Source organism: Vitis vinifera, chromosome 2 (genome assembly GCF_030704535.1).
Source record: "Vitis vinifera cultivar Pinot Noir 40024 chromosome 2, ASM3070453v1".
NCBI lineage: Eukaryota > Viridiplantae > Streptophyta > Magnoliopsida > Vitales > Vitaceae > Vitis > Vitis vinifera.
In genome coordinates, this window is record NC_081806.1 from 5,156,700 (window position 1) to 5,423,190 (window position 266,491).

Sequence of the window (266,491 nt, forward strand, 5' to 3'; positions counted from 1 at the left end):
CTGAGCGAGGAGAGGAAGAAAGAATATATGCAGACCATGTTTCTATTCTAATTTTATAGGAAATTCTCGTGCATGTTTTATGGTATTGTCTTATTTTATTGAACTTTAATTTCTTGGAATATTTGTACCGAAAGCACAAAATAATTCCCATTTTAAAAATATCAATCTTAATTTTTGTTAAATTATAGATGCATTGTAATTTTGACATAAATATTCTTGATTTTTCCTTTTTAATGTCAAAAAGTGTTTTACCGTTGCAAAGATATAAACACATTGACCCCCCCCCAAAAAAAAAAAAAAAACAAAAAAAAAAAAAAAAACCCTAAGAAGCACCTCAAATTTATTTTAGAAAAGCATCATATTTTAAGAACAAATTCTCTAAATAGTATTTTCAATTCAAAATTTATCAATCCTGATTTTAAGATTGAAAAACTATTTTATATTATAAAGAAAACAGCCAAACAAGTCCTATTTTTTTGAATTGAAATTATTTTATCCCTTTTTATTAGATATTCCTTATTTCTTTCCCCAAACTATGCTGGTATCAACGCAACCACCGCATAACTTTGCCTTTTTTTTCCCTCTCTTTTAGAACAAGTAGCAGAAAAATCGAAACAAAAAATTGCTAGGGAAAGCATTTGATTGAATTTACATGTTGCTTGGTCGACCCAAGTTCAGTTGGAACATGCATGGTGTTGGTGTCAAGCCAACTGGATTCAGGTCCATCCAACTTCACTGGAGTCAGACGGACTTCTTTCTTGCACAGAAGGATGTCCGGACGGGTGTTCCGAACATGCCCCTCTAAAGCTTAAATTAGAAATCATTGAAAATAATTCTAACTATTTTTGTGGGAGAGAGTGAGTGTGTGCCTTGTTCGTAATTTTTGAAGGGTTTATATAGAGTTGATGACACCGTCATTGTCTTTCTTGTAATGATGATTGCTCGGTGGAAATCGAGCCTTGATAGGACAATCAATGTCGTCACTACTGCGTGGACTGACCAATCACATCAAGTAAGGGCTGCTGACTGTGCCTTTTGTTGATTATTGTGCCAAAATTTTGAACCATGTAGTTGGCTATCCATTTAGCTTGCCAATGTCTAAAATTGTGTGTGACAATTAATTGACATTGATTTTTAGATATAAATGACGTCTAATCCGTCGCTCAGACATCAGACATCTAGGTCGACGCTCAGACATCAGACATCTAGGCCTTTGCTCTGACATCAGGTGTGGTTAACTATATATGTCAGAAATCATGAGGACTTGACTGGAATAATTTGTTCATCTAAAAGGTCCAGTCGGCTTGATATGTCCATTTCGTTTGACATTGTGAGTTCGTCTGAAAGGTCTAACTGGTTTGGTTTGTCCATTTTGTTTGACATTGTAGAAAAATGAAAACTTCTCACTTCTGGTGCCAGACGGAGCTTATCATAGTCTAGACGGAGTGATCCCAAACGGGTTACTTTTGGTGTCAAACGAAGCTTATTTTGGTCCAGACGAAGTGATCCCAAACGGGTTATATGTCTGCATTGGTCGGTCAAAGGGTTTTGAGTCTGAGAAGGACACGTGAAGGGAAGCTCCCCACATGGTACCACAATGCATGGTAGACTTTAGGAGAGCTGTTGGTGTGGCTCCCAAGCCTTGGTGAGTTTCGATTAATGTGTTGAAACTGAACATGTGTGATGAGATTAATTCAGTCCATTAATGCTGTTCTGGCCATGGGATTTTTTAAAAAAGTAGTGTTCAATAGAAGGTCTGTCCAATATCCTGATCACAAAATTATTGGCCTCTATTCATGCATTCTTTATTTCATCAGGGACTAGGTATGAAGGCGTTCCCTTCCGGTAAGAAAACCAAACAGAAGAGACAAAGTAATTACGGCTTGTCTTTGTGACATGTATAGATTTTTCTGAAATGTCACGTCCTTTTATGAAACAAATTAAGACTGGCCTCCCCATTCTTTTGCCTCATTTGTCCATAGACCAGAATTGGATCTATCTGAGAAGATATACTATGAATACCTATGTCGACGCGTCAAGACAATGGTGGTGAACCATTAATTGGTGCTACGTACGTACTTATACTCTGATATCAGTTACTTTGAATTCACGGGCAAACGCCCATGCTCATGACAATATAGAGCAAACATGAGGCCATATTTTCAGTTGATCCTTCATGCGACTCTGGGTTAATCTAAGGTGGCGTTTGTTTTTTTACTTAATTCTAAATAGAACCTTAATACTTAATAGTATTAAATATTAGATTGTTTGTTTTTGTAGTATTTTATTTCTATTAAGTATTAAAAAGTAAAAAAAAATCATTGTGTTATTTTTTCTATTTAGAAAAAGCCAGAATATATATGGCTTTTTCTATTTAGTAAAAAGTTTATAAAAAGTCATTAAAAAGTAAAAAAACAAACAACCTAAATTCTAAAACTAAATGATTTTCAGCAAAAAGTCAAAAAAACAAACACCACCTAAGTCTTTATATCACCATCAGCCATATATTGTAGAATCAGACATGGCTCCACACGGTACAAAGATTCATAAACTGATCTATAATAAATGTTAAAATCGGACATGGCGAAAAAAATTGATGCGCATATGGCTCCACACGGTTCAAGGATGATCCATAAAAATCCATCTTCACAGTAGAATCAAACCATATAGTCCCATTAAGGTCCAGAGATGTGTAAACAAGTGTGAATGGAGAAAAGAATATTATACATGATTTGACGTGGGATTATCATCCGGACACAAATTTTTCATTTAAAGGTTCAGTGGAGCCCGTGGTAGGTTCTGGTGATGCTCGTGACACTTCCATCCAGCAAGCAACTTGCACCAAGAACATGCCAAAATGAAAGACCATGATCACCGCAGAAGCTATTGAGAACAACATTTATTAATTATACACTCAAATATTCATTTATAATAATTTTGTATTCTACCCCAAAGGCTTATCTCTTTGAATCATACCAAGTCAAGAATGGGAAAGAATCAATGAAAAATCTTGTCATGTCCAGGATCTAATTCCAGCTAGCAAGTACATAAAGATTTTCCATGGTTCTCAAGCAAGCTGGAAATGAAGTGGTGCATATTAGCTTTAAAGTCAAAGTAAGTAGACAAAAATTGTTTCGTTGCGGCGAGGGCATTTGTACAGGGGTGGAAAGTATAGCCTTCTAGAACAAGATTTTCATGTTTGGAAAATAAGAAGATTTTGCTTGTTAAATCAAAATAAGTATTAAAAATGTACAGCACTCCAATGGAATGGATACTTGACTTTGTGCTCTAGAAATTCAGAACTGTTTATATGTTACTGGGTACATACTGCTATAAAATGTAGTACACTTAAAAAGGATTAGGAGACGTCCATCCTCTTCGAAGCCCATCTTCCATGGGTGTACTAGCTAGAATATGAGGATTGGTACAGTGCAAGCCATAAGCTAGGTCGAATTACTGAATAAAATATTAGATTGACGCAAGAGCAAGCAACATAGCAATTTGTCAATCCCCACCACAGAAGCAGCCAAAAGTTAGCCTACAATCTGTCTTCGGTGCCAGCTAACGTCCCAAGGCCACACATGGCCACTGCGTAGATTTACTTATATATATATATATAAATTTTTTTTTTATATATATATATTTTATTTTGCGTGTACCTCAATCGAAAAAATTTCCCTTCCTTGAACTCTATAAAATGTGATCACTCACTCCAATCTCTTCATCCCAAGCACTTCTATAGTTGCCACCACTCTTTTACTATTGCAGAAAAGAGAAAAAAATTAGGGCTTGGGATATGGCTTCCAAGAGCTCTGCATCATTGGCTTTCTTCCTTTTAGTTAACCTTCTCTTCTTTGCCATTGTCTCTGCATGTGGCACTTGCCCTAGTCCTCCTAAGTCAAAGACTAACCCCAGGCCAACTCCTAGCCCCAGTCCTGCTAGGGCCACTTGCCCTAAAGATACCCTTAAGTTGGGAGTATGTGTCGATTTGCTTGGCGGGCTGCTCGGAGTTGTTGTGGGTAACCCTCCAAAAACCCCATGCTGCTCTCTCATCCAAGGCCTTGCTGATCTTGAGGCTGCTGTTTGCCTTTGCACTGCCATTAAAGCCAATGTTTTGGGCATTAACCTCAATATCCCTCTTTCTCTTAGCTTGCTTCTCAATGTCTGCTCAAAGAAGGTCCCATCTGGCTTCCAGTGTGCCTAAACAAATCACTGTTCCTTCTCCTCTTTCGTCCTTTTGCTCATTCTGCGTGCGTCACATGAAGTTCTGGTTTAAGATGGGTATAAGTGGTAACTGCTCGTCTCCTTTGTAACAATATAATTGTGTTTTTGTGCTGGAATAATAGCGAATAAACTTCCCATTCTGTAAACTCAAGTGATCAGTTCCTAATGTCTACTTACATATGCAACTGCATATATGGGAAATAAAAGATTATTTATGTTTACTAATGTCCGAAGTTCTTTTCATACTTTCCGCACAAAGTTTATTCTACTGTCCTTAAAGTTGATTGTGTCAATCATATTGTGACGTTGCTTTTACTGCAGTGCAGTGCAGTGCAGGTAGATCAGCCCTAAAACTACAGTGAAGAAAGTGAAAATTTGAGTTTATGATTGATGCATGCATGCATGCCACATTCATGCATGACTTTTGATCGATAAGGCATTTCATTACATGTGTGCATGCAGAAGGCAAGTGTCGGCGATTACTACTGCATGCAGAAAATTAATTAATGCATCATTTGCTTCACAGTTCACACTGATTAGTTAATTGGAATTTTCTTACTTTTCAAATTTTTGCAATTAATAGAAGACAGAGTGCTAACCAAAATTTATGTATCTATGTTTATTATTACTCTTGGATGGAGAATATATAGATATAAGCCTAAACTAGACCAAGATTGTAAGTATTTTTCTAAGGCAATAAAATAACTAGGAAATTATAATCCAATATATTTCATCGAGATCAAATCTAATCATTTTTATATAGCTTAGATTGTTGATGGATGTACAAATTAGCAAATGCTTATAGTTACTCCGGCCCTCAGATTTTATTTTATTTTTTTGTCGATTGTACCATGCATTAAAAAGATTCTTGAATTGCAACAGCCCACATATTTCCAGGGAATATGACAATGATATAGTTGGGCTTCATCATTCTAGTGTTGAATTAATTTCAAAAATGGCCAACCAAGAGGATGGTTGTACATGTAATGTTCTAACTTCTGAAGACACGAAATCCTTTTTGGTCCGTCAACGGGCCCATATAGTGGAAGTTCATAGCAGTTGCAAGCTATATATTGCGAACACAGTTGCTCCCGTGACTCAGAATTTGGTAAGAATGATGAATCATCACATGGCAAAGAGAGGAAAAAGAAAGAAGAAAGTGTTCACTTCATCATTGTATCAAAAGGGAAAGATTCGTTGCCCCGTTGTAATTTGGACTTCTCAAATTAAAAGTCAGAAAACCAATCATATTGGACATCCAAAACTTTTGATGAATTCTTTCTTTAATTTGGGTTTTAATCCGAGTAATGATTTTTTTTTTTAATTCCTTGGGTAATAGTTCAACTGATATGATATTCCACACTTTGTCTAGACTTGAATCATGTTACTCCTCAATCAGCTTGAAATTTCATGGAACCAGCTAAGCTAAGATTTTCTTGTTATTTCATGACTTTGTACATTCTTTATTATCTTACATGTCTTTCACGGCTTGTATGATGGTAAGTTTCCAGTGCAGGCTAAATGGTGGTATGGATCAAGTCCCACTTTATAGTGAATAATCTGAGTGATAGATTACTATTCTGTTATATTTGGCTTGACTCTTCAATCAGCCAGATAAAATATGAAGTCCCTCCTAACCACCACTTCTCTCTCGTGAACCACCTTTGGCACATTCAAGCTAATATTGGGAACAGACAGATTTAATGGTTAAATGACCTTTTGTTAAAGTTCTTTCCCACCGATGATTAATTATATATGGTCGAATACAATGCCAGTTGCCACATCAATTCCTTAATGATATTCTTTACAATAAGACAGGCTCAGAAGGGCACACAATGGCAACTTTATTATAAACTATATATGTGGAGCTTAAGAGATGCCAGCCATGATTCAATGCTCCATAACAATTATGTCATGTGATACGAGAAACTCGTATTTAGCCGGATGCGATGGCCTAACAAGTCTTTCCCTTCTTAGTGTGAAAAAAGTGAAAGAAATATATAACAAGGAATAAGGAAAATGCATGTTTTAATTCCTTCGTTTTATTGGAGAAGACATTTTCCAAAAGTGCGACAAATCCTTTCCAGGTTTCATTTGTATAATTATGTATATCTTGAGCATAATCTTCTATTCCATCTCTAGAGATTAAAAGCAATACTTCAACCACTTGTATAGAGGAAATATTTACTATATTATATTTCATGTTAAAACAAAGAGACTTGCTTTATTGAAGAGATTTTTACCAGATTATATTTCATGTCCAAAGAATAATACTTGCTTTTGCTCTTTAACACTTTCTCGTTTTTGGAAACGGAGACTTAATTGAAAACCGATGCATTAATACGAATTTCTTCCAAGAAGAAAAAGAAATGTGAAGCTGGAACCCTCCTTTGATTCCAGGAGAGGGAAGGTTATAATATAAGACCCTTAAGACTTTTTAGGACCAGAGCCCCCTAATTAGTTCTGCTTCTTGAGTTTAAGCTATTGATGGGTCTCTGGACTTGAGTAGACTGCAATGATCCATTTGATAGAAGAAGGCAGATGAAAGGCTCCTTTTAGGATTAGAGCTCTGGTTTCATATGTCCTTATAACTTGAAACCACGTTCATATCATCAGAGCTTAGGGATATGCTTACATAGAGTGTATATATATAAATAATTTGTGATGGTTCAGATCAAAACGTCAAGTTCTTGATGTCTCTCAGGCTGCCTTTGCTCTAGTTGAGTTTGATGATAGAGGTTGTGCATATTATATTAATTAGGCTAAGATTGTCTTTTTTGTTTCTTTGATGGCTCTGAATGAATTTTACCATTTAATAAAAAAGGAATGAAGGGAAAAGAAATAAGTGAGTGATTCCAAAATGGTGCTCATGGGGTTAACCAACTCAGAAGATCAGAGCACCAGGGGAATCATGCTTAGCATTTTTACAGTGATCTCAATGTAATATAGTGTGATTTGAAAAGAGAAGGCTTTGGAAGTTAACAAACATAACTTAGAATAAACTCGGACATCGCCATCAGAGTATACCACCACCACAAGTCAAATTCTAAACACAACAGAAACACCAAACGCTAACCAAAACCACCAATAATCAAAACCCTAACAGAAAGCAAAGACCAAGCGTGAAAAGTAGAAACTCAGAACTTATTTCAACAATGGAATACACTTTTGACTTGACTTACTAGAGAGGAGGACATACGAAACCAGGTGGAGGAGTCTTCCCACAAGTTATAAGGGCTTCTAGAGCAATAGGAATGAATATGTTGAGGTTAAGAAGCTTAAGCCTTATGGCAGTGCAGAGACACACAGCTGCTTCAAGCTCTAGCAAGCCTCCAAGCACCGGGCAGCATACATTCTCCACTGGATTCCCCAAACCAATATGCACCAAACCTCCAAGCACATCCACGCAAGCCCCTAATTTAATCGCATTTACTGGACAAGTTGGTGAAGTAGAGGGGGGAGGGTTAAGACCTGGAAGACCACCACCTCCTCCTCCTCCGCCACCGCCGCCGCCTCCGCCGCCGCCTCCACCACCACCACCTCCACCGCCGCCACCCCCGGAAGGGGGGTTACCAGTATAAGGTGGGTACGTGCTTGAGGGTGGCGGAATGGTCACCGGAGGGTTTACTACCGGAGGTGTTATTCCTGGTGGATTATTTGAAGGCGGCGATACTATCGGTCGCTCTTTGTGGTGGCCGGGTGGGTGCTTCTTGGATGGAGGATGAGGATGAGGATGAGGAATTGTCGGTGTGTTTGGGCGGCGGTAAGGTGGGCTTGGGTAGCGGTAAGGTGGCTGTGGCTGTGAGCAATAGCCACAAGCCTGCATTGGCGGCAATGCCATTAACATGAAAATCATGAAGATGAAGAACATGGCTGTACCCTTAGAACCCATAACTTTGGGTTCACAGAGGATTACTAAATCTTCTTCGCGGCAAATGATGAACTTGATCCTAGGACTTTATAGCGGAATTCAATGAGTCACCCGTGACTAGTGACCTTGAACTGAAAGTGTGAAGGAGGACAATACGTGGATAGAACCCCAAGCTCGGAAATATAGGCTTTAATTTGGAAATTAAATTGAAAAGTTTGTAGTTTTGCGCTGGATCGGGAAAACCAATAACCAATCCGTGACCGGCCCAATTCAATCCGTGAAAGCCTTCGATTTCAGAACAAGTTCAGTCTCACGGATTCCCATTGCTGCGTCTCTTTGTTTTCTTTCGATAATTTCACTTCACTTTTATATTTCTTTTTAGCCCATTGCTTTTTCTGGGTTTCTCTCATTTCTTTGCATTTCTGTGATTGAGAATGATTTTTTCATCATTTCGAGGCAGGGCACTGTAATTACAGCGAAGCACTTTGTCCTCCCTTTCAAAAACTGTTGGCGGGTTAGAGAGGGATGGGAGTCTGAACCAAGATGGTGTACGAGTAAGACTAGGGTTTCCAGGGACACACTTTTTTTTTGCTCAATTATTTGAGTTGAGTATACGACTGAACGTAACATGTGAATTTTTATTTTTATTTTTTTTCTATTTGTACTTCTTTTCTTCATTATTTATGATCAAATAATTGGGAGAATAGGAACTAGAAAATGAAAATAGACCATTTTGCCTGTTGGGAAAGGGTGGAGTTCAAGCTTTGAAAGTTGTATATACATTAACATTTTTAAAAGTTGTATTAGGTGGGTTTTTAGTGTTTAAAAAGCATCATGCCGAAGCAAGTCAATGATGAACAAAAATAAACAAAAATGTAATCACATGAAAATAAAAAAATTAACATGGTTCGACAGTGTCTTTATACCCGGAAAGTGTAATTACAATCCTAAAAATTCTATAATTTAAAATCTCTTTTTATATTCTTTAAAAATATTCTATGTAAGAATAAACCTATCTCTATAACAAAATCTCACATGAAATATTTTATTTTTAATAATAAGAAAGTTGCTTATAAAAATATTATTCAAAAAAAAAAAAAAGGTCTGAAAAGAAATTTTGAGAGGCTTTTTAACAATCTGCAAATTGACTCCAATTTAAAAATGAGTAAACATCTTAAATATATATTCTCCGAAGTGTTAAAATGTAATCCATTATATATAGGAAAATAAAATGAAAAATGAATAATGTCGATCGAGTACTATTTGAGATGATTCAGAGGAATAACTTCTATCAATATATACATCAGTTGTATACTCCAATATGTGGGTCTTCAATAGCAATATCTATCATGATGGAATCCATAATATTATGATATTTTACATCAATAGGCCTTGTCTAGCATGAAAATCTTGAATATTTTTTACCAAATGAATGACCCTTTGATTATTACAATGTAACAATTAATGCTTCCTTGCTGAAGTTAATTGCGCTATATAATGCCTTCTAACTAAATAATTTCCATTATAACTTTAGTAATTGTCATTTATCTTACAATAGAGACCTCCAATTAATAAGTTCACAAATAAAAGTAAATTAATAACTAATCATAGATCTCTAGAATCAATGTTTCCAACATAATTTGAATCAATATATATCCAATGACTTTTATTGATCTTCATGCAACGACAGATTTAACGTGGTTCGACGAATTGCCTACATGCACGAGAATAGGGAAGAAAACTTTCACTATATGTCAAATTAGGGTTACATAAAAAGGGTATTTATACTAATCCTCAGATAATGAAATTCCAAAAATACCCTTAAACCGTACCGGGTCCCCCCCTACACTGCACCACAACCTATTGTTTGCTCTTGACAATAAAAATACAAGCTTGAATGGCAAATGTCGTCGTTCCACTTCGACATTTGCTTATTTTTCTCCATATATGTTTTTCCTTCAATATGAGTCACATATTACAATAATTTTAGTACATGCATCTTTTCTATCTATCTACAAGGTATCTAAGAATCTAATTTACACCATTTCAAAGTTCCTTTTCAAAGAATATTCATCATGTATATGCTAACTATACTTATTGCTCATGTAATATAAGACCTAGTACAAACCATTACATACACGAGGCAACTAATAACATTCGAGTAAAGAACTTTTGACATAAACTCTTACTCATTCCTATACTAGGACAAATTTGAGATCCTAATCTACAATATACAGCAAGAGATGCTACTCATATATTTAGCTTCATTTATGTTAAATCTTCATAATAATTTGTCAACACACATCTTGTGAAGCATCCACGTTTTTTGAGCCGTTTTGTTTCTTTATATTTTAATGCCAATAATTTTCTTTGTAGCCATAAGGTCTTTTATATCAAACTCCTTACTCAACATACACCTTAATTTTTTAAATGTCAACTTACTTTTATAGCAATCAATATATCAACATACAAAACAACTAGAATAAAAGATTCACCATTAAGTGGGCCTAAAATAAAGCAACAGCCACACTTAAATTGCATATATCTATGAGATATCATGAATATCTCGAAACACTTGAACAATCAACGAAGAGCTTACTTCAAACTACATAAGGACTTTCTCAATCTATATACACAACTCTTTTTTCTAGCTTCATAAATCCTTTGGGTATATATATATAAATTTCTTTTTTTAAATCACTATATGGGAAAGCTTTTTTCATATCTACTCTACTCTAACTCTATGTACAATATAGAAACCATAGAAATAACAACTTGAATTAAAGTGTGCTTCATAATTAGAGAAAATTTTCATTGTAATCAATTCCTTTTTCATGCAAAAATGCTTTCACTATCTGTCATGCTTTGTACTTTTCTCTTTCCTTATATGAAATGACTTTCTTTTCCTATAGACCCCTTACATCCAATTGGTTTTTTCTTTAAACAATTTTATTAGTCCTTTCTTATTATTCTTTTGCAATAATTTCATAACATAGCAGTATAACACCAAGCATTGGTCACTATCATCACTTTCAATTGCATCCTAAAAAAGGTAGGGATCTTTACCTCCGGTAAATAATGCAAAAGAAACCATATCTTCAAAACTATACCGTAGTAGGGCTTTAAGTGAGCATATTTTCTTTGCCAATGCTCTAAGCTAGAATCATTGGATCGGGCTGTTCTTTATGTGAGCATTGTTTTTTTTGTTTTAAATTGTACTCTTTTTTCTTTCTCAAATTCCATCTTAATAATTTGTTTTTGCAGATTGAATACTTTCATTAACAATTTCATTTGTTCTTGATTTTTCTTCAACAAATGTTTTTCATCAAATACCACAATTTTATTCACCACTTTTTTTTATTAATTTCTAGATCCGTAAGTTTATAACCTTCAATTCCTTTTTTAAACCCAAAGAATATGAACCTTTTCGATTTTGGATCAAGTTTTATTTTTTAATTTTGCACTTATATATAAGCCAGATAACCAAATATTTGAAGAACAAAGAATTTATTGGTTTACCCAACCATGCTTCTTCTGTAATCTTGAAATTAATTGTAACAGTTGAGATTAATTAATTATATAACAACTTGTGTACAACATTCAATCTTATATGTCAATTTGTTTGTCCTTTCAGTCATTCCATTTTGCTATGGAGTTCCTCGTATATGAAATGTTTGAGTGATACTAGAATTTTTGTAGTACTCTTTAAACTCCTCAACTCTTGTACTCATGTCCATTATCTTATTTGAAATATTTTATCCTCCTTGTTTCATTTTCACCTTCTTTTTTCCATTCTTTAAACATCCCAAAAACCTCTAATTTATGTTTCATAAAATAAACCCATTATTTTCTTGAATAATCATCAACAAGACAAACAAAACAATATGCAACACAAATAAAAGGAGCTTAGATAGGACCTCAAACATTAGAATGAACACAATCAAGAATACCTAAACTTATGCGAGAATACAAACTTGAAACTAACCATATTGTTTCTTGAGCACATAGAATTGACAAGAGTTTGATTTTCATGACTTTACATCTTTTAAAAGATTCCTATTATGTAATTTCACCCTTCTCTATTCACCCAAATGTTCAAGACACATGTGTCATAACTTCATATCATCTTATTGTACGAAGTACAACTTTAAAAGATTCCTCCTGAATAATTAATTTCATCATTCTCTATTCACCCAAATGTTCAAATGTTCAAGAGACGTGCATCATAACTTTATGTCATTTGAATCTGACTCTAATGTCGTGGAAAGTACAGCTCCCCCTATAATATGTTAGCCCAAGGTTTTTCCAAAGGCAACAAATCAAATTTTAACGATAATAAAGCAAAGGGTAGAATTTAATCATTTTCATTATGTGTATGCAGGCAAGATGAACCATAGTGCAAGACCAATCATTATTAACAAAGGAATTACTAACAAAAATGCAAAGGAAGGACTAAATAAAATTGTTTAATATTCTTTCTGAGCATGCAAAAACAAATGTTGGGATAAATTATTGAAATATCTATGAAATTTTGGGTGGTTGGATGAACCGAATAGAAAAACATGGAGGAAATCTCAATTGAAGGAAATTTTGGGAAAAAATCGAGAAAGAAATCAATAATTTATGAAAAGAAAAAAAAAATCAACCATACAATTTTATCGAAGAAGCTTATTGGTCATCACTTTGGAGTGTAAAATATCATGGATTTATTGGTGATATTTTGCTAATTGTTTGAGAAAATCGCCCATGTTCATATTTTGCTTTAGTTTTAGTATTTTTATTTTAAATTTATATACATCATTCTTTTATTTTTAATTATTTTTCATGTTTATAACATAATCATATTTTTAAAAATACTATCACTTCACTAAGAAGCAAAAATTTCCTTTTATTTAATCCTAATACTTCTCCATCTTTCAAGCTTTCAAATCTTAAAAATTTTCTTTAATAAAAATAAGGGTAATTGATCAGCTAACCTCAATATGGGGTTGAGATATACACAAAGGAGTACAAGGTGACATGAAAAAATATGTGAGTTTTGATCATTATAAGACTCTCTAGATCAAGTAATTTTGTTTGACCCAGAATCTTTTACATCTATAAAATTTCATATAAACTCTATAGATGGTTTTTCATGTTATATCTTATGTTCTTGTATGAGATTGATTATCTTTTATTGATTCTTGAATTTATTGAGGTTAATTGGTATTATTAAAAATCTAAATAAAATTAAAAATTAAAATAACTTGCTTAATTGGATCACTTATTCACTCCCATAAGGCGATTCCCTTAATCAAGATTTGAATGAACAGCGAGTTCAAGCAAAACATTCTTTTTTGTTACACTAAGGTGGTGTTTGTTTTTTTGGCTTTTTGCTGAAAACCATTTAGTTTTAGAATTTAGATTATTTGTTTTTTTACTTTTTCATGACTTATTATAAACTTTTTACTAAATAGAAAAAGTCAAAATATGTGGCTTTTTCTAAATAGAAAAAATAACACAATAATTTTTTTTACTTTTTAATACTTAATAGAAATAAAATACTACAAAAACAAACAACTTAATATTTAATACTATTAAGTATTAAGGTTCTATTTAGAATTAAGTAAAAAAACAAACACCACCTAAGTATTAAGACAAACTAAATCTCTCCAACCCCACCTCTATCGTGTCAAGTTGATGTATCCGTGACCAACTTGCAATTGCGGACTCTCAAGGTTGGTACGGTACCTGTCACTCGAGGCCAACTCTGAAAACACAAGAAAGAGATTTGGTAGGAACTTCCATCTCGATGGGCTATCGACCCGGCTCTCAAAGAATGATAACAAATGGAACACCACGCGTAAGCGCATGCATGTGGATCACCGGAGGGTCGTACACATGCATAACGAAAACCATGTTAGCTGATGTGTTTTGGAAGACACGTCGGGGCCATTAATTTATCTAGATTACGGGAAAAACTTTGATTTAAGAATTATTTCTTGATTCTTCATATGATGCTGCAGTTGGACAGTAAAGAATATCAATTAATTGCACAGGAATGATCAATTATCGGTACTGCCAAAGGACATGAATTAATAATAATTAAGATAGTAGTGGGGTTGATTGTGTGATTAATTAGCTCTAGTCAGTGAATTATTGTCATAGGTATTTAGTGATAGATCTGCATGTCCATGAGTTAATTGTTAATAATAGCTTAAAGAAAAACACCCCAACATCCTTCAATATTGTACAACATTAAAAGCAAGTAGGCTAATGTAAATTCACTAGCTCTTTCTATTCTGAAAGAGTATTTCATGGTTTCAGCCTTGTAGAAAGGGAAATTAATTGACATAGGTGCGGAGGAAGGGAATAGCCTTCGACCCTTGAAACAAATAGAAAAAGACATTTAATTACGAGGGAAACATTATTGAAATATGCACTGGACGTGCATTACCGATACCTTAGACAAACCCATAAGCACTCCAAATTCTAAACACAGAAAAAAAAGAAGGGAAATAGTTTAGGTAACTTGAGATGTAGTGAGAACTAGAGCGGAGAACTATGCGCATTGATAGCCGGTTGGGACCTTCTTGCCGCAGTAGTTCAAGAGCAAGCTAAGTGAAACTGGAACATTTAGTTTAATGCCCAAGACATTAGCTTTAATGGCGGTGCAAAGGCAGACAGCGGCTTCAAGATCAGCCAGACCCCCAATGAGGCTGCAGCAAGGGCTCTTTGGTGGGGTTCCAACAACAGCGTGAAGCAAATCATTCAACAAGTCAGCACACACACCCAACTTGAGGGTGTCCTTGGGGCAAACAGCCTTGGCCGGTGGCTTTTTGTGGTGGTTTTTAGGTTTTGGTGCGGGTGGGCAAGGGACAGAGGTGGAGCTGACCAAAGTGAAGAAGAGGAGGTTTAGGGCAAGGAGAAGGGCGGTGGTTGCTAGAGCCTTCGAAGCCATCTCGAATACACCGAAAGGAAAGAAAAGATCTTAGATGGGTTGGGACTTGGGAGAATGTGCGGTGATGGAAATGATGAAGTAGGGCTAGGGTTTTATAGGGGACCGGAGATGTGATGATCTGTATGGGTACTAAGAAAATACAAGGGAATCCCATGTGGGCACATTGGATTTCAACAGCCAAAACAAGTTGGCGTTCATCACGGATGATAAGCCTTCGAGATTAAGAAGTTTGGAGTTTTCTGAATTGGCTAGTTGTCATTTATCTTTCTCGCGAAAACAAATAATTTCTTCCCCGCACTCACTTTCTAGTGTTGTTTTCTTCATGCATGTCCATAATTGTATACTATAATATCTAAACTCGCATTTGAGAGCACAGGAACTCCATATCTCTTTGTTTTTTACCTTTGTTTCCTTGTTCTCTTATGGTAAAAAAATAAACTAATTGGAGGCATAGGGACAGACCAGGGATGAGAATTAGGGTTTATACAGAACCAGAAGTGTCTTCTCCATTGGAAATAGGAATTCTTAAATTATATTCCCTAGGCTCTTTCGATTTTCCATTTGTCCAAACATTAGCATTAATGCTGTCCGACTCTACCGTTGCAGCTCTCCACGCGCAAGAAAACAATGGACCAATGACACGTAAATAAAATCTACCATGCCAGATCAAGCAGAGAAAAGGACGAGACATTTGCAGATATATCAACACCCTAACATATATAGAAAAAGGGTGAAAAAGTCACAAGAAAATTTTGTTTCTCATTATGTTAAATGACTAAAAACAGTAGAAAAAACCAAAGAAAATTATAGATTCAAAGAAACTCTGGAGAAGTTTCCCAACCGACATGTGATGTTTTGAAAATGAAAGCACGAATAATTGAAAAAAAAATGGTAAACAAGTGTGGCCAAGAATGGCATAGGGATCAAAATCACGAGTCAAGTCACTCACTGCTACTGCTAGTTGCTACTACTCCAAAGTGAAATGGAATTTTCATGGTGAGATTTCACGAAATTGGAAATGAAGATTGTAGAATGAACGTACTGAAGCACATGGGTACTGTGAGTTGTCAATAGCTTTGAAGATCAGATTCCAAATCTCATTGTATTATAGAGTTGTTTAGTGTGTTTAAGCATATGGTTTCACTGTTTATGTTTATGGATTCAGTTCTGCAGGCAGGGTTGGATTTGAAACTATGCTTATCTTAGATTCATTTAACATTTGTTGGGAGAGGCGGAAATGACTAGATGTAACTATGTACAGAAATGATTTGAATACAAATAGAAGGGACAAGGTACCCAATTAGGTACCAATACCTTCAATGAAGAAATAGCATGTAGATGTTTTGAGTTTTATTTTCTTATATTTTGTAGGTGATTTCATTGTTTTATAATTTTATTTTATTTTTTATATCTTGATTTCATTTATTTTATATTATCATCATCATTCAACAATTTAAATTTCTTCGTATATTTGAGTAGTTTGAATCACGAGTTTCAATATAATATCATATTAATAACATAATTCTTTACCTAAAAATTAAAAAATAAGATATAAATTTATAAGTCATTTTTGAGATTGAAATAATTTGATTGAAAATATGAAAACTAATATTTAAGATTTTAATATTATTTGTCTTGGCATTCCAAAAATAATTATTGTTGTTATTGTGTTTTATGTTGTGATTTATTATACTAAAAAAAGATGCAAAATTTATATATTTTGTAATAACATTATAATTATAATTCCAATTGAAATAAGTTTTTAAGGCAAAATTTGAGAATCCTAAAATACAAATAATAATAAAAGTGCATCACAAACTTATTTAGTCCTATTTGATAACAAAAAAAAATAGAAAACAAATTTATATTCTTAAAAACAAAAAATACATTATTTCCAAATAATATTTTTTTAGTTATTTTCTCTTATTTTTATTTATTTTTTTATAGATTATTTTAAAAAATAATTATATAAATATAAAGGATAATTAAAAAAATAAAAGAAATGTATATAAAAGTTATCTTTTAACACATTTAAAAATATAGAAGATGGATTAAGAAGATTTTTTTAAGTTCTCAAAGGGATTTTAATTTTACAAAAAAAAAAACAAAATATCCAAATTGTTGTCAAAAATTATTTTTTAAAATAGTTTCCAAATAAAACCTTAGTCGACTTTCACATTTACATACAAGTTGTTGTCGCATTAAATCCCTTTTATTTTCATGGGAGTGATATTTGAAGCGACATTTTCAGAGAAGAAACCACACCCTTTCATTGCCGCAGACAAACCCTTTGCTCCGAGTCCTTGATTATCATCAATATGTGTTTTTAATTTTGTTAAAGAGAAACTTGGGGGTTGTAGCTTGCTATTGTTCACAAAGAATCGCAAAGAAAAAATATAAAGAGAACCTGAAAAAGGTAAAGACAATGACGAGATTGAATTCCTGTAACGCACCTGAGACACGCTTCAATTCCAAGATTTGATCCTCACAAAGATAGTACAGGAGAGAAAGGGAATGAAGACAAATTCAAAGAAAATTGAGAATACGTCATTTAATAAGAAGAAATGGATAAATTTTTACTAATTAATGAAAGTTGGTCCGATCTTGGGTTTGCTCCCTAATGATCACCAGTTCGAATCCCCTCAGAGCCACTAGAGGTTTTATCCAGTCGTTAACTTCAGGTCCGTGGATTAGTCGAGGTGTGGTTATCAAAAAAAAAAAAATGGAGCTTGTGGATGAGAATCGGAGCATAATACTCCATGCAAGACAAGAAGTCCCGAGTCAACCAGTCACAACCATCACATTGCTGTTGTCCCCCCATCTTTTGAATCCGCGTTGCAGAGAGTTTCAACTTGAACTGCTTAATTTAAGGGAGAAAAATAAAAAAGAAAACAATATCGGCTTTTAATTGTGATGATGATCAATGATGATGAGATGATGAGTCGCAAGAGGACAATAGAGAGCGATTCAATGTCCCCCGTGAACTTCCAAATAGGATTTGCATTCGGGAGAGAGCTGATTCTTTGTATAAAGTTGAATGAGGGGCGACCATCTATGTGAATTGATCAATCACGTCTGAAGTCAAATGTCCATCAGGGCTGAACCTGTGGTGCAAATTGCATGGTTGAATCTAACGCTAGAGGTAGCCCAATGGCCATGGCAGATACTTTTGACTTTCAAGGCTTTTTTCTAAAAAACTGAATAGAGAGTCAGAGACCGAACATGGGTGTTGAGGGTCGATCATATCCAAAGCCACCGTTTCATTTGGGCTTACGGGCTATTGCTTTCCTGGATTTTTTTATAAGAGTACGTTAGTTTAAAAAAATAATTCCTAAACTACCGTTATGAAAAAAATAATTCTAAATCTATGTAGTTTTTGTCTTGCCTCTTTAAAATATGAGTTTAGTGTGGAAATTTAAAAAAAAAAAAAATTAAAATTCGTATTTTTAAAAAATGATTTCTTTAATATGTAAATTGTCTTTTAAAGAGATGATTTTAAAAGAAAATAACATTCTCATTCTTATTTAATAAAAATTAAATTATTTTTTTCAATGATAATTTAAGAATTATTTTTTTAAACCACTGTACTCTTTAAAAAAAATCTCTACTATCCTACCTAGTTCTGAGCATTGGTTCCTTGTGAATTTGAATAATGAATAAATTAGCATGTTTCTTTCATGTACTGATGACTATTTTGAAATGGAATTTAGGACAGGCCCTTGGGAATCTTATTTTTTTATTTTTTCAATTTGATGTCGGCAAGTTTAAAACAAAGAAATAGTAAATCAAAACAAAAAACAATAATTAAAATCAATAATTGTCCTTCCATAAAAGCTTTTCGGCTGACCCACCACCACTGTTTTAAAGCAGCCATGGATATACATACATGTTAAACATGATTCACTTTAACTCAAGAGTCTTAAATCTAAATCAACAAAATTACAAGTCGGATTTGAAGCAAAATTCTAGCTATCGCGATGTGAAACTTTCCATCTTAAATCTAAGAATGAGTCATCCAAATAATAGTCATAAAAAAATGTAATATCATGGACACTAATTAATTTTTCGATGAAGTGATCAAAACTTAATCTCAAAGTGGATATCAAAACAAAATATCATAGATTCAAGTTATAGGAGCATAACGTGTAAAGAGTAATTGTTAAAATATAATAATATCACTCTTAAATCCGATGATAGATCATCCAAATAATAACTCTTAGATCATATTTATTGTGTGTAATATCAAATATCATAAAATATTTGATTTATCCTCGACAGGATGATCAAAGTCCAATCAAAACTAACTTCATATTGAATTTTCTATTTAGCTAGAGAGTTCGAGTGAAACAAGGATTTTAACAAATCTTTTTTTTTTTTTAACTTATCCCGACCTCCACATATTAATATAAAAATTATATGATATACCTTTAATCCATGCTTAGTTATTTATTCATTCAATTCAATCTTGAGTTGTTCAATTGCATCCTTGCTGTCCTTAAAACTTTGTAATTCCACTTCTTTTCTTTCATTTTCTGCCGTGACCGGTGAAAAACACTCTAGTGACAAATTTATAGCCTGGGGATATCTGCCAACCTCGTGGTTGAAGGGTTGAGGAACTCAGAGATAGTATCACACACAAGGCCACGCAATGCCAGCGTCACTACAAGCAAACACTCGGTTAATGGGACCCCTTTGGAAGTCATTTTCTGCTCAACTCGGTATCATGACTAGGGAAGATGGGAGCCTCGCCACTGGACACTACCATGGCATTATGTGCCTACCGACCTCTCAGACATCAGCGTCTCTCCCTCATAGCCAGTCACAAGTGTACAAGTATCAACAACAATTAAATTCCCCATGATGAGGTCCTGTGTACAGGTCAGTTTCTAATCCAAAAAGTCAAGTATCGCAAAATTAATACTCTACTTGGTTGCCAAGTCGTATGAAAAGAATGGGAAACCAAAGAAAAAAATTCTAGAACGGACACTTCAATGATCAATTTAGGAGTTTCCAGGGGTTCATATCTTTTCCAACGTCTGTCTCAGCCGACATGCAACAACAGCCAACCGCATCAGCTCTCTATGAAGCATACACAAACCATAAAACATTTGATCTTCCAATGCAAATTAAAATGAGGTTTCAGTAATAAATTTCTGAACTTGGTATGAGTATTCTAAGGCACTTAATAAAAATAGAATCCTCCACTCCCCAAACGAAGTAGAATAAAATAATTAATGCATCTCCCTTGACGTATCCCAACATAATTTTTCATGTGTTCCCACCATTTCCAGTGTTAGGTGACCCGACCAATAACAATGACATGTCATGACAGCTTCATCACTCGAAACATAATCCCACTAATCAAGCTGGACCACGTGGCCCACTAATCAAGCTGGACCGCGTGGCCTTAGAGAATGCACAATGGTCCACCATTTCACAAACAGCATGGACAAACTTCCCCATAATCTCTATGACCAAGTGGCACAGACTGTTCATGGCTCCACTTGAAAACAATTACCAGTTTCAGTTTAGTTGTTTATAGTTGATAGGGTTTTCTTGACATATTGTGCTTTTCTAGTTTCATATTTGATTCTAGCTTTAAAAGGCCATGTCTACATTCCAATTGACTCCAGTCTACAAGCAAAAAATAAAAATAAAAACAAATTTCATGAGTATTAATCAACTGCCTATTCCCAAAGTGCAAAGCCACATAGATGACACTCCATATGTGATATTCAGCCATAACCAGATGGGTAACGATATCCATTGTGCTCTTCCCGAATTGACACTCCCCTTCCAATGGTGTGTTGGGCATCTTGTTAGAGAGCCAATTTGATTGGAAGATATTAAGGCATACAAGATCATTCTAACTGGATAAAGAAAACATGAGATTATAAAACTTATAATGAGAATCACATTAAAAATTATGTTTGGACAGGTTAATTTCAGCTAGAGCCTGCAGTTATCCTTTATTTCCAATGACACTACCAACACCAGAGAAACAAATGGACAAGAGAACACACGAGTAACAACAATGTTCATGCACTTTTTTGCACCAGATATACCTAAGGTTCTCCACCAAGCTCCACTCGCAGGTTGTCATATGGATAGACCCTAGGTGTCTGTTCAAAAGAAACGCAAAGTACCATGAATCAGCAGCAGAATAGGATAGTAATATCAACTAAATTAATTTAGGGATCAACTTTAACAGATCCATGCATCTATCCAAGTAACTTACAGAAAACTGACATTTAATGAAACAAGAATGTGAAAGCAATTTAAGCAATTCTGTCACTAGCATTTCTGGCCCAAATTCATTGCAGAAAAACATGAATAATTTCATGCACAAAATGAATTTTTGATTCAGCTGCTTCTAGTAGAAAAGACTGCTTTCCAAAAGAATTGCCAAATGCAAAATTATTATTCCAAAGTTCATTACAACTCACTGAGCTTCACCAATAGAAGAGACAAAGCAATATACTATCAAAGAAAAAGGAAGACATGAACCACTTCAATGCATACAGATGACTTAGTATACCACACACACTTTTAAACAGAAAACACTAACTTGGATTGCTTAGTGTAACAGTACCTACAGAGAATGGATGTTACCACTAATTGAGAGAGTATTCCAAGTGGTGCATCTGGACCACAGTTCTCATACTAGGAGAACAGGTTAGTCTGCAGGTGCTTTCACCATTCAGGATGTTTCCATCAGAGAGATCTTCCTCTCATCAGGAGCTCAATTTTTCGGATGGTACTCTCCCTATGTAAGGTATTTCAAATTGCAAACTCATGTGCCTCAAATATATCTTACTTGAGAGACTCATCTGCTTTAGTTTTTGAACCCAGAATCAACTGAAAATTTCTGAATCTGCAGCAACCATGTTCGGCTGCAGAATGCTATATCAACGTAAAGTCATAAACTACTGCAGGAGCCACAGCAAGGGGGTGGCTTGGTGTCTACCGGGAAGCACAGGTGTTCAAACCTGTCAAAGGGAGCTTACCAAAAAACAAGTAAGAAGGTGAATGAAAGCATGTAGCAAGGGAGAAAGATCTGGAAAGCTTTAGAACAAATCAAATAGGAAACTCTTGTCGGAAAATGGCAAATCCATCCAATCACTGAGAACAGGAACAACTGAGCCACATGACCAAGTGGATCGGAAGCATTTGAATCATAATGAGGGAATCATGGTCAGACAGAATTCTTAAATTGGAAAAAAAAAAATGATAGCAAGACATATGGATCGAAGTGACATGTTCCTTGAGGATTCTAGTTCTGATAATGGACAGTTAAGAATTAATAAGTCAGGAGAAGGAGGTTGGAAGCTATAATAAGATGTATGGTGCCAACATACAGATAAGTCAACACAGTATCCAAAGATACAGAGGTATAGCAGTATAGTGGCAAATTCAGTATGAGTTGGTGAAAAGCAAATTCAGTCTCTGGAAGAAGCTTTCCCCATGTTGTTTAATCTCTCCATCAACAAAGAAGGATAGGTTGTTGAGGCTTGGGAGGATGACGAAGGTGGGGGTAGCTGGGGGCTTCGTTTTAATAGACACCTTAATGATTGGGAGGTGGAGAAATTGAAAACTTATTAAGCACGCTTCATCCCTTGACCATTAGAAGAGGTGTGGATGACTTGTTCCGGTGGAAAGAGAACAAGAATGGGACCTTTTCTATCAAGTCTTTTTATAGCTCATTCTCAAGAGGCACCAAGCCCCCCTTCTCGGCTAAAACTATTTAGACGTCTTGGGTTCCAATTAGGGCTAGCTTCTTTGGTTGGGAGGCGGCTTGGAGCAGGCTGCTCACCACTGACCACCTGAAGAGATTTGGTTGGAGCATCCCCAACAGGTGCTTTTTGTGTAAATATGAGGAAACCACAAATCACCTTCTTCTGTTTTGCAAGAAGGCCAGAATGTTATGACTTCTGATCTTCTCCCTTTTTGGAGTGCAATGGGTGATGCACTCCTTTGTGAAAAGAAACCTCCTGGGTTGGCATGAATCTTTTGTGGGCAAGAAAAGAGAGAAAGCTTGGAGAGCTGCCCCCCTCTGCCTGATGTGGACCATCTGGAAAGAGAGGAATAGGAGGGTCTTCGATGATATGGAGAGGAACGATCAAGATATTAAATCCATTTTTTTATACACTTTCGTGAATTGGGCTAAGGTGTATATAGAGAAACACACTTTGTCTTTGATAGATTTTGTATACTGGCTAGCCACCAAGTAAGGGTCAGGCTTGTTTTGTCCCTTTGTTTTTTGTTTCTTTGTTTTTGGTATACTCCGTGTATACCTTTTCTCTAGCCTTCTAGCTCTTAATGAATTTTCTTTACCTATCAAAAAAAAAATACAAAGATACATGAGATGGGGATGGATTCCTTTGTATAATTGTGTCAGAAAACTATAAAAATGTGATGGTGAATCAAATCATGGAAATATTTATTTATGCTGTTGTGAAGGATTCAACGTTTAAGAATCTTAAAGATGTGGTTCATATGTAAAAAGGCAGGCTTTGGATTTGGAACACACTTTGAAAATCATCCTTCAAGTTCTTCACTTCCAAAATCACTTGGATCAGTCTAGTTCCTATGAAGAAGCTACTCTCTGTTTGAAGGCATTAATTTAATAAAATAGTGATAGTTGATCATCCTATTTTGAGATGATGGATCATACCTAACTAGTTTTTTTTTATAAGTAAACACACAAAGAAAATATATATTAGAAATGGATCATACCTAACTAGTGAATAGAATAAAAAGAAGTCGGTGAGGGAATCAGCCATTTATTACTGCAACTACTGTTGGACCGTGATTTGGAGCTTTATTTTTGTTGATGGGAGTTGATAATTAGATTCATATTGATGTACAATGAATTTTCAACAGACTAAATAAAGAATATCATCAAAAATCATCTAATGAAAAAGGGATTGCAATCTAGTAAACAAGGAGAATACAAGGCACACCATCAAAGAGAAAAGGAAAGTTTGTATTAAACCATGCTCCAACTATCTACAAAATTGAATATAGATGTTACATTATAGCTACCACAACCCACCAGTACCAGCTGCCTCCCCCCCATCATATATATATATATAACTTTTCTTCTTTGTGTTCCAAGGCATATGCTGAATTTAAAGATCACAAAGGGATGGTATTAAGTACCCCCTAGAAACTCATAGATTTTATCTTTCTTTTCTTGCTTTTATAAACCTTGAATGGTTCATCCCATTGAATGGATTAGGCGAAAGGCCCTTTGTGTTGCCTTTTGCTTTGTTGGTCTTCTTCTATTTTCCTCTCCTTCTTCACCTCTTCTTTGGGAAAGTGTTGTTAGAAATTAGGTTTTTGCATGTGTGAAAATTTTTAGTATTTTAAAACACACACACACATATATAGCTATTGAAGGAACAAATTTTTTTTTTTTTTGATAAGTACTGAAGGAACACAATTTTTGCCACTAAGTTTATTGACTCTATCCTCTCAAATTCTTCTATTTTTCTCTTTCCATATTGTCTACAAAAACGAAGGAAAGTCATTTTTCAAATTTCAATGGCACACTTGCCCATAAAACCACCATACCATCAAAGCATCACATTCTTAATCCTGTAAGAAAGAACCCAAGGAACTCCAAATAAAGAAACAATTAAGCCCAACTACCTACGAGTCCACAATGACTCAAAATGCAATTGCATGGAAGGCTTCTGATTGGCCTATTCCCTATTTGGGTCTTCCCTTGGGGAGGAACCCAAAGGTTTGTGTTTCTTGGGATCCGATGATTGAGAGAATCTTGCGAAGATTAGATGGGTGGAAAAAGGCATATTTATCATTAGATGGAAGGATAACTCTCATCTACTCATGCCTATCCCATATTTCTAATTACTTTCTATCCTTGTTCAAGACTCCCGCTACAGTGGCTGGAAATGCAAAGGGATTTTCTTTGGTTAGGAGCAGAGGAGTGCAAGAGAGACCATTTTATTAGTTGGGATTTAGTGCGTAAGCCAAAGGTGGAAGGGGGATTGGGGTTTGGGAAGATTTCTCTAAGGAATCATGCTCTTTTAAGGAAATGGTTATGGAGATTTCCTAGGGAGAGTTTTGTTTTGTGGCATCAAGTCATTCTAAGCATATATAGGACACATGCTAATTGATGAGATGTCAATACTATAATCAGGTAGTCACATCGAAAGGTTATTGCACAAGATTTTCAAGATTTTACTAGGTACACTTGGTTTGCAGTGGGAGATGGGGAGAGAATCCATTTTTGGGAAGACTTGTGGTGGGGGGACCGACCTTTGGGTTCCTAGTTTCCAGGACTATTTAAAATAGTCACAATTAAAAATCTTCACATCTCTTCAATTCTTAGGTCTACTTATCCTTTCTCTTGGAACTTTAATTTCCATTATAACCATTCTGATTATGAGATAGAAGAATTAGAAAGTCTCATGTCTTCTCTTACTTAGTTGCATTTAACCCCATTTATTCTAGATACGAGAGCCTAGTCTTTATCTACTTTGAGGTTATTTATAATCAAGTCTTTCTTTCTATTCTTGTCCGACCTTTTTTACTCATCTTTCGCTTTCCCTACTAATTTTGTTTGGAAATCTCAAGTCCTTTTTAAGGTCAAGTCTTTTGTTTGGTTAGTGGCACACAAAAAAGCAAATACTAATGACATGTTATAATTGAGAAGGCCCTACAAAGCTCTTAGTCTTGATATCTTGTAAGTTGTATATGGAGCATGGAGAATCAATAGATTAACTCTTCTTACATTGTCCTTCGACGATGGACGATGGCACAAATTATTTCAAATAGCCAACATAGATTTGATTCCTCTGAGGAGCATTTGTGACTTGATGACCATTAATTATAAGGAATTGGAAAGATCCAAGAGAGGCCTAGTATTCCGGCAAACCGCTTGTATTGCTTTAATTAGGGTTGTGTGGTGGGAAAGAAATACTAGGATTTTTTTAGGATAAGGCAAGGAATTCAGAGGTTCTATGGAATACCATTCACTTCCTTACTTCTTTTTGGGCATCCTACACCACAACTTTTAAGAGCATTTCCTTTAATGCAGTTCAACTAGATTGGTTAGCAGTGTATAGTTCTAAGGGAGTGGATTAATAAGGAGAGGTTGTTTTTTGTAATTACCATATGGCTTTTTGCTTTTGGTATTCAATATGTTTAGCTTTCATTTATGGGAAGATTCCTCATCCTTTTATTATACTTCTTAATTCCTATTTCAATATAATGCATTGTTGTTTCTTATAAAAAAAAAACAAAATAAATAAAATGCAATTGCATGGATTCCTTCCAATATCTGTATATCTAACCAGCTTATAAAAAAATTGGCATATCCAACCACATTCCATTAGCCAATAAGATTTTTTCCTAAGCCGTGTTCCCAACAAAGAAACTCATCTTCATAGGAATTTTGGATCTCTAAGGCTATGTTTGGTCCCCGAAAAGGTTGAAGGAAAATGCTCAAGAAAGAAAATAAAAAGGAATAGTAAAAGGAAAGAAAAAGTAAATAAAAATAAAAAATAGATTTAAAGTCAATAAATTATTTTTATATGTTTTTCAAACTCATTTCACTTGTTTTCCTCTATTATATAAAGATTAAATAATTTTAAAATGTATAAATTTCAAACTAATTTCAATTATATTTGATTTGCATTCATATTTTCTATGGTGAAACCAAACATGAGAGAATCATTTTCCTATACATTTTTTTTTTCTTCTCTTGGTACCTTTTTTTTTTTTGATAAATAAAGAGATTGTATTAAAAAGCCACCAAAGCAGTGGCTAGAATTACAAGAAAGAAAAAACGCCCCTCACACCCTAGCTGAACGCCAAAGCCCTAGGAGCAAGCCAAAAACCACCCTTAATGGGAGACCGCCCAATCAACAAAAAGGGAGACCACCCAATCAACAAAATCAACTAAGGTTGAGAGACCATCTTTTATAGACATCTTTGTCTCCAACCAAAGAAGATAAACAAAGGAAGACTTAAGCCTTTGAATTGACAGCTCTATTTCCTCAAAAGCCACTTTATTCCTTGTCTTCCAAACTGTCCAAAATAGGCACAAAAGACTTGCTTTCCAAACACCCTTCCTCTTCTTACCCACAAAGGTCCCATTCCACCCCAAAAACATCTCCTTCACCGTGGTTGGCAGCACCCACTGCACCCCGAACAAAGAGAAAAGCAACACCCAAAGAGTCCTTGCCTTTTCACAATGGAGTAGAATGTGATCAATTGATTCTTCGTTCCTTTGGCAAAGGTAACATCTGTTCGCTAGAGCCCAACCTCTCCTTTGAAGCTAATCCAAGGTGAGGGTCTTCCCCCACGTTGCTTCCCACCCAAAAAAACTCACTCTAGGCTGCACCGAGACTTTCCAAATAGCCGACGAAGGGAAGGAGGCTGGATGGCCTGATACTAATGATTTGTAAGAGACTTCACTGAAAACTTCCCACATTTAGTCTCTCTCTAAATCACCTTATCATCCACACCTTGCTGAATTCATTTCCCATTTAAGGCCACAAAAAAACTGCACACCTCGTCCAACTCCCAATCATTCAACGGTCTACAAAACAACGGGCTCCAACTTCCCCCACCCTCATTGCACCTCCAAACATCCTTAACCCAAGCATCCTTAAAAACCGCCAATGCAAATAAGGAAGGAAAAGAAACACAAAGAGGTTCATCCCCACACCAAATATCTTTCCAAAACTTTACCCTTTGCCCATTCCCCACAACAAAAAATAGCCTACTTTTTACAACTTCCCAATCCTTCCTAAGAGTTTTCCACAACCCCACACCATACCCCCCCCCCCCCCCTTTGCTTCCTTTGAACTCCATCCCCCTTGCTCCTCCCCATACTTTCCCCTAATCACTTGGTTCCAAAAAGCCTCTCTCTCAATAGCAAATCTCCAACTCCATTTACACAAAAGAGTCTTATTGAGGATAGAAAGACTCTTAACCCCCAACCCCCCATTACACTTCTCAAGGCATACCAAATCCCACCTAACCAGATGAAGCTTCCTCTCAAGAGCCCCACCTCCCCATAGGAAATCCCTCTGAATTCGCTCTAACCTCAGTCTAACTTTTCTAGGCATAGAGAGCATGGACATAAAGTAAATGGGCATACTAGCTAGAGTACTCCAAATCAAAGTAATCCTACCTCCTTTGGATATATATTGGCTCTTCCATCTAGCTGATTTTTTCCTCATTCTCTCCTCCACACCATCCCAAACAGTCAGCGATCTATACGGCGCACCTAAAGTTTTCTTCTCTTGGTACTTTTCAAAAACCAAACATAGCTTAAATCTTTTGTATAGGAAAAGATGATACTCCATCAACCTCTAAAGCCTTACAATCGAATTTCACTGAAACCCCTATTCTTCAAATCATCAACATTAGTGTGTCATTTAAATAATTTCTAATAGTCTCAATATGCAATAACTGTAAGAAGGTACCACCCACTCTAACTCCAAACCAAAAAACCTCTCCTAAAAGGAGGCACCCTGGCACCCAACACCATCCAATCTCATCCCCAAACTCCTAACAATCACCCACCCAAGTGTCTTGGAAGTAGCCACATAAACAAAAGAGGGGAAATGTCTTCCAAAGAAGTCTCTCTCCACTAAATATTGGTCAATAATCTAGATAACTAACCATCAACATAGTCACCCATTTTCTAGTTAAAAAATCCCTAGCCCCCCTTCTCCCGGTCTTCCTTGCCAATCACTTTCCACATGCCCAACCTATGAGGCTTCTTTACCTCACTAGAATACCGAATACCATCCCTCTTTATTCTTCATGTACTTTTTCCCAAACACCTCCAACATAAAACCATTTTCTAAAATAAAGCCTTTTTGTGCCTACAACTTCCTTACACCCAAACCACCCATTGACTTCTCCAAAGACAGCCTCCCAAATTCACCAAACTAATTTCTAAAGACCTTCACCTAAAAGAAAATCTCTTTGGATCCTTTCAAGCTTATTACTCACCTTTTTTATCAAAATTACAAAGGACATGACATAGATTAGGGTACTAGAAAGAATTATTTTCAGCAGGGTCCCTTTGACAAATATTGATGCTTCCATGATGCAAGGTCCCAAACTAAAAGGGATTAAGAAGTTAAGTGCAAGGTAAATACTCTGCCTATGAAAAAAAGAAAAAAAAAAAAAAGTACCAAGGTAAATGCTCCAATCTATAACCGAATGGGAAGTACAATTTATTTTTCTTCTGTTTTCTAGTTGGGTTTCCATGTTTTCCAATTGATAGGCAAAATTGCCTCTTCACTCTCTCAGAAAGACCAGAACCCCAACTCTCCATTCTCTGAAAAAGATCAGAATCCCAACCATAGATGTCAAAAAATCAACTGAGCTAATTTTCATGTAACACCAATTTTCACACAGAGACCAAGTTTCACACTAGCAAGGCAAAAGAAATGCTGTAAAGCAGCAACAAATCCAACAAACATATAATTATTCAAGGATGTAATTCCTCTCCAAGACCATGTTATAACCCTTGACTTCTCTCTTTTCAATTTAAGAAAGCATAAGCTATCCGAACAAGATCAATGAATTTCACAAAATCCAAGGTTTTATAAATAGGGGTAGATTTTTCACTTACAAACGGTATCTTAGAGGCTTTATCATTCCACACGGCCAACAGTCCAAGGGACGCAAAAAAGCTCAAACCTCCACACATCCAAGCTAATGCTTCATACTGGAATCAATAGCAAGTTCTTAAAACTCTACAGGCAGAAAAGCCCTAAACTTTGATTATCAAGATAAATAAATAAATAAAAACTCTTCAAATCCAACAGCCGGGGAGTTTTACCTTTCCCACAGTTTCAGCAATGCGATCTATACAGGGTTCGGGGAATGGAGTCCCGTTGTCCCAAATCAGCTCGTCATTTACAGGAAGCTAAAGCAGAAACATAGCAAAACGTATTTAGGGTTTCTACTGTTTCATTTCCGGTACTATCAAGAATAAATCAATACGATTTTTGCGTTCAGAAATGATTTGAAACTCTCAATCAAGCGATGGATTGAAGGATTTCTGGAATGTTATGTAAATCTAAGATTTTGGGGAGAGAAACTCACTGGTTTGTTGGGGACGATGTGTTTGCCAACGGGGAGGCCCATGCCGGAGCGAAGAGGAAGAGAAGAAGCCACGGAACGAGAAACAACTCCGCTTCCGCCCATGATCCTTGATGCTACATTGCTCAATCTCCCTGCCATTTTCTTGTATTAGATTTTCCTCTATGAACAAGTGAAACTCTTTTCTGCCTGTATGTATAGGACTTGAACTTCAAGGGATCCAGAAGAAACGACGTCGTCTATGTACCAGCTAAAATTAATGTTTATTCAATAGGTACGAAAAAAATTAGGGAAGATTGTGTTTATACCTTGGGTCAAAAGTAATACATGTTTCATTTAAATGTACATTATCGAAGATAATATCTTTATCAAAAAATACATAAAAATTTAATTATCTATATATAAATGTATTAAATTTGAATTTTACAAATTAAATTTCATATGTTGTGTTTTATTTTTTCAAATATATATATATATATATATATATATATATATATATATATATATATATATATATATATATATATAAGAAAACACATTTTTCTCAAAAGTTTAAAGGGGCCAAAGAGCTTCTCAATACTTCATCTCAATTGTTAAATCTAAGTTGTTAAATAAGGAACCGAGACAATTGACCCAAGATAAAAATGAAAGAGATTAGGTATAAATAATAGAAGTAAAAATAAAAAGAAAAGAATTAAGGTACCAAATAACCTAACTAAACATGATATAAAATAATCATACATAAATATATGTCACATGATTTGATTCATTATGTTTTTTGACATATTCATACCTAACGATTTCCCACAAAGTAGTGACGAAACATATAACTCGTGCAAGTCTTTCTATTTTTCAATTTGATTCAATTTATTCGTTTGTAGAGTTATTTACTCAAGCGCAAACATTTTTGAAACACCTCTAACATAAGGATAAATAGTCAATTTTGAAATTACTTATTGTCAATCACTTTCAGATATGAATCTATCTGATTCAAAAGGGAAGAACTTGCATCAATATCTGAATTTCAATTCAAACATAGTTTTATACGAATTCACTATTATAACCAAACCCTAACATTTAATACATTATATATCCAATAAAATATCAAAGAGATATTTTGTTATAAATCTTTATTTAATGGGTGTTTAGTAAATCAATTTAATAACTTAAAGTGACTTAATAACTTAATTTAAGACATTAATTAAATTAAGTATATTTGGTAAAAAAAAAACTTATTAATATGACTTAAAAACAAAAACAACTTTAAGTAATAAGCAAAAACAATTAACTTATTTTTAAGTCAACATCTTCATTTTACTTTTTTATCCTCATTTATCATAATTACTTCTACGATCTCTTTTGTTACTCCACGATACCTCTATTATTACTCGACCTTCTTTATCCTAGTTATAATTTATGAAAATAAATATATTAATTTGATTATTTAAAATAAATTTTAAGTTAATTTTAACAAACAACCTTAATATTTAAAATAACAATTAAGTAATAAATTTTAAATAAATAATTTAAATTTAATTTAACTTATGATCAACTTAAATCATTAAATAATAATTATTAAATTTTACCAAACACTTCTTTAAGCATATCGATTACCTTTTTTTTATATATAAATACTTGTATGATATAATTTATTTTTATTTTTATTTTTATTCAATATTGAGTCCATTATTCAACAATTATATTCATTCATTATTTTTATATAAACATATTATATATATCAAATAAAACAACAAAGAGTTGTTATAAATCTTTACTATGTTTGTAACTTTTTTTGTAAATACTTGTATCGTAAACTTTATTTTCATTTATATTCTATCTTGAGTATCCTTACTCAACAATTATATTCATTCATTATTTTTAGATTTTATATAAAAAAAATTAATCTTTTTTTTCTTTGCATTTCCCTTTTTATACAAGTTTTATTTTTATTTTTTTAAAATTTTCCAACTTGTTTAAAGTCTTATTTTGACTTGGATATATTAAGTGCACTAGTCCTTCCTCTCTCAATGCTCATTCTATTGAATGGATAAAAACGAGAGGGCATATGTGAAAGATAAAAATGAGTTGGAGAAGGTGGAGAGAAACAATTGATATAAGGCAATAGAAAAAATAATTTGTACCGAATCAAATATATACTTCGACTTTCTTATGCTCAAACTTTGGCTTGTAAATACAAAAGTATTGTACATGCTTTTTTGAAAAGATTATGTTCAAAAATTTTGGAATATATACTTGACTTTTTATGCTCAAGCTTTGGTTTGTAAACACAAAAGTATTGTATGTGTTTTTTTTAAAAAAATATTAGGTTCAAAAGTTTTAGAAGAATTCCTTATAGAGGAAGAACAAGTTTGGTGGTATGTCAATGAATTAGTTCACTACATAAATGAGACTTTATAAATTCAGGGACTTGAGAACATAATAAAAGACAAGAAAACTCAATCATCTTCTATATATATTATATATATCATAAATGTTAGGAAGTGTCGTAAATTCCTAATTAGTATAGATTCATTTTTTTGTAAAGAATATTTATAGATTGATATATTATTGCAATATTAAACTTCCTTAAAGAATAAGGAAGGTTATTGGAAATATCTCTATAAATATTTTAGGTCATGAGGGGAAAAAGTTATGAGATGTAGATGGACCTGTAGAGACTATACGAGGTGGATAGAGATATGAGGAAAAACGGAAGGTACTCGGTGGAGTGAGAGAACTCGTAGTAGGGTATGGATACAAGGAGTGGGGAAACATGTGATGTTTTGAGAACCTAATAGTTGTATTTGATTCTATCATCTGTAATATTATCTATTGTATAGCAGAACCATTATCTCTCATCCGTGGATGTAGGCATGGTTGGTCGAACCACGTTAAAACCTCACGTACCGTATGTGTGATTATTTTATCTTTATGTTCTTGAACTAACATTGTTGGCATCAAAACTTTCGTTGGTATAACAACTGGTATCAAAGTTTGAGTTGAAGATTTCTGAAAAAGTAAAAGATCACAGAGCACACAAGATGAAAACAGAAGAAATTTTCATTGAATGTGGAATCAATTATTCTCTCGTGGTGATATGATACAAAAAAGTTTGTGTCATGGAGAGCTTGAAGATTAACTTCATGGAATTTGATCCAAGGTGGAGATTGTTAGGAAGTGTCCCAAATTCCTAATTAGAATAGATTCATTTTTTTGTAAAGAATATTGTATATAATATTTCTAGATTGATATATTATTGCAATATTAGACTTCCTTATAGAATAAGGAAGGTTGTTGGAAATATCTCTATAAATATTATAGGTCATGAGGGGAAAAAGTTATGAGATGTAGATGGACCTGTAAAGACTGTACAAGGTGGATAGAGATGTGAGGAAGAACGGGAGGTACTCAGTGGAGCGAGAGGGCTCGTAGTAGGGTATGGATATAAGGAGTGGGGAAACATGAGATGTTTCGAGAACCCAATAATTGTATTTGATTTTGTCATCTGTAATACTCTCTATCGTATAGTGGAATCATTCTCTCTCATCCGTGGACGTAGGCATGGTTGGCCAAACAACGTTAAAAACTCGTGTACCATATGTGTGATTATTTTATCTTTGTGTTCTTGAACTAACATTGTTGGCATCCAAGCTTTCGCTTACATAACAATAAAACTAATTTTAATAATCCTAACTTCAAAAAGCCTTATCATCATTTTCCTTCAATCGAAAAGAACATGACTTCGATGAGTCATATTATAGATATTGCTTTAAAAGATTAGAATCAAATCATCAAAACTTCTCATCAGTAATTTAAGTGTTATTCTTAGCAAGACGTTATTTTCGACAAATACAGAAGTATTGACCACCACTAACTAGTCCACCAATATATCCACAGTCACATTGATTCGCGTTGATTAAGAAGGAGCGCAAGGCATTGGATTAGAGGATTGCGTTAGAAAATAGGGTAAAATTAGAGACTTGAATATCTCTCAATAAAGAAATAATTTTGTCACATCTAAAATTGGACTTATAGTTGTGCAAAAGCAAATCAAGCAAATTTACTTTGGATCCAAGCCTTAAGAGTATAAGGAATGAACCAAGCGAGGGCATGAAGTTTCTTTATGAAATTTCTAAGGTAATGCTCAAGATAATGCAAATTATAATATAATCATCTTCATTGAACTCTTTATTTTCTATGATGTTCATTAATAGCAAGCTTACAATCTACATTATTCAAAGCAATATTCATCATATTTCAACTCGCAAGTCATTAATATGGTTAGTAAATGCATGGGCAAAATTAAAGGGACATTAATCAATTGGTAAAGAAATGAGGTCAAGGAATTGATAGTGAAAAACTATGAACAATTTCAAAATGACTTTTTCTTGTGGACTAATTAACCAAGTTATTATAAGCAAACTTGATAACCGGTAAAACAAGATCCTAGTCACTGGGTTTCTCACCAACTAGGCACCAAAGCAAGTTGCCCAAACTACAAGTAACAAATTTATCTAACCATTTGTTTAATGATGGAAAATAGAGAAATACTTCGAAGTGGTTCCTAACAAATAAAGTCTTTGAACTCTCTATTTCCCCAATGTGCATCACTAGCAAGCTTATAATTGTGAAATCCAAAAGATTCAAAAAGAAAGAAAATCTAGGGTTTATTATTATGAACACTCTTAAAAAAAAATACAACATCATTAGGCTTTAAATAAACCTAATACAAAGGAATAAAGACTAACTTACCCTACTTCTAAAAGAAAAAGAGAATAATTCTAATATAATAAAAAAATAAGAAACAAAAATAGTAACTAAATAAAACTAATAATAAATAACTCTAACATCCCCCTACAAACTCATGATGTGGCTACAAGAAGTATCGGTTGTTTGTTAACCAAAAACCAAAAACAAGGAAGTGGGTATGACTTAGTAAAAAAATCCACAATTTGCAAGGAAAAATGAATAAAAGACAAAGTGAGAGTGTGTATGCTAAAGGTGATGACGAGTAAGGTGTCAATCAATCTCGATATGCTTGACCTTTTCATAAAAGGTGGAGTTGTGAGTAATCTGAATAACACTTTTTTGTCACAATACATTGAAGTAGGACAAGGAAGAGAAACACACATATCAACAAGTAACCAAACCATCTCACTGGTGGTAGACGTCATAGCACAATACTTAGCTTCTGTGGAAGATCAAGAAACAATAGTATATTTCTTGCACTTCCAATAAATAAGACAATCTCCAAAAAATATACAAACTCCAATGGTAAACTTGCAATCTTCAAGATCACTAACCTAGTCAGCATCAAAATAGGCACGTAACTCTAAAGAAGAAGTCGATGAGAATAAAAGATTCTGAAACATAATGCCTTGGAGATATCATAAAATACGAATAACAATAGCCCAATGAACTACAATAGAGAAGCAACAAATTAACTAACAATATGAACAACATAAGCAAGATAAATCAAGTTGTCAACAATAATATGATATAAAGTAGGGTTTGGCAAAGGGTTACCATAAGAAGAAAAATACTGAACATTAACCTTAAGAGGAGTATCAACAATCTTAGTATTAGTAAGGTGAGCTTGATTGAGAATATTAAATGTGTACTTAAACAGTAAAAGAAAATAACTTTTCAGAGAAGAGACTACTTCAATGCCCAAAAAGTATCATAGAACACCTAAATCCTTTATTTCAAAACAGGAAGCCAAATTGGATTTCAACATTGCAATCATATCAATATCATCACCTGTAATAATCATGTCATCAACATATAAAGAAAGAAAAATGCGACCTGCAAAGATGCACTTAAGAAAAAGTGCAAAATCATGATGACTAAGGTGAAAGTTAAAAGAAGTAAGCGCATCAAAGAACTTTGCAAACCAAGCACAAGGTGCTTGTTTGAGACTGTGTAAAACTTTCTTGAGCCTGTAAACTTTTCTAGGGTTATGAAAAACTTTAGGAGAGAGGACCACGTAGACTTTTTTTTTTTTTTTTTTTTTAAGATCACCATTCAAGAAGGCATTTTTAACATTTAATTGAGATATATGCCACTAATGAACAAAAGTAGCTGCAATAAGAGTATGAACAATAGTCACCTTTGTAACAAGAGCAAAAGTCTCCTCATAATTCAGGAGTAATAAGAGTACAAATATGTATGGATAATAATGAGTTGTAGTATCATGTTCATTTCAAGTTGAGGTAAAAAATCGTAATTTTCACGACAAAATCCATTAAACACTATTAGTAAATGTAGTAAAGTTGTATGTGAATTGATGTGAGTAACTGATTAACATGATTCTAACTTGTTAAACTCGTTAACATGATTCTATTCCATTGCACATATTAATATGATTTTAACCATTTAACAAATTTAAAATTTAAAAATATATTATTGTAAAATATTTTTTAGTTAATTTTATTTTTTAAATATTAATTTGTTTAATTATTTACTTTTAATCATAATATGTTTAGAGTAAGGAAAGTAAATTAAAATTTTAATTTTACAATTATTTATTATTCTATTTAATGTTTTAATTATAAAATATGATAAATCTTTATAATGAAATATATAAAATTGTACTTAATTATTCAAAAAATTTAACTACATGATATTTAAAATTTTAAAAAAATATAATCTTAATAAATTTGAATATATAAAATTAATAAATTTTATATTGATTAAAGGGTCATAAACAAGCTTCATCATTTTTATACTATTAAATAAATGGTTAAATAGATCACAAATGGGTTAGCCAAGTAAAACAAACAAATATGATCCACTAAAATTCGTATTGGTTTCGAGATATGTTATCATATCATATCAAAATTACCATCAATACTTATTAATATAGAAAACATTTTATCCAATAATTTTTACTTGAAGGAATATTTAATACAATTTAAAAACACCCTCTTCCTCTCCTTCTCAATAAGGTAGAATTCAAAGTGACCAACATTATAACATTTTTAGTTGCAGGAATAATCAACCTGTTTTCTTACTTGCTTTCTAGTTCTATATGGCACATTCCTCATGCTGGAATCACATCTTCTGAAGGTAATGAAAATGTTGGCTTCTTTTTACATACTATCATCGACCCAGCAATAGAGTTCAAATCAAAAGCAGGGAAACAAAATAAACAAGCAATTGCAGTGCAAAGAAACAAAACAGCACAATGTTCAACTTTTGTTAGTGGATCTATATAAGGAAATTGATCCAAAAGGGTTTCTGAAAAGGGCAAAATTCTTCAACAAGAATTTGCTTTTGATCCTCAAAGTCCCAACTGATTCTGAACCTCCAGGATGGTCTTAGCCGAGTCTCTAAGCCTTTGTGCCTCCTCGTCAGTTAGATGCACATTGGTCACACCCAAAATCCCACCCCTGCCCAGCTGTGCTGGCAAGCTCAAGAACACATCACCACCTTCAATGCCGTAGAACCCCTTTGCAAGGACTGAGACAGGATGGATCCTTCTCTGATTTCTAAGTATGCTGCGAGCCAAGCTAGCCGCCGAGTACCCAATTGCCCACGATGTGTAGCCCTTGAGACTGATCACCTCATATGCACTGTCTATAACCGCTTTGTGAATGTTCTCTAGTGTTTCTTTCTCATAGGCAATTTGCTGCTTCTCTAAGAAACTCAGCACGGGCACTCCCCCGACACTAATACTCGACCATAGCGCCACTGAGCTGTCACCATGCTCCCCAACAATATAGGCCTGCACCAATTTTACAAGGATTGCATATGGTAAGGTGTAAGAGTAGTGTATACGTAATCATGAACCATGTTAGTTTTTTATGAACATTAGCATGGTCTTAAAAGCAACAACTAAAGATTATAATGCTAATGATAGCTGACATATAAGACGGTGAGGCCATTGTTTATCATTGAACATCCAGTGAGATTCCCTACACCCACCCTGAATTCTAGGGACAATATACTAACCTCAGTGGCCTTAGTGGAAAGCTGCAACTAAGAAACAGGAACCTGCCCACTAAGGAATAGAATATGGAGATTTTCATTACAAAATTTCTACCTTTAATGCTGTTTGGTGGATTTGGTTGTGGAGAGTGTATGGGAACCAAAATGAATTTTTCTTTTCTTTCTTTTTTCAATTTTTTTCTTCTCAACACTCATATTTGAAAGGGCTATTTTCTATTTTAAAAATACTTTTTCTCAGAAAATATTGGCAGAAAAGCAAACACTTTAAATGAAGGTCTAATTTGCTCTCCTCCTTGACCAAGCATCGATGCTCAAATCCAATCTAAGTTTGCTATGTTTCTAAAAACAATCGGCCAAAGCATCAGGTACAAAAGCGAGAAATTCACCTGCACATCCTGAGCGTTGACGTCGAGATGATCGGCGATGAGAAACCGAAACCTCGATGAATCAAGATTCGTGCCCGACCCAAGAACCCGATTTGACGGGAACCCGGAAAGCTTCCAAGCAACATAAGTTAAAATATCCACCGGATTCGAAACGATCAGGAGGATCGAATCGGGCGAGTACTTGGCAAGCGGGGGCACAATGCGAGAAAACAGACTCACGTTTCGCTGCAGCAAGTTCAGCCTGGACTCGCCGGCTATCTGCCGAGCTCCGGCCGTGACAATGCAGAGATCGGATCCGGCGGTGATGGCGTAGTCCACGGAGGCGTGGATCTTGGTGCGGGGCAAGAATGCGGCGGCATGCTGGAGATCGAGCATCTCACCGCGGAGCTTATCGGCGTTAACGTCGACGAGGGCGAGCTCGTCGACGAGGTCTTGGGTGAGTATAGTTTGGGCGATAGCCATGCCGACGTTGCCCACTCCGATGACGGAGACCTTGGTGTGGCGCTTGGTAGGTGAGGGCGGGGCTGTTTGCTGGATGGGTTTGAAGAAGGCTTGGGTGAGGTCCAGGCCTCCTGGGCCTAAGGACGATGCTGAACCACTCTTGTGCATGTTGCTCTCTCTTTCTCTCCCAACTAGTCTTGTCTTGGTGTATGTTGCAGTTGCAGAGAGGTTTTAGGGCTTTATAACCTGAGAGGAATAGGAAAGTGGTACCGTGGGATCATGGCTCCATGGGGTGGTGCCCATTTGGCTTTTCCACGGTCAGCACGATCGATGACCCTACGTTGTTTGTTTCCTGTCAATTTAATTGATTCGCGTCAACAATTTCTTCAACAACTAACATTATTTATTAACTTTGAAAAAAAGGAAAAAGAAAATAAAAACCATGGCCATATCTAGAAGAGGAAGACTGTACGATGACTGGTCTCCACTTCGCCTTTCTTGGGGCACACACAAGCACAATCCAATCTGTGGGCTGCAACCGGGTTTCCAGACTTGCAGCACAATTCCTGAGACTCTTGTACCTTTTTCCTCCTTTTCCTTTGAAAAGTAATCATCTTTAAACCCACAACCTGTTCCTCCTTTCTAGAACACGAATTCGTGTTTTCAAAGCATAATCACATTCTCCTTCCCGAAATTCTAGTTCCTTGGGAGGCCACCTGATTTTTAAATTAAATTTCCCAAACACAATTTTAAAATTTTCATTTAAGATTGCGTCCTATTATTTTGAATTAATGTTTATACTGTTGGAAAAAGATGTTTTTTAAAAAATAAAAATAAAAATAAATCATGATATCTTGATGTATAATTTTGAAATAAAATTTAAAATATGTATAAATAATTAAAGACTTAAATAGGTTTATTATTTTATTCTTAATATTAATTGATTAGGTCACATGAAATTACAGTTATATTTATGTATATTTGTTACAAATATTTTATTTACAATATAGTTTAACCTTTTATAATTAAATAGATTAATTTTTAAAATATGATTTGTAAGTACTTTAAATATATGACGTATTATTAAATAATTGAAAATGTAATTATGGTACTAAACAATAATAATTGTATAAATTTCAAAAAAAGACAGAAAAAAAAAAAGGTCCGATCTAAGCAGTCGACGTTGATCATGACCCTTGGCTGGCTTGGATTGACTTCCAACCGGTCTGTGAGATTCAAAGACTATCAGCCGTCTGATCATCCAACTTCAAAGTCATCATAGGAAGTTCTCAGAGCCCGCACATACAGAGCCCTCCAGCATCCGCCAATGGAAGCGCTAGAGGAACTGGAGAGGGTTCAAAACCGAGTCCTCCAACGAATAGCAAGCCTAGAGCTCTCTCTTCTCCCTCAACGATTCGCTGACACCCTATCCGTCTCTTCTCCAGCTCAAATTTCCGACGCCAATGGCGACACAGAAGCGCGCCTCTCTGCGATTCTTCGAGCCAACAACGTCCGCGATTTCGCATTCAAGAGAGTGCCCTTCGATTACTATGACTGGCCGATCGAAGCCCGGCGAGACATCCTCGGCGCCCCCTCCGTCCACCATCTCTGCAAAAGCATCGTTCTTGTACGTTTAATCTCCCACTTTTTCTTTATTTTCCAACTATCGAATTGCATCAATTTCAATCCTTTTTGTCCAATTTCTAGCTTATATTATCGTGCTTGGGGAATTTTGGCTCTGAGATTATAACCTTAGGATACGAGATTCGAAATTTCCATTTATTTATTCATATACTGCAAACTTGTCGTTTAACATTTAATTTTGGGAGAATGGGTTTTCGATAGGTAGATTGAGGCGGAATATATGGAAGCTAGGTTTAATGGAGATTGGTGGTCAAGAGATGAGCATTTTCGTTATCATGGATTGAAGGGGACTTTACTAGTGGATATAGAGCACGGTGGGTAAAGTGGGAAATCTCCAGAATGATGTGTTATTGATGAATAGCTATCAAATTAGGAAACTGCTGCAGCATGTCTGGAAAATAAAATGTAGCTGAGAGTTTCAGGGCTATGAAGGGGGATGTAATGGCGAATGGTTTTGGCTGAAGAAACTACTCCAAAATAGAAAAAGAAATTGGAGAAAGGATTCATGCATCAAACTCCAAGTAGTTGGGATAAGGTTTTATTGACTTTGGTTTTTGTATGGAGATTAATAATGAATATAAATGCTCTAGAGTATATGATAGTGAACTTAAAGGGTGTTGCAAAAAGGGAGTTTGGATGCAGAAATAACTCTGTTTTCTTGTTTTTTTGAAATGATGCAAGTATGTATGTGCCAAGTATTCTTTCTGATACAATGAAATCAAGGAAAAATTGGTGGGGAAAGTTAGATCTTGGTTTTTCTGATCGTTAATAAATGTATTGCTGTGACAATATGAGATTTATTTTTGAGACTAGTGCATGACTGAAATATATGTGTTTCATCTTTTCCAACATTTCTAAATGATTTGGTTAAATTAGTTATAAAAATGAAAATTTGATCAAACAGGATTGGATATCATGAAAATTAGTGTTGACCATGCCTTTAAATGCTTTGTATTGTTCATCCAAAGTATATATTACAAACCTTTACTTAGGATTCATGCATATCTTTTACATGACTAGTTCGTGGATAATTAATTTTTCTCTTTTTGCTAGTGCTGGAGCTAAGATTCTTTATTTTTCCTGTTTGCTTTTTTTTTTTTCCCTCTCAGGTCAATACTCAAGCTCCATCCAATGTTACTGACTGTAGTGACCGCAACAATTCAAAGTATTATATCGTTGTTGTTCAGGTACCCCAATTTCAATCCATCCCTTTATTTTATGCGTCTAACCTCCCGGCTGAACTATCTGACCTTACATTTTCTTTATTGTAGTATACTGCTAGATTCAATGCTGAAACTGTGAAGAATTTTCTGTATTCACTCAACAATGGCAAGATACCAAAGAAGAAATTCAACTGTAAGTTGGTGTCTGCTAAAGGTCAAGAAGTTTCCCAAAAGTTTCAACCTAAGATTTTCTTTTATTCAAATATGGATTCGTACAACTATTCAGAAAGGTTACCAATGCTTAAAATCTGGACTAAACTGCCCATTCTGATATGATCTTGAACCATGATGCTTAGTCCAAGCTCAGCTTGTTGTACAGGATGAACTTCAGACAGAGTTTTGGTCAGTCTGATCAAAATGGTGTTTACAAATAGATAGTGGCACTGCTATCAATCTAGCTTTAATCCAAGAAATGATTTAAGTTAAAATTAAATTCCAACCAACTCATACTGATTATTTTATTCTAAAATAGCATCTTTACGAGTAACGTAAACATAGCAAATATGTATGTGATGTTCTATTCTCAGCTAGGCTGAATGAACTTCAAGCCAACCTGAGTATCTGAACACAAATTTGGCCTCATCTTGGCCCAACTCAAATTACAGCTTAGTGCAAAAAAATTTGATGAATAATTACGTATTGTATGAGTTCTGTTCAATTTCTCAAATAGTTGACCTCCCCTGCTCATAATTTTCATAGCTTGCCATGTATATCCTCATATTTTCATGATATCATGAATTGTGAATGGTCAAAACTGAAGGTTCCAGGGATGAAATGTCAACAAGTGATTATTGTTTCACACCATGATGAAATTTTCATCCTTGCAATTATATTTTGATAACAAGAAGTTAAATCATGAAACATGATCTAAATCCTCTCAATTATTTGATACACAAACATATATTTTCCTTATAATTATGCTGCCTGTGTCAGTAATTGTTAGCTAAGAATGGAAATCATGCACATGATTTGAACGAGGAGATATTAATAACTGGGCACAAGGAGTTGTTGTCCATTTTAGACAGGAACATAAGGTGTTGAGAAATGAAGATGTACATTGATTGAGGGAAACAGACAAGCGATACAATAAATAATGACAAGCCATAAACTGCTCTTGCAAGGACTTCAACTTGTATCGCTAGTTATGGTGATGTTTTCATTACTTGTAAAGCTTTTCAAATCAGGGGTATGTTTGTGCACATTTCTTTGTCCACTCTATGGTCTAATTGTGTTTTTGTATCCATTATTTTTATTGCAAGAAATACAACTTATGTCCCTTATTATGGTGATATGTTCATTATTTAATAAAATTTTCAAAATTGGTTTACTTTTTGCATATTCCTTCATCCTCTTTATGATCTACCATTGTTTTTTGAGTGAACAAGAACACCAATGTGGCTGAATCTTTATAAATTTTGGTATGTAGTACTCTGTTACTATGCTTTTCTTGTTTGTTCATGCACCAAAGGAGTGGATCTAACTTTGTAATTTTGGCAGACTTAAATGAACAGTTGATGCCTTATAATGGTTAGATTAATCTTTGAATTGTTCTAACCATGAAGGTGATGACAATTGTTATCTTATACAGTGAGGCTTGCTCCTGAGGAGTCATCACAGAAATTGACTGGATATGAGCACAATGGGGTGACATGTATTGGCATGAAAACCGACATTCCGGTAATTAATATTTCTTCTTTGGGACATGTTTAGTGTCTGGTAATGAAATTCTTATATCTTTCCCTGGCATTTGAAATGAGTCACCTTATTGTAATTGAATCTGCTCCTTCCTAACATGTATCATTTTCTGGAATTCATCAACTGTGCATTTTTTCCTGAAGTTTTTCGTTGGTCATGCATACATCCCAAAATTAACTCATAAGTCATAAGTCGGAATTTGAAATATAATAGGACTAGCAGAAACAGCAAAAAGGAAATCGAACTCCTGACAAGAATTAGTGGTTCATTTCTTCTTCTGGACTTATTAATATGCTTCTGAATATTATAGATTATGAAAATGCATTCTTATGATGCATATTTTCTGGACAGTCCCACTTCAGTGTTGTATCCTGCTTGCTAGCTTGAACATGGGGGCCCCTGAGGTTTGATTGCCTGGGTTGGGTACTGATCCCTCTCTTGCCTACAGCCAGTGACTTGTTTATATAAAATAAATATTCATAGAGATCAATGTTTGGGTTATGATCCTTTACCTGAGTCTGGTATCTAATATAGTGGTCCACTATTTTGTTATCTGCGTAAATGATTATGTGCACGTATACCATTACAGGGTAGTACTTCATAGTTAGTGCCATCCTTTATCTTTCCATTTGCTGATGGTAACCTTGAGGTCTCGTATAGTTGCAGCAATTAGTGTGCATGGTTTTGGTATTTTGTGTTAAACATTAGATGCCTTCTGAATTTGGCTAACTGTATAAAGTTTGTCAGTTTTATTGCATCAGAATTATTTATATTTAACATCTGATGCAGAGTAGAAAAACCATTGCTTAAGGGTTGAATATAACTTGTTAACAAATCTTGGACTAACAATAGTGAAATTCATCCACATGGAGTTGCAAGTGAATTGAAAATTCTTGACATCCAAAAGTGAAAAAACAAGCTTAGAATGGCCACAAGAAATCCATGCAGGTGCAAGTTTCTTTCTTTATTTTTTATTCATAAGTGAAAACCCGTGCTTTGACCATGTCTCGTATGAGGGTGTTAACATAATGTAGCAAGTAGTTGAAGTTCTGAGTTAGAAGAATGGACGATGATAGTTTTATTTTCATTAGACGGTGGGCAAAATAAGAAATGTTCTATCATGTAAATGGTTAAATTTAAAATTAAGTCACTTTTCTTTTGTAATTGCTGGAGGCCAGAGCACAATTGAACAACATGTAGTACTATCTAATTGATTCATGATAATCACAATGTAAAGTGTGGCTGGATTTCAGGTGATTTTGGATGAAGCAATTGTAAAGCTTGATTCCAATTTCTTCTGGTTAGGAGGTGGGGAGATTGATCTGAAGCTGGGGATCAAGACTTCTGAATTCATTAACTTTGTTAAACCTTTCATTGTCAGCTGTAGTGGTATTTAATTTCCCCAAAGATCCACAACTCTTTGGAATGGAACCGCTCGACTGAGACGATGGAATGGAATCTCTTAAACGTGATGATGTCAAGGAAGATGATCTCATGATGGACCTTTCTCCTTTTGGGGTCCAATTCTAGGATTTTGGTAATGATTAAAGCAGGAAATTTTGCTTTACATATATTTATTTTTAGTTAGTTTTTGGATGTTGAAAATTCATTCGAGAGTTTTGTAGTTTAATTGTTATATTCATCGACTTGCACGACAAAACGTAACGTGATAATTTCTTTATTTTGATGGAAAATTACAATATTGAGTCACGGGCTGAAATTAAGTAACTAGCCCTAAGATAATATTAAGAGTCTATTTGATAATAATTTTAGGAATATCTTCAAACCTTTTTAGCATTCGAAAATTTTTATCAAGAGTTATTTTCAAGTGTGAGGAAGGCTATAAGTGCCTTTTATCATTGCCAAACCAACTTTAAATTAAATTATGATTTAATAATGTTTATTGAAATGTTAAGGTTGTTTGATAATTATTATTATTTTTAAATTTTTTTAAATATTAAGTAGAAATATTTTCTTTTCTTCACATTAAGTAACGGGTGAATAAGAGAAGAATGAGACATGGATGATTAAAATAAATGATATTGAGATTTTAAAAAATTTATTTATTCTAAGTTATTATTTTTAAATTTTTAGTTATAATATTAATTTATTTTATTAAACATAATGTAGTTAATGATTTAAATTAAGTTATGAAAAGTCTTTTTATAATGCTTTTAGAAAATACTTTTAACATAAAAGTTGTTTTTAATAAAAAAATAATTGAACTTCGATAAAATTTTAAAAAGTTGAGAAGTCACTTATAGTATTTTTTGGAGAAATATTTTAATAAATAATTATTAAAAAAATGCTTTTAGAGAAACTACTTAAGATGATAATACGTTCAAACCTACTAAAAGTTTATTTGTTAGTAATATTAAAAAAATATTTCTAACATTTCCTTTTCAATATTTAAAAATAAATTTTTGATAAAAATTTTTAAGTGCTGTAAAGATTAGAAATACTTCCTATGATGAGTATCATATGAATGTGAATCTCATAGATACCTTCTTAACCTTGGATGAAAGGACCGATGTAGGGCAGTAAAATTGTTCATTTTGTTGCTCCTAAGTGGTCGAATATCAATAATAAAGTAATTATGTACTGAACAAAATGTGGTCAAGACCAACAAATAGGCATTGTCTTGCTGGCGTTAGGGCCCAGCTCATGGAACTTAATGGGCTCTGTTCCCACATTTAAGATGTACACCTGTTTTAGGCAAGAGCATCATAGAGGGCTCTAGGACAATTTCTCTGCGCCTATCTTATAGGTAGTAAGCTTCATCAACTCTTGAGAACAGTTGGGATTTATCATTCTCCCGGGTGAAAGAAAATAAATAACAAACTAACAATTTTCATGGCAGTCAAGGTCGTATTCCAATGTAAAATTCAAGAGAAAGTTCTTTGCTAAATCTGTAAGTTGAAGCTTCTATCCTTCTAACTAGTCTGTCAATAGAAGAATTAGGATGAAAGTGATGAATTTTAAAAATTTTAGGACTGCATATCAGAATGTATTTATCTATAAACTAGCTTATTGTCTATGGCCTCTGCAAATCAAGTTTACTGGTAGCTAATGCTGCTTCCTGAGTTAATTTTCTGCTTCTGAAAGGTGTTGTCTTTAAGAATTTCAGGGAGATCTATTTCCAGAGCTGATATTTTTCTTGGATGGGCTTTATTTTCTGGCAGGCCATGAAAAATAACAGTTGTATAATCGAGACAAAGTGCAGAAACTAACAGAAAACTGCCAGAACGGACCAACTAACTCATTTACAGCCATGGACACACATGTTTCTTCTTTGATTCAAAGATATCATTTAAAAAAATACATGCATACAAATTTAAGGGACCCCATCCATCTTCCTCACTTCAATCTCACCAGCTAGCTAATTAAAAAAGGACGATGATATTTTGTCTAGGGTTTTTGAGGATCAAGAGAAGACTCCTTTGTCAAGGCCATTAATTTCTGTCATACTAATTCTTCTCATAATCATGACTAAATGCCTTCGACGAGTGAGTCTTATCTTGCATTATCAAAAGCCTCTTCTTGAAAAACAGTCTCAAAAAAGGGAGAAATTAAAATACATGAGCTTGTCCATTTAGCTGCGTATAAAAAGATTGATCATCTAGGGATCCTTGTTGTGAATGGGGGGTTTCCTGTGGGGTTGTGCGTAATCCATGACTACTATATCTTCGACAATGTCACCTTCCTTCGAATCTACAGTTTCCTCAACATCATGTGGTGCAGATCCCAGCATCAACCGAGAATGCCTCTTCCATCCCTACACAGGCGTCAGACAAGAACATGTTACACTACAGTACATTCCATTATTTTTGTATGGGTCACTAATCATTAATTATAGTCCATTCCTTATCACTTCTACTTGCATTTCCACTCCATTTTCTTGGATTTCCCTTTAATTTACTCTTGTGCATACCAACACAAACATGTACCACGCATGCATGCAGGTGCAGGCCATCTGCCCTTGCCATCCTCACTGAGGACATGGTGAAGGAGATGGGCCATGGATTTTCGAATCTGAAAATAGAATGTATGGAGTATTTAATTGTATACCTCTATTTTTGTTGCTTTTGTTGCCTGTTGCAAATCCTCATGAGAAGATAAAACTATAATCTTACTTCCTGCATGTTCCAGAACTATATAATATCAATGATTGCAGTAATCTTAAGTTTAATAACACAAGAAATTAGGATAGAAAGGTGAATATTTCTCTATGGTATACATTATACATTGAATATAAACAGAAGAACCCAATGAATGGTGTCACATGCAACAGTATGCTGTAAAATAATTGTGTCAAAGTTGTGGAAGCAAGGATACAAGAGTTGACTCAAGATTCTGGCGCTACCTCTTCTGGATATGAAGTCTGTGCATGCGAACATAAGATAAAGATCACTTCAACAGACAAAAAGGAGAGGGGTGGGAGGCTGTTTTTGCTGACTAGGTTGGAAGATGTGGGAGTGTAATAGGGGTTTGTTCAGTTATGAGGAAGGTCCTCCTAGGATAAATATGGGTATTTCTCATGCCACAAATGCCAAAAAATAGATGAACCAAGAGATGCGTTTTTTGACAGAACCTGTAGTTGTTCTTTTGCTGTCTTCCTCTTCTTTAGAAAGAGCCTCTGAACCTATTTCAATCATATTCTTTACACCACCCCAATTCTCTTGGGGATTTCTTTTGTCACTTCCCACCGGCAGTATTTGTTGTGGTTGGAGTTTCTCAGCTGTCTCCATGGAGGGTATCAGCCTTGGAGGAAGAGAAATCTTATGAACTTGATCAGCCTCCTCTACAACCTGCACCCAACCCTGAAAATTAGACTACTTCTCATCAAATGCTTTGCTAGCCATGTTATTGAAACCTTTTAGAAGATAAAAAATCTTGCACCAACCTTGCTGAGGAGGTGGACTTCTCTGTTCTCCTTACCAATAACACCAAGATGGCGAGCGTTACATGCATGCATAGACAGACTTAGAAGAAGAAGCAGCAGCAGAGAAGACATGATGAAAGATGATGACAAGGGTCAAGGAAAGGTAATCAGGTTGAAGTTTCAGATTTACTATTGAGGTTTGTGTGTGAATTCAATGTTGGGTTTTCAAGTATTTGTACTGATAAAAAGATGAAGAGCATTAAATGCAGGTTTTGTAGGTGATGCTAGAAGTTCTTTAAGAGAACATGCAGGTGTTTGGGTGATGACCCTTGAAAACGAAATCGAAGATATTGGGGGCCTCCTTTGTCCCCTCCCCTCACGTTTTAATCAATGTGGTCCGAGCAAAGAGAAGCCCATTATAGAGGTACGTAATGAGCACTTGCATGTAGGAATAGAGAAATTTCTTCTGAAAGATAATTCAAGGTAATATATTTGCAAGATTTGATTCAAGGAGAAAATCTTTGACCTGCCCATGTGATCTATATAGGAACTCCATTCCTTTGTGTTAGATTTTACTGCTGCATTCCTTGTGACTCCTTGTTCCTTGCCTGAATCTTGCCCATCTTATTTATTTTCTTAGAAAAATATATATACTTACATTACCCAATTGATTTCTTTCTTATATTTGATTCCATTGATGTGGTGGGATCATCTTTATAATTAGCATTACAACCGACTCGTCTTCAAATAAGAGGTGTTGGAAGAACCATGATTAAGACTATCAAGTGGCATCACACTGTTTTTCTAAGAGAACCCATAAAAGGGTGGGTGGTAGAAATTGAATATATTTATTGGATGAATATAAAAATCAATTTATCTGCAAAAATATGTTGTGATGACTAATAGATCACATGTCCCTTGAAGTGAATTACGATAAAATTTCGAGCTGACCAGTAGTCTGCTAAAAAGAGCTGCATAAATTATTATGGGTTAGTGGTTTACTTCTACAAAATTGTAGTTTGGGTAGGACTATATTTTGAAATACATATAAGTGAAATTCTTATCACCAGCAGAGGTACCTTGCTTCTCCTCATTTGTTCATAGCATTTATAGGTATTTTAAGTCTGTACTTTCATTCGGTCAACAAAAGCATATTTCGAGATTTCTTTCTTAATTAGGTTGATACAATACTTGGTTTTACAAATCCAGAGTGTTAGTACAAAATTATCATATGGCCGAATTTTCTGATATTTCCCTTGATTTGGCAAGAAATCTGCTGTTACATTGCTTGATGTTAAAATTTTCAAACCCCAATTTCAAGTTGATTAAGGCATCTTCTTTAATCCAAATTTGGCCAACTTCATAACCAGAAAAAAACAAAAACTTGATTCAGAGAGATATAGATATCAACATTCCAAGACCCACCAAATATGTTGCTATCTCGTCCATATTCAATCCATCGACAGGCCTGGTGTTGAGTTGTTTTACTGATGGAACTCTTAATCTTGATGATTGTTCATATTGGACCACTTGATTGGCCTCAGATGCGTGTCAAAAGATGAAAAAGAAAGCACTACTACCCGACTCTAGAACAATTAAACAAAAAATGACAAAGCTAACTTAAAATTTCTAGTATGTTATTACACATGCACTCACTGTGCCTACATGTTGCTTAGAATATTAGGCTTACCACTTTTTTAGATGACAGAATGCACAAGGAGCCTTGATTATGTAATAGTTAGACATGCTGTTGTTCCATAGAGACTGAAAACTTTTCAATTTTTTTACTTGATATCTCTAGGCTACTGGACTCAGTATGATTAAGAGAAAAAGGGTGCAATGCAAGGTTGGAACAGCTGGGGCCAAAAGGAGAGTGGGAGGTAGGGGAGGGAAGATTGGGAAGAGGAGACAAAGGCGCATGGCCAAACCGTCGCCTGCGCCTCTTCTATGGGACATGGAGGGTCGGGTCTCCCCTACCGTCGGTAAGCAGCATGCATTTCACATGGCATGGAGTCCATGTGCCTTCAACATATGACATCGTGCCATGTAGACTAGGGACGACCACATCAGCTGTCCTACAAAATTACATATGCAGAGTAATACTCTTGGATTGTTAATAAGGTCTCATAAGTTTATGGCACAGAGCCATGAACAATATATTGGCCCCAAACAAAGGGAGAAGCTGGACTCGGAGTTGACAAGCATCTTGCCTCCGGCAATAAGTTAAATATTTGTGTTGGCCACATCTCATGTGGAAGTGGAACTAGGTTCTTATCTTAATCCTGTCTCAAACTTTTTCCAACAAGAAAATTTCAGTCTTCAAATTAAAGTTACTCTAAGATAAATTGGGTCAAAGGTCGGTTTTTAATGGGTCTTTATTTAAAATAATTGTTTACATGAACTACTTTGTTAGGAAAGACCTATATGGATGAACTCTTAGCATGCTATTGAATTGAGTTGCAAAATTTCACCTTGGTGAAAAATTTTAGAAGACTTGAATTAAATGACAAGTCCCCAAGTGCAAGACTTCAATTATTTGATTGTGACTCAGTCATTCATGGCACTGGAGTGGGATGAGGTTAGTGTGAAGAGTGCGTGTCAGTGGTTTAAGTGTGAGGTAATTAAGCAAGAATAGAATCAACTAACCATTTTAAAATAATTGGGTAAGGTAAAGGGTCATTGATCACCCATCATCTGTTGCTGATCCACTGAGGTTTCTGCCTCAGCCAGAAGAGCCAGCCGTTCAACCACTGGCATTGAAGGCCCTGATCCGTTTTGACCAAGGATACGCACGGAATCGCTTGAAATAGAGGGCAAGCCGGAGGGAGCTGGAGATCTTATTACTATTCCCTTTGTGGGAGCTGGAGATTTTATTGCTATTCCCTTTGTGGAAACCTTCTTCTTCTTTCCCGCTGGGACACCAGCGGGAGGAAAGGGCGCGGAGCGTTTATCACCAGGGGCCCTCCGCAAAGTTCCCTCTTGCCTTCTTTCCTCCCATTCGTTGAGAAGTGCTCGGCGTGCTTGGGCGTCTGCCTTGCGCACCTCCGTGTAGAATGGGAGATCTTTGAGAACGAAATGCTTCCCAGACACTACCTTTTTTGGCAACTTCCCAGGGAGAATATTGGTGACGTACGCTTGAGGCTCCCGGACAACGGCTAGCAAGTTTCGCGCAGTAAGCAGCGTCTGATGATGCCTCTCGGCTGCAGTAATCTCAAATAGCTTGTTCAAGTGGTCGAAGGACGTTTTTTCCACCCACTCGACTACGCGACCCTTCTTGTCCGTACCTGCATTATCAGCAACCAAAGATGTTAGCCATCTGATAATCCCAAAATAAGAAGAACAACAGACGAACGCCGGACAAACCCCACAAGCTGCCTTACCGGGAAACACCAGCGAACGGTTTGGGGAAAACGGTCTCTCCGGATGCTCCAGTAGCCTAGCCCAAACACCTCGGACTAATACATGCCCCTTGGCTCCTTCCTTCGTCGAATCCGGAAGATCAGTCACCAATTGGAGAGAAGGCAGGCGGGCAGCCAAGCTGAAGAAGTCATTTTTCCCTTTCTTAATGGAGTAGATGAAAAGAACCTCCAGCAGTGAAAGGTCCAGATTGAACAGCATGCTCAGAATGCTGCGCCTCATCAACACCCGGACCATGTTGGGATGGATGTAGGCCGGGGGGATATGGGTGAAGTGAAGAAATTCTTTGAACAACGATGGGAGGGGGAACCGGAGCCCAGCATTGAATTGCTCTTTGGTGAAGTAGATAGCGTTGTCCGCAGATTTGTCAGTGGACACGGCCTCTTCGTCCACAAGCTGAACGGACACGTCATTCGGGATGCAGAAGCGTTCACAGAACTCCCTCACGTTCAGCTTGTCCAAGGATTTTTTCGCATGGACCTCTCCGGACTCATCTTTGCCGCTCTGCCTGACCGCGCTAGACGAAACAACGTCCTTTTTAGCAGACATTTTTTAGAGTGGGGCTGAAACAGAACCTGCATGATAGAATGCCAACAGTAAAAAACAAGGACCCGACCCCACAACCCTAATGGAAAAAACGTCCAGAAAACCTAACATAACCAGCATCCCCATCCTAACCCTTGGCTCTACCGCAAAGAAGAATCGGTAACCCACAAAAGGCGCAGGGGGGCAACAGAAACCCTAACGCACCCAAAACACAACCAGAATCCCCCGAAAAAGCCCCAAAAACCAGTACTGACCCCCAGTTGCAAGTAACTTGCCCAACAAGCCAGAAGCAACCGCAAAACAAACACAACGAGGAGAAGGCAGGAGTAGAAAACGTACCGAGCGTAAACTGGGAAAATGGAGATGAAGTTCGCGATGCAGTCACCGTCACGACACGAGTATTGCTAGCAGAAACCCTAGAACCTCACTCACAGACGAAGATACGCAGAAGGCTGAAGAGAAAGCACTACCAGCGGAAAATGCAGAAGAAAAAATGCAAGAGTATGGCGTTCGATCTACTATTTAAAGAGAGACATCCCCTCGGTATTCTAACCGCCCAGCCGCGCCATTATTGAAAAGACATGCTGCCTGGGAAATCCCAAGGACGGCGGCTCGTCATAAGTGCCTTGTTTCCTCTTCGCTTCCGCACACCACGTGGCCCAATGAATGCAAAAAATACCCTCAGTTTCAAAAACAATCATTTTTAACCCACCCATTTCGCCCGGGCAAAATCGGCAAGTTAAAAGGGGGGCATTGTAGGGACCCCTCCCCCGATGACACGTGGCGCGCATCGCTATCCGGAGTAACTCCATCCGGACTCCCCAAGAGGACACGTGGCACGCTCCCCTATCCGAACTCTCTCAGGGAGAAACACACGACACTCGAGAACATCACACCCGAACGATAGTATATCCTATTCGGATATGTTGTCCGGGTCATTGACTAAAGTAAGCAAGTCTTACTACGTCATTCCGACAGCCTAACACAGCCCACGTTCCGCCACCTGCAGAGCGAAAGGACAGGAATGATGGTAAGTCACCTCCCATGATCTCTGACAGCCGTCCGAAAGGTGATGATAGCCCTGCCACCACCTAGAGGCATCATGACGAGCCAAAAAGTCTTCCCACCATTAAAGAGGGAGGCAGAGCTTCTAACACTATATAAAAGGACCTTCACATAAGGAGGAAGGTAAGTTTCCTATCCCTGAAAAAGTCAGACAGCTTAATCTCTCGAGCCATGGCAAACAAAACCATCGGAGGGTGTGTCCGGACATCTTTTATAGGGAAGACTGAACCAGAACTCAATCTTGGTTGAAAACGTGCGTCCACTTGGTAGCTACGTGGATCATCGGGACGCAAGACCTCAACAATATAGACCATTTGTATACCAACCCCAAAGAATCAGACCTCGATATAGTCACTTTTAAAGTTCAGTCTAGTTTCAATTTTTTTTTTTTTTTTTTTTTGCTAAAAGCTATTTTTTTAAAAAAAATTTAAAAAAAAAAGTAAAAAATGATTATTTTTAAAGAACAAGATAGATTGTGTAAAAAAATTATTAAAAATAGTAAAATACAATAACTTTTAGTATGAGACAAAATAAGGTTAATTTCTATGAAAAATAATGTTTTTTTATTGGTCTTTTTAAGTTATAGACTGTATTAATAAAATTATCTAAAAAAGGTATTAAATTTGATTAAATTAAAGAAAAAAAAAGGGAAAAAAAAAACATAGAATCAAAAACCAAAAAACATTTTGGCTTCTCCCATGTTCCCATGTTGTACTGCTTATGACCCTAGTAGCAAAGGAAGTGATAAAAATTAGGTTTGGGAAATAAAAATAGGGGCAAACAAAGAAGATAAAAAGCATGGAAAAAGAGGTGATAACCACTTGGACCCATGTGCTATTTTCATAATTTTTCATCTCTCATTATAATAATAATAATAATAATAATAATAATAATAATAATAATAATAAAAAGAATTTTGGAAATTAATATATTTTTAATATACTCTTATCAAACACAAAATATTAAAATACGATTTTAATAAATGATTTAGTTTTAATTATTTAATATCCAAATTAGATTTGATTTAATTGACTATTAAACATATAAAAACCATTCTCATAATTTTTCAATGAGTCTTTATTAATATCTTTTTTATATTAATATATATAATTTCTTTTGTATTCTTAGATATACCTAAAATAGGTAGATGTGTATAAAATGTGCATTCAAATTTTATATATTATTAATTTATTACAAAATGTTACAAATTATATCATACAAATATTATTTAAAAAAATTGAATATGTGTATTATTTCTTATTTTATTATTATTTTAAAAAAAATTTCTTGAAACTTCTTTCATTGATATTTTTTATTAAAATTTTTATAGATATTTTTTAATATATCCATGAAATCTAACTACCAAATATTTTCATCATTAGGTATAAATTATTCTTACTCCCTTATAGGGGAGTTGTTTTATTTGTTTAATATTTAAATTATATTTGAATTCATATTTTTAACTTGATTATTATTTATGTTGTGTTTAGATTGAGTTAAATACCTTAATTTTAATAAACATAAACATGACCCAAAAATGGTCGGTGTAACACTTCCTCTATTGATTTTTACCTAAACCTTGGGTTTTTTCAAAAAGCCCTCAACACCTAAAAATATTAAAACAATATCACAACAATTAGGATATATTTGAAAACTATTCTTCAAAATAGTTTTGTTGGAAAAAGGGGATGAATGAAATTAAGTAAATCCATTGAATTAAGTAAATTCATTCATTTTTCCAGAATTCTAAGAGTCTCAAGAAGCCAAATTCATTTTGGCTTTCTGAACCTGTCTGTGTTCTTCCCTCCTTGAAGTCTATAAATAGTGGTAGACTTTCTTTCAAAAAAATAGAACAGAAAAACTTTGGAGTATTGTCAGAGTGTTGAAGAGTTCCTTCCTTCCGTGTCCGTGATAGAGTTGAACAATTTCCAGTTCGTCGGAGTGGCTGCAGAGTGTTGTTGCTGCCATTCGAAGATCGTTTTATCCTGGGAGACAGACGCCTTGCGATTCTCAAAGCACCTGTGGAGAAGGCGAATCTGTTTTAAGAAGATTGTGTTTTCCACAAGACTCGGTCTAATCTTCTTCCTTAATTCTCTGTTTTTTTTTTTCCAATTTTTCTTTTATTTTCTTATGAACTAACCAGTGTGTGCAGTGTGGTTGACTAACAAGTTTTGTATTCTTTAAAATTAAAACAATTTTTAACTCATAAAACACATAAACGTTTGATAAAAAAAAAAAAAAGCTTTTTGAGAACTTGCATTATTTTTAAAATAATCGTGCCGTCACGTATTTGATAAAATATTTTAAGTAATAATTAAAAATATATAAAACATTTTTGACAGTATACTTAAATAAACCTCAAGTTAAAAAAAAAAATTGTTTTTCACATTTAAATCTTCAAACATAATTTTACTCTTAAAAAAAATTATAAAAAAAATTATTTTTTGAGAAGTACTTTCAAATTGGTTGCCAAACATGTCCTTCTATTTGGGCTATCATACGGGGAAATGTCCTCTGGGCTGTACAGTACCAGTTCCGGCAGCCGTATTATCACGGCAAATTTATGTTAAGAAACATATTCACTGTATCAAGTTCTTCCATTAATTCAACAAACATTCACTCTTCATTGTAGACTAGAATATTTGCCAGCACCTCATGATTCTAGTCCTTGATGTAATCTTGGAGACAATCTGAATAAATACTCTGGGATTGGCCAGAGCCCCCCCTTCTGCCCAATCTGCTCCTACTCAAGACGGTTTTAAGTGATGGAGGATGTGTGTGACAAAACACCAATGTGCTTGTCTCCCAAAACACAAAAATGAATCTTCTTAATTTTTTAGTCTTTCTGTTACTCGGCATTATAAGAACCATATTTTATTGAGTATTATTAGAATTCTTTTAGTTAATAGTTAATACACACCAAGCCCGTACACATATTAATATGAATCCAAATTGAAAAAATATGCATGATTTTAGTGGGGCTTTGGATACAATGAACCTACCAAGCTTATAAAACAGAGATGAACATGGATCATGGATGTCCAATGCAATTGCTACAAGGGAACATGGGGTGCTGCACTCTCAAAACCTGTCTCTGTCAGTCCACAACTTTTGGGCAGAAGACACAATTTGGTTCTATCTCGACTCTACAAGGACATCCATCCAGGAAAGAAATAATGGGAAGTGCTTGTTTTTATGCACACGTTTGAAAATGAAAATCCGTTGCAAATAATTCTAAGTATCATGCACTCTCAAGTTACCGAGTAGTAAAAAATACCTAAATCATTCAAATGCTACTTCAATGACCAAAAGATGATACCTTTAATGAGAAAGAATATATATATATAATTTTAATTATTTTTATATTTTTTTAATGCACAAGTTTGAAAAAGAAAATCCCTTGCAAATCATTCAAATTTCATTCATGTTAAGTTGCCATAGTAGTAAAAAATACTCATATTATTAAAATACCACTTCAATAACTAAAGATAATACCTTTAATGAGAAAAATAAAAAATAATTGCAACTGGCGTAAGAGGTGGTCATAAAAGGTTGTCGAGACAATGACTTCAAAAAAAATGAAAATTTGTTGCAATTGAAATAAGTGATGCTTATAAAAGGTTGTTGAAAGAGTAATTTCAAAAACACCGTACAAGTGTTTTTTGTTTTTTTAAAATTTTTTTTAGTATAAATGTTTTTTTTTAAAAGTGTTTTGACTTTGAAAAAAACAACCTATCAAATTTAAAAAACAAAAAATATTACAAGTGATTTTTTTAATTTTTTAGAAATATTTTTAAAATTTTACCAAACCTCTAATTTTTCTTTAAAACATTTTTTTTAAAAATACATTTTAATTTTTTTTATTGTAAATACCTTTTAAAAGCATAAATAAACAAATTTTTAATGCGTGTTTAATAAATCAACTTAATAACCAAAAGTAACTTAATAATTTAATTTAAATAATTAAATAAATTAAATATATTAATAAAATAATTTAATAATATAACTTAAAAATAAAAAATAATTTTAAATAATAAATAAAAATAATTTATTTATTTTTAAATCTATATTTTTATTTTACCTTTTTAATATTATTTACCCTAATTATTTTTTGGATTTCTTTAACCACTCTACAACCTCCATTATTATTACTCAACCTTCTTTGCTCTATGAAGATAAATATATCAATTTTATGATTTCAAATAGGTTTTAAGTTAATTTTATTAAATAATCTTATTGTTTAAAAAAAAAATTAAGTAATAAGTTTTAAATTAATCGAAACTTAAAATTTAAAATAAATAATAAATAATAAATTTTAAGTCAACATGATCCCCGAGTCAGACTGAGGAAACTCTCTCTCCCAGTAACAGTGTAGCCTTTCTGGAATCTCGATGACTTAACAAGTAAATGCATGATTCCAAATAAAAAATAAAAAGCATAAGTATGTGATTATGATTGCTCAGCGGCTTACTTAAAATCAAAAGACACTAGAAGCAAGAGATAGTATGAATTTAATTATTTAAAGCATGAAGCAAGAGTTTCTAACATCGTGCAGGGTTTTATATACAAAATATACTGTACATATTGCCAACGACATTGTCTTCATAAAATAAGCACAATAATGAAGGGGAATGGAGATTATCACGATGCAGGCAAAGATGGTGAACTGTCAATGAAACAACCGCAATGCCCAAAGAATCAATCACTAATGTGGTATCTCATATCCAAACGTGTTCTCTCCACTGTAAGTGACGTAGAGAAACCCATCTGCATCCTTCTTCTCATCATATATTCCGGACATGATTGCCCCTAAAAAGAACACAGACACAACCACCACGCCCATTTTCAATCTATAAATGTAACAGCTTACTTAAAGTAAAGTGATAAAGAACCTAACCAGAGCATCAATCAGTAGAGAACAAATTAGAATTGCAAGGATTACCTGTAGGTGGGAGGACATTGTCCACAAATATAAAAATAGCTTTCTCTGCACTCAGTTTGATCCTTTTACGTATTACATAGACAAACTGTCCTACTGTCAAGTCGGCTGGGACAAGGTACCTGTAATTTTAACGGGGATGTAAGCAAAATCACACTACTACCACAAAAATGACCACCAACTTGAAGTAACTGCTACTAACCAATAGCAATGCATTCCCCAAAGGACCATGGATTTAAGAACTAACATGAGCAAACATCTATACCAAAATAAGTCCATGTTGACCTCTAAAAATATTAATATATATCATCCAAGGTCAGCTTTTGTTTGGGAGACAGTGTGCAAGAAAACTCATACCATTGATTAGCTTATAGGAAAAGTTGGTGTACGGCTAATTGGCATGACCTCCATAACCAAGATTAGGAGTTTGCACTGCATCTCTTTATCCACCATAACTATGTCTCCAGTTTGTTGTCCTTGTTTTTCTCCCTTTTTGGATGGCTTGGGTTCTTTCCAATTTTGTCAAAGGTGTTTTACTTAGCTGCCATGGTATTTTTTTCTTCCTAAATTATCGCAACTTCGTTTGGAACTTAACCTCTTTATGTTGTTCGTTTAGTCTATTTGCAAAGAACATAGCAAAACAAATTTTCAAGGATTGAGCGGAAAAGTCAGTTTATATTGTAAATACTAAGGACATGTTCTGGAAACCATTTTTGAAAACAATTTTTTGTTCTCCATAACAAAAAAACAAAAAAACACATTTGACAAATAAAAAACAGAAAACAGTGTTTTATTCTTAAAAAATAATAAACAAAGTGTTTTTAAATAACATCTTTTAGTTATTTTTAATTGTTTTCACTTGTTTTCTAAGGGTTATTTTACAAAATAATTAGACAAATACAGATAATGATTAAAAATAAAACACTGCATATAAAAGTCATCTTTAAAATATATTTAAAAACATAAAAAATAGGCTAAAAACATTTCGAATGCAGGCAGGGTATTCGTAGCAAACATGTGTAGTTATCAAAGAATGGTGTGATGTAATACAAAGAAAAGGCAGTTTAAATGAGGACAACAAGGTAATTGGTTAGGTCTGTGGAAAGTTCATTTAAGAATAAGATCATGTGTTAATTACCCAAAATATAGACACAAGTACAAATATATGTAAAAACAGAAATAGGTAGAGCATCCACATAAGATTATAAGTTTTCCTGAAAAATAATTGGAAACCTTTCATCTTGAGAAAGAAAAGGTGCTTGTGAAATCATCACTAACGAAAATATTCTCCTCGACAATTGAGCAGAACATTGAAGAAACAATGTACCTTGTTTGCATGCAAATGGATGGTTCTGTCATATGGGCTCAACCTATTAATAATAATCATATCTCTGGATATGCATCATGAGATAGGAAAGTATCTGGTTTTAGGAAGCAGTCTATCATTGTGTTTTGGAATGAAGGACAACTTGAAGGTACAGGAAAGTCAAAGAATAAAAATCATTAGGTTCAATGATAGGACAGAACCCATTTTGAAGAGGGTTTACTACTTAGATTCTTTGAGCGGTTATATAGTTCACACTTGTCATTCCAATATGTTCTGTGGACACTGGAAACAACAACCCTTCCTTTTTTTTATGGAAACTGGAAGCAGTAACCCTTCCTAAACATCTTTTTCTTTATTTAGTACACATGCTTAAGAAAGCTTTAGGCTTGGATGAGATTTTTTTCACTAGAATTGAGATAAATTCAACTTGACATGCAATAGTGGAAAAAGAAAAGAAAAAAAGAAAAAAAAGATGAAAGATAAGTGAACAAGGAAAGAAAACAGAATTCCAGAGAAATTAACAAAGTGAAGTGGTGCTTACTTTTTCTTATCTATGTTCGGAATATCACTTCTCTCAGCCTTCTCGACAATCACCTTCAATTCATAAAAACAAGTCATATACACATTAGTCAAAATGTGAAGTCAAAATGCATAATAGAGAGACTATGAGATGCACTAATATTATTATAATTTTCTTTTAATGAGTAGGTGTTGGAACCCAAAAAAGCATTGAGGGTAGATCATCATGTATGTCTAGATGTCTTTGTTCAGTGTCTGAATCTAGCCTCTAAAGAACATCATTTGTACAGTATTGCCTCTAAGAACATTATTTGTTCAGTGTCTGAGTTTTAGCCTCTAAGAAGGGGACAAGCATCCAACTCTATTCTCCTAACATTAGGGGTAAGATTATGGCCCTGCTAGGCAACTATATTTCAAAACAATTTTATGTTCTCCAAAATAAAAATAAATAAACGGGAAAACATTTTTGGTAACTAAAAAACAAAAAATAGTTTTTTGTTCTAAAAAACAAAAACATAGTATTTTCTAAAAACATATTTTAGTTGTTTTCACTAGTTTCCAAAGGTTATTTAAAAAAATATTTAAAATATAAAAAACAGGTTAAGAACATTTCAAGTTCTCAAAGAACAATTTTCAACCACTTCAAAAATTTGGAAATATTCCACGGAACAGAAGAGTATATAACAATGTCTACAATACCAAATAGCACAAGCATAATACTGGACCATTTGGCTTAATAAAACCATAACTGAGGCATCTTATAAAACCATGTTGGTTCTACACCTTATAAAAACATTACCATTGTTCATCTTGACATTGTAATCAAATGATAAAAACGCATTGGTTTTCAACCTTTAAAAACGTTACTATTATAAAAGGCCTGACATGCACATAATGAATAATTGAATTAGAGGAAAAGCGCTCAATTCTCTCACCGGAATCCTGTCTGGGTATTTTTCCCTAATTCTAGCAGCCTCTGCACGTCTCTTCTCTGAAGAAAAAAGAGCTCATACTTTCAGAAACTAAAACAAGCCATTGACTAACGATAAAAATTGAAAAAAACAATGAAAAAAAAAAAAATCATCCATCACAAAATTAGAAAAAAATAAACAAGTACATACCAAAATCATGCTCTTGCTTGAAGTAACTCTTTGCCATTCCTCCTGAAGTAAAAAAGAACAAAACTCTATCAATTTATTATGCATCCTTCTCTTTTATCACTTTGAAAACACTTTTCTTGCGGCTGGAAGCAATGATCAAGTTTATAATAAATATTAAGACAAGAAAAGCACTCTCAAAATGTTAACAAAATAAAAAAAATACCTTACCCAACAACGAAAAACAAAGATTTCTTCAGAATACAACGAACCAGAATGATCAGCAAGATCATTTGAACCAAAAATTTAAATGCCAAAATCCAACAACCAAAAAATACACAACCCTAACCCTAACCCTAAATTTACAGGTCCATACACACAAAAACCTTCATCAGCAAAAATCATCATCACCACCAACAACCAGAGCGACAACCAACATAAAATCGTGTTCACATAATACCATATAAAAAAAATTAAAATTAAAAATGAAAAAAAAGGAAGGAAAAAAGGGATAAATTCAAGAATTAAAACCTTAGAATTTCCGGGAAAATTCGATTCAGAAGTCAACGAAATTGAAATCAAAGAAAAGAAATAAAACAAAAGCAAGAAAAAAAAAATCAAACCTTTTAGAAGACGAAATCAAAGAACACAAAGAAAAGAAGATAACCAGCTCTTTTTCTCTCACTCGAAGCGCGTCGTTTCGTCGAAGATAAAATACGGCAACCTCGCTGGTTTCTTCAACTATTTATAGAATTTTATAAGATTTAAAATATTTATCTTTAAAGCAAGTAATAAAAGATAATGAATTCTCTCGTGTGTATCCACTCATACGACTTCTTATACTTGAGCAACAAGAAGTGAGCTGGCCATGGGAGGAACGTGTGGAAATGGATGAGTTACAGATTTCGATGGTTTTGGGCCGTTAGATCAGTTGACCTTGGTGGGCCCACTACTCGTGCTGATGTGGCGTGAAAAGGCTTCGTTAGGATGCAAGTTTCGGGTATGAAACGCCAGATGTAAGGTAGTTCGAAGTAGGATAATGAGAATATACTCCGGTGATGCTTGTTGTAGAAGTTTTATCTACTAATGAGCCTACTCAACTCTTTGAGCATGATCGACGGCTGAAAATCGGTGAGCTGGTCCCACATATCTAAATCAGGTTGGTCCAAATCGGGAAAAGTCAGAAATGGACTTAGTTGACGGGTCCGGCCTTTTGATTGAAGCCCAACTTTAAAGACAGACTGGGCCATGAAAAACTGCAGAGGGCCATTTGGGCTAAAGTAATTCCGGATTCGGGAAACTCAACCTAGCCCGGGCTGGCCCATGACAGCTCAATTGAATTTGGGCTGGAAATACCACCTAAGAGAGTCTAAACAGTGAGAGCTTCTGGAGATCATGCATAACAAAAATCAGTCTCCATCTAATGTGTCTACACCACAAAGGAGGGCTCAAACTAAGAAGAGATCTCCAAACCTGGGGTTTCTAGGAGAGAAGAGCCCCAATGTGCCCTAGAAATGGTGGGCAATTTGAATTGATCCTGAGATCTTCTCTTCTTGAGGTGGTGACACGGCCCATCTTTCTCCATGAAGAAGACAGGGAAAGGTTAAAAAATGTGCTATTGCCAACTATGACAACTAGGATCGTCATAAGCTTCCATCTATACTAGTGCATGCATGTCGTAGAGAAACATCAAACGTAATCCCTCGAGCTCTCTCTATCTGCTATTTCAAACCTCCGTCTTGAAAAGACTAGACTGTTCTATTGCAAACCGATTTTTCTTCCTTTGCAAATGGAAACAAATTTAAGGTTTCATCATTGCAAAATACTTTTCATCATCCGCATGACATAAAACTAGTTGGTGAAAAGTATACTCAACAACTCCGGTTTTAAATTTAAGGTTAAAAATGAAATTAGTTACTATAATTTTATGTTTTAAAATAAATATTAAACATTATAGTTACTAATTATGATTTTAAAGTGTAAAACAAAAAACAAAAAAGGCCACATGAATGCCCATATGATTGAGAAGCTAGCGTTGATTTAAAAAATATTTTGATAGAAATTTATTGAGGTAATTTTTTTTTAAAATGAATTACCTTTACTCAAAACTCTAAAAAAATAGTAACTAGGGCAAAACATTAGGTTTTTTAAAGTCCCATTGTTGGTGATTGACATATAAACATGGCATAGTTGATGATTAAAACCTCATTTTTATTTTTTAAAAAGATACATATAATTAGAAATTAAGCCTAACTGATGGAATGTTAGGCAATCCAAAACTTTTTTTTGAATGATATTAAAGAAAAGAGTAATCTGAAAAATTCATAAAATTAAAGGAATTCTTCTCATTGAAAGAAACATTAATGATTGGTGAATCAGCAGATCCATTTAAAGAGTCCTTTTGAATTATTTGATTTAGTAGATCTTGAATAAAGGAATGCCCATAAAATGCCCATAAAACAATCTAATTGATCAAGATGTCCAATCGAGATCTTATACATTGGATTTTGTTTTTGAGTGCCTATGGTAAGATATTTTTTTTCCCATATAACTAAATGTTGGTGTATGATTTGAAAAAGCCTTAAAATAAAATGATGGAAGTATTGAAAGATAAAATGAGATTGAGAATGTTGAGTAAGGAGAAGACAAGGTGCTTGCACTTCTTTTTATGGGTTGCAATCAGCATTTAGCAAGGAAGGAGTGACTAATGGCAAGAGTAGGCAAAGGCAAACGCAAGTGCAAATACACTCAGCCAACAACCAAACCAATCCAAAAGCAAAGCCTGTCTCCTAATTTTAGGTTTCCACTCTTATCAATTTACCAGCATCTCTATCTGAATGGGAAAGAAGTAAAAGATTTCATCATTGTGTTTTTTCCTCTATACTCGTAAGAGGACTGAAAATTATTGTGGACATGGACGAGGGAAGCTGCTCGGCCCATTATTGTGGATATTTAACTAAATTTCTTTAATAAAAATATTTTTAAATATGGTTCCTAGACATAAAGCTTAATCACACCCCACAGTAATAATTTCTTTGGGCCTGGGCTCAGTTTGCAACAACAAAGTAAAACCATGTCTAATGGTTGGCCCAGCCCCAAGCCAGCTTTAGTTACTTTTCTGTTGATTGTTTTGAGCAGGAAGGAACTCTATAACCATTCAAAGAGAGAAATTTTTATAAGCTAATAGTGGTTATGATGTCTAAAAAAGTGCAACCTCTAAGCGTGTTATGAAGGTTTTCTTTGCTTTCTCTTTTTGTTCCTTCCATTTCCATTCTGTTTGGCGACCGGGAAAATTGTACCAACTCACATTGTTTTTGGGATTAAGGTGTCTTGAAGAGAGAGGAAGACCCCAAATCACCTTTCTTTTAAGCCAACAAAGACAAGTAAAAATATAAAGGCGAGAAAGGGATGGGGCAAGCCGAAAAGAGTGAGCTGGTCAAATTATGGCCCATTCAAATTTTCATCTAGCAATCATTTTTTGCTTTTATGGGTAAAGCTGAAAGTGCCAAGGGATGTTGGATACACACACATGCATCACTTACTCTCATAATTCTCATTGGGATGAAGGATACATCTTTTGAATTGCTTCTTATTATGTGAAAATACAACTTATTTAGACTTTAAAATACGCGTAGATACAATGGCAGAGCTACAAAGGAAGTTTAGAGGAGCATGATATGAAATTTATTTTTTAGGGCAAAATAAAATGCCAATGTCTTGGGCACAAGGTGGCTCCGGCCCTACGTGCATATATACCATCAGAAAACCCTTTTGTAAGTGTTGGGAAGTTCTTGCTAGCAATATGGGATATAACATATTTGTACAAGTTTTCAATTATGATCTTAAGATTCAATCTCAAACAAGGAGAAATGGAGCAAAGAGGAGTAGAGTTATTTCACTTCTCCATTTGATAAAATTGAAGGGTGTCTATGTAGCTAGTTAGCCATGGTCACATGGGGGTGGAGATAAATTAAGCCATGTTCATGAGATGTCAAAGTCATGATTTTCCTAAACAATTCAAACTAGACCTAAGCTTGTCCCCCCCTCTTTCCTTTCCACACAAATATCAAGAACTCTCTTTTCCTTTATGTATAGACAAGGGAACATCCTTTTTTGGGCCATGTTTCCCATAGCACCCAGCTCTTTCCATTATTGTAAAGAGAATGCAATTGAGACAAGTCAGTCAAACCATATCTAGCTAGTTGCATTTGTTATATAAGTTCACCTTTATAGTTTCAATCAGTGAAAACTCCATTGCTAGGGTTTTAAGCAGATATCTTACACTGGAGTCAAGCTTCATTATCCCTATGAAATCGCCCAAAAGCTTACATATACGTACATACATTCATAGCTTGAAGGGAGAAGTAGATGAAGACAATGCAAGGTGGAATAAATAAAAGCAATATTTTCATGCATGCAACACTTCTGCAATGGAAACTCTTGCCTAACACATTGATTCATGGCAAAAAGAAAACATAGTATAATGAAAGCAACATTGTGGATAAGTTAAAGGGCATGCAGTTAGATAATTGATAGCCATGGAGACCCCTTCAATGGATTTGAGAAACTACCCTACAGGCCACACCATGTCCCAACTTTGTAAGGTCATGCCCACCTTCATCATGTGATTTCATCCATGCAAAACACCCAAAACCCTGTGGCTTTGCTATTTATGATATTGCTGAAAGTTTGGAACTACGTTGAACCACGACCGAATTATAAACTCTGAACAAGGAGGTGTGACAAGCAGTACCAGACATATACATGCATACATGACTTAGTCGACCTGTTTTTTTTTTCTTTTCTTTTCTTTTTAAGTTTTCTCAAATTTTCTGCACTTCTCTTTTTGGGTTTACATAATGTTAATAAAAATAAAATAAAATAAATTGGATTACATGTCCAAGAATTTCAATTTGATTTTTTCTTCGACATGTTTTTTGTCCCAAGCCATAAATAGAAATATGAAATATGAATACGAGAATCATAAAGAACAAAAAAAAAAAAAAAAAAACTGAAAAACTTCAAAAAAAAATGACATTTTTAAGAGAAAAATCTCTTTAATAGTTTTTTTTTCTTTTTTATTTAAATGAATGAAAGGAGACCATGAAATAAAATGCCTATAAATTGGATTAAAAGATGGGCTGGATAATTTTAAAAACTAAACTTTGGATTGGTTGGTTTAGCGGTTGGGCACCCATTTCCGAAAGACAGCCTGCCTGTAATGCATTTTAGTTTTTACCCAAATGAAAGTTGATCAATCAACGAAAACATGTCATGAAAAAGAGTCATTTTTTGGTCAAAAGGTGTAGATGATGTGTCTGACTGACTGTCTCTCTTTTTTTTTTTTTGGTATAAAAAAGAAGCATGATTATGGCAATCTATTTACAGTCCACACAATTTTAGGTGAATTGACAAGTCCATGAGCCAACGTTTTTCTCAGTTTTGACTCTGTGGATTGGAGTTAGCAGAGGGGTCCATGGGTTTATTTCAGTCTTCACATTTTCTACATGCAAGTATGGTGTCATTTCAACAACTTTCTTGATTTTTTCTCTTCAAGTAAAAAAGCATCGCAAAAAAGAGCTTATATCAAAACATGGAGGTGGTGTTTATATTTTTATTTAATTTTAAATAGAAATTAAAATTAATTAGTGTTTAATAGTATTAAGTTATTTATTTTTATAATATTAAATATTTTAATTTTTTTATTCAATAAAAAATTTAAAGTAAAAAAAATAAACAAATAATAAGTTACTTTTAGCAAAAAAAAAAAAAAACCTCTCGTAATCATCTTCTATTTTCTAAAATATGACAAATAATAGAGTTTTTAAAGTAATAATTTAAAAGAACATACTTCCAAAAATAACATTTAAGTAAATTTTTCCCCTTTAGAAAATTAGATCTTATTTACATATAAACAATAATTTTCTACTTTTATTTTTATAGAAAACAGAACCTGTTTGAATGCATCAAATCAACCTTCATTTTATAAACAATTAATCCAAAAAAAAAAAAAGGTAAAACTATGAAAATTATAAAATTTTGATGTTTTCAAAAATTCCTTAAAAGGGTTAAAAAAAAAAAGTTTTCTAAAATGTTCAAAATCCAAAGGTAAAGAAGATTGTATAATCCAAAATATATATATATTCAACTAAATGTATTTTTTTTTTAAAAAGAAAAAGTAAGAAATTTAAAAAATAAATAAATAATTGAAAATACCAATCAATCAATGAATATCTCATCGATTACATTTTCCATTCCTCGTAAAATTAAGCAATTAGGGTTCACAACCACAATCCTTATTAACTAAGACTAGGTATTGTAGTATAGAAAAAAAAAAAATTTAATTTTAAAATTTTTTTATAAGAATAAGATATTTTTCCTAGTCTTTCAAAAAACTAATATATTAAAAAATATTTAAAAGATAAATTCTTACGGAATGCAAAGTTAAAGATTGAACTAAGTAGAAGAGTTGATTAAAATTAAATAATATAAAATCTTATTCATAGAATCTTAACATTTGTACCAAAGGGGATTACAAACTTGGAAAAATGAGCTTCCTCTAAAAGTTCCTTCCTAATATTTCCAACATGAACACATGCAAACCAGTTCTAAATTTCAATGCTCCATCATAGTAAAGTTAAGCTTAATACTTGTCTTAACCCCATCTAGAAATTGAACAACCTGTGAATCATCACTTTATAAGAACTTATTCCTCTCCAACAAATTTGGTTGAACCTTAAGATGAGCAAATAAAACTTTAGACTTTGAAGCATCGAATAGAACTTGCATGCTCTCCAAGTCGAATAGAAAATATGGTTGTTTCACCTTTAACATTGCTAAAAAACTAGAGGGGTCTTGCTTAAGGCACCAATTGCTACATTTGTCTTACCATGATAATACTTGAGGAGTTCAAATTATTCTTTTTATCTCATATTTAATTCCTTATGAGAAACCAACAATTTCAAGATTTTATGGTCAATGTAGATCTCACACATCTCATCATGCAAATGGTATCTCCATATCTTAAGAGAATAAACCACTTCTACCAATTCCAAATCATGAGTGGGTTAGTTTTGCTCACACGATCTAAAAGTATAAGCTATGACTTTCCCATTCTTCATAAGCACGTAATCAAACCCTTGATACAAAGCATCAATATAAATAACAAAGACTCTAGAACCATAAGGGATAGTGAACATTGAAGCAATAAAAAATCTATTCTTCAACTTTTGAAAACTTTTCTCACAACCATCTAACAATACAAACTTGGTCTTATTATCAATAGCTTAGTTAAAGGTAGAGTAATCTTAGAGAACCCCCTTTATAAAACATATGTTGTAACTATTGAAACTCAAAAAATTCCTAACCTCAAATACTAAGTTAAGTCTGGTTTAACTGACAATAGCCTCAACTTTACTAAGGTCTACCAATATTCATTTTTTGCAAATTACATGGTATTAGCCTAAGAGTTCTCCTAATTAGGTTTTGATGATCACAAAACAAAGTCAAGTGCACTAACAAGTTTAAATTGAGTAAAGTTTTTAGGTTTCAATGACAAATTCTAAAGAAAGCTAAAGTATCCTTGAAAGAAATTCAAATGATATAAAGAAGTGGACCTCTTGTAGACTTAAAGTGTCTAGGAAATGTTGTAAGATGGTTTCTATTGGTGCACTTTGGTCTAAATATTTTTTTATGCACTTCAAAGTTATTTTTTTCATCATTATTTAAATTTTAAAATGATATTTTATCATTAAATTGGATAAATATGAACTTTAACTCAAAACCTTATGTCTAATTCTTTCAAAACTGGCTTGAAATGATTTTTAAGGGCGTTATACAAGTTATTGGAAACTTGGAACTAAAAACTAGAAGTATTTTTTGCACTTTTAAGTGTAATCAATTAAGAGTATCCTGAACCAATTATATCGATCAATTGGGGAACCAATTTAACCCGGTTGGGTTCTTCAACTCAAGGATCAATTGAGGGTACACAATTTTCTTCTCTTCCATTAGCTCATGTATGTGGCCGATTGAGGTTTTGGCTCACTCGATTAAAATCCAATCAAGAGTCGGTCGAATCGAAAAAATGTCAACAATCACCTATTATGCATTAAATGCACTATTGACTAATAAATTAGTTGAACTAAAACTTCACCTATCAAGGCCACTTTTGTGGTTTTAGGTGCCCAAGCCTCTTTTCTATAAATTGAAGAGCTTCATTGTATTTAAGAATAAAAAAAAACACTTGCATTGAATTGAATACACTAATTTTCTCTCTTTCAAAACTCTTTATTTAAATGCATTGAATCCAAACTTGCAAACTCCTTTAGTGCATACTAGGATTGGACTAAAATCTTTTCTATCTATTTACTCTTTAGTGAAAAGGCTTCAAGTTAGTGGAATACTTAGGATTGTAGTGTCCATTAGAGTTGGTAAATCTAGTTTTAAAACTTAAAAGCTTATGTTGGAAGCCTTTGAGTTTTTTAAAATACTTGATAAAAGTTTAATATAATAACTACGAAATATTAATAAAAATCAAGTGAATAATTTAAACATAACTCTTAATTCAAATCATAACTAAATGTCTAATTAAAGAATTCAAGCCTAAACAAACAATAAACTAATTAGAATTTCTATTTCATTGTCAGTTCTTATCATCTACATCAAAAGTATTCAATAGAGGTTTTGAAGAGTAGAAATGGTGAGCTAAAGTCTAAAAAGGAACAAACTAACGAGGATTGTTATATAAAATAATCTCTTTTTAGAAAATCAAATATAACATAATTTACAACAAAGCTTTAAAACATACAAAGTATAAATAAGTTTGTCTTACCAACGAGATTTTTAGAATCAGTGACCCTTCAAAATCAAAAGACATTAAGCTAATTAAATTATATCATATGATCAATGATTACCCAATTAGCTAAATTTTTTAATCTAATAGAACTAGATAATTAGATTTGTTCAATCAATGAGATTGTTAGATTCAATGACCCTTCAAATCAAAAGACATCAAGTCAATAAAATAGTATCATCCGATTGATTGATGACTATCCAATTAGCTAAATTTTTTAATCCAATAGAACTAGGTAATTAGAGTCAACAACACAACTCTTAAAATGAGATGGTATAGAAAAGAAATAATATATTTTTTGGAATATAAAGTTTCTTGATAATAATAAATATTTCCTCACCCTTTAAAAAAATAATATTTTAGAAAATATTTAAAAACATAATTTCATTACCACAAACCTATGATTTAATAAAAATAATACACACACACATATATATATATATATATATATATATATATACCACAATCACTTGTGTTACCATTAATTTTCCTATTAATTTATTTTTTCTAAACTTCATGACCGCATTATGAGTACAACAATAATAAAATTTCTTTTACAAGTCTAATATCGAAAGGACAAATTATTATTATTATTTTGAAAGTCTAAGACGAGGAAGAGTAGACTTTCTAAAAACAAAATTATAGACAATTTAACTCTCCTTAAATCTTGCTCTATTGGGAATAAAAATAAAAAATGAGAATAAAAACAAGAAAACAAGTTAAGGAGCTCACCAATTATGAAATCTTAAATTTTATCTCTTTGTTTTTCTCCCTCTAATTCATATAGTTGGTTTTTTGTTTTGCGACTTCCTGTATTATTTTAATAATTTATTATTATTATTATTATTTTATTTATAATATTAAAAGCATGATAAATAAACTAAAATTTTCTCATTATCTTATACTATGATTTATCACCTTTTTATCAATCTTAAATTAATAAGTTTATAATTTTTATATATTATTAAAATATTTTAGAAGGTTAAAATTTGAACTTATAAGTTATCATTTATGTTAAGTTAATAACCAATGAACATATTTTAAGGTTTTATAACAAACTTTAAATTAATTATTTTATTTAATAACTCATGAAAACCTATAGTAACTTAAATTATATACGAGTTTGGTCTGAATTTATAATTCCCAATTTGATCTTGGTCGGGTTTGACATGAGTATAACATTGATTCTATTTAAGAAGTGATTTTATCATGAATTAAATCATTTAACCATATATATTTTAGACTTTAATAACATTTTATTAATCTAAAATTCTGAGGAGGCATTTAATAATATGTTGATAAATGTAGAAACAGGGGGCAGACAAGATGATAATCTTTCTTTAGCTTTAATTTGAACTCCTGTGATATTAAAAGGCTTATAGTGCACTAACCATAAAAGCTTGCCTGGCTGCCTCGGTAAATAATATTGGAATGAGGGCCATTTTCGTCAAGCGGCTAGCATCAAATAAATATCTGGGCATGGAGAGATTTGATATGGTACGTCAACAGTGGTGCTTGGCAACTTAATGATCACTAATTATAATGTCAAGTGGACCGATAATCACCACCATCATGATAATTTGACGGCGTGTGTTAAGACGACGGCCGGATTGATGACAACGATGATTTCCTGTTGGATAACATGATTTAGCTCTTGACCATCCACAAAAACATGCGTATACCGACCATACGTATATTTAAGAAATTATTATCCATAGAAAAATACAATAATATTTAATAATTTTATTTTATACCCATATTTTTGGTGCCCAAGTGGCATTGATCCGATCCAACCCGATCCAACAAAAGAAGAGATACGAGGAGGGGAACTGTTTCTCTCATTCCCTATGAAATAACGTGATTTTCAAATTTTTATAGTTTTATTTACAACTTAAAGATAAAAAATTCATTGATAAAATAATTAATTTGGATTTTGAGTATTACATAAGGTAATTCGAAGTAGAAATATACTTCTTTTATTATTTATGTTTTACAGAAAATTAAAATGAATTTGTAAAAAGTATTTTTATTTTTTTAAAATGAAAATTTTTTTATTTTGGAAACAAAAATAAACTTCACCTTAACTTTAGAAAGACTCGGCAGATGAATTGGAAACCTCCTATCCAACAATCAACGTCCATGTGCGACCGTACTTTTGATTAATCTTTTATTTGGACAGAAAAGCCCCTGAGGAACAATAAAATAGATAAAGGACCCTTTCTCTTTCTACAAATTCCAAAGAAGTCCCAGTGAATCATCAGAGTCTCCCTCAGACAACAGTACTTTACTGCTTTATTACCCCTTTCCAGCCCCATGGCGTTAAAAAATAAAATATAAAATATAAAAAAAAGCGAAAATTACAAAAGCTAAAAAGAAAAAGAAAATAAAAAAATCAATCAACTTAACCTCAGGCTCGCCGCCATTCAAAGCCTAGACTTGAAATGGCGACTGCCGTAGACCCACGCGCGCTCTCAACTTAACATCGACAGCTTGCAGTGCACGATACGGCTTAACGGGCCCCGCACCTTCTAGATTTCCCTTTCATTCGAGCGTGTCGTTTAACCGTGACCGGGTGCGGTGAAAGACATGGGATTTCCCCTTTTAACCGTTGAACTTTTAACTTTTTAATCTCAAGCACCTCGCTTTTATTAAAGCTTATGTTTAAGTTTTTTTAATCTTATGAACATCCAAATAAAAAATTAGCCCCCACGAAAATTACTTTTGCCTTTCTAGTACTGTATACAGTCAATTACATCTTTACCCTTACTTAATCGACCATATTACGTAAACAATAATTGTGCATCATCATGGCAATGAAATTAGGATAAGAATTGAAAGTCATAAAAATAATACGACTAATAATAGAATTAAGTGATGACAAGATGGAAGTGGAGGTGTGGAACCCCTTGAAAATGATATGCCATATGCCTAATTGAAAGGCCATTATTAGTAATTTATTCATATATTAGTGGTCATTATTAAATCAAATCAAAACCCCTTGAATCAAAGGACTATAGTATATATAAAATATAAGTACTCAATTATTTGATAGACTTTCTATTAATGTTTAGTTTGGTTGTGATTGGGTTTGCAATTCTCTTAAGATTATTTGATTGAAAGGAACGTTGAAAAATTTCCTTTCAATTCAACCAATTTTTTAATCTCGATTTCACAGCAAACTCTCATTAGGTAATAATTGTAAGGGTAAAAATGTTACAATAAAAATATTTGTATAATTTTAATGTATTAAAATTTTTAATTTTTAAAAATAGTTTTGTTGAATGGTAGGAGGTTGAATTTTGAAAATTCGTAATAAATTTAATTATAATATAAATTTTATATTTAGTATTATTATTTTCATTTTAATTTATGAAATTTAATTCCCTAAAAAATTGAATGTGGTTATATGTGATAGAAAATTTTTAAAATATTTTTTATATTTTCAAATATTGCTTAGAATAGTATACAAAAATTTGAAAAATACTTTATATTTATTTAAAAAACAAATATGTTTTTAGAATAAATTCTCAAAAGCGTATTTTTTAATAAAAAAAATATTAATTTTTTAAGTTAAATAATTGAATGAAAGTAAATAAAAAATAAATTTAAATTTTATATTTTTTTCAAATTTATTTTATTTGTTTTTACATAAAAATATATAAATTTTAAATTTTGAAATATTTTTTATTCATATCAATCATGGCTTCACTATTTTGGGTCTAGAGGACATGTCCGCCGGGAAAACATAAAATTTGAGAAGAAATAAGGCCTTTATAAGCAAAAAAAAGAAAATAGTGGAGGGGCATAACAGTAATAGTGGCACCCTCCCCTTTTTCAGTTGCGCTGCGGCCTTTCGCTTTTATGCCCGGTCCATTGGGTTCACTCTGTGCAAGAACAATAAAATAATAATATAATGATTTGATTTGGGCGCCCATTTTACGAGCCACCACTCATTCAATGTGGAGGAAAGTACAATAATAGGAGCGTGGTATGGGATATGGAGAGGGGTAAAAATGATATTTTCACAGTTGTAATGAAAAAGGGTAGCGCCCGGTTTATCCATGTGAAAGAGAACACCTAGAAAACCACTGTAGTGGAGGTTGACAGCAACACTGGAGGGAGAGGGAGAGGGAAAGAGAGAGAGAAATGTATCCAGAAATATTGAATGAGAAGGAAAATGTATAATTAGAATTTAGAGAGAGAGAGAGAGGAGCAAGAGGAGAGAGAGAGAGCAATATATATATATATATATATATATGAATATAAATATAAATATGTAACAGAGAGATATATGGAGAGAAGAGGGAGGAGGGCACATTATTACTTTCTTTTTTTTTTTTTTTTTTGGTCTATGATGCACGCATCCATGACAGAATAGAGGAGGGGGTACAGAGAGAAAGAGTAGAAGAGGAGAGAGAGAAAGCAGAGGATATGGAGGTGAAATGGTGATGGAGAAAGGAATAGATATGGAACTCAAAAGGAAGAGAAAAAGCTGGAGGGGTTTGAAATAGTGGCAGCATATGTTTTTTTGGTGAAATGGGTGTGGCTTTGTTTCTCTTGTCTTGGAGGAGATTCATGGCGTTTTGTAATAAGGAATATGATTGGTGGGACTGAAGCCACCGAGCCCACCTTTTTGGTCTACAATCTTGGGGGGTTTTTTCTCTGATATTTCAAGAACATTTAATTTTTTCTGTGATTTTGTTTTGTCTTTTTTTAGATGAGAGGTATACCCTTTAATTTTCAGGGGCAGGGAGTGTTGGAGAAGTGGAAAGAAGAAGAGGTTCTTAGCTTTCTGAGCAACGAACCCACCTCTGTTTTGGATACGCGAAGAAGCCCAAGCCCTCCGACATCGACATCCACATCGACGCTGGCTTCGTCTTTCGCCGGAGGAGGAGGAAGTACTGGTAGTGTTGGTGTTGGTGGTGGTGGTTCGGCCGACAACACACCCGGCGTGGCAGCAGGGCCGCTGGTTTCTGACAACTGTCTTCAAAAATGGCCTGTTTCTTTGCCGCTGGAGACCAACCCACCTGATCCCGGCGGCGTTTGTGGTGGTGGTAGCCGGAAGGACGAGTGGGCGGCGGAGCTCCAGCCCATAACGAGTGGACTGGTGGAGCTTGTTGCCGGCGGAGCCGGAGAAGAGAGATGTGGTGGTCTTGGTCTTGGGCTGGAGGATTGGGAGAGCATGTTATCGGAATCGGCAGCCGCTTCGCCGGGCCATGAGCAGTCGCTTCTCGGATGGATCTCCGGCGACGTCGATGACCCGTCATTCGGTCTGAAACATCTCTTGCAGAGTGGAGGAAATCCTCTGGAGTTTGACGGCAATGCCGGGATGGGAATGCTCTATCACAGCGGTGCCGTGTTTGAAGCTTCAGGCGCTCCGGCCACTGGTAATCTGATCACAACCTTGAATCCGTCTTTTTTAGGTATCGGTGGTTCTGGGTTTTCTGCAAATAATAACAACAATGGAAAGATTGCTTCAATCGCACAGAACCTCTCCACAGGGGTTGTTAATTACAAAGCTTCTACTGTTGGGTTGAACAATAACTATAATCCCCAAAATCCCGTTTTCTCAGGATCACTCAACAACCTTCCTTTACCGGTTTCGTTATCTCCTGGTATGATTTATCAGCAGCAACAGCAACAGCAACAGCTGGAAACCCCTGAAGAAAAGCCTCAGATTTTCAATGCACAACCGGCAATTAATCACCATCAACGGTCCCAAAATCCTAACTATTTTCCGGTACCGCCCTACACCCAACAAGACCAGCACCACCTCCTTCAGCCGCCTCAAGCCAAGCGGCACAACCCTGGCGGTCTGGACCCGAACTCTCAGATGCCAAAAGTCCCTTTTGCTGATCTGGGTCATGAGTTTTTACTCAGAAGACAGCAGCAGCAGCCACTGTGTTTCACTAACCAGCTGCAATTGCTTCCACAACATCAGCTTCAGCAGAAGCCGTTGATGTTGAGCAAGCAGAAGATGGTGGGAGGCGGGGAAGAAATGGCGCCCCAATCCCATCACCAGCAGCAGCAGCAGCAGCAGCAGCAACAACAACAGGCTTTGCTGGACCAGCTCTGCAAGGCAGCAGAGCTGGTAGGCACTGGGAATTTCTCAATCGCGCAAGGGATATTGGCGCGGCTCAATCATCAGCTCTCCCCGGAAGGAAAGCCGTTTCAGAGGGCTGCTTTCTACTTCAAGGAGGCTTTGCAACTGATCCTTATGAATAACAACCCAGCCGCCTCCCCTCCACTAAGGAGTCCCACACCATTTGACGTCATCTTCAAGATGGGTGCTTACAAGGTGTTCTCTGATGTCTCTCCTCTTATTCAATTTGCAAATTTCACTTGCAACCAAGCCCTCCTGGAAGCTCTTGATGATGCTGACAGAATCCACATTATAGACTTTGATATCGGGTTTGGTGCGCAATGGGCTTCCTTTATGCAGGAGCTTCCTGTGAGGAATAGGGGTGCCCCATCATTGAAAATTACAGCCCTTGCCTCTCCTTCCACCACCCACCATCCCCTGGAGCTCAAGCTTTTGCGTGAAAATCTAACACTATTTGCTGATGAAATTGGAATTGCCTTTGAGCTTCAAGTGGTGAACTTTGATTCCTTCGACCCCGTTTCCTACTCAATGCCTTATTTTCGAACCTCTGAAAATGAGGCAATTGTGGTGAATTTCCCTATCTGGTCCTCTTCCAATCACCCGGCTGCCCTGCCCTTGCTCCTGCGTTTTATAAAGCAGCTCTCACCTAAGCTTATGGTCTCTTTGGATAGAGGTTGTGATCGAGGTGACCTCCCATTGCAGCAACATCTCCTGCATGGCATCCAATCCTACACCAACCTCTTGGAATCTCTTGATGCTACTAATGCGATGACAGACACTGTAAGCAAAATTGAGAGGTTCCTCTTCCAGCCGAGGATAGAAAGCACTACTCTGGGTCGACTCCGTTCCCCCGACAAAATGCCTCCTTGGAAAACACTCTTTGCCTCAGCTGGATTCACACCTGTATCCTTCAGTAACTTCACCGAAAGTCAAGCAGATTGTGTGGTGAAGAGGACACTTGTGAGGGGATTTCATGTTGAGAAGCGTCAGGCATTGCTCATTCTCTGCTGGCAGAATCGGGAGCTCATCTCGGCTTCTGCTTGGAGGTGCTGAGGATCAGCAATTTGGCAGGCAGGAGAGTCTCGGAGCGGTTCACTTTTCTCTATAGAGGTGCCGACTTATTTTCTTTGATATTAAATCAATAAATCTCTAACTATGGAGCTGGCACCTGTTTTGTGACCTAATTCTTGTGAATGCTCTTGCTTGTGAATCTCCTTTGCTTGTCATCTATCTCAACTAGATAGACTGGTTTCCTAGTAAAACAAAACATTTAACTAGAATTTGAGTAGTCTTCTTTCATTAATCTTTTTCTTGAACATGGGTATCGATATATGTGTTTTATTGTTTTAATGATGATGAGAGGCCAAACTTTCATCTGGTTAAGGTGGTGATATTTTGTTGTATATTTGTTCACAAAGGAGAATCAGCAATGGAAAATGAACTTAACCTGCCAGAATTTTGGTTTGTCTTTGTGATCATGAATATGATTAAATTTACTATTTGATGCTTAATTTGATGCATAAACTCTAATATCTTAATTTATGTTGAATCCATCAAAGAAGGTTTCATTTTCTTCTTTTTAGTCAAGTATTGTATTTGTTGCACATTGTTGTTCAGCTCTGTATGGCATGTGGGGAATTATACCGAGGTTACTATTCCATGTAGTTGCATTTCATGCAGTGAGATTGAAATAACTACTGCCCCTCGGAAGATTTTTCCTCTTCTTGCCCTATTCAAATGGAACTCTCTAGGTAGCCATTGTGCAAACAAATTTTTTAGGCATTGAGGGTTTTAGGGTCAACGTATTTAGGGTCATTTTAAAGAACACTTTAAATGCTTTGCTTTCTTTACCTTTGCTACCTTGATGGTTGATAAAGAAGTTTTTAGATGTAGAAGCTGATCATTTGGAATATTTAGACCAGATGCCGATTTTGTTCCCCTGGCATCTTTTGGCCACTACTCACCCCATTTTTTAATTTGGTTGTTTTTGTGGCACTCGTTCTCCTCCAAAGGTAGAAGTTTCAAGTATTTTTTAGATTGATCTAGTCTGACCTGATGGCTATGGCTTTCCCATAAGGTTCCATGAACTTTGTAAGCAGCTGCAGTTAATCACTAAAACAAGAAGATTAGAAATGTGAGCCCTCATTCTACTCTTCTAAAATGACCTTTTTGTTTTCCTGTATGTGATCTAAGCCTTTTATAGTGGAGTTGTGAATGTACCACTATCAGTCACAGATTATATCTTCATTGAGCTGATATCTCTGAGCCTGTCAAAACATGCTGTCGGTTAGTGCCCACCAGTGCCACTATGTTCAATGAGCTAAATTATTCACTTTAGATCGGTAGTTTTTAGCCTTTTATTCAGATTAAATTAGTCGTCTCTGATAAAGAAGAATGAAAACTAGCCTAGTTTGAGCTTTGTTGATTATTCATATTCTGTTTGCAGTTAGCCCTAGAAAGTACTTCAGAGCAGAACTTTAATCAATCATGTTCTAGCCTTCACTCTACTTTGAAGTGAATCCCTTCTCTATTAAACAACAATAGATGATCACTTCATAATCGAAAAGCTTCCCTATACTCTCTTGTTTCACTAAGTGACATGAGTATCAAGTTAGCGGTCTTAACTCATACGCCCGCAACATCACTCACTTCATGCTATCAAACTCCTAGGTGCAGGAAGGCAAACTGAATCAGCTTCTCTAGATCAATGCTGTAAGCAGGCAAATTAATATCACCTTAGGGTCCACTTTCAGGTTGGTGGTTGTGATGGTAATGCCTTCATCTTCCACAGTCTTCCGAACCCAAACCTTCATCCAGGCAATATTAGCTCACTCCTTGAGCCCTAGAAGTACTCCACTTCAGTTAGTTCTGCCATGTTTGTGTGAAATGGGTGGTAAATCTTTAGAGTTCAACCCACTCCGGTAGCAAGGGAATTTACCAAAAGAAGGGAGTTTGGCTTCTCATCAGACTCCCACCACTTGAAAACAGTTTCTTATAGTGGGTTGGTGGGGAGGATGTTTTCTGGGGTAGGGTCCTGGAGTCCTGTGATTTTGAGTAGCAAAACAAAAGAGACCTGCATGTAATTGCCGCGCCCCCCCCCCCCCCCCCCCCCCCCCCAAAAAAAGGGAACTTTTAGTGTGTACTTGTGTAAAAACAAAGACCACAACTACATAGCATAGCCTTGGAAGATAGTGAATACAATGACACCTCAATTTGATCAAAATATCTCGAAACTCTCCCAACAATCATATGCCTACACTTAAACATAACATGCTTATGTTGAATTTAGGCGCCGCTCCTCCTTGTATAAAAATAATCCTCCATGCATGTAACCAAACTAGTAACGCGCCATTCTCTTTACTTGTTTCAAATAAAATTTTGTTTAAGAACAATTATTAAGGCGACCACCTTTGATTTTTATATGCAGACAATTGCCTGTCCTATAGTACATTGAATTTACTATTCCTCGCCTTAGTTTTTTAGACTTCTCCTAATCAAGCCACATGCCTCATGTTTGATTGATCTTTTGCTCCAATACTTTACTCCCTTTTGAACCTTTCTTTAACAAAAGCTAAGATAGATCACATTGCAGGTGGCAATGATATTCATATAATATTAATCTCTAAAATTGAAATCTTACAGTATAAAATTCATGAGAACATGCAGAGTATGGTCTGCCACGAATTAAAATATGAAAATTTAACTAGCAAAAAGAAAAGGAAAACGTCGGTTTCGTTGAAAACCAACTTCCATAAAAATTAATCCTCCCTAACAACCTCGATAATGGTTCATAATTTATTCTTTAATTCAGTTGCTTAAGTCTTAAATTTGATTTACTTGTTAACCAAAGGAGGGTTCAGACACCCGAGCCACGCGCTGTTACACGCTCCCATCGCTTTGGGTAGGTTGGTGGGGCATGGTGGAGCTTTCAACAGGGTGAGGGTGAAATAGAGGAATGAACCATACGAAAATGGTGTGGGTGCGCCAGTGGTCCAGCCCTCCATTTGGGCAATAGGTCTTGATTTTGAGCATTATGCACGAGATGGTGACTCCCTCCATTCGTCATTTGTCAGTGGTGGTCCATTTTTTCTTTTATGAAGGAAAAATGCTTTCTTCTTCCATGTTCCAAATGTTTTCTTATTATTATTATTTAAATTCCGACCAAATTGGTCAACTAAAATATTTGTGTGAATGTGAGAAGTCAATTGACGAAGTTGTTTTAAAGAAATGTGAAATTCATTTGCTATTGGAAATAAATATATATTTTTTTATTTTATAAATAAAAGCTTTGAAAAGACTTCTTGTCTTGTTCATGGAATGGTAGTGGAATTTGAAATTTTTGAGATAATATATTGAAATATTCAAGAAAACTATAACAATAATGTTTGAAAATAAATAACAAAAAATAAGAAACTTTTCCTCCATGGATCCGCAAAGTTTTTACAAGTTTCATCATTTAAAAATAAGAAAAAGTTCTAAAAACAAAAAAAAAATTAGCCAATTTTTAACTAACAAACAAAATACGAGAAAGCTAAATTAAAAAAAAATTACATATTATTTGATTTTAATCAGTGTTTATATGAAGAAATATAGTATATATATTGAGTTCAAATTTTATAGAATTAAATTTTTAAGAAAATTAATAAATTAAATGATATTAGAGTTTGGTTCGGTAACAAGTCATGAGTTTAATTAAATAATTTTTTTTTGTAATTTACGTGTTTGTTTTCCTTCTTTCCCTAATTTTCATCTTTTTTTTCTATTTATTGAATATGAATCTGATCTAGTTTTTCAGATGGCTATATGGATTATAGTGAGTGAGGGTGTTAAGTACTTGTTTAATTCAATCTTACTAAAATATGATTTAATAAAAAAAATATTTAGTCTCATCATAAATATATAAAATAAAATAAAATTTAATATATTATTATACCTTATTTTCAATCACCTCTTCTTTATTCAATTACTGTCAAAGGATACATTCAATTATTTTATTATATTTTTTAAAATTTTATATTATTTTTCCGTTGCATCTAAGCATATATTCGTAAGCCGTCCAAAAAGTTTTATTGTTACGACTCATTTTTAGGCGTATATATATATATATATATATATATATATATATAATTGATAAAACAGCCCGCCTAACCCTAGGCTAGAAAAGGGAATAGGCCACACCAACCGTTGATCTGATCTTCATAGATTCAATGGCCCACCAGGCCGTTGCATGGCATTGACGTGATCCACTGCATCATGGTGGGCCCAAATAGCTACACGTTTATTACGTAATAGGTAATCCCCTAATAAATCGTGATTAATTATAATTAATCCCACGTGATTAAGAGCTTGCGTTTGTTTGGCTGTTAGGGAGAAGGTAGACAGGCGGAAGGTTGAGAACTTTGCCCCGAATAATTAAAAAGAACGTACGCGTGGCAATATCTGAATGGATGAAATCGTACGATCCGAAGCGCTAAACCCCCTTAGCAAGTGATCGCGACGGCTCGTCTAGTCTGTGGCACAGTGAGATGAAAAGGACTGGTGATCTCTGAAGCTCTTAATATGGGACCCACTTCATAGCTTATCGTGTCATGATCATGCCACGTGTACGAAGATTGGGGTGTATGATTTCCCTACCATGCTGTCCTGGTCAAAGGTACTTTCAGAACCCTACGAAAGGAGCCTCTGGGGCTTACGTCTCGCTGAGGTCGGTTTTAAGAGGAAAAGTAACGTTGTTATTTTATTTATTTATTTTTGTGAAGATGTTTTACGGTTTTACCCTAGTACAATTTTTTTAAAATTTCTATTTTCTAAATAATTTATATATATATATATATATATATATATATATATATATATATATATATTACTTTTATACTAAATTTTGAAGCATGAATAATACCTTTAATATAAAATATTGTATTAAACAAAATATTAATACATTTGGACATGGGATTTTAGTCGCGAATATCCGGATACGTGCCTATAAACGAATTGCTGGCCGGCCAAACTCTCGGGAATTTTCTTAAAATTGGAAAGCAAAATGAAGTTTGTCGAGGGTTGAGTTAACCATGAAGTAGAGCATTCACGTACATGAATCCACCTGGTGGGCACTTGGCACTCATGGATCGCCTCTTACCAGCCTAGCCAGGACCTTTTAGAGAGAAAAAGCAAGAGATAATACCTGATCATCCTCTGCAGGACTGATCAAGTGATGAGCAGCATCTAAAGGTCGCTGGACACTTTTTACTCAACCTCTAAGCCACCTTTGCCCATAGAAAAAGTATAATGATGGATCACTTTTTATTGTAAATGGGGTATGTGCTTTTGTCATCAACAAGCCTCCTCAGAGTGAGGGATTTGGTTGGGCCAACATATAGATGCTCTCATGAGACACCACCCAGCTCTTGCATGCCAACCTCTCAATCATATACCCCACCGCATTGTTGAGTGGGTCATACCAATCAACTCCTACTTGACCCCACCATCTCCTCTCTCTCTTTCTCACTTCCCTACTTCAACAAATAATTGAAGTAAAAATTTATGTTATCCCAAAGGCCAAATTGGGTTACCTGTGACCATTTTTTGTGTATAAGACAAAGCTAGCCAAAGATCACTACGTCAATCCATGTAGCCGTGAACCCGTTCTTGAAACAGTAATATAAACAGTTCTTAGAGTTTTAAAGTGCCAAAGTTTTTGGACATGGAGGGGGGATGAGTTCCTGATTGAGAAGAGACTCATGTGCTTAGACTAGAAAGGTATGTGTGATCAAATAAGAGGTAATGCATGTAGATAGAATAAAGATGATGAAGCTGTATGTTTAATATTGGGGAGAGTAACAATATGTGGAAACATCCAAAGGCAGACGGGCAAAGCTTAAAAAGGGGAAAAGTATGGTTTGATTAGAGTGGGTATGGAAGAAAAGTTAAGTGTTGCCATCACACAAACCTTTTGCTTCTCTGTCTTTTATAGATGCTTTGCCTCTATATCTTTTCCAATCCAATCCTTTTGAGTTTCCATGGTTGTTTTGATCTCGATCTCTCTCTCTTTTTTATGTCTTAGTGTGCGTAGGAAAAACGCGTTCCTTGATTTCCTTTTATACTTTTCTTTTATACGAAAAACCCAAAAAAGTAAGCACTCATGCATCTCAAAAGCCATTGAAAACTAGGCACTACCAACGCCCTTATCATTCTCTTTCTCTTTCACACACACATGCATAAAAGCTTGTCTCATTTTTTCATTTGGGATCCATCCTGGACCAATATTCTTTTTCTTTGGACCATACAACTCAGTGGAGCTTTTCCCCCACGAAACTCTCATTTGGACAACTTGGGTGGCTTTCAAACCATGGGTCTCCTCCTTTTTCTTCCTTCATGCACCTTTTCTTTTGTTTTCTTATCCCATAATCAACCATGCATTATTGCCCATATCTCTTTCATGCTTTCTGATGTTTTCTTTCTACTAAAAAATGTCAATATTGGGCCATTTTGCTCTACGTGTTAGACCCCTGGTCAACTCCTCTAATGCTTTATGATTCACAAACTGTTTCCAATAAGCTCATAACTCAAAAAAATCTAAGAAATTCATTACAATCCATGGCCTAAAGTGAATGCCCACCAAATCAACTCTACCCAACAGAATTTTGAAATATAGATGCCCTGTTAAATACTGAACTATTGTATCTTATATGATGTAAAGTCTGTCTCGTGCAGTTGTTGCAGAGAAAATTAATTGGAAACCTTTTCCGCACCACTGTTCTTTCGGCCTTGGAGGATAAAAATTACTTCTCTAATCCGGGCCCAAAGGGTAAAGAGACAAATGATCTACTGTGACATTATGATTGGAAACACTTTCGGGTGATCAAAGCTCTTTTGGGACACCCATCTCTAAAAGATCAGTGGGTACTTTGACGTGTCTCAAGCGGACTTTTGTATCTCCTTTTTAGACCAAGATAAGCACTTACTATAAACACCATGCCAAAAAGCTGATGCAATCATGATAGTTATTTTGCATGCAAGATAGGGTTGAAGAGATTATCATCTACTGCATTTATAGTCTCGAAGACAATAAAGCTCAAGCAAAAGGTGCTTTTGTTTTGCACAGAACTGGATATGGTCTGTGATTTTCAGAAAAAGGAAAAAGGAGACATTGCAGGAACATTATTGTCATGAAAATATTTATGTTCTTCTTTCTTGAAGTTTCATGTTGATAACCCAAATGTTGATGATTTCAATAACACTTTCCGGGACCTCAAGTTTTCATGACTTATCAATGAACATCATCGACCTTCATATTAGTTTCATCTTGCTCAACTAAGCATCTTAAGAGAGGACAAAGATGCTTACATGTTTAAATAAATGGCACAACAATTTCTGGTACGGAAACAGCTAGCATTGCAAAGAAAGTAAGATAAGAGATGAGAGAATGGTTTGGTTAACTGCAATATGTTGACTGCAAAGGAGACATTGGGAGTACAGAGAGATACTGAAGAGCACCAATGACAGTATGGTGTAGAGTGGCAGCTGCAGTGGCGCCTGAACCATCATGCAGAGCAAGAGGAGTTGTGGTGGATAGCAAGGTCCAGTTATTTTTGGCACCGATCATTTTTGTTCATTCATGGAGATCCTGGACGTACTTGTGTTGTGAGAGAAAAATTCCTTTGTCAATTAGGATGACTTCCACTTCCAGAAAGTAACTTAAATCACCAACATCTTTGATGGCAAATCTGGCTGCCAATGTCATTAACATAAATGAATTAGTATCAGATTTTGAGTTGACAAAGCCGAATTGAAAGAGAAAATGGCTTAGGGTACTTGTTGTAGTTGGTATATGGATTTTTTTTTTTTTTTTCTAATTTACACACCGAGTCAGAAAAGGAGCATCAACAAGCCCCAATTGTTGATCCATATAAACAGCATATATCAAACAAAGTACCTAGCAAGTAAGCATTGATTACATCTAGTTGGTGTAAAGGCTAGCCATTAGTCACAACTCATCAGAATGAGCCGAACTATGGTGGGCTTAATAACTAGGTTAAATGGTGCGTGGAAATCAAAACCCGATCTTCCATGGAATCTTGTAGCTACTAAGAGTCCATTCCCCTGTGATTTTAGGCAAAGTTTCTAATATTAATTTAAAGTATTAATAAAATTATAAATATTCTTTAAAATCACTATTAAACAAGTTTTAAGCATGCTTTGTAGCAAGAATTAATACTGCCACCCGGGTTCTCTTGGTTCTGAAAATCCATTTGCACCCGACAATATTAGTATAAGTGCGGTGGAATGAGTTTCCATGTGCCATTTTAAAGAAGAGCGTTAACTTCTTTCAACAATAGCATTCCACTAGGGCTTGAGACACACATATTGGCTCAAGAATCTCAATTGTGGTGTGAGTGGTGGTAATGTTGAGTTGTTTGGGTTTAAAACTGTTGTTGTGAGAGTGAGTAATCATGGGACGGGTACAAAGCAGGGTTTTGGAGCAGGAGGGTCAATATTTGGAGATGCAATACCAGGATAAGCAAGTTGCTTTCCGGTTGGTCTCTGAGCATGATGGTTTCTGGCATGGAGGATGGAGTATTAGGAACTTGAGGCATGAGTAGGTCTCTATTTGCATGAGATGCACGGTTCAAAGTCCCCATGTCCGTCATCGACTCGGGAGGTCTCAAAGGACACATGGATCTTGGTATCAACCTCTACATAAAATATACTAATTAAAAACTAAAAAATATTTTAAAAATTATATCAATGATAAAGAAGAAAAAACACACACACGCGATTAGATGAACTCAAGCATTAATAAAATAAAGAATTAATTGAATAAAGGGGACTAAATGATCCAATTTTGTAAATCTAACTCTTCTCCTATTTGAATTTGAAAAGTAACATATTTTTTATATAAATATTTTTTAATTTAATTTTTTGTGTGGTAAAAATAACCTTATTTGTTACTCTCAAGTCAGAGATTATTGCATCCCATTTGATCAAATAAATCTAAAATGAAATTCTTTCATTTAATATTTAATTACATTAGTACGTAATTTTAAATCATTAAGTTTTATGATATTAAATTATATATATATTATAATAAATCAATCTATTAATTTATTATTAATGATTGATATCGGTGTCAATTTTAATATTATTGTATATCCATATTTAATACTTGTAACAATTACCAGATTTCAATTTGTTATATTATCAATTCCTTATGAATATCCAATATAATTAATTTTATAAATAAATTATCATAGTGATAAGGCAGAATCCTCTTTTGATTGATTCTTTCTTTGATCTTAGATTATTTGTTATTATGTATATTTATCTTTTCCTAGTTTGTATGATCTTTCAACTATATATACACTCTATATAATGAGAAACAATTACCTCAATAATTTTTGAGGATTTCAGCCATATTTTACACGGGTTCTCAAACCTTTATATGGTATCATAGCAGGTTCTAAAATTGTTTTTTCGATCCTCTTCATGGCTACATCATCGTCCTCATCATCTCCACTTCTGCTCAACACGATGGTGCATATGCTCACCATCAAACTGACCTCCTCTAATTATTTGTTATGGAGAAATCAGTTTATCCATCTGTTGACCAGTCAAGATCTTCTTGGATTTCTGGATGGTAGTGTCCCGACTCCTTCTCCAAAGGTTACTAGTTCTAACGGCACCACCCAGGTGAATCCGGCCTACACCTCTTAGTTGACTACTAATCAGACTCTCCTCAGTCTTCTCTATTCTTCTCCTACAAAGGAGTTTATGAGTGAGGTACTTGGTCTGAGTCATGCACATGAGGCCTGAACCACTCTTAAAGACTCTTTTCTCACAGATCCAAGACTCGAGAACTCCAACTCAAGGATGAGCTTCAACTGATGCAGCGAGGCTCGAAATCCGTAGCAGAATTTTCTCGACTCTTCAAAGGGCTCTACGATCAACTGGCGGCAATTGGTGGTCTCATTGATGACTTGGATAAAGTCCACTGGTTCTTGAGAGCCTTAGGTCCCAATTATAAAATTTTCTCAACTACAATGCTTTCCCAACTTTCATTACCTTTTTTGGCAGATATCATTCCAAAAGCTTTGAGTCATGAGATCTTTGAACTATAGGTGTACCAACAATCTATCAACTTAATTAGCGTTCTACGCTCAACGAAATAATTCCACCAAATCAAAAAGCACCAAGAGCGGGAAGCCCAAACCTTCCACTATCTCTGCCTCAAAATCATCCCCTTCTTCTCCTGTTTATTGTCAAATCTACGACAAAGAGGGCCACCTGGCTAAACGGTGTTGGATGTTCCTTAATCGCAAGAAAAAGCAATATGCCAACCTTGCTGAGGCTTTCGCAGCTTGCTCAATTCCGAACTCCAACGACTCCAAATGGTATCCGGATTCTGGTGCAACCTCTCACTTGACAAATGATCCCGAGGATGTAGATGTTTCTATTGTCTACTCTGGTAATGAATAGGTGATGGTTGGTAATGGTCAGTCTTTTTCCATTTCTCACACTGGTTCTCTTTCCACTCTTGTTCCCCAAAGCTCTTTATTTTTATCCAATGTTTTAGTTGTTCCTGGCATTAAGAAAAAGCTTATTTCTATTAGTCAACTTACAAAGGATAATAATTGTTGTGTCATTTTTTCTCCCTTTGGTTTTACCATACAGGATCGGGTCACAAGAGTAGTGTTGGGGGTCGACAGATGTGAGAATGGCTTGTATGTGCTTGATCAAAATCATCATGCCCTTGTTTCCATCGTTTCTTCAAATAAGCCATGTGTCTCTGTTCCCTTGTGGCATGCTCGACTAAGCCACCCTAGTTTTCGTACCATTCTCTCTCTTTCTAAGTCTGGTTTTATTTCTTGTAGTAATAAATTGATGGGTTTAGATTCAAGTTTATGTGTTGGATGTAACATTGGCAAGAGCCATCGTTTACATTTTTCACTTAATAATAATCGTTGTCATTTGCCTTTTGATTGCTTACACTGTGATTTATGGGGCCCTTCACTTGTTTGTTCTCTTACTGGTTTTTGTTATTATGCAATGTTCATTGATGATTGTACTAGATTCAGTTGTTTTTTCCCATTAAAACACAAATCTAATTTTGTTGATACCTTTATCAATTTTCAACATTATATTGAGACTCAATTTTCTTCTAAAATTAAGTCATTCCAATGTGATGGTGGAACTGAACTTACAAATAATAAATTTCGTTCTCACCTTACGTCTTATGGTATTGTGCTATGCATTGCTTGCCCCTATACACCGACATGTCACTGAAACGGGTCTTACCATTATGTTTCATGCTTGTGTTCCGTTATTTCTTTGGGTTGAGGCCTTCTCAACAGTTGTTTATCTCATCAACCGACTCCCATCACAAACTCTTGATGGCAAAACTCCCTATGAGCTCCTGTTCGGTAAACAACCAAACTACTCTATGCTTCGTACTTTTGGATGTTTATGCTTTCCTTATTTGCGAGATTATGCTCCTAAAAAATTGTCTCTCAAATTCTCATCTTGTATCTTTTTAGGTTATAGCCCTCTTCACAAGGGTTTTCGTTGTTTTGATCGCAAGACACAACGTTTTTATGTCTCTCGACATGTCCAATTTTATGAAACTATCTTTCCTTATGCGGGTGATGATATGCAACAAATTCATAATTCAACACCTTATATTACTTTCTCTGATTCTTTCGAGTCTAACGATAATATGTCTCATGATTTGTTGCTATCTTCTCCTATTTCGAATCCTAATTGTTTGCCATGCAGTGATGACCTTCATGCTTCCTCTCATGCATCTTCGGTCATATCTACCATTCTTTCTTCTAGTCCTCTATCAGCATCTATTTCCATACCAACAACTTCTACCAACATTCACCCAATGGTTACTAGATGAAAAACTGGTATATTTAAACCTAAGGCCTATCATACGTTGACACTTTCACTTTCGTCTCAGTTTTTTCAGGTTTTTCTTGCCATACAAGAGCCTCGGGGTTTCAAGTCTGAGACCAAACACCCTGAATGGCTCTCGGCTATGGATGATGAAATACAAGCTTTGAAGAAGAATGATACTTGGGATCTTGTACCTCGCCCTATCAATCACAATGTGGTTGGTTGTCGTTGGATCTTTAAGACCAAGCTCCATGCTAATGGTTCCATTGAGCGTCATAAGGCTCGTTTTGTGGCCAAGGGCTTCTCTCAAATTCATGGCCTTGATTTTGAAGATACATTCAGTCCTGTGGTGCGTCATGCTACTATTCGGATTATTCTATCCATTGCAGTCACTTCTGGATGACCCTTACATCAATTAGATGTTAAGAATGCCTTTCTTCATGGTTATCTTTCTGAAGAAGTATGCATGGAACAACCACCTGGCTACACTGATTCACAATTTCCACAACATGTGTGCAGTTTGAAACGTGCTCTCTATGGACTCAAACAAGCCCTTCGTGCTTGGTTCCAACGATTCAACTCTTTTTTTTTTTTATGAAACTTGGTTTTATTCTCAGTCAGGCTGATTCATCTCTCTTTGTCCATCATACCACAGCAGGCACAGTTTATCTTTTGCTCTATGTTGACGATATGGTGCTTACTGGCACCAATCCTACTTTGATCAAGACTCTTATCACTAGGCTATCCAAAGAATTTGCAATGAAAGATTTGGGTTCTCTACACTATTTTCTTAGAGTTGAAGTCCAACATAACTCTCAAGGCTTATTTCTTAGCCAAACCAAGTATGCTCTTGATTTACTCCAACGTGCTGACATGATTGAGGCCAAACCCATTTCTACTCCTTTTGTTGTTGGTTAACATCTCTCCACTACAAGGAAGCTATTTTCGGATCCCACTCTTTTTCGGTCTCTTGCAGAAGCCTTGCAATATTTGACCATCACTCGGTCTGATCTCTCTTTCAGTGTCAATTCTATTTTCCAGTACATGCATGCTTCAATTGAAGATCATTTTCGAGCACTCAAACGCATATTGCATTATGTTAAAGGCACGGTCCATCATGGTCTTCAACTTCACCGCACCTCCTTTCATGAGTTGCTTGCTTATTCTGACTCTGATTGGGCTGGCTGTCCTGATACACGACGATCTACCAGTGGCTATCTTATATTCTTTGGCGCTAATCTTGTCTCTTGGTGCTCTAAGAAACAATCTACTGTTTCTCGCTCCAGTGTTGAAGCTGAGTATAGATCCTTAGCCATTATTACTGCTGAAGTTGCTTGGATTGTTCAGCTCCTTCGTGATCTACGTCTTCCTTTGCCTTCCTCTCCGAATATATTATGCAACAACAAAAGTGCTCTTTTTATGGCGGTCAATCCAGTCTCTCAGTCTCAATCTAAGCACATTGCGATTGATTATCATTTTGTTCGTGAATTGATTGCAAATGGTTCTTTAAAAGTCGCATTTACTCATTCCCATCTTCAGCTTGCCTATTCTTTTAGCAAGGGCGTCTCCAAGCCTCAGTTCCTGCTTTTTCGTAACAAGGTTCATGTTATTCCTTCTACCACACTCAGCTTGCAGGGGGTGATAAGGCAGAATCCTCTTCTGATTGATTCTTTTCTTGATCTTAGATTATTTGTTATTATGTATATTTATCTTTTCCTAGTTTGTAGGATCTTTCAACTGTATATACACTCTATATAATGAGAAACAATTACCTCAATAATTATTGAGGATTTCAGCCATATTTTACACGGGTTCTCAAACCTTTATACATAGATTACAAATGCAACTATAAAAAATATTAGGAATACACCATCATCTAAAACATTTAATTAATTTCATAAAATGAACATTCCAATTGTTACTTTCCCAATCCTTAAATTACAAACCAAAAAAAGAGCACATGTAGAGCCATTGTCACAACACCACATCATCTAACGTTTCACTCATGTGATAGGATTCATTGTTGATAGTCAACGAAGAAAGATGATATTGTTGTTTAACCAACATATTGACACAATACGCAAGTAAGCAACGAAGATTGAAGAAAAGGGTTAGCATCAGAATCTTTTGTGACAATGCTTCAGCTAGTCTTAGTGCTACTACTTGCCACTATTCAATTCAACAATAACGAAGAATAATGTATTATTTCATGGCTTCAAAGCCATCAATCTAAGTTAACTCAAAGTAGTTTGGTGAATTAGACTTTGCAATCTAAGCCTCTCAAGAACATGTATCACATATTGTACTCATCAATTAAGGAGTTTTTTGAGGTAGATATGAGTCAACTAATATTTTGAACTTTGATGAGATGTAGAAGGTGTCACAACCATGGGTAACATGAAGCCTAATTTTGGGAAAATGGAAGGGGTCATGATTGTTATAGTAAGATATCGAGTGAAAGACACACACGAGTGAAAATATAAGGAAAAAAAAGGTAAGAGATTTTAATATGGTTCAACCATCAAAGTCATCTTCAATCCTTATGTCCACAGAACACACTAATACTCAAGAATTCCCAATCCTTGTAATAGCAAAGACTTGACCATCATGAACTTAGCGGGAAGTTCAACCCATGACATCCTTTGTGTAGCACAATAAAACTAATTCATACGTCTTAATCCTTGTGTGCATGATGGGACTAAGATTGAATGGTGTCATTGAAGAGTACATGTGGACATGAGAAAACAAGATTATGAAATAGAAATTAATCCTCTACAATGATGACATGTCTAGTGGAATATAATTTATTGGTAGATGGGTGAAGACATAAAATAAATGGACTTTGATTCAATGAATACCCTATAAAGACACAAGGTTTGGATTTGTGGTCAAGTTAGTGGTGGGTGTAAGGTTTTAGCCATGGATAACATAAGCAAATGAAAACCTTGAGTTTATTATAATTAGGTAGAGTGGAGAATAATTTTACAAATGGAGATTGAAGATTACCGATTAGGGTAGGCAAAAAATTTATTAGGTAGGTTGTGGTGTGGAATGTGCAACCCTAACAAAGGAAAACTTGAACCCAATGAGGAAGATTCTTATAAGGTGACAAAGGTTGGGGGTTAAGATCTATTTAGGGATAATAATTGTGTGGATACGGGATGGGTGTCTTCCATCCCAATCTCATTCTATTTATTCAAAATAATTCTTATCCCCACTCTAATAAAAAACTTAAATGAGGTGGGATGCCCTAGGTATATAGAGATTTCCTTTACCCCACCTCCATTTGACTGTTTCTTTTATTTTTTATTTTTTATTTTTAAAAACTTTTTATTTGAAAAAATAAATTTAATTTTTTAATTATATTAAATATATTTTATAAATAATTACAATATTTTAAATTTGTATAAATCAATTTATTGAAAAATAAATTTTTATTATTTTATATGTATTATAAATGGGAAATTTTAAAATCTAAATTAAATTATTTTTTAAAATTGATTTTATATGTAATATGGGTAAGGTGGAACAAAGCAATATTTAAACCTATCTTGAGTTAAAAATAAAAATAAATAAAAAATAAAATAAAATAAAAAATCTCAAACTTATTTATAACCTATTTATTTTAATTTCAAACTCATTGATTTAGGAGTGAGCACCCGAAAAAACCAACCTTGTTATCATCTCTAATCCTATTATCTAGAAGCCCCAGCTAAAACATGTTTGCCTTGGCTTTGGAATTATGAAAGTATTACTTTAACCCTCAAAATACTTGTGATTTTTTGTTTGATTGCATGAAAAAGTTTCATTTGTCAAAGCAAGTTATTCATAAGCATATGTAATGAATGACAGCAAGTACATTATAAAATGATATGAAGGGAAGCCTGCCAAAGTCCTCGATTCATCTAGGAATTATCACATACAATTTGTTTTTTTCTTTTCCAGTTTGCCATCCATGCCAATATGCCATTAAATTGCATAAAAACAAATGTTTTAAAAACCGGATCAATTATTTAATTGAAAAAATTATCGATTTATGGTTTAATGATCGGATTAGTGGTTGAACCGTAGTCAAATCAGTAACATCATAAATACATAATCTATATTTTATTAAAATTAAAAATAATTTTAAGAAATAAAAAATATATATAATTCAAATTTTAAATAATATTTTATTTTATATATTTGGTATGTTAAATTAAATGATAAGATAAATATAATTGTATTAGTTTATTAAATTTTATTAAATAATATATATATATATATATATATACATATAAATATGAAGATATGTTTAAGATTAAAAAAATTATAATATTATCTACATATCCATGTATTTTATTATTTTAAAATTTTAAAAATTATTATATTAATTAATTTATAATATTTTTATACTTATCATTAATTACTATTATAAAAATAAACATAAATATAAATATAAATATTGTTTAAATGTTTTATATAATAAAAATTTAAAAAGAAGATTAATATATATAAATTTACTATATAATTTAACAATGTTGTTGAACAGCTTAGTGGTCGTTTGGTCGTTTTGTTAATCACAAAAGATCATGTCCACCATGTGTAGTATAAATACATTACCACTACAAGCTAGTTGGGGTTGGGACGGTGGGCTTCCTGTCAAGATGAATTGGGCCAAAATGAGCGCAAAAGGCCACTGATGTTTTGGTCAAACAACTGGTGTATTGGAATTGGGCTGATTCGTCTTATTGGACGATTGGACTATTGGTTTTGCCCAATTCTATCCCTTTATTTATTTATTTGACCCAAAATTATTTTTAGTAGAGAGAAAATAATGACCTTATTTATCTGCTGTAGCCTGTAGGGGAGTGCATACTGCATACTGTTACTTGAGTGATGGCTTCATTTTTGTATTGCCTCCAAATTCCTTAAAAAGGCAAACTAGGCGAATTCTATTTTCTAGAGATATCCAGACATATTGCAATAGTTGGGCATGGGGCAAATTTGCTCAGAGTTTACATGAGACAGACATAAGCATGGTAGATGTATTTTACAAAAATATCCTACATGTATCAGAACTGAAACATCTCAACAATTTCTATTCTACACCAATATGTTACATACGGCATGCCTCTGATTTCCAACTCGAGGCTTCTGATTTCTAGTCAATTGACAGACACAAATCACCTGAATTCAAAGCCTCTGTTTCACAGTCTGATGATGGAGCAAAATGCAACTGATGCTGCTTGCTTGACAAATGCCAGTCATCAACACAAGTCATTTTATTAGTAACCAAACAGGGAAGTGCCTTCTGGTCGAGAAGTTTCAAAATCTTTTCAGTTAATCCCAGGGTAAAAATGGCGTGGCCCACCCTCACCGCCCTTTCTTCAATTATGCTGGAAATGCACTCCATGTGTATAACACGCGGTATGTTGGTAAGACAAGCGGCCAGTATATCAGAGATCCCAACCGATAACTCTTCAAATAATTTCACACTCATCTGCTCATTTATCCACTTGTCATTCAGCAGAATGGTTTGAGCTATTCTGTACATGGAATTGGCAGCCAGTACCTTCATGGGCAACTTGGAAGGGGTCTCGTTTAAACATCCAGCCGTAGTCTTTTGGCTATATTCCATAATCCTGTTCTTTGCAATATCAGCAAGTTCTTCAACTACTTCTTTGGGGCCTTTTGCTTGAAGAGCCATTTTACGGATATCCACACCTAGCCACTTGTGATAGAGATCAACTTCTAGCCATACTGTGTCGGCTGCCTTCCTGATGTTGATCAGTTTTTCTTTGTCATCAAGGTTCTGGTCTATGAGCCTGACATAACGGAGGCCTTCATTTACACCCCGCATCAAACGTTTGATTGAACTTTTATCAATGTTAGGGAGAGAGACTGCAATGGTGGTTAGTATCACCACAGGAAGAGCCCAACAATTGGGAACTTTTTTATAATCTAGGGAGGGAACTTTGTCACTATCAAATGTTTCTAGTCCCTTGAATCCTTGTGAGGACATATGTTTCTCCAGCAGTTGCATGAGATATTTTGGTTGAGTCTTTCTTCCCATACTAATCCAACAATCAGTAGCATTACAATTGCTTTTTGCCATCAGGTCAACCAGATTTTCCTCTCCTTCAAGATACAAAACAAAACGGCTGAGATCCGGCTTCAGATTGGGTTGCAACGACTCTGACCCAGATTCATTGTTGGAAATGCTGTTATTCAGTTTAAGCTTCCTTCTCAATTCCATGAACCAGCAGGAGAAAATCAACAAGAAGCGTATAAAGAAGATGGAAACGAGCCTCACTGCTTTACTCACCAGCACTATGCCAGTCTGTATCCTGATACAGAGGTCTGCAAGTAGGTTTCTTGTGTCATGGGCAAGTTTCCTACAATGCCGACCATGGATTGGTAAACCTATTGGGCACCCTCTCCACTCTACCAGCCTCTGGACCCAGTATTTCTCCACTTTGAACTCATCTTTGAAGCTTTTTCCCCCTTTCTTTGGACATCTGAGAAGTATGGCAACGAACCATCTAAATGCTGGGCCAATAGTACCCACTCCCACAGCAACAGTCTGACTAATGAGAATTAAAGTGACTGACCACTTGTAATCAGACTCGCCACTGCAAAATTTAAAGGACCAGGGCATCAGGTAAGATCGAATCCATGCTTCCACTAAAATTGCAGCACTCAGGAGACAGAGTGCCCCAGAAGCAGTGCATGTCACGGAGCGCCCTATCACAAACTGGGGGCAGCTGCTATGGGCCATGATCCAATATTTCATTAGGTCTTCTCTGAGTTTCTTGAACACTGGTATGTCTGTTTCGTTGGAACTTTCTTTCACAGCTATTTCATATTTTTTGCGGTACTTCAATTCAAAATAATGCTTTGTAGTTGGAACAGTTAAAGCAGAAAAACTCAAGATCAGTAGCAAAACAAGCATGATAAACATCACGACAGCATGTTCTTTCCAGTAAACATAAATCACTCCAGTTCCCATTTGGATGCAGACGTTTACCATCAGGGTTATCACCAGAATGCCCAGAGCAATGACATTTGAAAATACTTCTTTGTTCTCCATGGTCCCTATTGAAGGCATAAAATTACCCATTACCGTGCACATCATCACGGTGCTGCTCAGTTTGGAGAGCTGATCCTGGCAGCGAGGCATGGAAGTATTCAGATCCACAGACAGTTTGGTCGCCACAGCTATTATGGTCAAGGAAGTGGCATTAAGAGAAAAAAATTTGCAGGGAAACCAGAATTTTTTGTGACGGAGGGCCAAGAAAGCATCTGCACCCATCGCGAGGGAGCACACCAGAGACGCTGCTGCAACATAGATGCCGATCCATGGCATCGGCTCATTGAAGTTCGAATCGTTCACGCTCCCGTCAATATTGCATCCTTGCCAAACCATCTTCTTCTCGCTTTCACTTCCGTATCTGGGGATTGTTCTCTGCTCTGCGGATTATGCCTGATGATTCCCCCACTGCAACCAAAGTAATCTCCTCTGATCAAGATCCTTCTGGTTTGCTTTGGTCATACATGATGTCTCGAGTAGGCGGCCTTTTGTTTCTAGACGCAAGAGATAAATTATTAAATTCAACCACTTTGGTGTCGGTCATATATTTAATATCTGAATTCAGGGTTAAATGATTTTTCTCTGATGCAACATAACAGGGGCTGCATAGAGTTATTCGGAAGTCAAGTCAGTCAAATTGTTGGTGCCATTGATTTCCTGGTCTAGATGATGGCTTGGCGCACCATATGGTGATTATGTCGTGGTCCTACAGTCGAACAGTATGTAGCTGGTTGTTCATCTATCGTGAAGCCATCATGGTGGCCCAGTACAAGTGGACGATAAAGATGATAGGGACGGAGTCATCACCACAGCCCACTAATGCGGGTGCTTGTTATCATATTGCTGGCAATTAAGGAATTATTGGTAAGACTGAAGATGTTGATGCATTTGATGCCGTAGGAATTGGGATGTTATTTTCGTATGTATATTTTTACTGAGATCTATCCACTGAGCTATCATGATTGTGTGGATATTATAAAAACTAAATATACAACGTATTTATGTAATTGGATCAGTTTTGAAACTTTAGTTAGAATCTTCCAAATAAAAGACAGTATTTAACAAGTAGGACTAATTGATTGTCTCTATGACACATACCATGTTCAACAACTCTCAAAATATGGTATCAATGGGTATATTTATAGGTTTGATTCCGCTATAATGCATTGAAGAATAAAAAAGTCTCATATTTTTTCTCATGTAGTGATGACATGTTACAGATTTCTTAAGTTCGAAAAAATATCACATTGAATTTTTATTTTTTTTTTTTATAAGGGAAAAAGTATGTTTTGGTATCCTCATTTGGAAAATAAAAATAAAAATAAAAACTCATTTAAAATCAAATTTATCTCCATAACTTCAAAGTGAGCAATGTCACGCTAAAAGGAAGATAAAAATATTTTAACTAGTAAGTAATAAGTTTTGAAATTTTAATTTTTTAATGTTTAAGGAACCATAAGTTTAAGAAAAAGAAAACTATTTTTAGAATATCATTTGAAAAATAGGAGATTGTTATATATTGTATTAAAATTGATCTCGAGTTTATTATGAATGTATGTCTCTTTAATCTCATAATTTTGTACGATACAATAAGGACATTGCATTTACATAGAAGAGTGATTGTGATATCTCATTCAAATAGGATTAAAAGTTCATAATGTTATACAATGAGATTCTCTTAATCATATAGATGTATTTTAAACTTGTTAGTCCTTTAGATTCAAAGTACATAATATCTATTATGTTGGAAACGAAAGATGAGAGATTTCCATTGATCCATTAAATTAATTCATTTTTTGTATATCATATTGGGAACAAGTATGATTTTCTCCCTTTTATCTCTTGATATATGTCTATGTTCATGTCGAAGACTAGTTTTAGGACTTACCTAAGACTAGGGATGCTCTCCATTGATTGCTTTTCTGAGTCAAGAGGAGTTTTTGTTTAAAATGGTTTTTCAGTTAAACAATATCATTTCTTTTAAATGTGTTTTTGAAATTTTTGTTTAAAATAGTCCTTTATTCATTTATTTGTCTCTCATTCTTTATTTTCAATAGAATTTTAGAAACATCGTTTTGAAGATACGATTTCTAAATAATTCAAAAAATAATAATTTGGAAAAAGTTCATTTGAATAATAATTTGAAAACATGACTAATAAACATGTCTTGTTAAGTCAAAGGCCAATTTGATCCAGAACTCCCTTATTTAAGTCAAAGGCCAATTTGATCTAGAACTCCCTTATTTGTCTGCTGTAGGGGAATAGACTTTTACCTCCAAATTTCTTAACAGGAAAACTAAGTGAATTCTATTTTCTAGGATATCCAGACATGCTGCAACAGTAGAGAGTAGAGAGGAATACAAGAAAGGTGGTTGAGCTTGAACCCAACAGCTGGCTCTGGAGCAACTCAACAATTTTCTTGTTTCCTTTTTCCTCCTGGATTTCTCTCTTTAGAACTTTCCCCTACAAATTAAAGGAATTTCAATAAATGCTCTGTACTTGGCGTGAGGCTGACTAAGGATTCTTAGCTCTCTTCATTATCTAAATCCTAGGTGAATTGTCACCTAGTTGTTGCCAACTGGGCAAGAAGCTTCTCTGGCAAATTATAAAATCCAGTTTTACTTTCCACAAGTTTGTCCAAGTAATTGAATTCCAACAGATTTCGAATTAGCATGAGTTGGTCTCAGTCTGCTTGAGTTGATCTCAGTTTACATGAGACAGCATATAATTTCTAGAATCTCTCAACATTGCCTATCTTCTTGACATCTCTTTTGGATTTACTTCCATTTCACATAAACATCCTACATGTATTTTACATATGTCCTACAGGTATCAGAGCTGAAACATCACAATAATTTCTATTCTACACCAATATGTTAAGTACTGCTTACCCCTGATTGCCAACTTGAGGCTTCTAATTTCTAGTCAATGGACAGACACAAATCATCTGAATTCAAAGCCTCCGTTTTACAATCTGATGATGGAGCAAAATGCAACTGATTCTGCTTGCTTAACAAATGCCAGTCATCAACACAAATCATTTTATTGGTATCCAAACTGGGAAGTGCCTTCTGGTCCAGAAGTTCCAGAATCTTTTCAGTTAATCCCAGCATAAAAATGGCACGGAGCACCCTATCTTTCCTCTCTTCGATTATGCTGGAAATGCACTCCATGCTTATAGCGTGCGGTATGTTGGTAAGACAGCCGACCAGTATATCAGAGACCACAACTGATAACTCTTCAAATAATTTCACAATCATCTGCTCATTTATCCACTTTGTCATCCAGCAGAATGGTTTGAGCTATTCTGTACATGGAATTTGCAGCCAGTACCTTTATGGGCAACTTGGAAGGGGTCTCCTTCAAACCTCCCGCCATAGTTTTTTGGTTATATTCCATTAGCCTGTTCTTTGCAATATCAGCAAGTTCTTCAACTACTTCTTTGGGGCCTTTTGCCTGAAGAGCCATTTTACGGATATCCACACCTAGTCACTTGTGATAGAGATCAACTCCTAGCCATACTGTGTATGCTGCCTTCCTGATGTTGATCAGTTCTTTGTCATCAAGGTTCTGGACTATGAGCCTGACATAACTGAGCCCTTCATTTACACTCCGCATCAAACGTTTGATCGAACACTTCTCAATGTGAGGGAGCGCAACTGCAATGGTGGTTAGTGTCACCACAGGAAGAGCCCAACAATTGGGAACTTCTTTATAATCAAGGGAGGGAACTTTGTCACTATCAAATGTTTCTACTCCCTTGAATCCTTGTGAGGACATATGTTTCTCCAGCAGTTGCATGAGATATTTTGGTTGAGTATTTCTTACCATATGAAGCCAACAATCAATAGGATTACAATTGCTCTTTGTCATCAGGTCAACCAAATCTTCCTCTCCCTCAAGATACAAATAGCCATGCTTCCACTAAAATTGCAGCACTGAAGAGACAGAGTGCCCCAGCAGCAGTGCATGTCACGGAGCGCCCTTTCACAAACTGGGGGCAGCAGGTATAAGCCATGGTCCAATATTTCATTAGGTCTTCTCTGAGTTTCTTAAACACAGGTATGCCCGCTTCGTTGGAGCTTTCTCTCACAGTTATTTCATACGTTTTGCAGTACTTGAATTCAAAATAATGCTTTGTAGTTGGAACAGTTAAAGCAGAGAAACTCAAGATCAGTAACAAAACAAGCATGATGAACATCAGGACAGCATGTTCTTTCCAGAAAACATAAATCACTCCGGTTCCCATTTTGATGCAGACGTTCACCATCAGGGTTATCATCAGAATGTCCAGAGCAATGACATTTGAAAATACTTCTTTGTTCTCCGTGGTCCCTATTGAAGGCATAAAATTACCCATTACCGTGCACATCAACACGGTGCTGCTCAGTTTGGAGAGCTGATCCTGGCAGCGAGGCATGGAAGTATTCAGATCCACAGACAGATTGGTCGCCACGGCTATTATGGTCAAGGAAGTGACATTAAGAGAAAAAACTTTGCAGGGAAACCAGAATTTTGTGTGGCGGAAGGCCAAGAAAGCATCTGCACCCATTGCGAGGGAGCACACCAGAGACGCTGCTGCAACATAGATGCCGATCCATGGCATCGGCTCATTGAAGTTCGAATCGTTCACGCTCCCATGAATACTGCATCCTTGCCAAACCATCTTCTTCTTTCCTTCACTTCTGTATCTGGCGATTGCTCTCTGCTCTGCTACCGAATTCAGGGTTATCTTATTCTTCCCTGGTGCAACATACCAGAGACGGCATAGAGTTATTTGAAAGTTAAATTGTAGGGGGCCATTAATGTTCTGGTCTAGATGATGGTTTGGGCGCATCATATAGTGATTATCTCGTGGTCATACAGTCGAACAGTATGTAGCGATGTAGCTGGTTGTTAATCTGTTGTGAACCTATCAATTAAGATGATGGGGACGGAGGCATTCAGCCGTGGAATATCAGCACCCCCAGCCCTCTGATGTAGAAAAGTGGTTGAAAATGGCGTAAACTTGTAGTTACTCGTTATCATTTTCCTAGCGATTGAGAAATTTTTGGTAAGACTGCAGATGTTGGATGCATTTGATGGCGTAGGAATTGGGATGTTATTTTAGCATATGTATATTTTTATTGAAATTCTACCCACGGAGGTATCATGATTGCCTGTCATTAAGTCCGGTTTGGAACTCTCTTGAGTTTGCAGTTAAATTGGCTTCCTCGCCAAAAAAATATATATATATATCAATTATTTCACTTTCAAATCATCATTTAAAAACTTGGTTTCAATTCGATTCAAAAATTTAAACGTTGTGGCTCAATTTAAATATTTAACCACGAACCAAGTCTTAAGCAAAGGAATGTTTGGATGGGATTCTGGACACGCCCCTCCAAAGATTAAGTCAGAGAGTTGACTTGAGCAAGAAAATGTGATTTTTGGAAATAAAGCAACATACATTTCTGATGGACATGGGTGGCCATTTATTCTTGCTTATGCGTAATGTCTAGGCGTTCTTAAGGGCTTTAATTACACTTGATTATGCATTACTGTGGTAATGATTGTTGGCCTATAATGGTTGTTCTGCCTAAACAAGCCTTAAAATACTGACATTTTATCTTTGTAGCAACTGCATTAATCAAGGCCATTGTTTAGCACACAATTAATGTTTTGAGGTAACTCAAGCATCATTCTTAATGCCAATCGTTTAGAATAGTCTATCTACTATCCTGGCCCCAAACTATTCACTCGACCTTAAGCTCCCAACTCGGCCTTATGCTCATCACCTAGACGACTAAGTCATGGAGTCATGGACACAAGCGGAGGTGGGGTTTGAAACGGCAATGAGGGGTCCACAATGCCCCTTAAGTCTTGCAGTTGTGCCCAGATAGGAAGTAAACAAACATGTGGAAGAGTTGAGAATTTGAAACTTTTGGTGTCAGGAGATACATGTCGATTGCTCGCACTTCAAGGGGTCACATCGATCAAGGTGATGTGTCAGGCAGGGTGCCCCCTTGAACGCCTTAATCTTCGCACCCATACCATATAGGTTGGTTGCTTTTTGGAATTGGATTCATTTCTTCTTTGTGCCTCTTGTTCCATCACTATTCTCCCTATGTTTTCTTATTACTTGGATTGCTGACAACACTTTTGGCTCTTGATTGTCATCGTTAGCAGCGATTTCTTTTGGCGATCTGCTCTATCAGCGATTACAGTTTTCCTTGTTAGGTACGCTTTCAGCTTCCGACCACCATGTTATGGCTTTCTACAATTTCCTCTTTATTGGCTATAGTTTGAATATGCATGCATTCTCTAGGTCATTTAGCCTTTGGATGTTCTTTGTTTGTTTGTTGTTTGTTCTGCATTAGGTGTTTCTACTGTCGCTTTGAGTCCTATTGTTTAACAGTTTTTAGCCCTAATGAGGGCTTTGTCTTTGTGGGTTGTTAGGCATTTGTACATAACGTGCCCAACAAGTTTCTCATTGTAAGCCGGTTAAGATGAGAACGTTTAAGGAAGCAATGTGTCGCTTTTTGAGGGCCAACTTGAGTTGATCATTCGTTTAGGTCTGACTTGTGCTTTTGTCGCGCAGGTGTTCATTCAACCCTTGTTCCGTCTGAAATCATGGACAAGAGAGGGGTCGCATCCACAAACAGTAAGTCCCAGCATGGTGAGTCTAAAACATCCAAGTCTAATTGTTCCAAGACAGATAGCCCAATAGACAAGCTTTTTGAACAGGAGTTTTGTGCTCGTTTCTACATTGATGACTCAATATCTCTCCAACTGTCAGAGGGGAAAGCTTCGTCAACAGACAGAGAAGCTTCATCGACAAACGGACTCCCTCATAATATGATCTAATTCACTAAGGAACAATTTGCAGGCCTTTGTCTCCCAATTTCGTTTCTCCTTAAGCAATTCCTGCATTTCTCTAAGATCTCACATGCATTCATTCATTCATCCCAATGTCATTTGGATCCTGAAATTATAAAATTAATTATAATTAAATAATTAATTTTTCTTTCATTTTTAATATATTCACGTTTAAATATTATACATATTTCATTTAATAAAATTTAAAATATTAATACATTTCTACTTATGCATAGATAAAAAAATAAATATTATTGATTTTAAATTTATTTATATATATTTTAAAATTTTTATAATTATTTTTAATTTTAATAAAATATAAATTATATATTTTTGATGTCACTGATTCGACTGCGATTCTAACATTGGTTCGACCAATGAACCATAAATTAGTAATTTTTTCGATTCAATGATTGGTCCAACTCTAAAAACTTTAAAAAAAATTATGTTCTCAAAACTAACAATCATGTGATGAAACATATAAATCATCGAATTGCAATTAATAAAGTCATAAATGATATCCATATTATACACCGGATGACCTTTTTTAATGTATTATAATTCCTATATATATTATCAACTGAAAAATGAAATTTAATAGGAATCACATTTAGATTTTAGAGTACATCTTCAAATTTCCCAATAAAACGCACCGTCTCACCTCCTCCAAAACGCGCCATCTCTGATTTACCTAGGAACAGAGAGAGAGAGAGAGGGGCACACACAGAGATGGGAACGAGAACGAATTTCTACAAGAATCCCTCATTTTCCTATAACAGAGACTTCAGTCTCTCCTCTGTTCTTCAAAATCTCAAAGGTTTCGATCCAACCTCTCAATTCTCAGTCGATTTTTGTTTTCGTAAGATTTTGTTTCTTCATTTTATACCTCCCAATTTTCAGCGTACAACATTGCCACCGGAAGCGCTTCTCCGACCGATGAATCACCCCCCGCTAACGAGAAAAAGGTCAACCGGAAACGCCGACCGGACCGGAGATCACCGCCATGTCAGAACCCTGAACTCAAAGAGACCGATGGACCTATGTCTCACCAGGATTTCATCAAAAAAAGAAGGCAATTTTTAATTTTAAATACTTTTAAATCTTAATTAATGTTTGAATGCAAGTTTACGCACTATTTGGTTTGCATAACCGTGGTGATTATATTGCTTTTGAATGCTGGAACAAAGCATTCTAAGATTTGAAACCCACTACTTAAAAATTCCTAACCAAACAATAATTTAGGTATTATCAGGTAGTATTTGCAACTTCTTTTCTGAACCACAATTATTTGAGCTCTTTAGAGTATGAAAAAGTAATTCCAAAATGTTAAAACAAACTATGAGCTAGTTAATGTTTGCAGACTAACTTTGCAATTTTGAGTACTGATATAGCTTTTCAAATATCAGTGAATGCATGTACAGAATGCTAATCAATGATACCCTTAGCTTGTATAATCCTCATTTGATTTTTGCATCAACAGGAAGGAAGTTAGTTCGGGTCAGGTTTATCAGGAATTAACTCCAGATATTTTGGTAATTATGCATTTTTTTATTTACTTTCTGTGAAATTTAATATGTTTTGATCATGGGTTATTGGTTCCTTTTTTGTGGCAGGGGACTTCTAATTCAGGTTTACATTTAGTGGAGTATGAAAGTAAGTTCTATGTTAACTTCATGATGTGATTTTGTTTTTGTTAATGAAATGGCCTGGTATTGATATTTTATTAAAATTTGATAAGCTGTTGATGTTTGATAAAAAGTAGAGGCAAGAAATTGGATCAGACAAGCCCCAGTTGTTATCAATAATATGTTCTTCTGGTACAGCAGTATGGCACTTTGTCAGTAATCAAAAAGCACATCTCTTTTGGAGTCTTTTGAATAATGTCTCAGACAAGCGTTTGAATGCATGTAATGCCTAGAGTGGGAATAAAATTTTCATTTGCATTCCATGCTACCTCCACGAGTTTCATTCCTCCCCACCCCCCCCCCCCCCCCCCCCACTTATTCTCATCCCTCTCTAAATAGGACATAGAGAACAGTAGTGAATGCTATCAATAAAAGTATGAATAAAAAACAAAAATTTTCATTTTTATTAAATTTTATATTTATGTTACTTTGGTTAATAGGAAAGCGGAAATTTTCTGTTTGGTTGCTATGAAATTTGAGGGGGGGGAAGGAAGAGAAAATTGATTTCTATTTATTAATTTTTAAATTTTCATCTTTTGTATTGTTTTATTGATGAAAAAGTGGGTCGTTTTTATTTAATTATTGAAAAACACAAAACCGCAAATAAAACTCTTTTTTCAATTCTAAGTATATTTGTTTCATGAAAAAAAAATGTATATTTTTTCATTGTTGAGAAAGTGGAGGAAAGAGATAAAAATGATTTTGTAATTCATGTTTTACATTCCTTAGAATTTTTTTTTTTTGGTTGCCTATGGATCTGGTAGTGATACTTTGGATACAAAATTGCTTTGGAGATTGTTTTAGTTCAAATATGGGGTTAATGAGTATTGTGACTGGTATAGAACCAACAACATACTATGATGTTTAGTTAAATTTAAATATTCTTATCCTTCTTATTTTTGTTTTTGTTTTGATTTGTGTATTTAAGTGTTTCTCAGTTTTGATGATTATAATTTGTTTAACCATGTGACATGTTGGATCTAATCTATTGCTTGAAGGTCCCATGCTATCAAAGAAACCTGGGGATATCTTTTTTTGTCCCAGCATCATAATATGTTCATGATTGCTAATATAGCTATGCATAGCTTGCACGATTTAGTGAAAAAAACAAAAAAAATCTAAAATTTGTTTCTTTGGCAGTGGATTTTTGCCTAAAACTAAAATTATGTTCATAACAACTCAGGTGATAAAAGCACTTCTTCAGAATCTGGAGCAGAGCAAGATCCTCCAAATCCTGGTTTGTTTTCAGATCCTATCTATTGACTTTCGGTTTCATCAACTGCCTTCCTCTTATATCTCTTTGTTTATAAAATTTTTGAGTAACATCCAGAATCTGGATCACATCTACAATTAAAACACACACACAGACTCATACACCTTATTCTTTTTTTGATTTGTGGAATTCATTATGATATTGCAATGTGAAAATTGTCAGTCACTATATACTTGTATTTTGATGATGCTTCTGGGCCTGTTGATACTGTAAAAGTTATTATGTTTTTTACTTAAATGCCATATATACTTCTATTGTCATTCAGTTCCAAATATAAGTATTAATTTGTGTTTGCCTATCAAAAAAAGTATGAATTTTTCATCTCTTTTTGATAATATTGAACTCTTTCTTATTATCAATGAAAACTTGGAACTTTTCTCAACTCCGGAATGTCCACTAACATAACTAGTTGGATAGTTCTGTTACATATGGTGATCTTTAGAAATTTTTATTGGAATGTATATAACTAACACGAGACTCGATCTATAAAGGGGCTGATATGATGTAGATAAAACTCCACTTAGTTTCTTAGTCGTCCTAATTATTCCACTTTGCTGTCATTTCTCCTTTGGATGTTTTTACTGAATTTGAAGTTAAAACTTGGTTATTCCCTTAAATTACAAACAAAACTGAACATTGAGCTATTGAGAACCATGTTAAAAAAATTAGTTTAAGGTATTAGAATGTAAAAGTAGCAGAACTTTAGCAACAAAACTTAAAAAAGGAATTTATGGTTGAAGCTACTAGTTTCCCTATGTGTACTGAAATGAAGAAGCCCATTTGGGTGGTCCAAGTATTTACAGATAGATAATAATATGATTTGTGATATCATTAGTGGCAAGAAAGGATCAAAATATTTAAAATTGACAACATATTGGTAGTTGGACTTTACGGAAATTTTAGGAAATATCGGATAGAAATTTGGGAAAAAAATATCAGTGGGATGATAAAAAAACTCATAGAAATGTTGGGGAAAACTCCTAAAAATGGTAAAATAAACAATAATATACGTATTGAAGTTATTTTATTAAAAAAACAATACATGTATAATATAATTGGTTTTTTTTTTTATAGGTAATACATGTATGATATAATTGGTGACATTTGACAATAATATAATATGTGCTGATAAGGAATATGAATTTTTAAAGTGTTTGCTTAATACTAATATGAAGTAAATATTTGATTTCATTAAATATCAATATTTTTTTTTATAAATTATATCATAATGATTTCATTCAATATCACAATGAAGACTGATATGGTTCTATAACACTTGAGAATGATGCAAGGCTATCTTAATGGAGATAATATTGGTACCGTGACATGGAGTTTGCATAATATTGATATAATTCCAAACATGTCATGTATAAGTATCTTGAGAGAAATTTTTGTGAAAAAAAAAAAAAGCAATATTAGATCAGGGAAGTTTTCCAATGAATTGTGGATTGAATGGGATGAAAATGAGGCATTTACAGGAAAATATTTGGATCAAAATAGTGGTTAGAAGGCTAAATAAGCTTTGGAAAACATTCTAACTGTTGGATTGTATCTGGATTCAAATCTGATCGTTGGATGGTGATTTGAACGTTGGGAATTGTTTATAGCCCTTGGATCTGCATCAGGATGATTTTTGGCCGTTGGATTAAGGGAGAGAGTTGTTGGAGCATGTGGCCAATTTTTCCTTTTAATGATCCATTTATTGCCCGATAAAATGGCATGGCACAAATCATCCATTCATTTCAATTTTTCGACTACATTTTGCCGACTTTTTCAGAAAAATTGCCAATTTTCTGCCAGACCTTCTTTTCCCACCCCTTTTTCTTTCCATTCCAATTGACACCTGATTTTTTTGCTGAAATTTCAGCTTCTTTCGCCTTTTTTTTTGTTGGTAGCAAGGAGCACTTTGGTGCACATAGGGTTTGTTTTTATATTTTTTATTTTTTATTTTTTATTTTGGTTTAAAGGGAGGAGCCAAAAAGAAGAAGAAGAAAGAAGAAGAAGAAGAAGAAGAGGAAGAAAGTGGGATACATAGTGCATGTGATGGGATAAGACAATGTATGTGGGATCCAATTTTGCCAGGCATAGTACACATTGAGAAAATTCTTTTTAAGTTTGGGCAAGTGTCAAATATAGGAACAGGTTGAAAATAATGCTCGAGCGGTCTACACGAATATTAATGAAGTGCAGTAAGATTTGGTTACTAGTTCTTGGATGACTACAATTTTGTGTGCATGTAAATGAAATGGAATTACTAGCTCTATGATCTCAATGGATTCAGTGAGTCAACCTGAACCATCAGATTCTTTGATTGGTTTGTGAAATCCAACATAGTTCCAATGCCTATATCAACTTTAACATGCTGAAATGAGATGGTTTTGTGGATTGAGCCTGAGATTTCTGTCTTGAGGACCACTCCTCGAACCCATAGAATAGAAAACAATTTTGTGATTTAAGTAGTAAGTTTGTGATATCTCCTTTCATCTCCTAAAGGCAGATATGTGGCCAAGCATTAAGGAAATGTCCTTGCTTACATGATTGGCTTGATTTTCTTCTTCTAGGTCATATAAATGAAGTTGAACAAGTTAAGAGCAGAAGAGAGCAACGTTTTCCTCTTCCTGGGGAACCTGTTTGTGTGGTTTGTGGCTTGTATGGAGAATATATTTGTAATGAGGTGGGACATATGACTATCTTTTTCTTCTTTGTCAATTTTAATTTTATTTTCTAGACAAGTTTTTACGTTTTTCTGCACCTAGTGACACCTTTTGAATGATGTGTGTCTGTTTTGATAGACTGATGATGATGTCTGCAGTATGGATTGCAAAGCTGAGCTTTTAAAAAATCTCAGGCTTTCTGAGGTATTTTTTGCTTACTATGGTTTAATGTTTAAGCACATTTACATTTTGTAATTCTTGCTAAACTCTGAATTCTTCTTATTGTAATGTTTCCAGGAGTCTTTAAGCAATGAAGGTTGTCCAACTGTCTCCTCATCTGGACTCAAATGTGCATTACCAGTTCCCGAGCTTGGGGAGGATACTTGGGATTATGTTCATCATCGCTGGTCTAAAAAGAGATCTAGTTTATGCACTTATGAATGGTATATTTTGTTGAAATACATTTCTGTGATCAGTCCTTCATCTGGATGAAAAAAGAAACATCGTTGCTATCTGTGATGATTTCTGTTATTTAACTCTTTCTAGTCTTGAGTTCAACATAAATGCTATCCATGAGTCACTAACAAAGGAGCACTTTCAAATTGTCTATTTAGCAACAGAGATAAATACCCTCATCTTGCTCTTTTTTAATATACTTTTACTTATTGTAATTCTCAACTTGCCAATGTAGTTGGAAATGCCAGAGACCTGGGCACCTTGCTGATGATTGTTTGGTGATGACTTCTAATTCTCAATCGCCCTGTTTAAGTCAAACATGTAACAAGGTTTTGCTTCTCTTTCTACATTAATTTAAAGCCTGCACCTGTTGGTTCGTTCATCACATGTATGGTAATCCTACTTCAGTTAAGCAGCTTAAGGTTCCTTGTCATTTGTCTAGGTACCTATGGGGCAAAACAAATCCACTTTCATATCCAGAGATCTTCTTGGACTGTACAAAAGGTTTCCTAACTTTGAATTCATGTGTTTTTCTTCCCTTATTATTTAATTTGTATTCCTGCTCTTTGTGCATTAATTATTAATGTTTTGCTGTATTTAAACTATATTCAAATTTAATCCTGAAAGCTTTTACACACGGTGAATAAAAATGTTATAAGTTTTTGACCTACTGTTGGAAAGTATTTAATTGTGTCGGTTGGGGAAATAGATAGGCTGAGCAGGATAGTCAAGGATTAGGATGGCCACAACTCCTGAAATACAGGGATGTTTCTAATGCTCAATGTAGCATTTATGATATGAAATTGACATTGCGAGTAATTTTGAACCATCATTCTGATATGGATATCCATGTTATTCATAGAACACATTATTATAACATTCTTCAAAAGCATGTTGGATTCATCTAAATTTTTTTCCTTCATATTTAAAGAAGACATTTTCTAATAATGGTGAAAAATATGTTGAATTCCTCATAACTTTGATCTTCTAATTTGATCGCTATGAAATATTGAAACTCAAGGTTTAGGTGGAGTAGTTGGTCTGTATGCATAAATTTATGATAAAAAATTTTCCTTTAGACTCTTCATATTGACATGATATTTTAATGCAAGACTGTCAATTACATAATAACTAGAATGGTTTAGTAATGTATACCCTTTCATGTGGTAAGGATAGAATAACATGCAATTTGAAGGACTAAGCACCATTCTGTTCTCTTCTGAATCTGTTTTGCAGGTGCCATCAAATAGGCAAAAATTTGACAACGGCAAAGTGCAATTTGTGCTGTAGCTCATCAACTTTGGCCACATGCCTTGATTGCAGTACTGTCATTTGTGATAAGTAAACACACCACTTGCATGTCACTGTTAAGATGCTTGTATTTTTTCTGGTTTTTTAAAAGAAAGAGTGTAGTTTATTTTAAAAAGAAAAAGTATAGCAAAATGAAGGATTAGGTATCCTTTGAGTGGAATGTGAACTAATAATGATAACTGTTATCTAAACACGCCCATGCACATCCTGAAGACTGCTGACACCCAATAGATGCCTGTCAGAGATCCTTCCAAATCCAGGAACTTCAAAGAAGGATGGAGTCCCCAACAAACACCTCCACCATAGTGGCTGCTTGCTTTTCCAAATGATCTTCTGTCTTCTTGGCCTATCTAGGCTCCTAGAGCTCTGGGGGGGGTCAACCGTCCTGCCAATCACCAAATTATGTCTCCAATATTCTGCTGCTGTATTGAAAATGTTTTGAATTAGATGATTTTTTGGTTTTCCCAAATTTCTTTCATCAACTTTTTAGTTCTAGGTTATTTGATATCTGCATTTGAAGTAGCTTGAATTGTTGTGTGCAAAAAGTTATTTAAAAAGCTTAGCATACACTTTAAACTCATTGTAGTGACAGAGTGCTTTGGGTGCTGTTACAGTCAGTGACAAGGATTAATCTGATGGAATATTAGATGCACATTTAGTTTGTGTACCTGAACATTCCATCAGTGGGAGTGTAAAGGTTATTATGCTCTGGTATTTACTAAGTAAGAAAGGGTCAAGTTCTAAATTCTTTCTTGTTTGTCTGAAACACAAAGATAAGGTGCCACTTTAGGCTGAATTTGCTACAAAGGAAAATCTATCATTGAAGTGTGTCAGCAAATATTCAGAAAGGGCATACGGCATCATGAGGAATGTCTTGCTTTCCGATGACTAGTTGTTGGTTTTGCACTAATTTAAATTATCAATACATTATTATTTCTTGCCAAGCTTCATGCTTCTTTGAATTTTGACACTTGGGAGCTGTTTATGAACTGTGTATTCCTTAATTTCCAGTGCAGGTCATTTGAAAGAGCATATCATTGCACACCCTTCCCATCAGAAAATTTTCTCATATAAGCTCAAGCGTCTGGTGCGAATTCACTTCCCTCCTTTTTGCAATTTGAATGTACAAAGCAACTTCTATATGTTTGAATGTATATTTCAATCTTGGTTGGCAGGTTTTGGGTTATTTAATATGGAACTATAATATGTCATTCTAGTGTTTTAATGTTGCCTTCTATGAGTTAAAGTAAATTATCAAGGAAAAAAGTTTCTAAACATCTGAGCTGGTCACAGTATCAATGGTGTTATTGTTTTTTTCCCTTTTATCTATTGTGAGAAATGAGAATAGAGAAGTAAAACCCCCTAGCAAGCTATTAATTCTAGAATGTGAAAAATAAACACTGTGGTCCTGCAAAACAGATCTTGATTAGAAACCTTCACTGTGTGCAATTTGGTTCATACGAAGATAACACAAAAAATGTTTGAATCATTTGAGTGGATTGTAATTTTTTCCACTAATTTCAGGATGTAACTTAATCAGGTGATTATATGCTTGTTGTTTCTCTGACTGTAGTGTATACTTAATAATGTTATCTCCTTGAAAAGGTGAAATGCTGTAAATCAACATGCGAGGTGACTGATTTGAAGGATCTTTTAGTCTGCCACTACTGTTTGGACAAAGCCTTTGACAAGTTCTATGATATGTATACTGCAACTTGGTATGTAATTTCTATCACCTATATTGTTGCCTTCTGTTCTCAATCAAGAAATATTGAGCTGAGTTTTGCTAATATTTCCTGGAAGTGAAGCTGCTTTTATTTTTTATTTTTAAATAATTATTTATTATGCCTTTTTGGATTTGGGAGGGGGAAGGTGAAGGGATGATGCACATATTTGAGTGGATTGGTGGTGGTGGTAATGGATGCATGAACAGTGACAATATTCTGGAAAATCAATATGATATTTGAGATTTGTTTGAGCATGACAATGAGTTTTATAGTTGTTTCTATGAGGCTCTTCAAATATCCATACATGCTCATAAATTGGTGCCACCTTTGGGTTGATTGATGTAAATGTATAAAAAAAAATTCCCAAATTCTTTTGAGTGGGTGAATCCCATAATTAAGTTTGAAAAGCAAAAAAATCAGAATGAGTCTGTTGGAATTTCTTATAATTTGGTTAAATTTCAAACCTACTTGCATAGGATGTCAATCATTTTGTTGTGTTTGTTTAATGCAGGAAAGGAAATGGACTTTCAATCATTTGGGGTTCTATTTGCTGTGAAGAGCATTTTGCTTGGTAAGTCTAGTAACATTATTGATATTGTCTTTTTTTTTAAAAAGAAAAAAATTTGCTCTGATATATTAATTAAAGATCTGACTTGGATTGTCAACGCTACAGGCATAGGATGAATTGTTTAAATGCAGATGTAGAAGACAGTGCCTACATTTTCAGGAGGCATGCCCAGAAAAACAATTCTATTCAGCTCAGTGACTTCATTTTTTAGTGGAGCCATGCAAGAAAACAACTAGAAGATTTTTCATACTTGGTGAGTCTAGTAAATATTATCGATATTGCCTCTTTTTTCTTATTTTTTAGCCCTGAAAATTAAAAGATTTACTTATCAAAAAAAAATTACAAGATTTGTTCTTGGATTGTCAATGCTACAGGTATGGGATGAATTGTTTGAATACAGATGTAGAAGACAGGGCCTACAATTTTTTTTTCTGATCAGAAGACAGCCCTACATTTTCAGGGGCATGCCCAAAAAAACAATTCTACTCAGCTCAGTGACTTCCTTTTTTAATGTAGCCATGGAGGAAAACAATTAGATATGATTGTTCGAACTTGTTATGCTTTCTTCTAGTGATTGACTGATGAAGTGTTCAACCCAGTAGCTAATATCTTGTCGGAAAAAAGTGAATGTACAGACTCCAAGGAGTTGAAAAAGGCTTTTTGTCAATTTCGAAAAATATTGATGCTTGCGATAACTATAGTTACATCATGTTCTCTCACAATTTTTTTCCTTCTGTTCTTGTTTTTTGTGAGGAACAGAGTCAAGCTAGACATCCACATACAATTGGACTTCTGTTGGTAACTGAGTTTCTTAATATTGAGCAGAAGCATTTTAGGCTGAAGATATGCTTACTATGATAATGCCAGTGAAATGGCGCCTATCTAGTGGGACTGCTGGGGAAAAGACACATTCCAATGGAGTGGGATGGAGCCTTTTTAGAATTAATTGGTTAAAAGGAATTTTTTTTTTTTTTTATAATCGTGGATGTCCGGGTCACACCTTGACTAATTCCACGGGGCCTTGAAGTTAACGATCGGATAAACCTCCAGACGATAAACCTCCAGTGGTCTTGAGGGGACTCGAACTAGTGATTGGTTAAAAGGAATTTATTCATGTTCATTTTTTACATAAATATTTTTAATTATTTCAAATATTTATCATATATTTAAAAACAATTATTGTTTTTATTAAAAAAAATAATGAAGATATTTTCATTAAAATGATATTAAAAAATGATGAAAGATTAAATTTTTAAAATTTGATTTTCATTCACCCTTTTAATTATATAATACCTCTAAAACTTATTTTCTGTTTTTTAAAATGGGAAATTGATAATAAGGGAAAAAAAAAGGGTGTTACGAAATTTTAAAAAACAGTTTGGTTCTGTTTTGCAAAACAAGTCCTAAGTCCTTGAAACCCCCCCGAACTCCTTTCAAAGATGCGCATACCCCCTTAGGTGGCCCACTAGTTTCGGGAATACGTTTCTCTTGTAACTCCATATCTATTATTTGCGCGCAAAAATTTCCCTTTGGATGCGAACAGGGTCAGAAACCCTAACTTTTCTACATCCGAGACGGGTGTTTTTTATTTGCGCTGACCTAGCGAAGATAAGTGTTAAATTTCAGGAAAACTGCAGATTAAGTTGCAATGGGAGGTCATGGAGGTCTCAACATTCTTCCCCAAAAACGATGGAATGTGTACAACTACGAAAACAGAGAGAAAGTCCGCCAAGACGAAGAAGCTGCCGCCAAGGAAGAGCAGTTGAAGCGCGAACAGTCTCGGAAGCGTGATGCCGAGTTTCGGCTCGAGAAGCTCAGGCTTTCCCGTGGTTTGGCTCCCCCAATTCAAGCTGCGGAGGCCAGTGGATCGGAATTGAAATCGGGACATATCAATCTCTTTGAGGGCCTTAAGGTTTTTGATCCGGTTGGTGAGGCTGGAGAGGATGAAGGCGTTGCGCAAAAGAGGAAGAAGATGAAGAAGGAAGAGGCCCCGAAGGTTGTGTTGCCCGAGGATGAGAAGTATAGATTAGGGTATGGGGTTGCTGGGAAAGGCGTGAAGTTGCCATGGTATCTTTTGAGGCCAAGTGATGATGGGGTTACTGAGAGTAGTAAGGAAGGGGGATCAGAAAGATCGGGGAAGGAAGGGCCTAAGAGTAGTGGGAAGAAGTCATTGGAAGAGATGAGGGAAGAGCGTTTGAAGAGGGAGAAGAGAGAGAAGGAAAGGGAGAGAGCTTTGTTATTAGAGAAGACCCAAAGAAATGATCCTATGTCAAGGAGTAGAGGATTTTCGAGGAGGTAAGTTTAACAAAATTTCTTTGTTATGCAGTTGAGTTTTCTGTATGCTTAGAATTTATAAATTGTTATCAAACATGTATTTGCCCTTTTCTTAAAGCTATTCCAACAAAAAAGATAACGCAGATAAAGTATAGAGTGAATGATCAATTTTATCAGTGGTAAACTGATGGAATAAAAGCATAGGCCGCTATATTTTCTTAGTCTTAGAATTCCTACATTGAAAGATTTTCTTGTAGACAGAAAACCTTCCTTCATGTCACTAGTTCATTTGATGGTGGCTTTGGTTGTTAGATGGCTCCATCTTGTGGTCTCTCTTAGCATAGCTTTAATCCAGATATGCATTCATTTTATTTAACTATCACCTGATGGAATTTGAATAATATGAAGGTAAGCATAGATGTGAGATACCCCTTAGTTTTGTCCTTCAAGTCCAAATAAACTAATTTTATTGTGTTCCAATTATTTTAGTCGAACTCCTAATGTGATATCCTAGATTAGATAAAGGAAAAAATTCTTGACGCTATATGTATATATATATGGACTCTTTTTAACTATGGATATGCATTTTAAAGTCGTGGGGGTCCTTTGAGTTAGAGCAGACAATATCTGCACAGTTGGAAAGGGATAGTGACAAGATGGTATTAGAGTTGATCCTCAACCCTAGTGTGAGAGTTTATTTGTTCTCGCAAGGGGTATTTATTTGGCCTCACAATTTTGTGGGACACAAAGAGGATGTTGTGTCCGCATGGAAGGATGGGGAGTAATTGTGATATTCCACATTGAATAGGAGAACAAATTCGTAAAACTATATATGTATAAGCTTCTTTTAACCATGTAGACGCATTTTAAAACCATAAAGGTCGTTTGGGCTAAAACGAACAATATCTACACAGTTGGGAATGAGTTGTTATACCTAAACTTTGAGGATTTTAGAAGTCACAAGATTGCCAAGAAGTGAAATTTGTGGAGTTTGGATTTTTGGATTCTCCTTCTACCATTTTGGGTTAAAATCCAAAAATTGCATGGAGGGTGCTGCTGTAAACAAGGTGTGTAGTTTCGGAAGTGCTGCGACTGGTAAAAATATTGGTGGTGCTGGACATGGTATTGGTGGCAATGACATGGGTGGTTTGTACAGGTGTGGTGGAATATAAAGTTGATGGGGGTGGTGGTGGTGCTGGCAGTGTTAGAGGCACAATGATGAAGATGGTGGCAACCACAATGGCATGGTGGAGTCACAATAAGAGCAAGTAGCAACAAAGAAGAGATGGTCTCACCGCACTTGCAAAGCAGTGGTGCCATGGTGGCGATGGCGTGGCAAGGCAGCAATGGTGTTGTAGTGGTTGAGTGCCCTGCAATAGTAATAAGGCAGCACCAGTGACCATTGCAATCATGGTGGTGGAGGGGGTGGCAATAAAATGTAGTAGGTTTGGTAACGGTAGCAGGGGCAGCAAGATCATGGAGGTAGGAGTGAAGCATGGCATGATCAAGTGTTGGTAGTTGTAGTGATGATGCAGGGATGGTGGTGGTGATTTCTTTTCTTATTATTATTACTGTCATTGTTCATTTTACTTTTATTTTAGGGCTGTTGGTGTAGGCGGAGGCTGTGTGTTAAAGATGGATTTGCTGGTTTTGGAATTGCTAAAAGAGTCTTATTAAAAGGGATAATCTCCACTACTTAGGATTAGCAAGTGCCATCTAAAGGGTTGTCATGATTAGCATTTTGCAAGGAAACTAGAAATTTCAATGCTTTTGAGGCACAGAATTTGTAATTTCTATCCATGAATTCAAATTTCATGGTTTTAATACCATGCTAAACTGGATGTCAGAGCAAATAGAATAGAGTAGTGATTCTGCTTGTGTTTCATACTGCATTTTGCTTTAAAAATTCATAGCCGCCATTCCCTTTGTTCCATGTATTCAAAAAAACAATCCAACAATGTCCTTGATGCATATTTCTGGTCTTGAGTAATTCAATTGATAGGCCTATTGGGAAGAGAATAATAGATTGATTACCTTTTTTAAAACCTTTTGGCAACTTTGAGGCTATGGCACATGCTATTTAGACTAGGTAGATTGGATTGGGTTCTTCTAGAAATATAAGTGACATGATGATATTTCCTCAGGGGTTAGGAGAGTACAATTGGAGGCAAAGTTCTATGGCAATTCCCCCATCTTTTGCTGATTTGGATAGTAGATGGGAAAGAAATGTAAGGAAATTTGAGGAACAGTGGAGGGCCTTGAAGACAATATGAGACCAAATTTATTTCTATTCTTCTATTTGAACCTCTACTGTTACAGTTTTAAAGGGCAGTCCTCTTAATGTTATTCAATTTAATATATAGATTGAAAGGGTTAAAATAGCAAAAAGAGGAATAATGCTTTCGGACCTTCTTGTAGGAGTTGCACTAAACCCAAAGGAATATTGAGTCGTTTTTCTTAGAATTGTTTTATGTGGTACCCTTTCTATGGAGCAGGTTTCTCCTCCTTTTTTTAATCAGATTTGGGAAGGACTTCTCGTTCTTTAGTTGCACTTCTAATCCATTTTAATGAATATGTCTATTTCTGATAAAACAATTCTATATGATTTTGTGAAACAATGCCGAGTAGACGAGGGTTAAGATCCGTTATTTAATTATTTCTTGAAGTGATTGTGAAAATGTTGTAAATGGAGCAAATGCATACAGTGGCAGTTAGAAAGATGGCAATTGGTTGTTTTATAATTAATCATGATAACCTTGGTTTTAATAAGCATTATACGGAGCAAATATTTTTTTCTTGTGCAGAAGATGACCAATGCCAGTGAACATGATTTCTAGTATCATGCCCTTCCTTGAAGTTCTGGCTTATTGTGGAAGAGGGTTTTGTTTTCTCCGAAAACAGGAAGTCTTTACTTTTCATTGTTTCCAATGGCTTGTATATATTATATGCTCAGGGAGCTCTGAATTTTAGAAAAATTTTATTGCACTCCTTTTATGTCTTCAGTTGAAGGATTTAAGTCCCTGTTTAAAGTACCTATGTTTCCTTTGGATCTAGGAAAGTATTAATAGAGGAAAAAAAATGTTCAAAAAAATTATTCTATCATGAAAAAGACTAAAGAAAAATAAATATAATTAACTATTGTTTGTATATTATATATTTTTAAATTATTTAATATTTAATATAAAAAGAAAAACATGTAAAACTATTATTATTATTTTTTCCTATTTTTATTTTGCCCTGTTTATTTCTTTCCTCAAGTTTTCCAACAACCAAAATACCAATGGTTTGAGTCCATGTAATGGAAGAACGACCGCAAGTCCGTAAGTAATGGTTGGAGATGAATGAGAAATTTACATGACCAGTCTAAATTTGAGTCATTCGAGTGACTGAAGAATTGTGGAGTTGAAATGATTCATCCAGCCATCATTTTGGATCTTATTTGCCCCAGCTGGTTGCAGTCCGAATCATAATGGACAAGAAGAGGGTAGGCAACGTTTTAAAAAATTCTTCTAAAATACAGTTCTTAATTTCTTTTAGAAATAAATTTTTATTTGAGAATTCAAATATGGAAAATAACTTATTTTCAAGCCAAAGTCTGAATAAGTTTTTTTTTTTTCCAAAAGTTTGTCAAATGTATTTTTCAAAGTCAGGAAAGTGTTTTTTATTTTCATTTCTTAAGTTTAAAAATAATTTTCCATTTTTCTAAAGCAAAAGGTGGAATTATCCATTGTTAACCTTCCGAAAATGACTTTAATAATGATTATACAGATTGTGGGAAAATTTAATGGAAGTTCCCGGATTTGTGAAGCTCTGTATTCCGATAAGCATTCCTAACATTTTGAGACACTGGCAAGCTCTTCTTTAGTTTCAGTAGTTTTTAACTTCCTGCTCTACTTTCGTGGCTCTACTTCACAGAGGGTTACATCATATTTCCCCTTGCTGGAGCAGATTCTGTAGGCCACAACAGGACTGTGGCATTAATAATTGTCCTTGGTAAGAACCGAGGGATTTGTGTATATGTATGAGAATGCATTGAAGAGAGGAGTGACCCACACAACCCAGGCACATATACAAAGTAGATATTAACAAAAGCTTAACCTATACATCATCTGGTGGTGGGAAAAGACAAGAAGAATGAGATTTATCTATTTTAAATTCTTCCTTCTTTGTTTTTATAGAGAGGAAACTCAACCGGGACAATTAAAGCGGCGGCTGCCGTCCCCGTTCTACTCTTTCTGGACCATGCTAGTGAAGCTAAAATATGAATTTCCCCCATAACCTAGTAAGCAATAGATCAACCAGCTGTATAGTTATGTAATGTTAACCAGCTCTTTGATTCCAACCTTATCCTCAGTTAAAACATTAAATTATAGAGGAGCATTATGTGAACGTGAAGGCCACAGCCTGCATTAGACTTGCCAGACAGGCCCTCCTTTTTGGTGGACATAACATGCCAAATCTGCTTAACAACTCCACCCTCAGTACATAAAGCCATCGCCAGCTCTAGTTAGACTTCGATATAGACGAGAACGAAGCTCAGAGTCAGACCTTTGTTGCAACCCCTACAATGGAGGCATTAACCAGACAATCTCTCTTATCTTCTGAGAATCTGGCGTATCCCTCAGTAGGTTTCACCCTTCTCTCTTTTTCAGATATGTCTTCATCTTTAACCTTTTCCCCCCTTTCTTTTGATATTTCTACCATCACCTCTAGAGTAGATGATTTTGGTTCCCTTCTGCTTGTAATTGGCTTTATTTATTTTTATTTTTTTTCAGTTTCAGGTGATCGCAATGACTGCTAACTTGGGATGCGCTTGTTGTAGGCAAAAAGTCTTCCAACTTACTTCAAGAATGACCGGTGAGAATTCAATATATCCTACCTTTGAAATTGGATTTTAGAAGAAACCAATATGGATTTTCAAAACCTAATTGAAAATAAGTCATGTAGGGAAGGTAAAAAAACAGTTGATTTCCACAAGGTTGGGGTAGTAGAGGATGAATTTGGGTTCTGAAATTTTGTAATTGATTTTTGCAGGATTAAGAGAGTACACAGTGGACGTACGTAACAAGCGAGTGATAGTAAAGGGAGATGTCAAAGTTAGATGGAACACAAGAACTGAGAGTCTCAAAGGCAAAATGAAGAAAGGGCAGCGTCCATTCAATTTTTTTTTCCGTTTTCTCAAAACAAATTGCATCAATAAACATTTAGTTGATTGAGCATAAACCACCCTTCCATTCTACTAAGTGGGCTCACTGCAATTAGCTCAGTCATGATCGAGTAAAATTGGTAGAACTGAGAATTTAGTTACATTCCATGTGAAATGGTAAGATGATTAAGCGAAGCACTACTCCATGTCTCTTGTCTAAAAGCCCAAACATACTTCTTTTGCAATTACAAGTGAGTCTTTAGTAGGACCCCATTTTCCAAGCCCTTGTTTACGGGGAAAAACCAAATGTAAAATTGGAGCTCAAATCTGGTAGATATCTCATTTGACCAACTGACGCACACACAATGAATCCATGATAATTCACTAATTAAAAGAAATAAAATATTATAATGATAAAACTGTCGAAAAACACATCTCAAATACAGCAATAGAACAAAGATATTAATACATTTATATTTATCATGATTTAATTTAGTAATTTTATCCATAAAAGAATGGAATACTTTAACTTTTTAGTTATTTAAATTACAAATAATTTTAATTTTAATAACATATAAATTATTTATTTATGATATCATATTGACATTGCCATGAATTAATCACTGAACCTTAATCATACAACCTTTTCAAACTATACATCATTTTAATAATATACAAATCTATAATCTTAAAATAACTTGAATTTCCATTTTAAATTTATCAAAATCTCATTTCCCCAGTTACATAATAACTCCAAGTGTAAAGTAACGTGGTAGAAGGCAAAAGTGTCCACCGATCACTCAACTTGCCAATCACCTACATGGCCACACTCATGAACCCAAAGGATCAAAACTCATCACTTCTATTTTCAGCTTCTTATTTCTACAGTAGCTCTTGCCCTTAAAAACAGAGACAAAAGACCCTTTTATTTGGGTCTCAAAAATGGGCTCAAAGCTTGTTCAAAGTACTGACCTTAGAACCGGCAGGCCAACTCTTCAAAAGAAAATGCCCGGACGAAAATACAAGAATATCACCGAATGATGGACATAAAACCCTGATGGTTGAACGTGTTTGATAAAATCTAAATCATATTCAACAAGACTCCAAACAAATGAGAGTTTCCTGGAATCGATGCGTACATGGTTATAGAATATAGCACACTTTCTCTCCCTATTCTTCTACTCCAAGATTTAAGATTACAATTTATTTTCTACTTGATTGAAAACAAGCTTGAGATAGATATGGGTTAAACTTGGAATTAGGAGTCAATCAAAGACAAAGTGGAAACTCTAGTTCAAAAATTTGCAAGCAAAAACAGAGGGTTCAACCTCAATTGATATTGACTTGAAACGCATCTTTCTTCCCATCTTCCTTAACTTTAGGAACCACCACCTTCAGTACACCATTCTTCATCTCTGCCTTGATCTCATCAAACTTGTACAGATTGGCCGGCAGATCGATTCTGCTGGTGTATTTCCTTCCAGTCTCATCGTTCTCCAATTCTTTGCCTCCTTCGCCTTTGATGATGAGTGTGTTCTGCTCCACTGACACCTTCACGTCCTCTTTCCCCAGTCCCGGCATGTCCATTCTTACGAACAGAGCGTCTTTCTCCTCCTTTACGTCCCATCCTCTTCTCGACACAGCTCCCATCCCTCGTGATGCTGCCACTAATGGGTTCTCCATGAACTGATCCATCAAGTTCAGCACCTGGCTCAAACTTCTCGTCCGAGAAAACGGATCAAACACATCTACGAAACGAAATGAACAAGTCAGAAGCCACCAATGATGATCAAAACCAATGATTCAATGACTTTGAGTACGATGAGGCTAGCAATGTTTGGTTGCTAAGAAAAAGAAGGGTATTTGTCATAGTAAAATTTCAAAAGTCCCACCAGTTTCCCACCGTTTATCGCCATCCAAACAGAGAATTGGCCTACATTATAAGAGGAGAAGTACAAGAATCAAAGACGACATAACTATTACCTGAGAAGAGATTGGAAGGAGAATACCGGGGGCGAGAGACGGTGCGGCGGTCTTCGCCATCATTGTAGTCGGCCACCTGAGCGTTGGTATTGAAGGAGCGAGAAGCAGAGGCAACCCGTATTGGGCTGACAAGTTTTGTGAAGAGAGGAGAGGAAGTGGCACGGCGTAGGGCTAGAGATGAAGCCATGAAACTTTGGGCGTATGGGCGTAAGACAGCTGTGATAGAATTCCAAAGTGTTGAACTCAATCGAGGGAGGAGAGGTTTATATAAGAGAAAAAAGAAGCTTGGGAAAGGGGAAACACAGAGAAAGGAGTGGACGCTAGAAGGTTCGAGACAAGGGGTGTCACGTGCCCAGAAGGTTCCGGAAGACCCAACGCACGTTGTACACTTTTTACTTTCTGGATTAGTACATGTAAAAGCCCTTCGGAAAATTGTATTTTGGGCCGAGTTGGGCCAAAAATTAATGTACGATACATATAAGTTCCATATTTAAGCCCAAGATCCAATACAAGAATGGAAATTAAGAGTAAGGATATTATCTTCAAAAAATACCTAAAATATCCTTAACTATTAAATGAAAAAACTAACCAATCAACTCATATTTCTTATTACTTTCTCTCACTTATTTAATAGTGGAACCAACTTAAATAATTTTTCTTTGTCAAATATGAAAGATGGTTAAAAATTATTATTACCAAATGTATTTTTGAAGTGAATAACTTTTAAATACCTCATCAAATATTATTCTTTTTTCAAACTTACATAATATATAATAAATATCATTATTTATTTCAAACTTATATTATTTCTCATATATATTAAATAATTTTTAAACACCTCATAAAATATGAGTATTATTTGTTTACTCTAACTTGTAAATTAGATATCATCAAATATTATATTTTTTCAAATTTATAGAACATATAATAAATACTTTTTAAATACATCATAAAATATCATTATTATTATTTTTTAACTTGCAAATTAGACACATGATGTTTATTATTTTTCTTGAAAATAATGTAAACACTCACATGCATATATATATATATATATATATATATATATATATATATATATATATATATATATATATAATATTAATCAAGAAGACAATATTTATAAGACTAATTTACCAACCTTCCAATAATTTTGAAAGTGTATATAGGGTAATTGGCCGAATTAAAGTCTTCAAAAATATTCAAAATTTCTTCATTCCAAAATTACCTAATTGCTCTCCACACTAATACTAAATATTTTTTAATAAAGATTTAAATATTTAAAACCATTAAAATAAACACTTTCTTATTAAAGTAATTTTTTCAAAGTAATAAGATAAAAATCATGAAATCTTCAAAACTGTAATTACAACAAATATTTTTAATTTTAAAACTAATTTCATAATTTAAATTAATGATTTTAAAATTTTAAAATGTTATAAAAATAATTTTTGTTTATTTTTAATTCCATTTAAATATGGTTTTTTTAATCTCTATTGATAACAATGAAATTATATTTATAAAGGCAAAATAGTAAAAAAAAAAAATATTTCATTTAGTTTACTTATAATGAACAATTCAAACATGATTGATTTTAATTTTATTTCCTATATATTAATTTTTGTAGGGAATGTCTTAATGAAATAGTTTGGTAAAAAAAAAAAAACTATCAATAATCCTCTTAATATCAAATTCAAATTGTTTAAAATCGTATAAAACCTATTAGAAGCCTTGTACACCCTTGTACACTTAGCATATTTCCCTTGTACAATTAATGTAATACCCTTATACAATGACACAAATTTCATATCTATCCTAAGTTATATGTCCATGTAGGTGTATTAATTATATTTTCAATGGTTTAATTGAGAAAATGGTGGATGACTTATGATTAATTTTTTTTTCCCCAAATATCATTATTAGGAAAAATATTGGCATTTCCATGTAAAAGTTAAATAAAGTACATGACATAAGTATACAATCGCAAGGAAAATAAAAAAGTAGTTTAGAATCAATTAAAATCATTCACAATGGGTAATCTTGTACACATTTGTACAATTAGTACATTTCTCTTATACAGTTAGTGTAATACCCTTGTATAATGGTACAAATTTTATATCCCTCTTAAGTTATGTGTCCACGTAGAAGTGTTTAACCATATTTCCAATGATTTAGTTGAGAAGATGGTAGATGATTTAAGGTTATTTTTTTTTTCTCCAAATATTATTATTGGGAAAAATATTAGAATTTCCATGTTGGAATTAAATAAAGTGCATGACATATGTGTACAATTCGTGAGTGATAAGAAAAATAAAGGAATGACTCATAATCGATTATAATATTTCACAAATAGTAGCCTTGTACACCTTTGTACACTTAGTACATTTATCTTATACAGTTAGTGTAATACAATTGTACAATGATGTAATAAATGAATAAATAAAATTTATTATTATTTTTTATTTTCATATAAAAAAATAGTACTAAGTCTTCAATTTTCATTTTAAAAAATAGTTTTCATTTTTTAATTAAACATATTTTCAAAAAGAGACAATATTGAAAATAAAAATTATTTTTAAAAATAAAAAATAAAAACTAGAAAAATATTTTAAAACCAAACTCAAATATGATCTATATAATTTTTAACTACTTGTTTTCATCTAAAATAAGTAAATATACATTTCAACCTTTTTATATAAGAAAAATTCAATCTCTACTATAGATTGATATAATTCACTTATAAAGTTATGTCATATAAAAACATTTTAATTGAGTACTTAAAATAAAAACTCTTCATTCATCCTCTTTCTTTCTTTTTATTTCTCTTATTTTAATAAATTTTCAATTAATTCAAATCATTAAAAAAAATCCTTAATAAACAAATTTGTAACATTTCATATAACTTATTACTAAAAGTCATGTTTAAAAAGTTATTAAAATAAGGAAGAAAGAAGATTAAAAAAAAATTAAACTTTTTATTTTATAATAGTAAAAAAAAAAACTTTAAAATACTTTTTAGTATAAAAAAATTTAAAATAGTTAATATATTTATTTTAAATAGTATTTTAATCATTAAATTATTTACTTCTAAAATGTAAAAGATAAAAATAAATGTAAAAGATAATTTTTATTTATTTAAATTAATATTTTTTTAGAAAGTATTTTCCAAAATAGTCTTTAAATCATTAATATAATTTTTGTTTATCTATAATTTAAAAATAAAAAATAATGTTGATTTTTCAATTATTTATAAAAGAGTTTAAAAAAATAATGAAAAATCAAAAAATGGTTAAATAAAAAAGAATAGTGGCATGTGAAGAGTAGTAGAATAAAGACAAAAATGAGTCAAGTGAGTTTTTTTGTCAATTACTACCCCATATCAAGCCTATATGGGTTGAAAACACAAATGTCTCAAATCCCTTTAATTGCCACCCCAAATAATCAATAATTACTAATTTTTTAATTTTAATAAATTGTTATGATAAATTAAATTTATGATAATCTTTTTAATATATGTATAAATATAATTAACTAATAATAATATGAACTCCCCGTTTAAAGTACCTATTTTTTCTTTATGCTTTGTTTTGTTTGGATCTCGGAAAGTATTAATATAAAAAATATTTTTAAAATAATTTTATCATGAAAAAATACTTTTTAAAAATTAATTATCATTAATCATTATTTATAAATTTATATATTTTCAAATTACTTGATCTTTATATATAAGAAGAAAAATAAGTGAAATTAGATTAAAAACATTGAAAATTAATTTATTAATTTTATTTTTCTTATTTTTATTTTATCCTCTTTATTTCTTACTTATCACATTTGCCCTAATTCCACAACACAAACTCAACGTAGCATTAATAATTATCTCTAGAGTAGATGATTTTGGTTGTCTTCTAATAAGAATTGAGATATTCATGTTTTATTGAACTTTAGGAGTTTTTGAAGGTTGGGAACCGAGGTAACCAAATTCCTCGTGCAACTTCAATACCAAAGAATCTCTTAATTTAAAATGAGTTTGCAGATTTTCTTTTACTGTCAAAGCTGCCAACAAAATCAGCATATGGAGGACTAGAACACCTTTCGGCTGGAAAAATTTGCACATGAAAGGTTTAAAGCCTCGCTTTCAGCATGACCTGTGTCTTAAGAGAATTGAACTTAGACCCGGGAAGCTACATAGTCTTAGACAACTCTTCATACTCACCTAACCCCACGTATTGGGTAATGGTTAAATGTGTACCATGAAATCTAAATCATATCATATACCCATTACATCCACAAGTAAATAAAATCAATGGCTGTATTAAACAAAGTCGAGTTCATGGTTTTCCTTTTTCCACTACTCCAAAATTTAAGATTACAAACTCTTTTCTTCTTTCAATAAATTGGGCCCTAGGATCCCAAACTAACTACATATAATCGGCAAGTTTGAGATAGATATGGATTAAACTTCTTATTAAGGTCGTGTTCGTTTTTTTGAACATAATAGTGAACACAATTTGCTTTGAAACTTGTTGGAATTGGGTTTGAGTGCTCAGATAGGCTGACCCAACCCGACCCAAATAAATGAGAAAATGGGAGAGTAATTTTTGGAAGTTTTAAAACTACCCAAAAACTACCACTATTAAAAATAAATAAATTTTTTATTTTCATTTTTATTCTATGTGAGAAGTCTTTTTTCTCTCCCTGAAAAGCCAAAGAAAGAATATGTTTACTCTTCTCTCTCAGAGAATGAAAATGATAGAAAATGAAGAATACATTTTATTTTCTCCCTTGAAATAAACAAGAAAGAATGCAATTCTTTCGAAGAAACAAAAAGTCTTTTATCTTAAAGTTATTCTATTTTCTTCGGAGGTCATGGCTCTTATGCTGTGAGGAACGAATAATTCTCATATTCATAGTTTCTTTCATGACTTGAGACAACAAATTGGACTAGTAAAACAACCCATCTGGATCTTGGGACATTTTAGAAGATAACCAAGAAATCTTATTTTTCATCAAAACTTGAATTGATTATTTTTTAAATGTTTTTTAAGCTTCTTAGCAACAACTTTGTCAATGCTAGATTAGAGCTTAACTTTTTTTTCTAATTTATTTATTTTTTAAAATTAATAACTTTAAAATATAAAGCAAAAATAAATATACTAAATCTTTTTTTAAGGATGATAATGATAAATTTTTTATTTATAATTTTATTATTACAATAATTTTTCTTATTTTAAGATTTTAAAAAATAGGTTAAATTATTTTTTAATCAAATACAAATCCTTAGCACTTAATAGAAATTAAAAATAAAATAAACCTAATAATTTAATCCTCCTTAATACTATTAGTTCTATTTAGATTTAAATAAAAAGAAAAACAAACCCTAGAGTGAAAAATTTGCAAGCAAAAACAGAAGGTTGAACCTCAATCGATATCAACTTGTAACACTTCTTTCCTCCCATCTTCCTTGACTTTAGGAACCACCACCTTCAGTACACCATTCTTCATATCTGCCTTGATCTCATCAAACTTGTACATCTTAGCTGGCAGATCGATTCTGCTGGTGTATTTCCTTCTACACTCATCGTTCTCCCATTTTTCGCCTTCTTCGCCTTTGATCGTGAGTGTGTTCTGCTCCACTGACACCTTCACGTCCTCTTTCCCCAGTCCCGGCATGTCCATTCTCACGAACAGAGCGTCTTTCTCCTCCTTCACGTCCCATCCTCTTCTCGACACAGCTCCCATGCCTTGTGCTGCTGCCACTAATGGGCTCTTCATGAACCGATCCATCAAGTTCAGCGTCTGGATCAAACTTCTCGTCCGAGAAAACGGATCAAACGCATCTACGAAACGAAATAAACAAGTCAGAAAGCCGTTGATATAAACGACCAATGAAGATCAAAACAAATGATTTAATGACTGAGAGTACGACAAGGTAAGAAAAGTTTGGTTACTAAGAAAAAGAAGGGTTTTTGAACAGCGCAATCAGTAGTTATATCGAACTTTCCAAATTTCCTCCAGTTTCCCGCCATCGAAACAGAGAATTAGCCGGCATTGTAAGAGAAGTACAACAAACAAAAACGACATAACAAATTACCTGCAAAGAGATTAGAAGGAGAATACCGGGGGCGAGAGACGGTGCGGCGGTCTTCGCCATCATCGTAGTCGGCCACCTGAGCGTTGGTATTGAAGGAGCGAGAAGCAGAGGCAACCCGGATTGTGCCGACAAGTTTTGCGAGGAGAGGAGAGGAGGCGGCACGGCGTGGAGCGAGAGATGAAGCCATGGAGCTTCGAGCGTAATAGCGTAAGAGAACTGTGATAGAATTCTAAAGTTTTGAACTCGATCGAGAGAGGGGAGGTTTATATAAGAGAAAAGAGACTCGGGGAAATGAGCAAACAGAGAGAAAGGAGTCGACGCTAGAAGGTTCCAGAGAAACCCAAGCCACGCTGTACACTTTTTGACTTTCCAGATTAGGGCGGGTAAATTCCCTTTAATCGCTGCCAGATAAATCAAGAGTTACCTTTTTAATAGAAAGACGAAAAAATAATCATAGATTCGTCCTAATATTTTATGGTTTTAATTTGATGGATACTCTTTTATTTTTGTTCTAAAGTTTGAATCTTTCCTTATCTATATTCTTCACCTTTTTTATCCATCAATATTTATCTATATTTTTAAATTTTTATTTTTATTTTACATATATTTTATATAAAAAAATTAAGTTAATTTTAATAATTTATCATGAATCAAATTTATGATAATTTTATTTAATAGATGTGTCAGTGGGCTAATGTTATCAATTTTTTCGCATCTAGTTTTATATAATTATAATTAAAATTAAAAAATAATTAAAAGGATATAACAACAAACCTCTAATTATGTTTTTTTTTTCCTTTAAATTCGATTCATTATATTTATAAAAAAATATTTAATAAAAATATACATTTAAAAGTTACCCTTACTAAAAAATATTTAATAAAAAATATAGATAAAGGAGATAAAAGGAAGAGAAATGAATAAAAAAATAAAAATAAAGAGGATAAAGAAATATAAAAAAAATTAAAATTAAAATTAAAAGGATATCCATCAAATTAAAACAATAATCGATAAGGATAGATGAAAATGGTTAGATTTTCAATTAAAAATGTTAATCATAATGACATTTGTTTATTTTAAATAGTCATCGGTTGTGATTTTATTATTGGTTAAAAACACAATCTAGACCTGCAATTTTGACTTCCAATTAAACACCTGCCGTTACACTTTGACTGCTCTATTGTTAAATCACTTGGGTTATGTTTTGTACTTGGAAAGTATCTTAGAAAGAGAAAATGGTTTTTCAATAAAAAAAAAATCAAATAAAATTAAAATTAATTAAAAATATATATTTAATCATTATATTAAAATTTTAAGATAAATAAAATAAGTTTAAAATAATACATACAGATAATATATGAACTTTAAACCTATTTTTTTACTTTCCTTTTGTTTTTTTCTTTCACTCTTCTTTTTTATTTTCCTTCCCTCACATTTTCTCTTTAATTTTTCGAACCAAAACATAACTTTCAGTTTCTAAGTAATTCAAGATGTCCGCCATCGTGCACTTGGAAGCCACCTTAAAATACTTAACCAAAAATCACTAATTTAAATCATTGCTATTTGAATTTTCTTGACCATATTAACTTTTAACTTCACTTTTATGTTCATCCAATGCATTATTTCAAATGTTCCTTTAGACACTTTTCACTCTTTTTAAAGGCAATAAAACTAAAATTGGTTCAATAATAGTTTTAAAAAGTATTTCTAACATCTTTAATACTTAAAAGATAAAAATTTTCAAATGTTATAAAGACTAAGATGGTGTTTGTTTTTTTTAGCTTTTTACTGAAAGTAATTTGTTTTCAAAATTTAGGTTGTTTGTTTTTTTATTTTTTTTCATAATTTATTATAAACTTTTTACTAAATAGAAAAAGCCAGAATATATAGCTTTTTCTAAATAAAAAAAATAACATATTGGTTTTTCTTTACTTTTTAATACTTAATAGAAATAAAATATTATAAAAACAAATAACCTAATATTTAACATTATTAAGTATTAAAGTTCTATTTAGAATTAAATAAAAAAAACAAACACCACCTAAGAGTGTGTTTAATAGTAATTTTAGAAAATATTTTTAATTTTTCTAACATTTAAAATATTTTATCTTTCAAGTACTAGAAACATTAAAAATACTTTATACAATCAATGTCAAACACACTAAATCTAATCTTTGTTTAGTCACATTATTAACTTTTTGTTTCAGTTTATAAGTTATAATGCTAAATCACATGCATAAGAATTATTTTATACATATTTTTTTATTTTATGAAATAAGTAATATAAAACAATTTTTCAAGAAATATGGAGAAGAATAAATTTATGATGTATTTGTTGTATATATATCTCATTTATCATATTAAGAATAACATATCCCATGTAGAAAGAATATAAAAGAGAAGTTAGATCATATATTCGATTATTTATCTTATCACATGTTTGATTAAACATGATACATTAATAAGTTATCCCATTACATTACCAATCAAAGGTGAATTAGGATATGCAATTTCATCTTTTATATTATCTTATGTTATATCTAACCAATCGAAACATTATATCAAAAGAATTTGTATAGCATGAAAAGAAAACAAAGACACCTCCAGCCCAATTTCCTGGAAAATTGAATCCTCCAACGAAGATGTGTGAAAATTGAAGCACTAGAGACACAAAAAGTAAGGTTTTTCAAGTTATCAAAGAATTCATGTTGACAAAGTATGTGTCAGTCATACAATACTCTGGAGTTCTCAATAATTACAAACCCATAAAAACCTAAGTGGACAAGATTTCTAGTGCCAGTCACAGACCAAAAACTATCAGAACCCCCCCTCCCCCCTTCTCTTCAGTTAATTTTGTTTCTTTTGCCACCTTTTTTATGGCCTGGCATAACAAAGTAATAGAGGGGAAAAAATATGGCAAAAAGATGAATCAGGAGTAGATGATTATGTCTTCTTGATGAAGTACCCGACAATTATGCCAATCAAACCAACAATGGCGACAAACATGAATGAGACACCACCACGGTTTTTCTTTCCATCATGCTTTAAGAGGTCCTGCACATTGTGATCACATAGAGGTGAGGCATCCTGATAGTTCAAAGAGAATAGGAACATAAAAGAAATCGGAAACTATGTATAACAGACAAATTTGAGGGGGAGAGATCATTTTGATAAAATTGCATATATCAATATAGATGGTTATAACCGTCTTGTTAGAATCTGTGCTCAAAAGCAATGTATTATATTGACCTGCAGATTGATTTGTGGGTGGTGGGTGGCAAAGATTAAAAAAAAAACAGAACACTTGAATGAAGTCAAATATGAATCCCTCACCAGTTCCTGACGAAGTTTGCTATTTCGTCGGATTGCATTATTCCTTTCCTCAGTCAGCTTTGAAATAAGAGCTCTAGTCTGAAAATTAATACCAAATTACTCATGCATTACTAAAATATGTGCAGCAAACTAAGCGAATAAAATGGTATAAGCTCTGCAAAGAGAATTATTACATGTGTGATTAATCACAAGGAATGAGATCATATAAAATATGAACCACAATGCAAATCCAATCATATTAACTGCAAGCACCAAATGCATATTTTTCCAGATGTCACAAATTACCCAAACTGATTAACTTCAAGCCAACTTTCTCACCACTAGCATTTATCAAGTATTCGTTTTCTCGTAAAATCTCCAAATCCCAGATTTTTCCAATTCTTCAGGGTTGTGTGAATTCCAAATTCTTTGGCATAGAACCATCAAGAAATCCATGGATTTTGGAATTGAACCTTGAATTATAACCTCCAATTTCATACTATCAAATGAAGTTTGATCAAAGTTGAGTTTCCCAAGCGAAAATTAATAGATGAATGCAAAAGCAACAGTAACTCACAAAGGACTAATACAAAGGCTTCCCCAGTTTAAAAACTGATTAAAACAATACATGAATGAATAAAAAATAGGGAAGTTTCACCTCTGAAGAATTTTCTTGAGACTTGGCCAATGCTTTTGTAACCTTTAAGCACCAAAAAAACAAATATCCATCAATATTTTCACATTGCTAAGCTGTATATGCTGAACACCAACAACATTAAACCAACTCCACTCCAATGGGAAGAAACTGGAAACAGAAGCAACAAAAGCAACACCAATAATAATAAATGAAAGAAGACACCCACAGAGGCAAATTCAGGACCACTTGGGTTGCCATTGTCTGTTGAAGGGCCCTTTGGCGAAGAACCCTCTTCTGATCCTTCAGGAACTGGTGATGGTGGTTGAGGGGGAGAAACATAAACCACTTTCAACTTGCATTCCTCAACAATATGACCCGAATCCTTATTAAACTACAAAACCCACTTCAACAAATTACAATCTGCACAGTCTAAACCTCACAACCAACAATGTAATTACCATATCTGCAGTAATATCCGTTTGGCTCGTGCCAGCAGTGACAACTGCACTCTGAAGGAGAAACTTGTCCTTGCAGTGCAGATCAGAAGGAGCCTCCTTCTGTGCTTGCATAGTAACTGAATCAACAGCATAAAACAAACATATAAAGAAATCACAAACTAATTGCAAAAACCAAAAATCCCAAAACAAAATCATCTCTGTAAGTACCTAAGATGTCACATGTCGACCGAGGCAAGACAATTCCGGTATTCGGACGAACACAATACTTCTTCGGATTCGTTGTTTTCACCTGAACACGAACAATTTCGAAATTTAAATATCCCGATCATGGCAGAAAATCAAAATCTACATTTGCATTTTACCCTCTGTTTGGCCGCTAAGAAAATTTTGAATCTAACATTTGGTGCTGTATTTTATTTAAGAAAATAAATATGCTAAATATGCCCAGTTATAAATCTAATACCTGCACTTCTAATCTGTTGCATTTTCCTACATTGTTCATCAGAAATGTTGGATAACAACATCGCACAAAAATGAAAAACTTAAAAAAGTTTCATGATATTAAAAAAAATTACCTTGAAAACTACATGGTTCTCGGTCTTATTCGATAATTGAAGAGAACAAGAGATCTGCTTCTTCAGTTCGACTTTCCAAGAAGAAAACAGAAATGGTAAAAAAGAAAAAAAGAAATCAAAACGCGGAAAAGATATATTCGACGAAAACAGATCCAAAGCAGAAATGCTTACAAGGGAACTTAAGTTCCAGAGGTTCGATGCTGAGAAGCTCTCCCGTGCTCATTTTCTGAAACAATGGCTCTGCAAATGCGGATTGCGAAATTGCTTTTGAAAAAGCAGAAACAGAGAAGATCCGGGAATTTCTGAAAGCGGGGGAATCTGCTTTGTGGTTTTTTGAGGAGTGTTTTTTCAAAAACAACGAAATGAACGGAGAACCTAGATTGGGGTTTGGGTGTGAATGAGAAACGATTACAAGGGGTTGTTTGGTACTTCGAAATATTTTGTTGCGTTTTTTCCCGAGAAATTAATGATGAACGTCTGATGGAAAAACGCACTTCTCTCAAATATTGGCACCAATACGCGATTACGAAATTCGAGTTATGTACTCGCCCTCTTTTCTCAAGAGCGTGGTGTTCCCCTGCTTTACGTGTACGGGGGTGTTGGTGCACCTTCTCTAATCTATGAACACGTTTTAAAATCTCAGGGTGTGAAAGTAATTTTGATGTGATCTGATCTCCACCTTAGATATTCCACTTAATGCTCCAACGCTTAATTAAGAAAAAATTGGTAGAAGCTTTAATAATAAAATTATTAAATTATTAAATAGAAAAATTGTAAATTAAAGGGTTAAAACTCATTTGAATGAATAAATTTATTTAAATATGCTTTGCTGTGAGAATTAATAAAAAATTTAAAAATAAAATAAAATAAAATAAAATAAAAAAGTTTGAGAAATATAATGACCATTGACCATGAGGTAGAATGTATTGTTTGACTAAGGAGAGTGCAGCAGTGGAATCCACATCAAAATCCCTTTCTGAGATATCGTGTCCATTTCTGGCTGTGATGCGACCACACGAAGGTATCAAACAAAATGAGAATTTCGGCTTTTCCCAAAAATTTCCAAAATTTATGGACCAATGATTGGCAAATGATGGGCCAAATCTCAAGTGTGAATACTCAAAAATAAAATAAAATAAAATTCAAATAAACGACCGTAAATATGAAAATAATTTTCCATTTATGGTATATTCTAAATTATTTTTACAACTACTATCTTTTAAATATTTTATTAAAAAAATCTCTTCCATTGGCTTATTTCTTAAAAATTCAATTTAGTGAGTATGTTTGTGATCCATCGTGATATTAAAACTCTTATCATGGATTAAAAGTTTTAAATGATGAAAATTTAAGACCGATTAAGGAGTCATAATGGAATAGTATAAAATTTGATGAATGAACGTGAATACATATAAAAATTAATAAACCAATTATACAATCGACAATGTACTTTAATGGTTTTTTATGGCATATATCTAGTTTGTGTTTGAATATTGTTTTTAAAAATAATTTTTTATTTACAAACTCAAAATATAAAAGCAATTTTTTAAGAATTCATTATGGATACAGAGTATTTTCTAAAAATATATTTTAATTGATTTCACTTATTATTTTCTAAATATCATTTTAAAAAATAATTGTACAAATATAAAAAAAAAAAATTGAAATTAAAGTATTACATACAAAACTTAATTTAAAGAAATATTTAAATATGTGGAAAACATATCAAAAATGTATTTTAGGTTCTTAAAGGATTTTATTTTAGAAACTATGAGAGAATTGTTCTCAAAAACAGTTTTCTAAAAACTATTTTCAAGAATGTTACCAAACAAACCCACATGTACTAATCCCTTATAGAGATTGAGTTCAAGAACATCAACCCATGTAAAAATCCAAACTTCTCACAAGTGTTATTGTCTCTGAAGAAAAAACAAATCAACATGGTACATTTGCCTTCTGGTTTCCCAATCCAATCCTTGGAGGTTACTTCCACTTTTCATCATTTGCTTTTCATTTTTTCTTTTTTCAATCTTAAGGCACTGAATTGGTAACATGTTCAAATTCTCAGACCTTTTACATTCTTGGCAAGTCCTTGCAAGACCTGTAAATTTCATTACAATGAGAAAGAGTATTGGATTAATATTGCTAGTAAAGAGAAGCATTCAGAATTTGTGACTTGTTGAATTTTGAGACTCACCATCTTGGTGTCCTCAAGTGCCATTTCCAGTGCTTGGATTTTCTGTATCATAAGGATAATCACCATTTTTCATATGGTATTTAAATTTCCAGAAATTTAGAACTGTAAATATTTGCACAACTCACTCGTTTAGTGTCATGAAGTGCAGTCTCCAATTCCTTGATGTTGTCTAACACAGACTTGTCCATATAGTTTTGTTCACTGTATTGCTCTACGTCTGCATTGTAGAAGTCTCTAATTTGTTTTTTTCCCTGCATTGTATAAAGGTGGGCCTAAATTGCAATGGGTAGAGAAAGAAGGAAAAGAATAAGTACACTTTTGCTGTATTGCCATAGTTTCAAAAGTCAAAACTTGTGATCTCTCACTACGGACAGGGAATTTTTTTTTTTTTTTAATATTATATATATGAGTTTCTCTTAGACTTGTTTTAAAATTATGAGAGTTTATTGAGTTCAAAACAAATAATATTTACATGAAAGGAAATAGGTTATTATAAATGGTATCATAGCTAATCACATGCTCTGTATGAGACTTTGTTTGTCGACCCCATAAGAGGTGTTTATCTATTTGATCCTGCAATCTTGTGGGACATGAGGATTTTGTATGTGCATGAAAAGTGATTATGATACCCACATCGAATAGGGAAAATTTGTTATGACCCATCAAATCCCCGTAATCTCATAGGACACAACAAGGACGTTGTGTATGTATGGGAAGTGATTGGTCTAACTCATATCAAATAAAGGAAAGTCGTGAGGGCTCATTGGATCTAAAGTAAACAATATCTACACGGGAGAAAACAGACCATTACAAATGGTATTAAAACCAAAAAAAATTATGAATATATATTGACTTCTTTTAATATTATAAATGCATTTTAAAGTCATGAGAGTGAATTAAACAATAGCTACACAGTTAGGAGAAGATCGTTAAAATATTTGGTTTGAAATGTTTTCAACATCAAACTCAAGGGGAGGGAATTATTGGACTGGGAAAAGACATGCAAGGAACCAATGAGGACTTAAGCTGCAATGAAGTAGCGAGCCTTAGTGTTATAAGATCATTTTCTATGTTAAAAAATTTAATCTAGAAACAGGGAGTCAATTTAACCCAAAATCCCTTTACTACTAAGGTTACTTACCATTTCTTCTGAAGCCTCATCACCGTCTTCTTCATCATTGTTTTCATCTTCATTTTCAACTGCTGCCTGTAAGAACCAAATGTAACATATATCAACTGAATAAGTCAACAAAGGAGGTGAAATTTGGTTTTATCAGAAGCTGCTAGAGGATGATTAATCAGATATCTTGAAGCACTAAGAATTTCACCTGAAGCATCTCTATAATTTCGGGATCATTCCAGGGTCCTTTATCACTAAACAGGCAACCCCCATAGCCAGAACATGTGCAGTTTCCACAGAGAAAACTTGGCAAATTGCTGCAGTGAGTACATAATGAAATTTGGTAAGGTTGACATAAAAATAAAAATATACACACATCAAGATTAGGACATGTAAATGCAATAGATATAGTACCTAGGATCAATGAATTCAACCAGGTTGCTCTGGTAGTTGCTTCCTAGAACCTGAAATTGTAATCTTAAAATTTCAAATAAAAAACTCACTCTGTTCTATTTAAGAAGGAAACTGTGACAGTTTTGCTTACCTCAATCTTTGCTATTGTGCGCGCATCAAGAAATGCCTTGATTGCTTTCCAGAGGGCCCTAAACCCAGATCCAGCATTCACAATAAAAAGTCGATTAAGAGTCTGCCACAACACCAATGGCCAAATATTAACAAATGATATGTTAATATACCTTGGCATACTATAATAAAAGTAAATATAATAGGCATGATGCTTCTAAGATCCAATGAAAGACAATAGGATCCATAAGGATCTAGCAGACTATATTAAACACATTATAGGTGAACTAAAAAAACCTTTTCTTCGACAGGAACACATGCCTTCAAGCAATGATCAGAGAGACAAAAAGCCAAAGGTGATTGTAGCATAATTCACTTCTTTGGTCATTGAATTAAATACAAAAAAAGATCATTTATTTTCAAAGGAAGTGTGACATGCAGAAGCCCAATTTTCCACTGAATACATGGTAAACATGGTAGAAAATAAAACAGGTGCACAAAATCAAGGCATTATGGAAAAGTGGCTTACTACTTCCACCAGCTTCAAATTTGGTGGTCCAGTTCAGGCTTCCCAAAGTGTCCCAAAAGCGTAGGGTTTAAAGAAAATCTTGTGATTTCGGGTTAAATCTCTCTACCTTAAGCAAAGGAAATCAAGAACAAATCTTCAAGAGCGAATTCTACAAGAGTTGTCACTTCTATCTATTTATCCTAAACCATACAAAAGGATGAAATTATTCACTGACAAAAATGAGCAAAAACTATCTCATAATATTACTAGACAATTATCTAATGCCTGTTCATACTTAAAATTACAATTTTCTGTATTTTTGTACATATAATTTTTACATCTTTGGGAGGTGACTAGGGGGTCCCAACAACCTAATAAAACATCTACTAAACTAAACAATTCATAAATCAAATCCAAGAAAGCACATTTCAACAAAGTAATATCATTCAAAAGCTACAAGTTAACACAAAATATGCGAGTTAAGAAACATGTATTATTTGTCTTTTGTATTGACCAAAAACACCATTGAGATGACTTTCAACAACCTTTCCCAACCATTACGTGTGGGTAGCATAAATCCTGCTATACCACTCTGCTTTATCTAGATCCTGTGTGAGTGATTGAGTTGTGGGTTAGTGCCTTTTCCATGTTTCCTTCATTCTTTCCTTTTTCAAGAGAGTTAATCGTCACATCCAGTATAAAGTTTATCAACAAAAGGAGAATTATGTTTGCATACCTCGGGGTAATAATTGCTATCAATCTTTTGAATCTCCATAAAGAGATGTCTTGCAGGCCTTGAGAAGTTTGAAACTCCCTATGCAAAAGACAAATTTGTTTCAAATAATTTTACACTTACATGCAAGAATCAAATAATGAATGATTTATGGAGATAAAGGTTTATTTTAAATAAACTATCCCAAGTGTAAAACTCAATCAGTAGGTTGTAACTGAAGGAAAATGAGTTAGTCTAAACGAAGGCAATGGCCACTGAAGGAAACAGGGAATATGAGAGCTAATTAAAGTACAATTAGCTAACTAGATATATTTGCTGTCGAAATTCGATCCTTGACCAAGACAACAATAAAAAATATTACCATGAAAAATCAAGCATCCTACTGTTATTTTCCTCATATGATATTACCTATGAATGCACATTTTAGTCAAACATGATTATCACAGCCAACTGAAAATATTACATTAGTTATACCTCAGTAATGGTATTCCACACCCATAATTAAATCCTTTACTAAGATTAGTGTGAACAAAGTCGTGGGTCACTGAAGGAAATAGGGAATATGAAGCTAATTAAAATATGATTAACCAGATATATTTGCTGCCCAAATGTGATTGCTGACCCCAACAACAGTCAAAATATTTTCATAAAGAATCCAAAAATGCTGTTCAATGCTGAAAGTTGAATCTTTTTAAAGAAATTTCATACTTATTACATATGCATATAGATACTAAATACATGAACACATACATGTACACTGCCTGTGAATAATGAAAACTATAGAGAATTGTAAAATACACAAGCATCATATTAAAAAGTTCCAACAGAATATTGGCTAAACCATGAGCTCTCTGGCATAAAGCTTAACACAGTAACCCTTGAACTTGAATAGCTATTATTCCACTGGACAAGAACTTCCATATTCAGATAAACACCGTGTCCACACCTACAATTTTCAGTACACACCAGTCTCTCTCTCTCTCTCTCTAGGACTACAATAACTCCATCTCAAACAAAATGCATGGACTAGCAGCATGAGGATTTCATACACGTTAAATTTCCATAAACATTGAGACTTAGAGTGCTATTTTGCTTTAAAGAGAAAACAAGTGCCAAGGGCAATAATTATATGCTACTAAAAACAGAGCAACCTACAGCACTTGCCAACAATTAAGCATCATTTTGTCTATTGGACCTCTAATGACACCCTGTCAAACAAAATGCATGCATACATCAACGCAGGACAGTGTATCTAGGTTGTTCCATTACCTTAATGATATTGTTCAAGTTGAAAAATAAGAATTTCAAATTATATTGTTTGACCAAAATAATGGACTCAAAGTGAATTTGGACACCAAAAATGAGTAAAGCAAAAGAGAAAACCTGTCAGCTTGTTCCGTTTGCCACATATTGTTTGTCTGATCTAGGAAGGAAATGACACATGCCTTTACATAAGAATAGACACCTGCCACATACATTAAGACACACACTAAGGTGTTGTTTATTTTTTAAACTTTTTACCGAATGCAATTTGCATTCAAATTTGAGATAGTTTGTTTTTTGCTTTTTGTTAACTTATTACTTATTTCTTTAAATTTTTGACGGAATAAAAAAAGCTCCCAATGCTAAAAGTGAACCACCATAACCTAAATGAACCTGTTGGTTTTTTTTTAACTTGTCAATACTTAATAGAAACAAAATATTAAAAAAACAAACAAATTTATACTTAACACTATTAAGCACTATTTAGTATTGAGTTTTATCTAGAATTAAGTCAAAAATACAAACACCACCTTACGCTAACCTATTTGAGAGGGGTAAAAGGAATAATTTCACTTATTAACTGAGAATTAGTAACTAGACCTAACTTTTGAAGTGCTTATGAACCGAAACTTCCACAAGCAAGAACATGCAAGTATTGTAATGAAATATATTGTTCTATCATTATTTAATGTTATGGATCCATTTGAAAAGGGAGAGAAATAAGATGTTATTCAAAAAAAAAAAAAAATATTGTGTTTGCAAGATAGAAAGAAGCTAGTACAGATACTCACAACTCCTTTCACATCTATTATACTCGTTGAAGAAGCTATATGCCTCTTAGCTGCAACTGAACATGCAGGAAACCTCAACTTCAATGTTTTTTCTTGCTCAGACACATGATACTTCACAAATCTTTCAATAGTAGTTAGTTGCAGGAGAGCATTAAGATCAACTAGCCCAGTCCTTTCAATGTATAATGGTCTACCCTTCCTATCAACTCCATGAAATCCATGAGGATAGCATTTCTTGACTTCTGGGCATTCCTCAAACTTAAATTCCTGCAGGTGTATTTCAAACTAATGAATTCCATGAAATTTATATATAGTTAATCATCAACATGATTATCCAAAAAAAAAAAAGCTTAATGCAAACCAATTTAGGCAGAAAAAAGTATAAATAGCTTTCCAGTGGAGGAGCAGATAGATTCATGCAATTTTAAAAGAAGTGAGCATAACTTGAAAAGCTATTGACAAGTAATATGCATCTCAACTGGCAGCATTGACAAGTAATATTGTCCAATTTCAGGGATCATCTCTGATTCCATTGTGTCAAAGAAATTAATAGCACATCTCAAATGAGACCAAGGAATACAACAATCTACCTTCACCAATTAGCATAAGTTATATTTAGGTTATACCCAACGGAATAAGATAAAGAAAGCAAAAGAAGAGAGATAAAACAGAATTGTCTCAAGGAATGCATACATACAATGATGGATGGTGCTCTGTTCATTGTCATGCCTCAGATGCTGTCAAGCCAAACCAATAAAAAACAACAATGTAGACTTATTTGTAACACCCAATCTAATTCAAATCCATCTTAATTAGCCCATTGATGCAATTCAAGGATTTTAAGAAGAGTCTTCAGGGTAACTATGAAGGGAAGGAAAGTGTAATCTTGGAAACAGCTTTCATTCTTGTGCATTCCATTTTTTTCCTTCGTTCTTTTTTAGAGCCAATCCAACACTATTCAGTGATTTTCAAATTGGTTTGTGGAGTTTGCTGACAAGTAGATTTCTTAAGTTGGGCCTATTTCAATTAATGCTAGAGAATCTACTTTCAATAACACACACACACATATATATATATAAGATACAAACATATATAAGATACAAACGTCAGTTTGTGGAATGTATGGGCCTTTTGGGAAAGGGGAAAAAAAGATAAGCATGCTTTCAATTAAGCATCTTATAAGAAAGAATTTTAAGTAAGACTTTTTACTTAGTTTTTCTTTTCCTTTTGCAGTATGTTCTAATTGTTTTTTCCATTTAGTGGGTATGAGAACTATAGACACAATCTGAGAACACAGAGAGGAACAAGAGATGTTTTTCTTTATACTTTCATACTTATATATCATGCACCTATAATTTGTTTCATTAGTTGATAATATCAATGTCTAAAGAAATAATAATAAAACTTTCACATATTCATCTTTTCCTTTCTATATTTGTGTCTTTCCTTTAAGAAGGTATGAAAACTAAGGATAAAATTCAAGAGCTGCACAATTTTAGAATTGCAACATTGTTCTTTATACTTTTATATTTACGTAGCAACAATAGTTAGTGCAAATGTGTTTAAGTTCATTGGAGTAGGAAAAAGAATCTCTTTATTATTTAGGCACTACCCAGGTGGCCCAATCTTCTAGGCATCCCCAAGACAACTTGACACTGGGCTGGTCACTTATTCATTATCATGACACTTCTAAGCACTGCCACTTTTCCTACTAAATATAGTTATCTCTGTGTTAGTTCCCAAAATGACCTCATTTTATCTCTATCTTTTCTATTGACATCTATTGACTTGTTCATGTTTTGAAAATTTAATAGATAATGAGGATACTTGGTGATTTGGAATGAGTTGACATAGTTTAAATTATTTGGAATTTTCATTTTATCCACCATTTTTTGAAAGTGATGGGATATTGTGAAGGGCTTAATTTTGAAGTCTAATTGAGTGGAGATACAAAGGATACATCAAGGTAGAGACTAGAAGTCCTTCTGACAATATTTGTATAGCCATTAACTACATTAATCTTGTTCTATATTACTGCATAAAGGGAAAAGGAATTCCCACTTTTTTTGGTGTAGACAAGAAGATTTCAATCCATCCTCAAGGAAAAAAAAAGGAAAAAAAAAAAACCTAATGCAAGTATGATTAGTAATGAAGAAACAGGACAGTGAAGTAAAGTGACTTTGAAAAGGTAAATCACCATTCCAAAATCTCTACCTCGAATCTTTCAGTTTGTCTCCAGCTATCATACTATCTTGTAAAATCTATAACACCCATCTTTAATATCATTTCCAGAAAAAGCAAAAATATTTTGCCTTCAGAATAATAGACCAAAAGGACTAAAATGAGAAACATGCGAACAGGTAGATAAAAATTCACCTTAGAGATTGTATCAACCCTGAATTCCTCACGCCACTTAAGATAATTCAAGAACATAGTTTTTGCTTTTAAAATATCAAAATCCCTCATTCGTAGAAATCTGAAATCACAAAAGAACACCATCATATGATACATGTGCCAAAAAAACTACATCTAGAACATTATACACATGCTTTATGATGTGATAATTGTAATACCAATTGCACAGACAATTTTAACAAGAAACAAGAATCTCCTTCACAATCTTTTCTTTTTTATGTTGCAGTTGCTATCAATGCCATGGCATTGCAACGTCAGTACATGGCAACACTACATCAACACATTGCATTATCATGCCCACACATGGTGACCAGTAATTTTAGATTGGGGTAATGCAGCACCATATCAATCATTGGAACAAGTGATTTATCTACATGATAATGTACCACGGAACTTACCGTAAAAGGGTATGATAATCATTTTGCTTCTCTTGTAGTTGAGCATCACATGGAAGCAATTCACGGAAAGATTCAACCAGCTGCTCATCCTTTGGATCATGAACTCCTTCAAGAATTGCTTTCAAATCTTTTCTCTTCTTAAATTTCTTCAGGGATTCCCGGAACTTTAATGGGTAAGCTAACATGCTTAATTTTGAAACTGAAGACCTTTTGTATTCTTCTCGAGAAGGGAAATTCCAGTGTGTTTCAATGGGAGGATGGATTAATTTAGTCCTCCGCGTGGAGAATTGATCTTCCCCTAAACCTGAGGAGGGATCACCTTCTCCAACTCTTGATATGACTATATCCTTAACTTTCTCCTTTGATTTATACATATGTGATATTAAGAACATACATACAATGATATCAATCAAGAAAATAAAGTAAACAAACCAATTCAAATGAAAGCAATCAGAAAGAAAGTTACCTCCAATGTGAAAAACCCAAATTCAAACGGGGAAAAAACAATTGGAAATGTGTTAGAAATTTTGTGTTGACAAAAAACAGAAAAATTATAATATTTACCTCGTGACAGTGGCAAAGAGCATGGAAAAACCCTTTAAGTCCAGAAACAAGACAACCCCATTTGAAAATAATACACGGTATCAAATTTGAAGCAGAAAATAAAGGTGAAAAGCACAGAGGAACAAAAGAAAGAAAACCCAATTGAAATGCGTAAAGAAAACTCTGTAACTATTGGAAATTAAAAGGAACTTAACCAGCAACAGAGAAATTCAAACCGACCCATTCAGATACAGATACAGATACAATAGAAACCAAACGGTTTTGTTTCAAGTGTGAATCAGACATAACAAGAGAGAAGAATGAAATAAAGGGGAGATTCAGAAAAACCAAAAGTGGGGCAAACAATGAAGCAATCAGAATCAACAAAAGAGAAGAAGTTTCGAGGGAGTGATTTGGGTATAGGATGCCATACTTGATACTTGGCTGAAAACCCCGAATTGGAATGTTTCAAGAGTCATGACTAAGAAACCCGCGAAAAGTAAAGCACCCTAATTTGAATCTGTTTTTCCCGGTTCTGAACCCAACTAACCGGAACCGGAACCCAATTTTGAATTTTGCCAATTAAATGGCTTTTGTTTCATTTTATCAAAGCTAGAAAATAAAGAACGCATTTTTTTTATTAAATTAATAAAATTCATTATTTTCTCGCATAGTATCATCATAGTCAGTTAATTAATTGTTGGAAAATTTTATTAAAAAGTTTCAAAATTTTTTATTAATCAAATAAATTCTAAATTAAACTATAATTTATACATAAAATTTATTAATTTTTAATAATAATTTAAAACTTAAAAACTTAAAAACAATTTTTAAAAATAAGTATCGAAAAAATATGGACAAACGGGCCTAATGCTTTCAACATGGTTCTAGAAGCCTTCTTATAATAAATTCCGTGCCTAATTTTTTTTTTCCACAACACTAGTTTAAACAGCAACAACTATGCTCAAGTCCAATTGATGATGCTTTTGATTGATTGAAGGAATGGTACATGATTGTAGGTCAATGTATTTAATTGTCACAAACAAAAATCATCCCCTTTAACAACCATGGCACAAAGCCTACATAGACATGGAAACTTCATTTTCGTGCATTTCAACACTAGTAACCTCTTTGTCAATAAAACAATCACACACTCTTGATGTGCGCTAGATGTGTACTAAATGAGTACATCTTTGCAATATAATGCAAATTAGCTTTAGGCTATGTTTGGTTCCCGGAAAGTACAAAGGAAAGAAAAAAAATGCTAAAGAAAATGATTTTCTCATGTTTGGTTGTCCTATAAAAAATATCAAAGAAAATCAAATATAATTAAAATTAATTAAAAACTTATGTATTTATAAATTATTTAATTTTTATATTGATGAGTTAAAATAAATAAAATGAGTTTGAAGTAACAAAAAAAATAATTTATCAACTGTTAATCTATTTTTTTATTTTCCTTCACTTTTTCTTTCCTTCTACTTTTCCTTTGTATTTTCTTTCCCTCGCATTTTCCGGGAACCAAACATAGCCTTAGAGTTGAAAACCAAACCGATTATCGTCTCTCATTTTAAAGTTCATCTAGAAGTAGTCTTCTATGGAGTCTAATTATCAGACACAACATGATCAATATTTTACATATTTTGAAACTATAACAATAATACTAAAAGTGTGTTTGAAAGTGATTTTAAAAAGTATTTTTAACATTTTTAATACTCAAATGATAAAAAATTTTAAATATTAAAAATATTAAAAATACTTACTAAAATTACTACCAAACAAATTCATAATGATCTTAATTGGAGAAGAGTATGCAACATTTTTTATCCACGACTATTGACCTTCTTTATCTGATTGTCACTATCTAGTTATGATCGATAATGACAAACCAACAATAGTGTGATTGTTTTTATTTTAGAAAAATCAAAGGCCCTACTTTGATAAGAGTCCTTTACCATTTCTCTTATGAGTTTTATTTTAGTAAAACTTCTCCATTTTTCTTTTATTAAATCTGACCTAAATAAAGAAAAAAAAATCTACAATTTCTTAATTGAATTATCACCCTTTTTGCATACATGGTTTCCGGACTCAGGAATCCTATCTTTGCATGTCCTCGATGTGGTGATGGATTCATCTGAAATCCAATGCACCTCCCATAAAATGTCAGCAGTTTGTAAGGTGACACACTCCCATCACAGATATCTCAATCTCTCACACTTCCTTACAAATCAAGGCCCGCCCATTACCTACATGCCTGTAAAGACAATACGTGTCCACAACCCACTTCCTTTTCATATTCAAATTTCAATGGTCAAAGGTCTAAGGTCCAATGATATCCACAAGAATCTTCCCATGTCCAATATCAGATTGCCATCCTCATTCATTCATCCCTCTTGCCCTTGTTCACATCTTTCGAAACAAATCCATTTCTTCAACATTAAGAATGGCTTGGAAGAGATAGACATCTCCAACACCCTACTATATATTATACTCATTCGTATCCAAGTTTTAGATCATACTCTATTAGATTGATTTAATTAGTATTTAACTTAAACACATAGAAACTTGTACCATATATAATAGATTATTACAATTTTTCATTCTCAAATGCAATAATTATTAAGTCCGATAAAAAATAATCAAAGTAATGATTCTTAAAATATATCTATTGAATATAATATCAAAGTCATAAAAAATTTAATCTATCCTCGTTAAATATTAATTAATTTTCAAATAAATTATCAAAACCCGACCCAAAGTCATATGAGATCACTCAAATAATTTAAGGTTTTTTTTTTTTAAAAAAAATTGATTTCTACTTTACTGAAGAACTTTCCTGATATATCATGTACGGTGCAAGTAAGTACTATTGATGTATTTGGCAAAAATTTAGACACCATAGAATTAAGGTAGTGGAGAAAGCAATAGAAAGAGTCAGAAAATAATACAATTTTTGAATTCAAATGCCATTAACGGCTACATTGGATGGGATGTGACATCCAATTTGTCTTCTATCCAGGGTGGGCTACAGTGCCAAATCCTAAAGTGGGAATGGTTGCCTCTGAGACTCAATCTACGCCAGATGTGAAGTAAAAAATAAAGTAAAAAACAACTCAGAGTTATGGACCACTCCGCACTCCGCAGTGAATCCAAAACTCTGGAGTACGGTACCTCTGACATCCACACAATACTCTGTCTTTATCGGTGGGGGCCTCACTCCTGTGTGGCACGGACCACTAGATAAAAACGTGGGGAATCATCTAGGGGCACACGTATGTTGACAGCTAGCACTGCTCGCGCTCCAGACACTTCGGACATTGAAAACTCATTGACGGCCTCAGACTTCAGATCATGGCGGCGTCGTTGTTATCATCGGCCATGTCAATGTCTATGTTCTGATCAACGGCTGATGTTACTTGATTGTTCTGGAGGACCCACCCCCACTGTCCAATGACAACGCATGTTTTCTGTACAATTCGGTTACATTTCATAATCTAAAATATTTTTAAAATAATAAGATAATTTTTTATTTACTTCCTCACGAATATTTGGTTTCAAGAAAGTATTAAAAAAAATTTACATTGAATAAAACATTTTAAAAAATTAAATATAATTAAAATTTTATACATTTTTAAATTACTTAATTTTTATATTAAAAAATAAAATCAAATAGAATAAATTTAAAATATTATATAAAAATAATTTATTAATTTTACATCCAATTTTAATTTTTTTTTCACATTATCTTTCTTTCTAGTTCCCTTCTATTTATTTTTCTTATATTTTTGTTCAAATATTTGAAGAACGAAACATAATAATAAAATAAAAAAATCAGTCATTTTCTCATATTTAATTATATTATGAAACAATAAAATAAATTAAAAAATTATGCATTTTTAATCATTTAATTTTTATATTAAAGAATTAAAATAAGTTAACTGAGTTTAAATAAATAAATAAATAAATAAAAATAATTTATTAGTTTAAAATTTATTTTTTAAAATTTTTTCTTATATTATTTTTCAAATTTTGTGACAAGCCAATCCAGTCATAAAAATTATTTTATTTAAAAATAACGTTTTTCCGTACAACACTCGAAGCTTTTACGAGGGGGAGGGGGGAGGGTGGTGGATATTTTGAAATAGCAATAAATTAATAATTCATTTAATGAAGTTTGATATTATGGAGAGGGCCCTATGATATTAAATAACACCCACCTACGAGTATGGTTGATGGAGAGGAATGAAGTAAGGAAGAAGTAAAGAGACGATAATTAAGTGGGACATGAAAAGGCAGTGAAGGACTGACTTAAAAGAGAAGGGGAGACAGCTGGACTTGATGATTGAGTTGACCCAGTACTGGATGCCAGCTCTCACTACATTGGGATCAGTGTTACAAACTAGGAGCCAGGTAAATCCAAAATACGTTACATTTGGATTAGGACTGCTAGCTAACCACACCACTCACAGTCTCATCATCCTTGATCCTACCACAAAATATAATTAATGTGGTAGGATTGGCGATAAGCTTTTTTTTATTAAAGCTGCTTTTGCCTCTTAAAGTTGGTTCAGTTTCCATACATGTTTGGTTATTGACATCATTTCAAATACATTTTCTATTGGATAATATAAATTTACAAGATGATTAGTCACGAGGCACTGTTATGACTAAAGTGCTCTAGAGTGAGAGGGCTAAAATGTCTTTTTTTTTTTTTCACGTGTGATAAATGCACTTCATTAAAAGTTACCAACACAATGAAACCTTTTTCCAAACCCTAATTTAACTTTTCATACACGGAACCTAAAATTTCAAACACAGAGAGTGAAGTGAGAAACAAATAGAAGGGGGGATGAATTGAAGAAGGCAGAAGAAGCGTGTTCTCATGCGTCTGACTCAACAAGCACTTTATTCATTACTTGGCTGAGGGAGTACGCTAACCCTAGGAGGTTACCCTAATTTGGCAAAGGTGGGCCTCATCCAAATCAGAGATCAAGATCTCACGTTACTCCCGACATCCGCATCATGATGATTCCTCAACCATGCTCCCGTACCAAATCCTAACCCTCGATTTTTCACTCTCTTTTAAGACTCTGGGTCCCCACCATCACGTCTTTCCTATGAAGCAAAATGACAGTTGGCGCTATAGAAATTATTTTGTAGTATAAAAACCGTCAAAATGATATTTTTATAAAAAATATTTTACTATTACATAATACATTTTAAAGATATTTTATTCTCGACGTGAGGGGAAATTTACAAGTTTGCCCTCTACATTTTTGTTTCATGCACTCTTTAGGGTGGGTGACATGTACAATATGAACAGAGTGCATAAAGCAAAAAGCAGAGTGCAAAGAAACAAAAAACCCGGCCCGTTTACATACAGCCCCACGTGCGGTCAACCCCGGACGCCTGACCAAAAAAGTCAAACCTCCTAGGCTGAGCGCAGCACATCCACCCGCCCACCAAGCGGCGCACGTTAACGCTGCTGGAGGGAGTCCCATAGCAATGCGCACTTCCTCCTGGCGAATCCGACCCTGTGCTTCTCCAAATCGTAAACCACTTCGAAACCCTGTTGCTGATAGTTCCCTAAGGTCGCTGCGGGTCCACCTGACTCCGCTTCATCTCCACCGTTCATAAGCATCAAACAGCCCACTTTCCTTTTCTTTTTCTGTCCATCTCTACCGTCAAAGAATTCGTAGTAGTAATTATTCCTGGGTAAGATCACAGTGGAATTTCCAACAAAATGCAACGCTACAGCAGGGACTTTCGCAGCCGAGTCGTCTGAGTAATAGCACGGACCGAGTCCGGTGCGCTCCTCAATCTGAGTGGCTCGCTTGTAGACTCGGCCCATTCGGTGATTGAACTCTGTCACCAACGATTCGTACAGTCCCGCCGGCAGCATGGTAAACGTGGTGCCAGAGTCAACAACCATCCCTCCGTTACCTCTTCTATCAACCCTCTTTAGAATCTCCGGTACCGGGATTTTCCTATTGCCGACGGTGATTCCCTCGAGTCCAACGCAGTAGAAGTATGGGTGCTTCGGGTTATCAAGCATGGCTGTGTATACGAACTCTCCTCTGTCATGTCCAACTCGTTTCTTCTTTTCATCGTCGAGGGAGTAACGCCCGAGGATGAGCGGACTAGGCCGGCGAACTCGGTCGGCATCGAACGAGTGAGAAACCAGACAGTAGGAGAATTGGTTACCGAGATGGGGAGAGAAACTAGCGAGTTGGGCTGGTAGCGAAAGGACGCCGCGGCCGAACCCTGCCACGCCGACGGGCTCGCCGAGAGCGGTGTGAGCACAGCCGAAAGTGAAATTATGCAAAACCAGAGGAGACGAGGCTGGCATTGACAAGCTATCGCGATAAAGGCGTGCTACCAGGCTTCCATCGCCGTAGGCATAGTAGAAAGGTGGGCAAGAAAAGGAAGAACAATCAGAGGTCTCGATTAATTCCAAGGGACAGCGAGCCATGGCACAGAGGTCAGACGACGAGAGCGACGTGTGAGCTGCGGAGCAAGCAGGGGACTTGCAGGACACCGACGCTGAGGAGGTGATATTGGGAGGGGAAAGGCCGCCGGTGGCGGCGGTGTCATATTTGCCTTCGCAGAGGATACACTCGAAGGGGGCACAGGGAAACCAGACAAGGTCGCTGCCGGTATCCATGTAGAGGGAGATGGGTTGGGGTGGATGGGAGCCGAGGTTGAATGAGAGAGTGTAGTCACTGCCGGGGGAGAGTGGGAGAGAAATTTGGCGGTGGCGGTGGTGGAAGCGGGTGGCGGAGCGAGCGGAGGTGAATTTGAGGAGGTGGGGGGTACTGTTGAATTGGGATTTAGAGAGAGAGTGGGTTAGAGGAAGCAGAACGATGGCTGAACAAGAAAAAACATAGTGTGTAAGAAAGATTGTCATGAAGAGGAATAAGAAAGAGGAAGCCATGAATACCAAATTGACAGAAAACAGAGTATTGTATATATTACATAGGAGGCAGAGAGAGAGAGAGTTTGAATTTGTTAAGACTTAAGAGGAGAGAAGCGAAGGAGGATTTTAAAAAGAAGGGAAAGACGAAGCTTCTGGGTCCCGAACCTTGTTTGTTGGAAGGATGGGAGAAAGAGAGGTGAGAGGACGTTTCTGAGGGGAGTAGTATCGAGCATTATCCCAATGCTTTGCTTCTGCTGCTAAATAGTGAAGTGGTAAACAACCATGTCCAATCCCCTGTTAAACTCACTAACGTGACCCATCCATTCATCTACCAAGGTCGCGCCTACCTCACGCGGGCATTTGCAATTCACTGCTCTATTCCTTCCTCAAATTAATTCATCTAAACTAATTCCTTTTTCCCCATTTAAAAAATAAAAAGAATGAAAAACTTATCATTACCTTAAGATATTCTCAATCATTATTAAGTGGAACTCCATATCCGATATAGAATTCCTGAAACACCCTACCAAGTAATGAATGCTATACTTATTTATTAAACAAGTAAGATTCACACATCCATCTCGACCGCACTGACTTGTCATTTCCTTTCTTCTTCTTTTCTTCTTTTCTTTTTTCCTTAAAAGTCAACAAGAACAATCAATCCTAAATTCACTTCATCCTCTGATGTTTGACTTGCAAATGCTCGTCACCATGAAACAACTACGTTACCATATAACAATAAGGTACTAAGGTCGAGTAGGATTATTAAAGCAAGCCCGATTCAAAATGGCAAAAAGACAATATTATTGTTTGTCCCAAGAAAAATTGATGTCCCCCCTCTTCCCCACATGAGCCTTGAGTATAAATTTCATGAACCATTTTCCTAGTAATTTGTACCTTGGTAGAGACTCGGAACAATTCCATTGGCCCCCATTAAAATGCCTCATCAACCCTCCACCATTTCAGCATATAGAATCAGCCGGAGTTAATGTGATACAAAGGCCACAGTTACATCTACGATCAGATGGTTCCAGCAAGACAAGTCATGGAACAAACTTTCACCGTTTGAGAAGCACATGAGTGATTTGCCCAAAGAGAAGCGGACACTTGTGACATTTAATATACCAGTAGCCTCTCTCGCACTTGCCAGCTAATCCAATAAAAAGGCCCGCATAACATGAAACGTGGCATATTAATCTGGGCTTAGACCCTTGTACTTCGTGCCACGCAGTTGAAGTGGGAGGCCTTTGTGGGCCCAATTTGGTGGACCCGTTTGAAGTCCAACTCTATTTTTTGATCCTACAGATTCCCGTGAGCCCACACTGCCTACCACTAAGGGACCCAGGCCCAGAACTGCCGACCGTAAGCACTGCATACTCGCAGACCCAGACACTGGTTCATACTCGCTGGGCATGACGGCCACGTCACAGCACGACAAAATGCGATTACAGTTGTCGGCTACAGGAAACCGAGTGCAGAGCCGTCAGTTTTTCGAAGAAGCTGATCATTGTATACCATTTTTTTCTTTCATCCATGAATCACAGCTGTATCACTGCCACCCGCCAAAGCACAAACAACAAGAGACTGAAAACGACGTCGTTCCTCTCTACAATCCAAACGTTTCCTATCTCCCTCAAGAGTGGATAATAGAGGAAGATGATATGCTTGGATAGTTTGATTTGAATCATGGGTGCCATACCTAAAGAAATAAATGTTCATGGAGTCTACGTCCTATTGCTTTAAGCCTTTCTCAAGCTAATGTAAGAGCCAGCTGCATAAAAGGTCAGTCACCAACCATATATACGTATAAAACAAAAAACAAAGGAGGGCATTATTTTAGTAGGTCCAATTATTTGAATCGAGAATGGTGCCCTACCGCATTTGGCACACTGATTCTGAAAGATTTTTAATGTCTTTCAATTAAAGCCACAGCGTTAGACAATAGCATTATTTAGCTAAAAGGTCGAACACGCGATAAATATATATTCCCTACGACAAAACTACCAGAAAAGGACTAAAACAAAGTGGCATAGAGAGATTATTAATTGATTTTCCTTTAGTGGAGATTGTCTACACAAACATTGTGGGTAGATCACACCCCCCAAAAAGGGTTGTGCCTCGAGCTCATTGTTTGTTTATGTACCAAAAGAAACGCCCATATTGTTTTAGTAACAGTCTAGTGCCACAAACAATGGAATTGTTATTATATGCACTACCTAACGGATGGTGTCACCATCTTAGAATATGTAGCCATGCCTCCTCCTGTCTCATAAGAGTTAATAAAAGACGAATAGATAAAGCCTGTGTAGCTCCTTATTATCAAAATTGTATGGCAAATCTATGGGTACAGCGGTTCCATCCACTCCACCGACAGGTTGATATACAAAGGCAATTAGGCGAACATATGGAAAGTCTGGTTTGGATGTATTGTGACATTTCATCGGTCAAAGTGACCCCATATTTAGGTGGGGGCTAGTTTAACATCTTTTTACGTTCATGCATTATGACTAACATCCTTTCATCATCATTTTCATATGTAACTCAAAAGTGTCCTCCACTCATTGTTGCTCTTCTTATTCAATCTCGATTGGCAGAGGCAAAGCTAATTCTTCTTAGTCTTTTGTATACTACAGATGGTTATTGGGTCACAAAGCCAAAGCATGCAACCAACTCATTCCATCATACCATAAACCTGAGCTAAAAGGCACGCCTTTTATAGCGTAAGCCTGAGTTTACATGATCAATCTATCAAGCTAGGCTCTTTAAAAAGCTTTGCAAGCTGTCTGCGAACTCATTACACAAGATACATGTGAATAGGATAGTGCGGTGCTAAGTCTGAAGACACAGCACTGGCATAAATATGCAAGCACGGATGAGAATTCCACCATAGTAAAGAATTCATGATAATTGTATCCTCTCCTATTTTTTGGTTGCATGATGCCTCAAAGTCATCTCATACTTTTTGGTTGCATGATATCCTTGAAGTAGATTATGATATTTCACATTGATTGGAGGAAATTTTGACATTGTATATGTAATGAGCTTCTTTTAATTAAATTAACGCGCTTTAAAGTCATAAGAATGTAGTAGGCCCAAAACAAATAGTATCTAAACAAGAGGAATTGGGTCATTATAAATGACAAAGAGTCGATCCTCGATCTAAGTGTGAGACCCTGTATGTCTAGCCCTATGATGTTGTAGGACACAAGTCACACAACGATGATGTTGTGTCCATATGGGGCGAATGTGACAGGCCATATTGGATTGGTTGTGAAATCCTTGGGACACAACATCATAGGTGAATGTGATATTATGTCCATAAGAGGGGTGAGAGAAAAGGAAGTTATTTACATTATAGATGTAGTGAGTTCCCCTCAACAAGGTAGACACATTTTAAAGCCGTAAGAGCTCATTGGGTCTAGAACACCTTGGATCGACTTCTAGATCATAAATCCATATCTAGATGGGAAGGAGCAGGTCTTCTAAGAGATACAATCCTATCACTTGACACAGCAAAGTTTATTATGTCTATCTTAGTCAGACCCAACCCTCTTAAAGAAAACCTAAGATCCAACATCTGCTGTTGGTCATCATCGCCAGCTTGCCCAGAACAAACACTCCATATAAGACCAAAGATCCAGTATCTTCTGTGGCTCATCATCACAACCTAGTCAGATCTAATCCTCCACATAAGACCAAACATCCAATTGCAGTGGTTCACCATTACAGATAGGAATTTCCCCGACAAAGTTATGGCATTATGATGCAATCCAGCATGCCTGCCACTTCAAGAAAAATTAGGCATATGCCATTGCTGGCTTCTATGGCCCTCACCAGATGGGTCTAAAACCTTATAAGCCATTGTCTCCCCAAAGATATTAGCTCAGATACAAACAACCAACCTTTTCCCAACCCAATGCACCAAAATAAGGTCAATCAAGAACATTTTATTTCCTAAATAAAGCTAACACCAAAACCACATATATACCACTGCCTTACACTATGGTCTGAGATATTTATGACTAAAGATTATTTTAACTTTAGCTGAACATGGTAATGAGTCAGTGCCAGTCCACATGGAGGAAAAGTGACTTCAGGGTTTTACCAATATTTTGAATTTTGGCAAATGTCAGTAGTTGATTGTATTAAAAGATGCTTTTTCCCGACAATGTTGTTACTGTATCATTTTCCAATCCAAGCATAATTCCATATCACAGTGCTTACCTCAGAAGAGAGAGATTTGTTATTTTAAATGCCATGGAAATAAAATGAAATAATCACAGTGCATCTAGCGACCTCAATAGTGGAAAAAAATTATTTTAATGCTGGTTAACATGATGAAAATTCTTATCATTTATGTTCAGAGCTGAAAAAGTTATGATAATTTTGCACCAAAGAACCAATATGTCCCACTAGAATCATCGTGTGAGTAGGATAATAAATTTGTGAGACTTCTAAAGGGGACAGACTGATGGAAATTATGAGGAACAGCTGACAACATAGTTGGATGTTCTTCCCCATTGACCACAAAGGATTTCTACTCAAACAGCTGGCTGCCTAGAAGAATTTACTCATCAAGCAGCGAAGACTCTTGAATAGAGACTTATCTTTTAGCTGAACTAATATATGGGCCTAACATAGATGAACCAGATTGATATGAAGTATGCACCACTAGCATTATAACAGTGATTTTACATCTACAATGCAAAGACATCCAAGCTAACATATTTTTATTAAAGGTTTTTTAAAATTCTGGTTCAAGTAATTAAACTCTTAAGTTTTTCTACAGCCATATAATAAGTAATTCCAAAGTGCAGACCATGGACGTAACTAAAACAAACACATTAAAAATGACAATGCAATGGATCCTATCAATGAATTATGTTATAGGTAACTGAGAACAGCTTTAATTGAATGCTTAAGTAGATATTTGAACAGATGAATTACATTATCTAACTAGAAATTTTAATATAAAATGATCCAAGATGAAATTTATACCTTGGTCTGAATGAAACATAGGAGCTAGCACTTTGCAGTTGCAACAGGCAATACCACATTCCAAGACCTGTGGCCTGCCAATTTTCATATCAGTTGCCAAACAAAGTAAGAAGGAATTATAACATTCAAAAAAAAGGCAACAGAAAGTTAAAAAAGGAAAAACCACATTATAGCAACAAAATCTCTCTCCTTTTCATTTTTAATAAGCATAATAGCAACAAGATCTGAAAATCCCTTTTCACTTTTCCTTAACCGGGTTAGTGGTTACTCAGATAGCACACATTTTGACCAGAAAAAAAAAAAATGATTCACAACGCAAAAATTTCTAGGAGTTATCCTCACCTCCCTCCCTCCCTCTCTCTCTCTCTGTCTCTCTCCCCCTCTACTTTTCTTATTTAATTAGCACCTAACAGCAACAAGATCTGAAAATCCCTTTTCACTTTTCCTTAACCGGTTAGTGGTTACTCAGATAGCACACATTTTGACCAGAAAAAAAAAATGATTCACAACGCAAAAATTTCTAGGAGTTATCCTCACCTCCCTCCCTCTCTCTCTCTCTCTCTCCTCCTCTACTTTTCTTATTTAATTAGCACATAATAGCAACAAGATCTGAAAATCCCTTTTCACCTTTCCTTAACTGGATACTCACATAGCACGCATTTTGATCGAAATAACTAATTCACATAGCAAAAATTCTAGGATTTATCATCACCATTTGAGGGAAGTCAGCAAGGCCATCTTGGCCAAGAATTGAGCCAATTAAATGACATGCTGATACAGAGCAATCACCTCATTGTCTACTTTTGCACAAGTAACATGGAATTCATCCACAAATCAAATGCAGGGTAACTGTTGATGAACCTGTCTGAACTTCCAAAATACACAACAACCAAAGATTATTTTTTTCTTTAAAAAATACTTCTAAAATTCCAGAAAAATTGTATAGTTTCTTTTCAGTGCCCCAAAAACCCATCCACACCCCTTTGTTGGATCAATCAAATATGATCAGTTTCCCAACCTGGCCCATGAGTCATAAGACAGGGAGCCAAATTTTGGCTGGTATACTCTCTTGCAAAAGCAATGATCCTGGTATCCCTGAGATGCATTATATAGCAGCCATCACTACCATCAACATGGTTACCTGAAACACAAGTATCATCAATAGGGATAATAGATCATCCAATCAGAATTTTGAAGCATCTTCAATACAGATTTCTTGGTGAGAAGCATCCTATATACCTGATTGGCATGAAAGACAGAGAAATTCATCACATTATTATTATTATTATTATCATTATTATTATTTTGATAGGCTACAAAATTTATATAAACTTATTTGCAAAGTGAGAACCGTTTGTATGAGAACTTACAATTGAAAATCAATAAACAAAACAGAAGATAAACTAAATGACAGGTAATTGAATACGGTCACACTTTAGAGATCGGGGTATGGCTTTATCTTCTCCAACAACTTCTCAGCTTCAATGAATCCACCCAACGGTCCCAAAGACAAGTATTTTACACGTTTCCATCTGTTTAAGCTCTTTCAGAATTAAAGCCATGATAAAAACTAAAATATTCAAGCACATAACAACAGTCAACAACCAATGACCTACCTAGGTGTGAAAGGAAGTGCCAAACAATGGAGGTGCAGATGGTTAACACTGTTAAATGGAGGCCGATGAAAGCCAAAGCTGGCAAAAGGGACACAAGAAGATTAGATGAAATTTTTGTCAATAATTCCAAATTTATATACAAAACATTAATTTATAAAATAATAGAAATACATAAATAATAAATTAAAAAAAAAAAAAAAAAAAACTCAAGTTTTGCATTGTTATGTCCATAACTTAGTTTTAAATTTATTCCACATGCCTAATTTCATTCTAATATGTTTGGTTCCACAAAAGTACTAAGAAAGAAAATGTTAAAGAACATGATTTTTTCATATTTAGTTTTACAATGGAAAATACAAAAGAAATTAAATTAATTAGAAATTTGAGTTTTTACAATATTTTAATCTTTATATAAAAGAGTTAAAATAAAATGAATGAGTTTAAAATAGCATATAAAAATACTTTATTAACTTTGAATCTAATTTTCATTTTCCTTCACTTTTTCTTTCCTACTACTTTTTCTTTTTATTTTCCTTTCCTTGCATTTTTCTTCAAATTTTCCAAGAACCAAACATACCCTTTCTCTCTATTTTTCCGTAAATTTTTTTACCTTCATGTTAATTGACTTCATCCATTATATATATTTTACACTCATTACAGAGCAATGCCAATCAAATACCTAAAGGATCACTTCTGAAATGCATTTGAATGCATGCATGTTGGCAGTTACCCATTGAAAAATGAAAATGAAACTTAAAAACAAAACATCTCATACTTTGCACTTGCAAAACATATATATAAGCATAAAGAAACAAATAAAATAGGAACAAAGCATCCAGTTGAAGTGAATAAAGAGAACCACCAAGGATAGTCCCACTGTCTACCAAGATTGTTAATATTACATACTTTTCAATAATACATGGCTCTTGGACACTCCAACAGCTAATGGTGGTAACTGAAGTCTAGAGTAGCTTCTCTGGATCAATCTAAGGTTGCACATAGAAAAGCTGCAATTTGAGGGTATTGAAAATTAAGACACATTTCTTCATGTACAGAAACAAATACCTGTACTCCATGGAATGAGGTGCATCTCTGTGTAGTAGGGTTTGCCCCACATTTAACATGTGACCAACTAGAGAAGATATAGAAAATGAAGATTAGCCATAGGAAATAAAAGAAGAGCAAAAATCAAGGAGAACACTCTGAAGGGTTTGCACTACACATTAATCCCTTTCATTAAGATTTCTTTTACCTAACGAATAATCTTCAGCTCTCCTCTGGAGGTCTTTAACAGTTGCGATGTGCTCCACAGGAATTACCAAGTAATGCCTATCAAGTTGACCAACTCCAATTTGTCAGTTTACCAATGGAAAACCACATGGGTGAATTTTGACACCCCCTGGGAATCAAATGATACAAAGAAGGGAGCTATCAACACAAATGAATGAGTAGGGCAATGATGAAGGTGATGGCATTTCAAAAAGGAGACAGGATGGTATTTGTTCGAATGGCTTGTAACTGCACCTGAAAATTCTGCAACTCCATGGAACACTTAACCTTCCACCACATTAAATGAAATCATTTTGTCGTCCTTTAATTTGTTTTGAATTATATTTCACAAGTACCAATCCTGATTTGATCATATGCCCTATTTCAAATGAAATATACAATCTCGAAATCGCTATTTCAATAATAAAATAAAAAGAATTTGAGGTACAGGTTTTCATGCTTTTGATTATCTACGACATTTGACCATATGCCCTATTTCAAATGAAAATCTACAATCTCGAAATCCCTATTCATATAATAAAACAAAAAGAATTTTGAGGGACAGGTTTTCGTGCTTTTGATTATCTACGGCATTTGATCATATGCTTTATTTCAAATGAAATCTACAATCTCGAAATCCCTGTTTCAATAATAAAACAAAAAGAAATTGAGGGACGGGTTTCCAAGCTTTCGATTTTCTACAATGCAGAACCAAACAGAACGCACAAAAAATACGAGAATCAATATCCATAGGAAAAATTGAAACGAAATTAAGGGTGAGGAAAAAATAGAACCTGAAGGCGGAAGGGTTGATGTCTTGAAATGCAACCACCTTGTCATCCTGCACGCCCTAAGAGTCCATCAGAAAACAATCAAATATATAGAGAGGAATGGAGAAGGAGATACAGAGAGAAAGATCAGACGGAGTGGAGAAGAGTGGTGGAGGTGTAAGAGCGGGCAATTTGACAGAAGATGCAGGGCGAAGATGCTCCAGCCATTGCCCTAATTCCACGCGGCTGATTCCGAGTAACCGTTTTATTGCCCCCCTCACACCTTCACGACATATAAATCTTCCAAAATAAATACGACAAACTCAATATAAACCATGATGGATATTTAAATTCAATTTTATATTATAAAATGAAATATTAAAAATAATATTTTGCCATTTTCAAAAATGATACATTTTTTTTTATTAAATTTAAAATGCTTCATCAAATAACTTGTCACATATCAAGCTAAGCTAAGTCAAATTGAACTCGATAATCATTAAATAGATTGTAATTTTAATATTAAAATAATATTTTTTTAAATAAAATAATTTTAAATATTTTATTTTAAATGATTACCAAAAATATAAAATTATCATTATAATTTTCTTCATGAGTTTTTTGATATTATTTATATATTAATTAAATATAAATAATATAAATATTAAAAAAAATCATATATGTATCATCATTTTTTTTATTTTATATATTATAATTTTATTTTTAAATTGGACATATTATTATCAATGTTGTAATATTGTTGTTAAATAATATTTAATATGATTTAGTAACAAATATAAATTTATAAAATTCATATATTTTATGGACCTTCACCATATTATTATTAAATATAATAAATTGTATCATTGATTTATTAAATAAAAAATTAAAATATATATTATTACTTCTTCTATCATTTTCTTTTTAGATTTTTTTTTATAATATTTTCATTAAGTTTTCAACATTTATAGTATCATAAATATATTGTGTCAAAATATTTATCATAATTCTCAATATATTTTAGTATATTTGTAAAATCGAGTTATTATATTAAAAATTGATATTTTTATCATTGGTTTTAATCATATTTTTAATATTTTAATTTTAAAATTTTTTAAAAAATTAACGAGAAATAAAAATAAGAGAATTAGTTATAAAAAAAAATATACAATACTTAAAGAATAAATAAAAAATGAGAAAAAGATTAATTTACACCAAAAATTAATATTTTAGTTTTATTTATTTAGTTTTAAGTTATTAATTTTAATTGTATTTTTAATATTTTTATTCTAATCTATATCTAATGATAGTTTTTATTTGGTTTTAATGAAAAATAGACAAAAAGATAAAAGGTTTTAATAATCAATATTGGAGCAATAAAATAATAAATATAAAATTATTATTAATCATTTATTTGTTTATTTTATTAAGGAAAAACATTTTCTGTGTTTCTTAAAAACATATTTTGGCTTTCGTATGCCAAGGTTTCGAAACCAACAAGAGTCCTTCGCTTGCCGCGCGGCGCCGCTCCTCCACCCCCTAGCCATGTCTCGCTGCTCACTTCTCAATTCTCTTACCAAAATTCCATGGCTCTCCTCTTCAGGCATCCATTAACTCGCTCTATCCCTAACTCATTCACTCGCTTCAGACTCAGACCCAGACGAACAATGAGCTCCTCCTCCGCTCAGCGCCTCTTCCAGTTAAAGCTCGATCCACTCACCGGCAACTCGGAGTGGGTCGTCATCGACGAAGAAGACCAAGTTTCAGAGAACCCCTCCGAACCCCTTTTGTCTACGACGTCGTATCTTGACATGCTCAACGACTCTCGCAGGAACAGAGCCTTTCGCGAAGCCATTGACAAGACGGTTACCAAAAATTGCCGTGTTCTTGATATTGGGTACCTCTTATATACTTTGCATAATCCTGTGTGTGGTTTGTCTCATTAGATTATTGACATTGGAGACTCTGCCCTTCTGGGTAATTGAATCTGTGTGGTTTCTTTCTTATTGGTCGCAATTCAATTATTATTGTGCAGTGCTGGAACTGGCTTGTTATCAATGATGGCTGCAAGGGCAATGGGCTCTGGTGACTCAGTGGCGTGTCCTAGAACTGAGGGAATGGTAACAGCATGTGAGTCTTACCTTCCAATGGTGAAGTTGATGCGGAAGGTTCTGCACCTCAATGGTATGGGAAGGAAAATAAATGTTATTAACAAACGCTCTGATGAACTTAATATTGGCGTGGATATCACTTCACGGGCAGATGTGCTAGTGAGTATACTGTTTTTGGATTTGCAGCCCACATTAATTTTTGAGTTTGTTCTGCAATTTATCTGAGCATGTAAGAAAATTTATGCTGTGAATGAGACAGGTGACAAGCGATACTACCCACATAGTAGGAGCAATCGCAAGGGATGGGAGGGTTTGTAAAAACTGGAACTTTACTAGGAAAAATGTGTATTGCACAAAGAATGTAAAGCAAGGAGGGCAAAATTTTTCCTTATTGCTTTCATGTCATCTAAAACTGCTTCTTAAGAAATACAAAAAATGTAATATACTCTTTGCGCTCTTGATAATTGATATAAAGAAGTAAGAAACATGATTCAATCACCTAAAATAGAAAGAAACATGATTCAATCACCTAAGGTTGAGCACTTGTTCATACTCTCTTCCTATGTGTAACTTTGTATGAGAACCTCCTGTAACTAGCATTGGATCTGATTTATAATTTCACTAACTGTTATGCTTGGATTCTTGGGTCAGCATTCAGAATTGATACTGGAGTAGTCGATGTTCTCTAATCTTTTGCAACATGCTCTATTGCATTGGAAAAGGCCGTTTCAGAGAACATACTAATAATTGGTAAATGAGTTTACTTATAGAAGTAAAACTTATGGTAAACCAGAAAGCCCAATATCTAGTGCCAGTTTGGTCATTCTTGGGTGTGATAATGACCTGTAATGGCAACTGGCCTCATTTTAGATGATTGGCATGATGACTTTGCCTGCATAAACTTGACACTGACATTGCAACAGAAGCTAAGATGCTTAAATTCCATGCTTTGAGCTTGTGATAGGGGTCATTCTAATAAAACATATAAAACCAGCTGCATTCTACATAGTCTTGCTATCCATCGGTAACCTATCCTAGGCTAATGTAGTTGGGCCAGGAATATTTTGTTAAATCTTCCCCTTTGGTATGTTAACTGTAATTGGACTAGTTGCCATGGGCGTGTAATGCGTGTTGTCATGCATTTTAACTATGTGTCAACCTTAAGGATGCTGAAGAGGGGGAGGGGGAGGGGGAGGGGGTGGGGCAGGCACAAAATATAAGAAGTTTATTTCATTGGGGGCAAGATTCAATAAAAAGGACAAATTTAGCCTAGTTATTAATCCATGTCCCTACTTTTCAGGGTGACTCTCTGCCACTGATAGCACCAGAAGTCCACATTTTTGTCTGTTTTTGCATGCTAATTCTGATGTAGTGTTTTGCTTTGATCAGTTAATTTGGTGGTCAGGCATACTGCATACATCACTGGACGTCGATTCATTGTTTTCAAATTTATAAAGCACTTTGAAATCTTAATGCAGGTTAGTGAGATACTAGACTCAGAGTTGCTGGGGGAAGGGCTTATACCGACTTTACAACATGCACATGACATGCTATTAGTGGAAAATGCAAAAACCGTGCCATACCGAGCAACTACTTATGGCCAGGTGCTTGACCATGCATTTTTTGAAGTGTTTAGACATTTTCCCTCTCTCAAGGTTGAGAAAGAACTGGTCTAATTAATTTGAGACTCACTAGTGCATTTTTTCCCCTGCAGCTGGTTGAAAGCAAGTTTTTGTGGAAGCTGCATGATTTATATAATAATGAAGCGAAAGCTTTAGACAACGTTTGTCTTGTTCCAGCTGGCCAGGAGACTATTTTATCCATCAAGCAGCAACAATATGCTATGCACTGTGATGCAATAAAAGAAGAAATAAAACTGGTACTGGCATTACATACTTCTCTACAAAGTTAGAAAAGACAAGCTGTTTAGTTCCTACTCAATTTAATATTTATCCAGCTGTCAGAACCCTTCAAAATTTTTGAATTTGACTTTTCGAAACGGCCAGACAGTCATGAGGAAACTGAACTACACATAAAGGCAATTGACAATGGCAGTGTTCATGCTGTTGTCTCATGGTAAACATTTTTCTGCTGTAGTCATCATTTCATTTCATTATTTTTTTATAGGGACTCTTATGGCAGTATTTTCGGTTTTTGTTCAGGTGGATTCTACAGCTTGATTGTGAGGGGACGATCTTTTACTCCACTGCTCCAAAATGGATAAGTGTTCCATTCAACATAAACAAATCACAAACACCATTTTCCAGTGAGTAGTGGTGTATCATGTTCATGTAATCACTTACTTAAGGTGCTTCTGGAAGCAACTAAAAGAAAGAATGATTTCAAATGACCAGTAGAATGCCTTTTAATGGTTTACTTAAGATTTATTTTTAGTTCCAACACTGGAAAAGACAGGTGGGTGAAAATTGAATTCTAGTGCTATCGCAATAATGCAATGAAGCACAACTTTTTCCATCTGTGCAACAAAGGTTTTAACTTTTATCACACAACAGGGGGAACCTGTCTCTTATATGAATCACGTTGATGGCAAAGTTAAAACCAGTTCTTTAACTAGATCCTGATCTAGAAGTTTATTATAATGTTTTGCAATAAAAATCCACTTGGAAAGTAATTTCCCTTGATGTTGCTTCCAAACACATAACAATGGACAAATGCACTTGTATGTGAGTCTCAATTTTTGAGCCGCTCTTAGTAAATGTTGAACCAAGTAGAGATCATCTTTTGAGTTCCTTCATATAAACTATAGAGTTTTGTGCTCACATAATAATAGAATTTGTTGGTTTGATGTCTTATTAGGTGCTGGGGATTGGTGTGACCATTGGAAACAATGTGTTTGGTTCATTCCAGGGAAAGGTATATATGTGTCCAAACATGAAGAGGTGCATTTACATGCAATTCATACTGATATTAGCATCTCCTATAATCTCAAGACTCAATTGTCAAGAACAGAAATAGGACAGCATGATTTATTTGCTAGAGATTCTCAACTGATCCTATCACCAGAAAGAGTTGCAATTTATGGAGACAGTGAATGGAGGCTTTCCATGTTGACAGCCATTAAAAATACTGTAAGATCTCTCTTTCTCTCTCTCTCTCATGTACGTGTGCGCACGCACACATATGAACAATAGCCAGAAAATCCTGATGCAGAAAACTAAGCTTTAGCATGTTTTTTTTTTTTTTGGTAATTATGTAAAACTGCTTTCCACTTAAGATGTGCCCATGACAAAAAAACTCTTTTTGTGTTTGTTGGTCTGATATTCTTTCTTTGCTGCACTCAATCCTGGCTTGCTAATAAAATAATTATCAAATGTCTGACTATTATATGTCAGCCAACTTTGCAATCTGTCATTGGCTGCTTAATGTCCTTAAACTAGCTTGCCCACAAAAATGAATATATAAATATCATAACCTATTGGGTTATCACCTTTAGGCTTTGGCTCAAACTGTATGAAGTGGATGGTAAGAAAACAGACTATCTATCAAATTACTTATTGACTTCTCTGAAGGAAATAATTAGTTAGAGTTTCCCTTAAACCTATTCACCTAGAACATGTCCTAGTGAATAAAATAATGCATATGAATTAAGTAACCCACCATCAGAATCTTGTTTAGTATAACCTGGTACATAAACAGTTCAGTCCTTGAATATACTTGCTTTTATAGAATTCTGTCAGAAGATGGGTCTTGGTAGCATCTATTGAGACTTATCACAATGGATCAAGTGAACAAACACAATATTTATTATATGCACAGTTGTGTGAGGCTCTGACTGAGTTGGCTGACTGCATGTTCTGCCATTATAGCTACATATGAGCATGGGAGCTTACTTCTATTTGGGAATGAATTAGAGCTTTCTTTTGTCTATAATGAACTAGCTTGTTGCTGGAATATGAAAGTGTATGTGCTGGGTGGTGATTTCAAGTTACATTTTTGTGATGGGTGATTTTGTCGCAGAGACGTATTAAGTTTCCAAATGGAAGACTAGTTTTGGGTTCACAGTTTACAGTGATTGGATGATCTGATTCTGTTGAATTCCAAACGATAATTTTAGGTTCAAAGATGTGCATGGCATCTCTATTTTGTGATTGCACTTCTTTAGTCTCAAGTCCTAGAATTTGAAATTTTAGAGAAATAAATAGATAAATAAATAATGGGATTTGGGGCCCCTGCACTATTTTTCTGTTTCAATAAATTTATTTTTATGTGTTATACTGGTACTTGTTGCTGCTAGAATGCATAATAATTCCAAGCCAAGTCTGTTTTTGTTTTCTTTCTCCTTTTTTTTTTTCAAAAAAAGAAATTATGATTATTATTATTGTTATTATTATTATTATTTCCAAAGAAAGACCATTGGTTTTGTGTGCAATTATTCTTTCGATGTTCAATTTTTTAATGCCTCTTTTCATGTATTATAATTATTTAAGTAGAGCTATTCTTTTGTTGTTGTGTGGTCCTATGCTAGAGTTTTTGAAGGCTATTGAGATGTCTTGTAGTTGTGGACCCTTTCTATTTCCTTCAATACTGATATTTTGAATCATCATGTGCATCTTCTCTTCTTTGCCTTCTAAAGCAGGCAAGACAAATTTTGTTCTGCCATTTTGGAAATAAAATGGAAAATGAAGATATCTTAAAGTTGTATATACCCCTACTCATATCCTGTCTTGTATCCCTCTTACAACAGTTTTGAATCTTGTTCACTCACCTCATTGAGGAACTGCTGTTGGTCTCTTGCATTATATTGAAACTCAAAACTATCTGAACTCTATTTTTTTATTTTATTTTTGTAAAATACATAATTATTTATTTCACCCTCTTATTTTATTTGTCATGGCATTTTTAATTCATTAATATGAGCTGTTTTCCTTGCAGTTGCAGGGAAAAGTGATCTCCTTATGTGTTGTTACAGATGACAGTATTTTCCTGGCAATTCTCATTGCTCATCTTTCAAGAACATCACATGTAATATCATTATTTCCAGGGTTACGAGACAAGGGTACCCAATATTTGCAAGCTGTTGCTGATGTAAATGGTTTCTCCATGGATCGTGTAGAAGTTCTTCAGAACTGGAAAACATGCTTGACTACTCTAGATACTCGTCAGAAAAAGGTAATTCATCCCCGATTCAGCTTGTGTACCAGGATTTTGAACTTTTAAAATTCTATTTTCTTTTGCAATGTGAATTCGTGATGTTTTTCTTCAAAATTGTTCTGGTGGTGATATTTTCATTAAAAAGTTAAGTTGCAGGATATCCAATACCTAAAGTCTCTGGTGATATGCAGCTGCATAGTATTTTGAGCTGCAATTGCCCAACTGGTCAAATATTTTTTTTTTTTGATAAGTACCCAACGGTCAAATATTATTCCTCTTTTCCTTGAGTATTTTATATAAATATTTCAAGCTCCTGCCAACCAGCTACAAATTGAATTCAAGCAGTGTGTTTTCCTGTTCTTTCTTTAGGTTGACCTATTGATCGGAGAACCTTTCTATTATGGAAATGAAGGCATGCTTCCATGGCAGAACCTGCGGTTTTGGTAAATAGTACAATCATTACTCATTTTCAGGATTTCTTGATTTTAGCAATGAATTTCAATTTCAGTAGATTACTGAGTAATAGATGCATTCTCCTCAAGTATATCACTAGACCTCCATCTATTTCATCCTAGTCTATTGTCAGGTCATGATAGAAGTGTTGTGACAAAGCCGCATGAATGAGTAAATTGCCTATTAAAGTATTTGCTCACATCAGTTCACACACATGTGCTTTTTCATTTTTAGATCTCAGTACAAGTAAGATTAGTTCAAAATACCACTAGGAGATAGAACATCGTTTTCTAAGTGAGTTCAAGTAGGTTCTAAAGTTGGCTGGCACTGTGGGTTTCTTTTATCTAGTGCCTTCAAATATGTACTTTAGATATTTTAGTACTCGTGTTTTTTTTTTTTTTTTGATAAGTAAGCAAGAGGAAAAAAATATTAATTTAGTAGTCCTGTATTGTGAATTACTTTATCGTGACATGTTAAGAACCAGCTGCCTTGCTGAGAGTTTATTCGCATTATCATCATTGCTATTAACTTATATGATGATCATTGACCAGTGTTCTGTATAAGTGGTCCATTGTAGGTACAGATAGGCAGTATTACACTTAATTCTTGATTTGTATTGTGTGTTCAGGTCAGGCAATTTACCTAACTGCTTTTCTTGTTTTGAAATGGGTTAAAGGAAGGAACGGACTATGCTTAATTCTGTCCTATCTGAAGATGTAGTAATAATGCCTTGTAAAGGAATTCTGAGGGCTTGTGCCATGTCTCTCCCTGTAAGTGTTTTTGTATCCAATGGTTTGAACTTGGAACCAAGTATGTGACTATTCCATGTTATATTTTAGGCATTGCAAATCTTTTTATGCAGGATCTTTGGAACAGTCGCAGATGCCTAAACAAGATTGAGGGTTTGGACCATTCAGTTGTAAATGCCACCTTAGGGGCATGTGGTGATTTGCCTGAAGCTCAAGAAGGTCCTTGTCTGCCTTATTTTGTCTGGCAGTGTGGGGAGATTAAGGTATCTAATTTACATGGTATTATGTTTTTTAAAAGACAAGGTGCCTTTAGGGTAGAAGAAAACAAAATTAGATTTTGTCATGGATGGCTTCTATCACCTTCAGTAATACAACTGCATTGGACCCGTTTCAGGAACTCAGTGAAATTCTCACAGTCATGGAATTTGATTTCTCCAAACCAATAAATCCTTGTTCTGGGAAAGCCATGGTATGTGCATACTGAGGAAATTGGCAATGATATTTGGATATGCTTGTTGTAATTTGGCTATTTGGTGATACTGATTGCATTTAGATGTGAAATCTGGGAAACTAGGAGGATGTAGAGGCTATGAATCTGCTAAATTTATTCTCCCTTTCCTTTATTTATAGACAAGTTTAACCCTTCTTTTTATTTTCCCTTTCCTTTGTTTATCAGCATCTACATTCTTCTCTAGTCTTAGATATAGATGATGCAAACTCGAGGATCTATTTGCATATTCATTCTCAGTGTCTCTAGAATCAACATAACTATCTCTGTAGTTCTATCACTAATAATAATGCTACTTCCACCTGCAGGTTGAATTTACTGAGACTGGGATATGCCATGGATTCGTGCTTTGGATTGATTGGGTGATGGATGCCGAGAACTGCACTGTATTACCTACTGGGCCAGGTATGCCTTAATTTTATGCTAAGGTGCATTTGCAAAAGAATTTTCTTTCCCGTCCTTAAGGATCAGTGTAGAGACCTGCAAAGAGGTTTGTTTCTTGTTTTAACTCACCTTGTTCTATATGGGTTCAGTCCACAGATATTGGAAGCAAGGAGTGAAGCTTCTTTCCAAGCCCATATCAGTCGGATTCCATGGCTCAGAAAGTACTAGTGGATGTTTTTCCACAGAAATTGAAGCATCCTTTGATCCATCCAGTGGGGAACTCATTGTTAAACATACTCTGTCATAATATGCATCAAGCTTCTAGTGCCCAAGCTGATCGTGTTACTTGTACACACCACAATTACCTCGGCTGCTACCCATCGCTGCAGCGCTGCAGCTGTGCTCTGATGAGCAATCTCATGTGTGCTCAAGTGATTAATGAGATTATTCTGCTTCCGCATAAAGTGGGGTTCAATCTTTCTAATTCAAATTCATCCTGTTTTATTGGGCAGCTTCATTTGATGACTTTTGGTGATTTTGTCAACTTCTGATTTAACAATACTCATGGGAGAATGAGATTTCCTTGGATTCTTTTGATGTGTGTTTTCATTTTCTTCAATGACCTCATTGACTGCTTATAGTTATTAGTAACATATTGGGGCTTTAAAATCATACTCAGCAATGCATTCCTTAAAATGTGGATTTCTATTGTGCCTGTTTTATAGAGGCAAATGAGAAACTGAAATCAGCCCCCCAATTGTAGAACATCTGACAATGTAATTGGGACTACAATGGTTCTATGGACACAGCTTTAATAAAACCTTTTATCACAGTAAGCTGCACCATAAATGCGATTAACCCTCTTATTCAATACACCGTCCCAAAAATGAAAATGACATTAAAAAGTGAAACTATGAGCCATGATACCTCAAGGGCATGGCATAGCATGCAAAATTGCAGGAGGTGACCAAAGAAGAAGTTTTAGTAATAGCTTTTAATCTCAACTGGGACCTGTTCCAAGAACATAAGCATCTTGGATGACTTTCAGGCTCTATGTGATCTCTGGGGTATTAGCAACTCCTCATAATCATCAACTATCACCTGTTTGAAATTAGGCAATACAAGATTTAAACTACCATCCGAATGTTCATGTAGGAAAACAAAAGAGGAAATTGCAATACCTCATATCTATCGCCACCATAAGTGTACTCCACATACAACTGCTTGGGTTCTCCTGGACATGGATCACAGAAGCCCATAATGCCCGATTTCTTTACACCCTCGTGAAGCTGCAACAACAGAGAAGTAAATACATTGCCTTGCATTATGGGTTGCAATGAATGGCGAGTTCACTTTTACACTTGGCCTGAGTTTAGTTTGACATAAAGGTTCAGCTCTACAACAATCTACAGAGTGATAAAAATATAACTGCCATCAACAGCATACTAGAATTTCCTTTTTAGACCAACCTGAGAGCTATTGCTATTTATTAAATTCAAGGGTCCATTATCTAAAATATTTAGGAAGATTGTAAGTATGTAAAACATATAAGAGTAACATGGTAATTACAAGCCGTATTGAAGGTGATTGATTACATAATGTATACATCTTAGGATATATTTTTTAGAAAATGGCTAAGTAATCTCTTGAAGCTGTTAAGCATTTAAAACGGGATTTGGGATAACAGGAACCCCCTAACAAAATTTTTCACCTTTCATTTGTTTTTTCCTCCCGTCTTTTTTTTTTCTTGTACAGCATCTCACATGTCTACATGCTAATGCAGATAGCAAATATATGTGATTACATGCACATGCAGGCTTTTAAAAAATTCTGTGAACAGCCGAAGCTTGTGACTGAATCAAACAAAGCCTTTGCTTATAAAGCTATGAAGCATGAAATAATCAATTTATTTAATGGGCATATATATATATATATATATATATATACATACTCAGTCCAAAAGAGAACATGAAAGAAACATACCTTGAGTTGCCCAGAATCATTAACCAAAAAATTTAAGGGCAAAGTGACATCAACAACTTGTGAAGCTAATTGATCATCTCCTTCTCCTGGTTCATTCAAAGCTTTCCGATTACCATAAACTGCTTTGGTAATGACAAGTCCACCTGTTTCTAACTGTCTATTTCTCTTCCTATTGGCTACATTTTGTAACAACTGTTGGGCTTTCTCAGCTGCCGCCCTTGCCTCTTGAACCTGCAAAAACATATATAAAATGTGAAAACCATAGGCCTTTTGGATGAGAATAACACACATGAACTACACATCTGAAAACCCATTGGGGAAAAAAAGGAACGTACAATACATGACCAGGGCCCTCCCTTACTCAAATTTTCTGACATTCAGTCGGCATCCAAAATCATCAGATCAAAGAATTGTTTGTTAAATCAGAAATACTGCTCCAGATTTTCATTATATCATACATAAACTGTTATAACCAAGGGGCCAGGAACAAGATTGCTTTTGAAGATGGTGTGCTGTCCTTGCAAAATCTGAAAGCATTTTTTGTATATTTACTGTGGTCGGAGTCTAAATTGTTTATAAAAGATGGTCTGTCAACGCTAATTGATTTCATTGATTGGGTGGATTCCCGTTGAGGAAAGGATTGTTTTTTGTACATTTTGTTTGGACAGTTTTTTGTTTCAACTGTTAGGGGGTGAGTCTCTCTTTCTTGTATTTCTTAAGTCAATATTTTAGCGTCTTACTGTAATACAATACTTTCACTTATCAAAAAAAAAGGGGGCCAGATATACTTGCATGCAATCCATATAGAACCCAAGTATACTATTACAAGAACAATATACTAATATATTGACATGTCATGTATATATATAGTACACAATTATTGAAGCCTGGTGCATGTGGAGAGCTCCAAATAGGAGAAATTTTAGGGGATCAATCTTCTGATGCGGAAGATGAAAGTTTCTCTCTTTTCTCTCTTTCTTCATTTTTTTTTTCTCTGGATATATGGATGGCTGCAACTATGGGAATAGGAGGTGTTCTTCCATAGGCTCTTGACAGTCTGGGCTATCAGTGAGCTATAAGGGGGTTGTCCTTTTTCATCTTTTCCTTGCTCTGTTTTGTAATGCATCTACTCCACATGTGGTAAAAAATTTTACTACCCAAAAAGAAGAAATTTTTCTCAGCTGTTGAGATTCATATGCTCTCATAAAACTATCATTTTTTTACTAATATTATTGCATTTCCACATTTCTATAGTTCATTTTTCCAATTCCATACATCATCTATTTTTTGTTTCCACAAGTGGTAACCATCTGCAGATGTGGCAAGTGAGGGAGATAATATATTGCATCCAAGTGGCAACCATGCTTTAAACTTGATTTGTTAAGGCAAATAGCATATCATCAGCTATCTCATGTTGCCAAACAGATAAAGCTAATCATGTTCAACCCATCCATGAAATTGCATCTTAGCTGAGGGAGGAAGTCCTGAAAACTACTCGTCTAAAATCCTTCCGTCAATATAGACATTCTTGTTTTCAGGAACAGGGGGAACTTTATCAAGGAGCATGATTATGGAATTATGTAATATATGAAAAGTATTCAGCAACTTAAAAAAAAAAAAAGAGTCAAAGAGTCCTAATTACGAACTATTCTAATTAACAATCTAACAGCATTTGAAAATAAAAGCTATGTGAAGGAAGCTTATTGATAATAAAGGTATAGGCCTTCTTTAGGATGTTTTGTTTGCTTCTGATTTGAGCAAAAATTTGAAGCTGAAGCTTAAGTCATCATTTTGATGGGGTAATCTTGAGATTATGAAAGTTCCTCTAAACATGACATATCTTCCCAAGCTAAGGGCCTCACACAGTTTTGCTAAAATTATCCAAACAGAAGAAGCTCTCATTGAGCTTAAACTGTTTCTATTTCCAAGAAATCAACCCAAGCAGGTCTATAATAGTAGATTCATTTTAACACATTCTGATGCCAAAGATGATATTTGTGCTTAAATACGTGATACACCCTACTAATTGAATCATCAAATAACCATTGTATCTTCTATAAGTGGTTTCTTTTTTCCCTGACAGACCATCTTCTAGATGTGTCTGCATGCAAGCAATTGCCCCACAGGGAAAACTGTCTAGAATTATGAGACAGGCAAATTATTATATTCCTTCAACAGATTTTTTTTCCTTTTTTTTCATTAAAAAAAAAAAATACAACAGACATCAATCACAGACGATCCACAACCATGGCAAACATAGGCACGTCAATACCTGCACCGAAGTTTTCTCTATATTCTCTAATTTCTTCTGCTTTTCCCGCCTAAGGTAGTATGGTTTGACAATAAATTTCTGCAAGCATCGATACAGAATCAGATAAAAACGCAAAAAAAAAACTGTACTAGAAAGAAAATCAACTCAAATGCCTAATCCAAATTCAATCAAGTAATACTTTTATGTCATGCAAAATAAAAAGCAATTAAAAAAATTATCAGTTATGTCATTGACTAAATTTGACTTCAGAAGTTCAGAGCTACACTAGGACCTTGAATTTACACACCTTCATAGAAAATTGTGACTTCGGTACATGATAAGGCAGTGCTAAATGAGGAATATAGAGATGAAAACAACATGGCAGTGCCAGATGTAGGATTATCAGGCACCCAAAATTGCAGGATTTTTTTCCTCAAACATTCTTCCCATCACATGGAAATAAGGCTAGACATGAGGAAAATCTCCTTGGAACGGAAAATAATAATAACAATAATAAATAAAAAAAAGATAGAATAGAATCTTCCATTTCACCCACTTTCAGGGTAAATTTGATACAAATATTAAGGTATTTTCTGCACATTAATGCTTCCTCCTAATAGCATCATATCATGTACAACATAGCTGACAAATCATAACAAAGATGGAATCCGCACTACCCACAAGTAATGTTCGACAATCGATCTCAGCTTCAACTGAGTACAAATATATTTTCATAAGAATTAGCAACAAATAAATCCTTTCAGTAAGATCCTATTAATAGTCTTATTTTATATGACAAGGAGTCTTCTAACAAAAAGAGTTATGAGATTTTGAAATTAATAAACAGAATCAGAATTCAGCATCAGTGATGACCTTGAGTAAAAAGTAAATTGATGTTGGAATCATAAAAGCTCCAGTTGCAAACACAGTATCCAATTGCCTGGAAAGCAGAATCTGCAAATAACAGTCAATGAGCAATATAATAAAACAACAGAGGCATAACCCAAAGCAAAATTAACAGGATTGAGTTCTATATTATATTCCTCCAACAGCTCTACCAAACTACATTCATATAATCATCTGACTGAAACTTAGAGAAGACAAAAATGTTTTGATTTGAATTTTCTAAATTTAATATGAATTTTCTAATTGAAATGGTTCTCATATTTCTTTTTCTCTTTTTTCCCCTGAAATTTAATTTTGGTGCAATGTTTTTCTTTTATTATTATTTTTTTTCTTTTTCTGATAGAAAAAAAAAAACCGTCCTGATACTAAAGGTTAAACATCTGCTTAAATCCAGACATTAACCTATCAAATTGATGCCATGAGTTCAATTGTTCAGAGTCCATTACCAAAGACCCATTTGGCAAGCTTTTTAGCCATCTGAAAGTAGTTTAAAGCATGTTAGTTACACTTTAAAGCATTTTAAGGTAGAAAACACTTGGGGTTTAGAAGCTTTTCTTTGTGAAGGTGAGGGCAAGATACTTCTGCAGAAGATGAAGCAGACCTTAAGGTTTTTTAATATATTGAATAGCAACCTTTTCTCTATTGAAAAAGGCATTTCAGTAGAAGTTACCTTGTGCCAGAAGGGCCTTAAATAGAATTACATAATTGCTTCAATGATGTTACATTCTTTTTTAGTCCTTTCTTGGTGATGAATTTTTATTTTTTTCAGAGCTTTTGTTTCATAGATGCATAATCTCCAGAAGGTTTTCTGAGTTACATCTCATGTTTTCATCCACCTTGTTTTTCATTGTTAAGAAGATTTTATCCTAAGAAAAGATCATATATATGACTTCCACGACACAAGGAACTTGATATAAATTTTATAATAATAGCCCTTGAGGCTTGGCTCAAGTAGCAAAGGGTTGGGATAGGTTTATGGAAGTTTCCAGGCTCAAGTCCCAATGGGGACAAAAAAGAAAACAAAGAAAAAATTTACCTATATAGTATATATATGCATATGTGGATTTATATCACAAGTTATATTATGCTCTAATGAAAAACGACAAATTGTTGACCACATGGCATTAAAAACTACAATAGAACTCGGGAATTAAGTTGAGGGGTTGAAGAATAGCTTCAACCAAATGAAGAATGGATTTCTAACACAGAGGAGACTGTGTGTGGAGTGCCATCACATTTTTCTCCATAAAGATGTTGCTGTATCTGGGTGGAACCACTTCCTCAGCATAGTGAACATAGATGGACTCCTCCATAGGGCATATCTACTTTCTTCTGTCGATGTTTCTCTCTGTTATGAAGGATTGCATGGAGTGGATAGTGGAGGTGCTCTCTTTAGATTCCACTAGGTTTGTTTGGTTGAACTGAAATAAGCACTTCTTTGAGAACCTCTTTGATTCAGAAAATATTATCATCAGGGAAGTTAGTGAGTCTGTTTCTTTTTGGGCCTCAAATCCCCCTAGTATGTTAAACGCATTCTTATGATTCCTATTCTAAGGGATTGAAGACCATTTCAATTACTTTCCTCATTGCTCCCATGCTTTGTGAGCACTGCACAGGTTATGTTTTGTATAACTAAGATCATAACTTATGTTTGGGTCACTTGAGCATAAGAGGGCCTCCCAATGGATGCTTCCAATTTGATTATTTTCATAGTTTACCAAACCTTTTGGAATGAAGAAAGCAAACATAATGGAATTTTGAGCTCCCTTGGTGGACTGATAGAATTATGAAAGAAAAGCTTCCCAAAGTCATCAATCAGGAGAAAATTTATGTACTATATTAGGTACGCCTAAAATAAATGAAATTCCATGAAAGTGAAAGGATAACATTACACTTACAGGAATAATTAGCTTTTGACCTCCACGATGAAATTCAATTTTCCAATAAATGCCCTACCAACAAATGAAGAATATGAGATGTAAACACATATTACTAACAGGGGAAGAAAATTACCAAGTACCGAATAGCCAATCAGTCTAATCCTTATGTAAAGTGAAGATGTGCTCATATGGATTTCAAAAAAGAAAAATTGAAAAGGAGCTATAATTGCAAATATATAAAAAGGAAAATGTGGAGGGAACACTAAATCAAACCACAATATGGAATTCCTAAATTAGAGAATCAATTTTAAATTAAATAGTTCAAATGTAGATTAACAATAGTTTCAATATAAAGCACCATGAAGTAGTATATTGTTTACTTGAGATTCTTTGAGTGGAACTATTATAACCTAGTATGAGATTATTATAAGGATTGTTTGATAGCTAGGTTAAAAGTAGTTTTTTTTTTTTTTTTCTGATAAGTCAAGAGAGTATTATATGAAAGAAGCCAAAAGAAGTGCACCAAAGTACACAAAAAGTATACAAGAATCACACAAAGGCACAACCAAAAGAATAGAAGGCTACAAAAAACTACGCCCACCCTCAATAAGAACCCAACCAATCAACACAGTCAATCAAAGAGAAAGGCCATCATCTATAAACATCTTAGTCCATGACCAAAGATTACAAAGAAAAGTGTATTTCAGCCTTTAGTTAGAATTCTCCTCGATTTCAAACGATTTTCTGTTCCTTTCCTTTCAAAGCATCCAAAAAATGCATAAGGGATCCACTTGCCATGCCTTTTTTCTTTCATTTCCCACAAAAAGGTCATGCCATCTTAAGAGGGTTTCTCAAACCGAAAAAGATAACACCCATGAGACACCAAAAAGGGAAAACAACAACAACAATAAAACCCTTGTCTTGACATATAGAATAAGGATGTTGCCAATGGATTCTTCTTGGTTTTGACAAAGAAAACTTTTGTTTGCCAAAGAGCACCCTCTTCTTTGAAGTTGATCCAAAGTTAATATTTTTCCCCACGTGGCCTCCTAAGAAAAGAAACTAGCCTTTGGCGGTACTCATGAATTCCATGTAACACCTATCGGGAAGATATTGAATTTCTCGACTCCAAGATAATGTAAAGGGCTTTGAAAGAAAACTTACCACTCTTAACTCTATCCAATTATCCTATCTTCTTCTATCCTATTCACCCTCCTCCCTTGCAGACTAATGAAAACCAGGTTCCAACAACAGTACCTGCTAGATGGATTAAAAAAGTCTATGACATGGGCTTACCTAGGATGAAAGACATTAGGTAGGTAAGGAAACTCAAGTTTAAGAGTTTGATCTTCACACCATAAATGTTCCCATAAACAAACTCTGGAACTATCTCCTACAAGTTTGATTGCTAGAATCCTAGAATTCCTAGGAAATACCTTTCGAAGGGCTTCCCTGAAACTCTCTAATAGCCAAGTTAGCACCCAAACCCTTTTCCCAGCCTTTTTGCCACAAGATGTCCACCATTTTATACTCCCTTGTTTTCATTAAAAAATTTTATTTATTATAATTAAAATGAAGAGGACCACATTTATAACTAATAAAGTTTCTCCATAAATAAGGAAGTTGTATTAAGTTCACTAACACTTTGCCCATGCATATATAATGCAATACCATCTTCAATCTAAACTCAACAAATTTAATTGCATTAATCATAGTGTCATGCTATGAAGTGTACACGAAGTTGACACTCTAACCCTTAGTCGAATTCAGAAAATCAATCATTCGAATGCGGCTAAGCCCACAAAAGATTTATCGTCACATTTATTTTATAGATATTAGCTTCTGATAAGGCGTAAAGGACAAGAATTTTGAGGCCCCAAAGAGAAGCACCTAACCCTGTAAAAGTTACAAAAGTAGATGGAGATTGATGAAGGATTACTGAACAGCAAAAAAATAAATTGATTACAGCAAGGAAAGTGATATGGAGTTTTTGATAGAAATGTGATAAGAGTAACAAATCCCAACCCTAGAGTAGAAGACTCTTAGTAAAGATTATGAGTATTTGTAGGATGACAAATACTATAAAACACTCTTAAACTTACCACCATTAATGAAAAAAGAGAATGTTTTATTCACAGTTTACAGAAACTCCTCGTGACTTCAGGCCTGCAGATTGTTACTAAATTTTATGCATGATTAATGTGATCTTGAAGTTGTCAACCAATGATGCCCAAGGTTCATATTAATTATCATGAAGGATTTTAGACATCTAATGAAGGATCTGTAACTCTTATTGCAGGAGAGAATATGTTGATTTGTGTCTCTTGTGAAATTAACCAATACAATTTGGAAAATATTTCATTATGACAAAGAAACATACATATAAGATGAGGGTGTTACCAATGCCAAAGGCAGTCCTACCATGTGAGCTTATATAGAATATAACTTGATAAAAAGACAAATATGTGATATAACTATGTAAAGAGACAAGATTGTAGTTTGTTATGGTACATGATTGCAATTGCAAAGTCAAATAAACATATATAATTAATTCAATTATTAAGAGTCTTGAGAATAGGAGTATAGCTATCCTATTAATGGCTCTTAATGTTAATTCATGAATCCTATGATACGAATAACTTAATCTTGAAAAAAATTTCATGGCTTTTAATACTAGTTCATGCATGGTATTCAAGGATTTAATATATTTTTGCATACCTATTAAAAGAAATGGTATGCCAGGATTTTATGAAACTTGAAAGAAAAGTCATTTTCTTTTAAAATTCATCTATCCTCAGAAGGAAATTAATGCATCCCATTGTCGGATTCATGTATATTTGATAAGAAAATTAATTTTTGGATTTGAATTCTAAAAAGTGAATTTATTTTATTAAGAATAAGCAAGTCTCATGACTTGCTTAGAAAAAGTGAAAGTCATCACTAGTGAGAGTCATCAATTTTTCTCTATTTTGGGAGGTTAAAGTACAAGCTTTAAGGGAGCATTGCACGTAAGCTTAGGAGGATTTTGCACTTGTGAAATCTTCTCAGGTAATCTTAAGTTCTTCATTGTTGAATATGCATAGATTATATGGACAATCTATTAAAACAATCAGCACTATATAGGAGATAGGCTATGCATATATATATGTAGAAAGAGAGAGAGAAAGAGAGAGAGAGAGAGAGAGAGAGAGAGAGATGCATAAACTTTCAATTGGTCATTCTGGAGCTGTATAAAAATCAGGTGGAATCAATTTTGCCTTAAAAGTATCAAGCTAAGCAGCAGTAAAGAAAAAGCGAAGATTTGGCACTCTACTTTAAAGCAATGCTTTTTTATTTTCAGTTCACCTGGAAGGTGACACAAACTAATCATGCCAAAATTCACAAACGTCATTCTAGGCATACAGGGAGTCAAATCCTATGAAAGTAAAAACCGAATGACACTTTTTTAATGGAATAAAATTCATGACACCAATATATCATCAGACACATGGTATGTCAAGTAATTTCTTTCCACATCCAGGCAATTACAGACATGGCTCATTCCAGGTTTCCTGAAAATGAGGATTTTCCAGAGTAATAGCAATGTAATATTAATGGCACAAGCATCACCCAGGATATAGAAGCTAATTTGTTTTTTTGCCTACATGGCCATAATTACCTGAATTCCTATAGAATATAACATGCGGACAGTACTGAAATCAGATAATTTCCTTCCACCCCCAACTTCAATCTCAAGAGCAGAGCTGTAACAATAATACTAAAAGTCAAAAAGGAATAATTTGACATGCATAAAAGCCACAGACACATAAATTAATTTGAATATTTAAAAGGGCACTTCTAAAGGAACAAAATTTAGTCATAAAGGGTTTGAATGGGCTTATGGGAGGCTCTAAGTTCAAGTCCCAATGTGGACAAAAAAATGAAGAAAAATATATATATATATCAAAAGAGGAATATAGGACAAATTTGCATTCATCTGATCTAAGTGTAAGGTGAATCTTGAGAGAATTATTTGAATGACTGACATCTTGCCTCATAATATTAAGGCTGTTAGGTAACCTACTATGTTTGAAGACCATCTTTAGTCCTATTATTCTCAGGCATACTCCCATAAGCTTAAGATCATTATTGAAATAGTTAGCAGATGCCATGTTAACTAGAGCATGGTTGATGGTAGACGAGGCCACTAAGCTAGATGAGGTCATTAAATGATTTATAAGTTAAAAATCTATTGCTCTATTTTATGTCTCCTCTTGTCATTCCTAATGATGGCTTTAAGATTGGAAAAAATTCAAAGGGACATCTTGGGGAGGGGTAGGGGAGCCCTCGAGAGAAGACAAGAAGTTAGGAGGGCTTGGTTTTAAGGTTTTCTCCTCTCTTAGTAAAGCCTTGCTTGGAAAATGGTGTTGGAGATTTGCTTTGAAAAGGGAGTTCCTTTGGAGACGAGTTATAGTGGAAAAGTTTGGGGAAGAACTTAAAAGTAGGGTAGGTGCTCTCTTGCTAGTAGGGAGGGTTATGGTGTTAGCTTATGGAAGGCAATAAGAAGAGGTTTTATTTTATATATAAATATATATATATATATAGGTAAAAGCAATTGTATTAAAAGCGCCTAAAGTGTACATGTATCCAAGGCCAAAAAATGAGGGGATTCACAAAAAACAACACCCTCGCCTCACTTACAGCCCGACCAATCAATAAAATCAAATAAAAACAAAGTGCTAGACCCTAAATGTACCCTAACCCACTCCAAAAACATGTACATGAAGGAGCGTAAAATAACATGGTTTGTCAAGTCTGAATCTTCAAAGGCTCTTCGATTTCTCTCTTTCCAAAGGATCCAAAATAAGCATAAAGGAGTTACTCTCTACACTTTCTTTCTTTTCTTCCCAACAAAGTGTCCCTGCCAACTAAGAAGGGCATCCTTGATTGAGAAAGACATTACCCATTGGACATTAAAAAGAGTAAGGATGAGGTGCCATAACAAGGTCGCCTTTGGACAGTGGAGAAAGATATGGTTTGTTGACTCCTCTTCACCTTTACACAAATAACATTTACTCTAAAGACACCAACTCCTCCTTTTTAGTTGATATAGAGTTAAAAAAATTTCCCAAACTACTTCCCAAGCAAAAAAACTGACTCTTGTCAGGACCAAAGGGTTCCACACAATACCTAATGGGAAGCCTTTTGGAGAGCGCCCTACTAGGGAGTAGTTAAAGGACTTCACTATAAAGGTGCCTCCTTTTGTTATCTACCAAGCCATGACATCCTCAACACCACTTCTGATCATTTGCCCTTGCAACCTATTAAGCAACCCTTCCACCTCTCCTAATTCCCAATCATTTATCTGTCTTGTGAACGTCGGGTTCCAACAACCCCCTTCCCCAACCTACTCCCACATTTGGTTTACCTAAGCTTATCTATCAATGGCAATTGAAAACTCTGGGAAAACCATTGCTAAAGGATCCTCCCTACACCACCCATCCTTCCAAAACCTTACCCTCCTATCATTTCCTACCCTAAAACCAACCTTCTTGTTGAATTCCTTCCACCTATTCCAGATTGCCTTCCAAAGACCCACCCCATAACCTTCCCTCGAAACTCTGGAACACTACCCCCCTTCTTCCTCTACATATTTCCCTAGCTCTCGTCCATTCCCGCCACCTAATATGAACTTCTAGAGTTTGATATATTAGATGTTAGGAGAGAGAGTATTCTTTTGTTTTAGATGTATTCTGATACATTTCTGCTATGGTTGTATTTTGTTTTACACTCTCTAGTACTCTATAGATGTATCTTGGATGGTTTTTTCTTGTTATATAGATTATTATGATATATGCTATATTCCAGATATTTTCCATTTGCATTACTCTTCCGTCTCTTATCACTTTTGAATGCTTCTACATTCCAGATTTGTCATTGTTGTTACCAAAAAAAGGGAGTAGAGTTTACATTTTTTTTTCTATCTTTATTCAACAATTATTTTATTTACATTTTTATCATCCATTGCTTCTTAGAGGTTTGGCGGTTGAGTGTGTGTATCTGATGGGTTTGTTATAGAGGTATTGAACTCAAGTGCACGATGGTTAAGACAAATTTAGATTAGGATTCAATAAGGTTTTGTCTGAGAGTTGGGAGGCCTCATTATAATCTTTGAGTTGTTAAAAAATTGCCAAAAAGGGATATTGTCGATGTATTAGATTAGATTGGCAATTTTATTTCATTATTGTACTGAATCCAACACTTCATACATTTTGAGGGTTTCACTGATTTAGAGTCGATTTCAAGCTACTTCAGAGTTGATTTAAATTCGAGGTACCTACACATTGGATGTATTATGACATAAGAAATGACTACTGAATTTAAAGAAGTTGGAATTTCAAAGAGAATATTGAAAAAAAAAAAATTGAATGCATAAAAATGAGAATGGACATTCAAACGTCACGAAGGAGAATGTTCAAATGTCCTCCAGGGGCTGTTCAAACACTGATTCATTCCTGTTATTTTCTAAACCCGTTTTTTCATATTTTTGTTAAGACTTTTTGGTAAATTTAATTTTCAAAAACTTTTTTTTTTTTTATAAGTAAAGGATATGCATTAAAAAGGCAGAACGCCACAAAGTATACAGGGAGTATACAAGGCGGCTAAGGCCTCAAAAAACAAAGATAAAAAGAATCACCTCCTTTTAGGTGGATGCTATCCACTCCAGGAAGCCTATAAGGGAGAACACCTCCTCACCTACATACAATTTGGCCCAACTCCACAAATTACAAACAAAAACCTATTCAAACACCCATGTTGTGTTTTGATATAAAAACCTAATTTTTCTAAACTAAAATAGGCAAGTGAATTCATAGCCCTCCCTCTGCTCTGCCACTCTTAACTCTCAGACCTTTTAAGAGCATTTTTGGAAGTGTTTTGGCAAAAAAGGTAAGGTGCATTGATCCACTAGCCTGAACATGAGGTTAAGGTAATCCATTAAGGAACACCAGGTGTTGCATCAAGGACATCAAGGAAAAGTGTAGGTACTAAGTACTAACTGGTATAAGATCCTTGGGTATGGATGCATTCAAATCAGGTAAAACTTTGTACATTTCTTTCATATTTAGTGAATTTATTAGTGGTCATGTGACCTGCAGATTTTTACATCAGCAGAGTTTCTGAAACCCATCTAGTCATGCCAGCAGCAGCTTCAGGTTAAAAGAATCTATACCTAACCATGGAACAAAAAACTAATTCCCAAATGTGGAAGGTTAATGTTAAAGAAAAAGCAGCAACAGATATATGACCCCAAAAAAAAGACTTGAAACTGAATGGCCTCTTATGTAATTTCACTCTTAATGGAAAGTTGCAACCATGGACATATGAAATATTTGGAGGCCCCATAATGGGACAAGAATTGGATCCTATATAATAGCCAACAATTCCTTTGTAGGAGAAGCTTATTGATGACTTAACTATGTGTTACCAAAATCAAAAAACACCAACAATATATACTCTAAATATATCTAAAGTGGAAAGACAGTATACTGACAAACTAATCACTTGAGATTTCTAGTATCCTCCCAAGGTACAGAATGTCCAGTTGTAACAAATCAACAATCTGAATGGTGTAATGTTATGAACCGTTCAGAAAATCCTTCTACAAAATACATGGTAAGCAATATTGACTAAACACATGTTGACAAAATCAACACCCAAAGAGGAATCCAGGCACATACCTTCCAACTCTGCCTGCAATACGACCATGAGATTTTGAGGAGAAGCGACGAATGTAACTCGCAGTTGCCCCAAAAGAACTTGTTCCAAACTGCAGTTAAACAAACAAAGTAAAGGGGGGAAAACCATGTCTAGAACAGACAACAAAGAGAGAACAAACTTCAGACAACTAAGCTTATAATTTCAACTCCACTTCTCATCAATCATACTTCTAGAGTGTAAATTTTTTTTTTCTTTTCTTTTCTTTTTTTATTTTTTTTTAATATTTTTATAAGCAAAGAGAAAGCAAAAGATAAAGAGGGGTGCAGCTGTGTATACCAGGAGTACACAGAGAGTGCCAAGAGCAAACAAAAATTACCTCTAAGCATTAACCCAAACAATCTACAGAATCCAATAAAGTAAGATCAAATCGTCAAGGGATCCTACAACCAATCAAAAAAAGATCTTCAAAAAAAACAAAAGGCTTTCAGCACCTCTTTCTTTGAAAATCCTGTTATTGCATCCCTTCATAAACACTAAAACAAAGGGGTGGCCATCCTCCACACTCCTCTTCACCGTCTTCTCACCGCCTCATGATATCAACCTAAAAGCACCTCCCTAATATAGTTTTTAGCAACATGCCAACCCAAAAGCAAGCAAAAGGCCCCAAGCATATGGGCTTCAGCACAATGAATTAGGATATGATTTTCTGACAACTCACTAATCTTGCACAAACCTATGAACTAAAGGTCAGCCTCTCTTCATAAGTTGATCAAGTGCCACGATCTTCTTCAAGAGCTTCCCGAGCAAAAAAGCACACTCTTAGTGAAACCACCTACATCCCTCTTAAGAAGGTAATTTCACAGAAATTGCCAAAGTTAATGATGAGTAAAAAGCCTTGACAAGAAAATCACTCCTTCGTAACTTTCCATGCTAAGCTATCCTCTCCATTGCTTGGAAAGGGTATTGAATGAATATGTTCAAGGAATCTGCTCACCATCTCCATTTCCCAATCTTGAACCTATCTTGAAATGCCCTACAGAAAAGGACACAAAAGACCCCACCTTTCCATCCCCAACCAAATCAATGACCTTAAGTCCTCAGAACTAAGAAAAATAAAGTAAGGGCAACAATGGGACCCAAAAATCACCCTCTATTAGAAGGTCCAAAGATTAGAGAATAGGAGGCAGTTAAACGTCAAATATATGTTATGGACAAAATAAAAATATCTCACTAATGAAAATTTGAATAGAACACAAAAGGAGAACTTCTAGAAGTTTCTAGAAGAAGATCGCATATCCACACACATACATGTTTTCAACCTTTGGACCATATGTTATAGATGAAGTGAACATATTTATGACGAGAACTTTGAACAAGGCATATCTAACACCTAAATAACTAATACTACTTCTAAATTATATGTTATACATAATTCCAAATTTTTTTTACAGTAAAGTCAGAGATTATTTAACTTTCCATTACTTTTGCTAAAATATTCCATACAAGAAAGAAATAGATTTTTCTTAAAAACTCAAACAATTCTAACTAGTTTTAGATTCATCATTACATAAGCATGACTCTCATAGAAGACCAAAAGCTGGAAAAGCATCTATTTAGTGTTGAGATTAATGCTGAAATCGACTCCTATTTTAGTGGATAGTTATAATGGAAAACAACATTGTTCTTACCCCAACCCACCCGGCAGCCTACCATCCCACTCTTTCAAAGAAGTGGATATGAATCATATGATTTTTGGAGCGCAAGGATGAGACTATTATGGTGTACAAAAGAAAGATGTCAAGGCCTTGTTTTTCATTCAACAAGTTGTTGCGGAAACTATATTTCCTCAAATTTCTACAGCAACAAATTCCAAAGAAGTTCAGGATCCTAAAAAGGGCATCAAGGCACAAATAAGGTACTTACTATTAAATTTCAAACTCTTCGTAGAAAGTTTGAAACACCACTAATGAAAGATGGTAACGTATGCATGATTATTTTTGTAATATGTTGGAAATTATGAACCAAATTCAGAAATATGGTGAACGATTATCTGATGAATAACAGGTTGAAAAAATTTTAAAGAGCTTACCTAAGAAGCATGATCATGTGGTTGCAGCAATAGAAGAGTTCAAAGATTTTAAGTGTATTAACCATTAATGAATTACTTGGTTCCCTTCAATTCCATGAAGATAGGCTGAAAAGATACAAAAAGAAACTTCTGTAGAAAATGCATTTCAGACTAAGTTATAGTTTTCTAATGACAAGACAAGTGGTAATAGCAACAAAAGAGGGCATGGAGAACATCCCTCTCATGGCAGAAGAGGTGGAAAAGGTGGTGGACATTCAGGCAACAACAACCACTACCAAAATGAAGTTGTCGAAAAAAGGTGAAAATTATAATCATAAGTCAACTCAATGTTACTACCATATGAAATTTGGCACATAGAAAAATACTATAGAATTAAATAAATAAATAAAAAGAGCATGCAAAATTCATTGAAGAGAAAGAAAAAGACAATGAAGAATCTGAAACATTATTCCTCACTTGTTATTCCACTATAGAGTGTGTTTCAGATGTTTGGAGTGTGGATAGTGGTTGTAGTAATCACATCACAACAAACTTGGAAGCTTTCACAAGTTAGGACAAATCTGTGACCACTAAGGTGAAGATGGGTGATAGCATAGTCAAAGAAGCACAAGGCAAAGGTACTGTAAAGGTAAAATCATGTGAAATGGGTCGCATAAAAAATATTTTATATGTTTTGCTTGAATGATGGAGAAGAAAAAATTGATGCTTGAGAATATTGAAGTTTAATTGGAAGCTTGTTGTATCTCACCACAGTAGGTTAAATATTATGCAAGCAAAAGTCTTTTTTCAAGGTTCATGCAAAGCCTAAGCAAACTTCTTTATGGAGCAACCAAGAGAGTGCTAAGATATTTAAAAGGAATAAGCTCATATGATATATGGTACACTAATGCTAACAATCATAAGTTGTTGGTTTTTCTAATAGTGAATGGGCAAGTTCAAATGAAGGTTGTAGGAGTACTACAGGCTATGTTTTCAATCTTGGTTCAGGGGTCATTTCATAGAGTTCAAAGAAGCAGGAATCAACTACCCTACTTCCTCAGAGGCTAAGTACATTGCAGCAACTTCTATAGCTTGTCTAGGCATTTGATTAAGACAAATTTTAGAATATGTGAAACATCTCAAGAAAACCCAACAATTATCCATTGTGATAATCAATCCATTATTGCATGACAAAGAACTCAGTTTTCACTGACGCAGAAGACACATAGAGAGACGAAATCATTTTATCAGAGATACGTAGCCAAAGGAAGCATCAAGATGTCATATTGTAACACCAATGAGCAACTTGCAGATATGTTTACAAAGTCTGGCTTTGGAGAAGTTTATGTATTCCAGGGACATGTTAGGATGTAAAATTTTAGCATTAAGGGGGAGTGTTGAGATTAACATTAAAATTGAGCCCTGGTTTAGCATGAAGTTATGATGTTGTTGGAATCTCAGATCGAGTCAAACGAAATTTAACATGTGTCATACAAATTTGGAAGAGTCAAAATGTGGGTCCTATGTTTTAGGAATAGTACACCCGTTATGTTTATGCAAGTGCATTAGTGGTTACTTTTATGTAGGAACTTGTTTAGGTTTGGTTGCCTATTTAATGGAAAATCATATTAATACGTCCACTTCAATATAGAATTTTTATCTAAGTAAATTTTTACATAGTTGCTCCATTTTTTATTTTTTTAGCTGTCCCTCCTAGCAACTACGCAAAAGACTTCTCATTATTTTGGATTATCATGTAGGAAGTACTAAATCGATATTCCCAAGCTGGAGAATCACCTATTCAAGAAGATGCTTGCAACTAAGAGGAGAAGAACTAGCACATGATCTTAATATCCCTTCTTGAAAATTTTGAAATTTATATAAGTAAAAAAAAATCCTAGTAATATTTTCAAAATCTATCGTGAAAATGCCAACGCAATGATCTTGACAACTTCAATGTTCATTTCAGCACCTTTTATTATATTTTAAATATTCTATAAAAACTAGAAACTTATAGCAATTTTATGTGTCTGCCAGACATCCCCCACATACTTGGAGTGTGCCCCCCTTTTTGTTAGACACTTTTATCAGTAAAATACTCTTTGCCTATCCAACAAAAAAAAAAAGTCTGCCAGACATCAGCTTACATTCACTAAACCCTCTAATCTAAGAAAATAACATTCAAATTAACCATGGTATGAAAATTAAATGCAACCACCGAGAATGAGCACCATAAAACATGCTGGTGTCACAGAATATCTACAATCATCCTTTTCTTCATGGTGTTATTGTTTTTTGGGGAAAAAAATTATAACCTTTTCGGGATATAGTTGTAGCTAGCTTAAAGAGAAAATCTAGACCAACCTTCAGTTCTCCAGAAGCAGACATTTTCTCTTCCTTCTTTTGCCATCCAACAGCAACGGATGATTCTGGACCCAAAGCCAGCTGTATCTGAAAAAAGAAAAGACGAAAAAAAATAATTTTAAAAAATTTAGCAGACACAAAGTAAGGATGTAATCAATATAACTCCAAAAGTTCTATTCCCTTGCTTTCCAACAAATATGGCCCATTTTTTATACCTAATTTCTCTTTCTTCGGTGATTTTCATACTTCGAATGATCATGATATTTCTATTTAATCTTCTCTTTATCGATAATTTTCCACTTAATATGCTAAATCACTTACATTAACATATCCCCCAAACAATAAATAGAATGCAATTGCATAAACACCTAAGAGTCCCAATGTATGCTGAATTCAAACATAAACCATTGCATTTCACCACTTCTCCAATATCAATATTGTCCCCAATAATATTATGGAAATCTCAAGAAGACAAGATAAACACGAATCCACTTGTAATAAAAAGAAGCATACAGTTCCGCTTGTCGTTTCAGACAGTTGACGAGTCCAGGCATTGGTAAGATTGATTGAACCATCTCTCAAAGACACTGCAATTCCAGTTGTTGCAGTTGAGTGAAGTGATAGATTGCTGGAAAGAGGGACATAAAAAATGGGGAGTGAAACCAGTAAATGAGGAAAAGATGCGAAATCTGTCTCACTTGCAAGTCAATTAACCTACCGTGATGTTTGTATGCCAATTAATGCCCGTAAACCAGCTGAGGCCATGAATTCTATTGAAGAAACTGAAGAAATCTGATGCCTAAAGACAGCAGTAGCTGCTCCACCACCAACATTCCCATTAACTGCCAAATTTCCACCAATAGCAATAGCATTGCGTTTGGATATTTGAGCTTGGAGGTCACTAGACATAGACATGCTGACATTCACATATATAAAAGCATAAGTGTTCCAAATGAAGCAGTAGACTCATAAACTAAAGCAAACCTCACCACTTACCAGCATGTACACACACATAATAGATCAATGACCAAACTCCAAAAGAACAGAAGGGAATCATTTATATGTAGAAATACTTACAAAAAAAAAAAAATAGAAGAAGAAGAAGATACACACACACATATACACTCACACATACATGAGATCATAACTTATTAAAACGAAAAATAAAATTGTAATATGAACCTCTAAATTAATGAAACTGTATTCAAATTTACTTGAATATGAAGATCATAAATGCAATCAAAATTAGAATAATTTATGACAGAGATCCAAAATACTAGAGAGAAGAGAGTGTAATAGACAATGCTACACTGACATATTTGTTTGATTGATATTTGGAAAGAAACTTCAAAAATTGAAGAGGGCAAAACTAAGTCTGATAGGGTATCAAATTTATAATTTTTTTTTTTAATGAAAATCCATGTGAAAAGACATATCATAAAGTTGAGAAAAACTAATTGCTAAAAGCATACCAATCTTATTCAGAATGACAATTTAGACAAATAAACAAATGATTAAAATGAATCGTACCCTATCATGATGCCATCACCATTAAGAAACTCAGGCAAAGACAAATTGGCTAAAATTGAACCAGAAGGACGAATATGGGCTGAGACCTTCTCTTGTTCCTTCCTACGTCGTAATCTTTCAAATTCTTGCTTAATCTCTTCAGCTCTATTCAGTTTTGGACCAAGTTCCAGGCCTGCAGTCAGCCCTTCCATACCATATATATCATATATCTGCCTTTTATGCTCATCAGATAAAATTTCATATGCTTCACATATCCTTTGGAAGTTCTCTGTAGCAATTTCCTTCATCTGGAAAGATGTGGAATGGAAATTTAGTCAATTAGTCACGTTGACATCAAGAGAGGAAAAATTCAAATGAAACCACAAGCTCGGAATTTTTAATTATGGTCACAAATAGCTGTGTACACAGAATCAACTAGGAAAAACATAGATAACAGGTAACAAGTGAAAGTTATATAGGACTTAACTTGATAAAAGTATATATGTATTTCTGATCATGATTGTCCTTTTAGCACAATTTCCATTTGAAATGGCAAGAGAAGCAAAGTGTGCACATAGAGAACAAGAGAAGCACACGTATTAAGACAGGTAAGATTCACTTCACATTATTGTATACCTCAGGCTTGCTTCTTTTTGGTTCCAGTAAAGTTTTAGTTTCCCATCTACTTTCATAAAAAACAATGCTCATCAGCTTTAGTGTCACACCCCAGTGATCCTGCAGACTAGTTGTTTAATTTCAGCGGATGATTAGTCCATCCAAATAAATAACTGAAAATATCATTTACATAGGCACTGGTTACATAGACTCTATTACCTGTGCAATGGAAGTCATTTACTAGAAAAGACATGCAATACAAAAGAGACTTTTATCAGTAATAGCTATGATAATAAATGCACTTCTCCTCATGCCAGACAAAAGCAGTAGAAAGAACTTCAAAAAGAACCTTCTAAAAATATTATCCTCTTTGATTAACTTGTGGCATTAAAAAAGGAACTCCAACTTCCTATAAAATAAGTTTAAAATTCCATTACTTGAAGCAAAACCATTTCTTTTAACAAAGGAACCAACTGAAACAAAAAATTGCTATCAGGAAGTGACTTCTTTTTTCTTCTTTTTTTATGAGAAACAACAAATATAATAAATTAAGGATAAAGAAATACAAAAGAAGGATGAAAAATCCTCCCAAAAAATACATGAACTAATCAGAAAGTATGTTTGAAGCCTCCAAAATGCTAAGTAAACTTATATTACAGTAAAGTACCACATGAGAATATACAACAAAAAAACAATTCATTCTTTTGTTTTGTTTTTTTTTTATGGGTAAACACAGAAGAGAATATATTAAGTAGACAAAGGAAACCTGGAAGGCAACCCAAGACATACAGGAAGTATATAGAAGGTGTCAAAAGGGCTAAAAAGAGCAAAACATGAGGGGAAACAAAAACCTCACCCGCCCTCACCTAGAGCCCATCCAATCAAAAAAGTCGATTAAAGATAAAGGGTCAACATCTATATACAACTTTGTCCAAGACCATAAACTACACACAAAAGAATACTTCAACCTATGTACTGAAAACTCTTCATTGTCAAACGCCATCCTATTTCTTTCTTTCCACACCGCCCAAAAAAGGCATAAAGGAGCCAGATTCCAAGCTTTTTCGCGTTTCTTGCCCACAAAAGACCCAAACCAACCAAGGAGAGTCTCCTTTACCGAACAAGGGAGAACCCAAGTCACCCCAAAGAGAGCGAATAATAACTCCCACAAAACTCTAGTCCTCGTGTAGTGAATTAAGATGTGATTAGTAGACTCCTCTTCGGCTAGACAAAAGAAACATCAATTGGCAAGGGACCATTCCCTCCTTTTGAGTTGATCCAAGGTTAAAACTTTCCCCCATGAGGCTTACCAAGAAAAAAACCCACTCTTGAAGGAACATAAGGGCTCCAAATTATTTTTCTTGGAAACCAGAATATAAAGAGACTTAACTGTAAAAAACCCACTTTTTGTCTTTTTTCAAATCACCCTATCCTCCATTTCTGCACTAACTCTCTTACTTTGAAAGCCCTCAAAAAAAGAGGACTCCAACTCCCCCCCTCAACCGAAGGGTCCCACACCTCCGCCAACCACTCCTTTTTAGAAACCACCAAAGCAAACAAAAAAGGGAAAGAGTTGCACAAAGCCTCATCTCCACACCAAGAGTCCAACCAAAATCTGATTGGACTCCAAAACAATTCATAACTCCAATATTAAAATACTTTCCTTCCAAGCAACCTCTCCTTATTAACCCACACCTTTCGATCTACACACCAAAAACTAGTCGAGCTAGACCATATTAAGGGGAATGCCCTTAAATGTTGTGGTGTAAAAGGCCTAAAAGGAGGCAAAGAAATGAACGATAGCCTTTGAAGTCCTCACCTTGTTCCTAAAAAAACTTAGCATTTCTTTCTTGCCAAACAATCCAAATCAATGTTAAACAAGTGGTTTGCCAAAGAACCTTGCCTTTAATGGAGCTTCCCAATTCCTTATATAAGACAGTCATCATGTCACAAACACTTTGAGAATGAAGCTAGTCCAGGTTAGCTAATCTAAAAAGTTTGTGCCATAGCCCCAACATCAACAGACAATGTAAGAAAAAATGATTCATTGTTTCTCCACTCTCCATACGTAATAAGCAAACATCAAGACTAAAGACTTTATAAGATTTTTTCAACTGTAGCATGTTATTAGTGTTTACTTTTTTGTGTGTCACTAGCCAAGCAAAGGTTTTGGCCTTAGATGGGACTTTAGATTTCCATACAAATTTAGTTAAACACAAAGAAATTGGATCAAATTGATTAGACAAAACTAGAAAGAACAACCTTACTGTAAATAATTCTGATGAAGATAATGACTAGACTCTCGCATCTAGGATGGATGGAGATAAATACAAACAAGTGAGAGAGGACATGAGTCTTTCAAGATCTTCCATCTCCAAGTCAAAAAGGTTACAACAAAAATTAAAGCTCCAAGAGAAAGGGTAAGTGAAGCTAAGAATTGATGAGATATGAAGGTTTTTAACTATCACAATTCTAAATAGACATAGGAATTGAATTGTGATCACAAAGGTTGATCCCCACCACAAATTTACCCAACAACATATTCTTGACCCATCACCCACCATAAAAAGAGTGTGTTAGGAAAACTCTTGAAAGACCTTTGCAATGACCTTTCAAGGACAACAATGTGACCACTAACTATAATGTTTTTTTTTTCGATAAGTAAACACACATATATTAGCAAAAGGCAAAGCATCGCATAGCATACAGGGAGTATACGAGGCGACGAAGGCCTCACAACAAAGGACCAAAAAACAACAAAAACCCACCAGCCCTTAACTGGAGGCTATCCACTCCAGGAAACCTATAAGGGAACGAGGCTCCGCACCATTATACAATTTTGCCCATCCCCACATATTACAAACAAAAGAATACTTAACTTTCTGTATAGCTAACTCCCCCCCCCCCCCCCTGAATGCTAATCTATTCCTTTCCTTCCACACCGTCCAAAAAATAAATAATGGTATGGATCTCCAAATTTTCTTCCTCTTTTTACCCACAAAAGAACCCTTCCAGCTGATAACCGCCTCCTTTACAGTTTCTGGAAAGACCCACTGGGCTCCAAACAGACTAAGAACCATTCCCCACGACACACTAGCCATTGTACAATGAATAAGAAGATGATTAACATTTTCCTCATCACTACCACATAAATAACACCGGTTAGGAATCTGTCATCCTCTCTTTTGAAGCCTATCAATAGTAAGAACCCTCCCCCAAGTAGCTTCCCACGCAAAAAACGCTAGCTTGGAAGGAACGTTCTCCACCCAATGCCCTTTTTGGGAAACAAAGGGGTACTATGGCTGGTCAATAGCCCATACGCATCCTTGACGTCAAACTTCCCATTTTTTCCCCCCTTCCATAAGGCCAAGTCCTCCTCCAAGGTAATTCTTTGACTCTTTAGGATTTGAAGCAATTCGTCAACCAAGGTCAGCTCCCAATCATTGAAGCCTCTAATAAACCTTAGGTTCCAGCCTCCTTGGCCAGAATTCTGGTCCCATAAATCCCCCACAGTGGCACTCTTTTGGGCAGCCACATTGAAGAGTTGAGGGAACCTCCGGGCCAGCTCCACATCCCCACACCAAGGGTCCTTCCAAAACCTGATTTTGGTGCCTTTTCCTACCTTAAAAGTCATATTGTCCCAACACCAATCAGCTTCTTTCAGAATCTCCTTCCATAGCCCAACACCAAACGCCCCATTTGCTTTTTTAGTTCTCCACCCAAATTCCTCTTGCCCATATTTTGCCGCAAGAACACGTTTCCACATCTCCTCCTTGGCACGAGCAAATCTCCACACCCATTTTCCAAGAAGGGCTTTGTTCAAATGAACTAGTTTCCTCAAACCAAGCCCCCCCTTCTCCTTGCTCACACACACCCTCTCCCAACTGACTAGGTGTGCTTTTCTTTCCGTACTTCCCCCTCCCCACAAGAAATCTCTTTACAATTTTTCTAGTCTTCTTGCCACTACCTTAGGCATACGGAAGAGGGACAGTTGATATAATGGCATGCTAACTATAATGTTGGCATCTCACCAATTAGAAAGTGTCCTATTGATGCTCAAAATAGCCTAATGCCAAAGAGCATAACTTTCCTCAGGAAACCTCTATAGTCATTTCCCTAAAAGAGCACAATTCATTGTAAAAATCTCCCCAAACCGCAAACCTCTTTCCACCTTAGACTTGCACACTAGATCCCAACTAATGAAATGGTCTCTCTTATACTCCCCAACCCCTAACCAAAGAAAATCTCTTTGCATTTGCTTGATCTTTAACGCCACTAAAGAAAGTATATTAAAAAATGATAGGAAATAGTTAAGGATATAAGAAAAGCACGACTAGAGAAGAGTTATCCTTCTACCTAATGACAAATAGGTTTTTTCCCCATCTAATCTTCATGAAATTTTCTTAATCACTAGATCCCAAAAAATACAAGCCTTTGAGTTTCAACCTAATGGGAGACGCAAATAGGGGAGAGGCAAATCAGAGACCTTGCAATTGACAAAGCTAACCGAATGATCTGATCCTAACCCATGTTGATACCAAAAAGGGCACTTTTGTCACGATTGATCTTAAGTCCAAACATGTGCCCAAAACTAACAAACTTAACTTAAGATTTTGCAAATCTTCCAAATAGGCTCTAGAAAAAAAAAATTGTCATATCTGCAATTTGCAAATAGGACGCTTTAGTTCTACTCTTGCCCACAAGGAAGCCTTCCAATAACCTACTCTACTCAACTCTCAACAACATCCTACTTCACACATCAACTACAATGGTGAAAAGAAAATGGGACAACAAATCTCCTTGTCTTAACCTCTAGTTGCTTTAACCCAATCTTTGGCATTTCCATTCACCAAGATTGCAAAATTTGCCATAAACAAACAGCCTCATCCAAGTCCTCCACCTAAAACCAAACCCTTTCCTTTCAAGTACATGGTCTAGAAAACCCCAATCCACATGTTTATAAGCCTTTTGAAAACTACCCTTCCTCTGTTGAGCGTCTTTTCTCATCCACTGTCTCATTGGCTATCAACATTGCATCTAAGATTTGCTTTCTCTAAACAAAAGCTCCTTCTGAAACATGAATAGTTTAATGAAGAACACCTCATATACGCCTAATAAGACTAGCTATGATCCCATACAAACAAGTGATCAAGCTAATAGGTCTAAACTCTAATATATTTTTGGTCTTACTCTTTTTTGGCAGTAAAGCAACAAAGATGGCATTGACACTTTGATTTATTACCTCACTATCGTGGAATTCCAAAAACTCCCTCAATAAATCCCCCTTAATCACATCCCAACACTTTTGAAACACAATGATGGTGAAACCATTAGACACAGAAGTCATGTCCTTATATAACTGAAAAAAATGGCTTTGAGGATCTCTTCTTCAGTAAAGGGGCGATCCAACTAAGTAGCACTCTTTGCTAAGATGGATGATATAAACCCTCTAACCTCTAAGACTTTCTAAGGGGACTTGTACATGGATTTTTTAAAAATGCAATATTTCCTCTGAAAATTTGTCAATGTTATCCAAAAGTGCTCCTTCTTCATCCTCCAAGACCTTGATGTAGTTCCTATTATGCCTACCATTAACCACTCTACGTAAAAACTTTGAATTACAATTCCCTTCTTTTACCCATGTCACCCTAGCTTTTTGCCTCCAATGCACCTCTTCCTTTAACAACAATTCCTCCAACTCCCCCTTTCTCAAGGCCCTCAGCATTGAAAGCTTAAGAGATAGATTCCCTTCCTACTCAATAGCGTCAATGCTAGCAATATTAGCAAGAATATTTTTCTTCCTGTCCTTTAACTCTCCGAAAGACACCTTATTCCATTCTTTCAGTTTTGATTTAACAAATGGCAGCTTCTTCATAAACTTATACCCTTCCCACCTTTCACTCCAGAAATCTCTCCACCAAACACTAAATCCTTCCTTGAAATCTGAATGGAGCAACCACAAATTCTCAAATCTTTCCTTCAACTCGCTCAACCTCTCCACTGTCTGCACTATTTAAATCTGGGCTATGTTCAGCCTGACCCATACACTTCAAGAAAATAGTGGGATCATAAATGTGGACCATCCACCTTATGTCCTTCCCACCGAGCCAATTATCCTCCTTTGCTGAAGATTTCCACTGATTAGGGCTTTTGCTCAACTCCTTAAATCCATTTGCCAATACAGAACCAACCCTCATAAACCCTTTTAATCCCTACTGCGAGATTCTTGGACAGGAAATAAACCTTTATTGAATGGAGGAAATGACTTCTTACAGATGCAAATGAACAGGAAATAATGATGGAAAACAGGAAATTTAATATGGAGGAATGCAAATGAGCAAGCAATAAAGATGGATAACCAGGATAGTTAATAGGAAGGAGAGAACACACAGGTGTGCTTGAGGCTATGGCAGAGATATGAATTCCTGTTTAAGAGTGAGTTCCACAGTAAGTTTTATCCTTTATTTGGAATTACACATCAGATAGACCAAAATTGAGCTTCAATTTTTTGCAGAAGATTATAACAATCATAATCAATGCATGCATATCCATGGTTTCTATACATTCTTCTTCAACTATGTGCATTTATATGGTTCTTGCAGTAATTTTTTTCACTTTTTTTAATTTTAGACCAACAGGCCAACATTCGTTATACGCTAAAAGGGTCAACCTCCTGTCACAGTTCTAAAGTCTCATAATCATATTTATCAACCAACATATTTACACTTAGGTGGAGTCTCAGAAAATACTACAGAATAGATAAAATTAGTAGTCTCAATTTCTCTTGTTTGATTTAGCATGGAATATCAAGGAAAATGAAACAACAAGAAAACATATTTGAAAAACATATAAATTTTCCAATTCTTCTTTCTATATGAGAGGGAGAATAAACTTGGGAAAGAATCGAACAAAAAAATTATTGCACTCAGACTTATAGTTTATCTTCCTTCCCTTTTCCTTTCTCTTTTCCCTAACACTCTTCATTATCTAAATGTGTTAAGATTCCCAGAGTTGAAGAATCCACAAAAAAAACTGTGGCAGAAACGACATGGCCCAAAGAGCATTCCATTCCAATGTCATTCGACAGAGACATACACCAATTCGAATAATTAAATTGCAAACCCCGCAGACCCGTCACTAATACACTTCCAATCTATAGTGAAAATGCAACTAAAACAAAATCAACGGAGCACTCAATATTCAATAACAACCGAATCCATAGCTATGAGACGCATTCAAGAAGTAAACATCAATCAAGACACAAAAAAAAAAAAAAAAAAGAAAGAACATTGGATAAAGGGTAAGGGAAGGCCGTGCCTGATGAGGTTGGTATTTGTCAGGATGATAGACTTGGGCGAATTGACGATACGCTTTTCTGATTTCTTCATCCGAGGCGTCGGGAGAGATGTTGAGAAGCGCGTAGAGTTCTCTGTTGGGCGGTCCGGCGTCTTCTTCTTTCATGTTTGGGAGAAAGGAATCCAAGACAGAGGATTAGGGTTTTTGCAAAAGAGGAAGAAAGGGGGAGAGGTTGAGTTGGGAAGTATAGCTCGATTGTTGCAGTGGAGAGCGGAGGGTGACGACTGACGAGTGCGAGGGGTTTTAGGGGTTTTGGATTCTTGGGGACGCACTGCCCGGACGCTATCTTCTTTGACCACTCACCAAACGACAGGCCACTTTCGGGTTTCTTCGTTTTATTTTTTTAATAATTATTAATTATTAAAAAGACAGAGATGGGCGAAAATGGCTGTTTCAACTTTTAAATCGGTTTTCATTTTTAGAATAACTGGGGCCTGTTTGGCAAACAACAGTTTATGTTACGTAGAACATAAAAATAAGAAAACATATTTAACAACTAAAAACTATCTTTTAATAACAGAAAACAAAACAAATATTATTTGTTTTCTATTATTTTTACTTGTTTTTTAAAAGTTATTTTAAAAAATAATTATAGAAGCATATAAAATAATTATTCATAAAGCATTGAATATAAAAATGATTTTTAAAAATATTAAAAATAGGTTTAAAATATTTAAGGTTTCTAAATAAATTTTTATTTTATAAAACATTTTCAAAAATTATTCTAAAAAACTATTTTTGAAAACAATTATATAAATTTTTTAATTATTTAATAAAAATTATAAAAAATAATATAGCAAACAATGAAATAAAATTTTAAAATTTTTAAGTATTTATGTTTAAAAAAATATTGTAGGGTTTATTCGATAATAAAAATCTACAAAAACAAAATAAAAGTAATTATTTATTTTATTATTATTTAGTAAATAAATATACATTTGACAAATTTTTTTCTAAAATTTTATGAATAAAAAAATTATTAATTATATTTAGATAAGATTCCTTAAGGACGATATTTCTTAAATTTTTATGAAACTAAAATAGTAATTTTATTTAAATAAGAAATTTAACTTTATATTTCAATTCTAATATTATTAAAAAAAAATGTATTTAAGGTAGGTATCAAAGTATAGACACAAAAAAAATTGGTAGAGCCCAATTTTATGACACATATTATATTTAGAAAATAACTAACTATTAAATTTTAAAAAAATGTTAGTCAAATGGTTCACCTAATCATATTTTGATAATAATAAATCATGGTTAGTATACTAATTGTTAAAAATCAAAATAAGTTTCAGGTTCTACAAAAAAAAACTCTTTTGAAATTCAAGATAATTATCAAATGACTAAAGGAATGCAAGTTCAAATATATGTGAAGATCGTTTTAAGTCCAAGATTTAAATGTAAGGTCAACACATGGGTACACTTAGATCTTTCATATTAAATTATGCATATTTCAATACTTGGTTTATGCATTAAAATTGTTTTTTTTTATTAAAATTGAAATATTTTCACTTAAATATTAGGTAAACCCTTTTAAACTTGACATGTTATTATACTTAAAGACATTGTCTAAATGTTAGAAGTGAAATAAATCGAAAAAGACAAGTTTTTTTGGGTATTTTGGGTAAACCAACTAAGGAATTGGTTAATCAACTCAACCGAACATGGAATCGATTGACCGATTACCTCATCTTAATCGAGAACTAGTTAAGGAATGCAACAATTTTTTTTGCTCTTATCTAGTAACTTTACATTCCCGATCAATGGTGAGACAACTTCTAGTCAAGGGATAAATCTTCCCAATCGAAGTCTAACAGTCACATACTATGCAATTAATGCTCAACAGTTAATGCGACATCCCACGTCATATAGGGAGGAAAGTTTTTAACATTATATAAATATGAGTTTCTCTTATTTTTTTAATACATTTTAAATTTACAAATACTCATTTGAGTTCAAAGTAGATAATATTTACACGATTGGGTATGAGTTATTACAAATGATATCATAATCAATTCTCGACCTCCGTGTAAGGGTTTGTTTGACTCTGTAAAGAGTGTTTGTTTGTTTGATCTCGTAATCTCATGAAACATAATGAGAACGCCTTATCTGCATGATAAGTATTTGTAATGTCCCACATTGGATAAATGAGAAAATCACTAGGGTTATATATGTATGAATTTATCTTATCATTGTAGACAAGTTTTTAAGCTGCTAGGATCCCATTTGGATATAGAGTAGACAATATATACATGATTGGGCGTGAGTTGTTACAATATCTGTATGAACAATATCTAAATAATTAGGTCTGAATCCCCATTTTGTATTTTTAGCCATGTATTTTGTGGTAAAATGGTACCACAGATAATTTTTTCATTAATTTTAATTAATGGAAAAATAATAGAAGACCAAATAAGCGTATTCATACATTTAGATTACAAAAATATGAAAATATAAAAGAAAATCAAATATAATTAAAATTACTTTAAAATTTATATATTTTTAAATCATTTAATCTTTATATAATAAAAAAATAAGTTAAAGTTTAAAAAAACGTATAAAAATATATATCGATTTTAAATATTTTCTTTACTTTTTCATTTATTCTATTTCTCCTCCTTTTTTTTGGTATTTTCCTCCAAATGAACCAAACATAATAAGAGGACAAATCCACTGCTTAATTTAGATTCACTAAAACATGAAAATGTTCATTTCATTAGGCTATGCATCGGACGTACCGACATAACGCCCACCCAACCTAGCTCTGAGCGACGATGGCCCGGTTTGGGCCTCATTTTTAGTCCAGTCCAAAATACAGCCCATTGGACGTAAGCTTTGTATCTGTATCTTTTTTTCAAAAGTTTTTGAAGTAGAGATTTAATAGAAAATAAGCCCATCCAAATTGGGCCCTTTTTGGGCCTAACGTTTGGTCCAACTAAGAAGCATGGTCCATTGACGTTTTGCTTTACAAATATAATGTTGGCCCAAGTTGGGAGGAGTGATGTCAATTTTTTTAAAATTAAAATTTACTTTTTCGCACAACATTACCTTTGCAATGTTGGTGGCCAAAGTACCAAATAATCCCAACAAATGACTTCCATATTTTGAAAATTATAATAATTACACCCTCCTTTTGACACAAATATCCTTGATTTTTGTTATTTAGAAACGTGAGATGGGTATAAAATGAAAGAATTGTATACCCAATGAAGCAAATAAAATTTCATGGTTACAAATTACATGTATAACGATTTAATAACATTTGTTTTTAGATTATATTGCAATTATATTCTATAGAAATCATGTTGATTACGATGTATGATTTTTAATTTTCTTATACTTTTAAAATATGCTCACAACTAATAATCACGTTATGAATAATGTGATGTTCCACATAAGGAAAAAAAGTTTTTGACATTTATAACATGTGACACTTTTAAACTAAATGATATATTTTAAAGTCGTGATGGTGATTGTGAAGGTTGTAAGATAGACATATACAATATCCGTTCAATGGCGACGAAACGTGACCGGTGTGTACCTCATGAGTTGTGGGCATATGAGAACATTGGACTTGTATGAGATGGTGACTTGTGACTTCCCATATCACCTTACAAACGAAAAGTTTTGAACATTTATAAAGAGTATTGCCTAAATGCGTTTTAAAGTTCGTAAAAGTTGTGGACTCAAGGTGAATAATATCCACCTAACAGGTTATGACGTATAACACACTTTTTTAAAAACTGTTATGCATTGTATCGCCCTCAATGATAAGGTGATGAGTTTCAATCACTAGAATGGGGATTCTTCATAAACCTTAAAGGAGATTATGATATGTTAATTACGAAATAGGATTGTTATAAAACAGTTATCGAGCCTTTTACTTTCATAATAAAACTTGTCTTGAATAATTAGTAAGAGAATAAAGGATGAAAGACTGCAAACAAATTAATATCATGATTTGATGACTAGACTATGTCAAGCCTTCTAGCTTCTTCACAAGCTTTGAGGCGTTTCATTGAATTGAAAGTCATTTGAACCAAGACTCCCCCTTATATTTTTTCATAAAATCCTCAAGTTTCACCGTATCTTTATAGTTCAAAGGTATTTTACTCAAACTTCTCTCATAATCTCACCATATAGTAGTTGACAAAAGAAATAACAAGAACTATCACAAGGGTAGATATATAAATTAATGGTCAAGTATGAGTGCTTTAAATGAGAGTTCCCAAATGTAAATTCAATGTTCCCTCAAAGAACTATGATTCTCAACGGTATAAAAATAATTTGGAAGTGTCGTGTTTCTATTAAATGTACCCGTGACATGACATTTATATCATTTAAAATTAAACTAGTCATTAAACATAAAGTCTCTTAAAATCGAGCGTCAATTTACTAGTTGTTGGGACATTTAATGCATAAAAATAGCAAGTACGAGCTAAAACAATGCCTAATATAAGTATCTTCAAACAAATTGTCAAAATACTGATTGATGTTTTAAGTGTATTTAAAACATCAAAGACTTTATTGATTTAAGAAAAATTCAACCAAGTTGCCATCAAATTAAACAAAGAAAATAAAGAATTTTGGTATTAAGATATAATTACCAATATAAATTTGATAATTTAAAAGATATAAGTATCAATTCTCATTAGAAAAAAATGTCCAAATATATTTTTTAAAATTTCCTAGATATTAATTTTATAAACTATTTGATTTTTGAATCAAAGTAAAATAAATAAATAAAAATTGAGAGTTGAATAACTACAATTTTGCAAATTATTAGTCTTTTAAAATCTCATCAACCTACAAAGGAGAGTGTCTCTTCCTCTTGGTGATCTCTCTCTCTCTCTCTTTATTTTTATTTTATTTTATTATTTTTTGCTCCCTCTTAGCAGGGTATCTCATTGGAAAGTCCTTTTCGGTGCCATAGCCTTACCCAAAATAAAAAGATTATTAAAATGAAATGAGAAAATAAATATTTTGAAAAAGACCAGAAGTGAACTGAAATTGAAGAAAAACCCAAGTTATTTTTTAAAAAGGACTAAAGTGAAAAGATATATATTTTCTGGTATTGTAAGATAATTTGGCAAAAAGGGAGCCCACTTAAGCCAATGAGTATTCCAGGCAGCTTCCTTTCTGACGGTGGTTGGCTTCACGCTCCTCCAATTCTCCTCCCTACCCAATTCACCGGAGCACGTACCAGTCAACATTCTTTGTAATTTAGTCTCATTCTATTATTGCTCCCATCTTATTCATTTATATTTTATATATTGATTTATTTATTTGTATTTAATATCATATATTATTTTTTTTATTCAATAATCCCAATTTAAAGTTAGATAGGCATTAATTAAATAATTTTAAACCATTTTTCATCTATTTAACAAACTGGGCATGTCTGAGTGAACATCATAAGCCAAATGAGCTATTTTCTCATCATAAAATTATAATTAGTATCAAATTTTAATTTAATTATGATGAAATAAAAATGTAATAAAATCATAAAAAGTAAAAAAAAAAACTATTCTTATGAAATTTTTTTTCACTTAATAATAAATTAAATAATCACTTCAACATATAATAAAATAAGCGAAAAAAAAAACTTAAAGCCTTTTTTACAACTTTTTTCTAAAATGATTTTCTTATTTTTTGTTCTATAGAGCAAAAAACAAAAATTTACGTTTGACAATTAAAAAATTAATTTATTTTTAGAGAATATTTTTTAGTTGTTTTATATCATTTTTACTTATTTTTCTGATGGTTTTTTTATATAATAATTATATAAACATATATAATAATTAAAAATAAAACATGATATATAAAAAATATTTTTAAAATATATTTAAAAATAGATTAAAAATATTTCAAGTTTTCAAACAAATATTTGTTCTATTAAATATTAAAAAATAATTTTTAAAAACTGTTTTTAAATGCAGTTACCAAATAAAACTTTAATGTTTAAAATTTAAAACTCTAAACCATTGAAAACACCATAATATTTAATTATATATTATTTTTATCAAATTTTAAAGAATTAATTTCATTCATTTTCTTTGACATTTTAACTAAAAAAACTTATACATTATTAGTTTAAAATTTTATTATTTTTTTTTTCCTACATTCTCATTTTTTATTTTTAAAATTTAAAATGAGAGAGATATTTGGTGAAATTCCACATTTATGATAATTAAGTGTTATTAGCTTAAACTCGGCCGGAGGGAAGTGAAATTTACCTATTTTTTAATTTGAAAGTGGTACAAATGTGAAAAGCCCGAGGCGTCGCTTCCTACCAACCGGTCTACCCCAGGCCCATGTTGGGGAAAAGAAATTGGCATCGGTTCCTCTTTTGAATGTGAAACTACTGATATGCCCTCAAAAGATTTTTGGGGCTTATGGCTGTCATTCCCTACACCCAAGGTCATTAATGAAAATGTAGCATGACGTTATAATTGAATTTGGACAAAATTATGGCACTCCAATTATGGTCTTTGTGGTCTTTTTCCGAAGATTTGACGGGTTATGGTGAGAGGGTAGAAAACTGTCCAGCTTCACTGGACTCCTCAGCTCCAAATTGCCGGAGCGAAGCCCACAGAGGCCTGTTTGTCGCATCCCAAAGCCCTTCTCCTTTTCTTGTCTTCAGTTTCAACTGCTTCTCCGTCGTGAATGAAAACTAAAACCCCATTTCTGTGTTGCAGGTGAGTGGAATATTTGGGAGGAACAGAAGAGGGGTGCATGATGGGGCTGCACTTGGTGGCTCTGGCGAAGCTGAACCTGCTGGTATCGAGTTCCCAGAACTTGAGTCTGTTGGTGGGGGGTCTGATGTTCCCCTTCTTGGTGAAACTGCTGCTGAGCTTGCGGTTCGTGCGTGGGGCATACGGCGATGTGGTGTATGCATGGAGGCTCTTCTTCTTCCAACTGGGCCGGATCACATCTGAGAATGAGGTGGGGAATCCGGCGAATGGGAGCAGGTGGGAGAGAGCAGTGCGGTTAGTCCACGGGAGGCTGACACGCGCCGCACGCTCACCGGCTCAGACGTTGGAGGATGAGGATAGCCTGCACACTCTCTCTATGCTGGCACTCTAGAGGTCAATTTCCATTTTTGTACGAGGTAAAAATGAAAAATCTCTACTGAGTTGTTATTACTTGTTAGTAGATAATATCAGACGATTTTATGTGTTGCTCAACATATTTTCCAATTAAATGACAGAAAAAAAATTAAATAAGTAAAATGATTATTGTTTAGTTTTAGAACCCAACACAGACTCTCAACCAAAAAAAATATGCTTTAATAAGACAGGACGACAAGTTCTGGTTGGCAGGCCTTTGGCGCTCTGGCACTAGAATTCTATCTCATGTCGCGGGTTTTTAATTCAATACAATGATTTTTTTTAATCCACAGTAGGTTCTTGGGTTTCATCTCTCATCTATGTGAAAGAAACAGTCTTTGATTTGGAGTTATCTATTACATCGTAAAGTCTGAATTAATTTTATTTCACCGTCGAGAGAGTGAGGAGAGTTTTATCATTATACTATTTTTTTTTCTTTGATTAATAAAATTTCGAGTATTAACAAGTGAGAGTATGCAGGTCCCATTACTCATAAATAAATATTATAAAATCTTATATTTTTTCTTTATTTTCTACTAATAAAAATACAAGAGAACCTTGCTTATCACATTACCATCCAATTGTTTTTTGTTTTTACCTATTTGGAAAACAAATTATTAGTTTTATCCTTCTAATATCTTAAAAAAAAAACGGGAGGTGTTCGAAGTTTCATTTATTTTATTTATTCAACTTTAAATAAAGAAATGATTCATTATCATAAATAAAAACTTTTAACTCATTTTTATTTTAAAGTTAATAAAATTTATTTATTTATTTGTGTAGCATATTTAGAAGGGTAATTTTTACATTTTCTCTTTAATTTTCTTTATCAACTAAAACTTTGTAATCTTAGATTGGCCATTTCCACACTAACCCGCATTTGAAAAAAACTTCCTTTCAATTCAGGTGGTTGTAAAAGTGAAAGGTAATAGCCAACAGGGAATCAATTGGATGGGTATCAGTAAAGAAGCCAAATTAGCTTAGTTGGGTTGAAATTCCTTTATTTTTTGCCCCATTCCTTTTTAAAACTTCAGGGGCTATTTAAAAAGCATTTTCTAGGATTTCAGCTTTAAATGCAATTCTCATCTTTGTTATAACTTATAAGCATAAAGGAAGGAGGGGTGGGTATGGAAATGTTGATTCTCATTCTCATACCCATCTTTACCCATTTGAAAATTTTTAATTTTTTATTAATGAATGTAATTTATAAATAAGTGAAGTGAATTTTATTTATGTAAGGAGCAAACTTGTTTACAACATTAGACAAAATTAAGTTATATTTTGTTTTATACCCTATTATATCATAATGAGAAAATAAAAACTTAGGAAACAAAGTTTTGACTAATTAGAACTCCTATGTTACCTTCCTTAATTTCAACTATAAAAATATAATCACCCCATTATTATTATTATTATCTTGAATAATGTTTTCACTTTTATAAAGGCTTTTGTAATTTGAATTTTAGAAGAATAAAACTCAAATATGATTTCTTTGTCTCCATATTGTTACACAAAATGTTTCAAGACAAAAGTAGTTTTGAGTTAGTTGAGATTAGCTTTAGAATTAGTTGCCCAGTTTAGAGTTAGTTGAGATTAGCTTTAGGATTAGTTGAAAAGCATTAGCAGTTAAATTATTCAACCATATGTAATTTTCTTTATATAAAGGTAAAGAAAGAAAGAACAAAGTATGGTCAATTATATTTCTCTTTTGCTACTTTTATTGTCATTGTTCTACTTTGTTTTTCACTCTTAGTAGCCTATTTCCTTTGTTCAATTCCAATGTTTGTTATCATCATCAAACATAACTTTATAAATAAACATATTCTAACATGGTATCAAAGTCATAACAACATTAAGTATATCAAGCTTAATGTCACGGACTTAGTCGTTCACTAAGCTCGTGCGGCACTTAGGCAAGTCAAGACGCTTGATCTTGCTAAGTCAGCCTTGATCCCCAATGCTTAGCTTGCTCGGCTAAGACACTCGCGACTCGAAAGCTTAAGAGCTTAGTAGGCAACTTCTTAAAGAATGGAAGCTTTATTATCTCAAGAAAGCCTTTATAAGTGCTTGGATTCTCACTTGCTTGGTGCCTTGGCCAAATGAGGCCCTCACCTATTTATAGGCACCAATGGAACTCTCTAGAACCTTGGAGGGTTCCTTACAATTCATGAATATTCTAGAATGTCCTACATTATTCTAGAATATTTAAGAGACTTCTAGAATGTCCTACACTATTCTAGAATATTCAAGAGACTTCTAGAATGTCCTACACTATTCTAGAATATTCAAGAGACTTCTAGATTTCTCTAGAAAGCTTTGAACCCTTCTCATGTCTTCTACCATAGTGTAGAGTTGTGTGGACTTCTCTAGGCATTTCTAGAACCTTCCACACTCTTCCCACTAGTGGCTAAGTGTGGATGTCTCCAAGGGTCTCTAGAAGCTTCTCACCTCCTATATAAGCCATGGGGAGGGTCATTTGAAGTATCTTGTGACACTCTCCCCCACCTAAGCCGTCGACGTCCTCGTCGTTGCCTCATTCTGAAACTTCTCGATGTGTTTCCAGAATTTTCTCAAGGCATCCGCATGTTCCCAGCTTACCTGCCTCTTAGGTAGTCCTTTCCATCGGACTAGATACTCTATCACAGGAGGGACCCCTTGTCTCCTAGTGACCCGTTCAGCCAGGATATTCTTCACCTCCTTCTCCCGTGAGGCTTCAGATGGATGCAGACCCGTGCGTTTCCGATGCTTAGAGTGTTGCTTCCTCTTACCCATTAAGTTCACCTTTCCCTTAGTGACCTCTTCCATGTGTGTGCGGACTACCTCAGCTCGCTCTCCTTTTTCCTCCTTTACTTGCACCCCTGCTAATAAGGAGGTCTCAGGCGTACTAGGCTTCGGGTTGAATTGGAGGGCACCTAGTAGCTGCATTGAGCCCATATGTGCTTCGTCCTCCTGCTCCCTCTCCTCGATCATGGCACTGAGCGCCTTCCGCTTTGGACAATCCCTTGCCCAATGTAGACCGTCACATAGGAAGCATTTGATTTTAGGCGTAAACTCCCTCCTTTCCGCCTTATCCCTTCCTTCTCGGACGTTAGACGTCTTGCTTGATCCCTTTTTAGGAGCATTGTGGTCCCTTGGAACCTCGTCTCCCCCACCCATGGCGTGGCTATCCTCTAAAGACTCATCATTGGAGGAGTCTCCCCTCTTATAATCCGTTAAAGATTCTGCTATTGCCATAGCAGTGGCTAAGTCTTGAACGCCTCGGCGCCTTAATTCCTGCTCGGCCCACCCTTGCAGGTTGTCCATGAAGTTGAATAGCAACTTCTCCTGAGTCATGTTAGGAATCTCAAGCATGAGCGAAGAGAATTCCTTGACATAGTCGCGTATCGAGCCTGTGTGCTTGAGACGCCTCATGTTTTTCTTAGCCAGGTAAGCCACGTCCTCGGGGTAGAATTGCCTCTTGATCTCCTTCTTGAAGTCTTCCCACGTCTCTATGGTGCAAATGCCTTTCTCCATATCGGCAAACCTTCGACGCCACCATAGAGTAGCTGTGTCAGTAAGGTAGAGGGTCGCAGTTCTCACCTTAGCCGCCTCATCCGTCAATGCGATAGCTTCGAAGTATCGCTCCATATGCCATAAGAAGTTATCTAACTCCTTGGCATCCCTCTTGCCACTAAACCCTTGTGGCTTCGGCACCTCCACCCTAGATGCCCCTTGTGTGGCCATGACCCGTGCCGACACAGCAGCCTTGTAGATGGTCAACTCCTGCCTAACTTCCTGGTCTCGGGCCTCCACTCGTGCAGTCAAGGCCTCCATTCTTGACTCCACACTAGCGAACATGCTCATGACCTTGTCTTGGAAGGACATGAACTCCTCGTGTGACACCGGCTGAACTTGCGAGACTAGCACCCCCTCGCGAAGGTCTTGGATCTGCTCCCTTAGATCCTCTAAACCCTTCTCCATGCCTTGCTCGATCAAGTCCACCCCTTCCCGGGTGTTTGCCATGGCTAGCTCCACCTTGGCTAACCTTGCCTCCATGTTGGCAACAACATCACGAGATGAATCCTTCTTACCTCTGCCCCTGCCCCGTGCAGTAGGCTCGGCCTCCCTCCCACGGGTTTGTTCGCTAGTCTCCTCCACGTTAGAGCCCGACATGCTTCCCTTATGCCCGCTTCGTAGCCACGCTCTGATACCACTTGTCATGGACTTAGTCGTTCACTAAGCTCGTGCGGCACTTAGGCAAGTCAAGACGCTTGATCTTGCTAAGTCAGCCTTGATCCCCAATGCTTAGCTTGCTCGACTAAGACCACTACAAGAAAAAAAGCCTTCGTTGACAGTTTTTCACTGTCAATGTAAGGTATATCTGTGAAGGTAGGTTATTGTTCATATATGTTATCTATGCCAGTGTCAAGAAAAGTTTAAAGGTAACTTGACATATACATATGTTAAGATTTTCTCCATTTTTGCAAATGATGAAATCTTATTAGTATGTGATATGTCAATGTTTCTTTCATATATGTTAAGGTTGGATTCAACTTATATCAAGATTACTTAATCTTATGTCAAGGTTAACTCACTCTTTTGTTAAGATTAGTCCTACAAATGTCAAGATTAGATATCATATATGTCATGATTAACCCCACATATATCAAGGCTTTTAGATACATATGTCAAGGTTAGATTTTATATATATCATAATTGACTTATATATGTCAATGTTGGGTATAACATGTCTTGGTGGGCACCATATATGTTAAGGATAGGTACCACTTGTGTCATGATTGCTCCCATATATCTCAAATTTGAGTATAATGTATGTCAATGTAGGGAATAAGTACAACTGTCAAGGTTCCCCTTGAAAAATTTTAAAATTATTTTTTAATATGAAAAATTGTACCTGTTTCCATGTATAATCAATTTGATATTATTTAAGAATGATAATGACAATCAAATTATCATGATTTTACATATAATCAAAACATATTTAATATACATTTGATTATTAATTAAAGCACAAATCAATGAACTTGTTTAAAGTTGTCCCCAATTTCTCTATATAGAAGAAACTCATAATATACAACGAAATTAAAAACAAACTATAACACAATATACATAAACTTAAATTAAGTTGCTCATGTATATATCTATAACCAAGTCTCTTGCCTCCATCTTGAAGCATTACTTTATAGGAAAGCCTTAAATTTCCAACACCCAAACTTCGAATCTGTAGCAAAAAATATAGAGCATATTAACAAATTAAAAAGAAAAATGTATAATGAGGAGCAATCAAATATCAAGCTTTATGAAGAATTTTAATAGCAAGCTAGCCACTACACCTTTATTAGACAATAATAGATTATTTCTTAATAACACAGGTAAACAAACCAACTCTCAAATATTAAAATATTGATATAGCAAAAACATGTGGAGGCTAAACCTAGGAGCAAAACCTAAAACAAAAATCATTTTAACCTAATGAAGTTATTGTTTTGATCCAACCTCAGCCAAGATATTTAACTATTTAGATCATTATTATGATTTTTTAACCTAACACTTTCCCTGAAATGTCCAAGGTTTCCATCAAACTATACAAGTCAAAGATAGCATGACAACACAACCAGCTATAGTTTACCAAGCTCTACAAAAAGGTACATGAAAAAAATAAAAATGACATCATATTGAATGAGGATAGGAACAATAAATGAACAAATTTAGCAAGAACTAAAACAACTCCAAATTTATGTAAATGCAAACTATACTTGGTTTCATCTAAAACTGCTCATTTAAGGTTTTTTTTTCAATTATTTTTCTATACAAAGAGAACTTATCCTTATAAAATCTGAGGAACCTTCAAGAACTTGTCTTTCCACATTTGGAGCTTGGAATTTGAGGACAATAAAGTGGTGTGTGCTGAAAGTGAGTGAAGCATGTTGAGTTGTGTGTGATGAGAGTGAAAATGTGGCTGATGTGGGCATGTCCATAGTGGCATCATGGCTGCAAGTGAACAAGTTGATCATCATAAAACCAAACAACCAAAATGATATTAAAGCAAAGAAAACAAAATAAAAAAATCAATTTCACACAAAGCCTTAATTCATGTGGTCTCCAAAGGCTTGAATTAGGTGATGAACATGAGAAGATTTTAAGAAAAACGATTTGAGATTCTAACAAAGATTAATAGAAACTAAATTGCTAACAATGCTAATGAATTCACAACCAAAGATAGGGAGAATCACTAACAAATTTCTACATGAAATCACAACTAAAAAGTGAACACATCATGATCCTATTTTCAACATGAATTCATAATTAAAAAAGGAAGCATATCTCAATCAGATTCAACAATCTATGTGGCCTCCAATATCCACACCTAATCATGGTAAAATCTCATATTCAAAAGATGCAAAAGACTATGAAGAAAAAGATGAAACCACAAACTATAAAAAAAATAAAAAAATAAAAAAATAAAAAAAGGTCCAGCAACTTACCTCAAAATCCTCTTCAAAGTTTAGTGATGTATCTCTTTAAAACCCGATGCATGCTGATGGTGTCTTCAATGGCTAATGCATGTTGATGGTATTTCAATGGCTGATGTGTGTTGCTTCAATAAGCAACCTGGTGGTCTCCTTCTCTATGCAACTATGTTTGCCTTCTTCATCAGTTTGGCTAGTGTGTGTTCTCCAAAATTCAGCTGGTGGTGTTGTTCTTCACAAGCTTATGCAAATTCTCAAAATTCAGCAATCTAATGAGTGCTTGTGCTAGCAATCTGGTGGTCTCAAAATCTGATGGTGTGATCATGTGCTTGTTGAGTTTTGTCTCATAGCCATGCACTATCAACTTACCTCTCCACCATTAACAGTCACACACAATCAGCTTGCAACCCCACGAATCTCATGCTCTCAACCATTAACAACCATTCTGTGTTTAACTTTTCTTCCCAAATTTCTGGTTGTTCTCTCAATTTTCCAAGCTGATCTGTGCCCTCAATTCTCCCATAATCTCTCTTCACTTAGCTCCATCTCTCCTTCCTTCAAGACTGAATTCAGTTTCACGCTTTGTCCACTAAAGAATTATGCCATGTGATATTCTCCCTTGAAGAAAAATTCACTTCTCCCCATTTTTCCTCCCCAACTGTATTCAGTCCTCCCCGAAGTTCTAGAGATTTCCTCTAAACATTCTGATCACTTTCATTCCCTCCAAAATTCAAATCTGTCCACTAATAGTCACCTCTCTAAAACCTTCTCATCCTATTCCCTCCAAGCCAAAACCATGCACTAAATCCATGTGACTCTAGAACATTCTGCCACCTTCATTTTTTCCACAAACTGAGCACCAAACAGCCTCCATTCTAGAAAAATATGATGCTCACAACAATCCCCACCGTGTGCACAATCAGCTCAGGTGTTCTCCAGGTTCTGATGCTCTCCACTTTACAAATTTTGATTTTGTCCACCGTGTGCACAACAATTCTAGAAAAATCCATGTGACTCTAGAACATTCTGCCACCTTCTTTTTTTCCACAAACTGAGCACCAAACAACCTCCATTCTAGAAAAATCCGATGCTCACAACAATCCCCACCATGTGCACAATCAGCTCAGGTGTTCTCCAGGTTCTGATGCTCACATGAATCCTCCTTAATAGCCCACTCTCATGCCCTCTCTAGTGAAATCCTCATGTTTTCTCTCTCATCACAGCCCACTTGCACAACTTGGAAAGGGTAATTATATACGTATCTCAAGGATCCCATGCATTTGGACATTTCTTTTAGGAATTAATTTAGTGGGAGTACAGAACCTATTTTTCCTTAAATTTGAAAACAAAAATATTCAACCTAAAGCTGCAATGTTCACGTGTCTGGAATAGTTGCTCAACATAGTCATGAAATATTAACATACAACATTGCTTCCCAGAATATGATAACAAAAATATGGACTAGTCATTTCACATTCAGTTCCCTGCAGGGTTAGTTAATTGGCCGCCTGGACTTGGCAGTAATATCATATAATTCTAGATAAAAAAAAATACAATGATATTTTCTTTAAACTATATATGAGAATAGATAAGAACAACATAAAAAGCCAAATGTTTTTCTTTTACCTAAGCACCCTTAAGAAATGAGAAGACAACACTTCCTTTTATAGCATCCTTGACAACAAATTGCTTTAGCAGCCTTCCCTGATCAGGATCCATTGTGGTTTCCCAAAGTTGTTCAGGCCTCATCTCCCCTAAACCTGGATTGCATCCACATAAATTAGAATGAAAGCCTCAAAACAGTGATTTAATATCATCATATATAGACATGCAATTTCACATTCAGTTCCCTACAGGGTTGGTTAATATTCGTAGCCTAGACTTTGCCGTAACATCAAATACAATGATATTTCATTTAAGCTTGTTTTGAAAATAAATGCATTGATAAAATGACATGCACTTGGAACCTATTTTAAACATGAGTGCATGCCTACATTGAATGCTAAGACAAGTTGGAGTGGGGATCTCCAGCTTAATTTGACACCAAAGAAAAGACCGAAAATAAGAATCACCGAGTATATTGAAATCACATCTATAGACAATAATTAAAATAAATAAAATGATATTTCATTTACAAAATTGTTTGTTTGGTATATGTTTATCCTGACACTATGAAAACATATGGACATGTATTTTCCTATCCAACATATGCCATGTGCACAGTCAGGTCAGCTCATATATATGCCTAGCTAATGAAGTCATTCGTGATTTGTGAAGACAAACATGTAGGCAACAAGAACAATTAAATTTTCCATCTGGCCTTTGAACCATTGAATGTTGTATGATGCAACCGGGGGTAAGGGACACTAAAGATATTTTAAGTTCTGCATCAGTACTATGACAATAATATACCTTTTTTCCCCTCTCAACCTGCTCATTTCAGCAAAGAGAGCCCTGACAAGATGCTTATGAGTTATGTGGCTATCCAGGTAAATGATTTCTAAACCTATCAAAGCTGAAGGCTATTCTTAGCCTACACCAACATATTTCTATGATCAAATTTCTACAGCAGTCTTGAATAACTTTACATTTGTTCATAGTCAAGCACACTTGATGATAAAGGGAAAAAAACATCATTGGAACAACCAGAAAGTTCTCCATAACATAGGATCTGATGGGTAAATTAATAAATAAATATGGTGGCAACAACTTTGTTATGCGAGTGAGCAAGTCGATATGCCAACATGAAAACATAGACTATATTCTATAAGCCTACAACATGCATGGGTTGGAAGTCAACCTAGACTTTTCTCTGCTGCTTGTGGATCAACATAATATGATTCTCAAAATCAAAACTAAGACAAAAGACTATATACAACAATTGACCTAATGAATGATTAGTTTACAGAGTGTATTGTGCCATCCATATGAATAAAAAATCCACTACAACATAAGGACAAAGAAATATCACAAGTATCTCTATGATTTACCAAAATCAATGCAAGGGCTTTATGCATACTCCAGTCAGAAATTTAGCAACATACTGCACAAGGATATGACTGAAATCTTCATGAGTCAGACATTTCTGAAGGCAATCACAACCATGCCTTCCACCTCAGCTGTTTTGGAGACAATTTTAGATAATTTTCAGAAGACACCAACCAAAATAAACAAGGAGCTTAGTTGTGAAACCCTTCTATATATCATTTTTATTAATCATTCTGGCATGAAGAAAAAAAAAATGATAACAAGCCATATCATTTTCCTTCACTTTCTTGGAAACCAATCAAAAATCAAGAACACACTGTACTTCATTCCTGCTTCATGAAAACCAAACAGACACTGAGAAAAAGAAAGAAAACATAGTGCATATTAAACCTAGATCACTTTCTTGGAAACAAACAAAGCAGAAGAGGAAAGATAAAATGTACGTTTCAAAATGAGAAACCAAAGTACCAAACAAAAATCAAGAACCTACTTTACTTCACTCCTGTTTCTTGTAAACTAAAGATAAACCAAGAAAAAGAAAAACCCAAACAGAAAGAAACTACTATCCAGATTACACCTAGACCTTTGACCTTTGATTCAATGATGTTCTACATTACCAAAAGAGGAAAATAGATTATTAGAATTTAACTAACAAGAACAAATAAAAAAAATGAAATATTACCATTTCCACACCTTCATTTAATCGATTGAAAGAGGCAAAGACCCATTCAAAGCCACAAAATTAAGTGCCTATGGAAGAAGAACCCATTTGATTTGAAACCCAACAAGCATGTATTTATCTGTATTTTTACCTATTTTTCGAGAAATTTCCCAATATTTCCTACTAGTCCAGCTCGGACACAGGATACAAAATCTGTCCAATTTTTATTTTTATTTTTAAAAAAAACATAAGATGCTATTTGGTTATCTGATCATGATTTGCAAGCAAAGGTTGTGTTTTTCAGCCTAGCTCAAAAATCGTGGATTTAGGGTTCGTGAATTTTAAATCCAATGGCACAAAAGCAAAGAGACCCCTAGGACAGATCCAGAAAACACAAGGAGCAAAAAAAAAAAAGCAATTTTTTTGGTTTTCTTTGGGGGTTTTGCATGGATTTTCTCGAAAATCAAACAAGGATGAATTTTCCTGAAAATCGAATGGGGGATGGATTTTCTTGGGAATCAAACGGGGGTTTTTCAAAGAGAAAACACAGGAAGAAAAAAAAAACAATTTATTTGGTTTTCCTTGGGGGTTTTGCATGGATTTTCTCGGAAATCAAACGAGAATGAATTTTCCTGGAAATCGAATGGGAGATGGATTTTCCTAGGAATCAAACGGGGGTTTTGCAAAGAGAAAACATAGGAAGCAAAAAAAAAGCAATTTTTTTTTGTTTCCTTAGGGGTTTTGCATGGATTTTCTCATAAATCAAACGAGGATGAATTTTCTCGGAAATCGAATGGGGGATGGATTTTCTTGGGAATCAAACGAGGATTGCAAAAAAAAAAAAAAAAACAATAATAACATGATTAGATTAGTACCTGCGAGGATTGAGAATCACAGAGAAAAATAGGGCGGATTCTCTCGTCTGGAGGGCAACTTCAGAAAAGGGCTTCTTGATGCCCGAGGCCCCAAATGAGAGAAGCGGGTGGCCCTTTTGCTTTTTAGATTTAGTAGAGATTAAAAATATATATAAAAAAAAAAAACAAATCATGTGAACAATTTTCCTTTCTCTATATAAATAATTATTAATTACTTCTTTATTTTGATTATATCACTTCATGGATTGAAATTTCAGTTTTTATGAACGATATTTTATAAATTAATATTAATAGAAAAGGTTGTTACCACATATTTTAATAAAATTTTAGAAATTAAATCTCAAATAAATTATTTTATATAAATTAATTTAATTTTTCATTTAAAATGTAATAAAATGTGTTTTAATAAAAATATTTTAAATTTTTTTGAATAAATATTGTTTTCAACAAGATGGGCTCCCTTCATCTAGAAATATAATGGAACCACATCAATCTTCATTTTGATAATAAGACTATTGCAATGTCATAAGTATTATATTTATGTATAAATTATTTTTATTCAATAAAATCAAATATTTCTTAACTCAATTCTAACTTTATACACTTCCAAAATTCATATTTATTATTCTTAAAATTCAAATATCAAATCTATCGATATATCTCTATCGATCGATGTTTTTATTTTTTATCATATTCATGTCAATTATATTTACAAAATAACTTTAAAATATGAATTCTTACTTATTTTATCATTTTTTGGAGCTTTTCCAAGCATTCCTATAAATTTTAAATAATTTTCGCTCCACCGATATTTGTGAAAAAATATCCATCGGTATTTTTTCGATATTTCTAATATATCTGTAAAATCAAAGTACCAATATATTCGTAATTGTCGATATTTTCATCCTTGGTTTAGAGCAAAAAGTTTCAAACCCTAAGCTCTCAAAATGAATATTAGGTTTTGAGAAAATGAGGAGTGTTCTTTGTAAATACCACAAGGAACTTTGACAGGTAATTATAACATGATATCTTGACTTATAATCCATAGGTCATTTAAGATCATTTTACTAGAATTAAAATGGCATATATGTTTAAAATCATACCTTGACTTTTGATTTTATGTCAAGCTAGCCACATTATATAAGTACCTTGACATATGAACATACTAACTATACATTGACTTATAAATTATTTGTCAAGATTCTATTATATAAGTCATCAAAGAATTCAACAAAATTTTATATATGTCATTATTGGTTTAAACAAGTTGTATATGTCATAGTTGTTCATTTAAATAGGCAATATTGACACATATCACCTTAAGTCAAGATAATATATGTCAACAATGACCTTTTTTCTTGTAGTGGACACTCGCGACTCGAAAGCTTAAGAGCTTAGTAGGCAACTCCTTAAAGAATGGAAGCTTTATTATCTTAAGAAAGCCTTTACAAGTGCTTGGATGCTCACTTGCTTGGTGCCTTGGCCAAATGAGGCCCTCACCTATTTATAGGCACCAATGGAACTCTCTAGAACCTTGGAGGGTTCCTTACAATTCATGAATATTCTAGAATGTCCTACATTATTCTAGAATATTTAAGAGACTTCTAGAATGTCCTACACTATTCTAGAATATTCAAGAGACTTCTAGAATGTCCTACACTATTCTAGAATATTCAAGAGACTTCTAGATTTCTCTAGAAAGCTTTGGACCCTTCTCATGCCTTCTACCATAGTGTAGAGTTGTGTGGACTTCTCTAGGCATTTCTAGAACCTTCCACACTCTTCCCACTAGTGGCTAAGTGTGGATGTCTCCAAGGGTCTCTAGAAGCTTCTCACCTCCTATATAAGCCATGGGGAGGGTCATTTGAAGCATCTTGTGACATTAAGCTCCATAACCTCTAATCAACAGTTGATGAATTCTGCATCCTTATTCTCCAACTCATTCAATTGTACTCTACTAGTCAAAAGCTAGATCTAGATAACTATTTGATTTGAAGTCTCAAATATTGCCGACAATTTGAGTATATGGTCTATGTGTTTCAGTTCAAGAAATTTGTTGAGAATCTACTTGAAGTAAAGATTAAAGCACTCCAAGTCAATATGGGCAATGAGTACAAACTACTAACACAATTTCTTAATGACATCGGTATAATGTTGTGATAGTCGTGTCCCTATATGCATCAACAAAATGGTTGTATTGAATGAAAGTACATGTATATTGTTGAACTGGGCTTGACATTGTTGGCTTAAGCCTTCATGTTGCTTAGTTTTTGGTGGGTTGTTTTTAGTATTGTAGTTTATTTAATCAACGAGTTACCTTCAGTGATACTAAGTAACCAATCTCCTATGAGGAAATTGTTCCATTAAGAACCTAATTACTCTTTCCTAAGTTGTTTTGGTTGTGTTTGCTTTCTACATAGAAAACCATATAATAAAAACAAATTTGATTTCCATTCATTCAAATGTGTGTTTGTGGGTTACAATAATATACACAAGGGGTATAAGTGCTTCAGTCTCTCAATAAAAATTTATAACAATGTAGTTTTTTATGAACAAACATTCTCTTTCTTCACGACATTCTCATTCCTTTTTATATCTAGCTCCAATAACAAAACTATGAGTTTAGCCTAAGTTTCATGTCTTTCTATGATATTATCTCAATTCATCAAACCAAAAACATCGATTATTTAAAAAGATAGCCTTAAAATTGGAGATGATTATGAAACTTATTCCTCTAAAAACCAGTTTGCAACCCGCACTCACAATGGAAGTTTAAATGACCCAACTTCTTGTGACTTATGTATGGATTTGCCTATTCCTGCCTCCAATACATATCTAATGACAATAAGATTAAAGGTAGAGATATTTAAACCAAAGTTGTTCACAACTGAAAGCACCGAATAACAACTTGAGAGTGAACCTAATAGTGTTATAAAAGCATTAAAATCTAACAAGTAGAGAAAAATTATGGAAGTAGAGTTTTAAACACTAACTCAAAATCAAACTTGGTCCTTAGTACCTTGCCTTCCACACTACAATGTTGTTCACCATAAATGGGATATAAGTTAAAAAATATAACCTAGATGGCTGAATTCAACGTCACAAGACACGTGTTGTATGATTAAGAGGATTTCATCAAACATTAAGAGTCGATTATTTGGAAACATTCAACCTTATCATAAAGTCAAATTCTATACAAATCATATTGACTATAACAATTGATTGTATGTGCTCGATAACCATTGCATGCTTGGTTCGAAAAACTACTATTAGGATTTCAAAAGCTTGAAGTCTAACACATCCTTGTTCATATGTAGTAAAGGCTACAACTCTATATTTCTACTTATGTATATAAACAATATTCTCATCGCTGGTATTAACCCTAACTTGATCACAAGACTTATCCATGGCATCAACTTCTCATTTTCACTAAAGAACTTAGGAGATTTGCATTATTTTAATGGAATTAAAGCATTTCGAGATTCCATAGGACTTTATCCAACTTAGTCCATATATATAATTGATTTATTAAAATGAACTAACATGAAACAAACTAATAATTGTCTTATACTGGCAAGTATGGGTCTACAACTATCTAGTTCTAGTGGATATAAGGTGAATGGTGAGTATATCGTGGTATTGTTAGGATATTACAATATCTTACAATTACTAGGCCATAATTATCTTACATTGTAAATAAATTGAGTCAGATTTTGTATTGTCCCACTAAAATGCATTGGAAAGCTTGTAAATGAGTTTTTAGATACTAGCATGGGAATATTAATCATGCCATGTATATTCAACTAGCTTCTAAGTTGAGTCTCACTAGTTTTCCAGATGCAAATTAGGCTAGGTTTGTTTATGATTGCATGTCCACTAACAGCTTCTGTGTTTTTCTTGGTCCTAACATTGTCTCATGGAGTTCACATTATAAGCAAAAGGTTACTACAAGGTTAAGCATCGAGTCTAAATACAAAGCATTGGGTCACATGGTAGCAGAGGTAAACTGGTTAAAAACCTTACTAAAAGAGCTACAAGTGCCTAGTTTTTCATGTCCTATAATTTGGCGTGATAATATTGGGGCAATTTGCATTGTTGCAAACCTAGTTGCACATGCTGGCACCAAACATATCAAAGTAGATATCCATTTTGTGTGTGAGAAACTGCTGCAAAAAGAGTTAAACATTCAATATGTACTTAGAGAAGATCAAGTAGTTGATAAACTAATAAAGCCCTTGTTTATATCCCAATCTAATGTCTTTAAGGTCAAGTTTAACTAGTACTTAAGAACTTCTCAAGTATGTTTCAAATTAGAATGCATTTGATACAATCACTACTTAACTAGTACTAATAACTTTAAAATGTGTTTACATGATTAAAAGAAATCTAAAATCATATTGGCCAAAACCTTTTTTTTTTTTATTTGATAGAATATAACAATCATCATATACGGATGTAATATCCTCGCAATATTCCACTTGATTATGGATTATTTAGACAACAAACAATTTTTACGGAGCCAAACAAAGTTTCACAAGAGGGTCGATTTTGATATCAATTTTAATAATGGACTCATTTTTATATTAGGTATTATCCGTTACAAAATTAAAACACATCATGATTAAGAAAAGTCATATATTATTTCATACATAATTTTTTATTTATTTAAAAAATAATAATTTGAACAATTGCTTCCCATATTTTGTTTGGAGGAGCTAATTTCATCCAAAAGTCCGAGAAACTTTTAAAAGAAAGTTAAAAAAGTCTTGTTTGATCAGAAATCTAAAAAACCAACAAAAAAAAATTCGTAATTTTCATCTGAATTTAATCCTAGTGACCAAAACTACAATCTAAACTTCTTTCAAAATTTGACTGTCATTGCATATTTTATGGTGGAAAATTTGAGAAGTGAGGTATTGAAAGGATAATTCAATACACTATTGCGTTCTCAAGTCTGAAACTCCAATTGAAGAGGAGCGTTTACGTGATTAAAATATTTAGCACTAAAATATTAAAGTGTTTTTAAAGCAAGAAAGTACGTGCTTGAACTCTAAATGCATTTAAGATAAACGAAGTTGATAAGTGGCTCATTTTGTATTGTTAGAGGCTTGGAGCCACTACCTAATTTCACCTTAGAGTGTGTTGTCAGTGGTTTTACAAAGTGTTTTTAGTTTTTTAACTTATAAATTTTTTTATTAAGTATAAAAAAAACTAGAAACACTTCCTAAAATCACTATCAAATATATTCTTAATTTTACCGATACTCCACCTAATTACACCTAATTAACAAAAAGAATTGTATTAGTGGGTGTCTTTTTTAATTTGATTTTTTTTATATTTATGAAAATAAGGAATAGTTTGGTAGTGTTGTTGCGAATCATTCTCAAAATACAATTTTTGAAAAAAGTGTTTAAAAGCTTAAAAAAAATGTGTTTTTATTCACTTGTATAAAAATAATTATAAACTAAGAACCATCTAAAAATAATTCAAATTTTATGTGCTTATTAATCAAATGTAATATCTAGAATTATCAAAGGTAGTACCTAACTACCTATATCATTAAAACGTACTTGAACGATTAAAGGTAATACCTTTAATAAAAAAATATATAAAATGCTAATTATTTTTAGATAGTTGTTTGAAATTAATATTTTATAAACTCGGGTTATCATTTTATGTTTTTTTTTATATTAGTATATGGAAACAATTTTTTCCCTAAAAACTTTTTTTATTTTTATTTTTAAGAATAAAAGTTTATTTGACAACTTAAAATATTTTTATTTTATATTTATATTTTTAAATATTTTTTAAAAATAAATTTGTTTATTATATTATATTTTTAATTACTTTTTATATTTATGTAATTATTTTTTAAACAATGTTAAAAAGAAAAAAGTGAAAACAACTTAAAATAACTAAAATACATTATAAAAAACACCATGTTTTTTTAATAAATTCTTGACAAACTATTTTCTATTAAAATATTAGTAAACGTATTATCAAAACTAAAAAACTTTTTTTGCTTTTAGGTATGAAAAACTATATTTAAAAATATAGATATGGAACATGTGGATGATCATATAGTCATATATATTGCAAGTCCTACAAAGTTTTGTTTGTAATTGTAAAGTTGTTAATTTTCTTATTATTGAAAAATATAAAGAAAATTTTATTGATTTTTATGATAATGCATCAAGTTTGATAATGAAAACTATAATTTAGTTTTGTTTTACATTTGAATGTTAAATTTTGATATTTTTTAAAAAGAAGTATTCAACATCAATAGATTCAATACCTTCATTAAACTTAATCATTTTTTAAATAAATATTTTAAATTTTGAAAAATATAAATGTATGGAACAAGCAATTGAGAACAATTATTTCTATGACATTACATTATTTTATACTAGGAATTATATTATAGTTTGAGTATATACAACTTGGTATGAAAATGTCTAAATATTGTTCCAGTCGGGAAGTCTTTTCGTGCCCTATAAACAAATGGACTTCTAAGCTTCTCAATTGCTATATATTGAAAAAATCATATGATAATTGAGTGAAAAATAATAATAGAAATAATAATAATAATTAATCAAATGAAAATTGATAGAATATAAGACTTTCAGGTTTCGGATTAACATCTGAGATATTCAATAATTTGTATCGATTGTTTCAATAATCAATTTTCTTATCCCAAATCGTGAATAGAACAATGATTTGAATTTAAGTGACATTGATGATTTGATCATGGACATTTTTTTTAATATTTTATTTTATTGTTTTATATTGGTTGCTGGGCCATAGGTTTTGTCCGTTATTCATAATTCTGGGAACGGGGTTCATCCGTTTCAATGGGATCATGCTGTCAATCAAGGTGGTGGAAATATCTAAAATAATTAAAAGGAAAATCAATGTACCATTTTGATGCTTACATTATCAATCATATGGGAAAATTAAAGGGAAAAAACGAGAAAAACACAAATGAAAAATTCAACACGAAATCGAAAAGAAAATGGCAACTCAAAAATGTTTTTCTTAAAAAAATAAATGTATGAAGTTTTAACTTTAAAAATAAAAATGACCAAGAAAAATACAAAAACAAATTGTTATAAATAAATAGAATTTTCACTTGCAAATAAGATATTGCATGAAAATAAATTTAGAGCTCTGAAAGTGATTTTAGAAAATATTTTTAATAAAATGTTATTTAAAAAAAAAAATTATGGGTTTGTTTAATAACTATTTTTTAGAATAATTTTTGTTCTCCAAAACAAAAAATATAAAAAATATGTTTGACAATAAAAGAAAAAACTTTTTTTTTTCCTTTTTGTTTTTGTTATTTAGAACAAAAAAAAATGGTGTTTTCAGCTCTTTTAATTATTTTATATTGTTTTTACTTATTTTCTAATAACTATTTTAAAAAATAATTATATAAATATGTAAAATTATTAAAATAAAGCACTAGATATACAAATTATTTTTAAAACATATTTAAAAATAATAAAAATAAATTAAAAATATTTTAAGTTTTTAAACAGATTTTTGTTCTACAAAAATCAGATAATGATTTTTAAAAACGGTTGTTAAAAATAATTTTCAGGATTGTTTTAAAAAACATCACTAGACAAATTGAGATTTGATAAATTTTAGAAAACACTCTTAAAATTTTAAAAAATTATTTTTAATATTTAAAAATCATTTATAAATTTCTGTAAGCAAAGACGTGATAAGTATGTGATTTTTCTAAAAACATTAAAACACTCTTAAACCTAAAACACTCACGGAGAAATAGTGTGAAAGGCACTCTCAATCAATCAACTTTCACGGAGAAATAGTGTGAAAGGCACTCTCAATCAATCAACTTTTCTATCGTCCAAACAATCCCCAGAGTAAGATGGGGTCCATCGTAAGCAATACGGATACTTGGAGAGGATATAATTAAAATTGAGACCAATCATACATGTTGTCTGCAACTCCATGCAAATTCCAGGAAGCTTCCTCTCTAACATTGCTGGCCCCCCTATTCTTCTGCTCTAAGTCTAGAATCCAGATTACGACGGCGGTTTCATATCCCATGCATCTTTATCCAACAATATTCCAAGACGTGGCTCTCATATTACTAATTTTAATTATCAGTTCATCCTATAATCATTCACAAAATTTTGTTTGATAGTTTTTTAGAAATCATAATTTTTGTTGAATTTTATAAAAAAAAATTATCACTAATTTTATTCAAACCATTAATAACTTAAAAAAAAAAGCTTATTGTAGACACTAAAATAATATAACTTAATGCAGAAGTTTTGTTAACTTATTGATGAAGTTATTTTATATTTGATAAATTTTTATAATATTAATATTATCCTTTTGTTGTATCTGATAATGACTTTAACTTTTAATTTTAACTAAAACTAGAAAAGACAAAATAATATCAAACAACCCACGTAGAATAATGAAAAAAAAAAAATCTATATGTTTTGATTTTAAAATTAAGGAGAAATTGAGATCGGTTTTGTCGTTTTTCATTTTATTTTCTTAAAATTCTTATGAAATTATCTAAATTTGAAGGAAGCTCTAAGTTTTGAGGATTATACTTGTGATGAATAATTAATATGCATGAAATTTGAATATCGCGGATGAAGAGAAGAGGGTGGATGCAATAAGATTAATGTTTTAATTAAAAGGGAACCGTTTATGGGGATTGTAGAGGTATACGCGTCCAATTAAAAAAGAATTGATTGAAAAAGAGCAGACCCACCAAGTCATTGGAGGATTTTCCCATCTTCCAAACAAGCGAAAGCTCTCTCTCTTCACATGGAGTCATACAGCATCATGCCAAAGCTTACCTCTTTTTCTTTTCTCCACTTTTATTGATTCGCAGACCTCTCCATCTACTTAGCTGAAAGAGAATAAAACCAAAACCCCATTTGTCTGTTTAGAGGTAGGTGTAGGTACCTTTGAATTGCCTCATCAAAGCGTCCATGGGGCTTCACTTGTTGGCTCTTGCCAAACTCAAGCTCTTGTCCAGTTCTCACAGCTGTAGTCCCTTGGTCGCCAACCTCGTCTGGCCTTTCTTGATCAAGCTCTCCTACAGCTTCAGATTCGTTCATGGAGCTTACGCTGATGTGATCCATGCATCAAGGCTCTTCTTCTTCCAACTGCGTCAGATCACCTTTGATCCTCAGCAGGATGATCTCGGCAATGGCACCAGATTGGAGAGAGCCATCCGGTTGGTCCATCGGAGGCTGACCCGTTCATCACGCTCCCAGATGGACGATGAAGATAGCTTGCATACTCTCTCTATGCTTGCACTTTAAGCCTACGAATTCATGATCCATCTTTATCTCTATCATCAAAGGTATTTGTCTTCTGTGTTCTTGATGAATTCATGGGTTTTGTTTATTTTGGTTTATACTTGTGATCAATAAGAGGTTATTGGAAGTGATGAAGTGGAATTTGTTTTTAAATGTATTTGATATATAATCTACATATAGAAGGAAAGACAGCAGATCATGTTGTGAAGTTTATTCATTTAGTAACAAAGCTTTGCCCTAGATATGTATGTCTGAGGCTTGCCCTATATATGTCAAGGGACAAAGGCTGGTGCTTGATATATTTATCTATGATTTGTGCTATATATATTCAGAATCAAACAACAAAAATTATAGATCATGATGGAAGATCCTAATTAAATTCAGCTGCATATGTAGACTCTGGGTTTCTTGGACAAGGTGTGGGTGGGGTTCATTACATGATAAACCCTTTATATCCCATGCCCAAAATCAAACTGCAAAGAGAATTAAAAAACACTGAACTGTTTTCCCCATGGGAAAATTTTTGTTGTCATTAATACATTGCATGATAAGCTGAAGTAGTAGATATATTGGTTTTTTTGGTTTAGTTCATTCTACTGGCTTAGTTGTGTGAAGGGTATGGATCAGATGTAGATGTGGTTGGACAGAAATAGTAGGGCTACCTCCTTCAAGATTGGAGGTGGTGCAGCTTTATGAGGGGTTATTTTCCTTGATATTGCTAGGTGGATACCATATCACTAGTAAGGAGTGTAGACAGCAAAGAGCATGAAGAGATGTGCTTTACCTCTGTTGATTGATAGATGGTGCGTGCATCTTCTTGTTAATTTCTTAGTTTGCACCTATTTTCATTCCCTTTTTAGTTATAATTACATTGTTTGGAAGTCTCCAAGAGGCTTTACCATTCATGATGTGATCGATATATTGAAACATTTTGCATTCTTAAGTAACTGGATTTACTAAAGGGGTTAAAATACTTTTCGATTATTTTGCTTTTCTTCTCCTTCTGCGTCCACGGGAGTAAGGAATAAGATTTTTTTTTTTATACCTCAAATTAGGATTATATAAAAAGGTATTTATACTAATCCTTAGGTAATAAAATTCCAAAAATACCCATGAACCGTATCATCAACCCCTCCTACACCCCCAACCTATCGTTTGCCCTTACCAATAAAAATACAAGCTTGAATGACAAATGTCACCGTTTCACTTCACTATTTACCCCTTTTCTCCATATATGTCTTTCCCTCAATATAAACCACATACTACAACAATTTAGATGATCCATTTTCTGCACGTAAATAATTTCATCAAGCAAATATCAAATTTGTTATTTTCTTTGTATGCATACTCCAAGAAGAAGGAAAATAATGAAGCTTTTTGCCATCAAGAAAAATATATCCATGCTTTTCTAAAGCAATATATATTTTCTATAGCCATTCATTGTATATATTTGAAGGATAAGTTGACACTTTTAGAAAGCATGATCTATGGTGAACATTAACATTTTGATCAAGGTATATCTTTTTGAAAAGTGCCAGCTGTGACCCATTTCCTATAATTAAGCTCACTTGAAGCATGCATTGTTGTGAGATATATATATATAAAAGCTATGGGCCGTAAAATCCTTTCCTGCACTCAAGCGTTATGTGGCACAACATGAACCTAGCTAGAATCCTTATACTAAAATTCAATCTTTAATTTGGTCACTAGCTACCCCATTTCTTTTGAAGCTTACCAGTGATCGAACAGGCCTCCTTGGATTTGTGTTGCCACTGAGACACATGCCCAACTGAGAAGCATTTTGACAAAGAAAGCATTTTTCTTTGCAGAATATATAGGGTTAATTAAGTTTGTCGAGAAAGATAGTACGCACAATGCATGGCACATACTCTCTACATATCTGGCAATTAATATAGTCCCAACTCCAATCTGCAATCCCCTCGTCATCATCCTTAATTCCTACTCCTACAACTCCTGCAGTTCTACCAGCAAAAAGTGATCACTTCTGTTGATTCAAAGCTTAATTATTCATACACTCCAACAATGTTAATGGGTAGTTTCTACATCTCCCTGTACACACATACATATACATATATATATATTAGATAGGTGGACTAACCAACTCATTTTTTGCTACTTGTGACTACACTTAATTGGTAGAAAATATTCTCTTCCATCATATGAAACTGCTATTAATTAGTATGGTTTTGAATGGTTACTCTTAAAGTCTGAAATCTAAATAGGCTTCATACACATGGTTGCCCCTAGCTACTTAAGAGATTAAGCTTTTTAGGTGAATTGCAGCTTAACATGATGAATTACCAAACCTTTTGTTCTATTTTTCAAGTCATACCGAAATCTGTGTGGTTTCTCCCATGAAAGTATCTTGAGTGTCACCTTTCAATTAGTCCAACTTGAAAGCTTCATTGACTAGCCATAACCTGAAATTCAACTTAATGCATTGTCAGGGTCACCACCCATAACCGTATTTGCATTTTTCTGCTCGAGTTTGAAGCCAAACATGGGTCCTGGGCATTTTCAGACTATTAAAGCTATGTTTAATACTCAAAAGGTTTAAAGGAAAATATGAGGAAAAAAAAAAGGAAAAATAAGAAATATATTTAAATTTAATAAATTATTTTTATATACTACTTAAAAAAAATTTCATTTATTTGACTCTTTTATAGAAAAATTAAAAATTTTAAAAATATACAAATTTTTTAATAATTTTAATTATATTTGACATTCTTTCATATTTTTTTATAGCAAAACTAAACATTTTTCTTAACATCTTTTCTCTTTCTTAGTATTTTCTGGGAATCAAATATAGTGTAAAGATTTTGTGAAGTAAAATAATAAAAGACACTCGAAAAGATTCAATGATATAAATTTTTTTAATAAACAAAAATTGAGAACATTTGCATATTTTATCCCGTGAAACAGTTTAATTATTTGAAAATTGTTTATTATCTAAATTCAACTTTGTTGTTCACCGGATGGATTGAACCCACTGACAATTTTGCATTCAAGAGTGCGTCAAAAATAGTAACCACTGAGAATATACAAATTGAATCAGATAAGGATTATTAGGCCTGGGGTAAGGTAACCCCAAGCCCACAGGGACAATCTACATAATATAGATTGGGCCAAATCATCCCAGAAAATCTACAATGGGCCTGAAATCTATCTGGCCAATTGTCGGCCCATGTGAATTGTAGCCTCAAAATTATAAATTGAAGAAGGCCCTTATAAATTGTGCCCTTGGTAGATATTCGTTTTGGTTTCTCCTTTTGACATTTTTGGGGTGGGATTGGACTTTGGTGCTTACAGTCATGATATGTATTAATTGGGGATGTCCAAAATTTTTCAACATTTAGATTTAAGTGGTCCAAGTATGCAAAAATTGGAAAGTGGTAGCAATTAATGTAAGTATGACCATTTTATTATGCCTCAAATGTTGAAGCAAAATAAGAAATCATACCAAGCAAATCAAACCCTATTTAAGATCTGGAGCAATAGTTTGTCCTTTTGAAGAATATTGTTTAATCGTGAATGAGGAGTTTTCGGAGAATTTATCCAACTCGATGTACTAAATCAACTTAATATGATTCAATTATTATATTAAAGTTAATAAGCATATTAAATATGTTTACTTATAGATCTCATTTATTATGTGATCAACTGACATACTTTAATTCTAACAAATTCAAATGAACACATTATTTTAATTTCATGAGATATTATGATGTCTTTATTGAAAATATCTATTATCATTAGCTTCTATAGTGATCTAATTCATGAAAATATATGATCATTTTAGGGTCTTACCCATAGGTCTAAGCTTATTACCGATTTTGATATAGACTCAGTATCCTTCTAAGGTTGAAAGTCCATACAGTATAATAACTTAATGAATCATGATAATAAATATTGTAATTTAAAATTGATAAATCAACTTAATGAATTAATGTAATTTAATAAAAATATAATTTAATTTAAAGTCACTTTAAGTCATTAAGCATAATTTGTTGATAAATTATTTAATAGTAGGAAAAAAATGGGCAAAAAGCATCTAGGTAATGTTTGGAATATTGAAAAAAAATGAGAAAAATAGATCAATCATACTCTATTTAGAATTTTTTTTTTTAAGAAAAAACAAAGATAGATAATTTTTTTTTAAAAAAAAATCATTAATAGTTGTCATCGGTTTCTTTATTCCATTTCCACTGATTTTCATTTTATTTCCTAACTATTCAACTCCTGTACGACGTGTTTGGTAGGTAGAATAAAAAATCTCTTTCTATGTTTTTTTAATATTATATTTAATTTTAAAAGTTTTCTTTCAATTTCAACTTCTCAATTAATTTTATTTATTTATTAGAAGATGGAATATTTATGCAAAATAGTTTATTTTGTGAGTCATGACAAATAAATAAATAATCTTATATTTAAAAAATTATCAACATTTATTTATTATTAAGTTTGATGCTATCATTAGTTGTCATCGGTTTCTTTATTCCATTGTCACTGATTATCATTTTATTTCCTAACTATTCAACTCCTGTAGTAGTACCTGTTTGGTATGCGAGACTACAAAATCTCTTTCTATGTTTTTTTAATAATATATTTAATTTTAAAAGTTTTCTTTCAATTTCAACTTCTCAATTAATTTTATTTATTTATTACAAGTGGAATGTTTATGCAATAGTTTATTTTGTGAGTCATGACAAATAAATAAATAATATTATATTTAATAAATTATCAACATTAATTTATTATTAAGTTTAATGCTATCATTAAGTATATATTCGTAACTCTCACATAAAATTCTTTAATGACTTATCTTCCACGTAATTTTCATTCTCTACTCAATGGTCCAAAATAACGTCAACTTCAACTATTTTGTACCTTCCTAAGTTTTATGTCAACCTTAAAGTAAAAGGAAAAAGAAAAAAAAAAATTAAAACTTATTTTTTCTCTTTTATCTAAAAATTAAATAATTTAAAAATAGGTGAATTTTTAAGTAACTTTAATTATATTTATTTATTCCTTTGAAATCAAACATAAAAAAAAAATGATTTTCCTTACAATATTTAATTCTCATAAAATATTAGGGAAAAAAATTTAAAAATGTTTTTCTCATTCTAAAAAATATTTTAAAAATAAAATATAATAAAATTAGTTAAAAACTTATATATTTTCAAAATTATTTCATGTTTATATTAAGTAATTAAAATACGTGAAATAAGTTTAAAATAATATATAAAAATAATTTATTAATTTTAGTTTTTTTACTTACATTTTCTTTAAAAAATTTTAAAAAACAAATACAACTTACCATTTTTTCTCGTCCTACTTTAAAATAATCAAACATACCTTTGAAAACAAAATAACTTCCAATTAAATATTGATATTTATAATAAAATATATTTTTAAAAAGAAAAAAAAAGTTTTAATAATGTTCCTTCATCTACGAGTATTCCATAAAATAATCAATCTTATAAATCACATTCTAATATCTTTATCCCTCTAATAAATTATTAATTATCCCAAAATTAAGATTCCTCATGATCCATGAGTATTTTCCACGTATTATTCCTGTTTGACTGGTTGGTTTGGAGGTGGTCAAGTGTCACCATGACACAATCCTTAGTGGAGGCCGGTGATAATGTGACATTATCTTTCTTGTAAGATAAAATTAATCCTAAGTCTTAATCATAAGAAAATAATAAGCATAGATAAAGGGAATATATATATAGAATATACCAGTGAAGTGAAGTGAAGAGTACTAATTCCAAATGAAATAATTAAAATGGGAGTGAGCGGTCTGAATAAATCCAAATTAATTAAAAAGAATTAGACATGATTTTAATGCCAGCTTTTTGAGAGTCTGAAAAGTCGGCTTTTGGAAAAGACTTAAAAGTTCATCATCCTTATCCTTATCCCCAGGAGAAGCTGCCCTCCACGACAACCCTACTAGATGGGAGGAATTTATAGTATATAATATAAGTATATAATATAAATTACATAATGAAATCTGGCGGGGAAGTTGTCACCTGCAACGAGAAGAAGTAATGGGGAAGAAACTTCCAAACGATTCCTCTCCTGCATTGACTCAGTTATCGGTTGTCACTTTTCGATTCTAGAAGTTTCCAAGTACTAAAAAGGAAAAGGTATTACCAAAAATAATTTTTTTTATATTTGATTTTATTATAAAAATTAATATATAATTAAAAGTAGTTAAAAATTTATATATTTTTATTTATATAAAAAAGTTAAAATAAATTTATGAAAAAATTAAACTAATACTCCTTTATGTTATTGACAATTAAACTAATATAAATTAATTACTTATATATATATTTTTTTACATTGATATGAGAAGATTTTGATTGTTGTTTGAAGATATCACAGAAGGTTTTTTAGCTGAATTTGAGTATGCTGCTTTCTAGATTTGGGAAAAAATGATAAGCAGTGGATAAAGATAAGAAATGAAGAAAATAAAAATAACAAAATTGGTGACATTTAAATATTTCCCTATTTAATTTTTAAAAATAGAATGTCTCACAAAAGATATAAACAAATTCTTATATAAAAAAGTAGAAATTTATTTTATATTTTTAAAAATGATTTTCAAGGATTTTAAAATTTGAAGAGATGAAATTGTTTTACTTCTTGAAATTTTAAAATTTTTGAATTTTTTTTAAAGATTAAAAAATAAGTTTTTATGGATAAGAGTTTTTATTCAAAATAATTCTCATTCTTGTTCTATTAAAGCCTTCGTTTCAAATTCTCATTCCATTACAAAAATTAAATAGGTACATGTTGGGTAGGTATGCGAATTTCTCGTACTTGTCCTATCTCACATCATTTATATAACAACATGCACCTACTTATGTAAATATTGTTGATCAAATGAGTTATTTCAGCTTTAAAACACATTTGCATGGTTAAAAATAGATAAAAAATATACAGCATTAAAAACTTTATTCCCTATCAAATGTGAAACATTACCAACCACCCCTCATGCAAACATAACATCCTCATTGTATCCCACGAGATTATGAAGACAAACAGATAAATAGCTTTCTTAGGGTCAAACAAACCCCTACATTGGGGTCGGAGATTGACTATGATATTATTTGTAACAACCATGTCATGAACTCCTTTTAACCTTGTAAGCATGTTTTTTAAATTTATCAGGACCCTTTTGGGCCGAGAGTGAATAATATCTACACGATAAAGAGCGAGTTATTACAAATGGTATCAGAGTCAATCCTCGACCCTTGTGTGAGGGTTTGTTTGGCTTCGTAAGGGATGTTTGCATGTTTGGCCCTGTAATCTCATGGGACACAATGAGGACGTTGTATTTATATGAGAGGGTGTTTGTGATATTCCATGTTGGATGCGAGAAAAAGTTTATAGCACTAAAAGTTTTTCTTAACATTGTAAATGCGTTATAAAGTCATGATAACCCTTTCGGATTCAAAACGAAAAATGTTTACACTAGAATCATCGACCTCGATGTAGGGGGTTTTGAAGCACCAACAACCCTCTTAATCCCAGGATAATATCTACACCGTTCAAAGTATTATAATTTAACTTTAAAAAAATAAAATAAAATTAATTACATTAAAATAAAAATATTTTATAAATAATTAAAATATTATACTTTTTTATAACTTATTTTATTTAGAATTATTTTATTGTTATTATTATTATGTATTAAAAATAAAAATTAATTTTATATATAATCGGGAGTAAGACAGGATGAGATAAGGTAATACTCAAACCCACCCCAAACTCGTGTAAAGTTTTCAAAAAAATATCAAATTCACCTATAACCCGTTTAATTAAATTTCAAACTCATCTCATTAGAGACAAGGCGGGGTAAGTCCCGAAAAAGTCCACTGTATTGTCATATTAACTTACAATTGGAATTTGGAAAATATAAAATATGATATGAATAAGAGAGAAAGAAAAAAATTAAGGAAAGAAAATAAAATTGAGGTATGATAAAAAATATTTGAAAAATATGAGATGATGAAGAGAATGTGATTTCAAAAATAAAAGAAAAAAAAATGGATGAAGAGAAAAAAAATCAAAAGAAGTAGGTGAGAAGTTTGGTTTTTTCAACTTTCAAACGAAGCGGCTTCTTTTTGGAAAATAAGGATTCTTGATATTTTGAATTTTCTAGCGTTAAATAATAACAGGGGTGTTAGTATAATATCAAAAAATTGAATGGCTACATCGGTTTTATTATTAAGTTCCGGGCCGTCCCAAAATGCTCAAAAGTCAAACAATTGCAGTGCCGGTACACCTAACCTTCAGCGGAGATCCTGAGGTGGACTTACACCTCTAATTTACCGAAACAAGAGTGACATATTAAATGCCAATCGGATGCGACTTGTATACAGGCCAGCCTTGAGCCTTGCGTGCATTGACTGCATTTTACTGAGTCATCTCTCTTCCGCGTTGCTTTCTTTCGGAAACCTAGACGGAAACGTCTAAACTTCACGTCAGCTCGGGCGCGCATTTAAATCTGAGCGTTTGATGAGTTGGAGTTAAGAGGAGGAGAGATCGAAATGGGGCGGAGAGAGAAGAGCTTCTTAGGAATTTTGAAGGTTCTGTTGGTGGTTTCAGCGGCGTTTGGAAGCGAGGATGGTTACAGAAGAAGCAGCCAGGGGCAGAGGCACAGGAACGCATACGCAGCGATGATGTACATGGGAACGCCGAGGGACTATGAGTACTACGTGGCGTTACGGGTGATGATGAGATCTCTGATGAAGCTCAAGGTTGAAGCTGATCTGGTGGTCATTGCCTCCACCGACGTCCCTCTCCGCTGGGTCCAAGCTCTGTAAGTAAAAGCTAATGTGCGCCGTAGCCCCCGGTGTCCTTTAGAAAGTTTCTATTCCACCCCCACCCCCACCCCTGTTGACTTGAACATCCATATCATGTTTCTACTCTTCCTTTTTACTGGAATAGCATTTTAAACGAATATATAAATATTTTCATTGGAATCAAGACAAAAAAAGGGTCTGAGGGGTATGATCCTTTCTAGTTTTTAGATTATGCTGTTAGTAGGGAATCCAAGAACAACATAGTTGGAGGAGAATAGAAAGGGGTAAAGGGCCTTGCCCTGTTTTGTTTTGGTACTTAGGATTCTAAAATTGGGAAATTAGGGACACATGAAATGATGTGTCAGCATTGAATTTGAAAATCAAGCAACTCCAAGAAATTAATGTGTTTCCATCCATCACAGATCTCACCCATTTCCATTACATGCTTCTTCAAGTCAAAGCTATCTATATCTATGTTATGATTAAATTGTTTTCTTCCAAAAAAAAAACAAAAAAAGAACCACTTGCCTCATGCATAGCCTACATAGAAATATTTAAAATTATATGCACTTGTTCCTTGTTGTCACAGTCCTATGACCTCATGGTTCCTGATTATGTCTTTACTCAGACTAGATGGGTCAATACTGCTTGTTATCATGATTGTTGGATTTGTTGAATGGACCCTGGCTGATCACATTGCTAACAATTTGGTTAAATTTATCTGTTTCAAGTGCCAATTCATAGTTCAGTTATGAAGAAATGAAGTGCTGACAGGTGGGTGTTTTGTGATTCAGGGAACAAGAAGACGGGGCGAAGGTGGTGAGAGTGAAGAACATGAACAATCCCTATAAGAATCAGGACCATTTCGATATGAGATTCAAGTTAACATTGAACAAACTCTACGCATGGAGTCTAGTGGACTATGACAGGGTGATCATGCTCGATTCTGATAACCTTTTCCTCCAAAAAACTGATGAATTGTTCCAATGTGGCCAATTTTGTGCAGTCTTCATCAACCCCTGCATCTTCCATACAGGCCTCTTTGTTTTGCAGGTAAAATCTCTCTGTTTAGTATGTGTTTCATTTCATCCAAAAAATGGCCTAAATTGAAGTTGCTTCTAAACAAGAGCAAATACCCTAGTCTGTTTTCTTTTGATTCATCTGAAATGAAACCATTAATTCAACCTCATCACTGTGAATTTTGGATTGCAGCCATCAATGGAGGTGTTCAGGAGCATGCTTCATGAGTTAGCTATTGGGAGAGAGAACCGAGATGGTGCAGACCAGGGGTTCCTGGCTAGCTACTTCCCAGATCTGCTTGATCAGCCAATGTTCCATCAACCTCCTAATGCCACCAAGCTTGATGGAAACTACAGACTTCCTTTGGGCTACCAAATGGATGCTTCATACTATTGTGAGTATATATCACACTTGTTCCAGGGATTTTTTTTTTTTTTTTTTTAATAATTCTCATATTGTTATTATTTTCATACCATATCTCAATCCATGTTCAATCTTTGGTGCTTCAGATCTTAAACTTAGATGGACCATACCTTGTGGACCAAACAGTGTGATTACATTCCCTAGCGCACCATGGTTGAAGCCATGGTACTGGTGGTCATGGCCTGTCCTCCCATTAGGCCTCTCATGGCACCGACAACGTCTCCAAACTCTCGGGTAAGGCCTGAAAGCATTGCTAAGTGAATATGAAGTGGCCACTGCTTGCATTCTGGAATTGTTTTTCTAGATAATTTTCCAACTGTTTCAGGATACCTCAAGCTACCATTAATACCCAACTTGGGCATTTTTCATCTCATATATCTTTAACAGCTACAACGCGGAGATGCCTGTGGTGTTAATGCAGTGGATAGTCTACCTGGGTGTAATAGCAATGGCCCGTTTAGCCCGGTCAAACCTCTCAAAGTTGTGCTACAGACGCGTAGAAAAGAGCAGCTCCAGCATTCAAACTGGCCTCAAATTGCTGACTTTGTGGTCCATTGTGGCTGCCTATGTACTCCCCTTCTTCCTCATTCCCCGCACGGTGCATCCACTATTAGGCTGGACCCTCTACTTGGTGGGCTCTTTTGCACTTTCCTCTATAGCAATGAATGCTTTTCTGCTGCCAATGCTTGCCGTGCTAACACCAGGGCTTGGGATATTGGGGGCCCTTTTGGTCATGGCATTCCCTTGGTACCCAGATGGGGTTGTGAGAGCTCTAGTTGTTTTTGCCTATGCCTTTTGCTGTGCACCCATTGCATGGACCTCACTAGTTAAGATCATGACATGTCATCAAGTTTCCCCTGAAAAGGAAGTTTTCTTCCCAAAGTTGGGCGACTCTCAGCCATCTCCTGATCCCATCAAGTTGTGTTGAGGACCAAAGGGCACCCGCAAAATTGATTGTCCCAAAAGAAAATGGGAAATTTTCCTTGGGAAATCATAAGAATTCTTCACATAGTTATTCTTTCGTGGAGAGAAAGGAACTGTTACAGAGAAGTACCAATTTGTATGGCTGCCGGTATTGTTACATGTATTGTACTTATTAAATTCAGAGTTGGGCTAAATTCAATTCAATGAGCGGTCCCATAACATTCATTGGAACCAGGTCGTTCTCAAGGCTCTGACCAACTGAGCCGGTACCTTTGGGCTGTTCAAAACTATTCGGAGTCCAAGAGCAGCACCTAACACGCAGAGGCATTTAATGGGTTGAGAGCCCACTTTGAGGGCTTTGAGGGAAATGGAACTGAGGTATGAATCTATAGAAAGTACAGCCGAAAGACAGCAGTATAAGTTAGTCGTTGAAAACAATTGCATTGAATTAAAGGGGTGAGTTTGTTTGTTTGTTTTTTTAAATGATACGTTGAACTTGTATCTTCACAGGCAATTTCAGTACTTTTTTTATAAAATTATTTCCGACTTTTCTTCTTAAGAAACTTTCCCAATCGTTGTTCCGATCTCTAAGGAAAACTTGCTCTTATTACAATCATAAATTGCACCAATAAAGTAGGCCATCAAGAGATTGAGACATTGTTTGAGCACATGACTAAACCTTCGGTGCATTTGATTTTCCGCCTAAACCCATTGAAATATCTCCCATTGAAATATCTATGTGACAGATCTGCATTGACTAGGTGCATTTGATTTTCCGCCTAAACTCATTGAAATATCTATTTGACAGATATGCATGGACTAGTAACGTCTTTGACAGAGTTTGATATTCGATATGTTTCTTAGAAGTTTCATTAAGAGGAGTTGACTAGTAATGCCTTTATGATAGAGTTTGATATTCAATATGTTTCTTAGAAGTTTCATTGAGAGGAACATCGTTAATGATCACTTAGCCGTGCCAATGCGTTATATAATAGTTTAACATAGAATCAATGTTTCGATTCAATTAATAGTAGGATTTAGATAAATTTTAAGTTGGAAATAAGAAAAACTCTTATTTTAGCATTTAACCATAATCTTATCTTCCCCCTCCCCCCTCTTCCTTATTTAGAAAATGATTTTTCATGTTTGGGGAAAAATATCTATGTGTCACTGGTTGGGAGTGATTGATGAGGCGTTTGTCGGGTCCACTCTCTTCCTGGAATCATATTTCACATCCCTGACCACTCGCCTTAAAGACGTTTGTACCCTCCACCACTCACTTTTACAGACACACACAGCACTACAGCAGGTGTCTCTTTATAGAACCCCTTCTGGCCCACACCCTATAATCATGCCAATCATCATAAAGAACTTTTTAATATTTCAGGGGCATTTTGGTCCACTGTGCAATCTACGAGTTTGGGTATTTTTTGTCCCTTGCCCAACGTTCGAAAAAACTATTTTTTGCCCTTTGAAAGAAAAAATAATAAAATAAAAGAAAAGGAGGAAGCCTACAAAATACTATTAAGCCATGCTTGGACCATCATTTATCGCACACTCCCTCTCCCACATGCGCTGGTGGTGTATATAATATGACCGTTTGGATGGTATCATTAACAAATTCCTTAAAGATGTGAGCCCTCATCATAAGAACCCTCCATGCATTTCTATTTTCCTCTTTATTTTCTTAATATCAAAATTAAAATTAAAATTAAAATTAAATAATTTGGGGATTTGGAATGTGATTAATTAAGAGAGAACAACACGAACCCATAACCTAGGCATCTTCGATGATTCCTACTGAAATGGACAAAATGTTTTAGTAATGGGCACAATTAGAAAATGTGTCGTTTTTTTTTTTTGTTTGGTTAGGCAGAAAATTTGAGTGCAAATGATAGGAGTGGAAAACAAGCGTTATCGAGACTTGTGACAAATGCAAACAAAACATGAGTCCTAAAGAGAGGGAAGAGCACAGAAAAAATGACCGTTGGAAGGATCCAACTCCATTCCCACAAAGACATTAAATAAATAAGCTAGTATGGTTATGAGGATGTTGAGTGTGTGTGTCTTCTTCAATGCATACTTAAATATTTCGTCAAGCCAAACCCAAGAATCCCAAAACATTCTTCCACACTTTCCATCTCTCTCGCCAAACATTCTCTTTCGCTCTCTGAAAAATTTAATGCTATTCTAATGGCTCCTTTCACCTCTTTCTTCTCCATCCTCACCTTGTTCTTGTGCTATGCCCCTTTGAAGTACTCCGCCACCATCATTCCGTCAACCAACTCTACAAAGCGCCACCACAAATGGGTTGGACCCTCCGGTCACCTGTTCATCACCGTCGACGCTCGCGGCACCGGTGACTTCTTGTCTGTCCAGGCCGCCGTCGACGCGGTGCCTGATAACAATACCAAGAACGTTCTCATTAAAATCAACGCCGGATTCTACGTGTAATTATTATTATTATTATTATTATGTAATTAAATGGTCCTTAAATTTACCATTTTTTTTTTGCCTTTTCTAAAATGTTGGTGATGGCGCAGAGAGAAGGTGGTGGTGCCGGTGACAAAGCCATACATCACGTTTCAAGGAGACGGGAGGGACGAGACGATGATAGAGTGGCATGATAGAGCAAGTGACCGCGGCACCAATGGCCAACAGCTGCGTACTTATAGAACTGCTTCTGTCATTGTTTTTGCTAATTATTTTTCTGCTAGAAACATCAGCTTCAAGGTACATATATACTCCGGCCCTTTTTCAAAGAAAAAAAATGGTACCACTTGTAATATTCTCTTCTTATGATTAAAGTATTGGGTGCAAAAATGGATGTAATGTGGGTGCAGAATACAGCACCGGCACCGATGCCGGGGATGCAGGGATGGCAGGCGGCAGCATTCCGAATATCGGGGGACAAGGCCTACTTCTCCGGCTGCGGTTTCTATGGTGCACAAGACACTCTCTGCGACGACGCCGGACGGCATTATTTCAAGGAGTGTTATATTGAGGGCTCTATAGACTTCATTTTTGGCAATGGTCGCTCCATGTACAAAGTAAGCAATTATATATCTACGAATCTTAGTAGGTAATTATTCCATTATTAAAGAATACTGTCCCATCTTTTCTTTTTTTAATCATTTTAGACGAGTGGAATCTGGGGGTCCAGACCCCAGGCGGTTGAAAAGGGAAAGGGGGATTACTTTTGTGAACTGTACCCTGCCTAAAAGTCCATGAGAAAAGGCCAACAAAAAGTACCTGTAAATATGGTAGAATAGGAGGTGGTGCAGAAACAGTAGAGTTAAGCGGCGCCCACAGCATTGTGTAGGACCTGCTCTGGTCTCAGGGCTCAAAAGCGCTCACGCTCCTCTTCACGGGTTGCAGCCATCTGACCCTAAAATGTCATCTTTGGGCAGTACTTCTATTAATGTCTCATACAAATTTAAAATTTTTGGTGAATTTGTTGTTTAAATAAGTATCCGTATTAGAAACAATTGAAATAAATATCAAATCCTACCTACTTATAAGTGATTCTTACCAATTTGAATTTCATTGATGGTGAATTTGAAGAGCATGTCATGTAAATTAATGAATATTTTGTGGTATGATTTTGAGTTTAGAATGACTGGGAAGGGGGGGGAGAAGGGGGTGTGTGTTGATGATGGTCTCTTTCTGTCCTTTCAGGACTGCGAACTGCACTCAATAGCCACGAGGTTCGGTTCCATAGCGGCGCAAGATAGGAACTCGCCCGATGAAAAAACCGGGTTCGCATTCGTGGGCTGCAAGGTGACTGGCAGAGGCCCACTCTACGTGGGTCGGGCCATGGGCCAGTTCTCCAGGATAGTCTACTCATACACGTACTTTGATGATGTGGTGGCACATGGGGGGTGGGATGATTGGGACCACACCAGCAACAAGAACAAGTAATACTAATGCATTTGCCACCGTACTCTGTTTTAATAATTTCTTCTTAGCCTTTTGACATTCTCACATTTCTACCAAACTTTGATTGAAATGGAGACAGTATTTTAAGTGGGCCCATTTTGTGCTGGGCTTTGGGTTGCTCCGAAGCTGCCATGTACTGTGGTGGCAAAGACAATGTCAGCAAAGCTCGAAGAAATTCGATAATATTGTTGATAAATTTGCTTTTCTAATTTTTCATGATTGGATCTCAAAATGTGGGTCCAGCCCAATTATAACATTGGCGGAATTGGTTTGACTTTGCAGGACTGTATTTTTCGGAGTGTACAAGTGCTGGGGCCCAGGAGCAGAGGCAGTGAGGGGGGTGACATGGGCCAGAGAGTTAGATTTTGAGACGGCCCATCCATTCCTTGTAAAGAGTTTCGTCAATGGAAGGCACTGGATTGCACCCTCTGATGCTTAGCTGTTACTGCATTAGATGCTACACCTACACTTGCCTAAATTTTCATTCATCATAAATATTATTTCATGTGCATTTCAAAATTCATTTATTTGTTGATTTTCCACCATTATACTACTTTCATAATTGTAATACTCAATTCAATTCATATGTATTTCCTTTGGTTGATGTGTGTTATCTGAATTTGGAAGTTGGAATGGGAAAATATCAATAAAAAGTCAAATTTTTTGTTCTTTCATTTTCATTTTTATAGGCACCGTTCTACCTATACAATACTAATAGGGCTATAAGCCTATAGCTTGGACTAATTTGATTGGGTGGACCACTACCTATAACCTAATTTAATCTTATTTTTCTAAATTTCGATCATCGTATTACACGTGAAAAGTTGAAAATCCATCTACAGTGTTTAAGTTTGGATTGTCCTAACTTAAAAGACTTTGAATCCAACATAAATTAAATTTGGAATGAAAAAACTTAACCAAATTTCGACTCGAATATTAAAAAAATTGATTATCCATATCCCATCTAAAGATGGAGCTTGATGGAGTCGAAGTAACACACAATCAAAAACTATAAGAGAATTGCACATAAAAACCTCGTATGAAAACAATAAGTGCATCAAACTTGAATTATTTTTTGAGAGTTTTTATTTTATAATTATTTTTATACGATTGAATTAAAACTCTGTGAAAGTAACAATATAAATCTAATAATAATAATAATAATAATACAAAATTCAATGGGGTAGAATGCCACAAGGACATGTAAAGCAAGCAACTGAAGGGCAACCTCACCTGATGAATGAATGTGGGACATTTTTCAAGGAAGAAACGAAGACCTTGCAGAATGAACTTCTTATTCACACGCTCAGATCATACTCAAGCTCTCAGAAATAGAGCATGTAGCATCTAATAAAATTCCATTAGAAAATGGATGGCAAAATCTGACAAAGAATTTCAAGTGAAACTAATTTATTTCTATTAAATCTTAAGAAAGGGTATAGTGCGAGATAAAAGGAGGGGAGCGACACATGGGGTATGAGTGACCCGGAATGAACTTTTGCTTGTTTCACATTAGACAACAATTTGGCTGAGACTCCAACAGCTCCGGAGATCTGCAATGCAAGTGAGGTAGAATAACAGTCAGTTCAGGTGATATAAAATACCAAATGGAACACTACATAATATCGGTGCTATTCCACAAGTTCCAATCTTAGATGTTGCAGAAAAGCATAAGTCAGTGTCAAAAAGAGCAGCACATGGATATATGCAACAACATAATTAGAAAGCACTATTTCTCCCTACAGACCATCACAGATGAAATATTCCATGGAACAGGCATCAGGCCAACTTTGTTCAACACAAATCTCAAGGAATGCTTCAATCTAGCAACTCTAGGAGGGAGCTCAGAGGACAGTTTCTTTTTAGTTTTCTCATAATACCAAACTAGTTCTAACAACATTTCCCTTGAACATTCCACACATGCAGAAAAGGCAAGGGAGAGGAGATTTCACACCTCTTTTTTGCAGCCGACTCTATTATTTTAAGAGGCTGACAGTGAACAATTACCATACATCAGATCGGCTCTATTCTGTTTCAAAGTAGTGTTTGGTTTGCAAATTAACGTCCATAAAAATGAGATTATCCTGATTGGGATGGTAGATGGGCTTGAGAGGTTGGCTAATCAGCTGGATTGTAGAGTGGGGGGTCTTTGTTGGTGTGGGATACAGTTGAGGGTAATTTCAAATGAAGGTTGGCCTCTTGGAAACAACAATATCTTCCTATAGGTGAGAGACTGACCCTTTTGAGAAGGGTACCCTTCTAGTTCACCAATTTATATTTTTTTTGGCTTTCACAATTTCTAGAAAGGTAAGAAGTAGATTGAGAAGGATTCAGAGGAAGTTCCTGAGGTGGGAGGCCACTTAAACAAGAAATATCATTCGGTAGGTGACACACTGTTTGTTCCTACAAATCTGGTGGGAGCTTGGAAATAAGGAAACTGAAGCCTCTCAACAAAGCTTTATTTGGTACATGGCTTTGGAGATTGACAAATGTGCACAAAAACTTTTGGAGAAAGGTAATTCTGGGAAAATATGAGGAAATGGAAGGGGGATGGTGTTCTATAGAAGGTACAGAAGCCTATGATTCAAGCCTATAGAATGCTATCTGCAGCGTTTGGGTTCTTTTTTTTTTTCTTTTTTTTTTTTATAGACAACAAGATTATGCATTAAGAAACAACTAAAAAGAGAGGGTGTGCCCTACGTACACGTGTTTGGGTTCTTCCAAGTTCAGTTAGAGAGGTAATGCTTAGCTGGAAAGGAAACTTGATAGGTACTTAGCAAAAGATAGTCTGGACACTGATTCCATTAGCCTGTTCTCGAGTGTTGGGAAAGAGTGCAATACCAGAATTTTTTGAAGGGGTGGAATATACTAGTCTGGCGATTAAAAATGGTTTTTTAAGGACCTTGTTTGTGCAATCTAATGGGGGCTACTCTCTTCCTCTTCTTTGTCAGATTTTGTTGATAGATTGGGAGCCAGTTAGATGTTGGGGGCTTTTGCTATTTTTCCATTACTCTAGCTATCAATCATATACATCATGTGTACATGCTTACACCTCATTTTCTTTTAGAGGGCTCTACTAATATATTTCTATTTTTGTCCACTAAAAAAAAAACAGCTTATGTATTCCTCAGCATCTAAAGTTAGGTGCATATTCTACAAAGATTAAAAAAATAAAAAATAAAAGTGCCAATCTCCAACAGCAGACTGATTGTGTGTGTGTGTGTGCGTGTACACTATTGTTTCCAAGAGCTAAAATCGACTTTCTCCAAAAATCAAGGAAAGCACTTCAGAAATTCTAACAAAATGATGGCTCAGATTGCCACAAGCAACTGATCAGAACACTTACAGCTGGCCAAGATTTGCTAGATCAAAGTCGGGAGCAAGCTCTTGCACTATATCATTAGGCGGTTGGCCACACTCTTGCATTTGTTGCATGAGCTCGACAATCTTAGTGAAGTTACCTGGATCATTTTCATAAACTTCATTTAGATTTTTTATAAGTCCATATTGGTGGGAATAACGCTCAAATTCTTCTTTGCTCAACCCAGCTTCATGCTCTTTCAACCACTTTGGATATCTTTCTCCAATTTCTTTCATTGGTTCATGAAGAATCTCCTTAGACAAAAGCTGCTGCATCATGGTTTCCACAATTGACTCCATGTCCTGAGCAAGAGGTTTAAGAAAGGACACATTCATTATGGATTATAAGAAACAAAAACATATCATTAACAGAAGAGTACTGTCTCTAGTAGCCAATGATATATGCTATTGCACATCTGCTAATGCCAACTATAACCAGAAAGGAGAAAGGAGAAAAGATGCAGAAAAAGGGTCCATATAGTTTCAATCTGAAAGTTAATTGGCAGATCTTTTCAGGCCTAAATCCACAGTTCAAAATTCTTTCCAAAATTTTAGAAACGGTTATATTAGTCCCTTTTATTTATGGAATACATCTTTTCTGTTACCACATTTTGTTTTTCACACAGTTTAAGACACTAAAATATTAAAATTTGCTCATGGTAGATGAAATATGGCCAAATTTCCAAATATGGAGAAATTTTCTGTCCAAGAGTGTCTTAAACAAATTTATAAAGCATGCAGTTTACAATCACATTTGTACACACGTCAACACAATTTCTAACTATCGGATCCAATTAATATATTTAAAATAACCACTTCTCCTTTCCTGTAGAGTTCCCCATATCTTAACCCCCAAAAGATTTGGGCCAACTCCAAATTCAGCAAATTCCATGTGACTGGTTCCTAAATAAAAAAACCATGGTGACTGCAAGGATTTCCTTGAGGAAATTTAAGACCTATGTCCCTAGGCAGAAGGATATAAATACTGAATGTCATGTTAGATAAATTGCTAAAAGGTAAAGGTTATCTGAGTTCTTACTTAAACACGGGTTTCACCATTCATCAGCAATAGTTTGCTTTCTGAGATAGACGTACCACCAAAGACAGCCTAATTTATCTGTCACTAACCATCAGCACTACCATACCTTGAACTTTTTGCTGTTGGTCACACCTTTGAACTTTTTAAGATATCATGGACAACGACCTTCATAATCTGAGTGATGTTAATTTGGCCAAGTACCAAGGGCAATAACATAAGATTTATTAATACTGGGTACTTTTTACACCTTAGACAGATCTCTTCAATACCCAAGGCTCTCTTCCAACTAACTACTCAATAATGTCTACTCTTTAGGTTTTGTAAACTGGTAAAAGCAAGTTAATTTTATTCAAAAGAGATCATAACATTAAAATGTAGGAACACATGCATAATCCTCAGAAGAACTATTAGCTTCGTAATTGACTGCAAGGGCAACAGCATTTATATTTCTACAGAAGACGAAGAGAAGTTATAATACTTAGACAATTAAATGAATCTCGCAAAAGAATTGAACCATTGCGCTTATAGAAAATATGGCAGAATCCTCATCAACTATTGAGACTGCACTGGCATGTGCTTTCAGTTTTCCTGTAAGTAGAGATTTTGATTGGTTGACGGATCAAAGGTAAGTCTCACAAGTGAAGGCTTATTTAAGGAGATTCAGCCAAATCATTTGATGTAAAATGGGAGAACATGATATCATGCTTCAATAAAAGGCTCTTATATCTTCATCTGGAGAATTTGCAGCAAAGGAATGGGTAGGCAGCATAGAAATGCAAGGGGGGGAATGGGGAACACATCCACATGAAGCCAAGATCATCATCATCACTCCTAGTGCACATGAAGCTGAAGAGTTCTCTGGGCCAAAAAAAGTCCTATATTCTCTTTAGTCTCTGTTCTTTGTGAATGCCCTTTGAAACTTATCTACCAAGACGGTTTAAGGCTGACTGACATCACATCAACGTGTGAATACCTATGTGTCACTTAAAGCAGGGACAACTAGTAAGTTCATTACTAAGCTCATACCATAGAACCTCCCAGAATGTGAAATTCTAAGAGAAGCACTCAACAGTGCCAAAAGGTTGAAAAGGATTTATCATGCAAATCCTTGACAGTTTGATTTCTGGCAAAGCTGATTAACACATGGACCTAAAAATGTTGAATAGTAATCTCAGAAAAAATGTAGCTTACACTAAACTCATTTTTGATACTAGGACCTAAGGGAACTTCTAGAAAGAGAAGCTCCAGTAAACCTGCTCAAAAGCATTCCTTACTTCAGAACAATGTTCCACAAATTTCAACCTTGAATGGGATAGCCCACCAAGCAGCTTCTCTACCTAAAAAGGTACTCAGTATTGACTCAAGGGCTGTCAAAGGAATGAGAATCTGCGTGATTGTGTGTGAGAGATAGAAATAGGAAGAGAGAGAGAGAGAGAGAGTGCGGGAGGGAAGAAGAGAAAGAAAGAGATTCAAGCACAAACAGAATTTCTACCTTGTAAATTCCATCTACTCTTATTAAAAAATAGTGGCAAGAAAAGGGGGCACAACCCTTGTATACTCTCCTAAGTATAGCATCAGTCCGATTAAAAAGCATCTTCTTGGGTGGCAAAACAGCAACCCATTTTTCATCTTAAAGCTAAGAACATTCAATCAATTAAACTCCTGTTTGGTAGTGTCACTTGACCGATGCTTAAATATCTGATGTTGTGTAAAGCGAACAAGACATTTCATGCCTGAATCAAGAAGTTGCAGGCACTAAGGCTCCAGGAACTCCACTTGGAGAGATATACATGAGAGTGGCAATGCCATTTGATGCACATGCTGCAAGTGGAAGGCAAGTAAGCATGCCATGCATATGGTGGAATTCACTGTTTTCACTTCCTGTATCACAGGAACACCAAACATCCCTTTTGAAATGCCACATTTTCCAAAGTTTGTGAGTTAATTAAATATGTCACCACCAACCAACAGGATTAGACCTAATTTAGGCTTCACATGGGACTGAGTGTCTGAAAGCCACATGGTTGAGCAAGAAACATTATATACTTGACCGACCCACAGTGTCACAATTTGGCCCCAGTTTTGTGAAAAACTGCAACTAAGCTCATGATTAAACAATGACCTTGGATGTGATTAGACCCAAAAAAAGAAAAGAAAAAAAACTCACCCACAATGAAAAGAACACTTCAAGAAAACAAACCCAAACCACTGAACAACCAAAAAGGTTCATCAAGAAATTTTATCATGAGTTTTTTCCCGCACAAAGCTGATAGACTAGCAATCTTAAAATTACGAAAAGCAAACTACAACGTTTATGCTACGTTAGCCACATAATTTCAAACTTAGACTTAGAACTAATGAATATTCAACAAACCCAGTAAAACTCGCATTATATAGAACTGTACTTTAGAACAATTTTGCACAAAGGATTCTTAGGAAGTAATTCAAGAAGGACTTAGGTGGTAATGAATCTAATGAAGGATATAAACTCAGGGGTAGATATTGGAAGAGGGGGGCGGGGTGGGGGTGGGGAAGGAATAGAGGAACATAGAGAACACATGTCAAAATCATTTGAGGGGCAAAAAACTGATAAATTCACTCCAAAGGAATAACATCACCTCTATTAATAGTCATCTTCCTGCCAACCATCGGACCTTTTTTAACCACAAAAGAAGCTCAATTTTGGTCTTTGGCCAAAGTCATCAGGCTCAAACTTATGTATCAAACATGGCAACAGTCAAATCAGTATCATTTAATTGTTTAACCTGAAACCAGGATATTCTGCTAACCTTTAAAGATATATTCCTATTTCTGGAATCCACTCATGATAATCTTAAAAGCAAAGTTAGTATACCTTTCAAAGCACATGAAGAAAGGTATGACTTGGAGCCGATGCAAATCATTCTTATCACTATTTTCCAACACCAAATGCAAAGTATAATAAGAATGCCTTCAATGACACTCTCCTAACCTTTTGTGTTCTATGTGTATGTGTAGCTGCATGGTGAACAGTAAGCCCATGACATCAAGCTCATTTTCTTTTGATAGGTAATAAAAGGGCTTGCATTAGAAACGCCTGAAAACAGCGAAAACAGTACACACAAACTATACAAACAATGCCCAAAAAAGCTAGGTAGTAAGGAGACAAAAAAGGCCTTCCCCTTACTTGCCAAACAACCAATCTACAAAATCAATCACAGACAAAATGTGATCCTCTATATACACCCTAACCCAATTCACAAAAGTATACATGAAAAAAAAATTAATTGCTTGGTCAAAAGTAAGCCCATAATTAGAACACATCAACAGTAAGCCCATAACACTAAGCTCATAATTAGAATGCATCTAAAGAAGTAAAATTTTAAGATAACAATTCAAAGGCAGCAAAACAAAAAGATTCAATCGAGTACTTATATTAGCAGTTTTGTCTATCACAAAGCTAATGCTAAAGCTGGCTAAAATTTTAAGTATTGAAATGAAAACTATATACAAGGGTTTCAGACTAAGAATCTTCAAACACGCTTGAACCTAAGAATCTTCAAACACAATTTAACTCCAGATGAAACTGCTCAATGTCAAAGTACAGTTGAAAAGCAACCTTAAAAAAGTTCCCACCCTGAAGGACATTAACTACATTTATCACATTTCTGAATTAACACTACACAGAATTATCAAAAACCAAACCCCCAATCCAAAATCCCAACAGAATATCTATAAAAGCCAATGGCAAACAAATAAAGCAACTCAGAATCAATCAAAAACACAAAAATTCAATCAAACGACTAATCTTAAAACTTAAAAGAGCCAAACAGAACCCCACAATCCCGATTCAGAAAACGAAACATGTACATACCTGAGAGCCAGCAAGCTCCTCAAACTGCTTAACCCAATCCTCCATCATCGCATCCTTACCCAACTCATCTCCACCAGGTTGCGCACCCGTGACCGACTCCAACTCCTTCACAGCCTCCCTAGTCTGCTCCCTGAGCTTATCAAGCGCCTCCGCAACATGCGATTCCTTTGAAACCTTCTGTTTCCCCTTTTTCTTGCTCTTCAAATCAGGCAAACCCATCCCCAATCCTTGAACCCCAGGTGGCATAGAACCCGTCCCTTGTTTCTGCTCTGTCCCATCTCTATTTCCATAAGCAAACGAAAAACAAACAAGGATTCAAACCCTAAAATCAAAATTTTCACACGACATATACATAGAAAGAGAAAGAGGGAGATGAACCTTTGAGCAGAAGAGGCGAGGTTGAGATTGTGGAAATCATCCAAAGCGCCTGAAACCATCCCAAAGTGATTCAAAAATTTTAGAGAGAGAGAGAGAGAGTAGATAGAGAGAGATGTTTTGGGACTCACTATCGAGGAGTTCGTCTAAATCATCGGAGTGGCCGGCCATGATTGTTCCCAGAATCTTTCGATCCTTCTTTCTCTCGCTGCGTGGGTCAAGGAATCGGGATGAAGGCTGCTCTATGGGGACGATATTACCCGGGTTGAACAAAACGACGTCGTGCAGGGAGTGGGGCATAGGTAACAAAGTATCAAAAAGGCCTCAAATTGGGTCACATGGCTTTAGGATGTGGGCCCTCGCCCATTACAAATCCCAAAAACATCTTAGACCCACTGGAATTGATTTTTGAGCAGAAAAAACCTTTTATTTTAAGTTTCATAACCTTAAATCTAATTTTATTCAAATAGTTTATGATTTTAAAAAATTAAATATAAGATAAATAAAAAAAAATTAAAAGTTCTATATTAAATTATGTCATATTTATTTTAAGATTTTTAAATTAAATTCCTATGCCTAATTCCTGACAATCCAAGCCTTCTCATTAAATAACAATAATATAATCTTCTTATTGATTGAATACTTGAAAACAAAACTTTTACGTTTGTTTATTGACAGAAAACCAACACCTATGATTCTGCTGATCATCTACCCCATCTTACTTCCAGGCAACAGCTGATATGCAACTCCACCATTTGCTAGGCAAAAATGTTCGTCCAATGCATGGAATTAGAATATGATATCATAAGACATCATTAGGGGTGAATATTTCTTTGTCTAGTAAATGTTTAATTAATAAAGGAGTTTGCAAGAGCATGTTTGTATCTTAAACCTCAATTCCTCGAAAGCAAATAGCTCAAACGAACCATCCTGAGAAACTGTATGGGAAAAACAAATATAAAGAGCATTTTTGTGGATTGAACCTACAAGGAACACAAAGTGATGTTCGCCACCACCACATTCCTTCTTACTCAGCTGCTCCTTCCTCTGGTTGTATGTCTGGTCCTGGCACATCGACATGATCAGCAGTGACACCATGGTCTGGGAGTGGAGCAGCTTCATGTGTTGCAGCATATACCTGCTCCACTGCAGGACTGGGCCCGTTGCCTCCAGATTCTGAAATGCCATTCACATGATTCATCTCTGCAGTCACAGACTCCTCCTTCCTTCCAGATTCCACTCTGGCAAACTGCTGCTGAGGTTCATGGACCACTGAGACAACTGCCTCGCTACCAGATCCAGGATGGGCTTCAGACCCCTGAGGAATGGCATTTTGTTGAAACTGAGTAACTGCACCCGCAGCAGGTGGTGCTGCTTGGTGAGCTTGTGGAGGCATATAAGGGCCTTGTGGAGGAAATGAGCCCGGAGGGCTGTAGAAGCCTTGTTGTTGATGGCCTTGAGGATGTAAAAGAGTTTGTGCAATTGGATTAGGAGGATACAAAGCCTGAAGCCCCATTGGCCCATACATAGCTTGGTGACCCTCAAATCGTTTTAGCTTTGCAATGTGCTTCTTACCAGAGAGATGGCGATCAAAGACCTCCTGTGTGTCACACTTAACATTGCACAAGTCACATATTAGGGGAATCACCACTTTAGGTTTAGGAGGTTCGATTGATCGCCTTGGTGCTTCAAACATTTTCATACGCTTCCCACCTCGACCGCCCCGCATCCTGCGCTTCATACCATGCCTCCAATTGTCGAAGTGCTCCATCCTAGGCTTACCCACTTGTGAATCCGGACGCTCCTCCATGGGTTTTTCAGGCTGTTCCACAATATCATTTTTCTGTTCACCTACCATCTCATTTTCATTGGCAATTCCTTCACTGGGTAAGTTTTTTTCTGGGTTCTCTTCACCTTCCTCGTCACTTTCCTCTTCACCTTCCTGGGCAATCTCTGGCTGGAACTTGGACTCACCCACAGGCTCATTCGGTATTTCAGTCCCAGTAAGGTTAGCACTTTTCAGCTCTTCAATTCTCTGCAAGTTCTTTTTATGTCGTTTTCCATTCTTGTGCTGCTCAAGGATTTCCAAACTAGTGCAATCAACCCTACAAAGCTCACACCATGCCACCTGTGAGGGTTGCCAGTTTGGAGCTGAATCCCCTGGTGCCGCTGTTGATGGTGATGTCTCTGCCAGCACTACAGCTTCACCTGACTCTTCAGGTAGAACACCTGAGGGCTCTCCCTCTTCTTCAGGCAATTCTGCATCCTCAACTGCAGCAGGCTCTGGATGTGAAGATGATGCAGCATATGGTGCGAACCGCCTCGAACCACCCCTGCCCCGACCCCGACCCCGACCACGGAAAGGTGGACCAGAGCCACCACCTCTAAACGGGTGGCGGGGGCCAAAACTTCCCCTGCCACCCCCTCTAAATGGTCCACCACCACCACCCCTTCTACCACCACCCCTGTAAGGAGATCGCCCAGCCTGCAAAATAAGTCTCCAAAGGTTTTCAAGAATATAAAGCTGAATCAGTCAAAGATGAGCTTGCTCAATATTGAGGGGAAAACAGCTGCTCAAAAAATGATAACTTCATGCACAGAATTTAGCTATCAACACAAATTACACAAAACAAGAGCCAGCTAAAAGAACTACAGCTTTGACACTTCACCCCTAGGGTTCCGTTAGGCACATTTTAAGCATCTAAAAAAGCCATTCCTTTATTGTAAGGTCAAGTCAAACATATTAAGAGAACTATCTTCTGTCCTAAAACTTGTCGAGCATATATTGATGCAATATCCCAAAAAGAAGAGACAAAAAAAAAAGTATTGGTTTTAAAAGATTTAAGAGTATCAAAGGCAATTAACTTACACATTTTCAATGCATCCATGGTGGTATGAGGCCTATTGATAGCATGTGCACAAATTTATTGTTTAGAATAAGAATAATTATCCAAAAGAAGAGGTAATAAATAATTGACAAAATGCCACTGACTAAAAACAATAAAGATGATGTTACACAGGTTATGAAACAATACCATCTCAAATGTTGAGCAAAACATGACATATTCCAAATATCAGGGAAATAACAGCTAAGGAATGATTTCATGTTCATGATTCCATGTGGTGCCAAATGCAAAGGTGCATTAATTCCACCACAAGGTATGAGTCAGCATCACCAGAAGGAAACAATTTTTCAGTGCAAATGGAATATATAGCAAAGAAGGTATATCAAGCCTACTGCGACACCATAGAGAGACCAAATACAACCCAATAAAAGGGAATCATGCACAGATGCTATCCTCGAACTAAATCGCCCTTCCTCAAAGTAAACCACAAAAGGACCTTGATCAATCTAGTTCTTTCTTACAAGAATGAGAAAAAATTCTACACAGATTGAATTAAGTTTAGCATAACTGAAATTTCTTAATCAGAACCAACTGCAAGATTAACTGAAAGTTAATATCAATGTCTGAAACGTCAGACTACGTCATAAAAAATGCAAGTTGATAAACCTTCATAGCAGTAATAGCTGCAGGAGTCATGCAGGAGAAAATAAGAATAGGAATGAGTAGAGGCAAAGCTAATTGTTATATGACTATCCGAACCATGCTTAGTTCTCTGGATATATAATCATTGACTGAAAATTTGTAAACTGCACCCTTCCCAACCCTGACAACCATCCACAAACCCCAGGCCCAACATACCCTCTCCCCAAAAAGAAACAACGGATAAGTAAACATCAATTTCCATTGTGGAATCCCAATCTTAATGATGTTCATTCCCAGCTATGTGCATCACTCAGAAGAAAATCCTGATTCAATAATAAAAAACCTTACATTTTTAGAATTACAAATGATTTTTGGCAGGCAAACAAAAGATTGCTATAATGCTTAGGATTTTTTTATAAAAAAAAATCAGAAATATGGGAACCTATAAGATTTGCCTTTTTTTAATGCCTAGTAAAAAAAATACCTGCTTTTTTTCTAGAATATAAATTGAGATATCAAAGGCCCAAAATTGCACATCAGTTAGCACTATGAACATTCTTAAAGCTACTGCTTTATTAGATGAAATAAGCAAAAGAATAATTTATTCGTCACATACCATTGAAATAAGTAATTTACAGGGGAGGAGGAGAAGCTACTGCTTCTTTAGATGAAATAAACAAAAGAATAATTTTTTCATCACATACCATTGAAATGAGTTATTTAAAAAAGAATCAAAAAATAAAAACTAAAGAGGAGCAGCGGCAGCAGCTAATTTCCAAAGAGATGTACCAGTAGGTGTTCAAGTGCCTAAACAAAGTCAAGCTCCAGTGTTCTCTCTCTCTCTTTCTCCCTCCCTCCCTTTTTAGTTGGATAGGTTTCAACTTTGAGGAATTTTTGCTTGACAATAACAAATCACAGGGTTCAACATTGCTTGAGCAAGAGCACAACATTGTTGATTCTCTTCTCTTGCCACTCCAAAACAAATACAGTGAGGGCATTTTGCAGTATGTGAACAACCAGCACAAAAGGCTCTAATAAAATCCATATTAGCAGGAAACATAAAGAAAAAACAATTCAGAAACCAAAAAAAATACTTCAAATAATGCTTAATTTAATTAGTTGAATTAGCTTTATATTTTTTGCAAATAATGGATTTTTATGTGCCAAAAAATATCATATATTATGACTTCGGAAAAGAATCAACTAGATCAACAGGGGATTCATGGCTGGGGAAGTAGATACAAGGCAACAAGCCTCTAGAACTTCCAAATCCCACCCCGCAACTATGGAACCTTTCAGAATGGCGTGCTAACTCACACAAAATCCATGCTGCTTTCAAACACTTAATTATAGTTACGCTTAAAATAGATAAAAAGAAAACTGAAAGATCCATACCTATTTTCTTGCAATGAATCCCACTCCAACGAGAATCCAAAACGATAAGAGGAATGATGACAACGGACAAGACAAAAGCTCTTGATTCAAACTCCTCGAGTTGACAAATGACATAGTTTGGCAATTCCTTGTCCTAATGGGATTTATCATTCTATCAACATCATCAGAATTTCATACAACTATTATAAAAAAAGTAAAGCACGCCATGCCTAGTGCTATAACCCAACCAAGCCTTGCACAATTCAAATTGGGCTCTTAGTTTGTGGAATGGGTTTGACATAAGCATGAGTTGATTCTACAATCATGGATTCATATAAACAAGATCAAGCAGTGCAAGACCAACTTGACACAGTCCACTATTTTTTTTAGCCCAAAACACAAAAACCTTATTCAATTAGACACAAAGCCATAACTTTATAGTCTATAAAAAGCAAGATCATGCTTGTCCATCAAAGCAATCTCGCACTTTGTTTTCATTCTTCTCTCAAACCTAAGTTGAGCACAGGATCATCATGAAAACAAGCCAACCTCACTTTGCACACATATGGCCTATTTTTCAATATCCACATGTCATATTCAAAACTGGCACAAATGAAACCTATGTGCTCATTTCCAGCATTTTTCACTTTGAAGGACTTGCCTAGAATTGGTCTAGGGTCAAACCAAGCTGTGTACAATTTTAATAGGACATGTACATTGTTTATTTCACAATGACAAATTAGTTTAAATATCATGGTTTATGCCAAATCTTTTCCAATAAATAATTATTTAAAAAAAAAAATTGATCATTCAGTCAAAACTCAATTGAACCAAGGCAATTTCACCAAAAAAAAAAAGTAGGGAAAACTAAAGAAAAATTAAAAATTTTTATAGGCAAGAATAAAATTCTTTCAAATTGACAAATCAACATATAAAAGTTATTGAAAAGGCAAGCTCGCTTATTTGGACAATTAAAACGAAAATACAAGTTAATCTTTTTTTTGGGATTAAAAGGGTTCATTCTTTTTCTTTTTTCTTATCCAAACCCAATTGTTTATTCTTTTTGTCAAAAAAAATATGGTTAAAAGATGGGGATAAGACCAGGACAATCATGAAAGACAAAATTCAAGTTGGTCCATCTCCAGCAGTTATGAGTTTGCAAACCATAATCAGATTCTCTTAGACAAGGAATAATTTTATACAATCTGACAACTTGTAAATCAAAATCAAGAAGATGGTAGAGATGGAGAATAAGAAGCAGAAAAATTAAAGCGAGTATTTAAGGAACTTCCTCAAACAAAAACATTTTATGTAAAATGTCAGAAGGTCACAAAAATCACTGAACAACTAAAAAAATAAATATTAAGTTTCATTTCGAAAGTAGATTTTGGTGCAGAAAATGTTTTAAACCTCATTATGAGGGTATATATATAACCTAAGCATTTAGGTAAAGGTTGTCCATTTTAATAGGCACCAAGAAAAATAAAAATTATAAACAAGGCTAAATAACCTTCTCTTATAACTCATTTGTTGTAATCCACAGCTCTAGGACCTTGCTTTAGTTTCTTAAAAAAAATGACTAAAAGAAGATAGAAGAACCAACCGTTTTTTCTCCACATCCTCAGCGCCATCATGTTCCAAAAGATTGGGCAGCATGAAGATACAAGAACGTGCGCTCCTCAAGAACTCTCAAACAAAACCATGAACAGTCCTAAGTCCAAAAGGAGAACACCTAATTTAGATCAATCCCATTAAAGATGGATTCTGAAAAAATACATGAGAGATTAACAGCAAACTGGCATGCTTTCAAAAGCAAGGGATCAATATTGGGTGTCTACAGGATGAAGGAAGCTGAAACCAAATTTTAAGAGAAAAAAAATATATGAGGCCACAATGATTTGGGAACAAATGAACATGAAACTAGATCCATGAACATAGAAGGATGAGCTGCAACCAAATCAAATGATGACCATCCAAACAAACAATGTGAGTCAACACAAACATCAACCCACAAAGTAAGAAAACAGAGGCATCAATTGATTTAATGAGCACATCAAAATTCGAGGGGTCATCAAGGCTCATGAAAGCTTGAGCTTTAAGTCTAGAAAGGAACAAACTGATTGATGTGCCATCTATAGCAAATACCATATTTTTCCCTTAACAACTAGAATATCTAAATCCAGAGACCATCTAGGATCACTTCAGGGTTTTATGGTCAAGCTAACAGTGCCGATCTCTTTGCTTATGATGCATTTTGAAGATTATGCTAAGTCCAATAAATATAATCGCTTTAGGCCTTATTTGGAGCACTAGAAGAAGTTTATTAGAATGGAATACAAACCATCTAGCCAATGAGGCTCATAGAATCATCAGCAACGGCAGCACCAACAGCAGCAGCAAATGCCTAAGAACATTTAAATTTCCAAGGAAATAAAAATTCTGATGAGACGGTACACTTCCAAAGAAAAAAAAAACATCTTAATACCATGGCTTCCCATGGCATCCACAAAAAAAATCCTGCATCTCCATTAAGGCAAGAGATTTTCTTTCGATAGGTGGGTGTTGTCTGTTGAATCGAAAGAAAAGTTTCTTATATTAGAACTTGTAAATTAACATATAAACCAAACCTCCATCCAATTAAAAATTAAAAAGGTGATTGAACATGAACAGTTCAAATTACATTTGAGCATTTAGGTCAGCTCTTCATAACAGAGGGCATCGAATTCTGATTCCCCAACCCACCGAAGAAAGAAACTAAACAAAGCATGCAACAACTGCCAGTAACGGGAAATTAGCTCATGGTGTAAGCACAGAGTACATGAATAACAATGAATGGAAACACATGCAAGTACAAATGGTGTCTGAACTTCAACTGGAATGTTCAATTCTGATTACTATGCTTCAAAAGAAATTAATGCATGCTAATTCAGACACAAGAAGCAGACAGCACACAAAATCTAACTTAATATACCAACTGCAAACCCCAAATATTTAATGTTGGCACAAATCCCAATTCCTATAGTTCTTTGAGTTGTATTACACTTATAAAAACTAGGCTTGATATTTATCTTTACACAGTTTCTGCAGATTGGGCAACTCTTCTAGAAACTTAACTGTCAATTTAGCCACCTCATGGGAGTGTTAAATTCTAGTCGAAATTTGGTGGACAGGGTCTGCTTTTATTTAACCCATTTACACTAAACTGAACCAAATTAAACATTCCCCCTACCAAAAGGGAGACTGAAAGTTGATTCGTCCAGATTGGTAGGTTGATGCATGCTATTCTCTAAGCATGATGGATTTCTTCATGCAGATTCGTAACCAAAAGAGTAATCATGGTATTACGAGACCAAGGCTTGCTGGTAGAAGAAGGATGTCCTCAAGGAAGACTGGCAACTGATATGTCCAGATTGGAGAACATCATTAACTACCAAAAGTTTTGTCATCAGGGGATTGTGATATTAAAGTTAACAAGTTTTGTCATAGACTTTAATCCATGTCATTCTGTTAACATGCTAGTCAATTAATAACAGAAGTCCATTCTGTATTTTCTGTAGCTGCTTAGCCTCCAATTGGACCAACATATGAAAACATAACTATAAAAAGCAGACTTAAGAAACTTAAAACCAATATCCTACAACTACAGAGTTAAATTCCTCAAGGCACTGCATTAATATTTCCACCAAGGAACAAAGACATTAACTGAGAGAAAAAAAAAAAAAAATACTACAGAACCTAACCATGTTAGCCTAATAAAACACTAATCTAGGAAAAATAACAACAAAAAACAAGTTAAGCTTTTTCCGTTACTGTTCAGCTTAGTGAGGTCTTTGGACAGTTTTACACCAAAAGTAATTGGTTATAGATGTCAATCATCTTACTATATTCATGTACAAAACTATAAAAGAAACAATTTGTTAAACATGATAATCTTGTCATTCTATTTGTGTATTAATCCATAAAAGTAATAACAAAAACACATTCTGTAATTCCTTTCATTGTTTGGCTGGCGGTTTAGTGGAGTCAATACATGACAATGAACATAATGATAAAAAGCAGATCTAAGAAACTCAAAACCATAATGTAGTTGTGAGAAAATGTCCTACAATCTCTGAGTTATATTCTTCAATACACCCCACAAACATTTCCATCCAACCAGAAAATACCCAAGCACCAGAGAGCTGCTATTCAAGTTTATTTTTTAACTTATGGAACACTTAAAATCATGCTCAGGACAAAAGGATCTAAAATCAAGTTAATGGAAAAATCATGTAAAACGATACAAATTAGACTTATGGAATCAAAGGAAACACACTAAATGAAAACTACAAAACCTATATGCATTACCTTTACATGGGCATCATGACAGTGACCACTAAAACAAAAAAGAAAAGATACTCTGCTAGTCATAATTTTGTGGTTTGTAATAATTCAATTCAAAACTACATTTTTTTCCCAAAAGTCTAAAAACTTTATACTAATAGTAGAAAAGTTAAAATAATTGGCAGTATTCAAATCGCAAATTGTAATAAGCACATGATCCATTTCTAATTGCAGCTAAATTATTTCTGATGCAGTGAACATAATCAGAACAAGTAACACAAAAAAAATAATAAAATGACCATATAGCTCGAAAATTTTTATTGCTTGCTGAAACCATATGTTCCAAACCCCACAAGAAAACACTAAGGTAAATAACAGCTTTCACATTGATCCAGCTTCGTCACTGTATCGAATCTTAAAGAACTGCAAATATTATCTAAATATGGAACATTCTGATTCTACTATTTTCATTTCATCTAATCACCAAAACAAAACTTGACCAAGTAAACTCCAACTTTATCCCAAAATTCAAACTTGTTGTTTGGTAATAGTGAGAAAGAAACAAATTAACCATAGGTGGTAGGAGATTTTCTATCAGACTGTCTCACAAACACACTTCGCACTTGCCTTGTATTTTTTTTTTTTTTTTTAACAGTATATATGCCCTTAATTTTTCTAAAGAAAAAAAAAATTTACCTGGCAGGCACCCTATGCCAGAAAAGCAATGCTGAGAAATAGTTTGCAAAACTCATCATTTTTCTTAACCAAGTTATTCAACTGTAAATTAAAATGACTGAAAAACACAGGTGACAGGTCATGGACAAATTACATGCTACCATTTACAATAAATCCGAAATAAGGCATAAATAGATAACAAGCACGTCAAAGCACAATATTACATGTCTTAAAGTCAAGGCAAAAGGAAACACTTAAAAGCAGATGGAGAATTGCAACATTGAATTAAGTTCATTGGAGAAAATGAATCAAACTAAATCAAAACCATAATTTCTGTAAAGGGCTAAAAATATACACAATCAAGACAACAAAGAGCGCCATACCGGTGGACGCATCGGACCCCGACCATGGTGCATTGGCCCATGCCCATGAAATGCACCAGGTCCATGCCCTGGCCCCATCATGGGCCGATAACCCCCACCCTTTCCATGCCACTGCCGCGCCTGCAACCCTGCCATAGCTCTCTCAGCCGCATCCATAGTCCCCGCAAACTGCGTCAATTGCGACAATGCTGCCACTGCGGCTGCCGCGGCCGGGTTCAGCCCCGGAGTAAGTGGGAACCCTGAGCTTTGCTGCTCACCACCCCCCTGCGGATAATATGCATTCTGCTGGTGCTGCACATGCACCTGCCCATGCCCCGATCCAGCCCCACCACCCTCCACGTTCGGAGGTGGAGGTGCTTCGTGCGAAACCGGAACCCCCGGCGGCTGCACCGACCCCAATTCCTGCTGCGGCTGCGGCTGCTGCTGCTGCTGATGCGCCGGTTGCTGATACACATTGCCGTAATCCGGCTGATAATACTGGTATTGCTGTTGCTGTTGATGTTGCTGCGGGTGCTGAGATTGTTGCGGTTGTTGGTATTGATAATAAGGGTAATACGCCTGTGTAGATTGATTATACGCCTGTGCAGATTGATTATACGCCTGTGCAGATTGATTGTACACCTGCGCCGATTGATTATACGCCTGCGCCGACTGATCATAAGCCTGTGCCGATTGATCATACGCCTGAACCTGAGAGGGATCGTACGGTTGCGAAGAGTAATCTTGATTTTGATGTTGCTGATACAGCTGCAGCTGTTGTTGATGCTGTTGCGCTAGTTCCGCTTGTTGATGTTCTTGGTACTGTTGCTGCTGGTACGCTTCTGTGAGAGAGGAGTGATCCATCGATTCTGGTTTCAGAAATGATTAGGCTTCTACGGGAAAATTAGGGTTTTGTGCTGATTATTTTATCTCCCCTCCACAGGAGAAAGGGGGAAGGCAAATCGCAATTAGGGCATTGAAGGGTGGGGAGTATTGGGTACTGCAACCCCTATGAACTGACATCTGTATGATTGACACGTGACCGGTTGAGATGAAGCCTCGTGGTGTTCCTTCAACGTACTTCTGGCATTTGAAAAGGCAGTGAAATTTTTTTGTCCGATTGGTTCGTAATTTTGCCATGTCTAGACATAACGCCGACTTTCTATCATTTTGAACAGAATTCCCCTTTGCTGATTAACAAATGAATGTATATTGAAAATGTAGCTTTAAAAACGAGTAATTTATCAATAATTTAATGGTGATTCCTTTGTTGACACACGTCTCTATTATTTTACTATGATAACAAAAAAATTATTGTAATTAATCAATATTTTAAAAGAAATTTTTTTTTTCAGAATTTAAAATATGTGACTCTCGAACAATGTAAGGTTTTAAACTTGTGTGGATTTATACTATAAATAAATTTTAAAATGTGTATATAATTAAAAGAAATCTATACATATATAATATCAAAAAAAATTTCTCTTATTTGATGTGGGTCAAGGAGTCTTCATGACTTTAAAAAACGCCTACATGATGCCCATGATTAAAATGAATTTATAAATATATAATATCAAAAAATGAATATTAATCTATATAATTATATTACTTGAAAGTTTATCCTAAAGGTGAATAACCAATACCTTTGACTTGAATAATGCATAGGTAATGGAAATATTGTTGACTTTTGAATTGATTTTTGGGTTTATACTAAGCCTCTTCATTTGCATTTATCTATATATATCATTAGTATTTGATATATAATTATACTAAGCCCAATGAAGTACGAGTTAATAAATAATTAAGTACATAAAAAATAGCAAACCAAATTTTATGATATAATATGGACTAAATTTGTATAACCCGTATTTTTTTCGAAATCAATGTATACTTTAAACCAATGTATACTATATTTGACATCATGTCTTTCTTCGTATAAGTGTTTCTATTTTTTACCATTAATAATTGTTAGTCTAAGATTTTTTTAAGTATATTTTGATAATAATAAAACAAAGTTAAATGTACTAAGATATTTAAATCAAGTGAAGTTTTTAGGTTTTATAGTTAAAATTAAAATAAGGCTCGAGTATGCTTAAAAGATATTTAAATATCATGAAAAAATAAATCCTAGAAAACTCAAAATATCTAAGTAAGATGAATCTCATTTGTGCGCTTGGGATAAAACTCTTTTTATGCATTCAAATGCCCTCCGTGTATATGTCTTGGCTTAAAAGTAACATCATGTTTTTAAAATGAATGAATACTTTACTTCAAAAACCTTAGGTTAAATTATTTCAAAAAGGTTTTTCAATGAAAGGCTCAAGTTATTAAAATAATAAAACTAAAAATTGAATATTTTAAAACCATTTTTTGCCTAATTGGTAAAGGGTATCTCGAATCAATCGAATTGATTAGACTTTACTAATTAAAGAACAACCAAATTTTTCTTTTTCAATGGTTGGTGTCTAGCAAATCGAGATAGGGTTGATAATTGATCAAGCATTAAAAACACCAACAACCACTTGTAGAGCATTAAATATACCAACAACTACTCGATCAATCGAACCAAAGCTTGACTGATCGAGACCTCTTTTTATGTGATTTTGGGTACTCGAGCTATTTTCTATAAATTGGAGAGTTCTATTGCATTTATTGATTATAGAATAATTATATTGAATTGTTTTTCATCTACTTTATCTCATTCAAAGCTCTTCATCAAACTACATCGATTCTTTCATTAGCAAATCTTTAGTGCACCAATTGAAATCATCATAGTTATTTATTTGTAATTGGGCTATAATTGTACTAAGATTGAAAACATTAAATCCTCGCATCATTGATATAATTTGGGTGTTTAAGACTTCAAATTGATTGAGAACTTGAAGGGAATATAATGGCCATTGGTGAATCCAAGTGTACACTGTTGAAGATTTGATTTGAAGCCTTGGTTGGTAGAACGCTCATTCGAAAAAAGGATTAAGGAAAATGGATGTAGGTGGGATTACCAAATCACTATAAAAGCGTTTGTGTCTCTCTTTCAATTCCTCTTTATTTCATTTGTTCTACTAATTATTTGTTTTATTGCTTTTATCATTTTTTCAGAAAAGATTTATAGTTATCCAATTCACCCCATTGAGGTGTTTTTTGTAATTAATTAGCTTTGTTTCATAACAGCCAAATTTTTTATTTTAAAATATTCTAAGCTTCTATGTATTAACTTTTGATAACATCTATTGTTTTTCATATTTATAAGCTATATGTACATATGTATATCATGTACTATACAATTGAAGCGTAATACTTTCTCTAAAAGAATAAATATCTATTATCGATAAATCAATAACCTCGTTATAATAATAATTTTTCTTGGTCCAAAAAGTATTATTTTATTAGAGTTTTACTATAATTGATCTATGTAGTTAATGATCCGATCGGGGGTTTGATTCTTAATATTTATATAATTTTTTTTTTTGTTTTTTTTTTTTTGCTTCATTAAAAATGTTGGTGAAGTCATCAAAATTCTTCCAATTCATTTTCAAACAATGTAGTATAAGATGAGTTATGTGGTGTTTACACAAGTAAATCAAGTAGAACTTGTCATGGCTAATGTGATATTTATTTTATTTTATATTTTTTATTTAACTGAAAGTAACTTATTGATATTAAACAATATAATTAAACTAAACTTATTAATAACAAATTCATTTTGATTACACTGGTTGATATTAATGGTTACTTTTAGTTGAATAAAAAAATAATATATATTTTGATTTTTTTTTAATTCAACCAAAAAAATAAACACCACCTAAATTCATGATAATAAAGTTTTTAAATGATCTCCCAAAACATAAGTTTCCTTTAATAAATAGTACGGGTTATGAAATAACACTCTGATAATATTTGCATCGGGGATATTGAATTTAAAAATATATTTATTATTGTTGCTCAATGTAAGATTTTCAAGGGATGGACTTTTTTGGGGCTATGGTATTAAAAATCGAGCATTGTTAAATTCAAATTCAAAGTTTGAAGTATATTTGACACAAAAGGCTAAAATAGTACCTTTTAATCTTTTATCATTAGCAAATGCTAAAATAAAAATATTAAATTTTAGTACATTGCTATAATAAACACAACTAACTACCATTCACACATAAAATAATACAACCAAAAACAATGTTAAATTTATATTTTAACAATAATAATAATAAATGGAAATGCTATATTTTGAGATTAACATGTCATGATAAAAATATCTCAAATTTTAATAGAATATGGTGATTTTTTTCAAATAACCAAAATGGGGTTAGATGTAAAAAAAAACATTATAAAGTAGTATGTCTTGACCATGAATATAACGGTTTGTTCTTAATCATATAAATATTGTTTGCTTTAAACTTAATGCGGATTTTGAAATACATCTATATCGATAAGAAGAATTGTAGACCCCCTTTCAAGAGCCGGGGACTTTGGTTTTTTTTTTTTTTTATATATATATATACAATAACATTGGAAGGGTGCCTCCTCATCACTAGCAGTTGGCAACACCCTAGGCAAGTGGGGGGGACCCCTTCCCGACATAGGAGACGAGCTGCATGGACTGGCAGGGAAGTGGCGGACCATGCTGGTGGTTGGGAAACGACGTGCTCGCTGACGGGTGAATAGGAGAGCCGGTAATGGCTTGCGGAGGAAGACACAAACAGGGGGAGAAGAAAGAAGAAGAAAAAGAAAAACAGGGGGTCGAGTTAGTCTGGGCGGGAAAAATACTTCCAGAGCTTGAGGAAGGTTTTGGGGGCTTTTGAGGCAGGTTAGAGGGAAAAACACCTGAGAGAGAGAACCTTTGGGGGAGTTTTTCAAGCAGATGGATTTTTCGGAGGTAGCTTGGAGAGTTTTCATGAGAGCTTGAAGTTAGGCGAGCTTTCGCTTGTGGGGAGGTTTTTTTTCAGGTATGGATCCTGTTGGTTATCTTCTTTGTTTTGTTTTTGGATATCATTTCTCGTTTTAGGTATGTCTTTCCAGGTTGTATTTTTAGCTTTCAATGATCTTTGAATCAACCATGGGTTGGTTGATATTACTGTATCATTTTCTCTTCTTGGCTTAGCTGAAAAGCAACTTGAATCTGTTTCTAGCTTCATTGCGAGATATCTCAGATTTTATTCCCCTGTTTTGTATGAACCCATAGTCTCCCAATCCTCCTGCAGGCCCGTGGATGAAACAATGAAACAGGGTTTCACTCATTAATTTTCTGTTTTTATACTCTGTTTTTATAAAGGTTTTTTTTTTTTACGTTTTCCTCTGTTCTGAATTGAATGGGACATGAGAGTGGTGTGACTTGGTTTGGTTTTGTCGATGAACCTCTTGAGATGGAAAACTTCCAGCACACTATAGACTTGAAGTCTTGTGATGAGGTCTGAGGACCACAAATGCAGAATCACCAGTCGAAAGAAACGATTTACTGTGTCTGTTAGGTATATGAGGAAGAAGATGGCCAGAGAAAACCAGAGAGAGAGGAGGGGAAGGAGAGATTCCAGAGTTGTTCTCTAAGCGAGAGGAAAGCTCTCCTAGTTTGTGGAGGTTGATGAGGAGCAGTCTAGGATGTTTCTTCGTAACTGGAGGACCATGACGGACAGCCATTCAGATCATGAACCTCACCTATCCACGTCCACGAGGCCCATCAGATCTCCTTCTATCACTACACTGCCACTCATCCAACTAATCAATATCCATGTTTTCCCCATGCATTCCTCTCTCTACACCACGTACACCACTCACCTTCACCCAATCCATGCACCATGGTTCCCAAGCACGCCCCCCTGCTCGTTTCATACTTGTCTCTCCATTCCACACCTACATCCATTTCTCTCTCTAGATTTATTCATACCCATTTTCTACACATCACCACCTCTCATCCCTCTACCTCCGCATGGCCACCCCAACCACTATATCCACTTCTCCTCATGCCGTTCATCCCCCCACCCGTTCATTGTCATCATTTCCGCATACATGAAGGCCCCATGCAAACCGGACCCATCTCCACACCCATTTTTCATCCTTCACATTTCCTCTCACTACACCACGCACACACCCAAGACCACTTAGACTGATCACCATTTATGCCCACATCTCTATCCAGCTTCCTAGTTGTTCACCTATCCTTTGAACCCATCACTTACCACTTTTGCATGGCCATGCGTGGCCATGCATGGCTGCATCTTGCTCATTCCATGCTCATGCCCATTTCGTTCATGATGTTTTAAGCACGTCACGAGTCTCTCGCTGCCGTTTAGGAGGTGGAATGAGGTTCCGCATGGTGACTTGTGCGTTGCCGAGTGTACATGGGCTGCGGGCTGTTGCTTCAATGGAGAAATGGGGCTTCGTTAGTGGACATCCACTAAGTTTAAATAAATGAAAAGTCAATGATGGCATGGTGGCATGGTGGCATGGTATTTCTCATAAGTGGTTGGGCATATGTTTTCTTTTTGAATGAATTAGTGGTAGTGGCATGGCCCAGTTGTGGTTCCATGGTGGATTTTATTTATTTTTATTTTTTTTTCATGTGTCAAAGTTTGGTATCCAATGTCTGATTTTCGTAAATTCTTTTTAAATGATTCTCAAAATTCTGATTTCACAAACAATCCCATTTCTATTCCAATTTTCAAATAATTGTTAAAAATTCTATTCTCAAATAATTTTATGAAATCTCAATTTTCACATTAATATATTTAATTATTATTACTTTATTTATTTATTCTAAAATTCCATTTTAAACAATTCATTTAAAACTTTCGATTTCCGAATCAAATTTCTATTTCTGAAAATTCCGATAGTCACATTAATCTGTTTAATTATTATTTTATTTATTTATTCTAAAATTTCATTTTAAACAACTCATTAAAATTTCTGACTTCCGATTTTAATTTCTAATTCCACAAATCCCAACATTCACATTAATCTATTTAATTATTATTATTTTTACATATTTATTCTAAAATTCCATTCTTAAACAATTCATTAAAATTTTCGACTTCCGATTTAATTTCTAAATTCCAAAATTTCAATGTTCACATTAATCCATTTAATTATTATTACCTTACTTATTTATTCTGAAATTCCATTTTAAACAATTCTTGAAAATTCCAATTTCCGAACTTAATTTCCAATTTCCAAAATTCTAATTTCTTTCTAATTTAATTCCCAAAATTCCAACTCTTAAATTTAATTCCCAAGACCCCCAATTTTCAAACAAATTCACTCAAATAGTTTTAATTCCATTTCGGTTCCTAAATAATCTTATATTCTTCTTGATTTTACATAAGCAATAGTGAATTCTTCATAATTCTAAAACACAGAATTTGTGAGACTAGTTCATGAGTAATAAATTGGGCTTTGGTGGGGGCCCTATGTTTGATCTCTTTCGATTGTCAACTGTTGTGCTTAGTGTATTTTGTTTGATCTTCGTTTTGCATTCCAATATGCATGAACTGTATTTTGTATTCATTCATTGTGTACTAATCCCGTTTCTTAATAGCGCATTCTGGCTCGTGGCCCAGGTACGTATGCACTTTCATCCTAATCATTCTCTACGCATGTTCCGATTCTCATATGCATGATTTGACTTAGGTATCCATTGACTTTCTCATTAATTGTCATGTCAGCTTCATTTTATTAGTAGAGACCCGACTTCAGGGGCTTAAAGGGGTGCTACGATTTTTGCCGTACCTTCCCAATAAGTAACTTAACCCCCGAACCCGATCCGGTTTTTCGTAGATCACCTTTTCCAAAATAAGGAGTCACACTTAGGGTTTTTCTTTCTTATTTTGTTTACCCTTTTAAAAATAAAACAAAAATAAGTGGCGACTCCAAGTCATTTTTCT

General features: G+C 34.5%; 25 protein-coding genes, 1 long non-coding RNA gene and 1 pseudogene across 37 annotated transcripts; 9 read left to right on the plus strand and 18 right to left on the minus strand.

Moving 5' to 3' along the window:
* The first annotated feature begins 3,641 nt into the window (after nt 1-3,641).
* On the plus strand, nt 3,642-4,449 carry LOC100257513 (14 kDa proline-rich protein DC2.15). Its single transcript, XM_002271756.4, has one exon. It carries the CDS (start codon nt 3,797-3,799, stop codon nt 4,202-4,204), a length of 408 nt encoding a protein of 135 aa, XP_002271792.1. The 5' UTR covers nt 3,642-3,796; the 3' UTR covers nt 4,205-4,449.
* Nucleotides 4,450-7,194: 2,745 nt separating this feature from the next.
* LOC100262648 (36.4 kDa proline-rich protein) lies at nt 7,195-8,428 on the minus strand. Its single transcript, XM_002271622.5, has one exon. It carries the CDS (start codon nt 8,114-8,116, stop codon nt 7,406-7,408), a length of 711 nt encoding a protein of 236 aa, XP_002271658.2. The 5' UTR covers nt 8,117-8,428; the 3' UTR covers nt 7,195-7,405.
* A 5,904-nt stretch (nt 8,429-14,332) lies between these two features.
* Nucleotides 14,333-15,118, minus strand: LOC100267804 (14 kDa proline-rich protein DC2.15). Its single transcript, XM_002271425.4, has one exon. It carries the CDS (start codon nt 15,033-15,035, stop codon nt 14,637-14,639), a length of 399 nt encoding a protein of 132 aa, XP_002271461.1. The 5' UTR covers nt 15,036-15,118; the 3' UTR covers nt 14,333-14,636.
* A 4,744-nt stretch (nt 15,119-19,862) lies between these two features.
* On the minus strand, nt 19,863-30,445 carry LOC100245490 (NADH dehydrogenase [ubiquinone] 1 beta subcomplex subunit 8, mitochondrial). Of its 2 annotated transcripts, none has more exons than XM_059733648.1 (5): nt 30,138-30,361; nt 29,872-29,958; nt 29,662-29,757; nt 21,101-21,157; nt 19,863-20,114 (listed from the first exon to the last, which is right to left on the minus strand). In XM_059733648.1, the coding sequence occupies exons 1-4, from the start codon at nt 30,273-30,275 to the stop codon at nt 21,101-21,103; spliced, it is 378 nt and encodes a 125-aa protein (XP_059589631.1). In that variant the 5' UTR covers nt 30,276-30,361; the 3' UTR covers nt 19,863-20,114. The 2 variants fall into 2 exon arrangements, with proteins under 2 accessions (XP_059589631.1, XP_010662384.1); XM_010664082.3 differs by lacking the exon at nt 19,863-20,114 and adding an exon at nt 20,587-20,905 and having other exon boundaries at nt 30,138-30,445.
* A 6,758-nt stretch (nt 30,446-37,203) lies between these two features.
* On the minus strand, nt 37,204-39,572 carry LOC100250615 (L-lactate dehydrogenase A). Of its 2 annotated transcripts, none has more exons than XM_019224877.2 (3): nt 39,353-39,572; nt 38,471-39,263; nt 37,204-37,860 (listed from the first exon to the last, which is right to left on the minus strand). In XM_019224877.2, the coding sequence occupies exons 2-3, from the start codon at nt 39,077-39,079 to the stop codon at nt 37,417-37,419; spliced, it is 1,053 nt and encodes a 350-aa protein (XP_019080422.1). In that variant the 5' UTR covers nt 39,080-39,263; nt 39,353-39,572; the 3' UTR covers nt 37,204-37,416. The 2 variants fall into 2 exon arrangements, with proteins under 2 accessions (XP_019080422.1, XP_059589635.1); XM_059733652.1 differs by having other exon boundaries at nt 39,384-39,524.
* Nucleotides 39,573-40,059: 487 nt separating this feature from the next.
* LOC100255799 (uncharacterized) lies at nt 40,060-45,167 on the plus strand. The gene is made up of 5 exons (XM_002271106.5): nt 40,060-40,538; nt 41,665-41,742; nt 41,827-41,911; nt 43,367-43,455; nt 44,727-45,167. Exons 1-5 carry the CDS (start codon nt 40,239-40,241, stop codon nt 44,868-44,870), a joined length of 696 nt encoding a protein of 231 aa, XP_002271142.1. The 5' UTR covers nt 40,060-40,238; the 3' UTR covers nt 44,871-45,167.
* Nucleotides 45,168-46,699: 1,532 nt separating this feature from the next.
* LOC100855013 (uncharacterized) lies at nt 46,700-48,559 on the minus strand. Of its 2 annotated transcripts, none has more exons than XM_003631396.4 (4): nt 48,377-48,559; nt 48,065-48,293; nt 47,542-47,609; nt 46,700-47,248 (listed from the first exon to the last, which is right to left on the minus strand). In XM_003631396.4, exons 1-4 carry the CDS (start codon nt 48,485-48,487, stop codon nt 47,093-47,095), a joined length of 564 nt encoding a protein of 187 aa, XP_003631444.1. In that variant the 5' UTR covers nt 48,488-48,559; the 3' UTR covers nt 46,700-47,092. The 2 variants fall into 2 exon arrangements, with proteins under 2 accessions (XP_003631444.1, XP_059597449.1); XM_059741466.1 differs by having other exon boundaries at nt 46,701-47,248; nt 48,065-48,281.
* Nucleotides 48,560-57,871: 9,312 nt separating this feature from the next.
* Nucleotides 57,872-62,079, minus strand: LOC100260865 (autophagy-related protein 8f). The gene is made up of 6 exons (XM_002270961.4): nt 61,889-62,079; nt 61,290-61,331; nt 61,104-61,159; nt 60,191-60,243; nt 58,326-58,444; nt 57,872-58,192 (listed from the first exon to the last, which is right to left on the minus strand). Exons 2-6 carry the CDS (start codon nt 61,324-61,326, stop codon nt 58,089-58,091), a joined length of 369 nt encoding a protein of 122 aa, XP_002270997.1. The 5' UTR covers nt 61,327-61,331; nt 61,889-62,079; the 3' UTR covers nt 57,872-58,088.
* A 12,159-nt stretch (nt 62,080-74,238) lies between these two features.
* Nucleotides 74,239-77,678, plus strand: LOC100252271 (scarecrow-like protein 22). Of its 3 annotated transcripts, XM_059733668.1 has the most exons (3): nt 74,267-75,506; nt 75,693-76,417; nt 76,562-77,678. In XM_059733668.1, the coding sequence occupies exons 1-3, from the start codon at nt 74,837-74,839 to the stop codon at nt 77,273-77,275; spliced, it is 2,109 nt and encodes a 702-aa protein (XP_059589651.1). In that variant the 5' UTR covers nt 74,267-74,836; the 3' UTR covers nt 77,276-77,678. The 3 variants fall into 3 exon arrangements, with proteins under 3 accessions (XP_010662426.1, XP_010662422.1, XP_059589651.1); XM_010664124.3 differs by having other exon boundaries at nt 74,239-75,506; nt 75,693-77,678; XM_010664120.3 differs by having other exon boundaries at nt 74,266-76,417.
* Nucleotides 77,679-94,256: 16,578 nt separating this feature from the next.
* LOC100262529 (uncharacterized) lies at nt 94,257-96,521 on the minus strand. The gene has a single exon (XM_002266665.1). The coding sequence runs from the start codon at nt 96,519-96,521 to the stop codon at nt 94,257-94,259; it is 2,265 nt and encodes a 754-aa protein (XP_002266701.1).
* A 2,585-nt stretch (nt 96,522-99,106) lies between these two features.
* Nucleotides 99,107-100,821, minus strand: LOC104882157 (uncharacterized; annotated as a pseudogene).
* A 2,741-nt stretch (nt 100,822-103,562) lies between these two features.
* On the plus strand, nt 103,563-113,412 carry LOC100255681 (uncharacterized). The gene is made up of 16 exons (XM_010664128.3): nt 103,563-103,860; nt 103,944-104,115; nt 104,524-104,575; nt 104,657-104,696; nt 105,912-105,965; nt 108,563-108,675; nt 108,794-108,859; nt 108,953-109,098; nt 109,347-109,440; nt 109,554-109,615; nt 110,348-110,452; nt 111,434-111,509; nt 112,028-112,140; nt 112,661-112,720; nt 112,823-112,970; nt 113,092-113,412. The coding sequence occupies exons 1-15, from the start codon at nt 103,773-103,775 to the stop codon at nt 112,926-112,928; spliced, it is 1,347 nt and encodes a 448-aa protein (XP_010662430.1). The 5' UTR covers nt 103,563-103,772; the 3' UTR covers nt 112,929-112,970; nt 113,092-113,412.
* Nucleotides 113,413-114,067: 655 nt separating this feature from the next.
* LOC104877275 (uncharacterized) lies at nt 114,068-118,023 on the plus strand. The gene is made up of 2 exons (XM_003631397.4): nt 114,068-115,012; nt 117,796-118,023. Exons 1-2 carry the CDS (start codon nt 114,366-114,368, stop codon nt 117,800-117,802), a joined length of 654 nt encoding a protein of 217 aa, XP_003631445.1. The 5' UTR covers nt 114,068-114,365; the 3' UTR covers nt 117,803-118,023.
* Nucleotides 118,024-121,195: 3,172 nt separating this feature from the next.
* Nucleotides 121,196-122,478, minus strand: LOC100243757 (23.6 kDa heat shock protein, mitochondrial). Its single transcript, XM_002270596.4, has 2 exons — nt 122,121-122,478; nt 121,196-121,885 (listed from the first exon to the last, which is right to left on the minus strand). The coding sequence occupies exons 1-2, from the start codon at nt 122,305-122,307 to the stop codon at nt 121,467-121,469; spliced, it is 606 nt and encodes a 201-aa protein (XP_002270632.1). The 5' UTR covers nt 122,308-122,478; the 3' UTR covers nt 121,196-121,466.
* A 4,939-nt stretch (nt 122,479-127,417) lies between these two features.
* Nucleotides 127,418-128,528, minus strand: LOC100248906 (small heat shock protein, chloroplastic). The gene is made up of 2 exons (XM_002270560.5): nt 128,212-128,528; nt 127,418-127,957 (listed from the first exon to the last, which is right to left on the minus strand). Exons 1-2 carry the CDS (start codon nt 128,396-128,398, stop codon nt 127,539-127,541), a joined length of 606 nt encoding a protein of 201 aa, XP_002270596.1. The 5' UTR covers nt 128,399-128,528; the 3' UTR covers nt 127,418-127,538.
* A 2,349-nt stretch (nt 128,529-130,877) lies between these two features.
* Nucleotides 130,878-133,692, minus strand: LOC100253999 (vesicle-associated protein 1-1). Its single transcript, XM_002270466.4, has 8 exons — nt 133,365-133,692; nt 133,194-133,264; nt 132,826-132,907; nt 132,619-132,734; nt 132,387-132,551; nt 132,182-132,223; nt 131,545-131,622; nt 130,878-131,265 (listed from the first exon to the last, which is right to left on the minus strand). The coding sequence occupies exons 1-8, from the start codon at nt 133,414-133,416 to the stop codon at nt 131,155-131,157; spliced, it is 717 nt and encodes a 238-aa protein (XP_002270502.1). The 5' UTR covers nt 133,417-133,692; the 3' UTR covers nt 130,878-131,154.
* A 1,322-nt stretch (nt 133,693-135,014) lies between these two features.
* LOC100260753 (phosphatidylinositol/phosphatidylcholine transfer protein SFH11) lies at nt 135,015-144,242 on the minus strand. 4 transcript variants are annotated; one of them, XM_010664177.3, is made up of 12 exons: nt 143,607-143,737; nt 143,141-143,499; nt 142,704-142,803; nt 140,328-140,594; nt 138,277-138,354; nt 137,055-137,156; nt 136,925-136,974; nt 136,719-136,827; nt 136,532-136,597; nt 135,516-135,662; nt 135,391-135,432; nt 135,015-135,294 (listed from the first exon to the last, which is right to left on the minus strand). In XM_010664177.3, the coding sequence occupies exons 2-12, from the start codon at nt 143,323-143,325 to the stop codon at nt 135,250-135,252; spliced, it is 1,191 nt and encodes a 396-aa protein (XP_010662479.1). In that variant the 5' UTR covers nt 143,326-143,499; nt 143,607-143,737; the 3' UTR covers nt 135,015-135,249. The 4 variants fall into 4 exon arrangements, with proteins under 4 accessions (XP_010662479.1, XP_002266497.2, XP_010662470.1 ...); XM_002266461.4 differs by having other exon boundaries at nt 135,516-135,641; nt 143,141-144,242; XM_010664168.3 differs by having other exon boundaries at nt 143,141-144,242.
* A 4,593-nt stretch (nt 144,243-148,835) lies between these two features.
* Nucleotides 148,836-156,836, minus strand: LOC100852959 (probable aspartyl protease At4g16563). 2 transcript variants are annotated; one of them, XM_059733692.1, is made up of 2 exons: nt 156,616-156,836; nt 148,836-156,462 (listed from the first exon to the last, which is right to left on the minus strand). In XM_059733692.1, exon 2 carries the CDS (start codon nt 150,615-150,617, stop codon nt 149,160-149,162), a length of 1,458 nt encoding a protein of 485 aa, XP_059589675.1. In that variant the 5' UTR covers nt 150,618-156,462; nt 156,616-156,836; the 3' UTR covers nt 148,836-149,159. The 2 variants fall into 2 exon arrangements, with proteins under 2 accessions (XP_059589675.1, XP_059589680.1); XM_059733697.1 differs by lacking the exon at nt 156,616-156,836 and having other exon boundaries at nt 148,836-155,671; nt 156,310-156,610.
* A 25-nt stretch (nt 156,837-156,861) lies between these two features.
* LOC100265964 (bifunctional adenosine 5'-phosphosulfate phosphorylase/adenylylsulfatase HINT4) lies at nt 156,862-159,583 on the minus strand. 2 transcript variants are annotated; one of them, XM_059733702.1, is made up of 7 exons: nt 159,406-159,582; nt 159,277-159,323; nt 158,466-158,542; nt 158,279-158,345; nt 158,120-158,199; nt 157,214-157,291; nt 156,862-157,129 (listed from the first exon to the last, which is right to left on the minus strand). In XM_059733702.1, the coding sequence occupies exons 1-7, from the start codon at nt 159,478-159,480 to the stop codon at nt 157,116-157,118; spliced, it is 438 nt and encodes a 145-aa protein (XP_059589685.1). In that variant the 5' UTR covers nt 159,481-159,582; the 3' UTR covers nt 156,862-157,115. The 2 variants fall into 2 exon arrangements, with proteins under 2 accessions (XP_059589685.1, XP_002266460.2); XM_002266424.5 differs by lacking the exon at nt 158,120-158,199 and having other exon boundaries at nt 159,406-159,583.
* Nucleotides 159,584-160,726: 1,143 nt separating this feature from the next.
* On the plus strand, nt 160,727-169,166 carry LOC100243649 (protein arginine N-methyltransferase 1.6). The gene is made up of 14 exons (XM_010664191.3): nt 160,727-161,149; nt 161,288-161,522; nt 162,842-162,967; nt 163,078-163,242; nt 163,321-163,439; nt 163,526-163,629; nt 164,181-164,452; nt 166,257-166,493; nt 166,845-166,918; nt 167,605-167,698; nt 167,791-167,940; nt 168,072-168,146; nt 168,494-168,590; nt 168,719-169,166. The coding sequence occupies exons 1-14, from the start codon at nt 160,839-160,841 to the stop codon at nt 168,874-168,876; spliced, it is 2,217 nt and encodes a 738-aa protein (XP_010662493.1). The 5' UTR covers nt 160,727-160,838; the 3' UTR covers nt 168,877-169,166.
* An 89-nt stretch (nt 169,167-169,255) lies between these two features.
* On the minus strand, nt 169,256-197,575 carry LOC100259128 (chaperone protein dnaJ 13). The gene is made up of 13 exons (XM_002270030.4): nt 197,161-197,575; nt 189,250-189,536; nt 188,438-188,635; nt 188,233-188,347; nt 187,720-187,806; nt 183,308-183,396; nt 179,248-179,332; nt 175,608-175,661; nt 173,677-173,757; nt 172,825-172,902; nt 170,553-170,783; nt 169,751-169,858; nt 169,256-169,670 (listed from the first exon to the last, which is right to left on the minus strand). Exons 1-13 carry the CDS (start codon nt 197,302-197,304, stop codon nt 169,614-169,616), a joined length of 1,614 nt encoding a protein of 537 aa, XP_002270066.1. The 5' UTR covers nt 197,305-197,575; the 3' UTR covers nt 169,256-169,613.
* Nucleotides 197,576-200,718: 3,143 nt separating this feature from the next.
* LOC132254902 (uncharacterized) lies at nt 200,719-204,431 on the plus strand. The gene is made up of 3 exons (XM_059741946.1): nt 200,719-200,781; nt 203,743-203,802; nt 203,904-204,431. Exons 1-3 carry the CDS (start codon nt 200,719-200,721, stop codon nt 204,141-204,143), a joined length of 363 nt encoding a protein of 120 aa, XP_059597929.1. The 3' UTR covers nt 204,144-204,431.
* A 4,821-nt stretch (nt 204,432-209,252) lies between these two features.
* Nucleotides 209,253-215,477, minus strand: LOC104882149 (uncharacterized). 2 transcript variants are annotated; one of them, XR_787896.3, is made up of 3 exons: nt 215,309-215,477; nt 210,800-212,544; nt 209,253-209,535 (listed from the first exon to the last, which is right to left on the minus strand). It is a non-coding gene; the product is annotated as an uncharacterized LOC104882149 (long non-coding RNA). The 2 variants fall into 2 exon arrangements; XR_009464460.1 differs by having other exon boundaries at nt 210,800-214,126; nt 215,309-215,445.
* Nucleotides 215,478-232,874: 17,397 nt separating this feature from the next.
* On the plus strand, nt 232,875-236,392 carry LOC100264305 (putative glucuronosyltransferase PGSIP8). The gene is made up of 5 exons (XM_059733731.1): nt 232,875-233,479; nt 234,257-234,515; nt 234,675-234,876; nt 234,992-235,139; nt 235,293-236,392. The coding sequence occupies exons 1-5, from the start codon at nt 233,208-233,210 to the stop codon at nt 235,831-235,833; spliced, it is 1,422 nt and encodes a 473-aa protein (XP_059589714.1). The 5' UTR covers nt 232,875-233,207; the 3' UTR covers nt 235,834-236,392.
* Nucleotides 236,393-237,900: 1,508 nt separating this feature from the next.
* Nucleotides 237,901-240,442, plus strand: LOC100259241 (probable pectinesterase 68). The gene is made up of 5 exons (XM_002266285.5): nt 237,901-238,279; nt 238,373-238,562; nt 238,673-238,879; nt 239,508-239,746; nt 240,051-240,442. Exons 1-5 carry the CDS (start codon nt 238,023-238,025, stop codon nt 240,205-240,207), a joined length of 1,050 nt encoding a protein of 349 aa, XP_002266321.5. The 5' UTR covers nt 237,901-238,022; the 3' UTR covers nt 240,208-240,442.
* Nucleotides 240,443-241,046: 604 nt separating this feature from the next.
* On the minus strand, nt 241,047-248,818 carry LOC100242021 (peroxisome biogenesis protein 19-2). The gene is made up of 5 exons (XM_002269324.4): nt 248,527-248,818; nt 248,399-248,447; nt 248,021-248,300; nt 243,115-243,431; nt 241,047-241,321 (listed from the first exon to the last, which is right to left on the minus strand). The coding sequence occupies exons 1-5, from the start codon at nt 248,693-248,695 to the stop codon at nt 241,276-241,278; spliced, it is 861 nt and encodes a 286-aa protein (XP_002269360.2). The 5' UTR covers nt 248,696-248,818; the 3' UTR covers nt 241,047-241,275.
* A 392-nt stretch (nt 248,819-249,210) lies between these two features.
* Nucleotides 249,211-259,762, minus strand: LOC104882152 (uncharacterized). Its single transcript, XM_059733716.1, has 2 exons — nt 258,639-259,762; nt 249,211-250,880 (listed from the first exon to the last, which is right to left on the minus strand). Exons 1-2 carry the CDS (start codon nt 259,479-259,481, stop codon nt 249,423-249,425), a joined length of 2,301 nt encoding a protein of 766 aa, XP_059589699.1. The 5' UTR covers nt 259,482-259,762; the 3' UTR covers nt 249,211-249,422.
* Between the last annotated feature and the right edge of the window lie 6,729 nt (nt 259,763-266,491).

What these genes read in the sequence shown, in the direction of transcription:
- LOC100257513 (XM_002271756.4), top strand. Translation starts at nt 3,797, where the DNA reads ATGGCTTCCAAGAGCTCTGCATCATTGGCTTTCTTCCTTTTAGTTAAC.
- LOC100262648 (XM_002271622.5), bottom strand. Translation starts at nt 8,116, where the DNA reads ATGGGTTCTAAGGGTACAGCCATGTTCTTCATCTTCATGATTTTCATG.
- LOC100267804 (XM_002271425.4), bottom strand. Translation starts at nt 15,035, where the DNA reads ATGGCTTCGAAGGCTCTAGCAACCACCGCCCTTCTCCTTGCCCTAAAC.
- LOC100245490 (XM_059733648.1), bottom strand. Translation starts at nt 30,275, where the DNA reads ATGGCAGGGAGATTGAGCAATGTAGCATCAAGGATCATGGGCGGAAGC. An exon ending in ACATCGTCCCCAACAAACCA is followed by an intron (nt 29,959 to 30,137) that starts GTGAGTTTCTCT and finishes TTTCTGCTTTAG; the next exon opens with CTTCCTGTAAATGACGAGCT. An exon ending in AAGCCTCTAAGATACCGTTT is followed by an intron (nt 21,158 to 29,661) that starts GTAAGTGAAAAA and finishes TCTTTTGAACAG; the next exon opens with ACACCTAGGGTCTATCCATA.
- LOC100250615 (XM_019224877.2), bottom strand. Translation starts at nt 39,079, where the DNA reads ATGCACAAGAGTGGTTCAGCATCGTCCTTAGGCCCAGGAGGCCTGGAC. An exon ending in TCAACGCTCAGGATGTGCAG is followed by an intron (nt 37,861 to 38,470) that starts GTGAATTTCTCG and finishes AAATTGGTGCAG; the next exon opens with GCCTATATTGTTGGGGAGCA.
- LOC100255799 (XM_002271106.5), top strand. Translation starts at nt 40,239, where the DNA reads ATGGAAGCGCTAGAGGAACTGGAGAGGGTTCAAAACCGAGTCCTCCAA. An exon ending in TCTGCAAAAGCATCGTTCTT is followed by an intron (nt 40,539 to 41,664) that starts GTACGTTTAATC and finishes TTTCCCTCTCAG; the next exon opens with GTCAATACTCAAGCTCCATC. An exon ending in ACCAAAGAAGAAATTCAACT is followed by an intron (nt 41,912 to 43,366) that starts GTAAGTTGGTGT and finishes TATCTTATACAG; the next exon opens with TGAGGCTTGCTCCTGAGGAG.
- LOC100855013 (XM_003631396.4), bottom strand. Translation starts at nt 48,487, where the DNA reads ATGTCTTCTCTGCTGCTGCTTCTTCTTCTAAGTCTGTCTATGCATGCA. An exon ending in CAGCAAAAGAACAACTACAG is followed by an intron (nt 47,610 to 48,064) that starts GTTCTGTCAAAA and finishes TGGAACATGCAG; the next exon opens with GAAGTAAGATTATAGTTTTA. An exon ending in CAAAAGCAACAAAAATAGAG is followed by an intron (nt 47,249 to 47,541) that starts GTATACAATTAA and finishes ACGCCTGTGTAG; the next exon opens with GGATGGAAGAGGCATTCTCG.
- LOC100260865 (XM_002270961.4), bottom strand. Translation starts at nt 61,326, where the DNA reads ATGGCAAAGAGTTACTTCAAGCAAGAGCATGATTTTG. An exon ending in CAAGCAAGAGCATGATTTTG is followed by an intron (nt 61,160 to 61,289) that starts GTATGTACTTGT and finishes TTTTTTCTTCAG; the next exon opens with AGAAGAGACGTGCAGAGGCT. An exon ending in CAATGTCCTCCCACCTACAG is followed by an intron (nt 58,193 to 58,325) that starts GTAATCCTTGCA and finishes TGTTCTTTTTAG; the next exon opens with GGGCAATCATGTCCGGAATA.
- LOC100252271 (XM_010664120.3), top strand. Translation starts at nt 74,837, where the DNA reads ATGAGAGGTATACCCTTTAATTTTCAGGGGCAGGGAGTGTTGGAGAAG. An exon ending in TCAAGATGGGTGCTTACAAG is followed by an intron (nt 76,418 to 76,561) that starts GTGTTCTCTGAT and finishes TCCTTTATGCAG; the next exon opens with GAGCTTCCTGTGAGGAATAG.
- LOC100262529 (XM_002266665.1), bottom strand. Translation starts at nt 96,521, where the DNA reads ATGGTTTGGCAAGGATGCAATATTGACGGGAGCGTGAACGATTCGAAC.
- LOC100255681 (XM_010664128.3), top strand. Translation starts at nt 103,773, where the DNA reads ATGGGAACGAGAACGAATTTCTACAAGAATCCCTCATTTTCCTATAAC. An exon ending in GATTTCATCAAAAAAAGAAG is followed by an intron (nt 104,116 to 104,523) that starts GCAATTTTTAAT and finishes TTGCATCAACAG; the next exon opens with GAAGGAAGTTAGTTCGGGTC. An exon ending in GCAAGATCCTCCAAATCCTG is followed by an intron (nt 105,966 to 108,562) that starts GTTTGTTTTCAG and finishes TTCTTCTTCTAG; the next exon opens with GTCATATAAATGAAGTTGAA.
- LOC104877275 (XM_003631397.4), top strand. Translation starts at nt 114,366, where the DNA reads ATGGGAGGTCATGGAGGTCTCAACATTCTTCCCCAAAAACGATGGAAT.
- LOC100243757 (XM_002270596.4), bottom strand. Translation starts at nt 122,307, where the DNA reads ATGGCTTCATCTCTAGCCCTACGCCGTGCCACTTCCTCTCCTCTCTTC. An exon ending in TCCTTCCAATCTCTTCTCAG is followed by an intron (nt 121,886 to 122,120) that starts GTAATAGTTATG and finishes TTCGTTTCGTAG; the next exon opens with ATGTGTTTGATCCGTTTTCT.
- LOC100248906 (XM_002270560.5), bottom strand. Translation starts at nt 128,398, where the DNA reads ATGGCTTCATCTCTCGCTCCACGCCGTGCCGCCTCCTCTCCTCTCCTC. An exon ending in TCCTTCTAATCTCTTTGCAG is followed by an intron (nt 127,958 to 128,211) that starts GTAATTTGTTAT and finishes TTCGTTTCGTAG; the next exon opens with ATGCGTTTGATCCGTTTTCT.
- LOC100253999 (XM_002270466.4), bottom strand. Translation starts at nt 133,416, where the DNA reads ATGAGCACGGGAGAGCTTCTCAGCATCGAACCTCTGGAACTTAAGTTC. An exon ending in TCTGGAACTTAAGTTCCCTT is followed by an intron (nt 133,265 to 133,364) that starts GTAAGCATTTCT and finishes CTTCTTGGAAAG; the next exon opens with TCGAACTGAAGAAGCAGATC. An exon ending in GTCGACATGTGACATCTTAG is followed by an intron (nt 132,735 to 132,825) that starts GTACTTACAGAG and finishes CTGTTGATTCAG; the next exon opens with TTACTATGCAAGCACAGAAG.
- LOC100260753 (XM_010664168.3), bottom strand. Translation starts at nt 143,532, where the DNA reads ATGTTCTTAATATCACATATGTATAAATCAAAGGAGAAAGTTAAGGAT. An exon ending in ATGAGGCTTCAGAAGAAATG is followed by an intron (nt 135,663 to 136,531) that starts GTAAGTAACCTT and finishes ATTGCAATTTAG; the next exon opens with GCCCACCTTTATACAATGCA. An exon ending in CACTTGAGGACACCAAGATG is followed by an intron (nt 135,295 to 135,390) that starts GTGAGTCTCAAA and finishes TGAAATTTACAG; the next exon opens with GTCTTGCAAGGACTTGCCAA.
- LOC100852959 (XM_059733692.1), bottom strand. Translation starts at nt 150,617, where the DNA reads ATGGCTTCCTCTTTCTTATTCCTCTTCATGACAATCTTTCTTACACAC.
- LOC100265964 (XM_002266424.5), bottom strand. Translation starts at nt 159,480, where the DNA reads ATGGCTGGAGCATCTTCGCCCTGCATCTTCTGTCAAATTGCCCGCTCT. An exon ending in ATCAACCCTTCCGCCTTCAG is followed by an intron (nt 158,543 to 159,276) that starts GTTCTATTTTTT and finishes TCAACTTGATAG; the next exon opens with GCATTACTTGGTAATTCCTG. An exon ending in AGCTGAAGATTATTCGTTAG is followed by an intron (nt 158,346 to 158,465) that starts GTAAAAGAAATC and finishes TATCTTCTCTAG; the next exon opens with TTGGTCACATGTTAAATGTG.
- LOC100243649 (XM_010664191.3), top strand. Translation starts at nt 160,839, where the DNA reads ATGGCTCTCCTCTTCAGGCATCCATTAACTCGCTCTATCCCTAACTCA. An exon ending in TGCCGTGTTCTTGATATTGG is followed by an intron (nt 161,150 to 161,287) that starts GTACCTCTTATA and finishes ATTATTGTGCAG; the next exon opens with TGCTGGAACTGGCTTGTTAT. An exon ending in GAGCAACTACTTATGGCCAG is followed by an intron (nt 162,968 to 163,077) that starts GTGCTTGACCAT and finishes TTTCCCCTGCAG; the next exon opens with CTGGTTGAAAGCAAGTTTTT.
- LOC100259128 (XM_002270030.4), bottom strand. Translation starts at nt 197,304, where the DNA reads ATGAAAGAAGAAGACGCCGGACCGCCCAACAGAGAACTCTACGCGCTT. An exon ending in CAATTTACTTTTTACTCAAG is followed by an intron (nt 172,903 to 173,676) that starts GTCATCACTGAT and finishes CGATGCTTGCAG; the next exon opens with AAATTTATTGTCAAACCATA. An exon ending in TAGAGAAAACTTCGGTGCAG is followed by an intron (nt 170,784 to 172,824) that starts GTATTGACGTGC and finishes ATGTTTTTGCAG; the next exon opens with GTTCAAGAGGCAAGGGCGGC.
- LOC132254902 (XM_059741946.1), top strand. Translation starts at nt 200,719, where the DNA reads ATGGCGACGAAACGTGACCGGTGTGTACCTCATGAGTTGTGGGCATAT. An exon ending in CATATGAGAACATTGGACTT is followed by an intron (nt 200,782 to 203,742) that starts GTATGAGATGGT and finishes GTGAGAGGGTAG; the next exon opens with AAAACTGTCCAGCTTCACTG. An exon ending in CCGGAGCGAAGCCCACAGAG is followed by an intron (nt 203,803 to 203,903) that starts GCCTGTTTGTCG and finishes TCTGTGTTGCAG; the next exon opens with GTGAGTGGAATATTTGGGAG.
- LOC100264305 (XM_059733731.1), top strand. Translation starts at nt 233,208, where the DNA reads ATGGGGCGGAGAGAGAAGAGCTTCTTAGGAATTTTGAAGGTTCTGTTG. An exon ending in AATGGATGCTTCATACTATT is followed by an intron (nt 234,877 to 234,991) that starts GTGAGTATATAT and finishes TTGGTGCTTCAG; the next exon opens with ATCTTAAACTTAGATGGACC. An exon ending in CAACGTCTCCAAACTCTCGG is followed by an intron (nt 235,140 to 235,292) that starts GTAAGGCCTGAA and finishes TATCTTTAACAG; the next exon opens with CTACAACGCGGAGATGCCTG.
- LOC100259241 (XM_002266285.5), top strand. Translation starts at nt 238,023, where the DNA reads ATGGCTCCTTTCACCTCTTTCTTCTCCATCCTCACCTTGTTCTTGTGC. An exon ending in ATGGTCGCTCCATGTACAAA is followed by an intron (nt 238,880 to 239,507) that starts GTAAGCAATTAT and finishes CTGTCCTTTCAG; the next exon opens with GACTGCGAACTGCACTCAAT. An exon ending in CACACCAGCAACAAGAACAA is followed by an intron (nt 239,747 to 240,050) that starts GTAATACTAATG and finishes TTGACTTTGCAG; the next exon opens with GACTGTATTTTTCGGAGTGT.
- LOC100242021 (XM_002269324.4), bottom strand. Translation starts at nt 248,695, where the DNA reads ATGCCCCACTCCCTGCACGACGTCGTTTTGTTCAACCCGGGTAATATC. An exon ending in TTTAGACGAACTCCTCGATA is followed by an intron (nt 248,448 to 248,526) that starts GTGAGTCCCAAA and finishes GGATGGTTTCAG; the next exon opens with GCGCTTTGGATGATTTCCAC. An exon ending in AGGAGCTTGCTGGCTCTCAG is followed by an intron (nt 243,432 to 248,020) that starts GTATGTACATGT and finishes CCTCTTGCTCAG; the next exon opens with GACATGGAGTCAATTGTGGA.
- LOC104882152 (XM_059733716.1), bottom strand. Translation starts at nt 259,481, where the DNA reads ATGGATCACTCCTCTCTCACAGAAGCGTACCAGCAGCAACAGTACCAA. An exon ending in GGGGTCCGATGCGTCCACCG is followed by an intron (nt 250,881 to 258,638) that starts GTATGGCGCTCT and finishes CTTATTTTGCAG; the next exon opens with GCTGGGCGATCTCCTTACAG.